This window comes from Cherax quadricarinatus, unplaced genomic scaffold (assembly GCF_038502225.1).
Source record: "Cherax quadricarinatus isolate ZL_2023a unplaced genomic scaffold, ASM3850222v1 Contig127, whole genome shotgun sequence".
Classification (NCBI taxonomy): domain Eukaryota; kingdom Metazoa; phylum Arthropoda; class Malacostraca; order Decapoda; family Parastacidae; genus Cherax; species Cherax quadricarinatus.
In genome coordinates this window covers 1-288,358 of record NW_027195153.1, presented here as the reverse complement: position 1 = coordinate 288,358, position 288,358 = coordinate 1, and the positions used below count along the sequence as shown (strand labels likewise).

General features: G+C 41.5%; 1 protein-coding gene and 1 long non-coding RNA gene across 4 annotated transcripts; one reads left to right on the top strand and one right to left on the bottom strand.

Annotated features, from left to right (window-relative positions):
• Positions 1-54,630: 54,630 nt before the first annotated feature.
• LOC128693588 (probable cytochrome P450 CYP44) lies at positions 54,631-275,646 on the bottom strand. Of its 3 annotated transcripts, none has more exons than XM_070080067.1 (12): positions 275,522-275,646; positions 271,972-272,085; positions 232,010-232,148; positions 191,424-191,652; positions 184,284-184,474; positions 180,018-180,121; positions 143,991-144,085; positions 114,850-115,024; positions 111,636-111,802; positions 76,143-76,221; positions 60,428-60,590; positions 54,631-60,278 (listed from the first exon to the last, which is right to left on the bottom strand). In XM_070080067.1, exons 2-12 carry the CDS (start codon positions 272,062-272,064, stop codon positions 60,121-60,123), a joined length of 1,593 nt encoding a protein of 530 aa, XP_069936168.1. In that variant the 5' UTR covers positions 272,065-272,085; positions 275,522-275,646; the 3' UTR covers positions 54,631-60,120. The 3 variants fall into 3 exon arrangements, with proteins under 3 accessions (XP_069936168.1, XP_069936167.1, XP_053639364.2); XM_070080066.1 differs by lacking the exon at positions 275,522-275,646 and adding an exon at positions 273,957-274,082; XM_053783389.2 differs by lacking the exon at positions 275,522-275,646 and adding an exon at positions 245,714-245,849 and having other exon boundaries at positions 271,972-272,083.
• On the top strand, positions 89,667-109,875 carry LOC128693589 (uncharacterized). Its single transcript, XR_008407744.2, has 3 exons — positions 89,667-89,750; positions 98,466-98,590; positions 107,968-109,875. It is a non-coding gene; the product is annotated as an uncharacterized lncRNA (long non-coding RNA).
• Positions 275,647-288,358: the final 12,712 nt, after the last annotated feature.

The following is a 288,358-nucleotide window of genomic DNA, read 5'->3' as shown; positions in this document are numbered from 1 at the left end:
AGTTTGTTGATCAGTCACTGGAAAGACTGAGAGACATAGCAGTTACTGAGAGTGAAGCAAAGGATCTCGATAATTGTTACTATTATAGTAACGGTGTACTGATGGAGAAAACTACATGTAAGTTGTCAGCTGATAGTGTTTCCAACACAGTTAAGCATCTCGTTGTGTTACCAGTTACATTTCGTGAACAAGCCATTGATTTTGCTCACAATAGTCCCATAGGAGGACATTTGGGTGTCAAGAAGACACTCGGTAAACTGGCAAAACATTTTACTTGGCCAAAGATGAAGGAAACAGTAGCTGATCATGTGCGACGTTGGAACGTGTGTCAAGTGACAGGCAAGCCAGCGCACACACCTCCACCTACACCTCTCACTATGTTCATTAGTACCAAAGTTCAGTTCATCTGGACTAGTGATTGTTCAGATTTGTTCAAAAGGTTGAAGCGCTTGCTATCCTCTGCTCCTGTGTTGAAAAGTCCTAATTTCAATCTTCCCTTCTTTTTACATATAGATGCGAGTGGCTATGCAGTGGGTGCTGTGCTGCTCCAACAGTCAACATCCACTGATATTCTCCATCCTATATGTTACTATTCATCTAAGCTTAAACGACACCAGAAAAATTATGCCACTATTGAGAAAGAGGCTCTAGCTCTTGTGGTGTCATTGGAACATTTTGACGTGTATTTGGGCACTTCCCCATTTAAAATTAACGTTTTTTCAGACCACAATCCACTCACCTATATAAATACTATGAAAAGTAAAAATGCTAGGATCATGAGGTGGGCCCTCAGAATCCAACCTTATTCTATTAGCATAAAACACATAAGTGGTCATTATAATGTAATTGCTGACGCTCTGTCTCGTCCTTAATAATTATCAATTACATTAAATTAACGTAATTTTATGCCCAAATACGTTTTGTTACTTGCTATGTCAAATTCAGTAAAGTAACTTAATCCCTCCAGCCCATATTAACTATATATACTCATGTCATGTCTAATTATTATATTTATATATTCACAGTAATGTGTGAGGAGGAGACAAGCTGAGTGTTGAGTGAGTAGTGTGGTGCGGGTGATGTACTGCGCGTGACGCAACACTGTCCTGCCGCAGACCCCCCCTCTCACTACACACCTTAAGCTGTTTCATACTCAGATGTTCATACTGCCTCGCATTCCACAACCACTACTTAAGAGTGGAATGCAGTCTCCTCTACTATGATCGAGCCTCAACGTGCCCTCCTTTTCAGCGCTATCCTGTCTCTACACTGATGTATATAACCACGAGTATGCAGAAATACGATACTGTGTACTGCCCTAGTTAGGGGCATATCCTAGTGACGGACGCTGTGAAATTGTAGAAGTGCTTGGCACAAGAGACTCGGATTAATATTTTATTGATATGAGTAACCAGAAATAATGTGAAAGACATACATGCAACTCCTAGTGCGACCCTCTGTCGTGTTGGGGGGGGTGTTGCAACCCCTGAATGGGTTACAATGATGATTATGTATATATGTAATGTATATTACCTTTTCATTTAATTTTATATTGCTTATATTTGCGATGATAGCTAAATCGTAAATGTATGACTTTATATTATTATTTGACTATTATATTGTTATTTAGCTTATGTTGTTAGGATGTATATAAAATGTGCTCAGTTAGGCTTGATTGTCAAACTACTATAATTATCGCTTGTCGCTCGTTATACTGCCGGCTTCTGAGCTGCAGTTGTCCACGTAGCTATCACGTGATCGAGGGGGGGGGTGTCCTCACCTCTCGTAAAATTGTCAGTCTGCTGGAGACTCGCTTGTGGTTGGACAGTTGTCTGTCTGAGAGACTCGCTTGCTGGTTGGACATTGTCTGTCTGAGTCTGCTGGAGACTCGCTTGCTGGTTGGACAGCTTGTCTGTCTGACAGTCTGCTAGAGACTCGCTTGCTGGTTGGACATCGTCTGAGTCTGCTAGAGACTGCTTGCTGGTTGGACAGCTTGTCTGTCTGAGTTGTAGAGACTGTCTGACAGATTGTCTGTCTGACAGAGACTCGCTTGCTGGTTGGACAGCTTGTCTGTCTGAGTCTGCTGGAGACTCGCTTGCTGGTTGGACAGCTTGTCTGTCTGAGTCTGCTGGAGACTCGCTTGCTGGTTGGACAGATTGTCTGTCTCATTATTCTTATTAGTTCTGTAGAACTTTGTTCACAGAACATTGTATAGACTTTGTGATTTTCGACGTTGTACTGAGGTTGTGTGTCACATAGACACTCTGAGTATCTCAGGTCCTTAGCTATAGCTTCTGACCTAATTTTGTACTGGTTCCTGTGTATTGTCACAGTCACAGTTTTACCTATGCTGAACAAAGATTCAGTATTATGGGAGGTTTGTAACTTTTGTGGAGGATCTGCTGATGGTCCCTACTTAGTGTCGTTATATTATCTCCTTGTTCCTGATTCTGTGTCGCAGTCGCTTGATATTGCATTGCTATTGGGCTTAGCATTCTTTGTTGTTCAAGCAGACTGTTCGGGTTGCCAGTCGGTCAAGAAGTTAGTTTATTTGAGGACTTTGTCAGTCACTTGTTTAAGTCTTATTCGAGTCTTGAGACATAGCTAACTACTTAAGAGCACTTACACGCATACACACACTTACTTGTACATATTTGTAATATCTTATTAAATGTTAATGTACCTATTCTCCCTTCCCCACTTCCTGTCCTACACTATCCTACCTTCCCCAGGTTCATGTGTCCAGGAGTCCATCTGTGTCCCCTCAGATATTCTCCCTTCCCCACTTCCTGTCCTACACTATCCTACCTTCCCCAGGTTCATGTGTCCAGGAGTCCATCTGTGTCCCCTCAGATATTCTCCCTTCCCCACTTCCTGTCCTACACTATCCTACCTTCCCCAGGTTCATGTGTCCAGGAGTCCATCTGTGTCCCCTCAGATATTCTCCCTTCCCCACTTCCTGTCCTACACTATCCTACCTTCCCCAGGTTCATGTGTCCAGGAGTCCATCTGTGTCCCCTCAGATATTCTCCCTTCCCCACTTCCTGTCCTACACTATCCTACCTTCCCCAGGTTCATGTGTCCAGGAGTCCATCTGTGTCCCCTCAGATATTCTCCCTTCCCCACTTCCTGTCCTACACTATCCTACCTTCCCCAGGTTCATGTGTCCAAGAGTCCATCCGTGGGCCCCCGGATGTCTTCCCTTCCCCTGAAGTTCTGGAAATTCTTTTTGATATTTTTGATGCCTCACCCAGTCCCACCCACCCAACAGTCCCTTCCCCGCCACCAGTAGTCCCACCCCAGGTCCCTGGCTCCGGGTATTCACCTTTCACCACTTCCCTGAGGTCATCAGGTCCCACCCCAGATCCGTGGATCCAGGTATTCACCCTTCACCACTTCCTTGAGATCAGCAAGTCCCACCCCAGGTCCGTGGTTCCAGGTATTCACCTTTCACCACTTCCCTGAGGTCAGCAAGTCCCACCCCAGGTCCGTGGTTCCAGGTATTCACCCTTCACCACTTCCCTGAGGTCAGCAAGTCCCACCCCAGGTCCGTGGTTCCAGGTATACACCCTTCACCACTTCCCTGAGGTCAGCAAGTCACACCCCAGGTCCGTGGTTCCAGGTATTCACCCTTCACCACTTCCCTGAGGTCAGCAAGTCCCACCCCAGGTCCGTGGTTCCAGGTACATACCGTTCACCACTTCCCTGAGGTCAGCAGTCCCACCCCAGGTCTGTGGTTCCAGGTATACACCCTTCACTACTTCCCTGAGGTCAGCAAGTCCCACCCTAGGTCCGTGGATCCAGGTACATACCCTTCACCACTTCCCTGAGGTCAGCAAGTCCCACCCCAGGTCCGTGGTTCCAGGTATTCACCCTTCACCACTTCCCTGAGGTCAGCAGTTTTAGCCAGCCTTGAAGCACTGCCCATATATGATATTACTACACAAGTGTATTAATATCAGTATACAGAGGAACATGTTATTACAGAGGAGGACACGCAGAATATCTGCGCTCTGTAATAACATCCACCTGGACAGACTCGAACGTCGACTACCTGAGACAGGAGAGATCTCTATCACAGTTCGTCCACCAAGAACTGGCCACAAGTGAAAATTTGGAACATATATTTATATTTAATATTTTACCTATATGTCAGTTATTAACTTGTTGAATTAATTAGTTGTGTAAGTGTATTTGTGAACGTTTTTATGTGCGTAGATTAGTGTGGGTGTGTGAACCTTTGTGTTCACTGCACGGTAACTAATTAATTGTTATCAGTTATCTTTTTTCCTTGTTACTGATCTTCTTTATTTTCATGATACACAAAGGTTCACAAGCGAGCACTCTTCTGCGCACTTAATTCTGTATTTCCACATATACATCCTACATACACATCACACACACAGACGCACACATAAAACAACACACACACACAAACTCTGTATCAAACGTACACATACATTTATTCAAGAATCCATGTACTATAATCCATTTCTTTCAGTATTTCTAGTATGTAAACACAAATACACACTCACCCACACCTCACACTTCTACCTCGACGCTACACACACACGTAGACACAAATATGTAAATCCCGTGTACAAACACCGATACTCCTTTAGGAGACAGTGACGGGTCACCACACACCTTCAGGAGACAGTGACGGGTCACCACACACCTTCAGGAGACAGTGACGGGTCACCACACACCTTCAGGAGACAGTGACGGGTCACCACACACCTTCAGGAGACAGTGACGGGTCACCACACACCTTCAGGAGACAGTGACGGGTCACCACACACCTTCAGGAGACAGTGACGGGTCACCACACACCTTCAGGAGACAGTGACGGGTCACCACACACCTTCAGGAGACAGTGACGGGTCACCACACACCTTCAGGAGACAGTGACGGGTCACCACACACCTTCAGGAGACAGTGACGGGTCACCACACACCTTCAGGAGACAGTGACGGGTCACCACACACCTTCAGGAGACAGTGACGGGTCACCAACACACCTTCAGGAGACAGTGACGGGTCACCACACACCTTCAGGAGACAGTGACGGGTCACCACACACCTTCAGGAGACAGTGACGGGTCACCACACACCTTCAGGAGACAGTGACGGGTCACCACACACCTTCAGGAGACAGTGACGGGTCACCACACACCTTCAGGAGACAGTGACGGGTCACCACACACCTTCAGGAGACAGTGACGGGTCACCACACACCTTCAGGAGACAGTGACGGGTCACCACACACCTTCAGGAGACAGTGGCGGGTCACCACACACCTTCAGGAGACAGTAACAGGTCACCATCTGGAAAAGATTTGTGTCAGGACGTAGTTCCTGGTGATTATACTATCATCATTAATATCAAACTTTTGTATTTCCCCGTGACTAGTTAATGATCCTGGATCCACTGAATAGTCTTCAATGTGCGGGTTATTTATGTATGTATGTATACATGTATGTATGTTTTATTTTTAAATGTATACATATATTAATGAATATTTGAGCATCTGTATACGTATGAATATGCATATATAAGTAGTTATCACCACCAAGAACAACATTAATGTTCACTATCATAAATGAACACATACAAGAATAACATTAATGTTCACTATGATGAATGAACACTAATAGACAGTGTTGTACATGAACAACACTGACATGAATAACACCGACATGAACAACACTGACATGAATAACACCGACATGAATAACACCGACATGAACAACACTGACATAAACAGCAGTAACATAAACAACGCTGACATGAACAACACTGACATGAATAACACCGACATGAATAACACCGACATGAATAACACCGACATGAATAACACCGACATGAATAACACCGACATGAATAACACCGACATGAATAACACCGACATGAACAACACTGACACAAACAGCAGTAACATAAACAACACTAACATGAACAACACTGACATGAACAACTCTGGTGAGTGAAAACAAACAAGAACTCAGACAAGACGGTTGACATCGAATTACATTATAGAATTGTTTTCATAGTAGTTGACTCATAGCTCCTGGACCCGCTTCACAACTCTTTTTTACCGGTTTTGTTGATTTCTGGTCTATAGGGACATCAAATGTATTTATGAAGCTGTGTATATTGTTTGTCTCCAGCACCACCACTTGACCCAGTACAGTCCACTTACCACCACCACTTGTCCTAGTACAGTCCACTTACCACCACCACTTGTCCTAGTACAGTCCACTTACCACCACCACTTGTCCTAGTACAGTCCACTTACCACCACCACTTGTCCTAGTACAGTCCACTTACCACCACCACTTGACCTAGTACAGTCCACTTACCACCACCACTTGACCTAGTACAGTCCACTTACCACCACCACTTGACCTAGTACAGTCCACTTACCACCACCACTTGACCTAGTACAGTCCACTTACCACCACCACTTGACCTAGTACAGTCCACTTACCACCACCACTTGACCTAGTACAGTCCACTTACCACCACCACTTGTCCTAGTACAGTCCACTTACCACCACCACTTGTCCTAGTACAGTCCACTTACCACCACCACTTGACCTAGTACAGTCCACTTACCACCACCACTTGACCTAGTACAGTCCACTTACCACCACCACTTGACCTAGTACAGTCCACTTACCACCACCACTTGACCTAGTACAGTCCACTTACCACCACCACTTGACCTAGTACAGTCCACTTACCACCACCACTTGACCTAGTACAGTCCACTTACCACCACCACTTGACCTAGTACAGTCCACTTACCACCACCACTTGACCTAGTACAGTCCACTTACCACCACCAATTGACCTAGTACAGTCCACTTACTACCACCACTTGACCTAGTACAGTCCACTTACCAATACCACTTGTCCTAGTACAGCCCACTTACCACCACAACTTGACATAGTACAGTCCACTTACCACCACCACTTAGTCCACTTACCACCACCACTTGACCTAGTACAGTCCACTTACCACCACCACTTGACCTAGTACAGTCCACTTACCACCACCACTTGACCTAGTACAGTTCACTTACCACCACCACTTGACCTAGTACAGTCCACTTACCACCACCACTTTACCTAGTACATTCCACTTACCATCACCACTTGACCCAGTACAGTCCACTTACCACCACCACTTGACCTAGTACAGTCCACTTACCACCACCACTTGACCTAGTACAGCCAACTTGTTACCACCACTTGACCTAGTACAGTCCACTTACTACCACCTCTTGACCTAGTACAGTCCACTTACCACCACCACCACTTGACCTAGTACAGTCCACTTACCACCACCACTTGACCTAGTACATTCCACTTACCACCACCACTTGACCCAGCACATTCCACTTACCATCAGCACTTGACCTAGTACATTCCACTTACCACCACCACTTGACCTAGTACGTTCCACTTACCACCACCATTTGACCCAGTACAGTCCACTTACCACCACCACTTGACACAGTACAGTCCACTTACCACCACCACTTGACCCAGTACAGTCCACTTGCCACCACCTCTTGACCCAGTACAGTCCACTTGCCACCACCACTTGACCAAGTACAGTCCACTTACCACCACCACTTGACCTAGTACATTCCACTTACCACCACTACTTGACCCGGTATAGTCCACTTACCACCACCGCTTGACCCAGTACAGTCCACTTACCACCACCACTTGACACAGTACAGTCCACTTACCACCACCACTTGACACAGTACAGTTCACTTGCCACCACCACTTGACCCAGTACAGTCCACTTACCACCACCACTTGACCTAGTACAGTCCACTTACCACCACCACCACTTGACCTAGTACATTCCACTTACCACCACCACTTGACCTAGTACAGTCCACTTACCACCACCACTTGACCCAGTACTTTCCACTTACCACCACCACTTGACCTAGTACAGTCCACTTACCACCACCACTTGACCTAGTACATTCCACTTACCACCACCACTTGTCCCAATATAGTCCACTTACCACCACCACTTGACCTAGTACATTTCACTTACCACCACCACTTAACCCAGCACATTCCACTTACCACCACCACTTGACCTAGTACATTCGACTTACCACCACCACTTGACCCAGTACAGACCACTTACCACCACCACTTGACCCAGTACAGTCCACTTACCACCACCACTTCACCTAGTACAGTCCACTTACCACCACCACTTGACCTAGTACATTCCACTTACCACCACCACTTGACCTAGTACAGTCCACTTACCACCACCACTTGACCCAGTACAGTCCACTTACCACCACCATTTGACCTAGTACAGTCCACTTACCACCACCACTTGACCCAGTACAGTCCACTTACCACCACCACTTGACTCAGGACAGTCCACTTACCACCACCACTTGACCCAGTACAGTCCACTTACCACCACCACTTGACCTAGTACATTCCACTTACCACCACCACTTGACCTAGTACAGTGCACTTACCACCACCACTTGACCCAGTACAGACCACTTACCACCACCACTTGACCCAGTACAGTCCACTTACCACCACCACTTGACCTAGTACATTCCACTTACCACCACCACTTGACCTAGTACAGTGCACTTACCACCACCACTTGACCCAGTACAGACCACTTACCACCACCACTTGACCCAGTACAGTCCACTTACCACCACCACTTGACCTAGTACATTCCACTTACCACCACCACTTGACCCAGTACAGTCCACTTACCATCACCACTTGACCCAGTACAGTCCACTTACCACCACCACTTGACCCAGTACAGTCCACTTACCATCACCACTTGACCCAGTACAGTCCACTTACCACCACCACTTGACCTAGTACAGTCCACTTACCACCACCACTTGTCCTAGTACATTCCACTTACCACCACCACTTGACCCAGTACAGTCCACTTACCACCACCACTTGACCCAGTACAGTCCACTTACCACCACCACTTGACCCAGTACAGTCCACTTACCACCACCACTTGACCCAGTACAGTCCACTTACCACCACCACTTGACCTAGTACAGTCCACTTACCACCACCACTTGTCCCAGTACAGTCCACTTACCACCACCACTTGACCCAGTACAGTCCACTTACCACCACCACTTGACCCAGTACAGTCCACTTACCACCACCACTTGACCTAGTACAGTCCACTTACCACCACCACTTGACCCAGTACAGTCCACTTACCACCACCACTTGACCCAGTACAGTCCACTTACCACCACCACTTGACCCAGTACAGTCCACTTACCACCACCACTTGACCTAGTACAGTCACTTACCACCACCACTTGACCCAGTACAGTTACCACTTACCACCACCACTTGACCTAGTACAGTCCACTTACCACCACCACTTGACCCAGTTACCACCACCACTTGACCCAGTACAGTCCACTTACCACCACCACTTGACCCAGTACAGTCCACTTACCACCACCACTTGACCCAGTACATTCCACTTACCACCACTTGGATCATCGGGTGATAAAGTAGGTCAGGTCACCAGGTCAAGTCTCTCTGGAAATGTTTTAACTTATAATTTATTGTATTTTATTGTGGTTATATTATCATTCACTTTATCGTAATAAATATTAACCATGATGAACACTCACTGATATATTTTCTTGTGAATGTTTTAAAACCAGAAAATGTACCACCGAATTAAAAATACTAATTAATTTTAAATTACAATTACTATTAATTTTTTAATTACAATTTAGGAAATGTGTTCCTAGACCGAGTCATGGGGGGCGATGACCCCAGCAACCATCACGGGGGCGATGACCCCAGCAACCATTTTAGAAAAATTTCAAATTTGCAGCCATTCTGAGTAAAGTTATGAGACATCATCATCATCCTTCATATAGACTGTATCCTCAATAATATTTTCAAGCCAGTCATAAACAAACTTGGTTTTGTTATAGAATAAAAAATAAATATCACTGTTTATTCAATATAATTAGCAAATTGTTACTTCAGTTACTCACTAGCAGAGTGATGCTGGTGTTCAGGAAACAACACCAGTAGTGAAAATTTCAAGCCAATCTGTCGATTCATTCTCCAGTCGTGCCGCGGATTCCAACAATTCCAAGTGTTTGTAACATTTTTATAATATCGTATTAATATTGGTAGAATTACTGACAATATGTAGAGTAAAAGGGCACAAATGCAACTAATGTGACATTTTACTGTGGCAACGTTTCGCTCTCCAGGAACTTTGTCAAGCTGTAACGTCTTGATAAAGATCCATAACATCAATAAGTTTATCTGCGCACAAAGGAAACTTAACAGGTACTTTCCTGGCCATAACTTAACAGGTACTATCCTGGCCATAACTTAACAGGTACTATCCTGGCCATAACTTAACAGGTACTATCCTGGCCATAACTTAACAGGTACTATCCTGGCCATAACTTAACAGGTACTATCCTGGCCATAACTTAACAGGTACTATCCTGGCCATAACTTAACAGGTACTATCCTGGCCATAACTTAACAGGTACTATCCTGGCCATATCTTAGCAGGTACTGTCCTGGCCATAACTTAACAGGTACTATCCTGGCCATAACTTAACAGGTACTATCCTGGCCATAACTTAACAGGTACTATCCTGGCCATAACTTAGCAGGCACTATCCTGGCCATAATTTAGCAGGTACTGTTGAAGATATTGGCCTTACCAGCAAAGATATAATTTATATATATAAATATAGGAAACACTTAGCTGATAAATGACAGCAAATCGTCTACACAGCCGCCCCTGCAGACGAGGTCTAGAAGCTGTCGAAACCATCTCAACATGGGCTGTCAAAAAAATATAATTTGTAAGTTATAAATTACCCCTAGGGGGTGTTATGTCAGCATATTTCATACACTGGTGGCTGACGATGTACGTACTTGTTTGGACGCAAAAGTCCACACCTTACTGCCGACTATAGGTTGATTACAAACTCTTTGCGACTCAAGAACTGCGCAATCCCCCGATCTACAAGAAATTCGTAACATACCTTGCTCTTGTAGCGTGAGCTATGGTGTTCTCAACACCTTCGACAGGTATCGGTGACTTGATAGAAGCTGAAGTGTCCTTGGATGTCCACGTCTTCCATTGTCTAGGAAACGCACACTGGTACACTATGTTCCACAAGATTTGTCTTTATTGTTCACAATGTATCACAAGAGAAGCTGATCACACTTCTCTTATGTTCATTGTGTTTGAGACACTTTGTTCACACTAACGCACAGATCAGTGTTCTTTGCTGGTTATCCTGGCGTCAGTGTGACTCTCACTAGAGTCAAAGCTAGTCTCCAGACGCCACAGCGCCCCTTGCCGTCACTGCCCTGGTACACAAAAAAAAAAAACGCTGACCTAGTACCTTGCATCCTTGTCACCTCCTCGATGAAGCAAAGCAGAATGTTTGTTTCTTGCTGTCTTAAGCATAGACAACAATGTACACTATCTTTACTATGGTAATAAAGTGGGAGCAGGATTTTCCTTAATAAGTAAGAGATGTACTGTCTCTTATAAAAATACACTTTGCAACACCGCTGCAAGGAGCAGAGGTCACTTGACTACGTGGCATAGCATCTGTGATCAATTACTCACTCTAGCAGTAAACAAGACGCTCGCCCCTTCTGAGAGGGCTTGGTCCCTCAGGGCTGAAATGGCTGAAGGGGGCTGAAAGGGCTGAAGGGGGCTGATATCCCCCTCCTGGAGAAAATTTCTCCACACTGGGGGGCGGCAGAGGTTCGCTGCAGGTGAACTATTCATCACTTAACATTAATTTGATTTTCTCACTCGCCACCACTGCTGCTTGTCTTTTCTGAACAGCTTTAGTCTGTGTGGTTTCTGGAGAATCACTAATTTTGTTTTCAACACTGTGTAATTCTAACGGCACTAGTTTATTTATTGTCCGCTTATTCACTACACCTTTGCTTAAAACATCAACTGTCCTGATGATTCCATTTGCATCAGGATATATGGTCACAATTTTTCCAAGTGGCCATTGGGACCTCGGACCATCATTGTCGATAATCACTATGTCACCAGGTCTTAAGGATTTATGATTTTCAGGAACACCAGCTCCATAGAAGTGTTCTCTCAATGAGGTGAGATAGTCTTCTCGCCAAATTTTCTCCCAACATTCAATCACTTTATTAAGGTGTTTGAATTTAATTCTGAGTTGCTCAGGTTCGAAATAAGTAGGATCCTCTATGATTTCTTTATCATTCATGGGAGGAACAGGTTCGAGCCTTCTGCCATGGAGTAAATGAGATGGACTTAACACTTCTAAATTGTCCAGATCATCGGTAACATAAGTCAGAGGTCTGTTGTTGACTCTATTTTCTATTTCAGTCACAACTGTACTGAATTCTTTTAAGTCTATTCTCTGACGATGAAGAGTCTTCCTTAAACAACGTTTTACAATGCCGATCATTCTTTCATAAAATCCGCCGTGCCATGGAGATTTAGGAGGAATGTATCTCCAACGACAACTGCGTTGATTCAGCATCTGTTGTACCTCTGGTTGATCAAAGATCTTGCTTATATAAGCAGCACCAGCAACAAAGTTCGTTGCATTATCTGAAATCATCAGTCTGGGACACGCCCTTCTGGCTGCATACCTTCTGAATAATTTGATAAAAGTTTCAGCAGACATGTCAGTGGCTACTTCTAGATGTACTGCTCTAGTTGTAGCACAAGTGAACAAACAGATGTACACCTTGATGGGAACTTTGTCAACTGTTTTGGTTAAAATTATTGGTCCAGTGTAATCTACACCTGTCACCTCAAATGGAGTGATATGACAAACTCTTTCAGAGGGATATGGAGGTGGACCTGGATACTGACATACTCGCATATCGTAGTGACGACAAGTAATACAGTCCTTTATTTGTTTTTTCACACTTTGTCGACCTTGAGGTATCCAGTAGGATTGTCGTATATGACAAAGTGTGTCAGCTACCCCACCATGTAACACGTTACTGTGGGCGTTTTGAACAATCAGTTTTGTTAGCCAATGATTCTTGGGGATCAATATTGGATGTATGGCTTCTTTAGGTAGTGAAGAATTATGAATTCTTCCTCGACATCTTATAATCTTTTCTGAGTCGAGATAAAGTCCTAAAGAATTAATCATAACAGGTTTCTTTGGGGATTTATCTTGTGTTTCTAGAAATTTATATTCTGTAGAGAAAACATCTTTCTGTATTAGTTTCACCCAGTATTTAATGGGTTCAAGATATTCATAATCAGGTTTTATTCCTTTAATGAATTTAAAGACAAGAGCTGTAACTCTTAAGAGTTTACCCGAAGATGAGTATTTAGATCCATCAATGACTATTTCTGTTGTGTATGCAGTATTTACACAACTTATTTCTGCTGTGTTCAAGCAGACTGTTTCTTCTGGCATAATGTGAGCTTTTTGCTGAGGCCAGTTATTTCCATTAGAGAGCCAGTTCGGTCCGTGGAGCCATAATTTATTATCCACAAATTTCTTGAGTGGGACACCACGTGACAACATGTCAGCTGGATTCTCTTGGGTAGAGACGTGGAGAAAGAGATAATCTCTCTGCATCTCTTTTATTTCTGCTACTCTGTTCTGTACATAGACCAGCTTACTCTTATTATTTCTTAACCACTGGAGAACTGCTTCATTATCACTCCAGATCACGGTTTTCTCAATAGTGAGATGATCAAGTACTTTGTTGAGATAGACAGCTAATTTTGTACCTACATAGAGTGCTGTCAGTTCCAACTGTGGTACTGTTCTGACCTTCAAGGGTGCTACCCTGGCCTTTGAAGTAATTAGTGTACTTCCTTCAACATTACTTATGTAAGCTACAGCGCCATAACCTCTGGTTGACGCATCACAGAACACATGTAATGTGTAACTGTTTCCCTCTTGACCTATTTTTCTGGGAAATTTAATTTGATGAAGTTGTTTAAACTCCTTGGATATTTCATCCCATGCTTGACTCATTTCTAGAGGCAAGTTCTCATCCCATCCAATTTTGAGTTTCCATGCATCTTGCATAAGCATTTTACCTTTTATGGTAATTGGTGAGACGAGTCCTAGAGGATCAAAACATTGTGATGCCTCTGACAGTAAACTACGTTTAGTGAGTGTACTGTATGATTTATTGTTTATCCTTTTGAGACTCAAAGTATCTTCCTGTGTGTTCCAATTAAGTCCCAGCATATTGTTGCAATTAGGAATTTCAGCTTCAGGGAAATCTTCTTTGATAAGTTCCCTTAATTGCTTTGAATTTGTATTCCACATCCTTAGAGGCATATTTGCTTCTTTCATCTCCTTGTTAGCTTCTCTGTATAAGGATTTCAAATCCTCCTCTTTATTTACAGTACCTTGAAGATTGTTCACATAGAAACTTTTCTTTAAGACTTCTTTGAAGGGACTTTCAGATTTCTTCAAATGTGTATTTAGAGTAGCTTCTAGTAAGAATGGAGAGGATGTTGCACCAAATAATAATACTGATTTGAAACGATAAGTTTTCACAGGACTTTGAGGATCATGTGGATTTTCAGGCCACAAGAATCGAGTATAATCTCTATCTATTTCTTGTAGTCCTACTCTTAAGAAAGCCTTGGAAATATCAGCCGTGTAGGCATATGGGTTTGTGCGAAATTTCATAAGCACGTCTCCAAGCTTCTCAGTTAGTGAGGGTCCGGTCATCAGACAGTCATTAAGACTTGCTACATCTTTATTTGCACGTGCGCTGCAATTATATACAACACGTAGTGGAGTGGTTTCAGAATCTTTTCTGACTCCATAGTGCGGGAGATAATGAGCGTTTGTCTTCAACTTATCTTCGACTATTTCCTCAATGAATTTATTGTCCAACTGTTCTTGTATGATATTATCATAGACAGTCAGTAGCTCTGGATTCTTCCTGAGCTCATGTATTTGTGCTTTCATCTGTCCGAAAGCCATGCGATAATTGCTAGGCAGATGTGGTGGATTTAATTTTGATGGTAACCTAACCCAATACTGTCCATCTTTATATCTGACAGTGTCCAAATATTGGTTATAAGTCTGAGACTCTTGTGGGCTTGGTTTATTTACATCAATACCTATCGCATCTAAATCCCACAACTTATCAACTGGTTCATTCATTTCTTCCAGTAATGATAATTTTTGCTGTGGTACATGATCAGCGGTTATTCTCGTAACTAGTACATTTTCCACTGAATCAATATCAGCTTCTTTCCCACTTTGAGAGGGAATGGGACCACATATCATGTGGCCTCCTGCTGTTTTCAGCAAGTGAACATCATGTTTACTTACTATATTTTGCACAAAACAGTGATAATAATCACTTCCAATGATTAAATCAATTGGACTAATTGTGTCCGTCTGTATGTCAGGACAGGCTAACTTGACCTTAGCTGCTTTCAGTGCTGCAACTGTTTCTTTTAATCCCTGGATCTGCACAGACTTAGGCGAATCATCTACTACCACAGCTTCTACTGTCTTTTTCCTGTTTCCTAGACCAACAGTGATTCTGGCTAGGTCATATGTCTGTTTACCAGAATTGTGGAAAAAACCAGCTATATCTAACTGTATTTTGGCATAGGGTTGTTTATTCAGTTTCTGTAGCACTGTTCTTCTTATGAAGGACCTTTGTGAGCCTTGATCAAATAGTGTTAGCACATTGGTTTTGTGTAATTTATTAGATAACTCAACTCGAGCTATCGGGAGAGCAGTTGCTTTAAACTTATCTCTCACATTTAATGCTGTTGCTTGTTGACTTCCTGATTCTGTGGAAGTCTGCTGCTGTTCAGCAAAAGTATTTGGGCATAATGCTGTATGATGCATACCCTTGCATTTAAAACACTTTTCAGTGAGCATTTTCCTCCCTTGTGTTCACCTAAACACTTGATGCACCTTTTCAGCTGATGAACACGTTGTTTACGTGCCTCCATTGATGTGTATTGACTACAATACTGTGCCCAATGTGTTCCGTCACAAAGTACACATTTTGGAGTACGTTTATGTATGACAGTCTGTTTACTGTCTGTTGTATTCACAGCTTGATAAATGCCTATATGGGATTTCCCATTATGTGGTTTAGTGGGAGTAGGTATACTCTTTTTATACTGAGTTGAAGGTTTATTATCCACCAGATTTGTGGATTTTTCATCTTGTCTCGTTGCTTGCATGCATGAAACTATTGTTTGTAAACCATTGCTAATTTCCTCACAAGTGAAATAGCGTTTATTGAACATAATATTTAATCGTTCAATAGTTTGTGGTGACAACTTATCTTGTACAATACCACTGATAAACCAATCACATTGTCTTAGGTCATATTTAGCATCTAGAGATCTGAGACTATTGTCTAATGTAATTCTAAATGCCTGTAAGTCTGAAAAACAATGTTTGGGTTTATCTGGAGAGAGTTCCGGGGGTCAACGCCCCCGCGGCCCGGTCTGTGACCAGGCCTCCTTAGGTCAGTGTCCCAGGATGCGACCCACACCAGTCGACTAACACCCAGGTACCCATTTTACTGATGGGGAACATAGACAACAGGTGGAAAGAAACACGTCCAATGTTTCTACTCTGGCTGGGAATCGAACCCAGGCCCTCACCGTGTGAAGCGAGAGCGTTAACCACCAGGCCACCAGCTTGATATCCACCAAGCTTGATATTAAGACTGCATGTCTAACTCTAGCCTTGTCAGCATCGAAGTAATTGTCTGCTAAGACACGTAAGGCTATTTGATAATTGCCTTTAACCACCGGAAATGACTTAATCAGTTCATAGGGTTCTCCCTTCACAAGACATTTAAGGTAATTGAACTTAGCAATCTCATCTATGTCAGTTCGTGAATTTACTATGGATTGAAAACCACTAATGAATTCTTCATAATTGAGTGAAGAGGCGGGGCCAGGAGCTTGGACTCGATCCCTGCAGCCTCAACTAGGCGAGTACAACTATGTGAGTATACACACACACACACACACACACACACACACACACACACACACACATGGAGAGCCAAGATGATGGATGTGGTCCTGGAAAACCTCATGCATCAACAAGTCAAGGACACTACCCGAGACAAAGGGGAGGATGAACCAGCAAGACCTGACCTTGTGTTTACCATGGGCAGTTCAGACATTGAGGACATCACATATTAGAAGCCACTTGGTGTTAGCGATCATGTGGTTCTGAGTTTTGATTACATAGTAGAGTTACAAGTGGAGAGGGTAACAGGAGTCGAATGGGAAAAGCCAAACTATAAAAGGGGGGACTTTACAGGTATGAGGAACTTCCTATGGTAGGTTCAGTGGGACAGAGAACTGGCAGGAAAGTCAGTAAACGAAATGATGGAATATGTAACAACAAAATGCAAGGAGTCAGAGGAAAGGTTTGTTCCCAAGGGCAACAGAAACAATGGGAAGACCAAAGCGAGTCCTTGGTTTACCTGAAGGTGTAGGGAGGCAACAACTAAGTGCATTAGAGAATGGAAGAGGTACAGAAGGCAAAGGAACCAGGAAAATGAGATCAGTCGAAGAGCCAGAAACGAGTATGCACAGATAAGGAGGGAGGCCCAGCTACAGTACGAAAACGAAATAGCATCGAAAGTCAAGTCTGACTCGAAACTGTTGTATAGCCACATTAGGAGAAAGACAACAGTCAAAGACAGGGTGATCAGGCTGAGGAAAGACGGTGGTGAGCTCACAAGAAACGATCAAGAGGTATGCGAAGAGCTAAACATGAGATTCAAGAAAGTATTCACAGTGGAGACAGGAAGGACTGTGGTAAGACAGGACAGAGGGGGACACCAACAGGGAATATACCCAAAAGTGCTGGATGACATACACACAAATGAGGAGGAGGTGAAGAAGCTGCTAAGTGACCTTGATACCTCAAAGGCAATGGGACCGGACAACATCTCCCCGTGACTTTTTAAAGAGGTAGCAGAAATGCTGTGTGTGCCATTAACCACAATCTTCAACACGTCCCTTGAAACTGGGCAAGTACCTGAGGTATGGAAGACGGCAAATGTAGTTCCCATTTTTAAAAAAATGAGACAGAAATGAAGCACTAAACTCCAGACCAGTGTCACTGGCGTGTATAGTATGCAAAGTCATAGAGATTATCGGGAGAGCGGTGGAGCACCTGGAACGGAACAAGAGCACAAACGACAACCAGCACGGATTCATGGAAGGCAAATCCTGTGTCACAAACCTTCTGGAGTTTTATGATAAAGTAACAGAAGTAACACACGAGACAAAAGGGTGGGTTGATTACATTTTCTTGGACTGCAAGAAGGCCTTCGACACGGTTCCTCACAAGACATTAGTGCGGAAACAAGAGGATCAGGCGCGTATAACGGGAAGGGCACTGCAATGAATCAGAGAATTCCTGACAGTGAGGCAACAACGAGTCATGGTACGTGATGAGGTATCACAGTGGGCACATGTGACGAGCGGGGTCACACCGGGGTGGGTCCTAGGACCAGTGCCATTTTTGGTATATGTGAATGACATGATGGAAGGGATAGACTTGGAGGTGTTCCTGTTCACAGATGATGTGAATTAAATTAGATGAGGATCAGGCAGGACTTCAAAGAGACCTGGACAGGCTGGACACGTGGTCCAACAACTGCCTTCTCGAATTCAACCTTACCAAATGCAAAGTCATGAAGATCGGAGAAGGGCAAAGAAGACCGCAAACAGAGTATAGGCTAGGTGACCAACGACTGAATACCTCGCTCAAGGAGAAAGGTCTTGAGGTGAGTATAACACCGAGCACGTCTCCGTAAGCACACATCAACCAGATAACTGCTGCTTCATATGGGCGCCTGGCAAACCTGAGATTAGCATTCCGATACCTAAGTAAGGAATCTTTCAAGACACTGTACACCGTGTACGTCAGGCCCATACTGGAGTATGCAGCATCAGTTTGGAACCCGCACTGGGTCAAGCACGTTAAGAATTTAGAGAAAGTGCAAAGGTTTGCGACAAGGTTAGTTCCAGAGCTAAGGGGAATGTCCTACGAAGAAAGGTTAAGGGAAAGCGGCCTGAGGGAGGGTTAGGGGAGACATGATAACGACATCGGAAATACTGCGCGGAATAAACAAGGTGGACAGAGACATGATGTTCCAAAGAGGGGACACAAAAACAAGGGGTAACTCTTGGAAGTTGAAGATTCAGATAAGTCACAGGGATGTTAGGAAGTATTTCTTCAGTCATAGAGTGGTCAGAAAGTGGAACAGTCTTGCGAGTGATGTAGTGGAGGCAGGAGCCATACATAGATTTAAGACGAGGTACGATAAAGCTCATGGAGCAGGGACAGAGAGGACCTAGTATTCAGTGAAGAGACGGGGCCAGGAGCTGAGTCTCGACCCCTGCAACTACAATTAGGTGAATACAATTAGGTGAGTACACACGAATGCAAATAAACACACACACACACACACACATGGACATGTAATATACACATACATGAACAGATAACACACACACACACACACACACACACACACACATGGACATGTAATATACACATACATGAACAGATAACACACACACACACACACACACACACACACATGGACATGTAATATACACATACATGAACAGATAACACACACACACACACACACACACACACACAAACACACACACACACACACACACACACACACACACACACATGGACATGTAATATACACATACATGAACAGATAACACACACACACACACACACACACGCACATGGACATGTAATATACACATACATGAACAGATAACACACACACACACACACACACACACACACACACACACACACACACACACACACACACATGGACATGTAATATACACATACATGAACAGATAACACACACACACACACACACACACACACACACTTGGACATGTAATATACACATACATGAACAGGTAACACACACACACACACACACCCACACACACACACGCACACACACAGACACAGACACACACACCGACACACACACAGACACACACAGACACACACACACACACACACACACACACACATGGACACAATACACATACACACACACACACACACACACACACACACACACACACACACACACACACACATGGACATGTAATATACACACACATGATCAGGTAACACACATTAAAGATTAAGTTCAGTCACAAACTTCTGTACCTCTGCACTAACAGTCAATAGAAGGAAATGGGACCAGAATCACTGATAAACAACCTTTTCTAAACGTCCTCATTCACGAAGTAGATAACTATCTAAGATTTCAAGTTTACCGTAAACCTACAAACAAAAATGTTCTCATCCACTTCTATTCCAGTCAATAATCTAAGACGAATAGAGGCATCATCATCGGATTTTTCCTAAGAGCATAATACCGAATTTGTAGTCCTGAGTTTCATGACGAGGAATGTACTTACACCAAACCTTCACTGATCTACATTTTCCTTCCGTTTTCGTGAAAGACTACAAGAAAACAGCTCTTCAGATCATTAATTCTCCTCGCACCAACACCACTCCTACCAACAGCCAGGTTACATTGAACGTGTCTAAAGTGCTCCCACAAACTAACACTAGAGTCACCATTACATCCAGCACTTCCATAAGGGATATAACCAGGACAAAGTCGAACCATCGCGAACCAGTCAATGCAGGAGTTTACACTATACTTTGTGGAGGCTACGACAGAATATATGTAGGTGAAGCAACAAGGAACCTCGAAACACGTGTCAATGAACACCTTAAATCATGTATGAACGATAACTTGAACAACGCCTGTGTAGAACACCGGAATTCCACCAATCTCCTTATGAAATTAAACGACACCCTTCTAGTTATCACAGAACCAAATTTCCGCAGAAGTAAATGCCTTGAATCATCATTAATCGCTTTTTCTGACACCCTCAAGCAAAATAAAGGCAGCTTCATCATCTCTGAAGTATTAGCAAAAATCCTGCTCAAAACAATAAACCCTGCCATCACATAGTCGCTGCTGCTACTACTACTACTACTACTAATATCACTACTACTACTACCACCACTAGTATTACACCTCACTCTAAGCCTTTATATACCCTCTGTGTCCATGTATTGTTTGTAACAGCTTGATAAAGCTCCTGGAGAGCGAAACGTTGCCACAATAAAATGTCGCACTTGCGTCCTTTTACCTAACATATTGTCGGTAATTCTACCAATATTAATACAAACAAAATTTTACCACATCGAAGAAGATATAAAGGCTGAAACTGAAGACTGAAGACAAGGTGCACGTATCAAAGTAAGCTGTTCTAATGGCTATGTACACTAACAAACTTTCAAGAAGTGACAAAAATGTAAACTGTTCTAAGGTGCACTATGTACACTAACACCTGACAAACTTGTCTCTCCAACAACACCTGACAGACACTAATAAAGAATATTTAGTGTTGTACAAAGTGTGTAAACAACATATATTCTTCAGGTAAATAATGCCACATAAAAGCTGTTATAAGTGAATATATCAAAGACTGAACAACACTTGCCACAAAAGATCCCACATTTAAATGATAATAAAATATGGAATGCTTGTTCTTATAAACCATTATATTTAGATTAGTAAAGCAAGAAATATAATAAACATGAATATGGTTATTGTTTTAAATATTTGTTTATTAATTTTATTTCATTCATTATATTATCGCAAAAAGAACATCATACAAAAGTGTAACAATATTATCTGACGTAAGAAAATAGAAAAGAAAAAGATAGTGTTTGACCTGGTGAGCATCAGGGCCCCAGAGCTGGATCAGGGCCCCAGAGCTGGATCAGGGCCCCAGAGCTGGATCAGGGCCCCAGAGCTGGATCTCAGTGCGGCTCTCTACCTTCCTAATTAACTTTTATTTTTTCTTATAGTTTGTGTGAAGGTTAATTACCTATTTATAATAACTTATCGATAGTAATTATTTGTGTTATCATAACTGTTGTGAGAACAATACTTGTACTCACAACTTTCTCCTGCAGCTCATAACACTACTTAAATACTCAGTACGATTTTAAACTGTTTCATGATGAATCATTGCAACATTTAAGCGAGACTTACCAACTGAAAAATAATTTAATTAGCAGATATGAAATAAAGAAAGTGTTTAATGAAATTAATGTTAACTGTACTATGGTTAGTTAGACAACAATCCACCTAGACATTATCACCACAGTGTCCCAGACAATTCATGGTACAGTATATGCTAACTTCTGTACATCACAGAGCACAACACAAGATCAAATGGAAAGGAGTGGAAGAGGATACAGTGATCAGTGAAGTCATGATTGTTCTGAAGATTATAACATTTGACGATGTATTTAATAATCTACAGAAGCAATTCCAAGACTAAGAGTTATGCTAGGAAAGTTGTATATGACAGCTAATTCAACAAGGCTAGAAGTCTAGATAGTTTAAGCAGAGGACCGGTTAATGGGACGACTGTGATTTCTGACATAACTGAATAAAGTATTGTTGGTGTTGGCAAGTCGAACAGATCTTTGGTTTTTAATTCCCTCAGAAACGAAGCGGGGAGTTTCGCCAAGTATTGGAGATGAAAAGAGGAGCACGACATAGAGACGACACAGAAACATCAGTGACTTAAGGAGTAAGAGTATGTACAAGATTTCTGTGAAGTGTATTAGACGAAAACCAAGATTTATATCTAAAAGACGGAGGGTGTTCTTATGATTTTGTAAACTGGAAACAGAGATGGGAAAGAATAGGAGGCTTCACGGGAGAACTTAATTTGGGAGAGAAGAAAGTCCGCTTAGCATGAGAGTATGCAGAGCTTATGGAGTGAGCCTAGGCACGAGGGTCATCTTACGGTCAATAAAAACAACGGATGTAGACCCACTCTACAAAGGTGGCAGTAAAGTAATAGCAAAGAATTTCAGACCGGTAGTACTAACGTCCCATATCATAAAAATCTTCGAAAGGGTTTTAAGAAGCAAGATCACCAACCACTTGGACTCCCAGTAATTGCACAACCCAGGGCAGCATGGGTTTAGAGCAGGTCACTCCTGCCACTCACAACTACTGAACCACTATAACATGGTCTTGGGCGAAGTGGAGAACAAACAAAATGCCGATGTAGTATACACAGACTTTGCAAAAATCTTCGACAAGTGGGATCATGGTATAATAGCACAGAAAATGCGTGATAAAGAAATAACAGAAAAAGTGGGTAAATGGATCCATAACTTCCTAGCGAATAGAAGACAATGAGTAATATAAAGTCCAAGGCGGCTACAGCGAAAATCTCTGTTCCGCTAGGTACAGTACTCTCTCCTATCCTTTTCCTCATCCTCATATCTGCACAGCACTTTGTCTTCCTTTTCTGACGATACCAGAATCTGCAAGATAGTGTCAGCAACTGAGGACACTGTAAATCTGCAGGCGGACATTAACCAAGTATTCTAATGGGTCACAGAAAACAATATGACGTTTAATTAGAAAAAAATTCAGTTACTCCGTTAGGAGGAAATAAAAACTGGATCGAAGTATAAAACAAATTTTAAACACACAATATAGCGAGAAACTAAATGCGAAGGACATGGGAGTGATAATGTCAGAGAATCCCACAAATTACCTGTTTTTTCATTGCTGTCTTTCTTCTGTTGTGAATGCTAATTAATTTTGTCTCAGTCTTGCCTTTTGCTATGTCATTTTAAATACATTTAAACATAGTAACATTAACACTTATGTCTTGCATTAACACACATACACATCCATGGTAAATGTTGATTAACAGTATTTTGAAGGCAGTGACAGTGAGAGAAGTTAATTAAGGTGTGGAGAAGAGACAAGAGAGAAGCACTTGTGAACTAGACATAAAAGACATTGTTGGAAATTATCCTGTAAGGGTAAAAAGCAGCCAAAAGAAATAATAGAACAATTTAACAAATCTATATTTGTCTACTTCAGTTTTCTTTACTTCACTTTTACCACACTTATCATCTACTTAAAGTTTACTAAAGTTAATGTCTACTGGAATAAAGTTTTCAAATAGAGGAAATTAATTAATTAATCCATGTTAAGCGCTAAACCCAAGTGAGTCATTCAGTGCAAGACGTGTTGGAGGCTCGATCCTCCATCTGGTGAGCGCCAGACAGACGCGCTTCCTATTTGTACTCTTTTAGAGGAACAATTTGCTTCGTTGGTTCATTGTAACTAAATGAAAATGTTTAATAATAGGTTATAGAGGTATATAAGTGAGAAGAATTGTACACGAGTAGGACCTGCCTAGTCTGGGTTATTAGTGATGAGAATATCATCAAATATTTCAGGAAACTTCAGTAGTAAAGAAAAATAAGGTAACATGACATGTCACAACATGTTACAATATGTTATATCATGCTGTAACATGGTAACAATGCAGCAAAGGTAAATAGGGATATATAACATGTCACAACATGTTACAACATGTAATAATGTTGGTAGAATTACCGACAATATGTTAGGTAAAAGGACGCAAGTGCAACTAATGTGACATTTTACTGTGGCAACGTTTCGCTCTTCATTAGCTTTGTTAAGCTGTTACGAAGAATACATGGACACAGTAAACACTTTCCCAGTTTCTGGGGACCCACAAACTGAAAAAAATACAAGAATATTGTTCTAACTAAACCTAATGAAACACCACTGCATCCCACTGATACAGCTAACAAGATAAACGACTTCTCAAACATAGGATCTAATCTCGCCAGTAAAATCCCACGTACCAATGCCCGTGCCGGGGACTACCTAGATGGAAATTTCGCAAATTCCTTCTATCTTGTACCAACTGAGCCCACGGAAGTCACCGTGATCATAAAGTCACTTAAAAATAACTCGGGGAATCTGTCTCACGTCCCACCATTATTGTGCAAGCGAGCGGCCCATGTCCTTTCGCATGCTATTACATTACTTTTTAACAAGTCACTAGAAACTAGCACTTTCCCGACACTACTCAAGACAGCAAGGGTTACACCAATACCTAAAGGTGGTGACCCTTCAGACGTAAACAACTATAGACCAATATCAAACTTGTGCACAGGAGACTATATTCATTTATAACATCACAAAACATACTCAACCCCTGCCAATTTGGATTCAGGAAAAATAAAATCACTAATGATGCAATTATAAAAATGCTAGACCTGCTTTACACAGCATTGGAAAATAAGGAATATCCGCTAGGAATTTTTATTGACCTACGTAAAGCATTTGACACAGTAGACCACGGCATCCTACCCACAAACTTGACCACTATGGTATAAGAGGCCATGCACTTGCATATTTTAAATCATACCTTTCTAATAGGTATCAGTATGTCACCATTAAAGACACAGCCTCATCAATACGGACACTTGATACTGGAGTTCCACAGGGAAGTGTCCTTGGACCCCTGCTCTTCCTCATTTACATCAATGATCTTCCAAACATATGCCAACACCTGAAACCCATTCTCTTCACTGACGACACGACTTATGTCATCTCCCACCCTAATCTTGCCACCCTCAACACCATTGTTAACGAGGAGCTGCTCAAAATATCGACTTGGATGACAGCCAATAAACTTACACTTAACACTGGCAAAACCTACTATATCATGTTTGGTAGCAGAGCAGGTGTTGCGCAACTTAACATTAAGATCGACAACACTCTAATTGCCAGACATAATGAGGACAAATTCCTTGGCCTATACCTCGACAACCTAAATTTCAACACCCATATCCAACACATAACAAAAAAAGTATCCAAAACGGTGGGCATCCTCTCCAAGACCTGGAGTTTACCTGGAGAGAGTTCCGGCCCTGTCAGTGACCAGGCCTCCTGGTGGGTCAGAGCCTGATCAACCATGCTGATACTGTTGGCTGCACGCAAACCAACGTACGAGCCACAGCCCGGCTGGTCAGGAACCGACTTTAGGTGCTTGTCCAGTGCCAGCTTGAAGACTGCCAGGGGTCTGTTGGTAATCCCCCGTATGTATGCTGGGAGGCAGTTGAACAGTCTCGGACCCCTGACACTTATTGTATGGTCTTTTAACGTGCTAGTGACACCCCTGCTTTTCATTGGGGGGATGTTGCATCGTCTGCCAAGTCTTTTGCTTTCGTAGTGAGTGATTTTCGTGTGCAAGTTCGGTACTAGTCCCTCTAGGATTTTCCAGGTGTATATAATCATGTATCTCTCCCGCTTGCGTTCCAGGGAATACAGGTTCAGGAACCTCAAGCGCTCCCAGTAATTGAGGTGCTTTATCTCCGTTATGCGCGCCGTGAAAGTTCTCTGTACATTTTCTAGGTCAGCAATTTCACCTACCTTGAAAGGTGCTGATAGTGTGCAGCAATATTCCAGCCTAGATAGAACAAGTGACCTGAAGAGTGTCATCATGGGATTGGCATCCCTAGTTTTGAAGGTTCTCATTACCCATCCTGTCATTTTTCTAGCAGATGCGATTGATACAATGTTATGGTCCTTGAAGGTGAGATCCTCCGACATGATCACTCCCAGGTTTTTGACGTTGGTGTTTCACTCTATTTTGTGGCCAGAATTTGTTTTGTACTCTGATGAAGATTTAATTTCCTGGTGTTTGCCATATCTGAGTAATTGAAATTTCTCATCGTTAAACTTCATATTGTTTTCTGCAGCCCACTGAAAGATTTGGTTGATGTCCGCCTGGAGCCTTGCAGTGTCTCCAATGGAAGACACTGTCATGCAGATTCGGGTGTCATCTGCAAAGGAAGACACGGTGCTGTGGCTGACATCCTTGTCTATGTCAGATATGAGGATGAGGAGCAAGATGGGAGCAAATACTGTGCCTTGTGGAACAGAGCTTTTCACCGTAGCTGCCTCGGACTTTACTCCGTTGACGACTACTCTCTGTGTTCTGTTAGCGAAGAAATTATAGATCCATCGACCGACTTTTCCTGTTATTCCTTTAGCACGCATTTTGTGCGCTATTACGCCATGGTCACACTTGTCGAAGGCTTTTGCAAAGTCTGTATATATTACATCTGCATTCTTTTTGTCTTCTAGTGCATCTAGGACCTTGTCGTAGTGATCCAATAGTTGAGACAGACAGGAGCGATCTGTTCTAAACCCATGTTGCCCTGGGTTGTGTAACTGATTGGTTTCTAGATGGGTGGTGATCTTGCTTCTTAGGACCCTTTCAAAGATTTTTATGATATGGGATGTTAGTGCTATCGGTCTGTATTTCTTTGCTGTTGCTTTACTGCCCCCTTTGAGGAGTGGGGCTATGTCTGTTGTTTTTAGTAACTGTGGGACGACCCCCGTGTCCATGCTCCCTCTCCATAGGATGGTAAAAGATCGTGATAGGGGCTTCTTGCAGTTCTTTATGAACACGGAGTTCCATGAGTCTGGCCCTGGGTCAGAGTGCATGGGCATGTCATTTATCGCCTGTTCGAAGTCATTTGGCGTCAGGATAACATCGGATAGGCTTGTGTTAACCAAATTATGTGGCTCTCTCATAAAAAAAATAATTTTGATCTTCTACTCTCAGTCTGGTTAGCGGCTTGCTAAAAACTGAGTCATATTGGGACTTGAGTAGGTCACTCATTTCCTTGCTGTCATCTGTGTAGGACCCATCTTGTTTAAGTAGGGGCCCAATACTGGACGTTGTTTTCGACTTTGATTTGGCATAGGAGAAGAAATACTTTGGGTTTCTTTCGATTTCATTTATGGCTTTTAGTTCTTCCCGCGATTCCTGACTCCTATAAGATTCCTTTAGCTTAAGTTCGATGCTTGCTATTTCTCTGACCAGTGTCTCCCTACGCCTTTCAGATATATTGACCTCTTTTACCCGCTCTGTTATTCTTTTCCGTCGCCTGTAAAGGGAGCGCCTGTCCCTTTCTATTTTACATCTACTCCTCCTTTTTCTTAGAGGAATAAGCCTTTCGCATTCATCAAAGGCTTCAGAGTTAATCTGTTCTAGCCATAAGTTGGGGTCTGTGTTGCTTAGTATATCTTCCCAGCTTATATCAGTTAGGATTTGGTTTACTTGGTCCCACTTTATGTTTTTGTTATTGAAGTTGAATTTGGTGAATGCTCCCTCGTGACTAATCTCATTATGTCGGTCTGGGGATCCACGCATACATGTCTGAACCTCAATTATGTTGTGATCTGAGTATATTGTTTTTGATATGGTGACATTTCGTATCAGATCATCATTGTCAGTGAAGATGAGGTCTAGTGTATTCTCCAGTCTAGTAGGCTCTATTATTTGCTGGTTTAAATTGAATTTTGTGCAGAGATTTAAAAGCTCGTGTGAGTGTGAGTTTTCATCAGAGCTGCCTCCTGGTGTTATTATTGCAACAATATTATTTGCTATATTCCTCCATTTTAGGTGCCTTAAGTTGAAATCCCCCAGGAGCAAGATGTTGGGTGCAGGAGCTGGCAGATTTTCCAGACAGTGGTCAATTTTTACAGCTGTTCCTGGAATTGCTGGGATGTTGCATCCGGAGGCTTGTAGACTACCACAATGACTAGGTTTTGGTTCTCGATCTTTACTGCTAAATCTTCCACTACATTATTTGAGGCATTCAGCAGTTCTGTGCACACAAGTGACTCTGCAATGTACAGGCCAACCCCCCCCCCCTTTTGCCTGTTCACTCTGTCGCATCTGTATAGGTTGTAACCTGGGATCCATATTTCGTTGTCCAAGTGATCCTTTATATGGGTCTCAGTGAAAGCCACGAACATTGCCTTTGCCTCTGCAAGCAGTCCACGGATGAAAGGTATGTTGTTGTTTGTTGCTGGCTTTAGACCCTGTATATTTGCAAATTTCAGCACCCGTATCCAACACATAACAAAAAAAGTATCCAAAACGATACGACGTGCCGCAAACTGCACTTCTCACATTATACCATTCACTTATATATCCATACCTCACCTATGCTATCTGTGCTTGGGGTTCAGCTGCAGCAACACACCTAAAGCCAATAATAACCCAACATAAAGCCGCAGTAAGAATAATCACTAAATCCCATCAATGGCAACAGCCTCCTCCCCCCCCCACTCTTCATAGATCTAAACTTACTCCCTGTTCAGAACATCCACACTTACTACTGTGCAATCTATATCTACAGGACCTTAAATTCCAATATTAACCTTGACCTAAAACGCTTTCTTGATAGTTGTGACAGGATCCACAGGCATAACACCAGACACAAAATCTGTATGACATTCCCCGTGTTCGACTAAACCTTTACAAAAATTCAATGTATTTCAAAGGACCTAAAATCTGGAACACCCTACCTGAAAACTCTTGAACTGCAGACACATTCATCACTTTCAAAACTACAGTTAGAAAACATCTTATCTCCCTGATACACCCCGACAACTAACTACATGATAACCACCTGGTGGTTCACAATTACACTCACTCACCCACTGACTATAAACCCAGAAATACTAATCTTAATCTTAAAATAATAAATCCTAACTAGTCATAAATTTGCCTATGATACTCCAATATAGACACTTTGTATTGTGCCAAAACAAAAGCATTCACATTGCTAAACTCACAAATTATGATGTAGTCACTTAGCCTTAATACCATAATCTATAAGGATTTAATGTTAAGAATTAATCTAAGTCTGCCCGAAATGCCTAGCCATGCTAGGTGTCCTAGTGGCCCCCTCTGTAATTAGTATTTCATAACATGTAAACCACACAATAGCTGTGGAAAATACTGTGTATATTTTCCAGAAATACAATAGATGGCCATACTGTATTTAATAAATTTTTTTATAGAAAATGGGAAGAAGCTGCGCCTGCACAGAAGACATTCGCCATTGCTGTTTGAGCTGGTCAACAGAAAGTTAGTGAAATCGGAAGAATTTTCGTGCTCTAGAGGTTAAAATTGGGCTGACACCTCTCAAATAGGAGCCGAAATTGTTGGATGTGCATTCCTGCAGAACTTGAGTATCAGGCGACAGGACAGGAGAACTCCAGGAACCTCAGATAAGTTGTCTAATTTATGTTTAAATTCTGACCAGTAAATTTTTCATAAATGTAGGCAAAAAGGGGGGGGGGGTCCTGTACATGACACATTAATCTCCAGTCAAATTGGTGAGTGATATTAAGATATTTTCCTTCTTTTATGTAAATGTGTGTATATTTTTTTTTTTTTTTTTTTTAAAAAGGGTTTGACAAGGTTAAGGATCCCTAGCTTTATTGACAGCTATTTACAGGTTAAGGATTCCTAACTTTATTGGCAAGCTAAGAGCTGTTACCTACATCAGCTCATTTGAAAGCATTTTTATTGTTATGAGACATACAAGTAGGGAACAGGATGAAGTTGGAGCCATCTGTGGGCCAGCATTTTCATTTGATCAACTGACTTCATCTCGTTGACATCATTATGCTGTACGAATGTGTTCCATACTCGAGTCATCCTGGGTATGTATGATCTCAGATGGAGTGATGTTCTGGAGAAGGGTACAGCCAGAGTGAAATTGCTGCTGTCTGCCCATCTTGTGGCATAAAAGCTTGTTTCACGCTGTCCTCGAAGTGGATCCAAGTGTGGTATTTTGACAATATTGGCCTTGTACATAACAGTAAGGCCACCCACATCCCTCCTATGTTGAAGGCTCTGCTGAAATGACAGATCTATCCAGGATGGGTCCCGGCGAGAGATGAGACGTCTTGCTCTGTTCTCTACTCTGTCAAGCAGTCGCAGATGAGAGGGGGGGCAGGCAAACCAAGAAAGTGGAGCATACTCAAGGTGTGAGCGTACTTGTGCCTCGTACAGGATCTTGCAACCCCTACTGTCAAGCAGATGCGAGATACGGCGAAGTGCTGTAAACTTCCTGGCTGCCTTGTTTGCAAGATTTACAACATGGTTCTTCATGGTTAGTTTGGAGTCAAATTTCACCCCAAGGATATCAACTTCTTCTCCAGGTGCCAACATCCTCCCATTCATCCTTACTACTGCACCAGCATTACCATCATGGTGCCTAGAGACGATCATCATTTGCGTTTTCTCAGGTGCAAATGTTACTTGCCATCTATTTCCCCAAGCTGATATAGCTCTCAGCTGGTGATTGATGTAGCTTAGAGCAGCTGGCATTTCTTTTCTTGGATAAGTGAATGTCAGTGTACAGTCGTCTGCATATGCATGTGATTCTGGGATGAGATGAAGAAGGTCGTTGAAGTAGACATTCCATAACAATGGACCCAGCACGCTTCCTTGTGGAACACTTGCCCCAATAGGATGCCTTGCTGATTCCGTTCCATTGAGGACTACCCTTAGAGATCTACCATGAAGGTAATCATATAATCCTTTTTTTAATTTTAATATACAGTCCACAAATTTATATATTTACCAGCATTCCTGGTGATGTATATTTCGTTTATAATTAATAGGTCCAGAGCAACTTGTGGATATGACAGTGGTAGGTATCGAAGGGGGACATTTTTTGCGACCTAGGTGTCCCAAATTCCTACTTGTCTAACTGATAAATAATAATTATCTTTGTTCATTTACTGTTATGCACATAATGATACATTCAGATTCATTTAATTTTCCACAATACTCAAAACCTGTAAACCCCACACTGTAACCTTGATAGAGAATAAAGTTGAATGAATGAATGAATGAATGAATGAATGAATGAATCTTCATCAGTGATCTCCCCAATGCATCCCAACTCCGCAGATGACACTACATTTCTCTACTCCCATTCAGACTCAGCTGTGCTTGGAAACACTGTAAATAATGAACTGCTAAAGATATATGTTTGGATGATGACCAACAAACTCACTCTCAACACAGACAAAACATACTTCATGCTGTTTGGCTTCAAATATATATCCTTCTCAATATACTGTTAATAATAAAATGGTTCCCCTATATCAAGATACATGGAGGGCAAATTTCTAGGTCTTCTCCTTAACTGTAATCTTAAATTTCAGTCCCATACCCATCCCATAGCCAAGAAAATTTCCAAATCAGTAGGAATCCTTTCCAAGATACGATACTATGTACCACAAACGACTCTCCTTACCCTGTACCACTCTCCAATATATCCTTACCTCACCTATGGTATCTGTGCCTGGGGCTCAACCACAGCCAACCACCTTACACCCTTAATAATCCAACAAAAAGCTGCTGTGCGCGTGATAACCAGCTCCTGTGCTAGACAGCACACCCCACCAATTTTTAAAAATACTCAATTTGCTAAATATGCAAGACATACACTCTTATTATTGTGCATACTATATATACAGAACTTTAAACTCTACTGTAAACCCTCCCCTAAAACTACTCCTCGACAGTTACAACATAATTCACAGGCACAATACAAGGCATAAGGCACTTTTCAACATCCCTCGAGTCAGACTCTCACTATGCAACAACGCTATGTGCATAAAGGGCCCGAAGATCTGGGACTCGCTACTGGAACAGGTCAAGGATCCCTTTACAACTTACAAATTTAGAACTTTACTAAAAAATCATCTTATCTCACAATATTAACCAAATCAACCAAACATCTTCTGTAAGCTTTTTCACCCTGAAATGTGTCCCTCTTCAGTACAGGAAAGACTGTACTATAACTTAAATTGCCAGGCACACCATCTAAAGGGGACAAAAATATACAAAACATCCAGGCCATGGGAAAACCTGGGTAGCCACAGCTACTCAAGAGGGAGAGGTTTTTTAGTGCCAGGAAGGAAAAAAAAACTGGCAAATCCAGTCATTTCTGGAGTGGAACCACAGTCGATGGCCTCCACTCCAAACCAACAGATACAGATACTAGTGCCAGAAAAAAAGTCTCCCCCAGTACCACCAATACCACCAGTCCGATGACATTCTTCTTTGCAAATATACAGGGTCTAAAGCCAGGCAAATGCAATGTTCGCGGCTTTCACAGAGACTCACATAAAGGATTTGGCGACACTGACCTCCAAACACCAAATGGCATCCCACAATGTTATGCACTGTAGGAATTTCCTATGTATCCAGCAAGGAAGTGGCACTGTGCATAAGGGTTACGCCATCCCCATATACTAGGGTATTCACACCCTGAATGAGACTGAAACTGAGAACAGCTCCCTGGGGCACTCCCCAGTATATAGGACAGGGTGAGGACATCATGCTACCAACTGCAACCCAGAAGGTCCTTCCTTGCAAAAAAGTTGCATAACCAATGGAGGGGAGCCTGTCAGACTTATGTGGTCCAGCTTAAAAAGAATCGCCGTGTGAGACACTAAATCAAATGCTCCATGTAGGTTCAAAAAAGACCGCCTGAAGAATCTCCAGGTTTTCAAAAAAAAAAAATATTGATTAACTGCCAAATTGAAGCAAAGAGTCGAGGGCGGCGAGGCCCTCATGGAAACCTGTCTGGTTTTCAGGCAAGAGGCCATATTCCTCAGTTCACCATGAGAGACGGGTAGCCACAAGTCTTTCCAACACCTTACCTAAGCAGGGCAGTAAGGCAATGGGCTGGTAAAATCCTGGTTGAGTAGAATCTTTGCTTGGCTTCAGAATCGGAGCCAGTAGAGAGTGCTTCCACACTTTGGGGAAAACACCTTCAGACCAACTGGCACTGAAAACTGCCAGCATTGCATCTGTACAAGAGCGGGGGGTAGATGCAGTAAGAATTATTAAGGTTTGTTATCCTTCCCAGGAGAAGAGCAGGAGGAAAGCTGGGAGAGTCCCTGCTGCAGTTCATAGGAACTGAAGGGAGACACCAGCACCTGGCAGTCAACCTTGGGTGCTTTAGGTGGCAGGGGACCCCATTTGATCACATTAGAAGGTAGAGGAGGAAGAGCAAATGTAGGCCTAAAGAAGTTAGAGAACAACTCCACTTTATCCTGAGGCAAAAGTGGTGTTGCACCATCCCCCAAGAGGGGAAAAGAGCTTACTGATCATGGTCCCAACAGAGTGAAAGAAACCCCAAGCCAGACTAGCAGAGGTGCAAAAGGAAAGAGAAGAACAGGAAGAAGTCCATGATGCACGTTTTGTGTGGAAGAGGGTTCTCCAGCATAAAGCATCAGTCCTTCCGTAAGCCAACTGCAGAGTCCTTGAAGGTTGGCGCTGCCACTGTGGTCACGCCTTTCGACGCAACTTTATTGCTTGGAAGCACTCGTTAGTCCACCATGAAACCAGGGGAGTGTGAACGGCAGAAACTTCTAGAAAGGCAGAATGAATGGGAGCCTACCTCTCACATAGCCCCTTGAAGGGATGCGACAGCATCGTACAGCAAAAGTCCCAAGGCAGGCTATAATTAAAGAGTGTGTGACTATAGCTCATCCAACTGGCCCAAGGGGTTCTTCACCGCAGACAAATCACAGTCACCAGCACTGCTGGGACTCCATTGGTAGATATGGTGACTGGAATATGATCACCCCCATGAAGGGGCCTACAGAAACAGCTGTAATAAAATACCCACACCCAAGAACAATGTCCAGGGTAGAAGCTCACCCTGTGTAAGGATCCACTCTAGTCTCCAAACCTGGAGTGTGAGCAAGGAAAGTTAGATTCTAGGAGGGCTTCGAACAAGGACTTACCTGTGGGATTCACCGATCACAGAGAAAGTGATGGCTCCCAGAAATGGTGCCTGGTATTGAAGTTCCCTATAGCAAGTGCTGGACCACGGAGCAACAGAAACTAATGGGTAAACTCATTCTGTCATTGACCTGCCTGGATTGTAAATCAGGATTAAGGTACACCACTGAGAGCCCAAGGCAACTCGCATGGCTAGAGTTTCTAATACCCCGCTCTCATAGGCTTGGAGGGAGAGATCATGCCCTCGAGCATGATCCTCCTTTCAAGGCGATCCTGATGTTAAAAGTAAACCAGACATCCGAACAGGATAGCGAGGACGTAACAACGTCTTTTAGTGGCCTACCACTAGTGGCCGTACCTCAGCCAGATACTTCCAGAGGTCTGGGAGTTTCCCCAATATGAAATGGACGTTCCAGAGACGAAAAAAACAGATGAGCGGGGATGAGTCATGTGTGTGGACTAAGAAGCCTGATTAGGTGAGGAAGAACTAAGAGACAAGCATTCACAAAAGAGGTGCCTTGTAAGGAGTGAATCAATTCTTCCACCAAAAGGAAAGGACGAAGAAATGAAGCCCAGGCAGGAGAGAGTGAAACAGCTGAACCTTCAGTAGGAAAGGGTTCTGAAACAGGGGTACTAGCCTCGTGTCAGGACCCGGGGTTGACAATCTCTGCTGATAAAACAAAGATACTCAACAGGCGTCCTCCTCGACAGAGAGGCACAGTTCGTCACATCCAGTTGCATGATGGGTCTCTTCTAGAATATGTAAGCAGATACAGGTATCTAGGCTTTGAGGTTCCACTACTTGGACCTGTTGTAACGAGACTGTCGCCAGTACAAAGAAAGGCTGAGAGCACTTAGAGTTGTGGCAAGTTTTCATCCCAGATATGGAGCTAATGTTAAAATTGTGAAAATTGTGAAAATTGTAAAAATTGCTTATATTAGATCATTGGTGGATTATGCTGCGCCACTACTTGCACTCATGTCTGACTGGAATCTTGAAGGGCTGGAAAAACTACAAAACGAAGCAATGAGGATCATCCTAGGATGCCCTCGTACTGCCAAAATTTTAAATATGCGGAAAGAACTTGATATTCCAAGCATTAGAGATCTTGTTACTGAAAGAAATATCTTCATTGGGATCAATATGCTTAGGTTAGCCCATTCAAACCCCTGCACAGAAGCCCTCCAAACTTTCCTCAGCACTGGTGAACATCCTTCCAGATGGATCGAAAAAACTGGAACCGACCTCCGCGTGAACCAGCTACATGATCTATGTCAAGTAAGGCAACAGAGGCACTTTCCTGCTCCATGGGATATTACCCCATTCCAAACTACCATTCTTCCATTTCCCCCCAAAACTCTTCTTAAATCACAACCGAAGCTTCGTCTTGGAGCCAAACATGATGCCTTTAGCTGTATTGATAACTTAGTCACACAGAACACTCTTTCACAAATTATTTACGTTGATGGTTCTGTTCACCAGTCCACTGGTGCAGCTGGTAGTGCTGCTGTTGTCATACAGAGTGATGGCTCTCATAAAGAAATTGAAGCACGCATCAATAACTGGGCCTCTACCCTTCAAACAGAACTCTTTGCCATACTCCTTGCACTCAAATGCGTCCATGTATCTAAGGTTGACACTTAAATTGTAACTGATTCTCTGTCATCCATAAATGCTCTCAACTCATTAAGTATAAATTGTGGCATGCTTGTGTCAGAAGCCAGACACAGGTATGGTAAGATTGTGGACAGTGGAGTCAGTGCACAAGCTGTGGATTCCATCTCACATTGGTCTTCAGATGCATGACAGAACTGATAAATTGGCTAAGTTGTATGCTTTCAAAGAGGGAGTAGATTACAATCTTGGGTTGTCAGTTAGCAGTTTGAGAACAATAATACGAAAAGAACTTCAATTGAACTTTATTGACTTAAGATTAGGGAGATTGACACAAGTCAGTCCATCTATCATCATTCTATCATGCAGGAGGAGCCACATGTTTATGGTGCATCCAACAAAATAAGCCGATTCTTGGATATCACTACCGCCCGGTTCCGGCTGGGTTACAAGTATCTTTGCCAGATGGACTAATAATAATAATAATAATAATAATAATAATAATAATAATAATAATAATAATAATAATAATAATAATTTTTATTTGGACATGATACATAGTTGTACAAAGAAATATAGTGATTGGGTGTATATGCCAGAAGCCCCTTGTATGCAAAGCATTATGGGCAGCCTTAAAATTAACTTAAGATTAACTAAGCAATGATATATTCAGTGGTAAAAATTACAGTAAACAAATTATAACATGATGAATTTAGAGACAACTCACTCAGAAATGTTCAAGAAATGGCAAAGTATTTTTATATTACAGACCATTCTGGATAATTACCCTGACTTTGTTCATTGTAAACAAAGCATTACCACGTGTGTGTGCGTACTTGTGTGTGTGTATACGTTTGTATGCTCGTGTGCGTGTGAGTCTGTGTTTGTGCATGCGCCCTCGTGTGTGTTTGTGTGTGTGTGTGTGTTTGTGTGTGTGTGTTTGTGTGTATGTGTGTGTGTGTGTGTGTGTGTGTGTGTGTGTGTGTGTGTGTTTGTGTGTGTGTGTGTGTGTTGTGTGTGTGTGTGTGTGTTTGTGTGTGTGTGTGTGTGTGTGTGTGTGTGTGTGTGTGTGTGTGTGTTTGTGTGTGTGTGTTTGTGTGTGTGTGTGTGTGTGTGTGTGTGTGTGTGTGTGTGTGTGTGTGTACTCACCTATTTGTACTCACCTATTTGTGGTTGCAGGGGTCGAGTCCTAGCTCCTGGCCCCGCCTCTTCACCGGTTGCTACTAGGCCCTCTCTCTCCCCGCTCCATGAGCTTTATCAAACCTCGTCTTAAAACTGTGTATGGTTCCTGCCTCCACTACGTCATTTTCTAGGCTATTCCACTGCCTTACAACTCTATGACTGAAGAAATACTTCCTACTATCTCTCTGACTCATTTGTGTCTTCAACTTCCAATTGTGGCCTCTTGTTTCTGTGTCCCCTCCCTGGAACATCCTGTCCTTGTCCACCTTGTCTATTCCACGAAGTATTTTATATGTCGTTATCATGTCTCCCCTGACCCTCCTGTCCTCCAGTGTCGTCAGGCCGATTTCCCTTAATCTTTCTTCATAGGACATTCCCCTTAGCTCTGGAACTAACCTTGTTGCAAACCTTTGTACTTTCTCTAGTTTCTTGACGTGCTTTATCAAGTGCGGTTTCCAAACAGGTGCTGCATACTCCAGTATGGGCCTGACATACACGGTGTACAGTGTCTTGAATGATTCCTTACTAAGGTATCGGAATGCTGTTCTCAGGTTTGCCAGGCGCCCATATGCTGCAGCAGTTATCTGATTGATGTGTGCTTCCGGAGACATGCTCGGTGTGTGTGTGTGTGTGTGTGTGTCTGTGTGTGTGTGTGTGTGTATGTGTGTGTGTGTGTGTGTGTGTGTGTGTGTGTGTGTGTGTGTGTGTGTGTACTCACCTAATTGTACTAACCTAATTGTGGTTGCAGGAGTCGATACACAGCTCATGGCCCCGCCTCTTCACTGATCGCTACTAGGACCTCTCTCTCTCTCCCTCTCTCTCTCTCTCTCTCTCTCTCTCTCTCTCTCTCTCTCTCTCTCTCTCTGCTTCCAGAGCTTTGTCATACCTCGTCTTAAAGCTATGTATGATTCCTGCCTCCACTACATCACTTGTTAGGCTGTTCCACATCCTGATGACTCTATGATTGAAGAAATACTTCCTAACATCCCTATGACTCGTCTGAGTCTTCAGCTTCCAATTCTGACCCCTTGTTTCCATGTCCTGTCTCTGGAACAACCTGTCTCTGTCTACCTTATCTATTCCACGCAGTATTTTGTATGTTGTTATCATGTCTCCCCTGACCCGCCTGTCCTCCAATGTCGTCAGTCCGATTTCTCTCAACCTTTCTTCTTAGGACATACCCCTGAGCTCCGGAACTAGCCTTGTTGCAAACCTTTGCACTCTCTCCAATTTCTTCACGTGTTTGCCAAGGTGTGGGTTCCATACTGGAGCTGCATACTCCAGTATGGGCCTGATGTACACAGTGTACAGTGTCTTTAACGATTCCTTACTAAGGTATCGGAACGCTATTCTCAGGTTTGCCAGGTGCCCGTATGCTGCACCAGTTATCTGGGTGATGTGTGCCTCCGGAGACATGCTCGGTGTTATGGTCACCCCAAGATCATTCTCCTTGAGCGAGGTTTGAAGTTTTCGGCCACCTAGTCTATACTCTGTCTGCGGTCTCCTTTTCCCTTCTCCTATCTTCATGACTTTGCATTTGGCAGGGTTGAATTCAAGAAGACAGTTGCTGGACCACTTGTCCAGCCTGTCCAGGTCTCTTTGAAGTCCTTCCTGGTCCTCATCTGATTTAATTCTCCTCATTAACTTCACATCATCTGCAAACAGGGACACCTCTGAGTCTATCCGTTCCATCATGTCATTCACATATACCAGAAATAGCACTGGTCCTAGGACCGACCCCTGTGGGACCTCGCTCGTCACAGGTGCTCACTGTGATACCTCATCCCGTACCATGACTCGTTGTTGCCTCCCTGTCAGGTATTCTCTGATTCATTACAGTGCCCTTCCTGTTACACGCGCCTGATCCTCTAGTTTCTGCTCTAGTCTCTTGTCAGGAACTGTGTCGAAGGCCTTCTTGCAATCAACCCACCCCTCTCTCTAGTGTCGCACTTCTGTAGCTTTGTCATAGAACTCCAGAAGGTTTGTGACACAGGATTTACCCTCCACGAATCCGTGCTGGTTATTGTTTATAATCTTACCTGTTCCAGGTGCTCCACCACTCACCTCCTGATAATCTTCTCCATGACTTTGCATGCTACACAGGTCAGTGACACTAGTCTGTAATTTAGTGCCTCTTTTCTGTCTCCTTTTTTTAAAAATGGGAACTACAATTGCGGTCTTCCATACCTCTGGTAGTTGCCCAGTTTCAGGGGATGTGTTGAAGATTGTGATTAATGGCACACACAGTATATCTGCTTCCTCCCTGAGGACCCACCTGGAGATGCTGTCCGGTCCCATTGTCTTTGATGTATCAAGATCACTTAGCAGCTTCTTCACCTCCTTCTCAGTTGTGTGCATATCGTCCACCACCTGTTGGTCTATTCCCTGTTGGTGACCCCCTCTGTCCTGTCTTCCCAGAGTCCTGCCTGTCTCCACTGTGAATACTTCCTTAAATCTCCTGTTGAGCTCCTCTTGATCGTTTCTTTTGAGCTCCCCACCTTCTTTCCTCAGCCTGATCACCTGGTCTTTGACTGTCGTCTTTCTCCTAATGTGGCTAAACAGCAGTTTCGGGTCAGACTTGGCGTGGGGGAATATCTGGAAATGTTTACGGCAATTGCGTGTTAAACCAGGTGTAAGGGAGGTAATGTTTGGGCTTCTATATGGAATCTTGCCGTCTGGTGTTGTGTTATTTAATAGGAGACTAAGGGAGGGAGGGGAGTGCAAAGCGTGTGGGTGTTTGGAGACTATTTTTCATGCGGTGTATTTTTGTAATTGTTTAGAAGCTGTGAGGGTGTGGTTAGGTAGGGTAGTTAGGTTAGTGGGTGGGGAAGGGTTACTGGTGTTAAGGGTGTTAAGTTTAGATATAGGTGGGATGAGTCAGATGGTGGTGAATGCGGTTGAGTATGTGGTCACTGATTTTATTTATACGTCTTGGGCTATGAGGGAGGTGGGTGTGGATGAAAGAATAAAGCGGCCACCATTTATAGAACTAAGTGCCGCAATAGGGATCTTTATGGGGGAAGGTGGGAGACAGCGTTTACTGTGGGATACCGGAGTTTTAAGTTGAAGGATTTACGGGATTTAAGTGTAAAGGGGTAACGACGGGCTAGTTTCTTGAGTGGGGATGTGTGGATGGCTTTTAAAGTGTGTGATTGGATTTGTCCTGATACATTTATGCTTTTCCTGTGTAGCGAGTGTGGTGTGTGTGGTGGTATTACACATGTGTTCCCTTTATGTTGTGAAGATTTTGGATAGTACATGTACGTAGTGTATTGGAGCACTATATCATTATGTGTATATAAGGTGAATGAAAGGGTAGAATCTTAAAGTATCTGTGTATGTGAGAATGACTGTTCGGTATTGTGAGAGTGTCTTCAAAGATGTTATAGAAAGCACATACTACGTGGTGTTACTAAGGTCTGCCATATGACTGTTTAGAATATGCTGTGATACAAAGTCCGGGGTTTCCCTTCTTGTATGAAGCATTCTGTAAGACATAATTTCTGTATATCGGAAGGTTCAGAAGTGTAAATAGCTGTAATGAGCAACGTGGTACAGTTTCTAATATTATGTGAGATTGTATTTTGGCACATAAGGCCTAACATATAATGTTTTAGCGGCCTGGTTAAGATTATATAGTACATGTCGTGTGACACTGTATGTGGGTAGTGTTATATATTTTAAGTACACGCTGTTGGTTTCCCTTTGCTATTTTAATGTTTCAAGTCACATGTAAGACTATATGTAAGGTAATATAAAAATGTATATTGATTTTGTGTAAATACACAATTTTAGATGGTTATGTTGGAGCAGGTGTGCATATGAGTTCAAGTAGCGGTGTATATTATGTATTAATACTGCTATAGGGTATATAGTGTATGAAGAAGTCTTGGGTGGATTGCACCCTTGTTGAGATATAGAGAATATCATCCTTGTATGCTAGGCAATGTTTTCATAATTGTTACTTAGAGCAAGTAGTATCCTGCGCTCTTATAGTATGGCATTGTTTTGTTGGTATTTGATGAGGGGGGGGGGTACCTTTTTACTTCCAGAGCACATATGTACGACTTGGTGGGGGGTGGATGTATTGGTTTTAATGGTATGTGGTGAGGTTTTTACCTTTAAGAATTGTTTTGTATATAAAACTTGGCATAAGATGTATAAGTGTGCTGAAGTAGATTATCTGGATACGTTGTTGGTACACTTGTGTGAAGTGTAACTTTTTCTTTTTGGATTGTGTATACGTATGTTGTACTTTAATTTTGTTGTTCCATGTTGTTTGGTTTAGTGACATATGTTTGCTTCCATGTATAATGTATACTGTATTTTAAATAAAATATATATATATATATATATATAAAATAAGAATGGCTGTATTGTCTCACATTGACCTATGTTTCCATTACATAGGAGTTAAGGTTATCATTCCTACCTAATAGATCGTCATTAGCACTGTCATTTATCTGTCTGTTTTGCCTCTGCACAATAGTTTGAGGTCCTGGATTAATTTGGATATCACCACTTAAGAGCGCTACAATAAGAGCTGTGTGCCACTGTTTTTGTTTGGGTATGTGGTGTTGCCATACCTTGCGGCGATAGTGACATTTACTTTTCTGATAGGATGGCAACTGTTGGGCTTTTACTGTCCAGGTCCTATTACTCCGTTCGCCTTTTCCAGCCCCCATGACGCCATTAGCTGTCCTGACTGCGGTGGGGCTGCGGTTGTGCACGGCACCCCTCTGCTGTTTGTCAGGAGAGCTCTCATAGCAACAATATGGCGCTGAGTATCCGACGTAGGGTGAACACTGTCGGCGTTGAGCTGCTTCGTGGGGCGATTTCCCCCTCTACGGCGCAGGTGTTACTTCCGACAATCATCAGGGAAACGTACGGAGTGCAGGATGATGAGGTTTATGGTGTGGCCCTGAATGGGGCCTATCGTCTATTCGTCAAGTTAAATTCGACGGCTGTGTACGAGTCGTTAGTGACGAAATTTGAGCATGTGAGTATTGATGTAACTCCAGCTGTCAAAGTGCGACTCATAGACGTCTCTCGCCACTATACGTGGGTGAAGTTGCGAAATGTCCCCTTCGAGGCTGACGAGGAGGACTTACGGAAGGTGTTTGCAGCTTATGGTACCGTGCATCTGGCAACCCAAGGCAAGTGGGCGGCAGGTGCGTACATGGGACGTCCGGAGGGTACATTCTCCCTCAAAATGACACTGAGGCACCCGATCCCGTCATACGTCGTGATGCCGGAGTTTAGGACCCAAATTCTAGTGGCGTATGCTGGGCAGCGACGGACATGCAGGTTGTGTGGGGAGTATGATCATATGGCGGCGACGTGTGGGAGGCAGTGGAGGGCGCCGGCGCAAACAGGTGGAGCACCAGTTACAGGTGTGGATGTCGTTGAGGAGAATTCCAAAGGAAACCGAGGAGATGGCCGTCTGTGGAGTGAAATTGTAGAAGAGTCTCTTGTGGTGCATGATGGGCGAGGCACGAGTTGTGTGGAGCCAAAAATGGCCACTTTGCCGGTGACGGGGGAGGAAGTGCTAATTCAGCAGGAGGTGCAAGAGCTGGAGGAGGAGCTCGACGAGGTATTGAAAACTTTACCTTCTTCGGGCGAGGATAATGGCTTGGTCCGTGAAATGGTGCCTGAGTTGAAAGGAGAGTGTGGCGGGACAGGCACGAGAAGGAAGGAGGACAACTGCAGGCACAGAGAGGAGTCACCGAGCTCTGTGCGACAGGTCACAGTAGAGGTTGATGTTCACTGTGAGGAATCTTCGGAAGACAGTATGGCGGTAGAGGGTGTCACGAGGAAGAGGGCGGCTGCGTCAGACTCAGATGATGTCCTGACGCCCGCGCAGAGGTCTGGGAGGAAGGATGTATATTCTCGTGACAGCCAGGATAAGAGGCATCGAAAAGGGGGGGGGGTGGATGGTGACAAACCACATGTTGACCCTGGGGCAAGAGGCCCTGGGAAGGTTGAGAGGAGAAAGGGTTGGAAGCTTTAGAAAGGCCTTAAGTGCATGACTGTGAATGTGAATGGACTGTGTACTGGTGTGAAGAGGGAATGCTTTCGTATGCTCTTACGTCGATACAGAGTGGACGTAGTCTTTCTACAGGAGCATAATTTCAGGGAGGGTAGAGTGCTCGAGGTGGAAGGGTATAAGGTGTTGACTCTGCCATCGGCACGTTTGAAAGGTGGTGTGGGTTTATTGATAAAGGAGGCGAGCCCGTTTGTGTTGCAAAGACGTGAAGGGGGTGGGGGGGGAGGGTGTTGCGTGTGGATGGGTGGTGGATGGGGCAGAGGGTAACCTTTGTAAGTGTGTATGCACCAGCTGAAAATGATATGAAAGTAAAGAGGGATTTTGTGTGTGATGATCTAGTTTTTGCTTTCCGTGGTTTACCTGAAGTGGCCATCGTAGGTGGGGACTGGAATTGTGTGATCAGGAGAGCGGATGTGGAACCACGAGGGGCGGGGCATATGTTGACAGCATTACGCAATCTTTTGGTGGACGTTCAGTTGAGGGATGTGGTAGGTGGGGGAGCGTGGGAGGTGGAGCATACTTTCGTGAGGCGAGGTTACGCAGCTAGGTTAGACAGGTTGTATATATCTCATAAGGTATTGTCAAAGTCTGTCCGTACTATTGAACTAGCTTTTTCAGATCATAGGGCGGTTGTCGCAGAAGTAGAGTGGGATTCTCTAGCTAGTATCTCTAGGGGATATTGGAAATTAAATACGAGTCTGTTGGAAGATGAGGAGGGGTTGGGGGGTTTTACGGAGCTGTGGGAGAGATTAACTGAGGAGGTACAAGGTGTGGAGGACGTGGTGACGTGGTGGGATGGTGTGGCTAAGGACCGGATTCGGCATTATTATGTGAGGGAGGGGAAAAGGATTAATTCTTTAAAATTTGGGTTGATTAATTATTTGGAGGACAGGTTACGGGGTTGTTATGTAAAAGGGACAGTAGAGGGTGTCTATCCGATGGACAACATTATGATACTTAAAGAGCGGTTGCGGGAAATTCAGGACGAGCGGTTCCAAGCGGTGAGAGTAATGGCGGGGGTGGAGGAGGTGTTATGGGGAGATAGGCCGTCCTCGTGTGTGTTGCGCAGACAAAAACAACGTCAGCAGGCAACAGCTATTCCATGTTTGGAGGTTCTTGAGTCGGTGGGAGGGTATAGGGCGGGTCAGGTTATCCACACTACGGATGGGATGGGGTTGTTTGCGGATAAGTGGTACGGAAAGTATTGGAGGGAGGAAGGGGTAGGATTAGGGGATTTAGAGAGGGTGTGTGGAAGTGTGCCATGTAGGTTAGGACACAGTGATAGGGAAGCTTTGGGGGAGGACATAACTGAGGGGGAAATATGGAGAGCTTTGAGTGCCATGCGAAAGGGCAAAGCACCGGGAATCGATGGACTGCCGGCGGAGTTTTATCAACAGCATTGGGAGTTAATAAAAGTTTTTTTGGTGAGGTTACTAAACTTGATGAAGGTAAGGGGAAGGTTGGGTGAAAGACAGGCAACAGCTGTAGTTGTTTTGGTACCGAAGGGTAAGGAACAGCGTTCGCTCAGGGACTATAGAACAATATCGTTGTTATGCGCGGATTATAAGTTATTTGCGAAAATTTTAGGAAATAGGATCAAGTGTGTTGTAGGGAGGGTTGTATCGGAAACCCAGTTTGGGTTGCCAGGTAGGTCTATGGGGGTGGGACATGGTCTTTTATGGGATTTCGTGGAAGCAAAAGGGGGGGAAGGGGGGGGTTTGGTTGCACTAGACTGGCAAGGAGCTTATGATAGGGTGGAGCGAGAGGCGTTGAGAGCTATCCTTAGGAAACAGGGCTATGGGGAAGAAATAGTGGGATGGGTAGAGGCGTTATATAGAGGGGCAATGGTGAGAGTACAGATTAATGGAAGATTAGGGGGGAAGATTGTAATGGGCAGAGGTCTTAGACAGGGGTGTCCTATGTCACAGCTTTTATTTGCATGCATACAGGACCCCTTTTATAGAATGGTGGAGCGCCATATGGGCGTTAGTGGAGGGGTTGGGGGGGTACTGGGGGCGTTTGGCCTGTTCTCATAGGGTATGTAGATGATACCACTGTATTGGTTAGAGAGGGGATGTCCATAAACGCCTTAGATGGAGTGGTCGACACGTTTGCATGTGCAACTGGTATGAGGGTAAATTCGGAGAAGTCCATGGTTATGGGGTTAGGAACTTGGGGGGAGAGGGTCGAGTGGGGTAGTGCAGTCGTAAAGAAGCGGGTGATGTCATTAAAAATTTGTGGTCTAATCTATGCAGATGATCTTGAGGTTGCACGTGTTAATAATTCGGTCAGGTTGGTAGAAAGGATACTGGGTCGATTGGGAGCATTGCGGCCTTATCATTTGACCCTTGTGCAGCGTGCCATTGTAATTAACGTTTTATTGTATAGCAAGGTTTGGCATGTGGCTGCCGTGTTCCCTTTAACGGGGACGGCAATTGCAACTATACTTAGAGGGGTTTTTAAATTTTTGTGGGGTTCAGGTTGTGATTGGCTTAGAAGGGATGTAGTAATGTTACCTGTGCATCAGGGGGGGTTGGGTTTAATGAACTTAAAGAGGAGGGTCAAATGTATCTTCATTAAAAGGGAGGTGATGAGGGAGGGTGTGAGTGGGGGGGGGTTGGTTAAGGTACACAATAAATTGAAACGCATGTTTTCTGGGACGGAGTTGAGGGAGTGTGAAACTATTTTGAGGGCAGTGGTGATGGTTAGGGATCTGGGTAAGGTAAAAATAAGTAGGCTGTGTAGGATGTCAGCGGAAAGGGTTGTGGCTCCGGTGGAGGGGATTTTCCCCATGTATGACTGGGGATGTATATGGAGAAGGTTTGGTAGGTTAAGGTTACAATCCCGTGGACGTGAGGTGATGTATCGGTTTTTGCATGGGATTTTACCATCGGGAGTGGTCTTACGAGCTAGACGGGTGGTTGAGGGGGGGGGGGGTATGTGGAATATGTGGCGGGGAGGATTCTGCATTCCATGTAGTGTATTTTTGTGAGGGGTTGGGGAGCGTCAGGGGTTGGTTGAGCAGGGTGTTGCATAAGATAAGTGGTCAATACTTCTCTGTTCTGCGGGCATTGAGTCTTGATGTGGGGGGTATGGATGAAAGTATTATTAGGGCTGTGGGGTACATTATGGTAGATTATGTTTACATTATGTGGGGAATGAGGGGGAAAGGGGTAAGTGAGGTGAAGAGGAGGGTATTGGCTGTTACGTTTTATAAAACGTTGTGCCGTAATAGAGAACATTATGGGAGGAGGTGGGAGCGGGATTTCTCTGAGGGATATAGAGACCTTACATTAGAGGTTTTTTTAAAATTGTAAATTAGGTGGGTGGGGCAGGGTAGGGATGGTACAATGTGTTATGTTGATGGGCTGTCAGGGGTGGAAACGGGGTCGCCTCCTGGTATGTAGCGGGTGAATGTGTATGAACTTGGGCGTATGATGTGTATTCATGGTTTGTGACGAGTATACTCAATATATGTTTGACTTTGCAGTGGGACATAGTTCTATGTATGTTATTCATATGCATGTTTTAGATGCTTGTAGAGGTGTCAGTGTGTTGGATCCTTGTTTATTAATATATTCTGTGTTTGATGAACATATTGTTTTTACCTTATTCTCAATACATTACGTTAATTGTATTTAACGTATAAGGTGTCCTACTTTATAATTTACAAAGTGACAATATATGCATATTATGGTGTGTTTTGTTAATCATATAACAATGCAATTGGAATTAGTCGTTTATTGGTTATCATAGGTGTAGGGGTTTTCATGTATGGGTGAGGAGGGATATTTGTGTTATCTCAAGTTCATGTTTGTGTGGTTGTTAATGATTTATTCTGTGTAAGACCTGTTTTTGTCTTTATCTATCTCTTGTATTGTATTGTTCTAAATAAAATATAAAAAAAAAAAACTTCACAAAACCCTTACAGTTAACCCCTTATTACACACCTCCCTTCCCATCTCACTTCACAGTCTGGCTTCCCCAATTAACTTCTAACTCCTTTCCATTCTGGTAGATCAGAAAGGTTTAATCCATGGTTTTATCCTTCCAAATCCCCCTCAATTCCATTTATCGGGGGTTGTGTGGTGTTGTTGTCTGCCTGACCTGTTCTGCTGACTCAGCCATTTTTAAAACACTGAGGGGAGTAACGCCACCTACAACCTGACTTTCCTTGAGTTTATAGATATATTTGGCGTTTTCTGCTATGATTCTCTCACTGTACACTGGTCAGCTGAATATAGGTCAGCTACTAAAACATTAACCTTGACTGTTTAACTATTCACTTCTTTCTCACGACTGGCACTGAGGGATATCCGACCTATAACCTTGGAGTTTTGTACTGTTAATTTGACGATGTCTCCTATGTTTCCCTCTCGTTAGCACTGGTACAGGTGATATGATGGTGGTACAGATATGATGCTACTGTCAACAGATGAACGTCAGTAAAGATGAGAATTTCACTTCGCTAGTTGTACGTCTGGCAGTAGCGGCTGTTTGGATGCCGGTCAGCCATGTTTAAATGCTCAATTCTTTCCCTCGTTTGGCACTGAAGAAAAAAGTCCTACAGACCTGTCATTTCCTTGGAGATTTAGTTGATCAGGTTTTCTGCCATGTTGTCTTCCCGTTAAACACTGGTGCAGTTGATATGGAGGTCAGCTTTCAAAGATTTTTATGATATGGGACGTTAATGCTATCGGTCTGTAGTTCTTTGATATTGCTTTACTGCCCCCTTTGTGGAGTGGGGCTATGTCTATTGTTTTTAGCAGCTGTGGGACGAACCCTGTGTCCATGCTCCTTCTCCATTATTATATAATTTTGAAAAAAATATCAGATGGATTAATGGAAATATCTATATTAATGTAATATACGACATTTAATGCGCCCAAGAGATTATTATATGGCGTCAAGAGTAGAGAGACTCTTTGTGATTTTAATATGTACCTGCATGCCAGCACAGTGTGTAAGTATATTTAAGTACAGGTACACATAAGTATAATTATCAGAGTACATATAAAATACACAGTAACTTTAAATTATTATAATCAAGGGGAAGCGCTAAACCCGTAGGATTATACAGCGCCTGGGGGGGATGTGTGGAAGGCATTCAAGCTTAATTCGGGGAACTGGAGCACAGATTCAATTCCCTAAATCAAGAGCCCCTCACCAACATCAAGGAACCTTCCCTGAGGGGAGTAACTTTAAAACACTTGAAATTTTGGAAAATTTCCAGACATAATAGAGATGTGCTCACGGAGAATGTAAACAAACCGGGTGGGGCGACCTGTATTACAAAGACCGTTCGCCGCATACCAAGTTTTGGTCATAATTTGAAATTGCCGTATTAGCAGAACGCTGTAAGGTGAAACACCGTAAAGCAGGGCCCTACTGTATACATAAATTCAACAGTGAAAAAGTATACAGCACATATAATTCAGAAGCGTAAAAGCATGCATAATAGATACCAGTATTAATTCTAGTAATAATATGGTAGGATATCTTAATATTTATGAACTGCATCTATTAAATTATAGCAATATTATTTTTATGTTTACTGAATGCACCAAATCTAGAGGAGTGATGAAGCACTTCAAGGCTAATGAGAGCTACCTGCACATGAGGTTGTATGAAGGATGAACTTAAGAGCTGATAAGGAAAGCTAAAGTTGCCATAATAAGTCAGTTTCAATAAAAAAAAGTCAGTTTGTTTGCACTGAAGGTAGAGCTTCACAAAATCAAAATCAGGCAGATAAGCCCATAAACGTCATACATGTGCGAAAGTAAAAATCCGTGAAGGTTGAGAGAGAGAGAGATAGAGATAAGGGTATGAAAAGTAAAGTTAGTGGATTAATGAGACTGGGGGTTAGTGCGTGTCAAATTCAAATCAAAGTTGATGTAACAGACTAGTTTCAGTTGGAAAGTCAGAGTGAAGCTGCATCAGCGAGGAATTCAGTGAAAGTGAGTGTGCTGGGACAGTCAGTAGTAAACCTTCAATTTGATATCTATTCCTACTAAAGAAGTGTATTGCCCACCCAAGGAACACAGCCCACGGGCAGGCTCAACTTCCAGGCAAGCAGAAGCAAGGTGTTAGGTAAAAAGGACAATATGCAGCTGACATTTTGTGGTTACATTTCGCACTCCAGGAGCTTTGTCAAACCATTACCACAGTTTGACAAAGCTCCTGGAGAACGTAACGTTGCCACAGTAAAATATCACGTTAGTTGCATGTGTGTCCTTTTACCTAACATTGTCAGTAATTCCAGAATTATTACTAAGCAGAAACGAAGTATACAGGTCAGCATGCATGGCACTCAGAGCGCAGCGCTTAGTTTAGCCTCTATACGTCATGGCCATCCCAAGAACCCAAGTCCACCACCCAATAAGTAAGTTTATTCAGGTATACACAAATACAGTTACAAAGATTATCATACATAGCAGCGTATGTGTAGAGAACCTAGGATAACCCAAAATAGTCAGACAGAGACTTATTTCCATTGGGGTCCTTTTGTTACCTTATCAATAATGTTTCTGTGGGAATATTTTGAGACACTCTAAGTCACAAGGAGAGGTCGCCTCTATGAATTCCTTCTTTAACTGGTCATTAATTATCTCATCATAAGCAGTCAATAATTCTGATGTCTTACTCAATTCGTGGAGCTTAGCCTTTAATTGATCATAAGCCATTCTATAATTTGTAGGAAATTCAGGATGATTCAGTTTCCACGGGAGTTGCACCCAGTATTGTTCAGATTCATATTTAACATTCTTCAGGAATTGTTCCTCAGTAAAGGAATCATCTGGACTTTCTTCATTTACATTGATTGTGATGCTGTCCAGTTCCCACAATTTATACACTGGTTCAACACCATCCTCTATGGAAGAATAATTATTCGGGGGGGCTATTTCATGAGTAAGACGCACCTTATTTACACTATTAGGTAGGCTACCTGGAGTTTACCTGGCAAGGGTTTCCAGGATCAACGCCCTTGCGGCTCGGTCTGAGACCAGGCCTCACGGTGGATCAGGGTCTGATCAACCAGGCTGTTACTACTGGCCGCACGCAAGCTGACGTACGAACCATAGCCCAGTTGGTCAGGCGCTGACTTTAGGTAACTGCCCAGTGCCTTCTTAAAGACAGTCAGGGGTCTATTCGTAATCCCCCTTATGTAGGCTGGGAGGCAGTTGAAGTCTTGGACCCCGGTCACTTACTGTGTTGTCTCTCAAAATGTACTCGTGGCGCCCCTGCTTTTCATCGGGGGAATGTTGCATCTCCTGCCGAGTCTTTTGTTTTCATAGGGAGTGATTTTCGTGTGCAGGTTTGGTACCAATCCCTCCAGGACCTTCCAAGTGTATATTATCATGTATATTTCTCGCCTGCATTCCAGGGAATACAGAGTGTTATGCAGGGTTCTGCATGACTTTGTAAGGTATATACAGTAGAGAAGGGTGTCATAATAGTAGGAATGTTATAATTGTAAAGCATAATTTTATAATTCATAAGGTGCTTTTGGGGGTACTGTAAAGTAGGTTAAACTATAATTATAAAGAAATCCTGCTAGGTATTTATTTACCAACTGTGTTTGGGTACGCGGGGTCAGCATGGCATGGAGGTTGGCGTCGGAGATGCTGTGTATTTAAGCTAAGTTTGTAGTTGTGTACTCCTTTTGTTTAGCTAACTCAAGCCATAGGCTCTTCTATGGATTACCTGTATGTTCACCCAGGCTCTGACATGGTCAGGGTGCTGTGGGATGAGTGAGGAAATAAGAAATGGGGTTGGTAGTGGAGTAGTGACGGCCTGGCGCTGACTAGGCCGAGTGTTAAGGTTACTGGACCGCCAGCCGCCTGCTTCTTGTGCCCACTATGTGGGCGTTTAGGATAGGAGATACATGAAAGTGTATTCTAGAGTGCGTATATGGTGTTATGTTGAATAAATAGATATATTTTCCTAACTTGGGCTTTTTGCCTAACCCTCTAACCAACCCATTGAAGTACATATGCTGGTTTAGCGCTTTCTGTTTTGACTGGGATAGTTCTGGGTGGCCTGATTATGCCTGAGATGAGTGTAACTTTTACATTTGCCCTTAGACAAGGCTCTAGCCCCCAGGTATCCCACCTTTCTGTGTAACACAGATCAAGGACCTTCAACCGTTCCAAGTAATTTAGGTGCCTTATTGTGCTTATATGTGCCGTGAAAGTTCTTTGCACACTCTCCAGGTCTGCAATGTCACCAGCCTTGAAGAGGGCCGTTAGTGTACAGCAGTATTCCAGCCTAGAGAGCACAAGCGATCTGAAGACAGTCATCATGGGCTTGGCGTCCCTAGCCCTTTGACTGTTTTGGTCTTATATATACGTTTTACGAGCCACCGTTTTTAACGTATACATACTCGTAAATCCTAGCGGCTTCAAATCAAGCAGGAGGAAGCTGGTATGCCCACATGTGAGAGAATGGGTCTGTGTGGTCAGTGTGCACCATATAAAAAAAATCCTGCAGCACGCAGTGCATAATGAGAAAAAAAAATCCGACCTTTTTTTAATTAAAATGCCGAATTTGTGGTTTATTTTCGTATAGTATTTATGGTTGTATTCTCATTTTCTTGGTCTCAATTGATAGAATGGAAAACATATTATAGAAATAGCTGTGATTTTGATTGGTTTTACTATGAAAAGAACCTTTAAATGGAGCACAAAGCAGGGGAAATGTTTGATTTTTGCCGATGTTCAAAAGTCAACAAATGATGTCATTTTACAGTAAATGTCCAAGTAGCCATTCTAATATGCAGTCATGAATGGGGTGATATTATTTATACAATTATTACAATATTGCAGTAGTCTGCATAACAGTAAATCTTCTATTTTTTGTTTGAATAAAAATTTAAAATAGAAAGCAAGAGTAATATCAGAGGGGCCTGGAGACGTAACTGATGAACAAAGAAAATGTTATTTTAGAGCCAGGAATGTCTGCATTGTTCATTCTGAACCTTATTTTGAAATTGTCATATTTTTTAATTTTCGTGAAACTGGCCAAATTGCAAATTTCTGACCACGTTATTGGGTAGTTAAAATCAGTAAATGGGCAGTTTCTTGTACTCACTTGTTAGAAAAAATGGAGTTCTAAAGAAATAGCTATGAGTTTGGTCGACTGGAACAATGGAATTAGCGGAAAATAGGGCTCAAAGTGGGGCGAATTCGCCGATTTGTAAATATCGCCGAGGTCGCTAACTTCGTGAGAACGTAATTCCGTCAGTTTTCCATCAAATTTCGTTCTTTTGGTGTCATTACAATCGGGAAAAGATTCTCTATCATTTCATAAGATTTTTTTTTTTCTTTTGAAATTTTGCGGCACCAGGAGACACCTCAGAATTTGGAGTTGCGACAATCAAGGGGCTAGTTTTAAAGTTCTTATTATCCATCCTATCATTTTCCTAGCAGATGAGGTAGATACATTGTTGTGGTCTTTAAGGCGAGGTCCTCTGACATTATCACTCCCATGTCCTTCACATTACTTTCCCATTATATTGTATGGTTAGAATTTGTCGTATACCCTGATACATTTTTAATTTCTTAGAGTTTCTCATATCTGAGTAGCTGAAATTTCTCCTCGTTGAACTTCATATTGTTTTGAGTGGCCCATTCGAAGATTTGGTTGATGTCCGCTTGGTGTCTCGTAGTGTTTTCGATGGAGGTCACTGCCATTGTAATCCGGGTGTCATCCACAAAGGAAGACACTGAGCTGTAACTTACCTCTCTGTCTATGTCAGAAATAAGGATGAATAGAATGAGAGCAAGTACTGTGCCTTGTGGAACAGAGCTTTTTATCATGGCTGCCTGGGACTTTACTCTGTTTACTATTACTCTTTGTGTTCTATTTGTCAGGAAGTTATAGATCCATATTCCAACTTTCCTGTTATTCCTTTATCACGCATTTTGTGTGCTCTTACACCATGGTCACATTTGCCGAAAGCTTTTGCAAAGTCTGTGTATACTACATCGGTATTTTGTTCATCCTCTATAGCATCCAGGACCTTGTCATAGTGGTCCAGCAGCTGGGACAAGCAGGAGCGACCTGCTCTAAGCCCGTGTAGCCCTGGGTTGTGTAATTGATGGGCACCTAGGTGGTTGGCTATTTTGCTTCTTAGAACCCTCTCAAAGATTTTTACGATATGAGATGTTAGTGCTATCGTCTGTAGTTCTTTGCAATTGCTTTACTACCACCTTTGTGGTGTGAGGCTATGTCTGTTGTTTTTAGTGTGTGTAAGATGACCTCTGTGTCCATTCTCCCTCTCCATAAAATGCTGAAGGCTTGCGATAGGGGCTTCTTGCAATTCTTGATGAACACAGAGTTCCATGAGTCTGGGCCTGGGGCAGAGTGCATGGGCATGTCACTTATTGCCTCTTCAAAGTCTTGTGGAGTTAGGATAATATCCGAGATTTTTGGGAAGTCCAAATTTTGGGCTTAATTCATAAAGAATTCATTTGGGTTGTCAACCCTTAGTCTGGGCAGTGGCTCGCTGAACGCTGAGTCATATTGGGACTTTAGTATCTCACTCATTTCTTGGCTGTCATCTGTGTGTGTCCCATCCCGCCTAAGCAGGGGCCCAATACTGGATGTTGTTTTTCCATTAGATTTCGCATAAAAGAAGTATTTTTTTTTTTTCAATTTCCTTTATGGCTTTTAGTTCTTCCTGTGATTCTTGTCTCCTGGTAACTGCAATTTAATTTATTTAAAGCCATACCTTTACAAGACAAAATATTTTTTTACAATAGTTGGCTAACTGCATTATTTACACCTTTTAATTTATTCAAAGCCATACCTTTACAGGACAATGTTTTCTTCCAGTTCATAATATTGATTAAGAAAAAATTAATTTTCATTGTCATCTGCACAATTTACCAGCAGGTATTTTTCATATTTTTTAAACCACAATTTATATGACTCATGTCTACCTTCTAAAGCATCTAAATACAATTTTAATTCATCAGTGTTCACAGTCTCCTGATTCTTTAAGTCCAGGCACTTATTATATGCTCTGGTGATATGAATTTTCCTAGTATTTAATGATGCTTTCTTTGCTCTAAAATCCATGGACTTGCGAGCTACATTAACTTTATAAGATTCACCCATGGTTCAATATAATAAATTCAAATTAATTAATAAAAACTGGTTATTCACTTAATTATACACTTTATAAAGGTCAATATTACAAATTACCCTTGAATAAATCGTAGCCACACTTGAGCTTAGCAATTACACATTTAAGGAAATTATAATATAAATTTCACAAATACAAATTAATAGAAATCCTAGCCACACTTGGCTTAGCAAAATTAATGTTGGGATAATTATAATCCACTACACAAGTAAATTTGTGGACCCAACATTCACTTCCGTCAGTCAAGTCACTTATAATTATTCAATTAAGTAATTATGTAATTTGCATTAATTACATCCGGTTCAATCAAGGACCAATGGTCAGTTATGTGAGAAGTCAATTATCTGAATGAACCTCATTACGTTCACACAAGTAATTTAGGAGAAGGCAACAAAGATAACTATTACTTACCACTTGTTACACCTCTGAGACATGTGGGAATATTTTGAGACACTAAGTCACAAGGAGAATGTCTCCCTTTGATACCCACTATCCTTACACACTCACACATCTACTCTGAACCTATAAATATTAACATTAAATTTAATAAAAACAACCAGTAATTCTAGTACTAATGTTTACATTAAAAAGTGTGGACTATAAATTTATGTAGACTTGCAGAAGGAGGGGAGGGAGGGGAGGGAGGGGAGGGGGGAAGTTCCACAACATATTAAAGTTATTATAAACCATATTAGTTCAACGATGGAATAATGAATATAATTTGGAGTACCATTACAATATTATAATATCACCACTTACCAAATTTGTCTGGAGGTCACCTGAATGCCGTAGAAACACCCACAATCCATCTCTAATTACAAAGAAATTAAACAGGCCAGATAATTCTTTATAAAAGAACAAATTATTTGGTTGTGGGTGGAAAGATATTCCTTATCTTTACATTCACCATCCAATTTCAAAGTCTTGCCAAGTCACTATTTTTTCACATTCTGCAGGACCGTGACTCCAATTTTTTCTTGCTCCTATTCGGTTTAGTGTTAGTATCACTAAACGGTAGGTGTGTTGGTAGGGTTGGGAGCAGGGTAGCACTGGGATGGGTTGAGTTCCCGGGGACTGTCACTTTTGTTTGTTTTGGAGATAGTTGAGGTTCGAATGTGGTAAAGAGAGTGAGTGGTAGCGGCGTATGTGGGTGTGCAAACGTTAAGCATGAAGGGGGTATGGTGGGGGGGGGGGAAGAGTACATGCGGATTTTAAGGACTGGGGTTCTGACTTAAGACGGAAGGTGTAGACTGTGAGAGTGGACTTTAGTATAATATACTTGGTATGGGGACAGAGGCAGGGGGCGGGGGCCTTTCTGACGTGTTCAGGGGCCAGGATGGTTTTTGAATGCTAGTAGTAGTAGTACGGCTCTTCATATGTATTATAGGCCTTATGTACGGTATCAGATTTTTTTTTTTTTTTTATTTCCCTGTGAGGTTGATACTCTAGGGGGTAATTACACTTTGCAATTCTTGGAATATTAACTGAAACATTGTATGTCTTTTATATAAATGAATTTTGGAAAGTTGCCTTTGTATGTTTAAAAGTTTTTCTTGAGTGATGTGGACCTGTTTTTATGTAAACGATGGTACATACTAATGTTATGTGTTCTCATATACAAATGCTGTAAGACATGTGCAACTAGTAGACTGTAGCTTTGGATTAACTCTGTGGCACTCGATGTATGCACAAGGCTTATTCCTCTAAGAAAAAGGAGCAGATGTTAAAATAGAAAGAGATATGCGCTCCCTTTACAGGCGACGGAAAAGAATAACAGAACGGCTAAAAGAGGCCAATATATCTGAAATGCGTAGGGAGTCACTGGTCAGAGAAATAGCAAGCATCGAACTTAAGCTAAAGGAATCTTATAGGAGTCAGGAATCGCGGGAAGAACAATAAGCCATAAATGAAATCGAAAGAAACCCAAAGTATTTCTTTTCCTATGCCAAATCAAAGTAGAGAACAACGTCCAGTATTGGGCCCCTACTTAAACAAGATGGGTCCTACACAGATGACAGCAAGGAAATGAGTGAGCTACTCAAGTCCAAATATGACTCAGTTTTTAGCAAGCCGCTAACCAGACTGAGTCGAAGATCAAAATGAATTTTTTATGAGAGAGCCACAGAATTTGGTTAACACAAGCCTATCTGATGTTATCCTGATGCCAAATGACTTCGAACAGGCGATAAATGGCATGCCCATGCACTCTGCCCCAGGGCCAGACTCATGGAACTCCGTGTTCATCAAGAACTGCAAGAAGCCCCTATCACGAGCTTTTACCATCCTATGGAGAGGGAGCATGGACACGTGGGTTGTCCCACAGTTACTAAAAACAACAGACATAGCCCCACTCCACAAAGGGGGCAGTAGAACAATAGCAAAGAACTACAGACCGATAGCACTAACATCCCATATCATAAGAATCTTTGAAAGGGTCCTAAGAAGCAAGATCGCCACCCAAAATGGGTTTAGAACAGGTCGCTCCTGTCTGTCTCAACTATTGGAGCACTATGACAAGGTCCTAGATGCACTAGAAGAGAAAAAGAATGCAGATGTAATATATACAGACTTTGCAAAAGCCTTCGACAAGTGTGACCATGGCGTAATAATGCACAAAATGCATGCTAAAGAAATAACAGGAAAAGTTGGTCGATGTATCTATAATTTCCTCACAAACAGAACACAAAGAGTAGTAGTGAGCAGAGTAAAGTCCGAGGCATCTACTGTGAAAAGCTCTGTTCCACAAGGCACAGTACTCGCTCCCATCTTGTTCCTCATCCTTGTATCTGACATAGACAAGGATGTCAGGCACAGCACCGTGTCTTCCTTTGCAGATGACACCCGAATCTGCATGACAGTGTCTTCCATTGCAGACACTGCAAGGCTCCAGGCGGACATCAACCAAATCTTTCAGTGGGCTGCAGAAAACAATATGAAGTTCAATGATGAGAAATTTCAATTACTCAGATATGGTAAACACGAGGAAATTAAATCTTCATCAGAGTACAAAACAAATTCCGGCCACAAAATAGAGCGTAACACCAACGTCAAAGACCTGGGAGTGATCATGTCGGAGGATCTCACCTTCAAGGACCATAACATTGTATCAATCGCATCTGCTAGAAAAATGACAGGATAGATAATGAGAACCTTCAAAACTAGGGATGCCAAGCCCATGATGACACTCTTCAGGTCACTTGTTCTATCTAGGCTGGAATATTGCTGCACACTAACAGCACCTTTCAAGGCAGGTGAAATTGCTGACCTACAAAAATGTACAGAGAACCTTCACGGCGCGCATAACGAAGATAAAACATCTCAATTACTGGGAGCGCTTGAGGTTCCTAAACCTGTATTCCCTGGAACGCAGGCGGGAGAGATACATGATTATATACACAAGGAAAATCCTAGAGGGACTAGTACCGAACTTGCACACAAAAATCGCTCACTCCGAAAGCAAAAGACTTGGCAGACGATGCACCATCCCCCCAATGAAAAGTAGGGGTGTCACTAGCACGTTAAGAGACCATACAATAAGTGTCAGGGGCCCGAGACTGTTCAACTGCTTCCCAGCATACATAAGGGGGATTACCAATAGACCCCTGGCAGTCTTCAAGCTGGCACTGGACAAGCCCCTAAAGTTGGTACCTGACCAGCAGGGCTGTGGCTCGTACATTGGTTTGCGTGCAGCCAGCAGTAACAGCCTGGTTGATCAGGCTCTGATCCACCAGGAGGCCTGGTCACAGACCGGGCCGCGGGGGCGTTGACCCCCGGAACTCTCTCCAGGTAAACTCCAGGTATGTTTTAGGACCTTTGGTGTAATTTGAGTTTTATGTGTTAAGTCCTTTTGTGTTGTAAGTTAATGATATATTTGGACTGGATTGTATATATGTACTTTTAGGTTAAAGCATAAGTTCTGTGTACACTTTTCGTAGCCTTCCTTTCTTTTCACTCAGATAAAGGGGGGGGTTGCCTGGGGACAAGGGGGCTTAGTTTATGGGGTGTTATGGATAATACCATGCTATGTTACTTTGTATTAGGGTTGAATTGGGTATTGGTATTGGAAACAGGAGGTACCTTATCGTTGAAATTTTGAAGGTGTTTGAGTACGGTACTCTCCTTAAGTAAATTACTGTTTATCTTTGTACCCTATTGATGTACGATGTTAATAATTGTATGTACTCTGTATATGTATTGTCATTCTAAATAAAAAAAAATCACTACTTTCTTCACAGTTTACAGTGTAGTACATTACCGCATTATTAACTGTTCATCTGTGGCCGATTTACTGTAATTTGTCCTCGATGAAACGTGATTAATTAGTCAGTTATTGATAACACATATCAACACATTTCATTTAATGGCGACTCTCCCTCCACCGGACGCTACTTGTTTGATTGTTCCCTTTTTCATTCCCAAATTAATTTTTAACCAACAACAACACATTTCATTGAATTACATTCTAAAATTATGCACTATAGTTTCGGAAAATATACAAAATTTTCCACATTTTCCACATTTGATTTTATATATTAAATATAAAATCAAATGTGGCAGACAAATCATGTGAAAATCACACACAAAACAAGTTATATAAAATATTGCCACAACAATGAATACAATAATCCTCCATCATGTATGTAAAGAAATTGTCGTCAGAGGAAATAAAGAATGAATCAATTACACACAAGTCCGCACAAAGTAAAATCAGACACAATCACCATAGAACTAGTAAGTAAATAAACTGCCCAAATTCCCTGTAATTTATTATGTTAGGATAACTCAAGATTTAGACTATTTTTTAATGGAAACTCATTGTTTCTTCATCCTAGCTAATTATTATTTATATTCAAAACAAAGCGCTAAACCTACAAGGGTCATTTTAGGTAATGTATTCCATTTTTTTAACATGCTGGCCGTCTCCCACCGATACAGGGTGACCAGAAAAAGAAATATTTTCACCATCATTCACATTATCACTGTTTTGCCTGAGGCGCGTAAATACAATAGTTTATCTTAAACTCCTCTTTAGAGCACAGGCATTGTACTTCCCACTTCCAGGACTAAAGTCCGGCTAACCAGTTTCCCTGAATCCCTTCACAAAATATTACCCTGCTCACACTCCAATTAGCGCTCTCTTTAATTTTAATAACAATAATAACAATAATAATAATAATAATAATAATGCTCACACTCCATATATTGCACATAACTGGCCTTTTAATATAGGTGGCCCCCACAGCAAAGATCTAATTGGTTCTGAGCTATTGCCAGTTGCCTAATTAGCCCAGATGAGTCATTGCTAGTTTCTCCGACATAAGCTGAACTGTTACTTCCAACAGGTACATGTTATTGAAAGGTGTTCAGTTTCTGAAGAGAAGGAAGAAACATTGATCAGGTAGTTGTAAGTCAGGGGATGCCTGTATATCACGGCTGTCATTTGACAATACTTTACTGATATACAGAATAATACTGCATCAATGCTTAATTCCTTGGAATGAACTGTAGAGGCAGGGGAATCTTTGGCTGTAGCAACGTATTCCATTCTTGCTGTGGTGGAGTGTTGTTTGTTGCCACCAAATGAAACTTCAGCAGCAATCGACACAGGCCAACATACAAATCCTGCTCTGCAAACCTGCGACCTGTAGCGTGATAAACGTAACAAGAGGCTTTTAAAATAGATGAATGCAATAATTTGCCATATAAAACATGCTACAAGCAATACTACAGTAAAATTCACTTAAATTGTATCAAAAACTAAAAACCAAGTTCAGTATGTGTACGAACAAACCTGCACACATCCGAGTACCAATACTGAATGGGTTGTGGACGTAAGGATCTACGTGTGTACTTCCGGGCAAGTCTCTCAGCCAGCGTTCAGGACGCAACATGCCTGGGTCTTCGAAATAGTGATCACTTTGTAACCAAATGTAAGCATTTAAATCAACGGAAGTCTGAAATAAAATTACGAACATAACTGTCCTTTTCATTTTAGTTAATAAAGTATACAAATCAACATTTAAATAATCATTTCAATAACACAATGTGTCTCATAACATAAAAATATACCAAAAAATACTGGACTGTAACACGAATGAAATGTTTGCCATCAATCATGTACCAAACATTAACAATTAACCCTTTGTCTGTCCGAACGTAGATCTACATTCTCTCGCCAGTGCTCGAATATTCTGAAAAAAAAAATCTAAAATAAAGAGGACATTTTTTTACATGTAATAATCTAAAAAACAATTTTTAGAGTCAGTACTTACGGAGATATAAGGCCGCAAAGTTGGTGCTTGTCGCTTACCTGACGGCAACATGAAGTGCTGCCGCTTGCAGAAGTGTTGCAGATATACCTTGTTTCTCATTTTTTTAATTAATATAATTTTTATGTTCTGATAATTACAATTTGTAGTAGTAGTTCTTGTGGTTTCATAGCCAATCTTTGTTCTGACACTAATATTAGGTACTGAAATAGTACTCAAATAGTCACATACACAGTGACAGGTATACATTTTCACCTACCTTAGTCACATACTGTTGTCTAGAAATATACACATAGTATTTTTAGGTCCCAGCAATGTTTTGGACATGCCGGAGTATATATGAAACTCCTTGAAGCATGGTGTAAGACGAGTGTCACTCCACTGCTGACAGTGCAGCAGTGGAGTGATATTTGATGATCGTGCACTGCCTTGGCTTTATTTGTTTTCACTGTTACATATAAACATGTCTGTCTGTCTGTCTAGCTCTCTGTTTATCTCTGTCTCTGCTTATCTATTTCTCTGTCTTGTCTCTCTTTCTGTCTGCTTGTCTCTCTTTCTGTTTCAGAGAGAACGACTCGTGAACCAAGAGGTATTACACACGATGCAGAGTAGTCATCTCTGATTCCTGATCAGGTGAAAATGCGTATTACTTGCCAGTCATGCTTATTATGCATTATATCTAAAGGCACAGTATAGCACTTTGTCTAGATTTTTGGGGTTATCCTAGGCAATTTACATTATGTATAATTGTATTTATGGCACATTCGTCTCTCGACCTGCGGGGAGAGAGGACGCTTCTACTGGTTCTCTTGCACGCCACCTGGTGAGGAAAACATAGTATTAGCGCCAAGATGGCGGACCGACTGTACCGGCGCATTAATACTGTCTGCATTCAGCTGGTTAGAGGAACTTTAAGCAACGACACGATGAACGTTCTCCTGCCAAGCATTATCAGGGACTGTTATGGCATCCCCAACGAAGAGCTGTATGGTGTGGCACTGAATGGAATGTCAAGGGTCTTCGTGAAGTTCATGAGGGCTGACTTCTACTCTACCATCGTAGATGAATTTCAAGAACGACGGATGAGTATCAATTCGGCAGTGGAAGTATGCTTGCATGATGTGTCTAAGTATTTTACTTGGGTGAAGGTAAGGAATGTACCTTTTGAGGCAACAGCATACAGCATCCAAGATGTGTTCAGTGGTTATGGAACTGTACACTCGACGAGCATGGGAATGTGGAGGGACGGCCCTTATGAGGGGATGCCGGAAGGATCATGCACACTGAAAATGACCCTGAGGAGACCGATACCATCATATGTTACATTGCGTAACCATAGAACACAGGTTTTTGTTCACTATGCGGGGCAGAGGAAGACGTGCCGTTTATGTGACTCTTATGAGCACATGGTGGCACAATGCCCCAGGAGACAGGAGCCTAGGCGTCAGGAGACAGCTGCTGTGGATACGCCATTAGAAGCCACGGATGTTATGACGGATGAAGTGGAAAGACGGGGTACAGGCCTATGGAGTGAGGAGGTCGACAGGGCAGAGGTGGTTTTGGAGACGTGTGTTACACTACCAGTGGAAACGGGAGGGGAGGGAATATCGCCGTCAGACAGGCCGTTAGATAATGCAGAGTCAGCTCAGGACGGGATTTTGGAGGCTGTGCTGAAGGATTTTTTGGAAGAGTCGGTGCTTGGTGTGGAAAGTGATGTGAGGTCAGGTGATGACAAGGTGATGGATGAACAGAAGCAGGGTAAGGAAGACTTGAGTGAGGTTCGAAAGGAGAGCAATGTGGTGGTGGAGGTCCATCAAGAAGATGTGGTTGAAGAAGAAATGTATGTAGAGGGTAGCTCCCGCAAGAGATCAGCGGGGGCATCAGACATGGACGAGGTCCTCACACCAGCGCAGAGGCCTGGGAAGAAGATGTGGGCAGCTGTGGTTGCAAAGGCAAGTCAGGGAGGAGGGGGGGGCAATGGGAAGCTAGGTGGGAAGGGACAGGGAGGGGTTGGAGGGCAGGAACGAGGGATTGATAGAGAAGAACCGAGACCTATGAAAGGAGGACCAAGTAAGCCTCAGCGGCACAGGGGTAAGCCGCCTTTCTTGTAAAATTCAGGTGTGTAACTTTCAATGTAAACGGTCTTAAAAACGAGGTCAAGAGGGTATGGTTAGAGTGGGTTTTGAGGAGATTTAGCATTGATGTCTGTTTTTTGCAGGAACATAACCATAGGTTAGGATGTGAGCTGTTGTTGAAAGGTTATAGGTTGTTTACATGTGATGCTTTGAGGTTGAAAGGAGGTGTGGCTGTGGCGGTAAAGGAGACCAGTCCTTTGCGTATCCTGGGTTGGGAGGAGGGGGGGGGGTGGGAGGGTTGTCAGGGTGGATGGGTTTTGGGGGGCCAGGAGGGTTAGTTTTGTAGGTGTGTACATGCCAGCAACTAGTAACACTAGAGTGAAGGTGGATTTTGTACGCGAGGTTCTGGTATATCACTTGAGAGGTTTACCTGCTTTTACGGTGATTGGTGGGGATTGGAATTGTGTCATTAGGAAGGGTGATGTGGTTCCGAGGGGGGCGGGTTGTGTTTTGGGGGTCCTGCGGGATGTTTTGCGAGATGTTGGAGCAGTAGATGTGGTGGGAAGTAGGGGATATGGAGTGGAGCACACTTTTATTCGTAGGGGATATGAGGCAAGGTTAGATAGGATTTATGTTAGGCAGGGCATAGGTGTGGAGAGGGTGAGGACTATCGATGTGGGTTTTTCTGATCATCGTGCTGTTATAGCAGATTTGAGGGTAGATGGCATAGTGAGGGTTTATGCAGGATATTGGAAATTAAATGTGAGGCTACTTAGGGAAAAGGATGAACCTACGGGGTTTGAAGATTGGTGGAAATCCTTGTGGGAGACTAGGAATATGGAAATGGATTTGCTGGATTGGTGGGAAATGAGGGCTAAAGTTGAAATAGGGAAATTTTTTAAAGTACGGGGTAAGGAGATGGCTAGGTGGAGCTATGGCCTACAAAATTATCTTGAGGGTCAGTTAAATGACTGTTATGCAGAGGAACGTGTGGGGCGGAGTGAGGACATGGAACGTTTGCGAAATAGGTTGGCGGAAATTCACAATGAAAAATTTGAGGCAATTCGAGTTAGGGCAGGGTTGGAGGATGTCTTAAGGGGAGATAGGCCATCGGGTTTTGTATTAAGGAGGTTTAAGGAACGGCAGGCGAAGACCACCTTGGCGTATATTGAGGTAGGTACAGGGGGGGGTGGCTTTGAGGAGGGTCAAGGCCTATCCACCACGGAAAATATTAGTTTGTATGCAGATTTTTGGTTTAGGGAGAAGTGGAGGAGGGATGGCAGGGGAGTGGGTGAGGGACGGTTTGGGGATGAAGGGTTTAATAGAGTATTAAGTGAGCAGGACAGTAACAGAATCGAGGGTAGTATTACTGTAGAGGAGGTGGAGGAGGCAGTTTTTGGGATGTGCCAGGGTAAAACCCCAGGCATAGACGGACTACCAAACGATTTTTATAGGTATCATTGGGGGAGTGTACGGCATTGTTTGGTGGGGGTTTTGAATTGTATGTTAAATAGTGGGAGGATGGGGAAATCACAAAGAACGGGTGTCACGGTTTTAGTGCCCAAAAAGAAGGAATGCCGAGTTTTGAATGATTATCGTGCGATTACGTTAATGTGCTCGGATTACAAGATTTTTGCTAAGGTTTTGGGCAACAGAATGAGGAAAGTGTTGGGTTTAGTGTTACATAGGGGACAGTTGGGAATTCCGGGAAGAAGGATGAGGGATGGACATGGTGTGATTAGGGATTTTCTAGAGAGATGTTCGGGAGGGGGAATACTAGGTTTAGATTGGGTGAATGCTTATGATTGCGTGGACAGAGATTTCTTAGGGGTTTGCTTAGAGAGGTTGGGTTTTCGGGAGGGGGTAGTGAGGTGGGTGAACACCCTGTATGATGGGGCTGAGGTGAGGGTACAGGTCAATGGGAGGTTGGGTGAAAGTGTACCAATGGAGAGAGGTTTGAGACAGGGCTGTCCGATGTCACAGCTGCTCTTTGCGTGTGTGCAGAATCCTTTTTATGAGTCTGTTGAGAGGGTAATGAACAATCAGGAGATGGAAGGGGGGTGCAAAGGGGGCATCGTTGGGTATGTGGATGATACTACTGTTATGCTAAGGGGTAAGGAGGAGTTAAGGAGGGTGGGAAGAGTGATTCAGATGTTTGGTATGAATACCGGAATGAGAGTTAATACGGTGAAATCAAGGTTACTAGAGGTCGGTAATTGGATAGGGGGGGGCTTGGGGATAGGGTTAGGATGGACAGTGGTTGACAGAATCAAGGTATGTGGGATATGGTATTTGGCAGAAGTGCAGGCATGCAGAAGGGTAAATTCGGAGTCTGTCAAGGGTAAGGTTTTAAGTAGACTAGGAGGTTTAAGTGCGAGGGACTTAGCTTTACATCAGAGGGTAGTGGTGGTAAATTCACTTGTCTATAGCAAGGTATGGGGGGTGGCAGAGGTTTTTCCCTTAGAGGTACGAGATATTGTGGAAATGCAGAGGAGGGTGCTGAAGTTTGTGTGGGGATTTGGGAGGGCATGGTTAAGTAAGGAGGTAGTTATGACGGATGTGCGGAGAGGGGGTTTAGGTTTGTTGACTTTAGGACTGAGAGTCATGGCTGTATATATCAAGGGGAGGTATATGAGGGAAGGGGGTGTGAGGGGCGTCAAAGTAGGAAGAGTTATGGAGGAGGCACGTAAATGGTGGAGTGGGAAGGAATTGAGGGTTTGTGAAGATATGTTGAGATTTTTATTGACAGTGCAACAGGTGGATAAAATCAAAGTGAAACGGTTGGTGAGGGTAGTGAAAGGTCAAGGAATTATGCAAGGGGTAGCCGTGTATCCAACGTATGATTGGGGGGTTATTTGGAAAGATTTTAGTAAGCTGCGGATACCGGCTAGAGTAAGAGAATTAGTATATAGGTTTATCATGGGGATTCTGGCTTCCAAGGAGGTGTTACGTAGTATGGGATTTGTGGAAGAGGCTTTTTGTCAGTTTTGTGGTGATGTTGAAACGGCGTTTCATGTGGTTTTTTTTTGTACCTCCTTGGAGGGGGTGAGATCATGGATGGGTGGGGTTATCAGACTGTTGGGGGGGGGTCGTTTGTCGCTTTTAAGGGCTTTACTACTGGATGTAGGGGGAGTGTCTAGGGATGTAGGAAGGGCTATAATGTATATCATAGTGGATTATCTGGACATTTCATGGGGAATGAGGGGATTAAGGGGTGATATGAGGATAAAAGCGTTGGCGGCCAGATTCTATAGGACGAAGTGTAGGAATAAGTTGGTTTATGGGGCGTCTTGGGAAAAAAGTTTCCCGGAAGGTTATAGGAATCTCACTGTGGGTTCCCTTGGGCGGGGTCCCTGAGGATGGACAAAGGAGTGGTCTCCTTATGGGGGGATGTAAAGGGGGGGGGTTGTTTTTGGTTTATCTGGAACTGATGTGTGTAAGAGGAAGGTAGTGAGAATTAGGTATGGATGGTAAGCCATGTTTCAAGAGAATGTTTGTCATAGTGAGATATAAGTGTGGTTTCCAGGGTTACTTTTCTAAGCCTGATGGTTATGTTCACTGGGTTTAAAATTTCCTTGAAAGCCAGGATACCGAGCCCTTAGGATCTCGTTTTTAAGTAATTAGATTGACACGTTGGTATCAACACAAAATTTTTCTGAGATACGTGTCAGTTCTTTTGGGACTGGCACATTACAGCAGCCTTAGTCTTATAACTACTCTGGTTTTATTTAAGTCTCGGGTTCTTTAAATTATTTACATAGCCTAGTATTGTACCGCTACTATGGCATGTGGTGTATTATCTTGTAATTTGAGTGTGAACTACACTATAGGCAAATGTTTTGAATGTTTGTAATTCATGGTTAACATTAATATTTGATATCATATTGGTGGTGTATATAATTCTACTTATTACAGTGTATGTGTCTAGGAATGTAATGTTTCATATCTGTTTTAGTCTGTGAATTTTGTGTTTTTGTCTTGTTCAAGCCCTACCAACTTTTAGGTTTGATGAGGTCAGGGTATGACCTTTCATTAGGATAATTCAATGTATGTTATTTAGAACGGGGACTGTACAAACGGGGAGAGGGGGGTAGAAGTGTCAGCTGTGTCTGCACTGGTAATAATGATTATTATAAAAGGAGGGTTTATAGGTTATGTATATGGTTGTGGGGTTATGTATATGGTTGTAATATGGCCTTGATCTATGGTGTTCTTAAAATGTACCGGGATTGTGTACTAGAGGTTTTGTAATACCTAGTATGGTTTTTAATTTTATACTATATTCATTATTGTATTTGCTCTGTTTATAAAATTCTGTATTGTAAGGATGTGGAAGGTTGGGTTTTCAATATTCTGGTGTATGTGTTAGGTATGGTGCTCCTGTTTAGCCAAGTACTTGTGACATGGAAGTAAACTATATGTATTTGTTCTGTATACCGATCTGAGTTGTATATTAATTTAATTAACATATATGTATGTGTGTGTGTGTGTATGTGTATATATATATATGTATATATATATATATATATATATGAGTAAATATATGTATGTGTATGTATGTATTGTCATCAATACTAAGTACTTCTATAAAGTTACAGTGGATGTGGTTGGTTTATTGACTATTTTGTAATGTTGGTGTTTAATTTCATGTTCGGAGAGGTATGAAGGTCACTGTATGTACTTTTTATTTATTTTCACTGTGGTTTGTTTTGTAAGTAATACAATGTATTATGTATATGCAGTTTTTAAATAAAATATAAAAAAAAATTGTATTTATGTGTATCTGTGATACAGAGACAGAAACAGACAAAGAGATAGAGAGATAGAGACAAGATAGACAGAGATAAATACTGACAGACAGATGGAGAAAGAGACAGCCAATCAGCCAACCACCCAGTTAAATAGCTGGCCAGCTAACTGATAATTCTCCACTTATTGTAAATAATTTATCAATTAAACTTTATAATAGGTATGTATAGGGCATACATATAGGGTTTGCTACTATCTGAGGTTTTGGTATCCATGGCAGGTCCTTGGAATGTATTCCCTGTGGATACGGGGGTTCTATTGTAATTAAATTTTCTGAAGATAAGATTATTAAATGAGGTGAAAGTTTAAAAACCAAGGGACGAGGAAGTTATGGTGAGATATAAACAACTGGCGTAGAAGAAGTTAGGAATAGTTTTAAAAATGCAGTCTTAGAATATGGGACAGAAGTTTGTGGATATAGGAGGGTGGGTGCAGGAGGAAAGAGGAGTGATCGGTGGAATGATGGATTCTTGGTAGGCATGTATTTAACTTATAGATTTACTCTTCAGGGAAGGAGTAGGTAGTTTTACTGTTAGTATATTAATATTAGATTATTAAGGCAACTGTAGATAATAATAATGTAGACCTAAGACCTTAACATAGGTAGTAATAGGCCGATAATGTAGGCAAACACTAGGATAAGTTAGCTAGGGAGAACTGGCAGCCCTAGCTTGAATGACGAGACGAGGGTCTGGAAGAGGGACCAGCTCATTCTTCTTAAGACAGACACCATCTGGACAACACGTGCCGTGATCAGCAGACGGCGCCCCCCACGTGTCTTCACATCTGAGACCTGGGGAAATCTGGTAGAGGCACCTCGATGTACCGTAGATGACCTCCTCCGTCAGGCCCATACAGTAAGACAAGACCTCCACCTGTTTCTCGTAGATTACTGGCCAGTGTCTTGGGAGATTGTGAGTGAGTCGATCTGTGGGCCCGGTTGCAACAGGTTGAGCATGCCCAGTAAGTACCAGTGTCTTAAAGCAGTCTGGAAGCTAGTGTCTGAGTCTGCATAGTTATAATAGGGGATACATACCCTCTTGGATATAGGAATTTCTGAGGTGCAGGCAGGACACTAATTACGATTGAATATTGCAGGAATTAATGCTCCCGGTTGCACGTGGTTTCTGAGGGGAAGTCCAAAGGGGCTAAGGCTAAGCTTAGGGAAGTGAAGATCAGGATATATGCTGCAACACCAAGTAAGTTAGTCCTTTATACGTGCATGCAGGCGAGTTTTCATGTAACATCAATCATTTCTGAAAATCTGTCCTATAAGCCACTTGTGAGGCTGAGGTACCCACCTCAGAGCTCGGTGTCAACAGAGTTTGCCAGGGTAGGCGACTCACTTGGAGGCAGTCCACACAAATTTTCACATCGTCAACCTTATAAGCAACTGACAAATATATTACAGGAAAAATCTGTTGTATGTTGTTTTCAATGTATTTATAAGCAATTTTTTTTTGTAGAAACGAGATAAATGATTACAAATACAAATTTGATGTACACCTCGTTGTGCTCCGTGTTTTTTCGTGTTTTCACGGTCTCTTACGTGCTAGAACTTTAATTTGTGCCAGAGACCTTATACGATACATCCCTCTAGCGCTTGGAACCAATCTTGGGGAGAAAATAGTATATACTGAGTCATAAAGGAGGATTAGTGTGCACTACCTGGCAGAGTTTACTCCCAGAGGGGAAACATAAGCCTAGTGTGCCGTGTGCAAAATAATAATAATAGAACTTTTCTTTGTCAGAGGAAAGAAAGTCTCCCTGATAATATTGTGTATACAGTGTTATAGTGTATACTACAGTGGCACCCTAGTATATAGATAATAATTGCTAAAGTGTCATTTAAAACAGGTGTAATTGAAACTGAAGTGATAGGCCTAAAAAGGCTTACCACACAGGTCAGCTGTTTTAATAATCTTCTTGGCCTGCTAGTGTACCCCGCATATAATCTAGTGATACCAGTGAATAGGAGAATACAGTGTTGTAGTAGCGACTAACCAGTAATATAATGGTACTTAGTGGAGTGGAGAGTCTTCCATTAGTTTTTTCTCCATTCTTGAAATACTAGACGTATACAGTGAAATTCATATAACCTGTAATTACCAGCGGTCGCAATATACACAACGAAAAGCAAATATTACTCCAGAAAAAGCGTCTTTCCTCCAATAATTTCACCAATCAACTATAGTGATAATATAGCATTTGTTGTGGTGGAGACGGAAAAAATCTAGATAAGCTAGATACAGTGATCGATAAACCTTCAGGCTGTAAATAAAGGTTGAGGTCTCGACCGTTCATCACAGTAGGAGCTGCCAGCAATCACCGGTTCTTCAACACGCAAGTTATACTTTTGTATCAATCTAATCACATATTACTTGGTTAAATAATTTCCAGTAGTTCCTTCATGTGTTAGCCCAAATCACCGACCCACTGATCAGATCCGACTGGTTCCAAACCCTTGACTGGTCCGAACCCTTGACCGGTTTCAAACCGATTCATTGGACAATAAAGCAGTGTAAACAGACGGGGTTTTAGGCGCCCTTATCAAACACAAAAAATAAATATAAAACAGGAATGTACACCAGTAAGTTGTCCTAATATACAAGTACAGTTAGAAATAGAAATACAAATAGCCAGATCTTCACTTTAAGGAGGTTATTAGTAGAAAATTCAAGGGGTTACTAATAGAACTATAGTAAATCAACCGTTCAAATCACAATATGAAGCCCTGTGTAGTCTGCAGTAAATCAAACAAACGGGCTTCCCCATAGATTACTTGCCATTTTTGTGAAAATTGGTGTCACACCCCTTGTGCAGATATCCAAGAACAATCTACAAGCAATATTAAATCAGAGAAGTGTTTTTGGGTATGCCCAAATGAGATCAATCTGTGGACTAAAATCACATTGGTATTATAAGAGGATAACATCAAAGCAGCCTTCATAGAAAAACCTGGAAGCATTCTATAACAGATGGGGAAAAAAAAGTCTGGGCTGGATGGTATCGCCCTTGGTGCTGGCCAGGTAGTCAGAAACTGTAAGGCTGGAAGTGCTGTTCTAGTAGACAGTAATGGTGAAACTGGAGGTGCTGTCCTGGGAGACAGTAATTGTGAGGATGGAGGTGCTGTCCAGGTAGTCAGTAAATGTACACATGAGGGAATGCATATAAATGACCTCGAGGGAGACAGGAGCTGTAGTGGGGAAACAAGTGTAGTCAAGGACAAGATAAAACCAATATTACAAACTAGTAATACCACAGGAGATAGCAAACAAGGGGACTCCACTAGCAATAGTGAGGATATATTACCAGAAACAACTGGTGAGAGCTCCATTGTTAGTGCTAGTGAGGTTAGGAATGAGACAGGTAAACATGCACCAACAAGGAATACAGTCACAGAAACCCAAGGCAAATGGAAACCAAGCCTGTGCACATACTATGCACTTGGAATCTGCAGGTATAGGAAATCTGGAAAAAACAGATGGGACATGCAACTTTGACCACCCTAGAAAATGCAGTGCCCATATGACAACAGGAAAATGCAAACTCACTTCTTGTAAGCTTTTTCACCCAGAAATATGTCCCTCTTCAGTACAGGAAAGATTGTGCTATAACTTAAATTGCCAGGCACACCATCTAAAGGGGACAAAAAGATACAAAACATCCAAGCCATGGGAAAACCTGGGTAGCCACAGCCACTCAAGAGGTTTTTTAGTGCCAGGAAGGAAAAAAAAAAGCTGGCAGGAAATGGCAGAAATCGTTCGCCAAATCCAGTCATTTCCGGAGTGGAACCACAGTCGATGGCCTCCACTCCAAACCAACAGATACAGATACTAGTGCCGGAAAAAAAGTCCCCCCCCCAGTACCACCAATACCACCAGTCCGATGACATTCTTCTTTGCAAATATACAGGGTCTAAAGCCAGCAACGAACAACAAAATACCTTTCATCCGGGGACTGCTTGCAGAAGCAAATGCAATGTTCGCGGCTTTCACAGAGACCCACATAAAGGATCACTTGGACAACGAAATATGGATCCCAGGCTACAACCTATACAGATGCGACAGAGTGAACAGGCAAAAGGGAGGAGTTGGCCTGTATATCGCAGAGTCACTTGTTTGCACAGAACTGCTTAATGCCTCAAATGATGTAGTGGAAGTTTTAGCAGTAAAGATCGAGAACCAAAACCTAGTCATTGTGGTAGTCTACAAGCCTCCGGATGCAACGTCCCATCAATTCCAGGAACAGCTGTTAAAAATTGACCACTGTCTGGAAAATCTGCCAGCTTCTGCCCAAAACATGTTGCTCCTGGGGGATTTCAACTTGAGGCACCTAAAATGGAGGAATATAGCAAATAATGTTGTTGCAGTGATAACACCAGGAGGCAGCTGTGACGAGAACTCACACACACACACGAGCTTTTAAATCTCTGCACAAAATTCAACTTAAACCAGCAAATAATAGAGCCTACTAGACTGGAGAATACACTAGACCTCATCTTCACTAACGATGATGATCTGATACGAAATGTCACCATATCAAAAACAATATACTCAGATCACAACATAATCGAGGTTCAGACATGTATGCGCGGAACCCCAGACCGACGAAATGAGATTAGTTATGAGGGAGCCTTCACCAAATTCAACTTCAATAACAAGAACATAAAGTGGGACCAAGTAAACCAAGCCCTCAATGATATAAGCTGGGAAGATAAACTAAGCAACACAGACCCCAACTTATGCCTAGAACAGATTAACTCGGTGGCACTCGATATATGCTCAAGAAAAAGGAGTAGATGTAAAATAAAAAGAGACAGGCGCTCCCTTTCCAGGCGACGGAAAAGAATAACAGAGCGGCTAAAAGAGGCCAATATATCGGAAATGCGTAGAGAACAACATCCAGTATTGGGCCCCTACTTAAACAAGATGGGTCCTACACAGATGACAGCAAGGAAATGTATGAGCTACTCATGTCCCAATATGACTCAGTTTTTAGCAAGCCGCTAACCAGACTAAGAGTCAAAGATCAAAATGATTTTTTTATGAGAGAGCCACAGAATTTGGTTAACACAAGCCTATCTGATATTATCCTGACGCCAAATGAGTTCGAACAGGCGATAAATGACATGCCCATGCACTCTGCCCCAGGGCCAGACTCATGGAACTCCGTGTTCATCAAGAACTGCAAGAAGCCACTATCACATGCTTTTAACATCCTATGGAGAGAGAGCATGGACACAGGGGTCGTCCCACAGTTACTAAAAACAACAGACATAGCCCCACTCCACAAAGGGAGCAGTAAAACAATAGCAAAGAACGACAGACCGATAGCACTGACATCCCATATCATAAGAATCTTTGAAAGAGTCCTAAGAAGCAGGATCGCCACCCATCTAGATACCCATCAATTACACAACCCAGGGCAACATGGGTTTAAAGCAGGTCGCTCCTGTCTGTCTCAGCTACTGGATCACTACGACAAGGTCTTAGATGCACTAGAAGGCAAAAAGAATGCAGATATAATATATACAGACTTTGCAAAAGCCTTCGACAAGTGTGACCATGGCGTAATAGCGCACAAAATGCGTGCTAAAGGAATAACAGGAAAAGTTGGTAGATGGATATATAATTTCCTCACAAACAGAACACAAAGAGTAGTAGTCAACAGAGTAAAGTCTGAGGCTGCTACGGTGAAAAAAGCTCTGTTCCACAAGGCACAGTACTCGCTCCCATCTTGTTCGTCATCCTTGTATCTGACATAGACAAGGATGTCAGCCACAGCACCGTGTCTTCCTTTGCAGATGCCACCCGAATCTGCATGACAGTGTCTTCCATTGCAGACACTGCAAGACTCCAGGCGGACATCAACCAAATCTTTCAGTGGGCTGCAGAAAAGAATATGAAGTTCAACGATGAGAAATTTCAATTACTCCAGTATGGTAAACATGAGGAAATTAAAACTTCATCAGAGTACAAAACAAATTCTTTCCACAAAATAGAGCGAAACACCAACGTCAAAGACCTGGGAGTGATCATGTCGGAGGATCTCACCTTCAAGGACCATAACATTGTATCAATCGCATCTGCTAGAAAAATGACTGGATGGATAATGAGAATCTTCAAAACTAGGGATGCCAAGCCCATGATGACACTCTTCAGGTCGCTTGTTCTATCTAGGCTGCAATATTGCTGCACACTACCAGCACCTTTCAAGGCAGGTGAAATTGCTGACCTAGAAAATGTACAGAAAACCTTCACGGCACGCATAACGGAGATAAATCACCTAAGTTACTGGGAGCGCTTGAAGTTCCTGAACCTGTACTCCCTGGAATGCAGGCGGGAGAGATACATGTTTATATACACGTGGAAAATCCTAGAGGGACTAGTACCGAACTTGCACACAGAAATCCTTCCTGACGAAAGCAAAAGACTCGGCAGACGATGCAACATCCCCCCAATGAAAAACAGGGGTGTCACTAGCACGTTAAGAGACAATACAATAAGTGTCAGGGGCCCGAGACTGTTCAACTGCCTCCCAGCATACATAAGGGGGATTACCAATAGACCCCTGGCTGTCTTCAAGCAGGCACTGGACAAGCACCTAAAGTCGGTACCTGACCAGCCGGACTGTGGCTCGTACGTTGTATTACGTGCAATCAGTAGTAACAGCCTGGTTGATCAAGCTCTGATCCACCAGGAGGCCTGGTCACAGACCGGGACGCGGGGGCGTTGACCCCGGGAACTCTCTCCAGGTAACTACAGGTATAGGTATTATTGAAGTTACATCTGGCAGCGAGGAGCTGCATTCAATGCAGCACACGTATATGTGAACGCTTATCATTATTAAATTTAGTTTAATTTTCAAAATTATTACTTTAATTAATAATGTATATCATGAAGCTTGCAGTCACGCAGTCCTCCCATTGTATTTTTTGACGAGCCGCCTCTAGTGATGAGGGCATCAAACGAGTTAGGCAAGGAAAAACTGGATATCAGATTAGAGGGAAGGAGTATGGATGAAGTGAATGTGTTCAGATATTTAGGAGTGGACATGTCAGCGGATGTGTATATGAAAAACGAGGTAAACCGTAGAACTGATGAAAGGAAAAAAGTGCGTAGTGCATTGAGGTATCTGTGGAGACAAAGAACATTATCCATGGAGGCAAAGATGGGAATGTATGAGAGTATAGTAGTACCAACACTCATATATGGGTGTGAAGCATGGGTTGTGAATATTGCAGTGAGGAGGAGCCTGGAGGCAGTGGAGATTTCGTGTCTGAGGGCGATGTGTGGTATAAATGTTATGTAGATAATTTGTAGTTTGGATATTAGGAGGTGTGGGTGTTACTAAAAATATTAGACAGAGGACTGAGGAAGGGTTGTTGAGGTGGAGCAATATAAGATGATTTGGAGGGTGAATATACCTACAGTGGAGGGAAGGCGAGGTAATGGGCACCCTAGGAAAGGTTGGAGGGAGAAGGTTTTGTTTGCGAGGGCCTTGGGCATATAGAGATGTTTGTGAGCAACATTTGTGAAAGGATTCAGGGAAACCGGTTAGCCAGACTTGAGTACTGGAGGTGAGAAGTACAGTGCCTGCACTCTGAAGGATGGGTGGCAATATTGGCAGTTTAGAAGGACATCTGAACTTAGTATCAGCACCTCTAGCAAGACAGTGATGGAGTGAGTGATGGAGAAAGTGTTTCTTCTCTTTTTGGGTCACTACCTAGGTGGTGTGTGTTAAAGACAAAATACTACATATTTTTTCAACAAACCAGCAATATACATACCTTAATTCAGTGTAACAATTCTAGAAGGTTTGTATCAGAAATCTCACACCAAAAAATGAAACCATCACCAATCAATAGCTGTCTTGCCAGAAATATGCAGATACCACCATTCAAATGATTCTCTGAACTGCAACATCCACACTGCTCCTTCAGAAGGCAGGCAGTGATTTCTCACTTCCAGGACTCAAGTCCATCTAACTGGTTTCCCTGAATCCCTTCATAAGTTACCTTGGTCACACTCCAAAAGCACATAAAATTTCATAGTCTACATGTCTTAGTGAAATGCATATCAATGTACACTAAATAATTTTTCTTTTGCTTGTGTTACTTTAAACATTACACTTAAAGGAGACTTCTAAAACTGCTGTTTCCTATACAAACCTATGTTAACTGATAATTAGTTCATGTAATTATTTTTTCAACAGACTCATTAACTGTAAAATTATAAATGAGCCTGGTTATGATAATAAAGAAGGATTTCTAAGTATGAGATATATCATTCAACACATAAAATTTAAAATCAATAAAAAACAAAACAAAACTGAGCTTCTTGTGACTTACCCCAGCAGGAACATGATAGCCACTCAGAAGCATATCCTTCTGAAGGACACGCTTCACAACTTCACCAACTGGATAAAATCTGTTAAAAGTCATAACATTTGTAATTACACAGTAATGCAAAATAATTTAGTCTTCAAAAATACTAAAATATCCAGAAAGAACTAAATATAGGAGAAAATGTAATCTGATCAATCAATATATTTTCACATGACACATCGTTTGTACAAAACTGGATGACATTACATCTCTCATATATAAAGCTCCCTTAGTTATGCAGAGGCTTCTGGGCAAACTTAAAACTAACTTACATCTAGAAGGACTATAGTATTTTACATATATGTATACAAGACAATAATGATATTTACAATAAAATATATTACATGAATATTAAACAAATGTATGCATATGAAGCAGATAAAATCAACAGGTTAAATGGGAGAGGAGTGTGGAGGAAGTGAATGTGTTCAAATATTTGGGAATGGACTTTTCAACAGATGGGTCTATGAAGGACGAGGTGGATCACAGAAATGACAAATGAAAAAAGGCGAGTGATGCACTGAGGCATCTGTTGAGACAAAGAACGTTGTCCATGGAAGCAAAACAGGGAATATATGAGCGTATAGTGGTATCAACGCTCTTATATGGGTGTGAAGCATGGGCTGTGAATGTTGCAGGAAGGGGGGGACATGGCGGCTAAGTCGCGTGGCGTGTGAATTAAAAAAAAATAATAAAAATACGAAAATTAAGCTAGAACAACATATAGAACATACATAGAACAACACTCCAATATGAATGAATAATATTTGGCATATTACCGAGCGGTAGGCATTGGTCAGCTGGAGGTATCAAGTTGTTGTTAAAATGGTAGGGGATTATCCTACGTCCTCTTTTCCCCTCCCTAGAGAAAATGGAGTATTGCACAGGGCTAACTGTGGTATACACTTGCAATGTACCATAAAAGTGAAGAAAAGCTATTTTCTCATTTTTTTCCCAGCGTGCACTAGTTTTCGTCAATTATCTGGGAAGTTATTCATTTACATTGTTAACCCTATGAGGGTCCGTCACGTAGTTCTATGGTTTTGAAGCAAGGGTCCAAGCCAAAGAACTTGATGTTGCCATCACGTGGGCATGCAGTGCCAAATTTGCAGTCTTATATCTCGGTAAGTACTGGTCCTAAAATTTTGTTTTTGATCTTATTACATGCAGAAAATTACCCTCCTTTATTAAAAAAAAAATATTCGGAGCACTGGCAGTGAAAACGTAGATCTACGTTAGAGTGCCTTAACTCTCTCAGTGCCCAGACTCCTGATCCCTCACTCACTCTCCCTGTCGAGAAATTAAAAAAAAAGAATATTTTTTTCTCATGAAATGATCATCTCTTCCCGATGATAATGACACCAAAAGTATGAAATTTAATGAAAAACTTACGAAATTACGCTCTCGCAAAGTTAGCGATCTCGGCGATATTTACGCATGGGCGATTTCGCCCAATTTGAGCCCTATTTATGGCCAGTTCCATTGTTCCAGTTGGCGAAAATTCTAGCTATTTCGTTAGAGCTCCATTTGTTCTATTAAATGAGTACAAGAAACTGCCCATTTACTGATTTCAACTACCCAACAAAGTGGTCAGAAATTGGCAATTTGACCAATTTCACACAAATTTCAAAAGATGCCAGTTTCAAAATAGGGTCCAGAATAAACAAGGAAGACATTCCTGGCACTAAAACAACATTTTCTCTGTTCATTATTCACGTCACCAGACCCTTCTTATATTACTCTTGCTTTCCATTTTGAATTTTTATTCTCACAAAAAATAGAAGATTTACTGTTATGCAGACTACTGCATTATTATAATAATTGTATAATTCGTGACTGCATATTACACTGGCCAGTTGGACATGTATTGGACAGTAACGTTATTTGTTTACTCTTGAACATCGGCAAAAATCAAACATTTCCATTACTTTGAGCTCAATTTCCAGGTACTTTTCATAGAGAAGCCAATCAAAACCATCTCCATTTCTGTAATATATCTTCAATTCTATCAAATGAGACCAAGAAAATGAGAATACAATCATAAATACCTTACAAAAAATACGCTGTAAAGTCGCTGTTTTAAACCAAAAACACTGTCGGAGTTTTTCCTCATGCACTGTGTGCTTCAGATTTTTTTTCATACTGAGCACACTGACAACTCGGACCCATTCTCTCATATGTAGGTCTTCCAGCTTTCTCCTGCTAGATTTGAAGCCGCTAGAATTTTGGCGAAGTACTACGGCACCAACACTGGCTTGTAAGCCATAGTACTACGGCACCAACACTGGCTTGTAAGCCATAGTACTACAGCACCAACACTGGCTTGTAAGCCATAGTACTACAGCACCAGCAGTGAAAGGGTATTAATGTAGGGTGAGAAGTGATTAGTGCTTATTTTAAGAAGTTGATTGTGGTAGGTATGGTAGTCAGCCAGGCCACCACACCCCATCCCACCCACACCTAATATACTTCGACATTTAACCCTTTCACTGTTACGACTCCTGATCCTGAACTCACTCTCTGTGTTGAAACATATTCGAAAAAAAAAATTTTTTTTCTTAACAAAATCTTAAGAATATTTTTGTGAGTGTTTTAAAAGAAAAAAAAAATTGCACTCAGTACTTAGCGAGATATAGAGGCGAGGAGTTGACAGAAAATTAACAGCTTCTGGCAACATTGACAAGTGCTGCTCACTCGGTAATATTAATTTTACTTTTATTTTCTCTTTTCTTTTCTAATATTTTATTTTTCAAGTAACTTTTGTGGCCTGTGAGACCAATATAATGCATAATGTATATATATCCACTCATTACATGCAACACAATTGTGGAAAATTTTTTGATTTTCCGAAGCTATAGTGCCTAATAGGTGTTTAATGTGTCGATATGAGACAAAAATGTATTTGACAATAGGATAGAACCAAGAGTTCCCTTTGCGCATGAGCGGATGTGCGGGGGTATAGGCCGCACTGGGGCACAGGGAGGCGGGAGTGCTTTGAATGTAGTGAGGAGGCTGGGAAAGCATGGAACCAGGAAACTGGCGTTCACGGCGGCCTAAGGATTAATATAGGCCTCATTTCATAATAGGAAGTGTCGTAACTGTTCCTGGTGGAGAGTGAGGGAACGTGATTTACGGGACCACCGTAATAAAGTGGTAAAATGAGTGAATAAGGGTAGGACCGGGTGACTGGCGCGTCACCATGGACTGTGTCCCGGGAAAAATTACCCTTGGTTTAATCATCACTCATCGGTCTCAGATCTTAATGGAGTGATCTCTAATGTGTATAATAACTATGAGACGTTAAATCGTCTTGTGAATTGTAATGTAATTAATGATAATAATGCTAAGTTAAGAGAATGCGTGAAGTGAAATAAGTCGCCTTGCTCCGAGTGAACACGTTAGACCTCGTTGCTCCCGTGACGAGGAAAGTGAAGTCCATTGAGTCACGACTTCTAAACCGGGACAAACCAACGGATACCTCGTCCTGCTGGAATGAGAACCGTGTCGGTGTAGCAGGACATCGAAATGAGATGGTGAATGGAGGAAATAAGGAGTATCAATCACCCACAGTTAAGTAACCCTTCTAGTTATAGCAGACCGATGCTGGCCAGTTAGGTATGGTGTAATTGGATAGGTTATGAGTGATCCAGCTACATCAAGGGACCACCAGAGAATATCTGGTAAGTGGTGGGATTATATACAAGTGTTTTTCCTTGATGGATGTATCCAAGTGTAACCTACCCCCCCCCCTCCTTCATTCAGTTACACTAATATCATCTATACAGTCCACAATTAATTAGTAGTGCCGTACTTGTGGGTGCTATCCAATCCATACTGGTCTCAGATAGATATGGATAAGATTGTGAGGTCGAAGGGACCACCTGCCGTGACCAGGGGTGGTTAAGTTTTCTCACATGTCTACACGGGGTGACTACGGTAAACAATATGGTTGTCTCCCAATGAGATTACTTGTATGTATATAATGTTGAGGCACATACAGGTAAGCACCCCTATAAAATTTTCCATAACAATAACTGCACTAACATTGTTATCATTATATTGTTGACAAACCATGTTTACACAAACCCACCCTTCCTTCCCCATCACCCACCCTTCCTTCCCCATCACCCACGCTGCCTTCCCCATCACCCACGCTGCCTTCCCCATCACCCATGCTGCTTTCCCCATTACCCACACTGCTTTGCCCACCACCCATGCCGTCTTCCTCACCACCCACATGGAAATAAGTCACTTTGACTTTTTTGGGTTATTCTAGGTAATCTGTGTTGCTATGTTTACACAAACCATCTCAGCCTTCCCCACCACCCACATTGTCTTCCCCACCACCCACGCTGTCTTCCCCACCAACTATGCTGTCTTCCGGTGTCTTCCGGTGCTCCGGTGTCTTCTGGTGCTCCGGTGCCATTGGTGCCACTGGTGTTCCGGTGGCCTGGTGGCTATAGCTCTCGCTTCACACACGGAGGGCCCGGGTTTGATTCCTGGCAGGGTGGAAACATTTGGAGGTGTTTCCTTACACCTGTTGGCCTGTTCACCTAGCAGCAAATAGGAACCTGGGTGTTAGTCGACTGGTGTGGATTGCATCCTGGAGGACAAGACTGAGGATCCCAATGGGAATAAGTTAGGCAGTCTTTGATGACGCACTGAATTTCTTTGGTTATCCCGGGTGGCTACCCCTCCAGGGTTAAAAATCCCATCGAAATCTTATTTTATTTTCCCCACATGGAAATAAGTCACTTTTTCACTTATTTCGCTAAAGTACACCATTATTAATGATTGTATTGAAATGATTTTCACTGACAATATAAAACAAAGTGTGTTTGAATATTTGCTGATTCTTTTTTTGGAATATATAAAATATTTTCATTATGTGGGAGGTAAAATGCAGATATTTTGGTGAATGCCAAAAAGTCTTTCAAATGTATTTTTTTTCCATGATAATAAGATATATTAGATGAAACATTTTGTGTGGACTGCCTCCAAGTGAGTCGCCTACCCTGGCAAACTCTGTTGACACCGAGCTCTGAGGTGGGTACCTCAGCCTCACAAGTGGCTTATAGGACAGATTTTCACAAATGATTGATGTTGCAAGAAAACTCGCCTGCATGCACGTATAAAGGACTAACTTACTTGGTGTTGCAGCATATATCCTGATCTTCAACTTCCCTAAGCTTAGCCTTAGCCCCTTTGGACTTCCCCTCAGAAACCACGTGCAACCGGGAGCCTTAATTCCTGCAATATTCAATCGTAATTAGTGTCCTGCCTGCACCTCAGAAATTCCTATATCCAAGAGGGTATGTATCCCCTAGTATAACTATGCAGACTCAGACACTAGCTTCCAGACTGCTCTGAGACACTGGTACTTACTGGGCATGCTCAACCTGTTGCAACCGGGCCCACAGTTAAAACTCACTCACTCACAATCTCCCAAGACACTGGCCAGTAATCTACGAGAAACAGTGGAGGTCTTGTCTTACTGTATGGGCCTGACGGAGGAGGTCATCTACGGTACATCGAGGTGCCTCTACCAGATTTCCCCAGGTCTCAGATGTGAAGACATGTGGGGGGCGCCGTCTGCTGATCACGGCACGTGTTGTCCAGATGGTGTTTGTCTTAAGAAGGACGCTATTGTCTTTTAGACCCGCGCCTCGTCATTCAAGCTAGGGCTGCCAGTTCTCCCTAGCTAACTTAACCTAGTGTTTGCCTACATTATCGGCCTATTACTACCTATGTTAAGGTCTTAGGTCTACATTATTATTATCTACAGATACCTTAGTAACCTAATATTAATATACTAACAGTAAAGCTATCTACTCCTTCCCTGAAGAATAAATCTATAAATTAAATACATGCCTACCAAGAATCCATCGCCGACCAGAGAGAATGCTTTCATGTTTGGGTGGGGTATAAGGGCCATCCAGCTCAGCCGTCCCGTACGGCCATGCTGGATCTGTCCTGTGGAACTTTAGGGACCAAATAAATTTCCACATCCTCCCGCCGGCGAAGGTAGGCGCTAAGTCTAGATCAAGTCTGCCTCCCGCAGGCCCTCCCAGTGGGCCCTGGACTTGAGCGCCGTTCGACGGGTCGTCCGGCCGCTCAGCTCGGTCAGCCTCTGGTCTAATTTCTCATGTCCCGGTCCCACCGTGTGGACCTCGAGAGGTAAAAGCCTGTTGATGGGTCTTATAGTCTCGACACCATTCATTCTCACCTTCACCATTCTCAACCGCCCAGCCTTGTCTGGGTGGGTTGACACTACCAGGCCAAGAGGCCAGTATGCCCGGGGCACCTCGGATTCTACTAGCACCAGGTCCCCTTCACTTAGCATCATCTTATTTGCCTCGGGGTCGGCACCATAGAAATGTTCCCGCAAGGTTGTCAAGTAATCCCTGCGCCACACCTGGTTCCATTTGTCCAGGATGTTCACCAGTCTGTTGTGACTCCTGTGCAGTTCTTCATTGATGGGGGGACCATCTGGCCCATAATAATCCAGCTCCTTGGAAGACTGACTCAAAATTGCGGGGAAGGGCTCAATCCTCCTTCCAAACAGCATGTGATTGGGGGTGAGAGCTTCCTGCTCGTCAATCCCATTTTGTACGTAGGTCAGAGGCCTGTTATTAACTCTTGCCTCTATCTCAACTAACACTGTCCTCAGTTCATCAAAGCTCACTCTCCTGCCGTGCAAGACCTTCCGAATGCACCTTTTGACTGTGCCCACCATGCGTTCATAGAATCCCCCTTGCCAAGGCGCCCTGGGAGCTATGAACCTCCACTCGCACTCTATTCTCTTCAGGTGTTCTCGTACTTCTCCGTTGTCCCTAAGATTCCTGAAAACTTTATCGGCCGCCCTAAAGCTTGTGCCATTGTCCGAGATAATCAATCGCGGGCACGAGAATCTGGCTGTAAACCTCCTGAACAGCTTCACGAAAGTCTCTGTTGACATATCTTCTGCCAACTCCAAATGCACAGCTCGAGTAGTGGCACAAGTAAACAGGCAGACATATACTTTCTGAGGGCCCACCCTATCGTCTCCTGGGTTCTTCAATGTGATAGCCCCAGTATAGTCTATTCCCACAGTCTCAAAGGGCCTGTCACTATGTACCCGCTCCTGAGGCAGCGGTGGTGGACCTGGGTATGGTAGGGTCCTCCCATCGTACCGCCGGCAGACCGTGCAACTCTTTAGCACCCTTTTGACGGCAGCTCGACCCTTCAGTACCCAGTAATTCTGACGTAGGCAGGTGAGGGTATCTCCAAACCCCCCATGTAAGGTCCTCTGATGGGCATCTTGTATCAATAGCTCTGTCGCCCATCCCTCCTTTCCCAGTAGCACGGGATGTTTGGCCCCATAGCTGAGCTCAGAGTTTTGTATTCTTCCCCTGCATCTTATTAGCCCCGCATGATCTAGGAACAATCCCAATGAGTGAACCAATTTGCTGTTCCCTGAGTCGTTGTTGGGCACTCGTCCTGACGCCATAACCTGCTGCCTGGTCGCAAGTACTTCTAGCACTCGTGGAAACCTCTCCCTTTGGTACTGTCTTATCCAATATTCTCTGGGACCCACGAGAGACAACTGTCGACCTTGGCTTACCTTGTCATGCAGCTTCCTCACAAATTGAAATACCATTTCCGTGACTCCTATAAGTTTCCTCCACGAGGAGTAGCGCCTGGGGTCAAATAATTCAGTGTCGGGTTCCCCCGCAAAGTGTACTATGCTGCTGGTTGTCTCCACGAATTTCTGCTCCGGCCAGCAATCCCTTGCCGGTAACCAGTCTGGGCCTTTGAACCAAATCTCGCTTTTACTCAGCTTTTTGTGTGTCACCCCTCGGCTTATCAGGTCGGCTGGGTTTTGATCTGTAGGCACATACAGAATTGTTGACGTTGACTGCAGTTCCCGTATCTCCTTTACCCGATTCCTGACATAGGGGAGCTTAGACCTGTCGTTCTGGACCCACTGTAAGGCCACCTCCGAGTCTGTCCATACATAGGTGTGTGTCACCCTCAGATTACTCAACACCTCCTCTACGTACTTACCCAGTCTTGCTCCCAGCAACATCGCCGTGAGCTCTAGCTTTGGGATCGAGCAATCCTTCAGGGGTGTCACCCGCGCACGACTGGTGACCAGATTGACTTGGTCCCCGGCCACCAAATACGCTACTGCCCCATAGGCCCTGGAGGAGGCATCACAGAAGACGTGCAAGTCATAATCCCGCCCGGTGCACCCGATGGACCTGGGGAATGTGAACTCATGCAATTCCGCTAGGTCTTTGCTAACCAGATCCCACTCCTGGCAGACTGTTTCTGGCAGTGGGTCGTCCCAACCTAGGTTCAGCTCCCAGGTCTGTTGCACTAGCATCCTCCCTCGAATGGTGATGGGTGTCAACAAACCCAAAGGATCGAAGGCAGTCTGCACTTTGCTCAGCAAAGACCTCCTGGTCAGCTTCCCTTCCCCATCAGGTTTCCTCTTTAGCCTAAGTCTGTCTTCCTCGATTTCCCACTCCAGTCCCAACACCGATGTTACCTCAGGTACTGAGTAGCCAGCATAGTCACGTTCCACCGTGCCCCGCAACGTTGGATTGTTTGTCACCCATTCTCTCAATGGCATGTTAGCCGAGAGCATCTCCTGATTAGACTCTCGGTAAATGTCCATCAACAGCCTTTCATCTGAGGTGGTACCTTGCATGTTGTCTACATAAAATAGGGTCTTCAGTAATTCTTTAAGCGGGCTGTTACAGTTCACAAGGTGGTAGTCTATGGTAGCCTGTAATAAGAATGGTGAACTAGTGGCACCAAACAACACTGCCCTGAATCTGTAGGTATCATACCCTTGCTTGGGCACCTCCCTGTTAGCCAACCACAAGAACCTTGTGTAGTCCCTGTCTTGTGGCTGCAACCCAATACGTAGGAAGGCTTTGCTAATGTCTGCCGCATAGGCGTACTGTTCTGTCCTGAATCTCAACAACACATCTGCTAATTTCTGCGTCAGGGAGGGCCCTGTGAGCAGACAGTCGTTCAACGATGGCTCTCGGGGACTCGCCTGCGAGCTGCAGTTGAAGACTACTCTGATGGGAGTGGTTACCGACTCCTTGGTGACTGCCATGTGTGGAAGATAATGGGTGTTTTCCCCAGGGCTGGCATTGGGCACTTTCTCAATGAACCCAAGGGCCAGCTGTTCCTTAATAATATCATCATATTTCCCCACCAGACCCTTCTTGGTCAGGCTGTTCACCAATGAATTCAACTGACCCCGTGCCTTCTTGAAATTAGTGGGCAGCGTTGGGTGTCCCGGTTTCCATGGGAGTCGCACCCAATACTGTCCGTCCCTGAACTGCACATGGTTCAAGTAATCTCGATACGTCTCTTCGTGTTCGGGGGGCGGCTGGTCACCTTTAATCCCTACTACATCCAGGTCCCATAGTTTATGGACCGGCTCACTGTCGGATATGCCAACTTGCGTCTCTGACAGACCTTCGTGCACACCAATCCGCATCACCAGTACAGCCTCAGTCGCTGTAATACCAGAGCCCTCCTTTCCTGGGGTCGCAGGGAAGTGAGCTGGTACTCTGCCTCCTACGATGTACCCCGCTGGAGTCCTGTACAGGCCAACCCCCTCCTTGATAACCCTTCTCGTAGACACGAACTCGTCTATGTAATCCCCTCCTACCAAGATTCCTACATTACTAACGTTGTCTGTAGCAATGTCTGGTTCCGCTAGCTTCACACCCAACTCCCTCAAACGTTTGACTGCTGCAGCCAGTCCCTTAGTGGTAATGATATTGGGCAGCCTCTTCACTATCAAGGCTGAAATTTCCCGTCGATGCCCGGCTAACCTGACCGTCACATTGACTACTGGATAAGACCTGCGTGGGACTTCCCCACCAAACCCTTCCACCTTCATGTCAACTTTACCAACTGTCTCCAGCTTCAATCTAGTTGCTAGACTCTCCACTATGAAGGATCTCTGTGCCCCACTGTCGAAGAACAAACGGGTCATTTCAGAATTCTTCCCGTTCGCAACCACCGCCATTATGGTGGGCAAGGCCACCGAACCTTGAAACTGCTCACCAGAACAAATTCTCGGTGCCGTACTCGCCACACTCATCACTACTTCAGACTTGTTCTTGCTCTCCGCCCTTTCTCGCGGTTTGCTCTCCTTAACTTGTGCTAATCTGGCGTCATTAGGACACAGTGCACTGTGGTGCTTACCCTTCCAGCAGCCCCGACACTCCCTGAGTTGGGCATTACAGTCCCTGGCAAAATGTTCTCCACAACACTTGAAACAAAGTCTCAACTCCCTTAGTCGTTGAACCCTTTGGTTATAGGTGGTGAAGCTTGAACACCCTGAACTAGCATGTTCTTCTTCACAAAACACGCACCGTCTCTTACTGGCCGCTTGAATGACTTCTCCCTTGGCTCTGGGGGTGGAGGACTTGTCCTGGGCATAATATGAGCCAACCCTAGTAGGAGGTGGTTTAGCTTTATCTCTCGAGTATCTGGAGGGGTTGATCGATTCCACCTTGGTCGGCAATTTCTCCCCCCGACCTATGCTCAGGTGAGACACGAGATCTCCCAACCCCTCAACGATCTGTTGTATTGTGAACCGGTTCGTCCGATATTTTAAGTGCAACTCATGCACTGTAGTGCCAGCCAGTTTCCTCTGAATCACCTGACTGATGAACCATTCTGACTTACCCCAATCATGTAAATCTTTAAGACTATTCGTCAAACTCATAACTTCGATTCGGAACTTCTCTAGGCTCTGACAGTCATGGCGACAAGCCTCTAGATCCAACAACCGATAAAGTATAGCTACCTTTATCTCCTCAGTGTTGCCAAACGTGTCCTTTAATTGGTCTTTGGCATGTTGGTAATTGGTGTCGGTGGTTTGGTAATGCCGGACCAAGTCCAAGGCTTTACCCTTGAGCTGTGAACGTAAATATTGTAACTTGACGGCATCTGACAAATCATCTCTGTCATCTATCTGGGCTTTAAACTGATCCCAGAAAGCAATGTACTCTGTTAAGGTTCCGTCAAACGTTGGTAAATTCAACTGGGGCAATCTGGGCAACACATTAACAGGCGTGCTGTTGTTCGTGTTCCTTGAAACATTTGCTGCCCCTGCTGTACCGGCCTTCAAAGTCTTTATTAACTGCCTGCAGAGTCTCATCTCTGCTTTACACTCTGCCCTTCGTTCGTCATAGTCCGTCCGTGCTACTTCGACTGTATATTCAGACTCACCTGTAGTATAGGCCTCTGTCTCATAAAGGATAAATGATCTCTCAAAGGCCTCCAGTCTTTGCTCCAAAGGTTTCAGGCAACTCTCTAGTTCCTCCCAGTCTACGTCTGGATCTTGCCTGACCGTACGACACTCCTCACATGCTTTGCTCAGGCGCCCCTTATAGGCTCCCATAGACCGCTTTAATTGACTTAGAGCTGGGACAGCTGGTACTGCATCTTCACCTACCATAGTTGCGGTTTAGTTAAGATCACGGTACTAATTTGTACTTCAATTAGCCCACCCCACAGCACGAACGGTATTAGGTGAGAATGAACGAGTCTCAAGGCTTCTCAACAAGCTTAACAATTCCCTTTATTATATTGACTCTACTCTGAATCAAAAATGTACACTGTTAGCTCTCAAATCCCAATCAAAATGTGTATCGATGTGAAAGCTTAACCTAGCACTTAACTGTACAATGCCAGCAAATAATTACAGGACTTAACCTAGTCTCAGGTATAATTCACAAATCCCACATTAACATGAATCAAAGACAATGAAAATCACACAATAAAAGTGCAGTATACAAATTAAAATCACTTGGTTAACACAAATAAATTCAACAATTCAACTTGTGAAACAGTAAATGAATAATGTATGTAAACAGCTTGGCCTAACTGTGCCCAGCTTACTCTGTCTAGCGTGGATGGTTGGATAAGGTAAATCCTAACCTAGCTAGTGTGCTATAACTTAAACCTGGCTTTATAACTCCCTGTAAATAATAACTAGGTTAAATCTGTCCTAGCTACTATAACTTTTGTAAATATTGCACAAGCCTAGCCTAACTGTGGCTACCTTGCAAATCCACTGTAAGTAATTAACACACAAGTCTCCTACTCTGGATTACTTGTAATCACTGTAAATAATTAAATTCACAAGCTTCTCTAGCCTACCTGGCCTGCCTGTAAATTACTGCAAATAATAACTTCTGTGTATAGTCAGCTTGGCCTAGCCTCTGTAACTTTGGGCCTAGGTGTGCTAACTTAACCTAACTTTGTTGAACTGGTTCCTAACTGTGGCCTAGCTAAGATAGCTTAATCTAAATCTGTTAAACTGGTTCCTAACTGTGGCCTAGCTATGATAGCTTAACCTAGCTATTCCACATCACGGTTTTCGAAGGACCACTTTTGTGAAAATTTGTGTGGACTGCCTCCAAGTGAGTCGCCTACCCTGGCAAACTCTGTTGACACCGAGCTCTGAGGTGGGTACCTCAGCCTCACAAGTGGCTTATAGGACAGATTTTCACAAATGATTGATGTTACAAGAAAACCTCGCCTGCATGCACGTATAAAGGACTAACTTACTTGGTGTTGCAGCATATATCCTGATCTTCACTTCCCTAAGCTTAGCCTTAGCCCCTTTGGACTTCCCCTCAGAAACCACGTGCAACCGGGAGCCTTAATTCCTGCAATATTCAATCGTAATTAGTGTCCTGCCTGCACCTCAGAAATTCCTATATCCAAGAGGGTATGTATCCCCTAGTATAACTATGCAGACTCAGACACTAGCTTCCAGACTGCTCTGAGACACTGGTACTTACTGGGCATGCTCAACCTGTTGCAACCGGGCCCCCAGTCAAAACTCAACTCACAAACTCTCCAGACACTGGCCAGAATCCTACGAGAAATAGTGGTCTTGTCTTACTGTATGGGCCTGACGGAGGAGGTCATCTACGGTACATCGAGGTGCCTCTACCAGATTTCCCCAGGTCTCAGATGTGAAGACACGTGGGGGGCGCCGTCTGCTGATCACGGCACGTCTTGTCCAGTTGGTGTCTGTCTTAAGAAGGACGCTACTGTCTTTTAGACCCGCGCCTCGTCATTCAAGCTAGGGCTGCCAGTTCTCCCTAGCTAGCTTATCCTAGTGTTTGCCTACATTATCGGCCTATTACTACCTATGTTAAGGTCTTAGGTCTACATTATTATTATCTAGAGTTGCCTTAGTAACCTAATATTAATATACTAACAGTAAAACTACCTACTCCTTCCCTGAAGAATAAATCTATAAATTAAATACATGCCTACCAAGAATCCATCGCCGACCAGAGAGAATGCTTTCATGTTTGGGTGGGGTATAAGGGCCATCCAGCTCAGTCGTCCCATACGGCCATGCTGGATCTGTCCTGTGGAACTTTAGGGACCAAATAAATTTCCACAATAAAATTACGATTTATATGATTATTTCATTCTAAATTCTCTACTTGGCAATTTTTGTGCTGGCTGAAGTGTGGAGTGTGGCAGGTGTGTCCCTCAGTAGCCGGCAGGCTGTCAAGAGAGAGTGAGGTATGTTCAGATTTGGCACGCCACAACCACAATTTCACGCCACACAAAAATAAAAAAAAATCAGAAATAAGTTATTGCCATTGTGATCCATATTTTGAGATAAATATTAATAGGATTGTCATGATTTTGCACGTGTTATTGGGGAATGATGGTTCTACAACACCCAGGGAAGATATGTGATATTGTTTACAGCTTTTTGTTAATGATTTTTTTCTCCACAAAAAAAAAATCACTAACCTCAATTTTTTTTTATGAAATCTACTGACATTATCGGTGAAAGGGCCTGAGTTAACAAAAATCTAGCTTTTATCTTTCATCTGATGTTAACTAGAGCATTGTACATCTTCGCAGCGCTGTATAGTCCTTGTGGCTTAGCGCTTCTTTTTGATTATAATAATAATGTACATCTTCAGAATTTAGTAGAGAAAGGAAAGTTTTAGAACCCATGAAATTGTGCATAATTTATTTTTTCCACCTAACTTGAAGGCTAACAGTCAAAACAAACAGTCTATGTTTTTTATGCTGCTTAATCGATTGTCAAGATCTCATTGAAATTGAACCCCCCCCCACCCAAAAAAAAAATGGTGATTTCGCTCGCCCCTCCCTGAAGCAGACTTAGTAAAAATCCATAAATCAGAATAAAGGGGAAGAAGATGGGGTAGATGGCCTTGCTCTTTGGGAAAATTGTCTAAATTTTTTATTTCTGCTACTTTTGAGCCCTACTCTTCAAGCTACTTTCAGTCCTGAAACCAACCAAAATTATCTACTTCAGTAGCATGTCTTCCATACTATCAATTGAAACAGCCAATAAAGCCATAAAAACCATACTAGAAAACACCTCAAAGTTGCTATTTTAAACCAATCACAAGATGAGAGGTTTGCTTTTCCCATCATGCACTGTGAGGGGGAAGGATTTTTTTTAATATTGCACACACTCACCACACAGACCCAGTCTCTCATGTCCAAGCCAAAATTGATCTCCCACAGCATATTTGTGGTCACTGTGCATAAAATACAGATCTACCTGAGTGACCCTGGTATCAATGACACAGTTCTAAGCGAGAGATAGTGAAAGGTTTAACTAATATGCTAAGTCTAGATTTAGGTAGTATGTAGGCTTTATGATCAGTTTGCTTTATGATCACTCTGTATGAGTGACTTTCTTTTGCGCCTACTTTTATATCAACTTTTGTATGGCTGAAGATAAAAAAAATTAGTTTTAACTGTTTAATCTAACCTAATAATAAACAATATACATACATTATTCTAATAGCTATAATTAAAAATACTCAAACCAAAGTTGAGGAACACCAACATCTCCCCATGTTCAAAAGTTAATCTGTTCCTGTGAGGAGAGCAGATGTCTCCTCTAATACTAAAGCCGTGGTGGAGAGGGGAGCTTGAACCCAGATATTTTCTGCATATGGAAAAACTATCATTATTATTATTATTAAAGATTAGCCGGTATTCTCCCGGCCCGGGCCTTTTCCAAGTGGTGGCCCGGCCTTGGCTCCCTCTTTAGGGAGTGTCTGAGACCTAAGTCTCCCATGGGAGGAGGCACAAGTACCCCCTCATCTTTGGGACCAACTGTCCCCAGGCCTAGCCACAAGCTAGGCCTCTCTGGTCTGCCATCCCCGCCCCAAGGGGGCAAATGGGAATAACAGTCTTATGAGCTAAAGGCTCGGGCTCAGGCACCTACCCTACCCTAGAAGGGCTGGGCATGGTGTCGATCAAAAAAAAAACTATCATATTTTCTTTCCAACACTCTAGCGGATTTCCTTCTTTAGGCAATAACTCCACTGCCATATATTAGTCTGTTTTTGTTTTCATATTTGTGGAAACACAAACACCAGCACTTTTTTTGGTTCTATGTTTTTGTGATTTGGAAAAAGATTAAAAAGAATGCCGATGTCTTTGATGTACTTTGATTGGGAAAATTGGCTATGATTTTTTCATAATATTGATCAAAATTAGACTGGTCAAGTTTTTCAATCCTTGTTACATCATCCTGACTTTCTTCATCAGACTAGTTAATGCTTGATGCTAACAAACTAGCTGCATTCTCTGATTTTTTGAGCTGCTGAATTCTCTCCTGAGTTTTTCAGTTCATCCTCAAGGTTGGTTTTAAATGATTCATCCACTGAAATGACACTGAATGAGTGATTTTTGTATTGGATATCTAGAAATTCGCTCAGTATCGAATGGTGTCACTCTGGAACCTAGTTAACCCCGACACTTCAAGAGCTGATAGTGTGCTACCCAAGCCTAAGAATCCTGGATCACTCAAAGCTTTGTTAATCAGAAGTTTAAAAAATTGTACTTGAGGAGAATTTCTGACAGGAGACAATTTCTTTTACTATGATTTACATTTATTTTATGAAATATTTCAACAACATTATGTAAGTGCTATTCTCATAAGCAAGTACGTTTTAAATTGGCTTTTGCTTGGATAATTCATCCTGTTCCCTAAAAGCCTCTAGCTTACTACAGGCTAAAGGATCAGGACCAAGGTGGTGCAATTTTTGCCTTTAATCAGGTGTGCTTTTTATTATTCTCTGTTCCAGAATTTTATTTTTTATTAATACATTGGCCGTTTCCCACCAAGGCAGGGTGGCCCGAACTTTCATCATCATTCATTCCATCACAGTCTTGCCAGAGGCGCACTTACACTACAGTTATAAAACTGCAACATTAACACCCCTCCTTCAGAGTGCCGGCACTGTACTTCCCATCTCCAGGACTCAAGTCCGGCCTGCCGGTTTCCCTGAATCCCTTCATAAATGTTACCTTTCTCACACTTCCACAGCACATCAAGCCCTAAAAACCGTTTGTCCCCATTTGCTCCTATCTAACACGCTCACGCATGCTTGCTGGAAGTCCAAGCCCCTCGCACACCTTCACCCCCTCCCTCCAACCTTTCCTAGGCCAACCCCTACACCGCCTTCCCTCCACTACAGATTCATACACTTTCAAAGTCATTTTATTTCGTTCCAACCTCTCTACATGTTCAAACCATCTCAATAACCCCTCCTCAGCCCTCTGGATAATAGTTTTGGCAATCCCACACCTCCTAATCTCCAAACTACAGATTTTCTGTATTATATTCACATCACACATGGCCCTCAGACATGACATCACTGCCTCCAGCCTTCTCCTTGTTGCAACATTCACCACCCATGCCTCACACCCATACAAGAACGTTGGTATAACTATACTCTCATATATTCCTCTCTTTGCTTTCATGGATAAAGTTCTTTGTCTCCACAGACTCTTCAGTGCACCAGTCACCTTTTTCCCCTAGTCAATTCTATGATTCACCTCATCTTTCATTTTGTTTGTAAATGCACTTTGGCACAGTTACCCTTCAGCAGTGTTGACATTGATTTACCTAATTATATTACAAATGACTCCTTGCCATACACTGATGATTATGATTGTTTTATGAAAACAGGCCTTCACTTTATTCATGTCAACGTAAGATCACTTTTTTCCAAAATTGGCAGAGATTAGGATTCTAGCTAACAGAACTAGGGCGGCTGTTATATCCATCTCTGAATCCTGGTTGGATGATATGGTGATTGACGCTGAAGACAAAATTGGTTACAATATAAAATGCTGAGATAGGAATAGAAAAAGTGGTGGGGTTTGTGCCTATATAAGAAATGACTTAGCCTACAACCGAAGACCTGATTTAAATGACAATAAACTGGAGATTCTATAGCTTGAAGTGTTGCTTCCCAATACCAAACTCATCTTAGAAGGTACTAGTTACCGCCCTCCCACCCATGACCAGCTCTTAGAAAACTTTTCGAGAGCCTTATCTGGACTTGAAAACAATTGTTTCTACTATTCTGTTTTCTACTACAAAATAACGGGCTATGTAACAGGTATACGCAAATTCTGGATATAAATAGTTATACTCAACTAATTAATACACCAACCCTGATCACAGTTCTCAGTCACCTTAACTGACCACATAGTTTGTAACCGCTCTGAGAACATTAGTCAGCCAGGTGTCATTACCACAGGCCTTAGTGATCATTTCATCATTTACTGCACTAGGGAAATCACTAGGGATAGGAAAGGCTTACACAGGACAGTAAAAATGAGGTCAACTAGAAACTACAGTAAAGAAACACTGGTAAATAGGCTACACAATTGTGACTGGACAGAGATAACAAGTTGCACGGACTTAAACGATGCCTGGGAAAAATTCAAAACAATGTTCACTACCATCCTTGATAATATTGCACCAGTTAAAGAGTTTAGGATTAAATGGAAAACCGAACCCTGGATGTCTACTGAGATATTGGATAATATGAAGTTCAGAGACCAGTTGCTAAAAAGATTTAAGGAAAACAGACAGGATATTGCAGCCCTAAATGAATTCCAAAGTGTAAGGAACGGAGGGCAGAGGCTTATAAAAAGAGCACTACTGTTCAAGAATCGAAGAGTACAAGACTAACCCTAGAAAGCTCTGGCAACAACTAAAACAGTTGGGGTGTAGCCATAAACCCGTAGATAGATCTAACATAGTACTGAATGTCGATAACGAGGTATGCCACGAAACAACTAAAGTGGCAAATTGTTTTAATTCCTACTACACAACTGTCGCATCAACACTAGTAAGTACACTACTGACTGCATCAAATACCTTTAACACAGACACTGATTAGTTTAAAACATACTATACCAATAAAGGGGTAACCCCAAACAGTTGTCAATTAGTAACTGTATCTCATGACTGGGTTAAACCCAACTAAGAGCACCGGCCCTGATAACATCCCGTATAAATTCGTAAAAGATGGTGCCTTTGAATTGCCAGTCCTCATTGCTCACATAATAAATTTGTCTACTACCACTAATGCCATTCCAGAGAGGTTCAAGAAGGCCAGAGTTACTTCTATCTCCAAGAAAAATAGGTCTGATGTCAGCAACTATAGGTCTGTCAGTATACTCAGTGTAATATACAAAGACGGTGTACGGTCAAGTAGTTATCTGGAGTATACATGGAGAGAGTTCCGGGGGTCAATGCCACCTCGGCCCGGTCTGTGACCAGGCCTCATGGTGGATCAGGGCCTGATCAACCAGGCTGTTACTGTTGGCCGCACGCAACCCGAAGTATGAACCACAACCCGGCTGGTCAGGTACTGACTTTAGGTACCTGTCCAGTGCCTGCTTGAAGACAGCCAGGGGTCTATTGGTAATCCCCCTTATGTATGCTGGGAGGCAGTTGAATAGTCGTGGGCACCTGACACTTATTGTGTTGTCTCTTACTGTGACAGTGGCACTCCTACTTTTCATTGGTGGGATATTGCATCGTCTGCCGAGTCTCTTGCTGTCATAGAGAGTGATTTTCGTGTGCAAGTTTGGTGCTAATCTCTCTAGGATTTTCCAAGTGTATATAACCATGTATCTTTCCCGCCAGCGTTCTAGGAAGTACAGATTGAGGAGCTTCAAGCCTTCACAGTAAATGAGGTGTTTTATCGCAGTTGTGTGTGCCGTGAAGGGTCACTGTACATTTTCTATGTCAGCAGTTTCACTTGCCTTGAAAGGTGCTGTTAGTGTGCAGCAATATTCCAGCCTAGATAGAACTAGCGACCTGAAGAGTGTCATCATGGGCTTGGCATCCCTGGTTTTAAAGGTTCTCATTATCCATCCTGTCATTTTTCTAGCAGATGCGATTGATACAATGTTATGGTCTGTGAAGGTAAGATTTTCTGGCATGATCACTCCCAGGTCTTTGACATTAGTTTCTCGCTCTATTGTGTGGCTGGAATTTGTTTTATACTTCGATGAATTTTTAATTTCCTCACGTTTTCCATATCGAAGTAATTGAAATTTCTCATCATTGAACTTCATATTGTTTTCTGCGGCCTATTTAGAGATTTGGTTGATGTCCGCCCTGGAGTCTTGCAGTGCCTTCAATGGAGGGCCCTGTCATACAAATTCGGGTGTCATTTGCAAAGGAAGACACGGCGTTGTGGCTTATATCCTTGTTTATGTCCGATATGAGGATGAGGAATAAAATGAGAGCGAGTACTGTGCCTTGTGAAACAGAGCTTCTCACTGTAGCCGCCTCATACATTACCCTGTTAACTACCGCTCTTTGTATTCCATTTGTTAGTAAATTATAGATCGATCTACCAACTTTCCCTGTCATTCCTTCATCACACATTTTTGTGCGCTATTACACCGTGGTCACACTCATCAAAGGTTTTTACAAAGTCTGTGTATATTACATCTGTATTCTGTTTGTCTTCTAGAGCATCCAGGACCTTGTCATAGTGGTCCAGTAGCTGGGAAAGACAGGAGGGATCTGCTCTAAATCCATGCTGCCCTGGGTTGTGTAACTGATGGGTATCTAGATGTGTGGTGATCTTGCTTCTTAGGACCCTTTCAAATATTTTTTTATGATACGGGACGTTAGAGCTATCAGTCTGTAGTTCTTTGCTGTTGCTTTACTGCCCCCTTTGTGGAGTGGGGCTATGTCTGTTTTTTTTAATAGCTGTGGGACTACCCTAGTGTTCATGCTCCCTCTCCATAGGATGTTAAAAGTACGTGATAGGGGTTTCTTGCAGTTCTAAATGAACACGGAGCTCCATGAGTCTTGGCCTGGGGCCCAGACTCGTGGATAATATCAGATAGGTGTGTGTCTACCAAATTCTGTCTCTCATAAAAAATTCATTTAGGTCTTCGACTCTGTCTGGTTAGAGGCTCGCTAGAAACCGAGTCATATTGGGACCTGAGTAGCTCACTCATTTCCTCGCTGTCATCTCTGTAGGACCCTTCTCGTTTAAGTAGGAGCCCAATACTGGATGTTGTTCATGACTTCGATTTGGTATATGAAAAGAAATACTTTGGGTTTCTTTCAATTTCATTTATGGCTTTTAGTTCTTCCCACGTTTCTTGTTCCTGTAAAATTCCTTTAGCTTCAGTTCGATGTCTGCTATTTCTCTGACCAGTGTCTCCCTACGTACTGCAGATATATTGACCTCTTTTAGCAGCTCTTTTATTTTTTGCCTTCGCCTGTATAGGGAGCGTCTTTTTCTAGTTTACATCTTCTCCTCCTTTTCCCTTAAGGAAATATGCCTTGAGCATACCTCAAGTGTCACAGATTTAATTTGTTCTTGACATTGCCTGGAGTTTACCTGGAGAGAGTTCCGGGGGTCAACGACCCCGCGGCCCGGTCTGTGACCAGGCCTCCTGGTGGATGAGAACCTGATCAACCAGGCTGTTATTGCTGGCTGCACGCAATCCAACATACGAGCCACAGTCCGGCTGGTCAGGTACCGACTTTAGGTGCTTGTCCAGTGCCTGCTTGAAGACAGCCAGGGGTCTATTGATAATCCCCCTTATGTATGCTGGGAGGCAGTTGAACAGTCGTGGGCCCCTGACACTTACTGTATTGTCTCTTAACGTGCTAGTGACAACCCTGCTTTTCATTGGGGGGATGTTGCATCGTCTGCCGAGTCTATTGCTTTCATTGTGAGTGATTTTCGTGTGCAAGTTCGGTACTACTCCCTCTAGGATTTTCCAGGTGTATATACTCGTGTATCTCTCCCGCCTGCGTTCCAGGGAGTACAGGTTCAGGAACTTCAGGCGCTCCCAACATAGGCTGGGATCCGTGCTGCTTAGGCTATCTTAAAAGTTTGTCATTTAGGACCTGATTTACTTGGTCCCATCTTATGCTTTTGTTATTGAAGTTGAATTTGGCGAGGCTCCCTCGTGACTGATCACATTTTGTCGGTCTGGGGCCCTCGCATACATGTCTGAACCTCTATTATGTTGTAATCTGAGTATATTGTTTTTGATATGGTGACATTTCGTATCAGATCATCATTGTTAGTGAAGATGAGGTCTAGTGTATTCTCCAATCTTGTAGGCTCTATTATATGCTGGTTTAAGGAGAATTTGGTGCAGAGATTTAAAGGCTCGTGTGTGCGCGAGTTTTCACCTGGGCCGCCGCCCGATGTTATCTCTGCTACAACATTATTTGATATAACTAAAAAAGGCACAATGCCGTGACTGGAACGATACACAAATAACCCGCACATAAAAGAGAGAAGCTTACGACGACGTTTCGGTCCGACTTGGACCATTTACAAAGTCACACTAGCCAGAAGTGGAGCAGGACGGCTATATATAGGCAGGAAGAGGTGGTGGTAGTAGTAGTAGTACGTGGTAGTAGGTAGTAGTAGGTGGTAGTAGTAGTAGTACGTGGTCGTAAGCTTCTCTCTTTTATGTGCGGGTTATTTGTGTATTATTTGATATGTTCGTCCATTTTAGGTGCTTTAGGTTGAAGTCCCCCAGGAGCAAGATGACGGGGGCAGGAGTTGGAAGATTTTCTAAACGTTAAGTATCTCGATGACAACGACATTCTTCATAGTTACCAATCACGCTTTAGAAGATCTCGTTCAACCGACACCTTCCTAATTAATCCGCTGGATTATATTAGAACTGAAATGTCGATAGAGAACCTCATAGGAATGGTAACCTTAGACTTGCAAAGGCCTTCGATACTGTCGACACTGCAATGGATCAGAGAATACCTAACAGGGAGGCAACAACGAGTCATGGTACGTGACGAGGTGTCAGAGTGGGCGCCTGTGACAAGCGGGGTTCCACAGGGGTCAGTCATAGGACCTGTGCTGTTTTTGGTATATGTGAATGACATAACGGAAGGGATAGACTCAGAAGTGTCCTTGTTTGCAGATGATGTGAAGTTAATGAGGAGAATCAAATCGGTCGAGGATCAGGCAGGATTGCAAAGAGACCTGGACAGGCTACAAGCCTGGTCCAGCAACTGGCTATGACTCGATCCCTGCAACCACAAATAGGTGAGTACAAATAGGTGAGTACACACACACACACACAGACACATACTTTTCTCAATAACTGTTAAGAAATATTTTCACATTAACAACCCTTAACATCTCACTATAGAACACATCCCAGATTACTTTGAACACCACCAAAGCACCCTCATACATCATTTGAACACCTCCAAAACACTCTCAAACACCAATGATTACTCTCAAACACCTTTGAATACTCTCAAACATCGTTTGAATAGTCTCAAACATTTGAATACTTCCAAATTCTCTCGAGAAAGTGTTACCGAAACACCAGTGAACACTCCCAAAACATCATAGAATACTCCCATAAACACCATTGAATACACCTAAAACACCATTGAATACTCCCAAAAAACGTTTAAGATTTCTAACTCAACCACCAAATTACATTCTCAATCACACATTTCATTAACTGAAATTACACTTCACTCACTCATTCTCCAGGCTTTACAAAATTAACACAAAAAAACTAACTCATACACTTATGACATGAGACATTACCAAAACTTACACACAGACACCACCACCTAAGTTATAATATGAGCACCAAAACTAAGACACAGTCACCTCCGACTAAGACATAACGTGAGTACAAAAATTTAAAGGCGCGATCACCATCAACTAAAACATATCATGAACACACACAAAAAAATAAGACAATCGCCAACTAAGACACAACAAGATCAGCAAAAATTTAAAGACATAATTACCACGAACTAAGTCATATCGTTTACACACAAAAAATCTAAGAACCACCAACTCCATCTCCAAATTACATTAGAACATTTCTAAATTACATTGGAATACTTCCAAGCAACACTGGAACACCTCCAAAATGTAATTTTGAATACTCCCAAATAACATTTGACATCACTAAAACATCACACATTTTACATATTCACTCATCACTCGTCTCAAAACCACTAAGATCACTCAACCTAAGATAAACATTAATTAACACACAAAACATTTTATCAAAGATGATCACCAATTTCTGTGATCACTCATCTCAATACCATTAGTCATTCACCTCAAAAACCACTAAGATCGCAGAAAACACGCATTTTTATATACATTCACACAAAATTCACATCCACCAACTCCACATCATATTTGACAATATCTAAGTACACTCACCTCACTACCAGCAACACATGACGTCACACCCCACATGACCGGTGACGTCACAAAAAGGGCACCTCCCGTGACATCACACCCCCACATGAGTATACTTGCACTTGCATTTAAGTTAAGGAGAGGAATAATGGCGTCACACCCAACCCCCTTTGTTTCAACCTTTTGTACGTAAAATATCTAAGAACACTATAACCAAGACAATTACCAAATTCTATGGCCCCCACCACTAAGATCACAGAAAACACTCATTTTTATAAACATTCACACAAAAAAATCACGACCACCAAATCCATATAATATTTACCAATATCTAAAAACACACACCACTAACACACTCATTTTTTTATAAACATTCCCTCAAAACACTATAACCAAGGCGATTACCAAATTCTATGATCACACTCACCTCAAAACCACTAAGATTACCAAAACTAACGCAAAAAACATTATATGCAAAATGACCACCAATTTCTATGATCACTCGTCTCAAAAACCACTAAGATCACAGAAAACACTCATTTTATGCACATTCCCTTAAAACACTATAACCAAAATGATCACCAAATTCTTTGATCGGCCTCACAATACCATTAGGACCACCAACACCAGATCATATTTACCAAAATCTAAGATCACTCATGTTACGTTGTTATGTTGTTATCCCTTATACTTTGACAGTAAGGTTCTCACTACATGTTCTAGTGTGGGGTAGCTTTTACATAAAGGCCTTATGTCTAGGGTAATACTTACATCATGACTGATCATCCACCAGCCCTCTTCACAGGTTATTTAAACTACTACTATAAAAATATAACTGTATTCTAAATAGATATGTACAGAATATACAATTACAGCACTCACATATTCAAAACATAAGTCTACACACTCCTTAGCTGTTCTCCCACATGGTGCATCTCAGCAACTTTGCCCTTCTCTCTACATGACTAATCTCTGGGCTAACCAGTGTTTTGACACACTTTAGTCACCCTGGGTATGGTGGCCACAACTTAAGCTATAAAAACTCATCCATGGAGCCCACATAATGCCCAAAAGAAATAGAAGAAGGATCCAGAGGTCCTGCCAACTTGAAGTCCACCAACAGAGAGAGAGAGAGAGAGAGAGGGAGGGAGAGTGATCTGCCCTTATAACATTTAGAGCTGAGTCCCCATCAATCCAATATAATTAGGTATTCCAGAGTAACCGTTACAGATACATAAATGCATGTTGGGTCCTATAGCCCTATAACACCCCCACCTCCAGACATAGTCTCACAAAATCTAGCCATGTCCCTCAGGATACGGCTAGTAATAAAAAAAACATTGCTTTAGCCTGAAGGTGGTTAGCAAGACTACTAGAAATGTTACATATTTCCCAGCACCATACTACTCTTCACATTACTGTTATTTACAACAAGGTGACATACTACATGGCAATCTACAAATTTGTGTGGCTCCACTGAACCTTCCCAGATTACACATGCACTTCAACCCCATACCATATAAAACCCTGAAAGGAACAGATTGCAGAGTTTTTTAGAAAAGCATTTTAACCATACCCACATACTCAAGGGTGTAACTATTTACAATTTTAGTGGCTTTTAAAACATACACAATGCAAGAATTGCACACAATGCCCACTGTGAAAGCCTGCACCGACAGGACTGTGCCTCTGCTGCAGTAATCCAGAAAGCAACAGGTACTCCAGGGTGGCATCTTCCTGATCAGGAGACGAGAGTAGAGCCAAACCCAGAGCAGTCATCTGTACACCAGGCAGGAAACTTCAGAAAACATGTCAAGGTGTCTCTCACTTGGTGGCCGAACCAAACAGTGAGACTTCCAGTCAACACTCACGATCCTTAACATGGTCAGGCACTCAAGCCCATCTTTCGAGGTCCCACTCCACACAGATCCTCCAACCTTATGAAGTGGAGGCTGACACAGAACATGGAGGGCTCCAAGGGACCACAAAGGCAAATCGTCAGGCCGTTTCATACACAGAGCATACCAAGACAATGTACCACATACCTTCCTGAAAATCTCATGTTATCAAAGGTTGTCAACCTCTGCCTCAAGTCACAAATACATACATATACACTGACCCTCGTCACACTTTTGGCTCCGACTCGTTTCCTTCACAGTTGGATGGCTGGTAGGGAGTCCTCAGGCTTGCTGAGAGTTCACCACTGCAAAAACAAGGTCAGCACATGACAAACACTATGTACAAAGTATGCATAATGCATCTACATGAAACATCTAGAGAGAGCATCAGCAACCACATTCTCTGAGCCCTTTATATATTTAACTTCCAAATTAAAAGGTTGTAGGAACAAAGCCCATCTTAAGAGTCTTTGATTGTGGTTTCTCATTCTTTGCAAAAACCTCAGAGGGTTATGGTCACTATACACAATTACAGGATGTGGGGAAGCACTGACATAAACTTCAAATTTCTGCACAGCCAACACCAAAGCCAAAGCCGCCTCCTCCACAGTTGCATAACCACGTTGATGCTTTTTTAATTTGGCCGAGTGGTAACAAACTGGCTGAAGGCTATCTCTTTCATCACCCTGCAACAACACTGCACCTACCCCTACATCACTAGCATCCACTTGTAGAGAGAAGGAGCATTCCCTAATAGCATTTTCACATTTTCAAAAGCCCTGTCACACTTGCTGTCCCAGCTGAATTGAACTTTGGGACTGGTCAAAGTTGTCAGTGGTGACATTACCTGGGAGAGGTTGGGGCAGAACCATTTGTAATAACCCACCATGCCCAGGAACCTCATCACTGCCTTCCGATTCTGTAGTCTAGGAAAATTTATAATGGCTTCCACCTTAGCATTAATTGGGGCAACTTTCCCCCGACCAACTACGTATTCTAAGAATTGTACACTGGCTTGACCAAATTCACTTTTGCTCAGATTGATGGTTAGTTTGGCTTGGGCTAAACATTCAAACAACTTTTGTAATCTTACCAAGTGAGTTTTCCACTGGTTACTGAATACCACAATATCATCTAGATAGGCCCGTACACCATCCTACCCCCTTATGACAGTATTTATACGATGCTGGAAGGTGGCAGAAGCATTTTTTAACCCAAAAGGAAGAACATTATATTGAAATAACCTATCTGGAGTGACGAAGGCTGAAATTTCCTTGGCTTGCTGGGTGAGGGGTATCTGATAATAACCTTTAAGTAAGTCCAGTTTGCTCACAAGCTTTGCCCCTCCCTCAGCATCAATCACATCATCCATCGTGGCAAAGGGTAACAGTCAGCCTTCATTACTTCATTTACTCTGCGATAGTCAGTGCATATACACATAGATCCATCAGGTTTGGGAACCATCAGGCATGGAGATGCCCACTGACTCTCACTAGGCACTACAAACTGGTTTTGAAGGAGGAATTCCACTTCTTCCTCCATGTGAAGTTGTTTTGTTGGGTTCATGCGGTAAGGAGCCTGCTTTATTGGAACAGCTTCCCCGACATCCACATCATGGGGAGGCAATTTACTTACTTTGGGTACATCCCCAAACAAATCTGGAAATTTTTGGAGTAAATGAACCAAGTCACAGACTCCCTGTGCACTGAGTCCCTTCATGTGTGCCAAGGGATTTTGCAAGATGGCTGAATTGCACAGCCTTACTTCTGTTGTTACAGGAAGCTTTTCAGTATCGTCACACACAACTTGGATGGCGGCAACTCCTGCCCTACCGTGGTGTTTTTTTTAATCTGTTAATGTGCACAGTCCTTTCTGATTTGCGACAGCCAGGCATCTTAATTACATAATTGGGGCCAGACCTGCCTGTGATGACAAAGGGTCCATCAAATCGTGCAGCCAAGGCATGTCCCAGAACTGGCTCCAAAGCTAACACTTCCTCTCCAACACTGAAGGAGCGAGGAGCTGCCCTTTGGTCGTACCGCTGCTTCATGGCCCTCTGACTAGCTTTGAGGTTGTCTGCTGCCGTCTGTCTCGCCTGGTCCAATCGTTTCCTGAAAAAGAGAACATCTTCCGGCGGGGAAGCCTCATTTTCACCGCCCAGCCAATGCTCCTTGAGAATAGGCAGTAGCCCCTTCACTGGATGACCATAGACGAGCTCGAAAGGGCTGAAACTGAGAGATTCTTGGGTGCTTTCCCACATGGCAAACAAGAGAAAGGGGACACCCTCATCCCAATCACTAGTGTTATTCATACAATAAGCTTGCATCATTGTCTTAAGAATTTGATGAAATCTCTCTACGACCCCCTGAGACTGAGGGTGATAGGCAGTTGAAAATTTGGGCTGTACATTTAACCCCTTTAACACATTCCTAAATAATTTTGAGGTAAAGTTAGACCCTTGATCTGTTTGTACCTCCCGAGGAAAGCCAACATGGGAAAAGAACTTCATCAAAGCCCTTAAGACCACTCGAGCTGTTATCTTGGGTAGAGGGATTGCTTCTGGATATCTGGTAGTGGAGCAAATTATCGTTAGTAAATAATTGTTTCCCATTCTGGTCCTTGGGAGTGGGCCAACGACATCCACTACCAGCTTGCTGAAGGGTTCACCTGGTGCTGAAATAGGCTGAAGGGGAACAGGTTTAATGCTTTGATTAGGTTTCCCTATAATTTGGCAGACATGACAGGTCTTTATATAATCTCCTACCGTCTCCCACAGCCGAGGCCAGAAGAAGTGCCTGGAAACCCTGGACACTGTTTTAGCAATACTTAGGTGTCCACCTAGAGGTGTGTCACGCGCTAAGCTAAGAACATGGTTTCTATAAGCCTCAGGCACCACGACCTGGTGACAAAAACTTGGCTCTCCTTCTACTGGTACTGCAACCGAAGGTACCTTCTTCATTAGTATATCTTTCCTGAAATAGAGGCATTTACTTAAACGTAAAGATTCCTCCTCAGAGTGTCATCACACCCCTGTGCAGCAATTAACTGCATCATAGTAGGCCCAATCTCCCTCACACTACTTCCCTGATCTCTGCACTGATTAGGCTTGACTCGGGTTGTGGTATCCTTTTCTGCAGTTCAACATCAGAAAATAAAGTTTCCAACCCTAAGTCCTCACCATCCTCATGAGAAATATACTCTTGGTAGCCTGATCACGAGACATACTTCTTGTGATGGCACCAACAGGGAAAAGGTCTGGCAGGGTCTCCCTAGCCTTCTTCTCCCAAACTTTGGGGTCTGGTTCCCCCCATACTAGTGGTTCCTCACTATCTAACAGACCCGTAACGTTGTTTCCCAATAAGAGGTTAACCCCTTCGAAGGGAATTTCATCTGAAATACCTACAGGTATACAGGGTATGCAGATTCTACCCATAATTTGTGTGCAGGTGTTCTTATTGGTGAACCTGTAATACCCTTCAATAATATATCTACTCCAGTATAGGTATCCTTAAACACTGGCAGCACTCCAGCATGTAGCAAGGAGTAGGTGCTACATCCATCTCTCAAGGACAGTATGTTCTCAACCCTACCCACATCCTTATGCAAGGCAACTGTGGACTTGCTAGAAAATACCTGCATCCTGGGGTCTAGGCCCAAAGGTATCTCCTCACCTTGCTTTGAAGACCTAATACAGGCAACTGGGTGTGTGTCTGCAGTTAGGGTCTTCTGGGGTGGTTCCTCCCTTTCCTGATCTCGCCGTCTTGACCAGCAAAACTTTTGTGTGTGTCCAGTTTTGTTACAGTAGTAACAGGTATTTTTACCATTTGGTGTAGGACTGTTTACTAGAGGACCTGAAACTTTATCTGATTGTCTAGGTAAACTTTGAGCTCCAGCTTACTTACCTTTGCCTTCTATTTTAGAGGGTGCCTCAGCCTTCATTTGTCCCTGAAAATTCTTGTCCCACTTACCTTTATGACCATAGGACTTGGAATATGGATTAGAACGAGTGGGGAAATTTTCAGAAAGAGCATGACTGTTTTTACTTACCAGTTCCCTGCAGGCCAAGAATCGGTTACCTAGATCCAGTGCTTCTGAAAGATTATCTGGGTTTTCGTCCTCCAAATATTCTCTGAGGTCAACAGGGATTGTATTGTACAATTCCTCATGAACCATCAGATATACTAATTTGTCATAGTCTTTATTAACTCCTTTAGAACAAACCCATTTCTTAAAAAGGAGCAGTTTCTCATTCCCAAACTCGGTTAAGGTCTGCCGATCCTGAAATTTTTGATTTCTGAACTCTTGTCTATATTTCTCAGGTATCATTTGGTAGGCAAGCAATACTTCCAGAAAATTTTTTCCCCTCCAGAGTCTCTACTCTCTGGAATCCTTTACCCACAAGTTGTGTGCGAACTAGGGTAGCCCACTTCTGTTTGGGTCATCCTTGCTCCAAAGTAGTCTTCTCAAAAAAAAGAAAAATATCTGTCTGGGTCACTCTCTGTAAACTTAGGGACAAAATTTGCAGCTTTAGTTATGTTAAAGTACTTCTCAGGCTCTTGTTCTGAATCTCCTAACCTTTGACGCTCTTCCTCCTTAGCTTTCATTAATTTCATTTCAGCCTCTAACACTGCTAGTCTTAGTCTCATCCTCTCCATTTTCGTATCACCTGGAGTAGGTGATCCCTCATCTTCACTGTTACCACGCATGTTTACTGATGAATTATTACCTTCCTCCCTGAAGCCTAAAAAGTTTAAAAACTCATCTTCTGACATAGTTTTTATCTTTAAACACTTGCTTCCCTCTTACAGTATCAGTGGACAAAGTTTTCCCACAGGCACATAAAATAACACAAATTGAATGTAACTCTACATATAGCACTTACCATAACCACAACAAAAATGTGTTACTCAACCTTCCTTTCACCTTAGGAGAAAAACAACCTGTAAACTAATATGAAAACAACACTTCCACTGACACCACCTTGGTAAATCTTCTCCTACCAGAAACATGCAACTGTTATTACCCCATACCAGTACACATAATTCAAAGAATGTTTTGAGTTATTTTAGCAGTCAAATAACTCTCCCGGTCAAGCTCCCATGTTACGTTGTTATGTTGTTATCCCTTATACTTTGAGAGTAAGGTTCTCACTACATGTTCTAGTGTGGGGTAGCTTTTACATAAAGGCCTTATGTCTAGGGTAATACTTACATCATGACTGATCATCCACCAGCCCTCTTCACAGGTTATTTAAACTACTACTATAAAAATATAACTGTATTCTAAATAGATATGTACAGAATATACAATTACAGCACTCACATATTCAAAACATAAGTCTACACACTCCTTAGCTGTTCTCCCACATGGTGCATCTCAGCAACTTTGCCCTTCTCTCTTTATGACTAATCTCTGGGCTAACCAGTGTTTTGACACACTTTAGTCACCCTGGGTATGGTGGCCACAACTTAAGTTATAAAAACTCATCCCTGGAGCACTCATAATGCCCAAAAGAAATAGATGAAGGACCCAGAGATCCTGCCAGCTTGAAGTCCACCAACAGAGAGAGAGAGAGAGAGGGAGAGGGAGAAGCCTAGCTAAGCTCCTCCCACACCCACCAAAAACAAAAGACTGTTGCCAAGCACATTTCTCCAGTTACTACAATTCTACCACACCTTAATTTTACTTTCACAAAAAGAATTACAACTTTATAAACTACTTATTTAAATTGTGTGTTTTTGTGTCTATAGTATAACCTATTATATTGAGAAAAACAGGCTTGACCCAGCTGCCTTACAGCCATAAGAGTGAGCTGCCCTTATGACATTTAGAGCTGAGTCCCCATCAATTCAATATAATTAGGTATTCCAGAGTAACTGTTACGGATACATAAATGCATATTGGATCCTATAGCCCCATAACAACTCATCTCAAAACCAATAGGATCACTAAATCATCACACAATTTATGCACATTCCTTCAAAACACACTAACCGAGAACACAATTACTACGATAACTTAGGAAAAGATCACTAAAACTATGCATACTTTTACTAAGATCACATAACATTTGGCATCTCTCAACTCACACACCAAATTACATTCTCTATCACACATACCCATTTCATTAACTGAAATTACTTCTCATCTACCAAACTACACACTCATAGTAAAAGTTTACTCACTCATTCTCGAAACTTTATAACATATACAGAAATTAACTAACAGAATGGGCACCTGTGACGAGCGGGGTCCCACAGGGGTCGGTCCTAGGACCACTTCTATTTTTGGTATATGTGAATGACATGATGTAATGGTTAGACTCAGACGTGTCCCTGTTCGCAGATGATGTGAAGTTAATGAGGAGAAATAAATCAGATGAGGATCAAGTTGGACTTCAAAGAGACCTGGACAGACTGGACACCTGGTCCAGCAACTGGCTTCTCGAATTTAACCCCGCCAAATGCAGAGTCATGAAGATCGGTTAAGGGCACAGAAGACCGCAGATGGAGTATAGGCTAGGTGGCCAAAGATTGCAAACCTCGCTCAAGGAGTTGAGTAAAACACCAAGCACGTCTCCGGAAGCACACTTCAACCATATGTGTTGCTGTGTGAGATCCAGGAAATGGCATCAACTCAAGGATAATAGTTTTCTGAACAGTCTTTGGTGAGGCAATGCCTAGTCAAACTTATAAAGGTATGTACAGTGTGTGTGAATATATGTATGTAAGTAGCCTTAGCAATAATGAGGTATAGTGAGTGTGTTCACATATTTGTGGTTGCAGGGGATGATTCACGGCTTCTGACCCTGCCTCTTTGTTGGTCACTAATAGATCTACTCTCTCCCTGCGCAATGAGCTTTATCGTATCTCTTGTTGAAGATATGTATGGATTCTGCCTCCACTACATTTCTCCAGATTGTTCCACTTCCTGCCAACTCTATGAATGAAGAAGTACTTCCTAACATCCCTGTGGCTCATCTACTTGAGTTTCTAAGTTCCAGTTGTGACCCCTTGTTGCTGTGTCCAATCTCTGAAACATTCTTTCCTTATTCACCTTGTCAGTTCCTCTCTTAAGCATTGATAAAGTATAGTGTTAATTTCACTATTTTTAACCCCATGTGTAATATTAATATTAAAAGTATCGCCTGGTATTAGCAAATTGTTCACCAGTTGTGATAACCATAGCAATAAAAATAGCCAAAACCCATTGGTACTTTGGTACACCTGCAATGCAAGGAAAGTATTGTGTTACATCCATGGGGTGATAAACATACCAAGTATGTGGAATATTGAAATGCACATACAGTGGAACCTCTGTTTTTGTGATTAATCCATTATATAGGAAACAATGAGAAATAAATATAAAAGACTAATGAATGGATAAATGAACATTTAACATCACTTTTACCGTTATTGAAGACTCTTGTTGGCGTATGCAAGACGGCGAGGAGGCGAAAGGGAGGAGAGGTTATTGTTTGGAAGGGGAATCCCCTTCCAAAGTGACTCAGATCCAGAGCCAGCTGATCTCGAATTGCTTGACAGTGGTGATGAATACTTGCCACTGGATGCGCAGGTGTCAAATGATGATGAGGAAGATAGGCCATCCAAAAAGCCTAAATTAGCTCAGTGAATTACAAGATATTTACATGCAAGCACTGCAGCACAAAAAAAAATCCTGTCACATCCTCATTTTCCTGTGTCGTATGCAAAGCAAATCTATGCATCAACAAGGGAAGAAATTGCTTCATAGCCTTTTATTCTAGCAAATAGTCATCTAGAATGATTGTTCTTTCTCAGTAATTCATGAAAAAGGGACTTGCAAGTTTTATCCCTTTGCAAAGTGTCCATGTTACTCTTTGGTTCATCTTTATATTTTTTGTACACTTAAAAAATGTTTGGAAACAAGTTTCATTTGTTTCTCATAATGTCTATTTGTATAATAAATTTGAAAAATACTTATTTGGTGTTTTATTAACAATTGCAACTTGGCAACATTCAAAAATTTTCACCATTTACCGGGCGGGTCTGTATATTTGTTGGCGTCGAATATTTGTAACTGAACATAAACTTATTTTTAGAAATTCATTTATATAGGCTCATTTTCCTTACATTTGATACTCTATCAACTCATAGGAAAGACATTTCGAATTTCACATTTTCCTAGGCATGACCAGTAAAGGGTTAATCACTGAAGAAGGCATATTCTCACCTCTCTCTTCCTCTTCCTCTGAAGCAATTTCCTCAGCTGCAGTCTGTTGCTGTTCCAGTTGAAGGTCTTGCAGCTCTTCAGTGGTTAGCTGTTCCCTGTGGTCGTCCACCAACTCTTCCATATCCTGGCCACTTACATCCAATCCCATGGACTTCCCCAAAGACATAATAGATTCCCCAATAGATTCCCTTCAAAATCCTTCCCAAGGACACATTCTGGCCACAATTTTCTCCAAGCAGAGTTCATTGTCCTGGAAGTCACTCCCTCCCAAGCCTTATCTATAAGGCTTTTGCAACTGATATTGAAGTGATTCCTCCAGTACTCTTTCAGGGTCAGTTCAGTGTCCGAGGTCACTTCAAAGCACCTTTGAAACAGTGATTTGGTGCAGAGTTTTTAGAAGTTAGAAATGACTTGCTGGTCCATGGGCTGGATGAGAGGAGTGATATTAGGGGGCAAGAACTTCACTGTGATGAAACTAAACTCCTCCAATAATTGGTCTTCCAAGTTTGGAAGATGAGCAGGAGCACTGTCCATTACCAGGAGGCACTTGAGTGGCAACTGATTTTCCAGGCGGTATTTCTTCACACTCTGGCCAAACACTTCATTGACCCACTCAATGAAAATTTTCCTCATGACCCATGCCTTATTGTTACCCTTCCACATCACACACAATTTACTCTTGATGAAATTGTTTTTCTTGAACACTCGGTGATTTTCAGAGTGATACACCACTAGCCTTCTCACAGAACAAAGAAGTTAGCCTATCCTTCATAGGATTGTGTCCTGGCATTCCAAAAGAGGCGTGTTTCGTCACAACTGAAGACTTGTTAGGGGAGGAATTCTTCAGCCAATACGCACTCCTTGAATTCATCAACGAATTCTTCGGCCCAACATTTGTCCGAACTTGCAGCCTCACCACGCCTTACCACACTGTGTATGCTAGTTCACTTCTTGAATTTGTTGAACTAGCTTCTGCTGGCCTTAAATTCACTAACATTAGCACTCGGTCCAGGCATTTTCTTTGTGAGAGCCTCATACCTTGCCTTTTCGTAAATTGTCGCCTCCAAAACACTATCTCCCACTAACTGTTTTTCGTTGATCCACACACATTTACCCCTTTCACAACATCAGCTTCCTTGATTTCTTTTTTCTTCACCAGGATGGAACTGATCATTGATGCAGACTTCCCATGCATTCTGGCGAGATCAGGCATGTGTACGCCATTATAATACTTTGCTACGATTGTAGATCAATGGTTCAACTTTGCTACGAGTTCTTTCTTAAATTCTATCATGTTTCTCGCCTTCTTTATCAAAGAGATGGCACTCAGAACATTTTTTGGCCCCATGGTGGCTTATTTAGCAGTTGCATGAATGCAGGGGAGGGGGGTGATGCTCACTCAAAGAGAAACAAAGACAGACTAAGACACAAATGCATGGGATACTTTGTGTGGGCGCTTGAGTGGCCGAGTCACGTGGAGGCATTTCGTACAGACCATTTTCAACTCTACGAAAAGTGAGTGAATGTACAAAAACTGGGACAAAATTTTGATGAAAAAAGTCATCGAAAACCGAATCCTACGAAAACTGGAGCATACGAAAACCGAGGTTCCACCATATTTATTTTAATTAGGAGGAAGCACTAAACTCATATGGGTCATATAGAGCCTGGAGAATGGGAGACATTTGGGTTCAGTCAAGTTCCTTGGATCAAGAGCCCCATGCTTATCCGTATCAAGGGACTTCCCTTGAAAAGACAAGTATTAATAATATGGTGAATAAGAGAAACTATATGAAATTTACCTAAATACTTCCTTAACAAATGCCTTAAGGTAATGCAATTTGTTGATGATTTGAACAGTTATTGGAGCATCTGGGTCCACGTGACTTTTAATTTCATCATAGAGTCGTTCTTGAATGCTTGGATTCAGTGCTAAACAATGAAGATTACCAATAAGTGTTGGAGCAGTCTGAAAAATAATGATTTTCAGTACAAAACATGTAAGGTTTTATCATATTTGCAATAATATGTACAACCCAAATGGATCATTCAGCACTGCCAGGTATTACTGTATATTACATAACAAACATACATACTTCTTCTTTCAACAAACTGGCCGTATCCCACCGAAGAAGGGTGGCCCAAAAAGAAAAACAAGTTTCTCTTTTTAGCTTTAATGTATACAGGAGAAGGGGTTATTAGCCACTTGCTCCCGGCATTTTAGTCGCCTCCAATGACATGCATGGCTTACTGAGGAAGAATTCTGTTCCACTTCTCCATGGAGTATACATACATACATACATACATACATACATACATACATACATACATACATACATACACACAAATGAACATAATATACATAACACCCCAACACACACACATAGTGAGAGTGTGAGTGTCAGCGAGAGTGTGAGTGAGAGTGTGAGTGTGAGTGAGAGTGAGTCAGTGAGTGTGAGTGTGTACTTACCTATTTGTGGTTGCACGGGTCGAGACATAGCTTCTGGCCCTGCCTTTTCACTGGTCGCTACTAGGTTCCTGCCTCCACTACATCATATGCCAGACTGTTCCACTTCCTGACAACTCTGTGACTAAAGAAATACTTTCTAACATCTCTTTGACTCATCTGAGTCTTCAGCTTCCAATTATGACCCCTTGTTTTTGTGTGCCATTTCTGGAAGATCCTGTCTCTGTCCACCCTGTCAATTCCTCGCAGTATTTTGTTTGTCATTATATGTCTCCCCTACCCTCCTGTTCTCCAGTGTCGTCAGGCTGATTTCCCTTAACCTTTCTTCGTAGGACATTTCCCCTGATCTCTGGAACTAGCCTTGTTGCAAACTTTTGCACTTTCTCTAATTTCTTGACATGCTTGACCAGGTGTGGGTTCCAGACTGGTGCTGTATACTACAGTGTAGGCCTGAGGTATGGGAACGCTATCCTCAGGTTTGCCAGGTGCCCATTTGCTGCAGCAGTTATCTGGTTGATGTGAGCTTCAGATGTGCTCGGTATTATACTCACCCCAAGATCATTCTCCCTGAGTGAGGTTTGCAGTCTTTGGCCACCTATCCTATACTCTGTCTGCAGTCTTCTTTGCCCTTCCCTCATCTTCATGACTTTGCATTTGGCAGGGTTAAATTCGAGGAGCCAGTTGCTGGACCAAGTTTCCAGCCTATCTAGGTCTCTTTGTATTCCTGCCTGGTCCTCATCTGATTGAATTCTTCTCATTAACTTCTCATCATCTGCAAACAGGGATATTTCTGTGTCTATCCCTTCTTTCATGTCATTCACATACACCAAAAATAGCACTGGTCCTAGGACTGACCCCTGTGGAACCCAGCTCATCACAGGCACCCACTGTGATTCATTGCAGTGCCCATCCTGTTTTACGTGCCTGATCCTCTAGCATTTACACTAATCTCTTGTAAGAAACTGTATCGAAGGCCTTCTTGCAGTCCAAGAAAATGCAATCTACCCACCCCTCTCTTTCTTATCTTACTTCTGTTACGTTGTCATAAAACTCCAGTAGGTTTGTGACCACAGGATTCGCCTTTGCACGAATCTGTGCTGATTGTCGTTTATAAGCTTATTCCATTATAGGTGCTCCACCACTCTCCTCCTGATAATCTCCATGACTTTGCATACTATACACGTCAGTGACACTGGTCTACAGTTTAGTGCCTCGTTTCTGTCTCCATTCTTAAAAATGGGGACTACATTTCCCATCTTCCATACCTCAGGTAGTTGCCAAGTTTCAATGGATGTGTTGAAAATTGTGGTTAGTTGTACACACAACGTCCGGTTCCACCGCCTTTGAGATATCAAGGTCACTCAGCAGCTTCTTCACTTCCTCCTCGGTTGTGTGTATTTCATGCAACACTTGTTGGTATATCCCTTGTTGGTGTACCCCTCTATCCTGACCTACCGGAGACCTTTCTGTCTTCACTGTAAATACTTCCTAACATCTCATGTTGAGTTCCTAAAATACTTCTTGGTCGTTTCTTGTGAGCTCCGCACCTTCTTTCCTCGGCCTGATTACCTGGTCCTTGATTGTTGTCTTCTTCCTGATGTGGCTATTCAACAGCTTTGTGTGTGTATGTGTGTGTGTGTAACAAGGGGTCACAATAGGAAGGTGAAGACTCAGATGAGTCAGAGAGACGCTAGGAAGTATTTCTTCAATCATAGAACTGTCAGGAAGTGGAATAGTCTAGAAAATGATGTAATGGAGGCAGGAACCATACATAGTTTTAAGAAGAGGTATGATGAAGCTCATGGAGCATGGAGAGGACCTAGTAGCGATCAGCGAAGAGGTGGGACCAGGAGTTATGACTCAATTCATGTAACCACAAATAGGTGAGTACAGAGTCTTGCAAGTTGAATACTACTATTCCTCTCAATCTATTCAAGCTTATGATCAGTTGGAATATTGTACTGTATGCATTACAGTATACAGTATGCTACTGTATAAACATTTAAAAATATAGTAAAATTTTTATAAATGGTGCCAAGGTGACATTAAAACAATATATAAAGATGTTGACACAAACCTACTACCAGTATATGTAGTATGTTTGAAATAGCAGTAAGGGGTGGCTCCTCGATAACTGACCAATTTGATTAATTATCTAGTTGTAGGAATGGAACTCAAGTTGCTAAATAAGAAGTGCCTGTATTATCAATATAGCCTCTCCTCACATAGCGACGTACTTGTTTACTGACGCCTCGGACTTACTATGGGCTCTCTGACCAGTATTCATTCCTGATTTCCTTCATTCTGCTTACAATATACAGTACACTACTGTACAAACATTTAAAAATATAACAGAAATTTTATAAATGGTGGAAAGGTGACATTAAAACAATATCCTAGAAGAATGACACAAACCCACTACCATTTGAGTATGCTCCTCACTCAGCGACGAATTCATTTACCGACGTGGTCATAGGAACGAAACTCCATCGTTAAGTGAGGAGAGGCTGTATTATAGTGTATATACCCTAATTTACATAAGTGCTTACTGTAGAAAGACCATCAGAGAAGAGAGACAAGGTGAGGGTGATGACATCCTTCTCAGAGAGTTCCTTACGAGACATGAGGTATGTGAGGAAGTTGAACTGGCCATCTACAAGCTTCTTTTCTTTTATGAGATCCTTGATCTCATCCATCGTCTCTCTGATGAACTTAATTGACACTCTAGAATATTAAATTCAAAACACATTATTTAGAAGTAGAATGATAAAATTAAAATTGTATAGAAATATAGGATGGGGTATGTATACTTTACAATATATATATAGTATAATTAAGATGGTAAATTCATCGGCCAACAATAGTTTCAGTTCATGTTTAAAAACAGGTGCTTCTAACTAATTTTGGGATGCTTAATAGTCAACTACTGCTGGATACTGGTGCAGGAAAGCGATGCTGAACATAAGTTAAATAGCCTGAAAACTGTGGCATAAATCAGCGTGTATAACTGTATGGAAATTTCTGTTATTTTTATTATGCCTACATATAATGAAATTATGTTAAGGAAAATTAGATTTTGTCATTGTATGCACCACACTTAATACAGGTCGGCTATCACTAATCTGGCAATCAGTAATCCGGTTTCATTAGTAATCCGGCACTAATTTTGGCTAGCATAATTTCAAATTTCCAGGGTTGCCACACCAATCTGTTGTTACTGTTGGGTTCGCCTGGAGAAGGTTTTGGGGGTCAATGCCCCCGCGCCTAGCTCTGAGACCAGGCCTCATGGTGGATCTGGGTCTTATCAACCAAGTTGTTATTGCTGGCCACATGCTAACTGACATATGAACCACAGCCAGTTGGTCAGGTGTTGACTTTACGTCCAGCGCTTTTTGAAGACAGCCAGGGGTCTATTGGTAATCTCTCTTATGTATGCAGGGAGGCAGTTGAACAGTCTTGGGCCCCAGACACATACTGCGGTGTCTCTCAATGTACTTATAGAGCCCCTGCTTTTCATCTGGGGAATGTTGCACCTCCTGCCGAGTCTTTTGCTTTCATAGGGAGTGATTTTCATGCGCAGGTTTTCTACCAATCCCTCCAGGACCTTCCAAGTGTATATTATCATGTATCCCCTTCTCTGCATTCCAGGGTTTACAGATCAAGGACCTTCAACCGTTCCCAGTAATTTAGGTGCCTTGTCATACTTATGTATGCTGTGATAGTTCTTTGTACACTCTCCAGGTCTACAATGTCGCCAGCCTTGAAGAGGGCCGTTAGCATACAGCAGTATTCCAGCCAAGAGAGAACAAACGATTTGAAGAGGATCATCATGGGAGTGGCGTCCCTAGTTTTGAAGATTCTCATTATCAATCCTATCATTTTCCTAGCCGATGAGGTAAATACATTGTTGTGATCTTTGAAGGCGATATCCTCTGACATTATCACTCCCAGGTCTTTCACATTTCTTTTTCACTCTATTGTATGGTTAGAATTTGTCATATACCCTGATACATTTTTAATTTCCTCAAGTTTTCCATATATGAGAAGTTGAAATTTCTCCTCATTGAACTTCATATTGTTTTGAGTGGCCCATTCGAAGATTTGGTTGATGTCTGCTTGGAGTCTTGTCTTGCGGTGTCTTTGATGGAGGTCACTGCCATGGCAATCCGGGTGTCATCCGCAAAACAAGACACAGAGCTATGGCTTATGTCTCTGTCTGTCAGAAATGATAATGAGGAATAGAATGGGAGCGAGTACTGTGCTTTGTGGAACAGAACTTTTCACCGTGGCTGCCTGGGACTTTCCTCTGTTTACTATTACACTTTGTGTTCTATTTGTCAAGAAGTTATAAATCCATCTACCAACTTTTCATGTTATTCCTTTATTACGCATTTTGTGTGCTATTACACCATAGTCACACTTGTCGAAAGCTTTCGCAAAGTCTGTGTATACTACAACTGTATTTTGTTTATCCTCAACAGCATCCAGGACCTTGTTATAATGGTCCAGTAGCTGGGACAGGCAGGAGCGACCTGCTCTAAACCCGTGTTGCCCTGGGTTGTGTAATTGATGGGTATCTAGGTGGTTGGCGATCTTGCTTCTTAGAACCCTCTCAAAGATTATGATAAGGGAAATTGGTGCTATCGGTCTGTAGTTCTTTGCAATTGCTTTACTGCCACCTTTGTGGTGTGAGGCTATGTCTGTTGTTTTTAGTGTGTGTGGGATGACCCCTGTGTCCATGCTCCCACTCCATAGAATGCTGAAGGCACGTGATAAAGGCTTCTTGCAATTCTTGATGAACACGGAGTTCCATGAGTCTGGGCCTGGGGCAGAGTGCATGGGCATGTCATTTATTGCCTTTCCAAAGTTTTGTGGAGTTAGGATAATATCCAAGATTTTGAGATGTTCAAATTCTGGGTTTTGTTCATTAATAATTCACTTGGATTTTCGACCCTTAGTCTGGGCAGCGGTTCGCTCAACACTGAGGACATGGATATCTCACTCATTTCTTGGCTGTCATCTGTGTATGTCCCATTCCGCCTAAGCAGGGGCCCAATACTGGATGTTATTTTTTCCTTAGATTTGGCATAAGAGAAAAAACATTTTGGGTTTTTTCAATTTCCTTTAAGGGTTTCAGTACTTCTTGTGATTCTTGTCTCTTGTAAGATTCCTTCAGCTCGAGTTCGATATTTTCAGTTTCATGGACCAGTGCCTCTCGCCGTATATCAGATATATTGGCCCCTTTCAGCAGCTCTGTGACTCTTTACCTTCGTCTGTATTGAGAGCATCTCTCTCTTTCTAGTTTACATCTTCTCCTCTTCTGTTTCTTAATGGAATGTGTCTTGAGCAGCTCCCAAGAACCACAGAGTTCATTTTTTAAAGGCAAATGTTCGGATCTATCTTGTTTGGAATATCTTCCTAGCTGGTTTCATTTAGGACATGGTTGACTTGATCCCATTGTATGTTTTTGTTATTAAAATTGAATTTTGTGAAGAGACCTTCATGACTGATCACATTTTGCTGGTCAGGAGCCCTGTGCATACATGTCTGTACCTTTATTATGTTGTTATCTGAGTGTATTGCTTATGATATGGTTATATTACAAATCAGATTGTCATTGTTAGTGAAGATGAGGTCCAGCTTATTTTCTAGTCTTGTAGGCTTTAATATTTGCTGGTTTAAGGTGAATTTGGTGCAGAGATTTAATTGTTCATGTGCGTGTGAATTTTCATCTGAGCTGCCTCCCGGGGTGATCTCTGCTAAAACATTGTTTGCTATACTCCTCCATTCTATGTGTCTCAAGTTGAAATCTCCTAGTGGTAAGATGTCTGGGGCAGGAGTTGGGAGATTTTCCAGACATTGGTCAATTTTCTAAAGTTGCTCCTGGAAATGCTGGGAAGTTGCATCTGGAGGCTAGTATACCACCACAATGACAAGGCTTTGGTTTATAATCTTTACCGCCAAAACTTGAACTACATCATTTGAGTTGTTTAGTAGTTCTATTGCATCTGTATAGGTTATAACCTGGGATCCATATATCGTTGTCATAATGGTCCTTTATGTGGGTCTCTGTGAATGCTGCAAACATTGCATTTGACTCCGTGAACAGTCCCTTGATGTATTGAATTTTGTTGTTTTTTGACAGGTTTACACCCTATATATTTGCAAAGACAAATGTCGTTATATTGGTGGAATTTAGGGGGAGTTTATTTGCTGGCTCTAATATCTGTTGTTCTGGAGTTCTGTTCCAGAAGTGTTTTCAGTTGGTGTAGGATTATTGTAATTTTTTGCCAGTCGTTTTTTTCCTCCTGGCCTTAAGGGCAAGGAGGGAAAAAAAAAACTGTCCCTGGAAAGGTTGTGGCTCCCCTCTGTTGTTTCCAGTAGTCTGGCTGGTCTGTGTCTTCTTGTCCCCTTTAGATGATGTGCCTGGCAGTATGCGTTGTAGCATTTTCTTTCATGGACTGGTGAGTGACACATTTTTGTATGAAATAAGTTACAGGAGAAGTTGCACTTTCCGGTTGTCATGTGGGTGTGGCATATTTTGGGATGGTCAAAGGTGCATGTCCTACCTGTTTTACGAGATATACCGTGCCTGCAGATACCCAAGACATAGATAGTATTTGCATAGATTGGGCTTCTGTTCCTAGGATTCCTTGTAGCTGCATTCGCTGCTGGTGCACTTTTTTCTGTTTCCTCTTTATCTATCACCCCTGTATGGACATCAGTGCTTCTACCAGGTTTTGCTGGTACTATCTTGACGCTATTCCCTGAGGCATCATCCCCTTTTGTTCCATCTCCAGCAGTATCACTATTTTGTACGTCTGTGAAATGAATAGCGTTGTCTTGTTTCATCACCAGGGCCAGTGTCTTCTTTTGGTTCACTGTCCTACAGGACAACACTAGCACCCTCAGGAGCACTGTCGTTCCAGACAGCCACGTTCAAACCACCTATCTGTCATACCATGCTGACATATCTTTCAAGAAGGATCTTTCACTGGTGTTCTTGTATATATTTTGATAATTACCGACAATATGTAAAGTAAGAGGACACAAGTACAACTAATGTGACATTTTATTGTCGCAACGTTTGGCTCTCCAGGAGCTTTGTCAAACCATTACAAACAGTACTTGGACACAGAGGGGCATATATAGGCTTAGAGTGAGGTGCAATACTAGTGGTAGTAGTAGTAGTAGTAGTGATACAAGTTGTAGTAGTAGTAGTAGTAATACAATATGGTAGAACAATTAACTTGCACATGAGTAAAAGGATATAAAAGCTATTACTTGGGTAACATAAAAAAAATAGGTTAGACAAATATTTCTGTTGGAAGCTGGATTAGAGAAGGACTGTTTCAAAGTTCATTCTCTGTAATGTGCTTGTGTAGTATTAGCAAGAGAGACTATGTGATGGCAGAGTTTACTGTTTTCAGGAGGATTCTTGCTAAGACTTCAGAGATGGTGAAGCTGCCTTTGTTTTGTTTAATTGTATTAGAAACAGCGATTCGTGATGATTCAAGGCACTTGCGTCTGCGGAAATTAGTTCCTTTGATTACTACTTGGGCATCCCTGAATTTCGTGAGATGATTGGTGGAATTCCGGTGTTGTACGCAGGCGTTGTTCGAGTTATCGTTCCAACAGGCATAAATGTGTTCATTGAGGCGGGTGTCGAGGTTTCTTGCTGTTTCATCTACATAAATCTTGTCGCAGCCTCCACAGGGTATAGTGTGAACCCCTGCGTTGACTGGTTCGTGGTGCTTTGATTTTGTTCTGGTTAGGTCCTTTATTGAAGTGCTGGAAGAGATGGCGACTCTAGTGTTAGCTTGTGAAAGTACTTTAGAAACGTTCAGTGCAACCTCTCTGTTGGGAAGAATTATAACTTTGATAAATTAGACACATATGCAACACTTGGGTATCTTTAATGAGGAAAGTTTCGCCACACAATGGCTTCATCAGTCCATGAAGTACAGGTCACCACCATCAATGGTGACCTGTTCTTAGCTCTGTGAAGACTTGTCTGTGTGCTCTCTGTGAATCTGAACCAAGATGTCCTCTCAAGAGCAACTCTACCAGTAGCTAAATGAAGAGCTTAGGGTCGCTAAGCTGGAGAGTAACGGAGGAGAACAAGAGGATTCGTAGTAATCCTCCTGTTGTGAGTCCTCAGGTTAAGAGGGGAACCTGGTCAGTGGCCGGGCAACATGGAACCAACCCATTTTCGGTCCTACCTTACGAATGTGGTTTGTCTACTGGGAACGTCACAACGAGTACCAAGGAAGCATTGTCAGACTTGAGTGAGACATCCCTTGAAACCCCAACGAAGACCATCGAGAACGTCACGACGAATTCCACAAGTGAAGGTAAGAACATTGTTTTAGTTGGAGACATTCAGGTTAAGTTTATGGATAGGGCCTTTTGTCTTAGGGACAGGAAGAGGAGGCAGAGGGTATGTTTTCCTGGGGCTGGGATGGGGGATATTGTTAGCTGTTTGGACGACATCATGAAAGGTAATGGGAGCAATCCTATTATCTGCCTCAGTGCAGGAGGCAAAAATGTTGGCAGATGTAGTAGTAAGGACCTGTTAGCAGGTATAGGTCAGCAATAGAGATAATTAGGAGAAAGAGTGGGAACCCTGTCATATGTAGTATTTTGCCAAGGAGAGGAGTTGGAAACGAATGGTTATCCAGGGCAACCAGTGTCAATTGCTGGCTAAACAAATACTGTAAGGAAAATGCAGTAACATTCATTAACAACTGGGACCTCTCCTATGGCAGAAATGACATGTATGCCAGGGATGGGGTTCGCTTATCTCGGTCTGGGGTGGGGGCACTGGCAACTGCAGTAGAAGGGAGCTGTTGGGGCTATAAACTAGGAATAGTTAGTGGTATGGGTTTTGGCGGGAATACAGTGAAGCCCCAGTGTAGCAATATTATGAGTTTTAGGGGAAGTAGTAATAGGCAGAATGAGGTGGATATTGGAAAGCCAGTGGCACTAGGTGTCAAGGACAGTAATAGGTTTCGTGGAAAAACAGAAATGAGCAGGAAGTGTAAAGAGAAAGGAGGGTCTTTAAAAATATATTATGCTAATAGCTGTAGTGCTAGGAATAAGATGGACGAGTTGAGATTAGTTGCTAGTGCAGATAACATTGATGTATTTGCAATCACTGAGACATGGTTTCAATAAAAAAGTCGGAATATGCCTGCAGAATGTCACATTCAGGGTTTTAAATTGTTCCAAGTAGATAGAAGTATCGGTAAGGGGGGTGGGGTGGCACTGTATGTCCGAGATCGCTTGAACTATTGCATAAAAACGGGTATTAAGTCTGAAGTAACACAGAGTCTGGATAAAGTTTTCAGAGGGGAACGAAAAATTTATTCTAGGAGTGATATACCGTCCCCCAAACGTAGATAGGGACCAAGAGAGATTACTATGGGAGGAAATTGTTAAGGCCACAAGGCACGATAATGTAATTCTAGGGGACTTTAACTTTAGTCAGATTGATTGGAATTTCTTGACTGAGAATTTAGAATCAAATGACTTCTTAGAAGTAGTTCAGGATTGTTTTTTGAAGCAGTTTGTGACAGAACCTACAAGGGGAAATAACCTGCTTGACTTGGTTCTGGCAAACAAGAAAACCCTTGTTAATAATTTAGAAATTACAGAGAAACTCGGCACAAACGATCACAAATCAATTACCTTTAGCATTGAATGGGAGTATGACAGTAGGGATAACAGTAATGGTCCCAGATTTTCGCTTAGCAGATTACAATGGGCTTAGAGATCACTTATCTGTTGACTGGGGTAACGAAGAGAGCTATCAATATGACAGCCTTCTGAGCACTATACATGCTGCCCAAAAAACATTTATCCCGTATAAAGAAATTAGATCGAATAAAAATGACCCAAAGTGGATGAATAATAGGCTCAAATATCTTTTAGGGCAGACGAAAGGAATTTATAGACGTATCAAAAGAGGTGAGGGTCATCTTATGAATCAATATATTGACATTAAGAGGGACGTTAAAAAGGGAATAAGAAAAGCTAAACGGGAGTATGAAATTAAAGTTGCTAGGGATTCGAAAACTAACCCAAAAAGTTTTTTCCAGGTGTATAGAACAAAAGTTACAGATAAGACAGGTTCCCTTAAAAATAACTATGGGCATCTTACTGACAAAGAGAACGAAATATGCTTGATTTTAAATAATTATTTTCTCTCGGTTTTTACACAGGAATACAATAACAATATCCCAGTAATTAATTTTTATAGTGGGCCTGAAGAAGATAAATTATGTAACATCACAGCCACTAGTGAAATGGTTATGAAACAAATAGACCGACTGAAACAAAATAAATCGCCGTGTCCTGATGAACTTTTTTCAAGGGTTTTTAAGGAATGCAAAATGGAACTCTGTGAACCAATAACTAATATTTTTAATATATCTCTTCAAACAGGTGTAATGTCTGATTTTAGATTTTAGATTTTGCCACCGAAGTGGCTGTTTATTGTGCACCCCATATCCATCCAGTGGACGGTAGCGCGAGAGCATATGGATACACAAAAGGCCTAGGAACTAGGCCCCAAAGGGTTAACAGGAATACATATGGATTTATATCTACATATCTATAGTTCACTTATCTGTTACAAGCAAATTTAGGAAATTTGCTTAGTATATCTGGTATCTTATTTTCATTAATAAGATATCTTGACATGTCTCTGTATTCCTTAATAAGTGGACAATTAAGCACATAGTGTTCAAGAGAGTGACCATATGCCTGATCACATAATTTACATTTAGTTTGATCATCATCTGTGTGTCTCCCAAACTGCCAGAAGTACTTGTAACCAAGCCTAAGCCTGGCCACTACAACATCAGTCAGTCTGTTCACATTGCAAGTTGCTCCATAAACATACTTATCTACGTTCATGTTATCATAATGGGTTATAGATCTACTCAGGCTTCTAACTGCATTCCTATAACAATCATTTTCATTATTTACTTCTCTCCTAATATTATTCCTAATGCTAGACACAGTTATACCAAAGTTATATTCTACATTCTCCTTCTGGATACTCTTCTTGGCTAACATATCAACTTTATCATGAAGGAATAATCCAATGTGTGATGGGATCCATAGCAATTGTACATTAATTCCTTTGTCCCTAATTTTTGAGTATCTATACCTGGCTTCCCCAATGAGCATGTTGTTGGAGTCATTATATGAGTCAAGAGCCTTCAATGATGACATAGAATCAGTAATGATGATACAGTCAAGCTCAGTGTCATAGGTTAGCTTTAGCGCCATTAGGATTGCAAACAATTCAGTTTGCAGTGTAGACGCCCAGTTGTTAATTCTTATGCCTAACTCCACAAATTTATTATCGTTCTTAACTAGGGAGGTGGCAACAAGAGCAGATGCAGCCCTGCCAGAAGACTCCTGTTTAGATCCATCAGTGTATATAACTTGTGATAACTTATTACTACCAGCTAGGTGAGAAATTTCTTCTTGAGCAGTTGCTCTAAGAAGAGATTTAAGGAAGGGATTACTAGCAATGAGCTTCTTGGGAGGGACTTGTAGGTATGTGATATTAAATGAACACATCTTCCATGGAGGGGTGAAATGCTCTTGTTGCCTACAGTGATACAGTTCATGCAGGTTATAAAACTTAATGCAATTGCACGTTTTCACAATCCATTTAGATCTGTGTGTATTTACCTCTAGACACTTGGTAAGATTCACTGTGACAGTGTCTGGTTCGTTTCTCAACATTCTAATACCGAGTACAGTGTTAATTTCAACAATCCTATCACTGATACTAGAAATATCAAGCTCCTTCCTCATGTTAAGAACTTTTGTAGATCTGGGACAGCCAAGAATAATCCTGAGAGCTTCATTTTGCATTAACTCCAAGGGTCGGAGAGAACTTTCTCTAGCTAATATCAACATGGGAGCAGCATAATCAATTAAGGACCTAACATAGGCTATGTACATCATTCTCACGATTCTCACATTAGCACCATAGTTGGGATTGTAGCCAGCAACAGCTTTGAGAGCATTTAGCCTAGCTTTGCATTTCTTGTTTAGTTGTGGTATAGTGGATTTGTTAAAGGGTACATCTACACCAAGATATCTGTAAGTTTTAACGTAGCTAATGATTTCACCCTGCAAATAGATGGGTGGGGGATGTCGTTTGCTTGTTAATATCTTTGTTTTAGAGGAAGATATTATGAGGCCTAGTCGATTACAAATTGCTTGAACTTCATTAAGAATGGTATTCATCTTCTTATGCCCTGTTGTATGGATCATGATATCATCAGCATAGCTTATAGCTATATGTTTAGGTGAGGCAGGTAGAGCATTTAGGAGAGCATTAATCAGAATATTAAATAGCATGGGACTAAGAACTCCTCCCTGCGGTGTACCTAAAGACATTTCTTTAGAATCACTTCTGAAGCCTTAGTAAAGGACAGAGGATACTCTATTTGACAGGTATCCTATTATCCAGCAGAGTAAGCTACCACCAATATTCATTTTGGCTAGTTCATGTAGTATAACGGTTCTGTTCGCAATATCAAATGCAAATTTTAGATCAAGAAAAGTGGTAAAACTAGTAGAGGTGTGTGCAGTGAGAAAGGTGGAAATACAGTTCTGCACACATTTACCTTTCATGAACCCATAGAGGTAGGGGGAAGGTTGGTGTCTGATTCTGTAGTACAGTCTGTTAAGGATCATTCTTTCAAAAGTTTTACAAAGACAACTAGTTGTAATGTCTGATATGTGGAAGATGGCTAATGTAATTCCTATTTTTAAAGCAGGAGACAAGTCGATACCGTCAAATTACCGGCTGATAAGCCTGGCATCAATTGTAGGCAAATTGCTAGTCAATTATAGCTGAGATTATAAGAAGCCATTTGGATAAGCATAATCTGATTAATGATACTCAGCATGAATTCACGAGAGGCCGTTCTTGTCTAACTAATTTATTAACTTTTTTTCAGTAAAGCTTTTGAGGCTGTTGATCACGATAAAGAATTTGATATTGTTTATTTAGATTTTAGTAAGGCTTTTGATAGAGCACCGCACCAAAGACTGTTAAAGAAAATGGCAGTTCATGGCATTGGGGGAAAAGTGCTTTCATGGATCGAGTCATGGTTCACAGACAGGAAGCAGAGAGTGTGTATAACTGGGGTTAAATCCAAGTGGGGATCTGTAACAAGTGGGGTTCCACAGGGATCAATCTTGAGCCCGTTGTTGTTTATGTATATCAGTGACCTTGATGAGAGAATTACAAGTGATATGAGCAAATTCGCCTATGATACAAAGATAGGTAGGATAATTGATTCAAACGAAGATATCAGGGAACTTCAGGAGAATTTAGATAAACTAAGTACCTGGTTAGAAAAGTGGCAGATGCAGTTCAATGTAGATAAAAGCTCGGGAGTGTCCACAGCCCTAGTATTCATAAGTTAAATAATGTAGAAGTTAGCCATACAGACTGCGAAGTGTTCAGCCTCTAGGTGTTCCATGAACTGTGTAAATTTCAACTGTTTTTCTTTCAGTAACAGGCTCTACAAACAAACCTATGGCATGGGAATGGGGTCCCCCATCAGTGCCATCTTAGCCAACTTGTACACATAACACCTAGAGGCTGAACACTTTGCCAGCATCATCCCTTCAACCGTCACTTGGTTGCGTTACGTGGACGACGTCCTCGTAATAACTCCCAAACGTTTTGATGCACAAAATCTTCAGGCAAGGCTCAATGCAGTTGAACCAGCGATCCAGTTTACCCTAGAAGAAGAGTCCAATGATAAGCTACCTTTTCTAGACGTCCTCATTCACAAAGTAGATAGCAACCTAAGATTTAAAGTTTACCGGAAACCTACAAATAAAAATGATCTCAGGATTGTAGATGAATGGTTCAGAGAACCGACACATTGATAAATCATACACATGTGCAAATCTTGGGTATCTTTATTGAGGAAACGTTTCGCCACACAGTGGCTTCATCAGTCCATACAAAGGAGAATGATGAAGAACAGAAGGAGTTTAAGGTAATCAGTCCCTAAGCCTTGAGTCGATGTGGTCAGTCCATCAGTCTTGAAAAGAATACAGCACCTGCACCTCTCCGTAGGCAGGAGAGGTGCAGTAGTCGTAGGTGGTGTCACATTTGACCAATGTGGAAGTAGGTCGTGCCCAAGGGTTAGGCAACCGAATAATTCCCACGTATTAAGATCCCAAGAAGTTGCAGTGTCAAATGTAACACCACCTACGACTGCTGCACCTCTCCTGCCTACGGTATATAAACTACTTCTCCGCAGATATGCTGTATTCTTTTCAAGATTGATGGACTGCCGCATCGACTCAAGGCTGAGGGACTGATTACCTCAAACTCCTCCTGTTATTCACCATTCTCCTTTGTATGGACTGATGAAGCCACACAGTGGCTTCATCAATAAAGATACAAAAGAGTTGCACATGCGTCTAATTTATCAAAAATGATCTCACACACTTATTTTCCAGTCAAGATACTAAGACCAAAAGAGGCATCATCATCGTATTTTTCCTAAGAGCATAACGAATTTGTAGTTCTGTGTTTCTTGACGAGGAATGTATATACAGTCACCAAACTTTCACTGATTTACATTTTCCTTCTTTTTTCAACAAAGATTGCAAGAAAAGAGCTCTTCAGATCATTAATTCTCCACTCACCAACACCACTCCTAACAAAGTTATAATTCTTCCCAACAGCCAGGTTGCACTGAACATTTCTAAAGTACTTTCACAAGCTAACACTAGAGTCGCCATCGCTTCCAGCACTTCAATTAAGGATCTAACCAGGACAAAATCCAAGCACCACGAACCAGTCAATGCAGGGGTTTACACTATACCCTGTTGTTAGGTAAGACACATATGCAACAGTTAGGTATCTTTATTTCGAAACGTTTCGCCTACACAGTAGGCTTCTTCAGTCGAGTTCAACTTCGACAACCTCTACTAGTGAGAACGGCTGGATTTGAGAGGGACCTGACCTCCCAGCATCTGAGTTCTTACCTCTTCTAGTGACCTACGTCTCACCTCTTGGCGCTATAAAAGTGCTCCATCCTGTCACTTCATCTCCATATTGTTTCATTCCATGGAACAATGCTCTTCTCCAGACTGAGGGACTGACCACCTCAAAACTTTAAGGGTGATGGACTGATTACATCGTCTTCAAGTATCTTCTACTTCTATCAACTTTTCTGTACTCGACTGAAGAAGCCTACTGTGTAGGCGAAACGTTTCGAAATAAAGATACCTAACTGTTGCATATGTGTCTTACCTAACAACCTGTCGGTATTTTATACCATTTTAATGTTCACACTATACCCTGTGGAGGCTGTGACAAGATCTACGTAGGTGAAACAGCAAGAAACCTCGACACCCGCCTCAATGAACACATTTATGCCTGTAGGAACGATAATTTTAACAAAGCCTGCGTACAACACCGGAATTCCAATAATCATCTTACGAAATTCAGAGATGCCCAAGTAGTGATCAAAGAAGCTAATTTCTGCAGACGCAAGTGCCTTGAATCATTACTGATTGCTGTTTCTAATACAATTAAACAAAACAAAGGCATTGAGACACTTATGCAACACATAGGAATCTTTATTGAAGAAACGTTTCGCCACACAGTGGCTTCATCAGTCCAATACAAAGTAGAAGTGGGTAAGGAGAGTAGAAGTTTGAGGTAATCAGTCCCTCAACCTGGAATCGATGTGTTCAGTCCATCACTCTTGTAGGAAGTGCAGCATAAGGCCAAAGAGGTGGCTTATATACTGCGGTGAGATGAGTTGAAGCAGGAAGAGGCGGGATCACAGTGGGACCTGCCACTAGTGTAAGTAGGTCGTCGTCCAAAGGTTGGGCAAGCGTTGAAGTCTTTGTACCAAGATCCCATGATGTTGCAGTGTCTGACAGATGTGATGAATGGTTTTGAAAACCGACAATTGAGACACTTATGCAACACCTACGAACCTGTTGGTATACAATACCGACAGGTTCGTAGGTAAGACACATAGGCAACTTTATTCCGAAACGTTTCGCCTACACAGTAGGCTTCTTCAGTCGAGTGCAGAAAGTAGGCAGGAGCAGCAGAGATGTGAAGACGATGTAATCAGTCCATCACCCTTGAAGTCGTAGATTTGAGGTTGTCAGTTCCTCAGCCTGGAGAAGTTCTGTTCCAATGTCTGGAACTAACTAAAGATCAAGCGACAGTGTTGAAACTTAAATACTGTCGGAAGGAGAAATCCAGAGTAGTAGTAGTGAGAATGTAGCCACTGAGAGGTCACGTCCCTCTCAGATCAAACAATTCTCACTTCAAAAAGTTGTCCAATGTGTCTTCTCTTCTGTACCAAGATGCCATTGTGTTGCAGTGTCTGACAGAGTGAATATCAAAATGGTATCCTATACCGACAGGTTGGTAGGTAAGACACATAGGCAACAGTAACAGTTAGGCAACTTTATTCCGGAACGTTTCGCCTACACGGTAGGCTTCATCAGTCCAGTACAGAAAGTAGGCAGGAACAGTAGAGATGTGAAGACGATGTAATCAGTCCATCACCCTTGAAGTCGTAGATTTGAGGTCGTCAGTCCCTCAGCCTGGAGAAGTTCTGTTCCAAAGTCTGGAACTAACTGAAGATCAAGCGACAGTGTTGAGACTTATATACTGTCGGAAGGAGAGGTCCAATGGATTAAGGCATCATGAGTTTTCGCCCACCGTGAGGCAGGCCAAAGCAGCATGGGTTCGGGCCCTTGGCTAGTCGCAGTGTTGTTATTGATTAGTACCACTCGTTTGAAGGCACAGTAATATTATATATATATATATATATATATATATATATATATATATATATATATATATATATATATATATATATATATATATATATATATATATTTACATAATATGGTACAAAAGATTCAAGAGATACATTGTTGATATAGAGATGGTTTATACTGTACATGAGGCGTGAGAGATACATGTCTAGTACATATTGTTGTGTGTTTGTCACTGATTATAATGCAAAAATCTCATCCAGCTCCTCAGAGCTGGGGCGTGTGCCCAAAATACAGCAGCGCTGAGTCGCTGGAACAGAAAACTAGCTGCCCTGGGATCCCTAGTTACCCTATTGAGTCTTTTGGCTAGCTCCTTGAGGAACTTCGATGCACTCTTTTCCCATGAGCCAAGGGTCTCCGAGCCTATGGGAAGAAACATATAATGCCGGGCAAGTTCTCCGTATTTTCTCGACTTTTAGGACTCCCTGAAGTTGGCAGCTGCCCCTCCTTTCTCCCTGGTGTTTTCGAGATAGGTATTAAGCAAGGTAGATGCACATGTGTAGTCCCACACCACCTGCTTGCCGTCTGTTCAGGCTTGAAGGGTAATACCATCTGGACGCTTTTGGCTGCCATCAGATCTGCATAGTTGGGGTGGCTCCCTTACTGCTGGGCATCCGGTTGTTGTGAGGCTCCTCTTGATAATGTTATTAACCTCCTCATGTCTTGCAATCTTTCTCGCGGATTTACGGCACACAAGACCATGGTACCCGAATCGGTCTGCTGCTTCACTGCTACAAATACACCTGTGTTCGGGGAGAATAGGGGCGGCAAGTCGAAGGGCAATACTAATGCGGATGGCCTGTGGGTCGAGGAGTGTGCCAAGGCTGGAGTTGGGAACAGGCAACAGAAAGTCCCCTGCATGAGGAGTTCTCACTGCCAGGAGGCTGGCTCTGGCACACTCTGAAGCACTGTTGAGGCTATATTCTCCACTACTAGGCCATCCCAGTGCGACTGTTTGTAGTTGTTGGGGGGAGCTGGGCTGGTTTCCGAGCCCGTTAGATTATCCCAGATCATGGCTCCGTCAACGAACTTTTAGTCAGGGACTCCAATTTTATCCCTAAGATGTTCAGAGAGAATCGCTGCTACAAGCCCTTTGGATGCAACGCAAGGGGGCAGGAGAGCAGGTAGCACAATCTATGATGACTTACAGACACCAATGCCTCCTAGTCTGACTGGAAGCGTAGCTTGGTTCCACTGCCTGTCTTCTAGAGTAAGGTTAAGTACTTTCGTAAAAATCTGCCTCAAGATACTGTCATATTCGTGCTGTATAGGGTTATCATATGAAGGTGCACATCTTAGGAAATATGTCAACCTGGGCAGACTCAGGCGCTTTGTCAGAAGGTACAAGGCATCGTAGGTGTCAAGATTGCCTATTCGTTGTTTCATTCTCCTCAACTCTTCCAGTTTCTTCCTGAGAATTGTGTCAATTGCATCGCTTCCCATATATATATATATATATATATATATATATATATATATATATATATATATATATATATATATATATATATATATATATATATATATATATATTACATGTTTGTTCCCATAGGGCCAGGCCATAGGCTCAGAGACCCTTGGCTCATGGGGAAAGAGTGCATCTAAGTTCCTTAAGGAGCTAGGCAAAAGACTCATCAGGGTAACTAGGGATCCCAGGGCAACTAGTTTTCTGTTCCAGCGACTCAGTGCTGCTATTCAGAGGGATAATGCCTGCTGTATTTTGGGCCCGCGCCCCAGTTCTGAAGAGCTGGATGAGATTTTAGCATTATAATCAGTGACAAACACTTAACAATATGTACTAGGCATGTATCTCTCACATCTCATGTACTGTATATGCCATCTTTATATCAACAATGTATCTGTACCTTTTGTACCATATTATGTAATAAAATATACCTATTGGTAAAAAGAATGAAAAGATGGGGGTGATAGAGGAAGTGGAATATTTAAACGGCTTCAGGAAGAAATCCAAATACTCTTCCTTGAAGTCTTTTTATCCACTTCTCCGAGGCTATTGGTCCCACAATTTACACCAGAGGTGGACCCATCTATCTATCTATCTATCTATCTATCTATCTATATATATATATGAGGTACCACCTCTGGAACTGTCCTTGGGACCCCTCATCCTCAGAGAAAAGAATAAATTTACTTCAGGGAAAACTCAAGGTTTTTCCTGAAGATGTTTGAAAATTTTCTCCTACCACCCCCTATATATTCTATAGAGTGAATATCAAAATGATATACAATACCGACAGGATGGTAGTTAAGACACATAGGCAACATTTAGGCAACTTTATTCCGAAACGTTTCGCCTACACAGTAGGCTTCTTCAGTCGAGTCCAGAAAGTAGGCAGGAACAGTAGAGATGTGAAGACGATGTTATCAGTCCATCACCCTTAAAGTCGTAATTTGAGGTTGTCAGTCCCTCAGCCTGGAGAAGTTCTGTTCCAAAGTCTGGAACTAACTGAAGATCAAGCGACAGTGTTGAGACTTAAATACTGTCGTGAGGAGATACAGAGCATCAAGGGGATCAAGATCGCTTATTCTCTCCTCCATTCTCTTCAGGTCATTCAGTTTGTCCTTGAGGACTGTGTCGATGGCCTGGTGACCCAGCAGGGCTCCCAAGAGGGTACTCTTGGATGGAGTGGTAGTAGAGACTTCCGGGAGGATTCTTGGCACAGCATTGGTTGTTTCCTGGTTTGTTGTGATGATTTCACACTTGGAGGGATTAAGGATGAGTCTCAAGGCTTCTCCCTGTGTCTTCACTAGTTGTAGGTCCTCTAACAGAGACTCTTCAGTGCCTGCCAGAGTGCCATCATCCAGGCACCAGATGTTGAGCTCGCTGCATAGGCTGGAAGTTCTCTTACTGCCAAGCAGAAGAGAAGTGGAGTGAGTGGGTCACCCTGCTGAACACCCTCTGATGAGAGAATTTCATGTTCTCTAAACAAAAGAATTGAGGGTTTGCTGTAGCCGGCTGAAATGAATGGAAAAAAACTGGGGAACCGATCCCGAATAGCCGGCAAGACCATTATAAAACCAGTCAGCTTTTGAATCCGGTCAGAGGATACCTTATTTCCAACGAATCCGTTTCAATCCGGTCCTTTGTTCACTTATTTCATGGACGAACCTGGACGAATCCAATTAGTGGATCACTGTATATATTTTACTAATAACCACTTTAAAAGTAGATCAGTCTATTTGTTTATTATTTTTTTTATTATCACACTGGCCAATTCCCACAAAGGCAGGGTGGCCCGAAAAAGAAAAACTTTCACCATCATTCACTCCATCACTGTCTTGTCAGAAGGGTGCTTTACACTACAGTTTTTAAACTGCAAAATTAACACCCCTCCTTCAGAGTGCAGGCACTGTACTTCCCATCTCCAGGACTCAAGTCCGGCCTGCCGGTTTCCCTGAACCCCTTCATAAATGTTACTTTGCTCACACTCCAACAGCACGTCAAGTATTAAAAACCATTTGTCTCCATTCACTCCTATCAAACACGCTCACGCACGCCTGCTGGAAGTCCAAACCCCTCGCACACAAAACCTCCTTTACCCCCTCCCTCCAACCTTTCCTAGGCCGACCCCTACCCCGCCTTCCTTCCACTACAGACTGTTACACTCTTGAAGTTATTCTGTTTCGCTCCATTCTCTCTACATGTCCGAACCACCTCAACAACCCTTCCTCAGCCCTCTGGACGACAGTTTTGGTAATCTCGCACCTCCTCCTAACTTCCAAACTACGAATTCTCTGCATTATATTCACACCACACATTGCCCTCAGACATGACATCTCCACTGCCTCCAGCCTTCTCCTCGCTGCAACATTCATCAACCATGCTTCACACCCATACAAGAGCGTTGGTAAAACTATACTCTCATATATTCCCCTCTTTGCCTCCAAGGACAAAGTTCTTTGTCTCCACAGACTCCTAAGTGCACCACTCACTCTTTTCCCCTCATCAATTCTATGATTCACCTCATCCTTCATAGACCCATCCGCTGACACGTCCACTCCCAAATATCTGAATACATTCACCTCCTCCATACTCTCTCCCTCCAATCTGATATCCAATCTTTCATCACCTAATATTTTTGTTTTCCTCATAACCTTACTCTTTCCTGTATTCACTTTTAATTTTCTTCTTTTGCACACCCTACCAAATTCATCCACCAATCTCTGCAACTTCTCTTCAGAATCTCCCAAGAGCACAGTGTCTTCAGCAAAGAGCAACTGTGACAACTCCCACTTTATGTGTGATTCTTTATCTTTTAACTCCACACCTCTTGTCAAGACCCTCGCATTTACTTCTCTTACAACCCCATCTATAAATATATTAAACAACCACGGTGACATCACACATCCTTGTCTAAGGCCTACTTTTACTGGGAAATAATTTCCCTCTTTCCTACATACTCTAACTTGAGCCTCACTATCCTCGTAAAAACTCTTCACTGCTTTCAGTAACCTACCTCCTACACCATACACCTGCAACATCTGCCACATTGCCCCCCTATCCACCCTGTCATACGCCTTTTCCAAATCCATAAATGCCACAAAGACCTCTTTAGCCTTATCTAAATACTGTTCACTTATATGTTTCACTGTAAACACCTGGTCCACACACCCTCTACCTTTCCTAAAGCCTCCTTGTTCATCTGCTATCCTATTCTCCGTCTTACTCTTAATTCTTTCAATAATAACTCTACCATACACTTTATCAGGTATACTCAACAGACTTAGGCCGCACTTACTAATTTCGGCCTACTCTTTTATTTTTCAACCAATTTTTTTTATTTTTGGTGTACATTTAGAGGTTCATATGTGGAAGAATGTGACAAAGTTTCAGTATGATTGGCCAACAAACAACAGAGAAAAAAAATATTTTAGTGACTTCATATATGGCAGCAAAGTATGACAAAATGGCACTTCGAGTGGCACTTCCGACAATCCCAACTGTTAGAATACATCTGACACTAATTTTGGATGCACATGTTTCATCTAATATATCTTATTATCATGGAAAAAAATACATTTGATAGACTTTTTTGCATTCACCAAAATATCTGCCTTTTATCTCCCACAAAATCAAAAATATTTGAAATATTCCAAAAAAAGAATCATCACATTTTCAAATACACTTTGTTTTATATTGTCAGTGAAAATCATTTCAATACAATCATTAATAATGGTGTACTTTAGCGAAATATGTGAAAAAGTTACTTCCTAGATATAGGCCTAGAAAACGTCGGCAGGCCTACAGTCTCAAAAAAAAATTTTTTTTGCGCGGAAATTGCGTTTTTTGGGGTGACCCGGTGGTCTGGTGGCTAAAGCTCCCGCTTCACACACGGAGGGCCCGGGTTCGATTCCCGGTGGGTGGAAACATTTGACACGTTTCCTTACACCTGTTGTCCTGTTCACCTAGCAGCAAATAGGTACCTGGGTGTTAGTCGACTGGTGTGGGTCGCATCCTGGGGGACAAGATTAAGGACCCCAATGGAAATAAGTTAGACAGTCCTCGATGACGCACTGACTTTCTTGGGTTATCCTTAGTGGCTAACCCTCCGGGGTTAAAAATCCGAACGAAATCTTATCTTATCTTAAACTGATGTTCTAGTGCAGTTATCCTCTTCAAAACACCGTTTTCTATCACTCACATACCAAACAATACAACTAGGAGACGAGGAGTAACACATTTATATCGAAATATTGCTGGTGGACTCTCGCTATATTATGGCCTATTTTATTCAGTCTAGAGTATATAACATGTTTGTTTGTTATTTATAGTGTTTATTATATCATATTAGATCAATTCTGATAGATAAATAAGCCGTATAGTTGATATATAAGCTGATATAAACGTAATAATGAGGGGGAGCATTGCCGAGTGTACCCAGGTGCTTCCTGATAGGCTAGACGTCTATTGATAAGCTCCACTTACTCTTATATGATGCCAAATAATCAATTATTATATTAGAAAGAATAATGCAAAGAAAAAGCAATAAAAAACAAGGAAAAAATTCCAAAAAATACATGGGTTGAGAACAGACGCGCTACCTACATCGTCGTTACCATACCTGATATAAATGACTATAATTTCTTGTAGATACGTCTTAGAACATTGATTCTTGTACCATTGTGTTGCCAAAGAGGTAAGCTATTTTTCGGTATATATAACTCAATTTCCATAATTTTTCGATTTTTGGTTGAGCGCGCGGAAAATTGCCCAGATTCTACCCTTATCCCCCTATAATTTTTGCACTCTCTTTTGTCCCCTTTGCCTTTATACAAAGGAACTATGCATGCTCTCTGCCAATCCCTAGGTACCTTATCCTCTTCCATACATTTATTAAATAATTGCACCAACCACTCCAAAACTATATCCCCACCTGCTTTTAACATTTCTATCTTTATCCCATCAATCCCGGCTGCCTTACCCCCTTTCATTTTACCTACTGCCTCACGAACTCCCCCCACACTCACAACTGGCTCTTCCTCACTCCTACAAGATGTTGTTCCTCCTTGCCCTATACACGAAATCACAGCTTCCCTATCTTCATCAACATTTAACAATTCCTCAAAATATTCCCTCCATCTTTTTACATTGCTTCACCACTCTCTTAACCTCTCTCTATTTGTATTGTATCTATTTGTTGTAGTTACTGTTTGGGTGCTTGATGAGGGCGCATACAACCCTGTCAGTTTATGAATCCGGTCAAGGAATACCTTGTTTTCAACGAATCCGTTTGAATCCGGTCGTTGGTTCACTTATTTCTTGGCGCTACTTGCTTCATAAGTCATTCCAATTTATTTTTCTCCATTTATTGCAATGAGCTCAACTCACTCAGAGAAGCTGTGACCAGTAAATTTGGGCCTACATATGAGAGAATAGGTCTGTGTGGTAAGTATGCACTGTATAAAATAATTCTGCAGCACGCAGTACATGATGAGAAAAAACCTGCGATCGTGTTTTTGGTGTAAAACAGCGAATTTGAGGTGTATTTTCGTATGGTTTTATGGTTGTATTCCCGTTTTTCTGGTCTCATTTGATAGAATGAAAGATTTATTATTATAGAAATATATATGATTTTGATTGCTTTTGTGGAGAAATTTTCTCCAGGAGGGGGGTATCAGCCTCCTTCAGCCCCTTTCAGCCCTGAAGGGCCCAGCCCTCTCAGAAGGGGCAAGCATCTTGTTTACTGCTACAGCAAGTAATTGATCCCAGATGCAATACGAGTATGCAACGTGGTCAAGCGACCGCCGCTCCTTGCAAGAGTCCAGTGTTGCAAAGTGTAGTTTAATAAAAGACAGTCCATCTCTTACCTTAGCAGGACAATTAAGGAAAATCCTGATCTCACTTTATTACCATGGTAAAGATAGTGTACATTGTTGTCTATGCTTAAGACAGCAAGAATCAAGCATTCTGCTTTGCTTTATGGAGGAAGTGGCAAGGAAGCAAAAGCACTAGGTCAGCTTTTCCTTTATGTTCAAGGGGCATTGCAGTGGCGTAGGACGATGTGAGGTCAGATTACTTTTCACCCTACTGGGAGTCACACTGACGCCAGGATAACCAACAAAGAACACTGATCCGTGCGTTAGTGTGAACAAAGTGTCTCACAAAACACAATAAACACTTACAGGGAAGTGTGATCAGCTTTTTTAGTGACAAGATTGTGAACAATAAAGACAAATCTTGTGGAACATAGTGTACCAGTGTGCGTATTCCTTAGACTATGGAAGACGTGGACATTCAAGGACACTTCAGCTTCTATCAAGTCACTGATACTTGTCGAAGGTGTAAAGAACACCATAGCTCATGCTACAAGAGCAAGGTAGGTTACAGATTTCTTGTAGTACGGGGCACTGAGCAGTTCTTGTGTCGCAAAGAGTTTGTAATCAACCTGTAGTCGGCAGTGAGGTGCGGACTTTTGAGTCCACACATGTAAGTTTGTCAGCAATCAGTGAATGAAATATGCTGACATAACAACCCCTAGGGGTAAATTATTAACATAATATACTCTATTACAGCCCATTGTGAAGTGGATATGATAGCTTCTCAAGACCTCGCCTGCAGGGGCGGCTGTGTGGGCGATAGTTGTCTTATCAGCTAAGTACCCCTTATATTTAATCTTTAACTTTAGCTGGTAAACCATTTCTCAACAGCTTTTACAACGAAAAGTGCCTTGAAATTGAGCTCAAAGCAACAGAAATGTTCGATTTTTTCCGATGTTCAAGAGTAAACAAATGATGTCACCATCCAGTACATGTTCAATTGGGCAGTCAATACACAGTCATGAATAGGATGACATTATTTATACATTTATTACAATTATGCAGTAGTCTGCATAGCAGTAACTCTTCTGCTTTATGTGTGAATAAAAATTCAAAACAGAAAGCAAGTGTAATATATGAGGGGCTTGGAGGCATGACTGATGAACAGAGAGAATGCTATTTAAGTGGCAGGAAGGTCTGCATTGCTTATTCCGGACCCTATTTTGAAATTAGCATCCCTTGAAATTTGTGTGAAATTGGCCAAACAACCAATTTCTGACCACTTTATTGGGTAGTTGAAATAGGTAAATGGGCGGTTTCTTATACTCAATCGACAGAATAAAAGGAATACTAGCAAGATAGTCATGAGTTTAGTAGATTGGAACAATGGAATGGGCCAAAAATAAGGCATTAATTGGGTGAAATCGCTGATGCATAAATATCACCGATAGGTCAATATGTATTCTAACCTAATGTTATGCCCCTTGTTTATTTAACCACAAACTGGGACGATGTATTTATGTGTTGATTTGTCTGTTTCACTTAATATTATATTAAGGAGTATTTTCACTAATAGCTAAAATTAATATACTTGGCTTAATAATATTATCTGGCAAAAAATTGTTTAGCTTTGTACATAGGTAGGATGTTTCATTGTTCTAAACTGCTGGTACAGCATGGTTAAGCATCAGGGGACAGTTTGAGTTACTCAGCCCCCGCTCAGGCCGAGTTGAGGTATGGTGGTAAAGCCTTACCTTGTTCCGTTCACACCTCCCTATTGTCGAGGTAGGATGTGGTGGAGAGCGTAGCTTAAACCTTCACTATAATTCCCGAAGAGTACCTAGGAAATTTGGAAGCCCTGTGGTCGGGTTTTACTTGGTCTGAGAAGGTGGTTGAGAAGCTCCTAGAAGTTATGAGTAACAGTGAACACGTCTAAGTGATAGTCTGTTCGTAAACTCGGTTCGAAAAGGGAGATATTGTGAAAAGATCCTTGAGGAAGAACTCGATTACTTGTGTTAATATTGTGTTTAAGTTTATAAACGCCTGTGTATATACCCTTTTGACTCATTGTGATCGAGTCAAGAAAATCTGTTTCCTTTTGTGAATATTTAACAAGTTATCTGGATAGCATTTTAATATTAAAGAATAATTATATCTACTCATGACAGTTATGGTATAAGTAGTCTTGCTTATCGCATAAGAAATAATGGAAACATTATGTGATTATTAATGATATTAATAAAACCAGCCGAACTATAAATTCTTTTACCTTCATAAGTAGTCCGAGTGATTGATATCCTCTAAACAAGTTAAACCTGTCATTTTTGGTGTATTTATAAGAAACACTACAGCAGGAAGGTAATCCAGCAAAATCACTAATTTGGCACCCTACAGGTTCCGGTGATGCCGGGTTAGTGATGGTCAACCTGTATCTACAGTAGACATCATAAATATGCAGGTGCATAAGTATGCCCATAGCAAGCTATTTACAGTTTAAAGATGTGCCAGGGCAATTTTTGCATCCAAAATAGTGTTCTTGCCATATTGCAAAAGATGTAAACAAACTTAAATCAGATAAGAGAATATGTGGAACCTTATGAAGCATAAGCTCTGTGACATGGACATGTCCCCTACCACTGAACCCTCAAGGTGTGGAAGGATACTGATTCTTTTGTCTTCCATACTTGTCTTATCAGTGACTAGGAGACATAACAAGTGCATCAATAGGAATGGTAATCCTATGAAATTTGTACGAAGTTAGGTAAGTAACCCATACATGTCCTTCTCTAACCCATCCCTTCTCATCACATTAGTTCCACTACTACTACTGCCACTACTACCTCTACCCACGCTACACTCCATCTAACTCCTCCCGCTATATATCCCTTCAGTGGGCAAGGCAGTCTGAAGTGTGAATTTGAAAGTGATTTCCTATGAGAGGATAGAGCCACTCGATGTAAGGTCACTGAGACCATCCAAACGGAGTTGTGAAAGTAACATCTCGCGCAATTGCAGATATTCGAAGACCAAGTATATTCGGTCCTGCCCGTTTGGGGTATACCATTTTTGAATGTTGCAATGTTGCAATTGTTGTAAAAAAAAAATAAATATTTTTTAAATTTATTATACAAGTAGACAATATAAAAAACATAAATGAAACTTGTTTCTGAACAATTTGTAAGCAGTAAAAAAATAGAAATAGGAACTACTTATCAACAATGACACATTGCAATGGGATGCAACTTACAAATGAAATATTCCTGAGTTCCCTGAGAAAGAACAATCATTTCACATCACTAATTTCACAAATGAAACTTTATGAAACAATTTCTATCCTTCTTTATGCACAGATTTACTTTACATATGGCACAGCAAAATGAGGATGTGACATGATTATTCTTTTTGCTGCAAAACTTGCATGAAAGCAGCTTACCTAGCACTGGCCAGTGACCTAGCTGTTTATCCAACCTCACACTGTCATCTGGCCTTTCTGCACGTTGGTACTGAAATGCAGATGGGTATTCCACGTTTGACAGATCGTCATTACTGTCAACCAAAGAAGTACTGGGTGAATCTCGACTTCGTCTCATGATGGTGCAGTTGACCTTTTGTCCTTTGGATCTTGCAGTGACAGAGATTTCAAGCCTGAATAGCTTCAGTGGTGTGCATGGCATGTTTAGTGACCTACAATCACGACAGTAAAGAAGCCATGCATTCACAACAGCAACATCCAGAACATAAGCAAAGAGCCGCATGTACCAACGCTTTGATTTCATTGGTGTTTTGTAAAGTTGGACCAACATGTTACTTTCGTCGATACCTCCCATGTTTGCATTGTAGTTCTTGATGATGCCTGGGCACTCAAAGTGGTCTTTCTTCTTTGATGCCTTGTCATATCTTTCAATAAGACTCAAAGGATAAACTCCGACATCATTTGTGACTAGAGTCACAACTTTGTTGTCCTTCCATCTTACAAGAAGGATATCATCATTGCTTTGGAAATCAAAATTGCCCCTGGCCACATTACTCTTTTGCATTTCTTTCACAGGCATCAGTTGTGGCTTACCACATCTATTATCACGTATTGTTCCAGTGTACCTGCAGTTATACTTGTCTCTCAGTACCTTGACAAAAGGTAGACTTGAAAAGAAATTATCAGCATAGACTGCTGATGTTTTTCTTTGGTCGAGAGATGCTGCAAGTACAAGAACAATCCTGGAACTCATTGGGAGCTCACTTTCTTCATTTGGCAGCTTTATGTGATGGTTCTCAAAAGTTGGGTTACCTTGATACATCAGTATATCATGTATGATTCCATCTTCACTGGCACGACAGAAGAGTTTGAAACCCCACTTGTCTGGTTTGTTTTTGATGTATTGCCTTAGGTTTCCAGCTGTTTTACCCTTGAAAGCAACCATAACTTCATCAACAGACTGCTTGGGTGTAGCTGGAACTTTCAAGCAAGCTTTAGTTAGTGCATTGTAAAGAGGCCTTATTTTGTAGAATCTGTCATTATCCTTCTTTTGTGTGTTATCATTGAAATGAATGGTATGCCTCAGCAACCTAAACCTCTTTGATCTCATGACTTCTGCAACTTGAGTTATCCTACTTGCACTTCTCCAATAGTCCTCAATGGATGGCTGTACAGTGTAACCCATATGCAACAGAATACCTATGAACCTAGTTATTTCCTCAGAATCTGTTTGAAAAGTAGTATGTATGTCTTTTTGCCTGGCATACAAATTAGTTTGAAATGTAATGTTGTCTGTCATGTTTTGAGTAAAAAAGTCTGTAAAATAATCATATGCACACCTAACTTCAACAGGCTTTATATGTTGATATTTAGGCAAAGGGTCAGTCTGCATGTCCACATTCTTCCATTGGGTGTCTCCTTGAGAAGCAAGATCATCTTAAAGCACTTCTTCATCAGGGTATTCCTCCACAGTAATACGTTTCTTCCTCTTGTTCAATTTTTGCTTTTTTGGTGGTGGCCCAGCTTCCTCCTCCTCATCTGTTGACACCTCTGCATCTGGTGGCAAGTATTCATCCTCACTATCCAGCAAATCCAGGTCATCTGGGTCTTGATCTGAGTCACTATTGTCCCAAACACAGACAAATTTCGACTTATCCTCGGAGGACTCACCGTAGAACAATTTCTTATTGATCTGGAAGGACAATAAAAACATTCTGTACACACCCTGACCATTACTGAATTCATATATACACTACCAAATTTTATGGAAATATTTATATACCGAAACTTGAAAACTGCACCTAAAAGGGCAGGAACGACTGTACTTGGTCTTATTTTGTTGCACTTTTTTCATTTGCATGGTGCACTTGTAATATGCTCCACAATGCCTTCATATATATATATCAAAATATGGCTAAACTATTCATTTATGCACTAGACACACAAATCAGTACTTACCGACATTGTATTGGGTGAAATACTTCAGTATATAAGGAGCACTCAACCGAGAAACACGAGTTTTGGCGCCGGCAAGGTAGAAGTGTTTACATTCTGCTCTCTCGACCAATGGGAAGCGGGCAGCCGCTATCACCGCTCAGCCAGGGTGACTCAGGGAAGGTCTGTGATTGGTCAGAAATAGAGAACGGGAACCTAGATGCGCTGGGGGAGTCGGATGACGTGCGCAAAAAACCACATTTTGAGGACCGAGTATACTCGGTCCTGCCCGGTGTATTAGGACTGAATAAGCCACTCGTGGAGCAGCATTTCTTTTAATGTTCTAACTGTACATAACTGTCTTTTCCCACATATTGTTGGAATCACCATACCATTTTTTTCATAGACATGTTTGAGTGACAGTGAAAATTAAATACATACACCAGTGTTTACCGGTGTATGTTTACCAACAATACCTGCTACCTAGAAATAATTTACATATTTCTAAACAGTATATGACCAAGGCAGGTGAACATGTTCACTCGTCAGTGTGTGACTTTGATTACTATTTCTGTACTTAATATTAGTGTCAGAACAAATATTGGCTATAAACATCAGAACATAAAAATAATGTAAAATAAAAAATAAAGAAAGAAAAAAAAGAATATCAGCAACATTTCTGCAACTCCACGTTGCCGTCACATAAGCATCTACTGCTAACTTCACCACCTAATATCTCGGTAAGTAATGGCCCAATTTTTTCTTTTTCAACACATCAGCCGTCTCCCACTGAGGCACGGTGACCCAAAAAGAAAGAAACCATAAAAGAAAAAAAAACTTTCATAATTCAACACTTTCACCATCACTCATACATAATCACTCTTTGCAGAGGCGCTCAGATATGACACCCCTCAAGGAAGGCTCCTTGACGCTGGTGAGGGGCTCTTGATCTAGGGAATTGGATCTGTGCTCCAGTTCCCTGAATTAAGCCTGAATGCCTTCCATCCCCCCATAGGCGCTGTATAATCCTACGGGTTTAGTGCTTCCCCCTTGATTATAATAATAATAATAATCGTCTTACTCATGGATATCTCATGGAGAGGCGTCTTGCTCCTCTCTGTGAGAATTGCCAAGCTCCATTATCAGTCAGCCACATTCTGTTGGACTGCCCACTTTATCAACGAGCACGCAGAATTTACCTCTGTCGTCGTCTTCGCCCCGCTGCTCTCTCTTTACCTTCCCTTCTCGCTGATGGACCCACCTTTCATCCGGACTCTCTTATTGACTTTTTGACAACGACTGACTTACTTCACAAATTCTGATACTTTCAGCCCTTTCTACTTGTATCTCTTGCTACCCTCTACCCCCGTACTATCCCCTGCCCCGCTGTTTTCTGTAACCTGCTGATCATCCCCCCTCCCTCCTGCCATCCAATTCCCTTGCTTCCTTCCCTACCCTGCAGTGCTGTATAGCCCTTGTGGCTTAGCGCTTCTTTTTGATTATAATAATAATAATAATCAGATATGACAGTTTACACGTCCTTCCAAACTACTAATATCCTAAACCCCTCCTTTAAAGTGCAGGCATTGTACTTCGGCTAACTGGTTTCCCTGAATCCCCTCACAAAATATTACCCTGCTAACACTCCAACAGCTCATTAGGTCCCAAAAACCATTCACTCCTAGGTTAACCTAGGTTCTCTACACATATGCTGCTATGTATGATAATTCTATGTAACTGTATTTGTGTATACCTGAATAAACTTACTTATGCATGCTTGCTGGAAGTCCAAGCCCTCTGCCCACGAATCCTCCTTTACCCCCTCCCTCCATCCTTTTTGGGGACGACCCCTACCCCTCCTTCCTTCACAAACATATTTATACGCTCTGTCATTATACTTTTTTTTGTCTTATTGAGCACAAATTGCCCTCCTTCTTTTCAGCACTAGCAGTGAAAACAGATCAACGTTTGGACAATTAAAGGTTAAGCATTTAAATAAACATACATTTACTAAACTTATACAAATTAATTAGAAAATTCCATTTTTTCTGCAAAATCCTAGATATATTACCGTACATTAAAATAATAAATAAAGCATTCTGATTAAAGCCATGCCACTTATATCAATCTTACCCATAAAAGAAATCTTGAATAGTTTGAAGTCTTCTATATTTTGGGAACTTGAAGTAGCGATACAACCGCAATGAAAACTTTAGCTCAGCCGACAGCTGAAAGATAAATGAAGTTAACAATGTTGTAATAAAAAAGGTGGCATAGGAAAAATTGTAAAAACATCACTTAAATAACTCCTTATCCAAAGCATGCAAATTATAAGCTACATTAATTTACTTAATACTCCTCAAGCAACACAGCATTTCTAAACATTTCTCAATATTTAAGAAACCATAAAAATTCATGCAACTGACAAAAATCGAGAACCACATATGCCAGCATATGAAAGTCCTGAACAACATGTGAATAACAGGAGTACAACTGCACTCCTCTACCCACAACACCTGTAGCATAAAACAAATAACTACAATTCTGCACACTGTCATTTATGGTAAACTATGGTAAAATAAGATTTAGGTATTGTTGACAAGGTAGCTCATGGATGACTGATGGTAACAGATCTTAAGTTTATGATTACACTTTCATCTTCAGATTAAATAAGAGATAACATTACCCTTTCACTGTCAGTCCCATAATATTACAGCTTGAGAGCCAGTGTCGGTCCCTTAACACTACACCAAAATTCTAGCAGCTTCAAATTTAGGGGGAGAAAGCTGGTAGGCCTGCATGTGAGAGAATGGGTTTGCGTGGTCACTGTGCGCAGTATGAAAAAAATCGGGGCACCCACATTGCATTGTGGGTGTGCTAATTCAGTACGCCTTGGTCACAAACCGTAGTGGTAAGGAATATTTCACTCTCCGGCGAAGTTGGACTCATCCCTTCTTAAGTGATAGTTCTAACTCAGACTGAAGTGTCAGTGAAGATGAATCTGATGGTTTTGAGGAGTTTGTGATAAAGCAATGCCCAGGTTACCAGAAATAGTGCTGAAAAAATAGACGATTATCAGCATTCCACCTCCCACCAAAAAAGTGACTTATTTCCATGTGGGTGGTCCTCTTCAAGGGGGGCTCCTTGGCGTGGTGAAGAGGCTCTTGGTCTGAGGAATTAGACCTATCGGTCTTCTTCCTCAGACCGAACCTAATTACCCCCCAATCTCCCCTCCCCTATCCCATCCTCCCCATCCTCCCCTTTTTCCTTTCCTCCTCCTCCTCCCCACTCCTCCCTTTTGCCCTTCCTCTTTTTGTCCTTTGGGATTTCTCCCACAGGCACGCTAGTTCCTAGGTAGAGGAAAGGACACCGGGGTCGATCCCATTCCGTTGAGGTTTCTTGGCGGTGGCGTAGTTTGCCGTGGAATCTGGATTGCCTAGGGATGTCCCGATCCCTCTCCGGTATCCCGGAGTAGCTTTGGGTGTCTTTTGGGCGACGGGTGTATCTCTGGAAGCCACCTTTCGGATTCCGGGGGTGGTGGCTGAAGGAGGTATGCTTTGTGGTGGATATCCGGCCGCCCTCTCTTTTGTCCACCGAGGTAGCTCGGCAGATGTGAGGTTGCTATCCCAGATTGCTGGTTTACTGGCATGAAGGGTAGGGTATGGCACGGGTTCCATGCTGCATCTGCGCTACTAGCGGTGTCGAGTCCTCTTGGGCGCGGAGGGAGATTTCTGGCCCTTTCATTCCTCCTAGGAACTATCCCTCCCCGGTCCCCCCTTTTTTTTTTCTTTTTTTTATTTTTATTTTCTTTTCTTCTTTCTTTTTTTTTCTTAAAAACAAAAAGAAAGAAGTAACCTAACCATGGCAGCCCTAGTCCATGAACCTTTTACCCCCGGGCCCCTTCTTGATACCGCACCCCGTTCTGACCCCGCCTCGTCTTTGGACCACTCTTCAGACATTCCTCATGCCTCTGTACCTATTGCCGGTGCTGTTTCCTCACCTGCTTCAGGTACTGAGGCCTCGACTGACTCCTTCGATTTATCAGACCTTCGCTCTCCTCTGACTATGCTTCCGGCCTCTCCCTCTACGGTGCGGCAATTTTCAAATCGCCGACCCGTTCCACGTCGGACCAACTCTGGTCCCACGCCTAAACGTCAACGACAATTACCTGCTGATGATACTTCTCCACCTTCACCTTCTCGTTCTTCTCAGAAAAGATCGACACGTCCTTCACTACCTTTCCACGCTCAGTTTCAGACTGAACAGTGGACTAAATTCTTCACTTTACAACCAACTTCCTCTACTGCCTATCTTTCTGACCATAGTATTGGCAAGGCACTCCTACGCCATGTTGGTAAAGATATTTCTTTTCATGCTCTTAAGAGCGGTACGCGCATCATTACCGTACAGAATGCTACCCAGGCTCGTGAGCTCTCTCGTCTTTCCCATATAGATACTGTTCCTGTCACCCTTGAAAAACATCATTCCCTCAATTCTTGTAGTGGTACCGTTATTCTGCCCCATACCATAGTTCAACAAAATTTCCAGACATGTGGCACCGACATTCTAGAACAGCTGGAACTCCAAGATCTCCCAATCCTCAAGGTAGACACTTACGTTCTTCCTGCCCGTGGGCGGAGACGATACCCTAGCAATGTGGCTCGTTTAACTTTTGACAGCCGAGAACTCCCATCCTCAGTTTATATAGCAGGACATCGGTTACAAGTTCGAAAGGTGATCCCTACACCACAACAGTGTAGAAATTGCTGGCGATTTGGCCATCCAGCGAAATATTGCAGATCTATCGCCGAATGCCCAGTCTGTGGTGCCGATGACCATTCTAATACGTCTTGCAATCGATCTCCCTCTTGCCTTAACTGTCATGAGGCTCACCCTTCGTACTCTCGCCGTTGTCAGGTCTATTTAAACGAGCGGGAAATCCGTTACCTCAAAGAGACAGAAGGTCTCCCTTATGCCATGGCAGTTTCTCATCTCCGCCTCCAAGGGAGACTCCCACGTGTTTCTTATTCCCGTGTTTCAAAACGTCCCCCCACTTCTGGTATCCCATCTTCTACACCCACCTCTGTGGTTACCTCTCCCATAATCACTCCTGTATCTAATCCTTTTGCTGTCCTCGGCTCAGACGTCCCTACTTCAACGCCTCAGTCTAATCTCGCTTCTTCGAGTTCTCTCTTACAAGCCTCAGTATCGACGAGACCTCGTACGACACCTCTTCCCAATCGTCCCTCTACTTCTCAAAAGTCAAAAAAAGGTCCGGTAACACCTCCTACCCATCTTCCACCTCCTCATTTTACCCTCCCTGTCTCTGTCCCTAGTTCTTCCCCTCTCACTGGCCCAGTTACAAGTGCAGAGGTTCACCCTCCTCCTCGTAATGTACCTTCCTCCCCTGTTCCCTCCCAAGTTTCTTCCTCTTCTGCCACCTCCCAGGTTCCTGTCTCTTCTGTCCCCTGCCACGCTTCTCCAGTTCCCTCCACCCTTTCGCCCCCCCTACCTTGGTACAGTCCAATACAGTTCCAATCTTTACTCATCCTCCCCCTACCATTCCCAATATTGTCTCCCATACGACATCTCTGAATTCTGAAACACTTGAAGCAATCTCTGAATATATTGCAGAGACCAAACCATCAATGGACACTGATCCACCTTCCGCTCTTTCTCTCTCCTCTGCTCCATCTGCGCAACTCCTTTCTTCACAGCGCACCGTTCCTTCGCTGCTTGAACATTTTCCACTGCCTCCGCATGTGGACTTTTCTAACCCTCCTAGTCCGTAGGAACCCTTACCTGCGGATTTCAAGTATCTTTATCATTGCCATTCATGGCCTTTTTACAGTGGAATATACGTGGCCTCAGGGGTAATCGGGGTGAGCTTCAGATGTTACTCTCCCAGTTTGCCCCTGTTGGTGTTTGCTTACAGGAACCAAAATTACACTCTGCTGTTATTTCTCACATCTCAGGCTATAATTTATTGTATTCTTCAGATCCTTTTCCTGATGGGACCTTTAATGAAAGTGCCCTTCTTCTCCGCACTGATATTCCGTACCATCAGCTATTTGTTCATACTTCGCTGCATTACACAGCAGCCCGTATCCACTTACATAGGTGGTATACGCTCTGTTCTTTATATCTCTCTCCTTCTCGGGCATTATCTATTCCGGATTTTGCCTTCCTTGTTTCGTCATTACCGCCACCAATTCTGTTACTTGGTGATTTTAATGCCCACCATTTCCTCTGGGGAGGGTCTCACTGTGATTCCCGTGGAATTCAGTTAGAGGCTTTTCTTGCCACCCACCCCCTCCATGTTTTAAATACAGGTACTCACACCCATTTTGATCCTCGGACTCATACTCTCTCTTGCATCGATCTCTCAGTTTGCTCTTCCTCCGCCGCATTAGACTTTACTTGGTCTGTTCTCCCGGACTTACATGACAGTGATCATTTCCCAATCATTCTTACTTCCCCTTCATATTCGCCACCTCTTCGCACCCCACGCTGGCAATTTAATCGGGCAAATTGGAACCTTTACTCACACCTGACTGTTTTTAAAGAGGTTCCTTCTTCGTCCTCCATCGATGAGCTTTTACACCTCTTCTCATCCTCCGTTTTCACCGCAGCTTCTCATTCTATACCCCAAACTTCGAGCAGGCATTCTCAGAAATGCGTGCCTTGGTGGTCTCCTGCTTGTGCTCGTGCAGTACGTTTGAAACGCACTCCATGGGGCAGGTACCGGTACAATAGAACCACAGAGAGACGCCTTGATTTTAAACAGAAGCGAGCGATCGCTCGCCGTGTCATCCGTGACGCTAAACGCACTTGCTGGCGAGATTATGTCTCCACCATTACCTCTGCTTCCTCTATGAGTGCAGTCTGGAAAAAAGTACGAAAACTGAGTGGTAAATATTCTCCTGACCCGGCTCCTGTTCTGCGGGTTGCCGGTGTTGATATAGCAAACCCACTAGATGTTGCCAATGAAATTGGCAATCATCTGGTCCGTATTTCTCAGGGACTCCATCTATGCCCCTCATTTCTTTCCTCAAAGTCTGCCAGAGAGTTAGCACCCTTGGACTTTTCTTCTCTCAGAGAAGAACAGTATAATGTGCCTTTTACACTTCAAGAACTGGAGGCAACACTCTCAGCTTGTCGATCATCGGCAGCTGGGCCCGACGACATTCATATTCGTATGCTACAACATTTACATCAGTCAGCCCTTGCAGTCCTATTACGCCTTTACAATCTTATTTGGTCACAAGGAGTTCTTCCACAGCTGTGGAAATCCGCCATTGTTCTCCCTTTCCGCAAACCAGGCACTACGGGACATGAAACCTCCCACTATCGTCCCATTGCTCTTACCAGTGCAGTTTGCAAAGTAATGGAACGTCTAGTAAATAGACGTTTAGTGTGGTATTTAGAGACACACAACAGTCTCTCCACTCGTCAATATGGCTTTCGTAAGGGACGTTCTACCATAGACCCCTTACTGCGCTTGGATACGTATGTTCGTAATGCCTTTGCGAATAACCACTCAGTTATTGCCATATTTTTTGATCTTGAGAAGGCATATGACACAACTTGGAGGTATAATATTTTAGCCCAAGCCCACTCCTTAGGCCTTCGAGGCAATCTACCATCCTTCCTTAAGAACTTTTTAACTGACAGGCATTTCCGTGTTCGGGTTAATAATGTGCTCTCCCCGGACTTTATCCAAGCTGAAGGTGTCCCCCAGGGATGTGTTCTGAGCACAACACTTTTTCTCCTTGCTATTAATGATTTGGCCTCTAGTCTTCCATCAAATATTTGGTCATCACTCTATGTTGATGACTTCGCTATTGCCTGTGCAGGCGCTGACTGTCACCTCCTTACAGTTTCTCTCCAGCATGCAGTCGACCGTGTTTCCAATTGGGCCACCACACATGGGTTTAAATTTTCCAGCACTAAAACCCACCAAATCACTTTCACTAGACGCTCTGTCATCTCTGATCATCCTTTGTACCTCTATGGCTCACGTATCCCTGAACGTGATACAGTCAAGTTTCTGGGCCTCCTCTTTGATCGTAGGTTATCCTGGAAACCTCACATTACCTCTCTGAAGGCAACTTGTCACAGCCGGCTGAACCTTCTTAAAACCCTTGCTCATCTTTCGTGGGGAGCTGATCGTCGAACCCTCCTTCACCTACATTCCACCCTTATTTTATCGAAACTTGATTATGGTGACCAGATCTATTCAGCGGCATCTCCTGCTACTCTCTCTAGCCTTAACCCCATTCATCACCAAGGATTACGTTTATGCCTTGGTGCTTTTCGCTCTTCCCCTGTCGAAAGCCTCTATGCAGAAGCGAACGTTCCATCCTTATCCGATCGCCGTGATGCCCATTGCCTGCGCTACTATGTACGCTCTCATGATCTCCGCAATCCTTCCATTTATAGAATGGTCACTGATATTAGTAGACATTCTTTATTTGTTCGCCGCCCCTGCTTACTCCGTCCCTTCTCTCTTCGCCTTCATTCGCTCTTGTCTTCTCTTCAACTACCACCTTTCTATGTACATGTAGCATCACACTTTTCCCTACCCCCCTGGGAAGTTCCAGCTGTTCGAGTCTGTTCTTTCTCCCTCCCTTGCTCGAAAGCCCAACTGTCTACGGTCGCTTCCCGCTCTCTTTTTCTTGACCACTTTCACTCTCATTCTCATGCCATTGCTGTGTACACAGATGGCTCTAAGTCTTCTGACGGCGTAGGATTCGCAGCAGTGTTTCCGGACAGCGTCGTACAAGGGCATTTACTATCTTCAGCTAGTATTTTTACTGCTGAATTATATGCCATCCTTACAGCACTTATCCGTATTGCATCTATGCCTGTGTCATCATTTGTGGTTGTCTCAGACTCCCTTAGTGCTTTACAGGCTATACAAAAATTTGATACACCTCACCCCTTAGTCCTCCGTATCCAACTTTGGCTACGCCGCATCTTTACTAAGCATAAAGATATTGTTTTTTGTTGGGTCCCTGGTCATGTTGACGTACAGGGCAATGAACAGGCAGACACTGCTGCGCGGTCAGCAGTACATGACCTACCAGTTTCTTATAGAGGTATTCCATGTACGGACTATTTTGCTGTAATATCTTCCCACCTTCACACCCGTTGGCAACAACGTTGGTCTACTATGCTCGGCAACAAACTTCAGTCTATTAAACCGAGTATAGGTTACTGGCCGTCTTCTTATCACCAGTGTCGAGGTTGGGAGACTACTCTCTCCCGTCTTCGCATTGGCCATACTCGTCTTACTCATGGATATCTCATGGAGAGGCGTCTTGCTCCTCTCTGTGAGAATTGCCAAGCTCCATTATCAGTCAGCCACATTCTGTTGGACTGCCCACTTTATCAACGAGCACGCAGAATTTACCTCTGTCGTCGTCTTCGCCCCGCTGCTCTCTCTTTACCTTCCCTTCTCGCTGATGGACCCACCTTTCATCCGGACTCTCTCATTGACTTTTTGACAACGACTGACTTACTCCACAAATTTTGATACTTTCAGCCCTTTCTACTTGTATCTCTTGCTACCCTCTACCCCCGTACTATCCCCTGCCCCGCTGTTTTCTGTAACCTGCTGATCATCCCCCCTCCCTTCTGCCATCCAATTCCCTTGCTTCCTTCCCTACCCTGCAGCGCTGTATAGCCCTTGTGGCTTAGCGCTTCTTTTTGATTATAATAATAATAATCCATGTGGGTGGTGGGGAAGACAGCATAGATGGTGGGAAAGACAGTGTTGGTGGTGGGGAAGGCAGCGTGGGTTCGTGTAAACATAGCAACATAACGAAAATGATAATGGTTTATTTCCTTGTAACGGTTTCAATGTGTAATTACAGTTTTGGTTTGCTAAGTACAAAGAAAGCCATTATCATGCCGGGGCATTTTGTGCAGACTAATCCTTATAGTAAATACATAAAACTAAGACAAGAATTTGAGTTAACTGTATTACAATCTTATTTAATCTTAATACTAATGTGAGGTAGTCAAGGTGGAGGTTTATAAAAATAATCTTAAAGTTGTACATAAAAACAATAATACAAATAATGGTTCAGGCAGTAATATTTCATGAAATGGCAGAAGTTTAAGTCTTGAGGTCATATAATATAATTAATTAGCAGTTGCTTTGGTTAGTATTGAGAGATGAATTTTTAGCAAAGTCTTAAATTTACAAGTAGTCAGGAGATCCTTTACCGGTTCCGGTTGTGAGTTCCAGATCTTCTGGCATTTTATGTGCATAGCGTTTTTGCATAGTGTGAGACTGACACGAGGGATGTTGAAGTGTCATATGCCTTGTATTGTGACTGTGCATTCTGTTGTAACTGTCAAGTAGTAGTTTAAGTGAAGGGTTTATAGTGGAATTTTATGTTCTGCATATGTAGTAGCCACAATAATGTGAGTGTATGTCTCGTATATTTAGCTAGGTTATGCTTTTGAAAAGTGGTGGGGTGTGCTGTCTAGCACAGGAGCGGGTAATCATCCACACAGCAGCTTTTTATTGGGTTATTAAAGGTTTAATTAAGGTGGTTGGCTGTGGTTGATCCCTAGGCACAAATACCATAGGCGAGGTAAGGATATATTAAAGAGTGGAATAGGGTAAGGAATGTTTGCGGTACATAGTATTGTATCTTGGAAAGGATGTGTGGAAATTTATTTGGTCCCTAAAGTTCCACAGGACAGGTCCAGCATGGCCGTACGGGATGGCTGAGCTGGATGGCCCTTATACCCCACCCAAACATGAAAGCAATCTCTCTGGTCGGCGATGGATTCTTGGTAGGCATGTATTTAATTTATAGATTTATTCTTCAGGGAAGGAGTAGGTAGTTTTACTGTTAGTATATTAATATTAGGTTTACTAAGGCAACTGTAGATAATAATAATGTAGACCTAAGACCTTAACATAGGTAGTAATAGGCCGATAATGTAGGCAAACACTAGGATAAGTTAGCTAGGGAGAACTGGCAGCCCTAGCTTGAATGACGAGGCGTGGGTCTCAAAGACACAATAGCGTCCTTCTTAAGACAGACACCAACTGGACAACACGTGCCGTGATCAGCAGACGGCGCCCCCCACGTGTCTTCACATCTGAGACCTGGGGAAATCTGGTAGAGGCACCTCGATGTACCGTAGATGACCTCCTCCGTCAGGCCCATACAGTAAGACAAGACCTCCACCTTTATCTTGTAGATTTCTGGCCAGTGTCTTGGGAGATTGTGAGTGAGTTTACTGTGGGCCCGGTTGCAACAGGCGGTGCATGCCCAGTAAGTACCAGTGTCTCAGAGCAGTCTGGAAGCTAGTGTCTGAGTCTGCATAGTTATACTAGGGGATACATACCCTCTTGGATATAGGAATTTCTGAGGTGCAGGCAGGACACTAATTACAATTGAATATTGCAGGAATTAATGCTCCCGGTTGCACATGGTTTCTCAGGGGAAGTCCAAAGGGGCTAAGGCTAAGCTTAGGGAAGTGAAGATCAGGATATATGCTGCAACACCAAGTAAGTTAGTCCTTTATAAGTGCATGCAGGCGAGTTTTCTTGTAACATCAATCATTTGTGAAAATCTGTCCTATAAGCCACTTGTGAGGCTGGGGTACCGACCTCAGAGCTCGGTGTCAACAGAGTTTGCTAGGGTAGGCGACTCACTTGGAGGCAGTCCACACAAATTTTCACAAAAGTGGTCCTTCGAAAACTGTGATGTGGAATAGCTAGGTTAAGCTATCATAGCTAGGCCACAGTTAGGAACCAGTTTAACAGAGTTAGGTTAAGCTATCATACCTAGGCCACAGTTAGGAACCAGTTTAACAGAGTTAGGTTAAGCTATCTTAGCTAGGCCACAGTTAGGAACCAGTTTAACAAAGTTAGGTTAAGTTAGCACACCCAGGCCCAAAGTTACACAGAGGCTAGGCCAAGCTGACTATACACAGAAGTTGTTATTTGCAGTAATTTACAGGCAGGCCAAGTAGGCTAGAGAAGCTTGTGAATTTAATTATTTACAGTGATTACAAGTAATCCAGAGTAGGAGACTTGTGTGTTAATTACTTACAGTGGATTTGCAAGGTAGCCACAGTTAGGCTAGGCTTGTGCAATATTTACAAAAGTTATAGTAGCTAGGACAGATTTAACCTAGTTATTATTTACAGGGAGTTATAAAGCCAGGATTAAGCTCATGCACACTAGCTAGGTTAGGATTTACCTTATCCAACCATCCACGCTAGACAGAGTAAGCTGGGCACAGTTAGGCCAAGCTGTTTACACATACATCATTCATTTACTGTTTCACAAGTTGAATTGTTGAATTTACTTGTGTTAACCAAGTGATTTTAATTTGTATACTGAACTTTTATTGTGTGATTTTCATTGTCTTTGATTCATGTTAATGTGGGATTTGTGAATTATACCTGAGACTAGGTTAAGTCCTGTAATTATTTGCTGGCATTGTACAGTTAAGTGCTAGGTTAAGTTTTCACACCGATACACATTTTGATTGGGATTTGAGAGCTAACAGTGTACATTTTTGATTCAGAGTAGAGTCAATATAATAAAGGGAGGTGTCAAGCTTGTTGAGAAGCCTTGAGACTCGTTCATTCTCACCTAATACCGTTCGTGCTGTGGGGTGGGCTAATTGAAGTAAAAATTAGTACCGTGATCTTAACTAAACCGCAACTATGGTAGGTGAAGATGCAGTAACAGCTGTCCCAGCTCTAAGTCAATTAAAGCGGTCTATGGGAGCCTATAAGGGGCGCCTGAGCAAAGCATGTGAGGAGTGTCGTACGGTCAGGCAAGATCCAGACGTAGACTGGGAGGAACTAGAGAGTTGCCTGAAACCTTTGGAGCAAAGACTGGAGGCCTTTGAGAGATCATTTATCCTTTATGAGACAGAGGCCTATACTACAGGTGAGTCTGAATATACAGTCGAAGTAGCACGGACGGACTATGAGGAACGAAGGGCAGAGTGTAAAGCAGAGATGAGACTCTGCAGGCAGTTAATAAAGACTTTGAAGGCCGATACAGCAGGGGCAGCGAATGTTTCAAGGAACACGAACAACAGCACGCCTGTTAATGTGTTGCCCAGATTGCCCCAGTTGAATTTACCAACGTTTGACGGAACCTTAACAGAGTACATTGCTTTCTGGGATCAGTTTAAAGCCCAGATAGATGACAGATGTGATTTGTCAGATGCCGTCAAGTTACAATATTTACGTTCACAGCTCAAGGGTAAAGCCTTGGACTTGGTCCGGCATTACCAAACCACCGACACCAATTACCAACATGCCAAAGACCAATTAAAGGACACGTTTGGCAACACTGAGGAGATAAAGGTAGCTATACTTTATCGGTTGTTGGATCTAGAGGCTTGTCGCCATGAGTGTCAGAGCCTAGAGAAGTTCCGAATCGATGTTACGAGTTTGACGAATAGTCTTAAAGATTTACATGATTGGGGTAAGTCAGAATGGTTCATCAGTCAGGTGATTCAGAGGAAACTGGCTGGCACTACAGTGCATGAGTTGCACTTAAAATATCGGACGAACCGGTTCACAATACAACAGATCGTTGAGGGGTTGGGAGATCTCGTGTCTCACCTGAGCATAGGTCGGGGGGAGAAATTGCCGACCAAGGTGGAATCGATCAACCCCTCCAGATACTCGAGAGATAAAACTAAACCACCTCCGACTAGGGTTGGCTCATATTATGCCCAGGACAAGTCCTCCACCCCCAGAGCCAAGGGAGAAGTCATTCAAGCGGCCAGTAAGAGACGGTGCGTATTTTGTGAAGAAGAACATGCTAGTTCAGGGTGTTCAAGCTTCACCACCTATAACCAAAGGGTTCAACGACTAAGGGAGTTGAGACTTTGTTTCAAGTGTTGTGGAGAACATTTTGCCAGGGACTGTAATGCCCAACTCAGGGAGTGTCGGGGCTGCTGGAAGGGTAAGCACCACAGTGCACTGTGTCCTAATGACGCCAGATTAGCACAAGTTAAGGAGAGCAAACCGCGAGAAAGGGCGGAGAGCAAGAACAAGTCTGAAGTAGTGATGAGTGTGGCGAGTACGGCACCGAGAATTTGTTCTGATGAGCAGTTTCAAGGTTCGGTGGCCTTGCCCACCATAATGGCGGTGGTTGCGAATGGGAAGAATTCTGAAATGACCCGTTTGTTCTTCGACAGTGGGGCACAGAGATCCTTCATAGTGGAGAGTCTAGCAACTAGATTGAAGCTGGAGACAGTTGGTAAAGTTGACATGAAGGTGGAAGGGTTTGGTGGGGAAGTCCCACGCAGGTCTTATCCAGTAGTCAATGTGACGGTCAGGTTAGCCGGGCATCGACGGGAAATTTCAGCCTTGATGGTAAAGAGGCTGCCCAATATCATTACCACTAAGGGACTGGCTGCAGCAGTCAAATGTTTGAGGGAGTTGGGTGTGAAGCTAGTGGAACCAGACATTGCTACAGACAACGTTAGTAATGTAGGGATCTTGGTAGGAGGGGATTACATAGACGAGTTCGTGTCTACAAGAAGAGTTATCAAAGAGGGTGTTGGCCTGTACAGGACTCCAGCGGGGTACATCGTAGGAGGCAGAGTACCAGCTCACTTCCCTGCGACCCCAGCAAAGGAGGGCTCTGGTATTACAGCGACTGAGGCTGTACTGGTGATGCGGACTGGTGTGCACAAAGGTCTGTCAGAGACGCAAGTTGGCATATCCGACAGTGAGCCGGTCCATAAACTATGGGACCTGGATGTAGTAGGGATTAAAGGTGACCAGCCACCCCCCGAACACGAAGAGACGTATCGAGATTACTTGAACCATGTGCAGTTCAGGGACGGACAGTATTGGGTGCGACTCCCATGGAAACCGGGACACCCAACGCTGCCCACTAATTTCAAGAAGGCACGTGGTCAGTTGAATTCATTGGTGAACAGCCTGACCAAGAAAGGTCTGGTGGGGAAATATGATGATATTATTAAGGAACAGCTGGCCCTTGGGTTCATTGAGAAAGTGCCCAATGCCAGCCCTGGGGAAAACACCCATTATCTTCCACACATGGCAGTCACCAAGGAGTCAGTAACCACTCCCATCAGAGTAGTCTTCAACTGCAGCTCGCAGGCGAGTCCCCGAGAGCCATCGTTGAACGACTGTCTGCTCACAGGGCCCTCCCTGACGCAGAAATTAGCAGATGTGTTGTTGAGATTCAGGACGGAACAGTACGCCTATGCGGCAGACATTAGCAAAGCCTTCCTACGTATTGGGTTGCAGCCACAAGACAGGGACTACACAAGGTTCTTATGGTTGGCTAACAGGGAGGTGCCCAAGCAAGGGTATGATACCTACAGATTCAGGGCAGTGTTGTTTGGTGCCACTAGTTCACCATTCTTATTACAGGCTACCATAGACTACCACCTTGTGAACTGTAACAGCCTGCTTAAAGAATTACTGAAGACCCTATTTTATGTAGACAACATGCAAGATACCACCTCAGATGAAAGGCTGTTGATGGACATTTACTAATCAGGAGATGCTCTCGGCTAACATGCCATTGAGAGAATGGGTGACAAACAATCCAACGTTGCAGGGCACGGTGGAACGTGACTATGCTGGCTACTCAGTACCTGAGGTAACATCGGTGTTGGGACTGGAGTGGGAAATCGAGGAAGAAGACTTAGGCTAAAGAGGAAACCTGATGGCGAAGGGAAGCTGACCAGGAGGTCTTTGCTGAGCAAAATGCAGACTGCCTTCGATCCTTTGGGTTTGTTGACACCCATCACCATTCGAGGGAGTATGCTAGTGCAACAGACCTGGGAGCTGAACCTAGGTTGGGACGACCCACTGCCAGAAACAGTCTGCCAGGAGTGGGATCTGGTTAGCAAAGATCTAGCAGAATTGCATGAGTTCACATTCCACAGGTCCATCGGGTGCACCGGGTGGGATTATGACTTGCACGTCTTCTGCGATGCCTCCTCCAGGGCCTATGGGGCAGTAGCGTATTTGGTGGCCGGGGAACAAGTCAATCTGGTCACCAGTCGTGCGCGGGTGACACCCCTAAAGGATTGCTCGATCCCAAAGCTAGAGCTCACGGCGATGTTGCTGGGAGCAAGACTGGGTAAGTACGTAGAGGAGGTGTTGAGTAATCTGAGGGTGACACACACCTATGTATGGACAGACTCGGAGGTGGCCTTACAGTGGGTCCAGAGCGACAGGTCTAAGCTCCCCTATGTCAGGAATCGGGTAAAGGAGATACGGGAACTGCAGTCAACGTCAACAATTCTGTATGTGCCTACAGATCAAAACCCAGCCGACCTGATAAGCCGAGGGGTGACACACAAAAAGCTGAGTAAAAGCGAGATTTGGTTTAAAGGCCCAGACTGGTTACCGGCAAGGGATTGCTGGCCGGAGCAGAAATTCGTGGAGACAACCAGCAGCATAGTACACTTTGCGGGGGAACCCGACACTGAATTATTTGACCCCAGGTGCTACTCCTCTTGGAGGAAACTTATAGGAGTCACGGAAATGGTATTTCAATTTGTGAGGAATCTGCATGACAAGGTAAGCCAAGGTCGACAGTTGTCTCTCGTGGGTCCCAGAGAATATTGGATAAGGCAGTGCCAAAGGGAGAGGTTTCCAGGAGTGCTGGAAGTACTTGCGACCAGGCAGCAGGTTATGGCGCCAGGACGCATGTCCAACGACGACGAATCAGGGAACAGTAAATTGGTTCACTCATTGGGATTGTTCCTAGATCATGCGGGGCTAATAAGATGCAGGGGAAGAATACAAAACTTTGAGCTCAGCTATGGGGCCAAACATCCCGTGCTACTGGGAAAGAAGGGATGGGCGACAGAGCTATTGATACAAGATGCCCATCAGAGGACCTTACATGGGGGGTTTGGAGATACCCTCACCTGCCTACGTCAGAATTACTGGGTACTGAAGGGTCGAGCTGCCGTCAAAAGGGTGCTAAAGAGTTGCACGGTCTGCCAGCAGTACGATGGGAGGACCCTACCATACCCAGGTCCACCACCGCTGCCTCAGGAGCGGGTACATAGTGACAGGCCCTTTGAGACTGTGGGAATAGACTATACTGGGGCTATCACATTGAAGAACCCAGGAGACGATAGTGTGGGCCCTCAGAAAGTATATGTCTGCCTGTTTACTTGTGCCACTACTCGAGCTGTGCATTTAGAGTTGGCAGAAGATATGTCAACAGAGACTTTCGTGAAGCTGTTCAGGAGGTTTACAGCCAGATTCTCGTGCCCACGATTGATTATCTCTGACAATGGCACAAGCTTTAGGGCGGCCGATAAAGTTTTCAGGAATCTTAGGAACAACGGAGAAGTACGAGAACACCTGAAGAGAATAGAGTGTGAGTGGAGGTTCATAGCTCCCAGGGCGCCTTGGCAAGGGGGATTCTATGAACGCATGGTGGGCACAGTCAAAAGGTGCATTCGGAAGGTCTTGCACGGCAGGAGAGTGAGCTTTGATGAACTGAGGACAGTGTTAGTTTAGATAGAGGCAAGAGTCAATAACAGGCCTCTGACCTACGTACAAAATGGGATTGATGAGCAGGAAGCTCTCACCCCCAATCACATGCTGTTTGGAAGGAGGATTGAGCCCTTCCCCGCAATTTTGAGTCAGTCTTCCAAGGAGCTGGATTATTATGGGCCAGATGGTCCCCCCATCAATGAAGAACTGCACAAGAGTCACAACAGACTGGTGAACATCCTGGACAAATGGAACCAGGTGTGGTGCAGGGATTACTTGACAACCTTGCGGAAACATTTCAATGGTGCCGACCCCGAGGCAAATAAGATGATGCTAAGTGAAGGGGACCTGGTGCTAGTAGAATCCGAGGCGCCCAGGGCATACTGGCCTCTTGGCCTGGTTGTGTCAACCCACCCAGACAAGGCTGGGCAGTTGAGAATGGTGAAGGTGAGAATGAATGGTGTCGAGACTATAAGACCCATCAACAGGCTTTTACCTCTCGAGGTCCACACGGTGGGACCGGGACATGAGAAATTAGACCAGAGGCTGACCGAGCTGAGCTGCCGGACGACCCGTCGAATGGCGCTCAAGTCCAGGGCCCACTGGGAGGGCCTGCGGGAGGCAGACTTGATCTAGACTTAGCGCCTTCCTTCGCCGGCGGGAGAATGTGGAAATTTATTTGGTCCCTAAAGTTCCACAGGACAGATCCAGCATGGCCATACAGGACGGCTGAGCTGGATGGCCCTTATACCCCACCCAAACATGGAAGCATTCTCTCTGGTCGGCAATGGATTCTTGGTAGGCATGTATTTAATTTATAGATTTATTCTTCAGCAAAGGAGTAGGTAGTTTTACTGTTAGTATATTAATATTAGGTTTACTAAGGCAACCGTAGATAATAATAATGTAGACCTAAGACCTTAACATAGGTAGTAATAGGCCGATAATGTAGGCAAACACTAGGATAAGTTAGCTAGGGAGAACTGGCAGCCCTAGCTTGAATGATGAGGTGCGGGTCTCAAAGACACAATAGCGTCCTTCTTAAGACAGACACCAACTGGACTACACATGCCGTGATCAGCAGACGGTGCCCCCCACGTGTCTTCATATCTGAGACCTGGGGAAATCTGGTAGAGGCACCTCGATGTACCGTAGATGACCTCCTCCGTCAGGCCCATACAGTAAGACAAGACCTCCACCTTTATCTCAGATTTCTGGCCAGTGTCTTGGGAGATTGTGAGTGAGTTTACTGTGGGCCCGGTTGCAACAGGCGGTGCATGCCCAGTAAGTACCAGTGTCTCAGAGCAGTCTGGAAGCTAGTGTGTGAGTCTGCATAGTTATACTAGGGGATACATACCCTCTTGGATATAGGAATTTCTGAGGTGCAGGCAGGACACTAATTACGATTGAATATTGCAGGAATTAATGCTCCCGGTTGCACGTGGTTTCTGAGGGGAAGTCCAAAGGGGCTAAGGCTAAGCTTAGGGAAGTGAAGATCAGGATATATGCTGCAACACCAAGTAAGTTAGTCCTTTATAAGTGCATGCAGGCGAGTTTTCTTGTAACATCAATCATTTGTGAAAATCTGTCCTATAAGCCACTTGTGAGGCTGAGGTACCGACCTCAGAGCTCGGTGTCAACAGAGTTTGCCAGGGTAGGCGACTCACTTGGAGGCAGTCCACACAAATTTTCACAGGATGCCTATAAATTTGGAAATTTTCTTGACTATGTGCGTCTTGATATAGAGAACCATTTATCGATATATTAAGTTGAATATTAGCGGCTCTGTTGCCAGACAGCATGAAGTATGTTTTGTCTGTTGAGAGAGAGTTTATTGGTCATCATCCAAGTATATATTTTAGCAGCTCGTTGTTTACAGTGTTTCCAAATTCAACTGGGCTTGAATAGGAGTAGACATAAGTAGTGTCATCTGCAAATAGGAGTTGGGATGCGTTGGAGAGATCGTTGATGTGGATGAGAAAGAGGAGTGGACCTTGAACACTACCCTGGGGTACTCTACAGCTACAGGCTAGACAGCGTAGTTGACTCCATTTCCATATACGTACTGGTGTCTGTCGTTAAGATAAGATTTCAGGTAATCAAAGGAATGTCTTCAGATGCCATAATGATTTAGTTTTAGGTGCAGGAGATTGTGGTCGACTGTATCAAATGCTTTTCGTAGGTCAATGAAGAGCCCGAGAGGATATTCATTTTTATCGAGAGCTGTATATATTAGTTCAAGCATCTGTATTATACCATCATTTGTATTTAATTTTTGGTTTAAACCCAAATTTGCAGGGGTTAAGTATGTTGTTGGATATAAGGTAGGAGTGAAGTCGTTTCTGTATTTTCTTCGAATATTTTGGAAAGTAAGGGCAAGCTTGAAATGGGTCGATAGTTGTTCGTCAGTTAGATCACCACCTTTGAGGACCGGGGTAACCCTTGTTGTCTTGAGAATAGATGGGAAGGTGGAGGACGCTACAGATTTATTAAACATTGTTGCAATAATGTACAGCATTTTTATATATGAATGGTGGCAAGTTATCCAGATCGCCCTCATTGTTTTTTAATGATTTAATGATGAGTAAGACTTCAGTAGAATTAGTTGGAGCTAGATATAGTGGGTAGTCGTTAGTGAAGTAGTCTTTCGGCTGGATATTTGAGCTAGGAATTTTAGATTCTAGCTTTGATCTTATAGTAGAGAAGAAAACATTAAATTTGTTGACCGTGTCTATAGCTGTATGTAAGGTTCATCTGGTTTAGTTAAGTTAATCTCTCTTTTTCGAGACGGTTTCTTAGAGCCCAAAATTTTGGAGATGGTTTGCCAGGTACTTTTCATGTCACCTTTTATTTCAATAAACCTTTTTTACTAATACATTTGCTTTGATTTTTCGTATTAGTTTTGTGAGTAATGATGTGTATCGTTTAGTCGGTTCTTTAGTAATCAGGCCTAATCAATAGATTTGAGGACACTATTTGTTAGCCATGGGTTGTTTAGTCTCTTTTCTGTGATCTGCTTCGTTTTGATTGGACAATGTATGTTACAGAGATTTAGGATTTTATGTAAAATCCTAATATTATTGCTGTCAGCTAGCTCTCTCAGCCAATCAATATCACCTAGTACTATTATTAAATTGTTTACCTATGTCTCGTCATGCAGGCGTAATGGAATCTTTCTCGTTTCTTGAGGTAATTTACATAAGTTGGTTATGAGAAATAGAGGGTAGTGGTCCGTAGTGTTGTCTGCGATTATACCTGCTTGTAGTGGGGATATCGTGTTGGTCCAGATATGGTCAAGTAATGCTGGCTTAGTTATAGAGGGTAGCAACAAGCAGTTGTTCATAGTGTTTGTGAAATCAGTTACTGGAGGGTCAGTTGCTTGGATGAGGTTTATGTTGAAGTCTCTTGTAAGTATCAGGTGGTGTTTACTCAGCTCTGACTCACTTATGTTTCTAAGGTTACTACTGAAAGTGTAAGTATTTGTGTTTGGTAGTCTGTAGACTGTTCCAACTGTTATAGGTTTCTTCAAGGCTTTTTGATGTGAATTTACCAATTACATATTCGCCATTTTCGTCCCTTGTGCTAGTTGATTTCATACATTTCAATTCATCAAAGTAATAGACGGCAGTGCCTCCTCCCGGCACAGTTCACCAGATCCAGTAGCATGATAGGTCTCTTCTAGAATATGTAAGCAGATACAGGTATCTAGGCTTTGAGGTCCCACTACTTGGACCTGCTGCAACGAGACTTTGTCGCTAATACAAAGAAAGGCTGAGAGCACTTAGTTGTGGCAGGTTTTCATCCCAGGTATGGTACTAATGTTACAATTGTGAAAATGATGTATGTTGCTTATATTAGATCATTGGTTGATTACGCTGCACCACTACTTGTTCCTGTGTCTGACAGGAAGCTTGGAGGGCTGGAAAAACTGCAGAACGAGGCAATGAGGATCATTCTAGGATGCCCTCGTATTGCCAAAATTTTAAATATCCGGAAAGAACTTGATATTCCAAGGATCAGAGGTCGTGTTACTGAAAGAAATACTGTATCCTCATTGGGTTAGCTCATTCAAACCCATGCAAAGAAGCCCTCCAAACTTTCCTCAGCACTGGTGAACATCCAGATGGATTGAAAAAACTGGAACCGACCTCCGCATGAACCAGCTACATGATCTGTCAAGTAAGGCAACAGTGGCACTTCCCCGCTCCATGGGATATTACCCCATTCCAAACTACCATCCCCCCATTTCCCCCCAAAACTCTTCTTAAATCACAACCAAAGCTTCATCTTGGAGCCAAACATGATGCCTTAAGCTGTGTTAATAACTTAGTCACACAGAACACTTACAAATTATTTACGTTGATGGTTCCGAACACCAGTCCACTGGTGCAGCTGGTAGTGCTGCTGTTGTCGTACAGCGTGATGGGTCTCATAAAGAAACTGGAGCACGCATCAATAACTGGGCCTCTACCCTTCAAACAGAACTGTTTTCCATACTCCCTGCACTCAAATGCGTCCATTTATCAAAGGTTGACACTATAATTGCAACTGATTCTGTCATCCATAAATGCTCTCAACTCATTAAGTATAAATTGTGGCATGCTTGTGTCAGAAGCCAGACACAGGTATGGTAGGATTGTGGACAGTGGAGTCAGTGCACATGCTATCGATTTCATCTCACAGTGGTCTCCAGATGCATGACAGAACTGATGAATTGGCTAAGCTGTATGCTTTCAAAGAGGGAGTAGATTACAATCTTGGTTTGTCAGTTAGCAGTTTGAGAACAATAATACGAAAAGAACTTCAGTTGAACTTTAACTGCCACAAGTCAGTCCATTTATCATCATTCCATCATGCAGGAGGAGCCACATGTCTATGGTACATCCAACAAAATAAGCCGACTCTTGGATGTCACTATCGCCCGGCTCCGGCTGGGTTACAAGTATCTTAGGCAGGTTAAATCACCACCACCATATGTAGACCAAACAAAATGTAAACTTTGCCAGATTGGCTATTGTCACACCCTGCGTCATTATGTACTGGAGTGTGATCATATTAATGAATTTAGAGACAACTCACTCAGAAATGTTCAAGAAATGGGAAAGTATTTTATCCACAGTGGCATATTGAAAACCATTCTGGAGAAATACCCTGACTTTCCTCACTGTAAATAAAGCATTACTACGTGTATGTGCTTGTGTGTGTATGTTTGTATGCTCGTGTGCGCGCGCGCGCGTGTGTACTCACCTAATTGTACTCACCTAATTGTGGTTGCAGGGGTCGAGACTTAGCTCCTGGCCCCGCCTCTTCACTGATTGCTACTAGGTCCTCTCTCTCTCTCTGCTTCCTGAGCTTTATCATACCTCTTCTTAAAACTATGTATGGTTCCTGCCTCCACTACTTCACTTGCTAGGCTATTCCACTTCCTGACGACTCTATGACTGAAGAAATACTTCCCAAGGTTTATACCACTTCCTAACGTCCCTGTGACTCGTCTGAGTCTTCAGCTTGCAGTTGTGACCCCTTGTTCCTGTGTCCCCTCTCTGGAACATCCTATCTCTGTCCACCTTATCTATTCCCCCGCAGTATCTTGTATGTCGTTATCATGTCTCCCCTGACCCTTCTGTCCTCCAGTGTCGTCAGTCCGATTTCCCTCAACCTTTCCTCGTACGACATTCCCCTGAGCTCTGGGATTAGCCTTGTTGCAAATCTTTGTACTTTCTCTAACTTCTTGATGTGCTTGACCAGGTGTGGGTTCCAGACCGGTGCTGCATACTCCAGTATGGGCCTAACATACACAGTGTACAGTGTCTTGAACGATTCCTTATTTAGGTATCGGAACGCTATTCTCATGTTTGCCAGGCGCCCGTATGCTGCAGCAGTTATTTGGTTGATGTGTGCCTCCGGTGACGTGCTCGGTGTTATGGTCACCCCAAGGTCTTTCTCCCTGAGTGAGGTCTGTAGTCTTTGTCCACCTAGCCTATACTCTGTCTGCGGTCTTTTTTGCCCCTCCCCAATCTTCATGACTTTGTGATGAATGGTTTGAAAAACCGACAAGTTGAAGATTGAGACACTTATGCAGCATATGGGAATCTTTATTCCTGAATAAAGATTCCCATATGTCTCAATCTTCTTCATGACTTTGCATTTGTCAGTATTGAATTCGAGAAGCCAGTTTCTGGACCACATGTCCAGCCTGTCCAGGTCTCTTTGCAGTCCTGCCTCATCCTCATCCGATTTAATTCTTCTCATCAACTTCACATCATCTGCGAATAGGGACACTTCAGAGTCTATTCCTTCCATCATGTCGATCGCATATATCAAAAATAGCACTGGCCCTAGAACTGACCCCTGTGGGACCCCGCTCGTCACAGGCGCCCACTGTGATACCTCTTCATGTACCATGACTCGCTGCTGCCTCCCTGTCAGGTATTCCCTGATCCACTGCAGTGCCCTCCCTGTTACATGCGCCTGATCCTCCAGCTTCTGCACTAATCTCTTGTGGGGAACTGTGTCAAAGGCCTTCCTGGAGTCTAGGAAAACGCAATCAACCCACCCCTCTCTCTCGTGTCTTACTTCTGTTACCTTGTTATAAAACTCCAGGAGGTTTGTGATGTGTGTGTGTGTGTGTGTGTGTGTGTTTGTGTGTGTGTGTGCGCGCGCACGCTCGTGTGTGCCCACGCTCGTGTGCGTGTATGACCCATTTAATATTTGTACTTATAACTCATTACAATTATAACTGGTTATGGACATGTTAGTGGCTCATTACTTTGTAATTTGTTCATGATTGTAACCATATATAGGAGTGTAGATGGCTCATTACCTTTGTAACTTGCTATGATTGTGACCAGATCTACCTGGAGTTCATTACCTTTGTAACTAGTTCAGCTATCATAACTTTGGGGTCCAGTTCCTAGACCCATTGTGTACCTCTGTAATTTTTTGACTACCGCCCACACCATGGGTATGGGGTGCATAACATACATATTAAACTAAAATAACTGCTCCTGGTTGGTCAGACCTGCAGTTATGTATGGCTGTGTAGCCAGGTATAGTATATGTCTGTCAAATCTTGTTTGAGTCAGGTTTCAGTAAGAATAATGACAGTTACTGTAGCATTGAGAGACTTCAGTAATGCAAGGAGATCATCGTAGTGTTTACTCAATGATCTAACATTATAGTTGAAAGCTGTAATGTTCTTGCTGGCAATGTGTAGAGTTTTAGCCTGACTAGCAGTGTACTAATGGCAATTACTGTTAGGATTATTTGTGCAGTTCAATAAGAGATTGGTATCAGGTTCGATGATTGCGTTCATAAGGGGCGCGTAGAGCAATAAACTATTGCAATTATCAAACAACAACAAAAATTTGCTGTTAACCACTAACAAATATGAAAATATGGACTAAGATAACTATTTTAAAGTTAAGAATAAAGGAGCTACTGATTATAAAAATATGAAAATAAAGCACTTTAGCACCTGAATAAGCACCTTACATATTTTAAAGCTAAAAGTAATGGAGCTACTAAATATAAAAATAAAACAAAGAAAATATAACATTTAGCACATGAATTAGCATCTCGTGTGTCTAAGTAACTGAGAATCAAATACTGTTATTCTCTAACAAATATGAAAATATGAGTTAAGATTAATATTAAAACTAAAAATGTACGAGGCACTGGGTACAAGATTCAGTGAGAAGTTTGCTCTTCATTTAGTACCTTTTTTTTAGGAGCTAATGATGCTAAGTAACATACACTATTAAGAATCAAGTTAAACATACGCTTGAATTTCCTGAACCTGTACTCCCTAGAACGCAGGTGGGACAGATACATGATTATATACACCTGGAAAATCCTAGAGGGATTAGTACCAAACTTGCACACGAAAATCACTCTCTATGAAAGCAAAATACTCGGCAGACGATGCAGCAACCCCCCAATGAAAATCAGGGGGCCACTAGCACGATAAGAGGCAACACAGTAAGTGCCAGGGGCCCAAGACTGTTCAACTGCATCCCAGCATGCATAAGGGGGATTACCAAGAGACCCCTGGCTGTCTTCAAGAAGGCACTGGACAAGTACCTAAAGTCAGGACCTGACCAACTGGGCTGTGGTTCGTTCGTCAGTTTCCGTGAAGCAAGCAGTAACAGCCAGGCTGATCAGACCCTGATCCACCATGAGGCCTGGACTCAGACCGAGCCGCGGGGGCGTTGACCCCCAAAACCCTCATCAGGTAAACTCCAGGTAATTGAAAAATTGAGGCACAATTTTATACAACACTTCGTAAAATTAACACGGCTTGGTTTGCGGGAGGGGAAAAAATTTGGAGCGTCGCCTGTGGGATACTTCCCCCAACTCAGGCCTCTGCCTGCCTGTACGTTAGACTATTAAGACTGGAAAGGAAGGCCTGAAAAAGAGTGTATGTTTAGTACAGACTGGTTTCACAACTTTAAGTTGCATAATAAGTTACATAATATTAAGTTTTCTGGTGAAAGTGCTTCAGTTCATCATACAGCAGCAAGTAATTCCACTGCTTAACTCCAGGAAATTATTTCTGAGGATGGCCATGAGCCACATCAAGTGTTTTATGCTGACGAGACAAGTGTTTTATGGAAGAAAATGCCAACAAGAATTTATATCAATCAGCAAGAGAAAAGTACACTGGGCTTCAAGACAGCAAAGGGTCGCTTCACCTTGCTCATTTGCTATAATGCGTTAGGCGATTTCAAGTGTAAGCCCATGGTTGTTTACTGCTCTAAGAAACCTCGTGCTTTGAAAGGTGTAGATAAAAACACCTTACTAGTAATTTGGAGGTCAAGCAAGTCAACATGGATGACAGAAGAAATGTTGACTGGTTTAGGCATCACTATTCCTGAATTCAAGTTTTACCTGCACAACAAGAACCTTGCATTTATGGCTCTCTTCATTCTTCATAGTTCTCATACTCATCCACAAACTTTGCTGTATGTGACCCCACATGTAAAAGTTGTATTTTTACCTCCAAATACAGCATCTTTAAAACAACCACTAGATCGAGGAGTTATAAAGTCATTCAAGTATAACTACACATAAAAAAAAGTTATGAAAAAAATAGTTGCATCAATGGACTCTGACTCCAACCTTGCAGTACGAAGTTTCTGGAATAAATTTAACATTGCAGGTGCCATCAGCTATGCTGAAAGTGCATGGAAGGAAGTGCCCCAATTAATATTAAATGCAGCCTTCTGTTGTTAATTCTTTCACTGGTTTTCCCTTGCTCGAGAGACAGATTCAGGAAATTGTTCAGCTGGCAAAGAGATTACCAGGTGATGGTTTTGAAGATATGAATGAAGAAGTGAATGAGCTCTTAGAAGATGACGATGATAAAGACAGGAGTCCAGAGGAAATGTTGACAGAGCTCGATGCACAGATATAAGGGAGCCACATAACAGAACATGAAGAAGAACCTGAAGAAAAACAGTTAACATTGCAGCAGTTATGTGAGCAGTTCTATGTTACTGCTAAACTAGCAGACTTTTTCAATGAGGGCCCTGACAAATCTAGATGCAGTGCTTTGAAATGGGGTCTAGACCAGCTGATGATGCCTTACTGTCAGCTGTATAATGTACTGCAGGGTAAAAGAGCCCAGAGATCCATTACAGAATTTATGCACACTCCAATACAACCATCGACTTAAGTACCAGAATCTCTACCATCCACTTCTGCCGACAACCAACAACCATCCACCTCGGCCCAGTAGGGCCAAATCATGCATCTCCACTCTCTTCACAATCATCCACAAACACCAGCACCCACAATTTAAGGTAAGAAATGCCATTATTTCTGTCGTATTTTTAGGTTTAAGAAGTAAAAACATAATATATCATGCCAATGAACTACAAGTACATTTATCTTTGATGAAGAACTACATGACTTGGTGACTCTTGACCACTCGGATGCAACCAACATTAATATTAATGAATCTTTGGATGACCATAAGAGACATGAACTACTTCAATGTGTGAGTAACTTTTCAGACGTCTTTACTGATATTCCAGGTGTTACCTCCACGGTAGTCCATAAGATTGACTTAATGACAGACAATCCTATCAAACGAAAATTATACCCAGTTCTAGTTCACCTTAGGGATACATTTGACCGAGAGGTAGACAAATTATTAAAACTAAAGATCATTGAACCTTCAGTATCTTCATATTGTTCACCAGTAGTCATGGTTAAGAAGGAGGATAATTCATATAGACTTGCTATTGACTTCAGAGGCCTTAATGCTATAACTGGGTGGGATGCTGAGCCTATGCCCTTAATAGATAGCGATCTACACAAATTTTATGACGCTTCCTTCTTTTCAGAGATTGATATTGCACAGGCATATCATCAAGTAATGTTAGATCCTTCTTCTGAGCAGTACACTGCTTTTCCTACACACCAAGGACTGATGCAGTATAGAACTATGCCCTTCGGTTTGGTAACTGCCTGTGCTACCTACGTGAGACTGATGAGAAAGGTCTTGGGTAATATGCCAAATGTTTCAGTTTATTTTGATAACATTTACGTAATGACATCTACATGGGGTGAACATATCCAAACATTAACATCAGTTTTGCGTAGGTTACGCTCACATGGCATCACTGCCAAGCCGAAGAAATGCTTCCTTGGTTATAACAAGATTAGATATCTTGGACTGATACTTTCTAATAACTCTCTGCAGCCTCTTCCCAGTAAGATCAAAGCTTTATTAGAATTTAAATTCCCCAAAACCAAGAAGCTCATGCGAAGCTTTCTTGGTTCTGTAAATTTTTATGCACGGTTTATCCCGAACCTTACTGATCTTACAGGCATCTTATCCGACTTCCTTAAAAAGTCTGTGAAGGAACCTCTTGAACTTTCGAACGTAGCTCGGGAAAAGTTTAATGAGATTAAAAGTATCTTTTCGACAGACCCTATACTTAAGATTCCAGATATTAATAAAACATTTTGTTTGAGAACTGATGCCTCCAATACTGGCTAAGGTGCGGTGTTACTACAATACCATGATGGTACTCCCTTCCCTGTATGCTTCCTAAGCCGGAAACTCCTTCCTGCAGAAACAAGATACTCCACAATAGAAAAGGAATGTTTAGCCCTTGTGTGGGGTATCTCCAAACTAAAATTTTATTTGCTGGGAAAAGAATTCATTTTGGAAACGGACCACAAACCTTTGATATACCTAGAAACTTTTAAGGGAACCAACAGTCGCCTCTTGAGGTGGACATTGGCACTCCAGGCTTTTAAGTTCCATATTGTGTATATCAATGGTTCATCCAATTATTTCTCTGACTGGTTAAGTCGTGACAGTCAGTAGAAGATTTGCTGCCTTATGCGACTTCCACATGTTAGAACTTTTTCCTCGCCTATTCTTCTTATACTCCTTGACTATAAGTCTTGGTATGGGGGAGTGTGAGGGAAAAGTTCAATAGATAGGAGTAGCAATATAGTAATGATAGTTTCATTGCCGGCTACTAGTTAAGGTAGGGTAAGTCACGCTCCCGTTTTTCCCGCCTTTTTTACCCCCTCCCTGAAAGTGATAGTTTGACTGCCGGTTGCTTGTTAAGGTAGGGTCAGTCTAGCTCCCGCTATCCCTTCCCCTCCCTCTTCCCCCCCCTCCCCCGAAAGGTGACGTGTGGGGCTCTGGTCAAACAGTAAATCACTCAACTCACAGCTCCCAACACTACTGTAAGTACATGCCTGCCTTGTATTCTAGTGGATTTATTGGTTAAAAGCTTCACTTTTGACCAATAATAAACTTAGTCCTTTCAGTCTTGCTCTAGGTTGACTGTTGTAATAATCACCACGTCTTTTGAGTATTGTACACTGCCATGGAGAGTGATTATTTAAGCAGTGGGTAACCTGTCTATCTTTTCAGCTTTGATGACAGTGAGGGTCACCTGTCAATCAACGAGAAGAACAGGAGAAGGACTAACGTCCAGAGACTTCCCCATTTTGGATCTAATTACCTGTGCACCTGTATGAAATTGCAGGACGTAACCCCACATCATTGCAGCGGCAAAGAACCTGCTTTCCTGTCATCGGGATACTACTCACTGGTATACTGTGAAGAACTAGCCAGTGGATGGCCACCAACACCTGCGACCCCCCCACCCCCCCATCATCAGCAACGGCTACGATTTCAACAACAGTGTTACCAACACCAGACACCCCTGTAGATATTAGCGTTGAGTTCAAATGTTATTTTATTCATTTCATTTTTCATTTTTCTTTCAAATAGGATATACCTTTCATGTTTTATTGTTTTATGTTTGATTTAATAAATAATAAAGTGTTTATCTTTGTGAATTATTATTTCTTTTTCTATTCATTAATTTTCCTGAGGAGGAGCCAGCCTGAGTAATACTGTCTGAAGTTGTTACAGGGCTGAGTAAACCTTCACAACGTTAGACCACGTTGCTCCCGTCCCGAGGACAGTGAAGGTTTTATGGAGTCACGACTTCTAAACCGGGACAAACCAACGGATACCTCGTCCTGCTGGAATAAGAACCGTGTCAGTGTAGCAGGACATCGAAATGAGATGGTGAATGGAGGAAATAAGGAGCATCAATCACCCACAGTTAAGTAACCTTTCTAGTTATAGCAGACTGATACTGGCCAGTTAGGTATGTTGTAATTGGATAGGTTTTTTTTTTTTTTTATTTTATTCGCCGGTATTCTCCCGGCCCGGGTCTTTTCCAAGTAGTGGTGACCCGGCCTTGGCTCCCTATCTGGGGAGTGTCTCGAGACTAAGTCTCCCATGGGAGGAGGTAAAAGTACCCCCTCATCTTTGGGACAAACTGTCCCCAGGCCTAGCCACATTCCCCGCCCTCACGGGGCTCGTAGGGAGAAGCTAGGCCTCTGGTCTGCCATCTACCCCGCCCTAAAAGGGCTCGTGGGGATGGCAGTCTTATGAGCTGCAGATGGTAGCAAGCTCAGGCTTTTTGGATAGGTTATGGGTGATCCAGCTACATCAAGTGACCACCAGAGAATATCTGGTAAGTGGTGAGATTATGTACCAGTGTTTTTCCTTGATGGATATATCCATGTGTAACCTACCCCTCCCCCTTCATTCAGTTACACTAATATAATCTATACAGTCCACAATTAATTAGTAGCGCCGTACTTGTGGGTGCTATCCAATCTATACTGGTCTCGGATAGATATGGATAAGATTGTGAGGTCGAAGGAACCACCTGCCGTGACCAGGGGTGGTTAAGTTTTCTTACATGTCTACACGGGGTGACTACGGTAAACAATATGATTGTCTCCCAATGAGATTACTTGTCTGCATGTAATGTTGAGGTACATATAGGTAACATCCTACAAAATTTTCCATAGTGTATATCCACAAACTGTATACGTCTCCTGTTTCAAAAAGGAAGAAATTTCTAATGTTCGTCACTTCACCACACTAAGTACCAATTTGTTACTGAAACCTTTTCACGGCAACGCCGTGAAAAGGTTTCAGGATGATAAATGGTCTTATGTTGTTATATACATTCACTGTTTATCGTATTTCTACAAACCTGTACACTTTTCGTATTTCCTCAAGTTTTTGCGCCTTTTCGTATTTCAGCAGGAATTTTTTACTCAATGGTATCACTAGGTTACAGGTCATGTGTATTAACAGGTTAGATTAAGATAATTAATACGAGCTGACCTGCGTGGTAGGGTTCAGGTGACTGCTGGCAACTGTTTACAACATGAACCTGCCTCTTTAGGCCTAATTTCAGTCTTAATTTTCACCTTAGCATTTATTATGGTATCTTATCTATATACTATGGTACCACTGTGATATACACTATAACACTATGTATGCCACTATTATCAGGGAAACTTTCTTTCCTCTGACAAAAAGTTCTAATATTATTGTTATTTGCACACGGCACATAGGCCTATATTTCCCCTCTGGGAGTATGGTCCTACTTTGTTATTGCACAGGTGTATAAGGTACATTGTACCATATACATTGTACCATATAACTCACTATGATAACATGAACCTAGATAAGTATGTTTATGGAGCAACTTGCAATGTGAACAGACTGATGTAGTGGCCAGGCTTAGGCTTGGTTACAAGTACTTCTGGCAGTCTGGGAAATACACAAATGATGATCAAACTAAATGCAAATTATGTGATCAGGCATATGGTTACTGTCTTGAACACTGTGCTTAATTGTCCACTTATTGAGGAATACAGAGACAGACAGTATAATAACCTATGTGACATGTCAAGATATCTTACGAATGAAAATAAGATACCAGATATACTAAGCAAATTTCCTAAATTTGCTTGTAACAGATAAGTGAACTGTAGATCTGTAGATATAAATCCATATGTACACCTGTTAACCCTTTTGGGGCATAGTTCATAGACCTTTTGTGTATCCATATGCTCTTGCGCTACCGTCCACAGGCTGGATATGGGGTGCAAAATAAACTAGCCTCTTCGGTGGCAAAATCTAGAATCTAATCTCTGCACTGAGGCAGTTGTCTTGTAGTGTGAGAGCACAGGTATCTCTTCTGAGCCCATTTCTTCTTCTCAGTAATAGGAAGCTATCTTAAAAAGTAATTACCATACCTCAAATAAGAGGTATGGTAATTACCAGTTATGCAGTTGTGATGTTGTGACCTGGTATTTCCGTATTACTTGTCTGATGATAGACAAAGAGAAGTCAGTGTGTGTCGGTCTGCTTCTAGTCCTCAACTGGTACATATTGCAGGCGTTTAGCATTGCAGTGTCTACAAGGAAAAATAATTTTAAGTACTACCTATAACTCAAACACACACGCAAAAAAAAATTCTGCATACAACGTTTTACAAACAAAAGAATGTTATTCACGTAATCTATGACAGCAGCTGGTTTCACAATGGGTTCATTTCTTTTCTGTTCACCTTTCCTGTTTATTTCATTTTGTTCAAGTGGATGGTTAATGGTTGTGAACGATGTCACGACAAGTTTGTCATGCCAACAGAATGCCAATATGTCATTGACATGAAACACCTGCACTTCACCACTGCCAATGCCTGTGTTGAATCTAGACATGTTTTCATGTTCCACGCGATATAACATATGTCTCTGTCAAGATGACATGCTAAAAGTCATTGAGTAAAGGGTTTGTGTGTTCCATTATTTTCCTCACATCACCCAAGATTCCTCACAGATTCCTGGTATCTTTCAGTGTTTTCTTTCCTGTGTACAAAATCAATGGGATGCCAAGCTACTTTCACTATCACACAAAATGAATATTTTGTATGATTGTGAAAGAGATTTCTTTTGCTTAGTATAAATTGCTTGGACGACAGTCTGCCTTAGAAAAAGGATTAATGGCTCGTCAATCGCATGGTTCTGGAAGGGATATAAGAACTCACCGAATTTATTTTTCAGGTGCACGAAAACATTCCTAGTTTTGTATAACATGTCATTCTTGTTTGGATTACTCTTGTCCGAAAAGTGAAACATAGGCAACAACAAGACAAAGTAATGATGGGGATGAGATCAGTAAATGCCAGAATACACATTAGTCAGACTATAATCGACCAACATCTTGCAAAACTGTACTTATGCATGAGCAGCATAAGCATGATTGTGATACAGAAGAGACAACTTAACCATAGTGTCTTTACACCTATGAGTTCATGTCTGTGTTGCAACACATGTTACCATTGTTTACTGGTAATACTTGTTGGTTTGACTCAGTGTCATTCTTATTAGTGGTTCACTGAAACACAATTCAAAGAAACCCAGTACATCTGAGTCCTTGTTTACTGTGCTGTTTAGCATATTATTATTATTATTATTATAATCAAAAAGAAGCGCTTAGACATGCTGTTTAGCAGGATTCAACTGTATGTTCTCTCAAATTAATGGAAATTTGGCACAAATGTTGAATCTTCTTTGGAATCCCAGGCAATCTGATAATAGTTGCTGGACATGTGTGATTGGTTGTGGTGGTTGTGTGTTTGAGGGTGGATGAGGACAATGGTTGTCCTCATCTCACGGCTGGTACTAATGCCACAAACATCTATTCTCAGCACCTAGTGCAGTATGCCTGACTGGCACTGCAGGTGGTGCACTGCCCATGCCAATTAAAGCACCACCATAATCACTTATTATTAATGGCTGGTTTTGTATTGATGGTTTTAGTTTAGTTTAGCTTTATACATTTATTATGCACCCCATGCCCATCCTGTGGGTATGGGGTGCATAATAAATACATAATGAACCTAGAGTTCATTACAAAGGTAATGAACTCCAGGTTGATCTGGTCACAATCATGGCAAGTTACAAAGGTAATGAACCATCTTCACTCTTATACAAGGTTACAATCATGAACAAATTACAAAGTAATGAGCCACTGACACGTCCACACCCGGTCACAACTGTAATGAGTTAAAAGTACAAATATTAACTGGGTCACACACTCGCATGAGCGCGCGCACACACGAGCGCTTGCGCATACACACGTGAGGGCGCATGCACAAACGCAGACACACTCACATGCACACGAGCATACAAACATACACACACACACACACACACACACACACACACACACACACACACACACACACACACACACACACACACGTGGTAATACTTTACCGTGAGGAAAGTCAGGGTATTTCTCCAGAATGGCCTTTAATATACCACTTGATAAAATACTTTACCATTTCTTGAACATTTCTGAGTGAGTTGTCTCTAAATTCATTAATTTTATCGCACTCCAGTACATAATGACGCAGGGTGTGACAATAGTCCATCTGGCAAAGTTTACATTTCGTTTGGTCTACATCTGGTGACGGTGATTTAACCTGCCTAAGATACTTGTAACCCAGCTGGAGCCGGGCGGTAGTGACATCCAAGAGTCTGCTTATTTTGTTGGATGTACCATAGACATGTGGCTCCTCCTGCATGATGGAATGATGATAGATGGACTGACTGGTGTCAATCTTCCTAAGTCTTAAGTCAATAAAGTTCAACTGACGTTCTTTTCGTATGATTGTTCTCAAACTTCTGACAACCCAAGATTGTAATCTACCCACTCTTTGAAAGCATACAGCTTAGCCAATTCATCAGTTCTATCATGCATCTGGAGACCAATGTGAGATGGAATCCACAGCATGTGCACTCTGACTCCACTGTCCACAATCCTACCATACCTGTGTCTGGCTTCTGACACAAGCATGCCACAATTTATACTTAATGAGTTGAGAGCATTTATGGATGACAGAGAATCGGTACAATTAAACTGAACCTTAGATACATGGAAGTTAGATCATGTCGGAAGTCGGTTCAGGTTTTTTCGATCCATCTGGAGGGATGTTCACCAGTGCTGAGGAAAATATGGAGGGCTTCTGTGCAGGGGTTTGAATGGGCTAGTCTAAGCATATTGACCCCAATGAGGATATTTCTTTCAGTAACACGATCATTGGTGCTTGGAATATCAAGTTGTTTCCCCATATTTACAATTTTGGCCGTACGAGGGCATCATAGGATGATCCTCATTGCTTCGTTCTGCAGTTTTTCCAGCCAACCAAGCTTCCAGTCAGACACAAGAGCGGGTAGTGGTGTAGCATAATCAACTAATTATATAATATAAGCAAGATACATCATTTTCACAATTTTAACATGATTTCCATACCTGGGATGAAAACCTGCCACAACTCTAAGTGCTCTCAGCCTTTCTTTGTATTGGCGACAAAGTCTCGTTACAACAGGTCCAAGTAGTGGGATCTCAAAGCCTAGATACCTGTATCTACGTAACATATTCTAGAAGAGACCCATCATGCAATTGGATCTGGTGAACTGTGCCTCTCTGTCGAGGAGGAGGACTGTTGAGTATCTTTGTTTTATCAGTAGAGATTATCAACCCCAGGTCCCGACACGAGGCTAGTACATGATTAAGAGTGTTTTAGGTATTGGAGAATCCGGTGGTGTGAATCATTATATCAGCAAAACTAATCATATAATGATGGGGCTGGCTAGGTATAGCATTAAGTGTGTGATGAATGGTTTTGAAAACGGACAAATTGAAAATTGAGACACTTATGCAACATATGGGAATCTTTATTTAGGAAACGTTTCGCCACACAGTGGCTTCATCAGTCCAATACAAAGTAGAATGGTGTAAGGAGAGGAGTAGTTTGAGGTAATCACTCCATCAATCTTGTACATTCTACAAGACTGATGGACTGAACACATCGACTCCAGGCTGAGGGACTGATTACCTCAAACTCTTCCTCTCCTTACACCCTTCTGCTTTATATTGGACTGATGAAGCCACTGTGTGGCGAAACGTTTCCTAAATAAAGATTCCCATATGTTGTACAAGTGTCTCAATCTTCAACATAGCATTAAGTAAAGCATTAATTAGAATATTGAATAGGGTGGGACTGAGCACACCTCCCTGTGGGGTTCCTAATTCCAAATCTTTAGTTACATTTCTATGCCCCCGGAACAACACAGACGACTTTCTGTTGGATAGGTAGCCTTTAATCCAGCGGAGAAGCCATCCTCCAACATCCACTCTGGCAAGTTTACTAATGATTATATGTCGGTTGGCTGCATCAAAAGCAGATTTAAGGTCAATGAAGGTAGTGTATGAGTTGTCAGTGTGCAGAGGGAGAAAGGTGGTAATGCAATGATGCACACTCCTTCCACGCATGAAACCATGCAACCGAGGAGGCAAAAATTGCTTAATTCTGTGCATGAGACGATTAAGAATCATCCTTTCGAATGTTTTATACAAGCAGCTAGTAAGAAATATTGGGTGAAATGTATTTCGTTGATTGGGCTTTGGAATGAGAATAATGAGGCTGTTGGTCCAAGGTTTAGGGAGCTCCCCAGTTGCATAGCTCATGTTACATAATTTATGTAAATGATTACCTGGTATTCGACACAGCAATCTGAGTGTAGAGTGTGGAGCTGCTCTTAGTGCTGCATCAGGTATAAAGTTAGTGAAAGGAAAGTTAGTCATCTTCCTTGCTGAGCATAAAACAAACCAGTCTCTCCCTTGCATCATATTTGTCCATTAATTTTGCATGTGTGGTACTGGGAAAATTGTCAGTTAGATGTGACAGCCCAAGCACTGACTAATTCATTCGCCCTATGTAAGGAATGAGGGTGCGCGATCTGCCCAGTTCTGTTACCCTTAATTCTGTTTGTCCCTCCATGCCTGGACCATTGGCAAACTGTTCCCAGTTTGCCGCAGCTCAGGTATCGTTATTCAGGAAATATTTTGCCAGCCAGTGGCTTCTTTAATGTAAAACAGAGAAGAACGCTGGAAGATGATGAGGAGTTTGAGTTAATGACTATAGACATTAACTCCAGGCTTCTTCCTGGAGTTAATGTCTATAGTCCATCACATCTTGATAAAAGTAGATTATGTGAGCTTATACACTGTAGAGAGGTAAATGGTCTCCAATGGAAATAAATACCCACTAGCGAAAGTAAATCACTCCTATAAGTTTAGGTAACCTTTAAAGAATCTTGATACAGAGACTTCTCCAAAGATTGCCTAAACCTATACACATGACCTACTACCATTAGCAGAATTTTCTACTGGTGACACAACCTACTACTGCTTCACCTCGCTTGTCTGCCACTTCTCTGCACATAAGCTGTATTTTTATCAAAATTGATGGACTAATCACATCAATTTGAGACTGAGGGACTGATTACCTCAAACTCCTTATCATCTTCCACTCTTTTTCTCTGTGTTGGACTGAAGAAGCCACTCTCTGGAGAAACATTTCCAGAATAAAGATACCTAAATGCTATTGTCTCATTTATCATTAATGGCTGGTGTTGACTCCTATGATAGTCCTAACCATGCTTCCAAACAGCATGAACTGACATACAAACTGAAGCTTCACTTGCATTATCAACAACAGCCATGAAGTCAGACTCATCCCCACTGTCATAACCATTTCCTCTCACAGCTGCCAGAACCATGAGAGAATATTAGCTTTTACTTATGCCATGGACACGTTGAGGATGCACTGAGGTAGAGGGGTGATCATGAAGGTTTTCAGTGTCATTTTTGGTTGCTTTAATCTCAAATCCATAGAACTCCATACCTGAATCACTATCTCCACTGTAAGAACCATCACTGTCAAATACATGGTTGATCTGCTTGGGAGTTAAGATTATCAGCTCAGTGTACCATGGTGAACATGGTTAATTAACATGCTGTTCCCATGATTCATTGCAGCAGCCCCGATTTTTGTATACAGTGCACACCAACTGTACAGACCCGTTTTCTCGTATCTAGACCCTGCAGGTCTCTCACATCAAATTTGAAGGTGCTAAGACCTACATAATCAACACTGTAGATCTATGTGACCAAAAGTTTAAGGGTTAACATGAAAGGTAATATTAATAATGAAGCACTCTGGGACAGAGACAAGACATTCACTCCCACTGCTTAGCATCAGCGCATACAGGGAGGAGCTTGTCTGTACTGTAGTACAGAGCAACAGGTGGTACAGAGCAGCAAGTGGTACAGAGCAGCAGGTGGTAAAGAATAGCAGGTGGTACAGAAAATGAGATAAACTAATAAGGAAGGTTTGGAAGACATTAAATTAAATTAGACAACCTTAAGAGAAAGCATAAGATATGTCTAACCTTAAATATTTCATTATTTGCCTCCACCAGTTTCTGTGCTAAATCTTCCTTCAGGCCGCCACTCAAGCAACCAAGAGATTTTTCAAAGCAGCACATCCCTGCAGCTGGTTTATGAGTAAGAATTAATAAATCATTTATGAAAAATAAGGAATAAGCATTATAGCATATCTGAGCATTAATATAATGCTGTAAACAAAATATTACAAACTCTTAATTTAATATACAATTGTTTAAGAAAACTGTATCTATTACTATTACTGCACTATTATTATTATTATGTTTTTTAACCGCACTGGCTGTCTCCCACCAAGGCAGGATAACTCAAAAAAAGAAGAAACACTTTTGCCATCACTCACTCCATCACTGTTTTGCACATATTTGTGGAAAACAAAAATCCGAGGCAACAGCTACATCCCAGCAGATCCTTTCCACCTACATTGTATATTATTTAGTACAGTACTGTATTTACATCCTGTCAAATCATGAGTGGGAAAACCAGGCATTGGTACACAAGGCTCATGAACAAATAAGGAAGTTTTCTTCTTCTTTCAACAAACCGGCCGTATCCCACTGAAGCAGGGTGACCCAAAAAGAAAAACAAAAGTTTCTCATTTTAACTTTAGCAATGTATACAGGAGAAGGGGTTACTACTTGCTCCCGGCATTTTAATCGCCTCTTATGACACGCATAGCTTTCGGAGGAAGAATTTCGTTCCACTTCCCCATGGAGATAAGAGGAAATAAACAAGAACTAGTAAGAAAATAGAAGAAAACCCAGAGGGGTGTGTATATATATGCTTGATCACCCTAATCATCCGAGTAGGGTGATCGAGGCTGGGACCTTGGGTAGCTTTAAAAAGAGATTAGACAAATATATGAGTGGGAGGGGCTGGGTTTGATTGGTGTCGTTGGGTACGGGAGTAAATTCTTGGGTAGCTTTGGGTAGGGGTGGTTTTGATAAGGACAGTAGGCCTTTTGCAATGTTCTTCTATTTTTGTGTTCTTATGTTCTTGTACATGCATGTGTAATGTGACCAAAGTGTAAGTAGAAGTAGCAAGACGTACCTAAAATCTTGCATGTTTATGAGACAGGAAAGACGCCACCAATCCTACCATCATGTAAAACAATTACAGGCTTTCGTTTTACACTCACTTGGCAGGACGTAGTACCTCCCTGTCTACCAACCTACTACCTAGGAAATAACACGGGTACAACATCGATTTTCCGGACCTTCGGTTCCAAAGCCTTTCCGGATTACTGATTTTTCCACCTTTAGAGCCCAGTATTCCTTGGTCTTGGGGTTGGATAAGTGACGTACAGTTTGGTGGTAAGTACTCTGCCATGGAAATTTCAAGGTCCTGCTCATAGACTTCTTTGGCTCCAGAACATCAGTGTCCAGAAAATCAATGTTGTACCTGTAATAATAATGATAATAATACACAGGTGGTAGGCTGGTAGACAGCATCTTCCCAGGGATGTACTACTGTCCTGCCAAGTGAGTGTAAAACGGAAGCCTGTAATTGCTTTATGTGATGGTAGGATTGCTGGTGTGTGTTTTTTGTCTCATAAACATGCAAGGTTCCAGGTACGTCTTGCTACTTCTATTCACACTTAGATTACACTACATTTGCATGTACAAGCATATATATGCATACCACTCCTTTTTTTTCTATTTTCTTACTAGTTCTTGTTCTTATTTATTTCCTCTTATCTCCATAAGCCATGCGTGTTGTAAAGGCGACCAACATGCCGAGAGCAAGGGGCTAATAACCCCTTCTCCTGTATATATTGCTAAAGTTGAAAAGATAGATTTTCATTTTTCTTTTCAGGCCACCCTGCTTCGGAGGGATATGGCCTGTTTGTTGAAAGAAGAAAATACATTACGGTTACAGAGGAAAGTTTACCGTTTTTGTTACATGGTAAGGCCCATGTATTTGCAAAGCATTTCAGGCAGACTTAAGACTAATAATAATAATAATAATAATAATAATAATAATAATAATAATAATATGCAGGTTTTAGGCTGGTAGACAGCAACCACCCAGGGAGGTGCTATCGTCCTACCAAATGCATGTGAAACGGAAATCTGTAGTTATTTACACAATAGTAAAATTGCTGGTGTCTTTTTATTTGTCTCATAAACACAAAAAAAACACGTATATCTTGCAATTTCTACTTAAGACACATTACATATACATGTACACGTATATGTACACAGATCGATCTGAATTTTCTTCTATTTTTCTAAATAGTTCTTGTTTCCCTTTCCTCTCCATGGGAAAGTGGAACAGAATTCTTCCTCCGTAAGCCATGCATGTCGTAAGAGGCAACTAAAATGCTGGGAACAAGGGGCTAGTAATCCCTTCTGTATAACTTACTAAAATTAAAAAGAAAAACTTTCGTTTTTCCTTTTGGGCCACCCTGCTTTGATGGGATACGGCCTTTTTATCCATGAAATTTAATAAAAAGCTTCGAGGAAGAATATTTGGATTTCTTCCTGAAGCTGTTTGAATATTCCACTTCCCCTACCACCTCAACTTTTCATGAAAGATTATAATACATATATTTGCACACTTACTGAGGTATTAATACTTGGTGTTGCGTCCTTTACGCTTAATCATGTCCCTCAGCCGTGTAGAAAGACACACACAAATTCCTGAGAGGTCGGCAAGGTAGAGCAGCCTCCAGCCACAGGATGGAACCGATATCATTACCCAGTAAACTTCATTTCACTATTGACCAGACGTTCTCAATACGGTTTGGGTCTGGGGAATTGCCTGGCCATTAAAGAACCTCACTTCACAGTCTGTAAGCCACTGAACTACAGATTTGGCAGTATGGCACGGTGCACCGTCCTGCATAAAAAACCGTAGCCCCACACTTTTCAAACGCCTCAGATAAATTGTCAGACAATAACTCTAGATAATTATACTGGTTCATATACTCGTTTTTTGGAAACACAATGAGTTCACCAATACTCTGGGTGTTTGGTGGTCCCACAGGGATCATGGGTCTAGCGGGTCACTACCTCTGGGCCGGTACACACGTCCCTCGCAGTTACGAGTGACGGTGAAGGTTGCTTCATCACTCCAAATTACTGCAGACCACTGTTAAGGACTCCAGTGAAGATATTTCTTTGCATAATACAGTCTACGTTTCTTTTGTGACTTGGAAAGGATCGGTTTCTTAGTCTGGCAGTGACTACTGTAGCCCAGTTCTGACACACATTTTTTAACAGTTCTTACAGACACCTCTGAGAGAAGATGTGGGTTCTTTTCTTTCAATTCTCTAGCAGTTATCTAAGGTGTACTCTCTAACTGCTTCTTTAACACAGTTAAAGTATGAACACATGTCTTCTTTGAAGGGCCAGGCCGAGGTTTGGCAGACGGTATCTCGACACTCGACATCGCCACCAGCCTTGAAACGCTGCACCCAGTTCCTCAATGAATGCTCACACACACCAATATTCTTTTGTCTGGTGCCCGCTTTGTGAAGCCCTATGATTGTGTTAAAGACTTCCTTTTATCCATATAATCATACATGTATAGCCCCAAAACCAAATTGAACACTGGACAATAGATGGGGTAAATGAGAGACAAAAATGCAAGACTTCCTCTCACTACGGCAGCCACGTGAGCACTGAGGAGTCACTGTGGAGTGTGGCATCAGGCCATGACATGTTAACAGCTGCTACCCGACATAATGCACTGACGAGAAAAGACCCCCCTGTATGGTAGACCTTTGATTTTCCTCATGGCATTATGCCAGGGTGCTTAATGTCTTGACTAGCACTGCAATGCAGATAAGGAGATGATTGCCAGTATTACGAATGAACAGAAGTTGGACGTCCTAGCTCTAAGCGAAACAAAGCTGATGGGGGTAGGGAAGTTTCAATGGGAGAAATAAATGGGATTAAGTTAGGAGTATCTGAGAGAGTTAGAGCTAAGGAAGGGGTAGCAATAATGTTGAAGGATCAGTTATGGCAGAAAAAGAGGGAATATAAATGTATAAATTCAAGGAGTATATGGATTAAAATAAGGGTCAGATGCTAATGTAGGTCAAAATGAGTGTGTATTACCCATATTAGTTCATTAATTAGAGGGTACATTGTAAAAAAATTGTGTTGCTTAAGTCTAATTGGTAAAAGGCAAAAATTGATATGTAAGGAATGTTAACATTTTAGAAAGAGATGAGGATAATGAACAGATTAGTACAAGAGACTGAATAAGATCACCTCCAACTCTTGCTAAATAAATACAATACTTACATTCAAGGATCCATTTACCAACGAGGAAGTGTAATTCAGAAATGTACCCATGATCATCTGTACTAAGTGTTACTTTGTCTACAGCACGTCTGGCCACACTATCCTGAAGAGGATAGTAGTAACTAACTTCTCGAGGACGCAGCATCATTTGTTGCACAGCATGCCTTAGCTTATACCATTCTTCACCATTTCTGTAATAAATCATATAAATTTAAATATTACATTATGAAAGGAAAAATATACCAAGAGCCACTTATCTACTTTAGTGTTGGGTTGGCCATGCATCTGACACATGTTGGCAACAAGTAGGTTGTACTATTATACTAAACATGGGGACTGTACCTACAGAAATATATATTATGTTACTAGAAAGAGGCCAAACTAAGATTTTGGAAAATCAATTAAGGTGTCACTTACCAGGATAGGTATGAAGCCTAAAGAACTGATATCCCTCTAAATTAAGTATGGAATAACAGATCTCATGTATATAGTTAAGATGCATATGATAGGATGAATAGGGAGTTTTTACGAGGAAAGTGTGGCTCAGGTTAGAGTATGTAGGCGAGAGGGAGATTATTTCCCAGTAAAAGTAGGCCTTAGATAGGGATGTGTGATGTCACCATGGTTGTTCAATATATTAATAGATGGAGTTGTAAGAGAAGTGAATGCTCGAGTGTTGGCATGAGGCTTGAGGTTAAAAGATAAAGAATCTAACACAAAGTGGGAGTTGTCACAGTTGCTCTTTGCTGATGATACTGTGCTTTTGGGAGATTCTGAAGAGAAGTTGCAGAGGTTGGTTGATGAATTTAATAGGGTATGTAAAAGAAGGAAATTAAAAGTGAATATAAGAAAGAGTAAGGCGATGAGGATAACAAAATAATTAGGAAACGGAAGATTGGATATCAGCTTGGAGAGAGAGAGAGAGAATGGAGGAGGTGAAAGTATTCAGATATTTGGGAGTGGATGTGTCAGCAGATGGGTCTTTGAAAGATGAGGTGAATCAAAGAATTAACGAGGGAAAAAGGTGAGTGGTGCACTGAGGAGTCTGTGGAGACAGTGAACTTTATCCATGAAAGCAAAGAGGGGAATGTGTGAGAGTAGTTATACCAATGCTCTTGTATGGGTGTGAGGCATGGGTGGTGAATGTTGCAACAATGAGAAGGCTGGAAGCAGTGGAGATGTCATGTCTGAGGTCAATGTGTGGTGTGAATATAATGCAGAGAATCCATAGTTTGGAGATTAGGAGGTGTTGCAATGTTTACATGGAAGCCTCTTTGTGGGAACTGGCCAGTGATCTCAGAGACGATCTCAGGCTCCTTGGGATTACCTTGGTTGGTTGTTTGGTAAGACACATATGCAACGGTTAGGTATCTTTATTTCGAAACGTTTCGTCTACACAGTAGGCTTCTTCAGTCGAGTACAGAAAAGTTGATAGAATCAGAAGAGACTTGAAGACGATGTAATCAGTCCATCACCCCTGAAGTTTTGAGGTGGTCAGTCCCTCAGTCTGGAGAAGAGTATTGTTCCATAGTCTGAAACAATATGGAACAATACTCTTCTCGAGACTGAGGGACTGACCACCTCAAAACTTCAAGGGTGATGGACTGATTACATCGTCTTCAAGTCTCTTCTGCTTCTATCAAATTTTCTCTACTCGACTGAAGAAGCCTACTGTGTAGGCGAAACGTTTCGAAATAAAGATACCTAACTGTTGCATATGTGTCTTACCAAACAACCTGTCGGTATTTTATACCATTTTAATATTCACCTTGGTTGGTCTTCTTGCAGAATGGGAGATAGAAAACCTGAATTCCTTGAGGTTCATGTATTTCTCTTTCAAAGCATCACAGTCACGCCTGTACAACAATCAGCCATTGACACAACAAAGATCAAGGACATATCCAAAGAGCCTCATGTACCACCATTTTGCTTTGAGTTGAAACTTGTAGAAATGCACCAAGATATCATTCTTATCTATGCCTCCCAAATGGGCATTATAATTCTTTATGACTGAAGGACAGTCAACATCCACCTTTTGTTGTTGACAATTCTTTCATTAACTTCATCTTCAAATACTTGTTTTAGTATATGTCTTCATTTTCCAGTAACTTGCCTACCTGCCTCATTATTGTCACTGTCATCATATAACTCTGGCACGATGTAATCACTTTTTCTTTGAGCCTTTGATCCACAAAACACATTTGTGTTTAACTGAAATGAACAGAAAATGAGCATTCCAATTGAGCAAATTTTATAAATTTAGAAGGTAAAAGCACTCGTACATCGTATTTGATTCAGCATGCAATTGTTAGCTATCAGTGACAAAGATGGTCTAATTGTTATCTGATAACCCATGATATATGATACCTTCATTGGCGCATTTCTTATCGCCAATGTCGGTTTTCACCTCTCATAAGTACCACTCAGTGGCATGTGATGTTCTATAATTGTTGGGCCACAACTCATAATTGATACAGAAAAGGTAAACAAAACTTCAAGTGCATTCATTTGTTACTTCTCAATGCCTCAGACAATTCATTTGCATCTCAAAATGAGGTCCAAACATTCAAAATAATTCAGTGGAAACATTCAGCAGCTTACTGCCATTCTGGAGTGGTGTAAATTGGTGATATATCCAGAGAATGAGATTGGAAATGCTGCCCCATCAACACAGAGAGTATTGAAGACTGCTGGAGCTGGGAGCTCGACAACACCCAAGAGATGCTACATTCAAGCTCTGCCCAGAAGGTTTCTGATTGGTTGGATTGAGATGAGAATTCTCTTTGAGGACATGCTTTGTGTTCATGGCGCCATGAAAACCATGCTTTTTTTGCCTCATTTTTTATACAAGCGCGGTACAGGATTAACCCTTTACCACGGAGTGTTAATACAACATGACATCAGTGAATCCCTGGTGTTTGCCACGCTATTTGCTGTAGCTGGCACTCAATTGAACTGGTGCTCCCACAAGGTACTAAATGGTCTTAGATTTTTTTAATAATGTGTACACGAGTGTTAAGACTCATTCTATAATGACCAGGCATGTCAAGGCAATCGTGCTAAATTTGGAGGCAGGAAAAATAAAACGTTGATCTACGTTTGGAGTACTAGCGGTACTATAATTATCAGAGCATATTTAATATGAAGTAAGAGCTGGGAACTCACATCTACCCAAAACACATACATACACCTGGGTTGGCGAAGGTGGTTAGAAGGTACATTTTAATTGATAGATTTACTCTTCAAGGAAAATGTAGGTAGTTAATACTGTTAGTAAACTAATGCTAGGATTATTGAAGCAACTGTAGATATTAATAATGTAGACCGAAGACCTTAATGTAGGTAGGAATAGGTCTGTAATATAGGCAAACACTAGGTTATATTAGCTAGGGAGAACTGGCAGCCCAAGTTTGAATGGCGAGGCACGGGACTCTAGTGCCTCCTTCTAAGATCAGACACCATCGGAGTAACAAGTGCTGTGAACAGCACATGTCTACACATTCTAGACCTGGGGAAATCTGGTGGAGGCACCTCAAAGCACCGTAGATGCCCTCCTCCGTCAGGCCCATTATAGTAAGACAAGACCTCCCTTTCTTTCTCAGTATTCTGGCAAGTTTCTGGGGGAAATTGCGAGTGAGTTAACCTGTGGGTCTTTATGCAGTCGGACGCCCGAAGATCAGCACGTACCGGCGTCCTCTTTTTAGCTAAAGCTTAGAAGCCAGTGCCACTTCCTCCATAGTTATACTAGGGGATACTCACCCCCTTGAAATCATGAATTTCTGAGGTGCAGACAGGTCACTAATACCGACTGAAAATTGCAGGAATTAAGTACCTGACAGCACGTGGTGACTTGTAGGGGAGTGTCCAGAAGGGCAAAGGCTTAGAGAGGTTGAAGACCGGGTGATATATCCTCCAATACCAAGTAAGTTAGTCCTCTACTCATGCATGAAGGTTGGAATTCTTGTAACATCAGTCATTTATGGAAATGTGTCCTATAAGCCACTTTTGAGGCTGAGGCGCCAACCTCAAAGCTCAGTGTCAACAGAGCTTGCTAGGGTACACAACTCACATGGAGGTAGTCCAGACAAATTTCCACATAAGATAAGATAAGATTTTCTTTGGACTTTTAACCCGGGAGGGTTAGCCACCAAGGATAACCCAAGAAAGTCAGTGTGTCATTGAGGTCTCTCTGTCTTATATCCATTGGGTCCTCATTCTTGTCCCCCAGGATGCGACCCACACCAGTCAACTAACACACAGGTATCTATTTGCTGCTAGGTGAACATGACAACAGGTGTAAGGTAATACGTCGAAATGTTTTCCACCCAGCCGGAAATCGAACCTGGGCATTCCATGTGTGAAGCGAGAGCTTTAGCCACCAGGCGGAGCTCATGGAGAATGCAAACAAACTGGGTGGAGCTCGGTGACCATATTAGGAAGTCAGGTGGGAGAGCCGTAAAATGAGTTTTGGTCATAATTTGAAATGTCTGTATTAGCGGAATGTCGTAAAGTGGAACGCCATAAAGTGTGGTCCTACTATATATATATATATATATATATATATATATATATATATATATATATATATATATATATATATATATATATATATATATATATATATATATATATATATATATATATATATATATATATATATATATATATATATATATATATATATATATATATATATATATATATATATATATATATATATATATATATATATATATATATATATATATATATATTTTTTTTTTTTATCATCACACTGACCGATTCCCACTAAGGCAGGGTGGCCCGAAAAAGAAAAACTTTCACCATCATTCACTCCATCACTGTCTTGCCAGAAGGGTGCTTTACACTACAGTTTTTAAACTGCAACATTAACACCCCTCCTTCAGAGTGCAGGCACTGTACTTCCCATCTCCAGGACTCAAGTCCGGCCTGCCGGTTTCCCTGAATCCCTTCATAAATGTTACTTTGCTCACACTCCAACAGCACGTCAAGTATTAAAAACCATTTGTCTCCATTCACTCCTATCAAACACGCTCACGCATTCCTGCTGGAAGTCCAAGCCCCTCGCACACAAAACCTCCTTTACCCTCTCCCTCCAACCTTTCCTAGGCCGACCCCTACCCCGCCTTCCTTCCACTACAGACTGATACACTCTTGAAGTCATTCTGTTTCGCTCCATTCTCTCTACATGTCCGAACCACCTCAACAACCCTTCCTCAGCCCTCTGGACAACAGTTTTGGTAATCCCGCACCTCCTCCTAACTTCCAAACTACGAATTCTCTGCATTATATTCACACCACACATTGCCCTCAGACATGACATCTCCACTGCCTCCAGCCTTCTCCTCGCTGCAACATTCAACACCCACGCTTCACACCCATATAAGAGCGTTGGTAAAACTATACTCTCATACATTCCCCTCTTTGCCTCCAAGGACAAAGTTCTTTGTCTCCACAGACTCCTAAGTGCACCACTCACTCTTTTTCCCTCATCAATTCTATGATTCACCTCATCTTTCATAGACCCATCCGCTGACACGTCCACTCCCAAATATCTGAATACGTTCACCTCCTCCATACTCTCTCCCTCCAATCTGATATCCAATCTTTCATCACCTAATCTTTTTGTTATCCTCATAACCTTACTCTTTCCTGTATTCACCTTTAATTTTCTTCTTTTGCACACCCTACCAAATTCATCCACCAATCTGCAACTTCTCTTCAGAATCTCCCAAGAGCACAGTGTCATCAGCAAAGAGCAGCTGTGACAACTCCCACTTTGTGTGTGATTCTTTATCTTTTAACTCCACGCCTCTTGCCAAGACCCTCGCATTTACTTCTCTTACAACCCCATCTATAAATATATTAAACAACCACGGTGACATCACACATCCTTGTCTAAGGCCTACTTTTACTGGGAAAAAATTTCCCTCTTTCCTACATACTCTAACTTGAGCCTCACTACCCTCGTAAAAACTCTTTACTGCTTTCAGTAACCTACCTCCTACACCATACACTTGCAACATCTGCCACATTGCCCCCCTATCCACCCTGTCATACGCCTTTTCCAAATCCATAAATGCCACAAAGACCTCTTTAGCCTTATCTAAATACTGTTCACTTATATGTTTCATTGTAAACACCTGGTCCACACACCCTCTACCTTTCCTAAAGCCTCCTTGTTCATCTGCTATCCTATTCTCCGTCTTACTCTTAATTCTTTCAATTATAACTCTACCATACACTTTACAGGTACACTCAACAGACTTATCCCCCTATAATTTTTGCACTCTCTTTTATCCCCTTTGCCTTTATACAAAGGAACTATGCATGCTCTCTGCCAATCCCTAGGTACCTTACCCTCTTCTATACATTTATTAAATAATTGCACCAACCACTCCAAAACTATATCCCCACCTGCTTTTAACATTTCTATCTTTATCCCATCAATCCCGGCTGCCTTACCCCCTTTCATTTTACCTACTGCCTCACGAACTTCCCCCACACTCACAACTGGCTCTTCCTCACTCCTACAAGATGTTATTCCTCCTTGCCCTATACACGAAATCACAGCTTCCCTATCTTCATTAACATTTAACAATTCCTCAAAATATTCCCTCCATCTTCCCAATACCTCTAACTCTCCATATATATATATATATATATATATATATATATATATATATATATATATATATATATATATATATATATATATATATATATATATATATATATATATATATATATATATATATATACACACACACACACCCATCTGGATTTTCTTCTATTTTCTTAATAGCTCTTGTTCTTCATTCTTTTCTCTTATCTCCATAGAGAAGTGGAAAAGAATTCTTCTTCCATGAGCCATGTGAGTCGTAAGAGGCGACTAAAGCACTAGGAGGAAGGGGCGAGTAACCCCTTCCCCTGTATAAATTACTAAATTTAAAAAGAAAACAATTTTTTTGGGGGGGCCATCCTTCCTCGGTGGGTTATGGCAAGTTTGTTGAAAAAAAAAATCCGTAGTTAAGGCATGCTTAAGCAATGTCTTGACGAGACTAATTTCTGTCATAAGAAAGAATATTAGAGAGAGCACTAATGAAATACCTCACTTACAGATTTCCAAGTCCAAGTGACATGTTCTTCTGCTGGCGATAAAATTGTGATGTTTCTTGTAATGGTGGAATATGAGGAGTTTTTCCATCATTTTCATAAACAGCACGAATATCAGCCACATCAAATAAATGAACAACGGGTTGAGAACCAAAAACCTCCTTTACAATTAGCCCATATTTATGATATAGGTTGCAGACGTCAAGATGATAAGATGGCACTTTCTTGATTCCTGTGAAAGTAAAAAAAATAGATAAGTAATAACACACTCTATGTGGGAGATACTCCTAAACTGCCAGCAGCCCCCAGATTGAAAGTTCCTTCTGAGTCAGGATTTTTTAAAGGAAAAATTCTTCCAAAACATTAGAAATTTTTTTCTCAAGATGAATCGAAGAATCAAAATTTGATGTACAGCAATATATACATAACTACACAGGTTGCACTTAACCCTCTGAGGGTCCGTCCCAGGGTCCAAGTGTTAAAACAATGTCTTGAGCTCAGCTCTCTCTGATAAGCTGTGAGCGGTAAATTTGAGCCTAGATATAAGAGAATGCATGAATGTGGAAAGTGTTCACTACATAAAACAAATCCTGCAGCATGCAGTACATAATGAGAAAAAAAAATTGCGATCGTATTTTTGGATTAAAACAGCGACTTTGCAGTGTATTTTTGTATGGGTTTAACTGTTGTATTATCGGTTTCTTGGTCTCATTTGATAAAATGGAAGATATATTACAGAAATAGAGATGATCTTGATTGGTTTTAGTACTGGAAATAGCTTGAAATTGAGCTCAAATTAGTAGCAGAAATGTTTGATTTTTCCCGATGTTCAAGAGTAAACAAATCACGTGTAGCGTCCAGTACATGTTAACTGGTGCGTCTAATACACGTTCATGAACGCTTTCATTTATACAACTATTCCAACATTGCATATCAGAAAATCTATTTTTTGGTATGGATAAAAATTCTTTGTGTGTATACCTGGATTATACCTAGAGAGAGTTCCGGGGTTCAGCGCCCCCGCGGCTCATCTGTGACAAGGCCTCATAGTGGATCAGGGCCTGATCAACCAGGCTGTTACTGCTGGCTGCACGCAAACCGATGTACAAGCCACAGCCTGGCTGGTCAAGTACTGATTTTGGGTGCTTATCCAGTGCCTGCTTGAAGACTGCCAAGGGTCTCTAGGTAATCCCCCTTATGTATGCTGGGAGGCAGTTGAACAGTCTTGGGCTCTTGACACTTGTTGTGTTGTCTCTTATTGTGCTAGTGGCACCCCTGCTTTTCACTGGGGGGATGTTGCATCTCCTGACGAGTCTTTTGCTTTTATAGGGAGTGATTTTCGTGTGCAAGTTTGGTAGTAATCCCTCTAGGATTTTCCAGGTGTATATAATCATATATATCTCCCTCCCGCGTTCTAGGGAGTACACGTTTAGGAACTTCAAGCGTTACCAGTAACTGAGGTGTTTTATCGAAAGTTTTGCACGCCGTGAAGGTTCTCTGTATATTTTCTAGGTCAGCAATTTCACCTGCCTTGAAAGGTGCTGTTAGTGTGCAGCAATATTCCAGCCTAGATAGAAGAAGTGACCTGAAGAGTGTCATCATGGGCTTGGCATCCCTAGTTTTGAAGGTTCTCATTATCCATCCTGTCATTTTTCTAGCAGATGTTATTGATAGTGTTATGGTCTTTGAAGATGAGATCTTCCGACATTATCACTCCCCGGTCTTTTACAGTAGTTTTTCGCTCTATTGTGTGGTTGGAACTTGTTGTATACTCCGATGTAGCTTTAATTTTTTCACATTTTCCATATCGGAGTAATTGAAATTTCTCATCATTGAATTTCATATTGTTTTCTGAAGCCCATTTGAAGATTTGGTTGATGTCCGCCTGAAGTCTTGCGGTGTCTTTGTCATACAAATTCGGGTGTCATCAGGAAAAGAAGACATGGCACTGTGGTTTATATCCCTGTCTATCAGAAATGAGGATGAGGAAAAAGATGGAAGCCATTACTTGCCTTGAGAAAGAGAGCTTTTCACCGTAGCCGCCTCAGACTTTACTGTTTACTACTACTACGCTTTGTGTTCTATTTGTGAGGAAATTATAGATCCTTCTACCAACTTTTTCTGTTATTCCTTTATCACGCATTTTGTGTGCTATTACACCGTGGTCACACTTGTCAAAGGCTTTTGCAAAGTCTGTGTATATTACATCTGCATTTTGTTTGTCTTCTAGAGCATCCAGGACCTTGTCATAGTGGTCCAGTAACTGGGACAGACAGGAGCGACATGCTCTAAACCCATGCTGCCCTGGGTTCTGTAACTGATGGGTATCTAGATGCTTGGTGATCTTGCTTCTTAGAACCCTTTCAAAGATTTCTATCAAACCATACCCCGGCCGGGATTGAACTCGCGGTCAGAGAGTCTCAAAACTCCAGCCCGTCACGTTAGCCATGTTGACGGCAGTGAAGGGACTTGAGCTAGAGTTCGTCACGGCCACGCTAGCTGGAGATTCGTCTGTAAAAACTTGCATTTGTGGTTACAGTGGTGCCTGTGCTAACCTTCCTATGGGGTAGAAATATACCTAGTTGGACGAATCTTATTGTGGCTAGCTGGTCTAGTGGCTAACGCGACGGGCTGGAGTTTTGAGACTCTCTGACCGCGGGTTCAATCCCGGCCGTGGTATGGTTTGTTTGCAATCGTGTCATTACGATTTCAGGAGTCAAAGATTTCTATGATGTGGGACGTTAGCGTTATCAGTCTGTGGTTCTTGGATATTGCTTTACTGCCCCCTTGGTGGAGTGGTGCTATGTCTGTTGTTTATAGCAGCTGTGGGACTACCCTAGGGTCCATGCTCCCTCTCCGTATGATGTTAAGGGCACGTCATAGAGGCTGCTTGTAATTCTTGATGAACACGGAGTTCCATGTGTCTAGGCCTGGGGTAGAGTGCATGGACATGTCTTGTATAGCCTTTTCGAAGTCATTTGGCGTGAGGATAATGTCAGATAAGCTTGTGCTTTCCAAATTCTGTGGCTCTCTCATAAAAAAATTAATTTAGATCTTCGACTCTCAGTCTGGTTAGCGGTTCGCTGAAAACCGAGTCATATTGGGACTTATTAAGTAGCAAACTCATTTCCATGCAGTCATCTGTGTAGGACCCAGCTTGTTTAAGTAGAGGCCCAATTCTAGATGTTATTCTCTACTTTGATTTGGCATAAGAAAGAAATACTTTGGGTTTCTTTCGATTTCATTTATGGCTTTTAGTTCTTACCGCGATTCTTGACTCCTATTGGTTATCCCCCTTATATATGCTGGAAGGCAGTTGAACAGTCTTGGACCCCTGACACTTACTGTTTTGCCTCTTATCGTGCTAGTGGCACCCCTGCTTTTCATTGCGGGGATGTTGCATCGTCTGCCGAGTCTTTTGCTTTCATAGGGAGTGATTTTCGTGTGCAAGTTTGGTACTAATTCCTCTAGGATTTTCCAAGTGTATATAATCGTGTATCTCTACCGGGTGCATTCTGAGGAGTATAGGTTGAGGAACTTCAAGTAATTTAAGTGTTAAATCGCAGTTGTGTGTGCCGTGAACGTCCTCTGTAGAGTTTCTAGGTCAGTAATTTCACCTGCCTTGAAAGGTGCTGTTAGTGTGCAGCAATATTCCAGCCTAGATAGAACAAGTGACCTGAAGAGTGTCATCATGGGCTTGGAATCCTTAGTTTTAAAGGTTCTCATTACCCATCCTGTCATTTTTCTAGCAGATGCGATTGATACATTGTTAATGTCTTTAAATGTGAGATCCTCTGACATGATCACTTCCAGGTCTTTTACATTAATTTCTCGCTCTATTGTGTGGTTGGAATTTATTTTATAATCCGATAGATTTAGAGATTAGATTTTGCCACCGAAGTCGCTAGTTTATTGTGCACCCCATATCCAGCCTGAGGATGGTAGCGCAAGAACATATGGATACACAAAAGTGACTCACGAAATCGTAATGACACGATTGCAAACAAACCATACCATGGACGGGGATAGAACCCGCGATCAGAGAGTCTCAGAACTCCAGACCGTCGCGTTAGCCACTGGACCAGCTAGCCACAACAAGATTCATCCAACTAGGTATATTTCTACACCATAGGAAGGTTAGCATAGGCACCACTGTGACCACAAATGCAAGTTTTTACAGACGAATCTCCAGCTAGCGTGGCCGTGACGAACTCTAGCTCAAGTCCCCTCAAAGTCGTCAACATGACGATTTCGTGACTCTGATCGTGCGTTCTATCCCCGTCCGTGGTGTGGTTTGATACACAAAAGTCCTAGGAACTAGGCCCCAAAAGGGTTAACAGAAGTACACATGGGCTTATATCTACATATCTACAGTTCACTTATCTGTACAAGCAAATTTAGGAAATTTGCTTAGTATATCTGGTATCTTATTTTCATTAATAAGATATCTTGACATGTCGCATAGGTTATTATACTGTCTGTCTCTGTATTCCTCAGTAAGTGGACAATTAAGCACAGTGTTCAAGACAGTAACCATATGCCTGATCACATAATTTGCATTTAGTTTGATCAAAACTTGTGTGTCTCCTCAACTGCTAGAAGTACTTGTAACCAAGCCTAAGCCTGGCCACTACAACATCAGTCAGTCTGTTCACATTGCAAATTGCTCCATAAACATACTTATCTACGTTCATGATATCTTAGTGGGTTATAGATCTACTCAGGCTTCTAACTGCATTCCTATAGCAATCATTTTCATTATTTACTTCTCTCCTAATTTTATTCCTAATTCTAGACACAGATATACCAAAGTTATATTGCACATTCTCCGTCTGGGTACTCTTCTTGGCTAACATATCAACTTTATCATGAAGGAGTAATCCAATGTGTGATGGGATCCATAGCAATTGTACATTTATTCCTTTGTCCTGGATTTTTGAGTATCTATACCTGGCTTCTCCAATGAGCATGTTATTGGAGTCATTATATGAGTCAACAGCCTTCAATGATGACATAGAATCAGTAATGATGATAGAGTCAAGCTCAGTGTCATAAATTAGCTTTAGCGCCATTAGGATTGCAAACAGTTCAGTTTGCAGTGCAGACGCCCAGTTGTTAATTCTTATGCCCAGTTCAACAAGTTTATTATCGTTCTAGATAGTTTTAATTTTCTCACTTTTTGCATATCTGAGTAATTGAAATTTCTCATTATTGAACATCATATTGTTTTCTGAGGCCCATTTAAAAATTTAGTTGATGTCTGCCTGGATTCTTGCGGTGTCTTCAATGGCGGACACTGTCATGCAGATTCGAGAGTCATTTGCAAAGGGAGATACTGAGCTGTGGCTTACATCCCTGTCTATGTCAGATATGAGGATGAGGAACAGGATGGAAGCGAGTACTGTGCCTTGTGGCACAGAGCTTTTCACCGTAGCCGTCTCAGACTTTACTCTGTTTGCTACTACTCTTTGTGTTCTATTTGTTAGGAAATTATAAATCCATCTACCAACCTTTCCTGTTAGGCCACTTCCAGCCTTAAACCTCCCCAAATCTTTTCAATATCTATTGGCATCGTGAAACAGCCAATAGGTTCACGAAAAACCTGAAAATCGCCCAAAAAATCGCCCAGTAAATCTGATGGCACTTCGATTTATGTGTAGACGTTGTTGCTACCCTCAATAACCAAGCCAACAAGAATCTCTGAGACAAGTGCCTCATTACTTGACCATATCTGGACCAGCAAGATATCCCCACTACAAGCAGGTATAATCACAGACAACACTACAGACCTTACCTTTCTCATTACCAACTTATGTAAATTTCCACAAGAACTGAGAAAGATCTCATTTTGCCTGCATGACGAGACATCGGTAAATAATTTAATAATAGTACTAGGTGATATTGATTGGCAGAGAGAGCTAGCTAACAGCAATAATATTGACAAATATGTCAAAACTTTTTTACATAAAACCCTAAACCTTTATAACATGCAGTGTCCAATCAAATTGAAGCAGATCACAGAAAAGAGATTAAACAACCCATGGCTAACAAATAGTATCCTTAAATCTATTGATAAAAAGCACCAACTTGAAAAACAGTTCAGATTAAGCCTGATTACTAAAGAACTGGCTAAGCGATACACATCAATACTCGCAAAACCAATACGAAAATCAAAGCAAATGTATTACGAAAATAGATTTATTGGGATTTTTCCGTGAACTGCCTCCTAACGTGCAGCTAATTTAGCTAAAACTATTGACACAGATATCCTGAGATAACTCAGGCACTCCAGTGGCTCGTGCAAGAGAAAATCCACAAGATTTTTGTTATGTTTTCCTAATAGTACATGGCAATTCAGCTTACTTGAAATAGAGGGACAGCTTCACATACTCGATACCTGAGAAACTGATGGACTACATTGTTACTCCTTCGCCAAATCTCCCAGCAGGACATCCATGATCCAAGCTTCAACAGTAAAATTGGTAAATGATGCTGACAAAAGCGCAAAACCGGTCCACTGGGGCTTGAAAGGATATTAACAGTGTTAATATCCAGTGTTAATATCGGTGTTTGAGGAAGCTTCGTTGTTAAATAGTTCCTCTACCCTAGTAAGATATGACGGTCTCCTGGCTTCTCCTATCACACATCCGGTCTTGATGACTTGTGAATAGTAACTGACTTAGCCAGCGTCTCAACTGATATTAGTTCAAAATTTGAATCACTGGATATTATATTAAGTACAAAAATGGTTCTACATGACCATAATTTTTAAAGGGGTGGACCGGTAAGCCGGCAGAAGGCTTCGGTCAGATGACCAAAAGCTCCAAAGGCGGGTCATCATCTAAGACCCGCGTCGGAAAACATTTGTCCTGTTTCCTGACGAATCTTACCTAACCTAACTGGCTATTATCTATACTACTATATTTGACCTATTTCTAACTATCCTAGGTCCTATAACGATGTTATTACCTCATAAGTTTATTATCTACTCTGTGTAACTGCTTAAATCTGTCTTAAATGTCATAAAGCTTCTTATGCTTACACTATAAAAATTTTGTGGAATATTTTTTGATTCCAAAATAATTACCACAAGATTTATTGAAATAAAAGGTGATATGAAAAGTACCTGGCAAACCCTCTCCAAAATTTTGAGCTCTAGGAAACCGTCTGGAAACAAAGAAATAAACTTAACTAAAGCAGATGAACCTCACAGACAGCCTACAGATATTGCCAACAAATTTAATGTCTTCTCTACTGCCGGATAGAAGCTAGCAATAAAATACCCAGCCGAAAGACTACCTCACTGGCAACTACCCAAATACTCTATAATAGCTCCAAATAATTCTACTGAAGTCTCACTCATCATTAAATCATCAAAAAACAAAGCAGGAGATCTAGATTACTTGCCATCATCCACATATAAAAACGCTGCACGTGTTGTCACCCATTATTGCAACAATGTTTAACAAATCTGTAGCATCCTCAACCTTCCTATCTATACTCAAGACAGCAAGGGTTAACATAATCCTCAAAGGAGGTGATCTAACTGACTTGAACAACTCTAGACTTATATCAAAGTTGCCCATACTTTCTAAAATATTCGAAAAAATAATACTCGGAAGAGTATTATTTTTTCGAATAATACCTAATATCCAACAACATACTTAACCCCTGCCATTTTGGGTTTAGATCCCAAAAAAAATACGAATGATGCTATTATACAAATGCTTGAACTAATACATACAGCCCTCGATAAAAATGAATATCCTCTCGGGCTCTTCAATGACCTACGGAAAGCATTTGATACAGTCGACCACAATCTCCTGCACCTAAAACTAAATCATTATGGCATCAGATGACATTCCCTTGATTACCTAAAATCTTATCTTAATGACAGACACCAGAATATATATGCAAATGGAGTCAACTCCATTATCCAGTCTGTAGCTGTAGGAGTACCCTAGGGTAGTGTCCTGGGCCCACTCCTCTTTCTCATCTACATCAATGATCTCTCTAGAGCATCCCAACTCCTTAAACCAATTCTATATGCAGATGACACTACTTATGTCTACTCCCATTCAAACCCAGCTATACTTAGAAACCCCTCAAGGAAGGTTCCTTTATGTTGGTGAGGGGCTCTTGATTTAGGTAATTGGATCTGTACTCCAGTTCCCCGAATTAAGCCTGAATGCCTTCCACATTCCCCCCTAAGCGCTGTATAATCCTCTGGGTTTAGCGCTTCCCCTTGATTATAATAATAATAATAATAATAATAATGTACTTAGAAACACTGTAAACAACAAGTTGCTAAAAATATATACTTGGATGATGACTAACAAACTCACTCTCAACATAGACAAAACATACTTTATGGTGTTTGGAAACAGAGCCTGAAATATCTAACTAAATATAAGGATAAATGTGGCTCAGCACTTCTTTTTGATTATAATAATAATAATGATAAATGGTTTCCCTATATCAAGAAACAGTGTAAATTTCTAGGTCTTCTCATTGACGGTAATCTTTAATTTCAGTCCCACATCCAACATATATTCAAGAAAATTTCCAAGTCAGGCATCCTTTCCAAGATATGAAATTATGTACCACAAACAACACTTCTTACACTATACCACTCATCAACCCTTAAACTGTCCAAATGTAGATCTACGGTTTCACTGTCAGCGCTCTGAATATTTTGAATTTTTTTTTTAATTAAAGCAATTTTCACTGTGTAATAAGACCAAAAAAAGAACGCAATTTTCAATGTGTAATAAGACAAAAAAATTAGGACATTGCTTACCGAGATATAAGACCACTGGACGCTCACCTGATGGCAAACATCGAGTCCTGCCGTTTGCAGAAGTGTTATAAAGTAAAAGGACACAAGTGCAACTAATGTGACATTTTATTGTGGCAACGTTTCGCTCTCCAGGAGCTTTGTCAAGCCGATACAAACAGTGTATGGACACAGAGGGTATACAAAGGTTCAGAGTGAGGTGCAATACTAGTGGTAGTAGTAGTAGTAGTGACAAAAGTTGTAGTAGTAGTAGTAGTAATACAATATGGTAGAGCAATTAATGCGTACATGAGTAAAAGGATATAAAAGCTATTACTTGGGTAACATAAAAATAGGTTGGACAAATATAGACTGGATAGAGAAGGCCTGTTTCAGTGTTCACTCTCTGTAATGTGCTTTGTGTAGTATAACGGGAGAGACTATGTGATGGCAGGGTTTACTGTTTTCAGGAGGATTCTTGCTAAGACTTCAGAGATGGTGAAGCTGCCGTTGTTTTGTTTAATTGTATTCGAAACAGCGATCAGTGCTGATTCGACGCACTTGCGTCTGCGGAAATTAGTTTCTTTGATCACTAATTGAGCGTCCCTGAATTTCAAGAGATGATTGGTGGAATTTCGGTGTTGTACACAGGCGTTGTTCAAGTTATCGTTCCTACATGCGTAAATGTGTTTAGTGAGGCGGGTGTCGAGGTTTCTTGCTGTTTCACCTACATAAATCTTGTCACAGCCTCCACAGGATATAGTGTAAACCCCTGCATTGACTGGTTCGTGGTGCTTTGATTTTGTCCTGGTTAGATCCTTTATTGAAGTGCTGGAAGCGATGGCGACTCTGGTGTTAGCTTGTGAAAGTACTTTAGAAACGTTCAGTGCAACCTGGCTGTTGGGAAGAATTATAACTTTGCTGGGAGTGGTGTTGGTGCGTGGAAAATTAATGATCTGAAGAGCTCTTTTCTTGCAGTCTTTGATGAAAAAGGAAGGAAAATGTAATTCAGTGAAGGTTTGGTGAATGTATATACATTCCTCGTCAAGAAACTCAGGACTACAAATTCGGTATGCACTTAGGAAAAACCCGATGATGATGCCTCTTTTGGTCTTGGTATCTTGACTGGAATAGAAGTGTGTGAGATAAACTTGAAATCTTAGGTTGTTGTCTACTTTGTGTATGAGGACGTCGAGGAAAGGTAGCTTGTCATTGGACTCTTCTTCTAGTGTAAACTGGATAGCCGGTTCAACTGCGTTTGGGAGTTATTACGAGGACGTCGTCCACGTAACGTAGCCAAGTGACGCTTGAAGGGATGATGTTGGCGAAGTGTTCGGACTCTAGGTGTTCCATGTATAAGTTGGCTAGGACGGCACTGATGGGGGACCCCATTCCCATGTTGTAGGTTTGTTTGTAGAGCTTGTTATTGAAAGAAAAACAGTTGAAATTAAAACAGAGTTCAATCAAGTCAACAAAATCTCCGGGAGGTAGAGGAAGATTAAGGTCCTGATTGACTTTACGTCGTAGAACCTCGATGGCTTTTGTGGTAGGTACTTTTGTGAAGAGGGAAGTCACGTCCAAACTGCTTTTGTCACTACTACTACTACCACTAGTATTGTACCTCACTCTGAACCTTTATATACCCTCTGTGTCCATACACTGTGTCAGCTTGACAAAGCTCCTGGAGAGCGAAACGTTGCCACAATAAAATGTCACATTAGTTGCACTTGTGTCCTTTTACTTTACATATTGTCGGTAATTCTACCAACATTATTGCAGAAGTGTTGCTGGTATACCTTTTTTCTCGTTTTTATATTAATTTATACAATTTTTATGTTCTGATAATTACAATTTATAGTAGTCCTTGTGAGTTCATAGCCAATCTTTGTTCTGACACTTATATTAGGTGCAGAACTAGTTCTCAAATAGTCACAAACGCACCGACAGGTGAGCATTTTCACCTGCCTTGATCATTTACTATTGCCTAGAAATGTATACAAAGTATTTATAGGTCTCAGCAATGTTTTACACATGCTGGAGTATATATGAGACTCCTTGAAGCATGGTGTTAAGACGAGCGTTATTAAATTGATGACAGTGGAGTAGTGGAGTGACACTTGATGATGGTGCACTGCTCCAGGGAACCCTGCCTTTATTTGTTTTCACTGTTACACACAAACATATATGTCTGTCTGTCTGTCTGTCTAGCTCTGCTTATCTGTCTTTCTGTCTGCCTGTTTCTGTCTTTCTGTCTGCCTCTGTGACTTGGTCTTGTGTCTCGGTCTTTCTGTCTGCCTGTGTGTGTCTTTCTGGGTGCCTGTGGATGTCTGTCTTTCCGTCTGCTTGTCTGTCTCAGAAAGCGGCTCATAAACCAACAGGTATTACACACGATGCAGTGTCGTCAGGTCTGATTCCTGATCAAGTGAAAATGCGTATTACTTGCCAGTTATGCTTATTATCCCTTATAGCACTTTGCTTGGAATTTTTGGGTTATCCTAGGTAATTTACACTATGTATAATAACTGTACTTATGTGTACCTGTGAGAGAGAGAGACAGAGAGGGATAGACAAAGATATAGACAGAGACAGAGATATAGACAAAGACATAGTGAGAGACAGATACAGACAGACACAGCCAGCCAGCCAGCCAGCCAGCCAGCCAGCCAGCCAGCCAGCCAGCCAGCCACCAATACACCCAGTCGACCGGTCAGCCTGCCATATACGTATTACACACTTTCCAGAATCGTTTCTCTTTACTTAGGGCATAGGTTATAGGACATTCTGGCAGGATGATACTACCAGCGATATCAAAAATTAAAGGATCTTGCACAAATGTTGCACATGGGTTATTTTTAGAGGTTTTTGATATTTCCTCAACAGCTTGTGGCCACATCCACCTCATCCACCTGGGTCATCATCATTTTCCTCTTAAAAAGCTGTTCCTGGAATTGATGGGACGTTGCATCCGGAGGCTTGTAGACTACCACAATGACTAGGTTTTGGTTCTCGATCTTTACTGCTAAAACTTCCACTACATCATTTGAGGCATTAAGCGTTCTGTGCAAACAAGTGACTCTGCAATGTACAGGACAACCCCCCCCCCCTTCCCTTTTGCCTGTTCACTATGTCACATCTGTATAGGTTGTAACCTGGGATCCATATTTCGTTGTCCAAGTGATCCTTTATGTGGGTCTCAGTGAAAGCCGCGAACATTGCCTTTGCCTCTGCAAGCAGTCCACGGATGAAAGGTATTTTGTTGTTTGTTGCTGGCTTTAGACCCTGTATATTTGCAAAGAAGAATGTCATCGGACTGGTGGTATTGTTGGTACTGGGGGGGGGATTTTTTTTCCGGCATTAGTATCTGTATCTGTTGGTTTGGAGTGGAGGCCATCGACTGTGGTTCCACTCCAGGAATAACTGGATTTGGTGTACGATTTCTGCCATATCCTGCCAGCTTTTTTTTTTCTTCCTGGCACTAAAAAACCTCTCCCTCTTGAGTGGCTGTGGCTACCCAGGTTTTCCCATGACCTGGATGTTTTGTATCTTTTTGTCCCCTTTAGATGGTGTGCCTGGCAATTTAAGTTATAGCACAGTCTTTCCTGTACTGAAGAGGTACACAGTTCAGGGTGAAAAAGCTTACAGGAAGCGAGTTTGCATTTTCCTGTTGTCATATGGACATGGCATTTTCTAGGGTGGTCATAGTTGCACGTCCCGTCTCTTTTTCCAGATTTCCCATGCCTGCAGATACCAAGTGCATAGTATGTTTACCTGGAGTTTACCTGGAGAGAGTTCCGGGGGCACAGGCTTGGTTTCCGTTTGCCTTGGGTTTCTGTGACTGTATTCCCTGTTGGTGCATGTTTCCATGTCTTATTCCTATCCTCCCTAGCACCAACAATGGAGCTCCCACCAGTTGTTTTTGGTAATATATCCTCACTATTGCTAGTGGAGTCCTCTTGTTTGCTATTTCCTGTGGTATTTCTAGTTTGCAATATTGGTTTTATCTTATCTTTGACTACACTTGTTTCCCTACTACGGCTCCTGTCCCCTATGAGGTCATTTATATGTATTCCTTCCTGCGTATAATTCCCGACTACCTGGACAAAATCTCCAGCTTCACCATTACTGTCTCCCAGGACAGCACCTCCAGCTTCACCATTACTGTCTCCCAGGACAGCACCTCCAGCTTCACCATTACTGTCTCCCAGGACAGCACCTCCAGCTTCACCATTACTGTCTCCCAGGACAGCACCTCCAGCTTCACCATTACTGTCTCCCAGGACAGCACTATCAGCCCCACATTTACTGACTACCAGGACATCACCTCCAGCCTTACACTTTCTGACTACATGGCCAGTATCAAGGGCAGTACCATTCAGCCCAGACTTTTTATGTTCCCATCTGTTGTAGAAAGCTTCCAGGTTTTCTATGAAAGCAGCTTTGATGTTGTCCTCTTTTAATACCCTTGTGATTTTAGTCCACAGATTTATCTCATTTGGGCATACCCAAAAACACTTCCCTGTTTTAACACTGCTTGTAGCTAGTTCTTGGATATCTGCACAAGGGGCGTGACACCAATTTCCACAAAAATGACAATTTATCCATGTGGAAGCCCGTTTGTTTGATTGACCGCAGACTACAGAGAGCTTCATAATGATTTGAATGGTGATTTACTGTAATTCTACTAGCAACCTCTTGAATATTCTATTAATAACCTCCTTAAATGAAGCTCTAGCTATTTGCATTTCTATTTCTAACTGTACTTGTATATTGGACAGCTTACCGTGTACGTTCCTGATTTATATTTATTGTTTGTGTTTGATAAGGGCGCCTACAACCCCATCCATTTACAGTCTGCTTTATTGTCCAACGAATCCGTTTGAAACCAGTCAAGGGTTCGGACCAGTCAAGGGTTCTGACCAGTCGAGGGTTCGGACCAGTCGATCTGATCTGATCAGTGGGTCACTTATTTAAAACATACTGGTCGGTGATTTGGGCTAACACATGAAGGATCTACTGGAAATTATCTACCCGAGTAATATGTGATTTGATTGATACAAAAGTATAACTTGCGTGTTGAAGAAACCGGTGATTTCTGGCAGCTCCTACAATGACAAACGGTCGAGCCTCAACCCTTGTTTATCAATCGCTGTATCTAGCTTTTCTAGTTTTTTTTCGTCTCCACCACAATAAATGCTATATTATCACTATAGTTGACTGGTGGAAATTTTGGAGGAAGGACGCTTTTTCTGTAGTAATAATTGCTTCTCGTTGTGTATATTGCGACCGCTGGTAACTACAGGTTATATGAAATTCACAGTATACGTCTGGTATTTCAAGAAAAAAGAAAGTAATGAAAGTCACTCCACTCCACTAAGCACCATTATAATGCTGGTTAGTTGCTACTACAACACTGTATTCTGCTATTCACTGGTATCACTAGATTATATGCGAGTACACTAGCAGGCCAGGAAGATTATTAAAACAGCTGACCACTGTGGTAAGATTCTGGCGACTTTTGGCACCTGCCTCTATAGGCTTATCACTTCATTTACAAATTCACCTGTTTTCAAATGACACTTTAGCCTTTATCATCTATATACTAGGGAGCCACTGTAGTATACACTATACACTATGTATGCACAATATTATCAGGGAGACTTTCTTTCCTCTGACAAAGAAAAGTTCTATTATTATTATTTTGCACACGGAACACAAGCCTATGATTCCCCTCTGGCAGTAAACTCTGCTAGGTACTGCACACTAATTCTCCTTTTTTGACTCAGTATATAATGTTTTCCGCCCAAGATTGGTTCCAGGCACTAGAGGGATGTATCGTATAGGATTGATGGCACAAATTAAAGTTCTAGCACGTAAGAGCGACCGTGAAAACACGAGAAAACTCGGAGCACAACGAGGCACGCTGACACGCCGAAACGCAGTCTCACACTATGCATAAATGCTATGCACGTAAAGGGTCCGAAGATGTGAAACTCTCTACCGGAACCTGTAAAGGATTCCCTGACTAATTATAAATTTAGGACTTGGCTAAAAAAATCATCTTATCTCTCAATACTAAAGAAATCAACCAAAACAATTTCTAATTAGTTATATTATGTGATCTCTAGGCTATTAAAACATCTGCCCATTCATGAAATATTACTGCCTGAACCATTAATTGTAATATTGTTTTTATTATGTGCAACCACATAATTATTATTCTTATAAACCTCCACCATGACTACCTCACATTAGATAAGACTGTAATCAAGGTAACCAGTATTATCTTCTGTAGTTTTAAGTATAGGTTGGCCATCACAAATCCGGCATCATTGGGACCTGTAGTGTATCGGAATATTGAGTCGGCTGGATTATAGAGTGGTTAGTTCAGAATTCACTTAAATCGAACTTTTCCGCTACTTTGAGCTCAATTTCAAGGTACTTTCCGTCGTGAAACCAATCAAAATCATATCTATATCCGTAATATATCTTCTGTCAAATGAGACCAAAAAAATTGGAATACAGCCATAAAAACCATACGAAAATATACTGCTAAGGGGCGACTAATGGCTGAGGAATGAACTCCGTTATTTATCGTCCGATTTTTTTCATTTATAGTGTATGTTAAGAAGCATCTTTCCATCATACATTGTCAAAGTTTCAATAAGATAGCCCAACAAACAACTGAGAAAAAAATATTCACCAAAAATCTTATATGGCAAGCCCATGCCAGGTACTGGAAATAAATCAGTTTGTCTGACTTTTTATTTTTTTTTGGGTGGGGGGGGGGTTATCCTAGGTTCTCTATACATACGCTGCTGTGTATGATAATTTATGCAACTGTATTTTTGTATATCTGAATAATCTTACGTCTGTTCTGTCGACTGAGTACAAGAAACCGCCAATTCAGCTATTTCAACTACCCAATAAAGTGGTCAGAAATTGGCAATTTGCTCAATTTCACACAAATTTCAAAAGATGCCTATTTCGAAATAGGGTCCAGAATAAACAATGCAGACATTCCTAGCACTAAAATAACATTTTCTTTGTTCATTAGTCTCACGTCTCCAGGTCCCTCTTATATTACTCTTGATTTCCACTTTGGAATTTTTATTCACACAAAAAATAGAAGATCAGACACATATTGGACAATGATGTCATTTGTTTACTCTGGAACATCGCCAAAGAATCAAACTTATACTGTTATCTTGTCTAGTTTTCAGTAGTTACTGTGTACTAGGATTAGTCTGGCCGAAATGCCCCGGCATGATAAAGGCTTTCTTTGTACTTAGCAAACCAAAATTGTATTTCCACATTGTAACCTTTGCGAATAAATAAATCTTTATCTTTACAACATAGCCATAATGAGGGTTCTTGATACAAGGAACTAGATTTACCCTTTCCTTCCTGATGATATACGACCCCAACAGGTTTAGGCTTAGCATTTCCAATGATTCAAAAAGAATTATTGAAAGCTTGGACATTTTTTTTTTAACACACTGGCCGACTTCCACCAAGGTCGTCTTTCACCATCATTCACACTATCACTGTCTTGCCAGAAGCGAGCACATACAACAGTTTTTAATGTCTCAGAATATTTATCATAAAATGCCAAAGCCTTGTTATTTGAGTAACTGCTCAAATAAATACATCACATTAAGCAATGTATGATAAAAACTGCTTGAAGAGCAACCTTGCTCCAGAAAGCAGCCATCTATCAATACGTTATAATTATTATCATGGGGGAGCACTAAACCCATAGGATTATACAGTATATTACACGATTTTATTTGGCACGTTTTGGTTATTGCACTATTGAAAAATGGCGGTACAACTTTATACAAAACTTTGTAAAATTAACTTAAAACGGTTTGGTTCGCGAGAGGGCAAAAATCTGGATCGTCGCCCGCTACCCCTGTCTCGGCCTTGGGTTCATATGTGTGTAGGACCATTCTCTGCTAGGAGCTAGCTGTGGCGAAAGTGCTTCAGCTGATTAAGTAAGTAGGTTTATTAAGGTATACACAAATACAGTTACATAGATTATCATACATAGCAGCATATGTGTAGAGAACCTAGGATAACCCAAAAAAGTCGGTGTCATATTTTATTGGGGTCCTTTAACCCTTTCACTGTTGAGACCCCTGATCACTAACTTGCTCTCAGTGTCGAAATATATATATATATATATATATATATATATATATATATATATATATATATATAAAAAAAAAATTTTCTTACCAAAATATAGGGAATATTTTTCTGATTGTATTAAAAGAAAAAGATTTTTTTTTTTGCGATCAGTACTTACCGAGATAGAGGCGTGAAGTTGAGAGAAAGTGAACCGCTTACGGCAACATCAGCTACTGCCTCTCACTCGGTAATATTATTTTTCCTTTTATTCTCTTTTTCTTTTCTAATATTTTATTTTTTGAAGTAACTTTTGTTGCCTGTGAGACCAATATAATGCATATTGTATACATATCCACTCACTGTATGCAGCACAATACCTGCACAAATACTGTTATTATATTGTTTACAAAACTTGTTCACACAAACAATTAAAAAAGTTGTTTATTACTATTGTTCTATAATATACATATACATATAGAGTCACTGGATACGTTCCTAGAAGTGCTGCATCTTGTGCAACTCTCTGAAACATGGTGATATGCACAGTGCTGTTTTACACTCCTCACACATAAACGAGTGTCTGCGTTTTTGTAGATGGGTTGTTGTGGTTGTGCAGGTTCTTGTGGTTGTGCAGGTTGTTGTGGTTGTGCAGGTTGTTGTGGTTGTGCAGGTTGTTGTGTGTGGGTGGTTGAAAGTGGCCTTTGTTGTGTATGTGCTGAGTCAGTGGTATGGCTGCCAGCCTGGGGTGCTGATGATGCTACATGACGCATTGCACCACCGCATGCTGCCGCATGTATACTATCCATCCTAATTGTAACATTACCCTTTACCCATACCGTCATCCCCACCAACCATGCTGTCTTCCCCACCAACCATGCTGTCTTCCCCACCAACCATGCTGTCTTCCCCACCAACCATGCTGTCTTCCCCACCAACCATGCTGTCTTCCCCACCAACCATGCTGTCTTCCCCACCAACCATGCTGTCTTCCCCACCAACCATGCTGTCTTCCCCACCAACCATGCAGTCTTCCCAACCAACCATGCTGTCTTCCCCATCAACCATGCTGTCTTACCCACCAACCATGCAGTCTTCCCCACCAACCATGCTGTCTTTCCCAATAACCATGCAGTCTTCCCCACCAACCACATGGAAATAAGTCACTTTGACTTTTTTGAGTTTTCCCAGGTTCTCTACACATATACTGCTATGTATGATAACTCTGGTCTGCATGATTTTTTTATTGGTATCTTTCTCAGTATATTTATGGAAATTGGTGAGTCAATGTGTTTTTTATTCATCTCTATCACATCAGGTTGTCAAGTTATACGGAAATGTTACTTTTCTCTTTCCGTATAACGTAAATGAGAAAGTGGTATATTACCAATTTAAATGCTTACCTTATGTTGACATATGTATAATTTAATATATTTTTCTTCATTTTCAGATTATTAGTATATTTAGAGGCTGCATAAATTCACCAGACATATTTTGCTATGTTTGCGGGGAATTCACTCCTTCAGATTCCCGGAGCAACATTACTCTTTTATTGATGCGCTGCTACTTTGCTTAGTTTGGCTGCAAACCAAGACAAACCATTGGCTAGACACTAAGCTTGCAAGAGTTGCATCAGTAAGCTCCAAATGATACTTTTGTATGACTAAAGTAGTTGGATTCAACAAGAAGACTAAAGATCGCAAAATATACCCAAATATTCCTTCAGCAATAAGGCCTGTTCCACACTGAAGATATTCCTATACCTGTGCCTCCTGAGACATGGCAAATTTCATCAGAGTCTGATACCAGTGATTCTAAGGAGATGGAAGTAGCCTATGAACCACCAACAAATGACGATCCCAAACCCTTCAACCAAATTGAGCTCAATGACTTGGTGAGAGACTTTAACCTTCCAAAAGAAAGTGCTTTAGACTGAAGGAACACAGACTTCTAGCTCCTGGAGCAACATTCACTTGGTATCGCCATCGTGAAGCGGAATTCACGGAGTTCTTTGACAAAGATAAACCTTTAGTTTTCTGTTCAAATATTTCTGGCCTTATTGAACACATGAGGATGTCAAACAAAACAGATGAATGGAGACTCTTCACTGATTCTTCTAAAAGAAGTTTAAAGGCTGTACTTCTCTACAATGGCAACACAGCTGCATCTGTGCCAATTGGCCATAGTGTCCAAATGTCAGAAACTTACGCAAATATTACGACACTAATATCTGCAATCAAGTACCAGAATCACAATTTTCTCATTTGTGGTGATTTAAAAGTTATTGCTCTCCTAATAAGTCTTCAAGGCAGTTATACCAAGTATCCCTGTTTTCTGTGTCTTTGGGATAGTAGGGCAGACAGCCAGCATTATGAACAAAAAGACTGGCCACCAAGAACCAGCTTCCTACCTGGAAATCACAACGTGAGAGCTGTGTCACTAGTTCACCCCAAGAAAATTCTACTGCCACCAATCTACATCAAATAAGGGCTTATGAAAAATTTTGTGAAGGTCTTGAACAAGAATGGAACTGCTTTCAAGTACCTGGAGTCAAAGTTTCCTCGTATAAGTGAAGGCAAGGTAAAGGCAGGAATCTTTGTTGGCCCTCAGATTCGGGAACTGATGAATGACAAGCATTTTGATGAAGCATTATCAGGTGTCGAGGTGTATGCCTGGTTTTCATTCAGGCTGATTGTCCACAACTTCCTGGAAAACAGGCGCTCCCCCAAATATGAAAGAATGATCCAAGACCTGATTTCAAGTTTCCAACAACTTGGGTCTAGAATGAGTGAAGATTCACTTGTTGCACTCATATCTTGACTACTTTCCCAACAATTGTGGGGACTACAGTGAGGAATAAGGAGAGCGGTTCCATCAGGATATTTGCACTATGGAAACTCGATACCAGGTGAAATGGAATGTCAACATGATGGCGGATTACTGCTGGTCATTGAAGCTTAATGCTCTCGATGCACAGCACAAGCAAAAATCAAAGCGGTCCTCCTTCCTTTGATTCAATATGTAGGCTAACATTAAGAGCATATTTTTTTTAATAAAATCATTTCATTTGATTCATGTTGATTTGGAATTCATATATTCTTAAACTAACAGAATGTGCTTTTCCATAATTACTTGAATAATTAATACAAATTAATAATAATAAAAATTCACATTTTTATTATTAATTTGTATTTTATTCAATATCCATATGTGATAGAGCAAAATGGTTTAGATACTTATAAACAGCAGCACAAGAATATGTAAGATCACAGCCATAAATGAAAATAGAAATTAAAAACATTCCAAATGCAGACCAGTATAATCTATGTAACTGTATTTGTGTATACCTAAATTAACTTATTCTTTGAGACAAAGGAAAATATGAGTTTCCTCTTGTTTTGTGGTACAACTGAACATGAACAAGACGGCCCAGCACCAGAGGTGGAAAGTTGATGGTCCTCTGGGTTTTCAGCACTAATTCTGGTATCCTGGGCATTGCTTTCAGATACATACTCCTGAAAAACCATGAAATTCATCTTCATTGACACTTCCACTATCATTTGGTTAAGGAAGAGTCCCAGTTTGCCAGGGAGTTAGGTATTCCTTACCTCTAGGCATGGTGAACAAGGGGTACTGAATTGACACTCCCACAATGCACTGCAGCCTCCCCAATTTTTTTTATACTGTGCACACTGACCATGCAGACCCATTCTCTAACATGCAAATCTACTGGCATTCTCCTGCTAGATTTGAAGCCGCTAGAATTTTTGCATAATACTACAGCACCAACACTGGCTTGCAAGCCGTAATATTACGGCACCGACAGTGAAAGGGTTAATATACAGCAGCAAGTAATTTCTCTGCTGAATTGCAGGAAATTATTTCTAAGGGTGGCTATGACCCACATCAAGTGTTTAATGATGATGAGATATATGTTTTTTTGGAAAAAATACCAACAAGAACTTATTCTATATCAGTTAGCAAGAGAAAAGTGCACTGGGATTCAAGGCAGCAAAGGATCCCTTCACCTTGCTCCTTTGCGGTAATGCCTCAGGTGATTTCAAGTGTAAGCCCATGGTTTTTACTGCTTTAAGAATCCTTGTGCTTTGAAAGGTGAAGATAAAAATGCCTTACACCAGCAACCACAATTTAAGAAATACTATTATTTATGTTGAATTTGAATAAGCTGGGGAAGACCTACCGCCGTCCCCACCACCCCTGTCACTCCCGCCACCCCCAGCATTCGTGCCACCCCGAGCACTCGTGCCACCCCCAGCACTCCTGCCACCCCAATCCCAGCATTCGTTCATAGGTGTCCAGTTCCATTGTGTGTTAGGAGCTAGCTGTGCTTGTGAATAGTGTTTTGATATCTTAATTGCCATATCTTGTATTTGCCAAGCAATCATGGAACTCAGTAGGCATACCAGTGTTGCTGAAAGTGGCAAGAAAAGGTATAAGCATTTAAGTCTTAAGAGTTAACGAAGAAAATAGAGATATTAGACAAGAGATAGCCTGATGCCTTAATGAAGTGTCAGTTTGTACAATTAAAAAATATGAGGTAATTATGTAGTAGGGCCCCACTTTACGGCGTTTGCCTTACGGCGTTCTGCTAATATGGCGATTTCAAATTATGACCAAAACTCTCTATACAGTGAATGGTCTTTCGAATATGGTGCAAACCACCCGGTTTGTTTACATTCTCCATGAGCACATCTCTATTAAGTCTGGAAACTCCAAAATTTCAAGTGTTTTAAACCTATTGCATATTTTATATGTACTCTGATAAAAATACTTATGTGTACATGTACCTAAATATACTTACACACTCTGCTGGTGTGCAGGTAAACATTATAATCATTAAGAGTGTCCCTCTAGTCTTAACACCACAGTAATACTAATAGGACATAATAATCACTCTTGGGCACATGTTACATGGGGGTGGTTGCCGGGCAGAGGGAAAACATTATGTAATACTAATAATAATCACTCTTGGGCACATTAAATGTCTTATTTTACGTTAATATAGACATTTTCATTAATCCATCTATATGTTCTTCAAAATTATAAAACAACACGTTGCATAGCATATAAACATGCAATGTTTATATGCTATGGAGGGGTGGTAGTTGGATGGTCAAGCATCAGAGAAAACATGTATGAATGTGCGTTAGCCCAGTCACTCCCCTTAATACATAAAGCTTTGGTTTACAATTCTCGGCATGAATTATTCATTACTTCTTCCTTTTTTTATGAGAGCATCTAAAAGCAGTTGTTAGAAACGATTAAACTCTGGGCCGCATTAAATATCGTGTAGCTATGTAGGTAGGTGTAGCTATGAAGCCAAGATGGACTACATACCTACATAATTATTATTATAATCAACGGTGATGCGTTAAACCCGTAGGGCTATACAGCGCCTGTGGGGGATGTGGAAGGTATTCAGGTTTAATTCAGGGAACTGGAGAACAGATCCAATTCCCTAGATCAAGAGCCCCTCACCAGCATCAAGGAACCTTCCTTGAGGGGTACATACCTACATCTACCAGCTACCTACATATGACTTTCAACAAATAAGTACTACTCACCTCTCGCCCTACATTAAGACTACAAATATTTTATGGTAAGTAATGAATGTACTGTGTATATATTTTACTTTTTATTGTGTTTTTAATGCCTAGTTCTATTACTAACTTAACATAAGTTAGTGTAAACTTGTTGTCTGGCATTGTTTTCCGGTGATGTCTGCTTTCCGGCAGGAGCCTGGAACCTAACCTGCCTTTTAAGTGGGGCCCTGCTGTATATGAGTTTGTGTGATGAATAACTGACTTGACTTACTGATTTGACTGATTTACTGACTGACTTGACTAACTGACTTAACTGACTGAATTAACTGACTGAATTACTAACTTGGCTGATTTACTGACTGACTTGACTGACTGACTGACTCGATTTACTGACTTGGCTGACTGACCTGACTGAATTATTGACCTGACTAACTGATTGACTTGACTAACTGACTTGACTGATTTACTGACTGACGACTGATTTACTGACCTACTGACCGAATTACTGACTTGACTGATTTACTGACTGAATTGACTGATTTACTGACTGACTTGACTGATTTACTGACTGACTTGGCTGACTGATAACTTGACTGACTTACTGACTGACTGACTTCACTGATTTATTGGATGACTTACTAACTTGACTTACTAACTTGACTGATTTACTGACTTGACTGAATTACTGTCTTACTGACTTGACTGATTTACTGATTTACTGACTTGACTGATTTACTGACTGACTTGACTTACTGACTGACTTAAAGTTAGACTTTACACTGAGGAGGAGCCTGACAAATCTAGAAGCAGTGCTCTGAAATGGTGTATGGAGCAGCTGATACCTTATCATCAGCTGTATAATGTACTGCAGGGTAAAATAGCAAAGAAATCCATTACAGAATTTATGCACACTCGAGTACAACCATCCACTTCAGTACCAGAACCTCTACCATCCACCTCAGCCCAGTAGGACCACAACATAACTCTCCACACTCTTCACAATCATCGACAAAAGCCATCACCCACAATTTAAGGTAAGAAATACTATTATTACTGTAGTATTTGTAGTCTTAAGCAGTTAAAACATAATAAATCATGACAATAAACTACAGTTACATATTCGCTTTTATTTCTGTAAGATCTATTGGTCTAAAAAAAGTTGTTTGGCTCTATGAGGGCTCCTAGGAATGTAACCCTATTTTTTCCATAAGTTCTTCAGTTTATCAAAAACAGATTTACCTAACACTACATTTTCAGGAACATAACTACCGTGTAATATAATGGTCTACTGTACAGCGCATGTGGGGGGAAAGGGTGGAATATATTCAGGATCAATCCAGGGAACTGAAGCACAGATCCAACTCCCTAGATCAAGAGCCCCTCCCCAGCTCTCTGACCAGTATATATACCTAAATAATGTTTGTTAGAACTGATTTCCTTTATTCTGTTTATTACAATATACAGTACAGTACAATACTTCTAGGTAGTAGGTTGGAAGACAGCAACCACCCAAGGAGGTACTACCATCCTGCCAAGTGAGTGTAAAACAGAAGCCTGTAATTATTCTACATGACAGGAATGCTGGTGTCCTTTTTCTGCCTCATAAACATGCAAGATTTCAGGTACGTCTTGCTACTTCTACTTACACTTAAGTCACACTACATTTTCATTTACTAGCATATATATACACACCCCTCTGGGTTTTCTTCTATTTTCTTACTAGTTCTTGTTCATTTCTTCTTATCTCCATGGGGAAGTTAAACAGAATTCTTCCTCCATAAGCCATGCATGTCGTAAGAGATGTCTAACATGCCAGGAGCAAGGGTCTAGTAACACATTCTCCAGTATACATTACTAATGTTAAAAAAAGAAATTTTCGTTTTTCTTTTATAGGTCACCCTGCTTCAGTGGGATAGGGCTGGTTTGATGAAAAAAGAAACCAGTACACTACTGTATAAACATTTAAAAATATACTAAAAATGTTATAAATGGTGCAAAGGTGACATTAAAACAATATCATAGATGGCTGAGGCAAACCCACTACCATTATAGTATGCTCCCTGCTTAGTGACGCATTCGTTTACCGACGTGGTCTTAGGAATGGAACTCCATCGTTAAGTGAGGAGAGGCTGTAGTTACCCAGACTTCAAATCACAGCTACCTTAAAAAATTTCAGTCATAATGAACATACCACCCCCTGTCACCCTTTACATTTCCCAGAAATCCTGCCTAATATCTGAACCACTCTCCAACTATTTTTTTTTATTAACTCATCGGCCATTTCCCACCAAGGCAGGGTGGACCGAAAATGAAAAACTTTCATCATCATTAACTCCATCACTGTCTTACCAGAGGCATGCTTATGCTACAGTTATACAACTGCAACATTAGCACCCCTCCTTCAGCGTGCCGGCACTGTACTTCCCATCTACAGGAATCAAGTCGGGCCTGCCGGTTTCCCTGAATCCCTTCATAAATGTTACCTTGCTCACACTACAACAGCACGTAAAGTCCTAAAAACCATTTGTCTCCATTCACTCCTATCTAATACACTCACGCACGCTTGCTGGAAGTCCAAGTCAACTAATATTAGAACAATATGTCAGCTAAGTTACCTAGTAACTTAGTTAATTAGTAACTTAGCTAGTAAGAGTATTTTACTTGTATTGTAACCCAATGCCCAACATCACATATTCTTGTCTCTGACTCCAGGTTATTCCTGGAGTCAGAGACAAGAATATGTGATGTTACCATTCTTATTTAACATCTTTACTAGGAATGTAATTAGGCAGGTCTTGATTTTGTAAATGAATGAGAATAGAAAATGAATAAAAGACAATGAAATATGGAAATGCTAGTATACCCTCATCAATTCTATGATTCACCTCATCTTTCATAGACCCATCCGCTGACACGTCCACTCCCAAATATCTGAATACGTTCACCTCCTCCATACTCTCTCCCTCCAATCTGATATTCAATCTTTCATCACCTAATCTTTTTGTTATCCTCATAACCTTACTCTTTCCTGTATTCACCTTTAATTTTCTTCTTTTGCACACCCTACCAAATTCATCCACCAATCTCTGCAACTTCTCTTCAGAATCTCCCAAGAGCACAGTGTCATCAGCAAAGAGCAGCTGTGACAACTCCCACTTTGTGTGTGATTCTTTATCTTTTAACTCCACGCCTCTTGCCAAAACCCTCGCATTTACTTCTCTTACAACCCCATCTATAAATATATTAAACAACCACGGTGACATCACACATCCTTGTCTAAGGCCTACTTTTACTGGGAAAAAATTTCCCTCTTTCCTACATACTCTAACTTGAGCCTCACTATCCTCGTAAAAACTCTTCACTGCTTTCAGTAACCTACCTCCTACACCATACACTTGCAACATCTGCCACATTGCCCCCCTATCCACCCTGTCATACGCCTTTTCCAAATCCATAAATGCCACAAAGACCTCTTTAGCCTTATCTAAATACTGTTCACTTATATGTTTCACTGTAAACACCTGGTCCACACACCCCCTACCTTTCCTAAAGCCTCCTTGTTCATCTGCTATCCTATTCTCCGTCTTACTCTTAATTCTTTCAATTATAACTCTACCATACACTTTACCAGGTACACTCAACAGACTTATCCCCCTATAATTTTTGCACTCTCTTTTATCCCCTTTGCCTTTATACAAAGGAACTATGCATGCTCTCTGCCAATCCCTAGGTACCTTACCCTCTTCCATACATTTATTAAATAATTGCACCAACCACTCCAAAACTATATCCCCACCTGCTTTTAACATTTCTATCTTTATCCCATCAATCCCGGCTGCCTTACCCCCTTTCATTTTACCTATAATAGTTATATTCCTTTCACTTTAACAATTCCTCAAAATATTCCTTCCATCTTCCCAATACCTCTAACTCTCCATTTAATAACTCTCCTCTCCTATTTTTAACTGTCCAGACCCCTGAAATTAACCCTTTCAAGGTCCATTCTGTAATATTACGCCAAACACAGGTCACTCGGATAAGCTGTGAGTTTATCTCAGTGAACTGATTAAATGGGTCTGTGCAGTGACTATGCACCACAAAACAATCCTGTCCCCATGTAGTGCATGATGGAAAAAACAAAACTGATCGTGTGTGTGGTGTAAAATAACAAATTTGTGGTACATTTTCAGATGTTTTTTATGATTTTATTTGCAGTTTCTTGGTATCATTCGATAGAATGAAGGACATGTTGAATTAGAAACGATTTCAGTTAGTGTCTGACAGGAGGCATCTTGAAATTGAGCTCAAAATAACGGAAATATTTGATTTTTGTCGATATTCTAGTGGACAGATAAGCCCTCCCTACAACTCCCAGTCTTTTATGGTTTTTAATGAATCTGATTCAATTACTGGGCCACAGTAAACCAGGAACAATCTTTCCTGGTTGTATATTATCAGAGAAACAGAGTAAATCTTTAGTTTGTGTCAACAAGAATTCAAAATGGAAAGCAAGTGGGGATAAGCCTAATGAACAGAAGGAATGTTGTTTTAGTGCCAGTTATGTCTGAACTGCAGATTATGGACTATTTTAAAATGGACATTTTTTTAATTTTATAAGAAACTGGCCAAATTACTGGATTCTGGTCACTTTATTGGGTAGTATAAATAGTTGAGTGGATGGTTAATGGAAGGCATACTAGCGAAATAGCTAAAAATTTGGTCGACTGGGAGAATGGAACTGGCCTGCAATAGGACTCAAGGGCAAAAATCGCCGGTGTGTAAATTGTGCAGAGATCTCTAACTTTGTGCCAGTGAGTGCATGGGCATGTTGTCAATGGCTTTTTCGAAGTTTATCGGAGTTAGAGTAATGTCTGAAATCTGGCATACATTTATGGAGTTTTGAAGCTCATTCATGAAGAAATCATTTGGGTCGTCAATCCTCAGACTGATTAGTGGCTCACTAAACACAGAGTCGTACTGGGATTTCAGTATTTCACTCATTTCCTTGTTGTCATCTGTGTAAGTCCCATCTTGTCTGAGTAAGGGCCCAATACTAGATTTGGTATTTGCCTTGTTTTTGGCATATGAAAAGAAATATTTCGAATTTCTTTCAATTTCACTAATAGCTTTAAGCTCCTCCTGTCTCTTCTGGTTCCTGTAAGAGTCATTTAACTTAAGTTCGATAGTTTCCACTTCCCTGGTCAGCACCTCCTTTCGTGTATCAGATATTCTAGCACTCCTGAGGAGTTCAGCGACTCTTCGTCCTCTTCTGTAGAGGGAGCATGTTTCTCTCTCCAGTTTACTCCTGCTCTTCTTCTTTCTTAGGGGAATATGCCTAGAACATGCTTCAGCTGCCAGGAAGTTGATCCTTTCAAGGCACTGGTTTGGATCCATGTCATTTAAGATATCTTCCCAACATGTTTCATTTAGGACATGGTTTACTTGGTCCCAGTTGATGTTCTTGTTGTTGAAGTTGTATTTTGTGAAGACACCTTCACAGGTACATGCATTCTGATCAGGACCCCTATGCATGTACGTCTGGATTTCGATTAGGTTGTGATCAGAATTAGTTGTTTTTGATATTCTTATGTCTCTTATCAGGTCCTCATTATTTGTGAAGATAAGGTCAAGTGTGTTTTCTAGTCTTGTTGGCTCCACTATCTGCTGGCTTAAGGTGTGTTTTTTGCAGAGACTTATTAGCTCATGTGTGTGTGACCTTTCATCTGCGCTACCTCCGGGGATTGTTTCAACTATAACATTATTTGTTACATTCTTTCATTTTGTATGCCTTAGGTTGCAATCACCAACCAGTAAGATGTTTGGGGATGGAGCTGGAAGGTTTTCCAGACAGTAATAAATTTTCAGTAGCTGTTTCTTGAACTGTTGGGAGGTTGCATCTGGTGGCTTATATACAACCACAATGACTAGGTTTTGGTTCTCGATCTTTATTGATAGAACTTCAACTACCTCATTTGTGGTGTTCGGCAACTCCTTGCAGATGAGGGACTCTTTGACATACAGGCCAACCCCCCCTTGTTGCCTGTTCATTCTGTCGCATCTAAAAAGGTTGTAGCCACTTATCCATATTTCACTGTCAAAGTGATCTTTTGTGTGAGTCTCTGTGAAGGCTGCAAACATTGCATTAGACTCCTCTAGAAGTCCACTGATAAAAGGTATTTTGTTGTTGGTGGATGGCTTAAGGCCCTGTATATTAGCAAATATGAACGAGGTTGTATTCTGTGTTTGTTGGGGGGATTTTGTTATTGGCATCAGTAGTTGTAGTTCTGGAGGGCCATGGGTGGCCACTGGCTACGCCTCAAGAACAAGTTTTAGATCAGGGGTCTGGACCCTGAAAGGGTTGATGGTAGAGAATCTTTTTCTAGAGGTAAATAAACCAAAAGTTTGAAATTTGATTGAAAACTTACGGAATCATGTATGCAAAAGTCAGTGGCCTGGGCGCAATTTATCCATTGACAATTTCACTCATTTGAGCTTTCCTTTAAGACAATGCCATTGTTCCTTTTGACAAAATTCTTAGCTATTTCACTCGGATGCCTTTTGTTCTATTGATTGAGCACAAGGAACCACCCATTCAACTTGCAAAGTGCACAGAAGCCAATAATTTGCCCTTGATTATACACAATTTAATTTTTTTTAATAATAATGTCCAAAATAAACAATGTAGATATTCCAGATATTCATTAAACACATCCCTAGGCCTTTCCTACATTACACTTGACTTCCATTTTGAATCCATAATCACACAAAAAATTAAAGATTTATCCTATTTCACGTATATTAAAATGTAACCATAAATGATTGGTTATGTTTTACAGCATCCCAAATAATGAATCAGATGTATTGAAACCTAGGTAGTAGGTTTGTAGACAGCGACCACCCAAGGAAGTACGACCGTCCTGCCGAGTGTAAAACGGAAGCCTGTAATTGTTTTATATGATGGTAGGATTTCTGGTGCTATTTTTCTGTCATTTAAACATGCAAGATTTCAGGTACATCTTGCTACTTCTACTTACAATTAGGTCACACCACACATACATATACAAGCGTATATAAACACACACCCCTCTGGATTTTCTTCTATTTTCTTACTAGTTCTTGTTCTTTTTTATTTCCTCTTGTCTCCATGGGGAAATGAAACAAAATTCTTCCTCCATAAGCTATACATGTCGTAAGAGGCTAACAAATGGTATCGTCAGATCTGTTGACAAAAGCACCAACTTGAAAAACTGTTCAGATTAGGCCTGATTACTAAAGAACTGGCTAAACGATACACGTCAATGCTCACAATACTAATATGGAGATCAAGGCAAATGAAATACGGAAAGGACCTGGCAAACCCTCTCCAAAAATTTTGGCTCTTGAAAACTGTATAGAAACAAACAGATAAACTTAACTAAACCAGATGAACCTCACATACAGCCTTCAGACCTTGCCAACAAATTTAATGTCTTCTTCTCTACTGTAGGATCGAAGCTAGCAGGTAAAATTCCTAGCTCAAATACCCAGCCGAAAAACTACCTCACTGGCAACTACCCAAATTCTCTATATCTAGCTCCAACTAACTCTACTTAAGTCTCACTCATCATGAAATCATTAAAAAATAAAGCAGATCTAAATAACTTGCCACTATTATTGCAACAATGTTAAACAAATCTCTACAGTCTTCAACCATCCTATCCATACTCAAGGTTAACCCGATCCTCAAAGGAGGTGATCCAACTGATTTGAACAACTCTAGACCTATGTCAAACTTGCCCTTACTTTCTAAAATATTTTAAAAAACGACTTTACTCCTACTTTATATCCAACAACATACTTAACCTCTGCCAATTTGGGTTTAAACCAAAAAAAGTACGAATGATGCTATTAAACAAATGCTTGACCTAATATATACACTCCTCGATAAAAATTAATTTCCTCTGGGGCTCTTCATTGACCTACGGAAAGCATTTGATACAGTGGACCACAGTCTACACCTAAAACTAAATCATTACGGCATCAGAGGACATTCCCTCAACTTCCTAAAATTTTATCTTAACGATAGACACCAGTATGTATATGCACTATCCAGCCTGTAGCTGTCGGAGTACCCTAGGGTAGTGTCCTGGGCCCACTCCTCTTTCTCATCTACATCGGTGATTTCCCCAATGCATCTTAACTCCTTAAACCAGTTCTATTCGCAGATGACGCTACTTATGTCTACTCCCACTCAAACCCAACGATATTTAGAGACACTGTAAACAACGAACTGCTAAAAATATGTACTTGGATGATGACCAACAAGCTCACTCTCAACATAGACAAAACATACTTCATGCTGTTTGGAAACAGAGCCTTAAATATCCATCTTAATATATCGATAAATGGTTTCCCTATTACAAGACGCACTGAGGGTAAATTTCTAGGTCTTCTCCTTGAGTGTAATCTTAAAATTTCATTCCCACATCCAACATATATCCAAGAAAACTTCCAAATCAGTACGCATGCTATCCAAGATAGGATGTTATGTACCCCAAACAACACTCCTTACCCTATTCCACTCTTTAATATATCCTTACCTCACCTATGGTATTTGTGCCTAGGGATCAACCACAGGCAACCACCTTAAACCTTTAATAATCGAACAAAAAGTTACTGTGCGGATGATTACCAGCTCCTGTACCAGACAGCACACTCCATCACTTTTCAAAAGCCTGAACTTACTAAATATACGAGATATACACTCATGTTATTGTGCCTACAACATATACAGAACATTAAACTCCAATATAAACTCTCCACTTAAACAAGGCATAAAACACTTTTCGACATCCCTCGTGTCAGTCTCACACTGCAAAAATGCAATGCACATAAATGGCCTGAAGATCTGCAATTCGCTACTCAACTGATAAAGGATCCCCCTAACTACTTATAAATTTAGGACTTTACTTAAAAATCATCTTGTCTCAATACTAACCAAACCAACATAAACAACTTTTAATCAGTTTGAAGCAACTCTCCCAAATATTATATGATCTCTTGTCTATTAAACATCTGCTAATCCCTAAAATATTACTGTTTGAACCATTATTTGTAATATTGATTTTATGTGCCTGGTGGCTAAAGCTCTCGCTTCACATGGCGAAGATCTGGGTTCGATTCCCAGCCAGGGCATGTTTCTTTACACCTGTTGTCTATGTTCATCCTTCAGTAAAATGGATACCTGGTTAGTCGACTGGTGTGGGTCGCATCCTGGGACACTGACCTAATTTGCCCGAAATGCTCAGCATAACAAGGGGCTTTCTATATAGTAGTATGTCATTGATGTCAACTACGTGTAATTGTAGTAAATAAAGATATTATTATTATTATTATTATTATTATTATTATTATTATTATTATTATTATTATTGTTTATTATTATTATTATTGTTTATTATTATTATTATTATGCACCGCGTGGGGGCAGGATTTTTTTGATGTGCCCAATCAATGCACAGATCCATTCTCTCATACCTAGGAAAAAATTTACCATTCACTTGAGGGATCCTGACATCAATAATGTAGATCTATGTGACAGCCACTTCAAGGGTTAAGCACAACAAAACAAAAGGACAGCAAGTATGACTGTCCAAAATTTTGTTGGTTCATTGCATGACTATGGTACAGCACTCGTAGTGTCAGTGTTGTGCTTATTAGTTGGTGGCCAAGGTTATATTTCTTATCTGTGTTTAGCAATGCACTTTTCTTAACAAACATATGTGATGTACATCATCTTGCATTTCCCTATATTGTATTGAATATCATTTGCCATTAGTGAAGTTTGTGTTGATTATTTTGCAAGGAAGTAATGCATTTATCACTCCTATTTTTTGTTTGATATTTAGATTTACATTATTTCAAATCAAAGAATATACAAAATATACTATAATCAGAGAGCCCATAGGATGCACAGCAATTTGGGTGAAACTCAGTCAAACACTTAACAACTACGTAGTTTCACTTTTTAATTTTGCTCGAATATTAAGCTTTCGAGGGTCTGTCCCATAGTTCTACGGCTTTGAAGCCAGGGTCCAAGCCTTAGAACTATGCCATTTTTATAGTGGCTTCAAATTTAGCGCGAGAAGGCTGATAGACCTACATGGTCTACATGATCAGTGCGCACAGTAAACAAAAAATCGGGGCACCTGCATTACATTATGGGAACGCCATCTCGGTACGCTTTGTTCATCATCCCACGCGGCAAGGAAGTTCTCACTCCCAGGCGAATTGGGACTCTCCTCTTACCAAGTGATAGTTCTAACACCGATGGAAGTGGATCTGAAGAGGAATTCTATGGTTTTGAACAATTTGTGACCGAAAGCAATACTCAAGATATCGAAAATAGTGCCGAAAATCCTGACGACTGTTCCAGTAGGGACAGTGAGGAATCATATTCACCAGTGAAGCGTCTGAATTTTTTGGGTTATAATAGGTTCTCTACACATATGCTGCTTTGTATGATAATCTATGTAACTGTATTTGTGTATACCTGAATAAACTTACTTACGAAGCCACATGCACTCAGGTACTGTACCATATGCAATTCCAAGGGGACGGAGTACATCCCACAGTACATCTCAGAGTACATCCTGTAGCCCTACACCTGGAATAGACAGTGAAAGTAACGATGATATAGCTACAATTGGGATGAAGAGACCACATGCGTCAGTAGGTGGTGGTGGTGGTGCCATGAGCAGCGGCACTAGCCCAGGCTAGGATCCACGCCACTGACCCAGCAGGTCCAGGACGAAGCGCATCGTCATCCAGCCCCACACCACAACCTATACAACCACAACTACAACCAGTTTATGATGTCCAGTACCCACTAGCAAACCGCATCTGGGATTGGCAGCAAAATCCAAATTTTGTTCTCAATCCCCATCTTTTTCCTTTGGAAACACTGCAAGTAAACTGGAATTCTTTGAACTATTCTTTGACCAGCCCTTGATAGAAAATATTATCAGGGAAAATAGCAAATATTTTGATTACACTATGGCAAATACAATGATATCACCACAGTCAAGACTACGCCAGTGGAAGGATACAACTTTGGCTGAAATGTAATTATTTTTTTCAACAATAATACTTATGCCTCATGTTTATAAATGTAATATAAAATCATACAGGTCCACAGATGAGTAAGACACCACAGTGGTGCATGACACTTTTTTTCAAAGACTTTCACAGACTGCAGCAGTTCTGGGAACATGTCCAATGACTGTACATATGTAAATATATAATAGAACATTGCTAATATACAACATTTTTACATGTTTTTTTTTTGTAAACAAGTTTTGTAAACAATATAATGATGAAAATATTAGTGCGGTTACTTGTTGAATACAGCGTGTGTACATATATACATTATGCATTATACTGCTCTCACAGGCCACAAACGTTACAGGAAAATAATATTAGAAAAAAAAGAAAAAGTAACAAAAAATAAAAATAAAAAATGCGACTTTACGGAAGTGGCGGATGTTGCCACCACCAGCTCACTGAGAGTCAACTTCTCTATTTTGGTAAGTAGCGATCGGAATTTCTTTTTGTTTTATTACATCTAGACAAATTATTTTTTTATTTTATTATCACACTGGCCGATTCCCACCAAGGCAGGGTGGCCCGAAAAAGAAAAACTTTCACCATCATTCACTCCATCACTGTCTTGCCAGAAGGGTGCTTTACACAACAGTTTTTAAACTGCAACATTAACACCCCTCCTTCAGAGTGCAGGCACTGTACTTCCCATCTCCAGGACTCAAGTCCGGCCTGCCGGTTTCCCTGAACCCCTTCATAAATGTTACTTTGCTCACACTCCAACAGCACGTCAAGTATTAAAAACCATTTGTCTCCATTCACTCCTATCAAACACGCTCACGCATGCCTGCTGGAAGTCCAAGCCCCTCGCACACAAAACCTCCTTTACCCCCTCCAACCTTTCCTAGGCCGACCCCTACCCCGCCTTCCTTCCACTACAGACTGATACACTCTTGAAGTCATTCTGTTTCGCTCCATTCTCTCTACATGTCCGAACCACCTCAACAACCCTTCCTCAGCCCTCTGGACAACAGTTTTGGTAATCCCGCACCTCCTCCTAACTTCCAAACTACTAATTCTCTGCATTATATTCACACCACACATTGCCCTCAGACATGACATCTCCACTGCCTCCAGCCTTCTCCTCGCTGCAACATTCATCACCCATGCTTCACACCCATATAAGAGCGTTGGTAAAACTATACTCTCATACATTCCCCTCTTTGCCTCCAAGGACAAAGTTCTTTGTCTCCACAGACTTCTAAGTGCACCACTCACTCTTTTCCCCTCATCAACTCTATGATTCACCTCATCTTTCATAGACCCACCCGCTGACACGTCAACTCCCAAATATCTGAATACATTCACCTCCTCCATACTCTCTCCCTCCAATCTGATATTCAATCTTTCATCATCTAATCTTTTTGTTATCCTCATAAACTTACTCTTTCCTGTATTCACCTTTAATTTTCTTCTTTTGCACACCCTACCAAATTCATCCACCAATCTCTGCAACTTCTCTTCAGAGTCTCCCAAGAGCACAGTGTCATCAGCAAAGAGCAGCTGTGACAACTCCCACTTTGTGTGTGATTATCTTTTAACTCCACGCCTCTTGTCAAGACCCTCGCATTTACTTCTCTTACAACCCCATCTATAAATATATTAAACAACCACGGTGACATCACACATCCTTGTCTAAGGCCTACTTTTACTGGGAAAAAATTTCCCTCTTTCCTACATACTCTAACTTGAGCCTCACTAACCTCGTAAAAACTCTTCACTGCTTTCAGTAACCTACCTCCTACACCATACACTTGCATACATTGCCCAGCTATCCACCCTGTCATACGCCTTTTCCAAATCCATAAATGCCACATAGACCTCTTTAGCCTTATCTAAATACTGTTCACTTATATGTTTCACTGTAAACACCTGGTCCACACACTCCCTACCTTTCCTAAAGCCTCCTTGTTCATCTGCTATCCTATTCTCCGTCTTACTCTTAATTCTTTCAATAATAACTCTACCATACACTTTACCAGGTATACTCAGCAGACTTATCCCCCTATAATTTTTGCACTCTCTTTTATCCCCTTTGCCTTTATACAAAGGAACTATGCATGCTCTCTGCCCCACTCCATAAAGGTGGCAGCAAAGCATTAGCTAAGAACTATAGACCAATAGCTCTGACATCCCACATCATAAAAATCTTTGAAAGAGTGCTAAGAAGCAGGATTGCAAATCACCTGGATTCCCAAAATCTGCTCAATCCAGGGCAACATGGGTTCAGGGAAGGTCGCTCCTGCCTCTCACAACTACTGGATCACTATGACATGGCCTTGGATGCACTGGAAGAAAATCAGAATGCAGATGTAATATACACAGACTTTGCAAAAGCATTTGACAAATGCGATCATGGCGTAATAGCCCGTAAAATACGTGCTAAAGGAATAACTGGGAAAGTGGGGAGATGGATATTCAACTTCCTAACAAATCGAACACAAAGAGTAGTGGTCAACAGAGTTAAATCGGAGGCTGCCATAGTGAAGAACTCTGTTCCACAAGGCACAGTACTCGCCCCCATCTTATTCCTTATCCTCATATCAGACATAAACAGAGATATACACCACAACACCGTATCATCCTTTGCGGATGATACTAGGATCTGCATGAGGCTGTCATCTGCTGAGGACGCGGTTAACCTCCAAGAAGATATAAACAAAGTTTTCCAGTGGGCAATGGTAAACAATATGATGTTCAATGAGGGCAAATTCCAACTACTCCGTTATGGAAAACTGGAGGAGATAATAAATAGAACAGAGTATACTACTGACTCCGGCCATACAATAGAGCGGAAAAATAATGTAAGGGACCTGGGAGTAGTAATGTCTGAGGATCTCACTTTCAAGGATCACAACAGTGCCACGATCGCACGTGCAAAGAAAATGATAGGATGGATAATGAGAACTTTCAAAACGAGAGATGCCAAGCCCATGATGATCCTTTTCAAATCACTTGTTCTCTCTAGGCTGGAATACTGCTGTACATTAACATCTCCATACAAAGCAGGTGAAATCGCAGATCTAGAGAGTGTACAGAGATCCTTTACTGCACGTATAAGTTCTGTCAAGCACCTTAACTACTGGGAACGCTTGGAAGCACTTGACTTGTACTCGTTGGAACGCAGGACGGAGAGATATATCATAATCTACACTTGGAAAATCTTGGAAGGAATGGTCCCAAATCTGCACACAGAAATCACTCCCTACGAAAGTAAAAGACTGGGCAGGCGATGCAAAATGCCGCCAATAAAAAGTAGGGGCGCCATTGGTACACTAAGAGAAAACACCATAAGTGTCCGGGGACCAAAACTGTTCAACAGCCTCCCATCAAGCATTAGGGGAATTGCCAATAAACCCCTGGCTGCCTTCAAGAGAGAGCTGGACAGATACCTAAAGTCAGTGCCGGATCAGCCGGGCTGTGGCTCGTACGTCGGACTGCGTGCGGCCAGAAGTAACAGCCTAGTTGATCAGGCCCTGATCCATCGGGAGGCCTGGTCATGGACCGGGCCGCGGGGGCGTTGATCCCCGGAATAACCTCCAGGTAACCTCCAGGTATCCCTAGGTACCTTACCCTCTTCCATACATTTATTAAATAATTGCACCAACCACTCCAAAACTATATCCCCACCTGCTTTTAACATTTCTAACTTTATCCCATCAATCCCGGCTGCCTTACCCCCTTTCATTTTACCTACTGCCTCACGAACTTCCCCCACACTCACAACTGGCTCTTCCTCACTCCTACAGGATGTTATTCCTCCTTGTCCTATACACGAAATCACAGCTTCCCTATCTTCATCAACATTTAACAATTCCTCAAAATATTCCCTCCATCTTCCCAATACCTCTAACTCTCCATTTAATAACTCTCCTCTCCTATTTTTAACTGACAAATCCATTTGTTCTCTAGGCTTTCTTAACTTGTTAATCTCACTCCAAAACTTTTTCTTATTTTCAACAAAATTTGTTGATAACATCTCACCCACTCTCTCATTTGCTCTCTTTTTACATTGCTTCACCACTCTCTTAACCTCTCTCTTTTTCTCCATATACTCTTCCCTCCTTGCATCACTTCTACTTTGTAAAAACTTCTCATATGCTAACTTTTTCTCCCTTACTACTCTCTTTACATCATCATTCCACCAATCGCTCCTCTTCCCTCCCGCACCCACTTTCCTGTAACCACAAACTTCTGCTGAACACTCTAACACTACATTTTTAAACCTACCCCATACCTCTTCGACCCCATTGCCTATGCTCTCATTAGCCCATCTATCCTCCAATAGCTGTTTATATCTTACCCTAACTGCCTCCTCTTTTAGTTTATAAACCTTCACCTCTCTCTTCCCTGATGCTTCTATTCTCCTTGTATCCCATCTACCTTTTACTCTCAGTGTAGCTACAACTAGAAAGTGATCTGATATATCTGTGGCCCCCCTGAAGTCTACTCAACAGTCTTTTATCTACCAATACATAATCCAACAAACTACTGTCATTTCGCCCTACATCATATCTTGTATACTTATTTATCCTCTTTTTCTTAAAATATGTATTACCTATAACTAAACCCCTTTCTATACAAAGTTCAATCAAAGGGCTCCCATTATCATTTACACCTGGCACCCCAAACTTACCTACCACACCCTCTCTAAAAGTTTCTCCTACTTTAGCATTCAGGTCCCCTACCACAATTACTCTCTCACTTGGTTCAAAGGCTCCTATACATTCACCTAACATCTCCCAAAATCTCTCTCTCTCCTCTGCATTCCTCTCTTCTCCAGGTGCATACACGCTTATTATGACCCACTTCTCGCATCCAACCTTTACTTTAATCCACATAATTCTCGAATTTACACATTCATATTCTCTTTTCTCCTTCCATAACTGATCATTCAACATTACTGCTACCCCTTCCTCTGCTCTAACTCTCTCAGATACTCCAGATTTAATCCCATTTATTTCCCCCCACTGAAACTCCCCTACCCCCTTCAGCTTTGTTTCGCTTAGGGCCAGGACATCCAACTTTCATTCATAACATCATCAATCATCTGTTTCTTGTCATCCGCACTACATCCACGCACATTTAAGCATCCCAGTTTTATAAAGTTTTTCTTCTTCTCTTTTTTAGTAAATGTCTACAGGAGAAGGGGTTACTAGCCCATTGCTCCCGGCATTTTAGTCGCCTCATACGACACGCATGGCTTACGGAGGAAAGATTCTTTTCCACTTCCCCATGGACAATAGAAGAAATAAAGAAGAACAAGAGCTATTTAGAAAAAGGAGAAAAACCTAGATGTATGTATATATATATGCATGTGCGTGTCTGTGAAGTGTGACCAAAGTGTAAGTAGAAGTAGCAAAATATCCCTGTTATCTAGCGTGTTTATGAGACAGAAAAAGAAAACAGCAATCCTACCATCATGCAAAACAGTTACAGGTTTCTGTTTCACAGTCATCTGGCAGGACGGTAGTACTTCCCTGGGTGGTTGCTGTCTACCAACCTACTACAACCTACTACAAATATTATGTTTAATTCTATAAGATTTTTTTTTCGATAAATCATGGACTCTGGCTGTCACTCTGCGATTTGGCCTCTGGAGCCTCCAAGGGTTAGTGCATACCAGCTAACTTTCATTATTTTAAATTTTAATTTAATTAATGTATCAATCTTAGCAATGTATATCACTGTAATTAGTTCATTATCAATAATATATAATAATCATAATAGTAATAATTATTTTTGTTTTTAATTTTTATTTATTTATGTACTGTAGTATGTTAGAGGTAGTTCACAAGTGGAGCCTCTAGCACTACATTCAAGACTTTATCCCAGTCTAATTTACCTGAATTATGATAAACAATTAACCCGCACATAGGAGACTGAAATTTATGACAAAGTTCGTCTGACTTGGACCATAACTAGTCATGACGACTTTTTCCTTTGCTTTAACAACCGTTTCACCAATTCTGGAACTATTTCTGTCATCTCACAAACTTAGATTTTCTGTCATGAGACATTTTGTCAAGTACCTTTGAAAAGATCAGAAATTTTTCTGCTAGACAGTATTGAATTGTATTATCTATTATTCCCTATCAAAAGTGGAACGAAGAACATGCACCATATCATCTCACATATTTTCTTTGAATAGCCAGACTTGAGTCTTGGAGATGGGAAATACAATGTCTACACTTCAAAGCCCCTCAAGGAAGGTTCCTTGATGTTGGTGAGGGGCTCTTGATTTAGGGAATTGGATCTGTGCTCCAGTTCCCCGAATTAAGCCTGAATGCCTTCCACATCCCCCCCCAGGCGCTGTATAATCCTCCGGGTTTAGCGCTTCCCCCTTGATTATAATAATAATAATAATACACTTCAAAGGAGGGGTTTGGAATATTGGCTGTTTAGAGTGACATCTAAGCTGTCGTGTCTGGGCACCTCTTCAAAGACAGTGATTATATGTGAATGATGGTATATGTTGAACGATGGTGGAAGTGCTTCTTTCTTTTTTGAATCACCCTGCCTCAGTGGGAGACGGCTGACGTGTTGAAGAAAAAAATAATGAATAAAATCCAAGTAGAAAAATAAGACTTTTCCACAAGGATAAGCACCACAACTTTATTCAATACATGCAAAGATAACTTAGTAAACAAGACTTACTCTTCCATGCTGTCTCACAGCCTCTCCTTGAGAATATGTTCACCATAGTTGAGCCACATTCAATCTAGCAAGCTATTTAAGGTGTGAGCAAGGTAACACTTTGAAGGTATTCAGGGTAACAGGTTAGCCAGACTTGAGTCCTGAAGGTGGGTGGTACAGTGCCTGCACTCTGAAGGAGGGGTGGGGATATTTGCCATTTTGAACTGTAGTATCAAAACCTCTCTGGCAAGTCAGTAATGGAGTGAATGATGGTGAAGGTGATTCTTTTCTTTTTGGTCACCCTACACACGTCAGATAATGAAGAAAAACAAAAATACAGTACTAACCTATTTTGTATGGAAACAATGTTCCTATGACTGGAAGATTGACTGGGCCAGGAATTGCAGAGAAAGGTTTGGCAGATTCGAAAGTCCCTGCAGATGTAGCTGGACTTGCTGAGCTTGTATATCTCATATGATGGTGTGGCTGAAATAGTTACTGTATATCAATTTGTATTACAGATATTAAATAATGTATTACAAAATTAATATTGTCACCTACCACATCCATTTCCTGAGAAACAAAATTTTTTATTTATTCAATTAACAGCAATCTTATTTCACAGACCAGAACTTAGTACTGCTGCCACACACCTGCAAACATGTGGCATGAATACACAAAACTTCATTAAAAGAAAAAATATTACTTTCTAAGCAGCAGTAATTTTAACTTTCTTTAATGGTATGCCCAAACATCTCTCATATAGACGACTAAACACTTATAAAGATATTAATAAAATAGATAAGTTAATTAACTTATCTTTCATAAATGAAATTAATGTTTATATTAACAACTTCCTTAACTTCATCCATTTTCTCAAGACTTCGCTATGTTTCTCTTTCAGAGTACTGTATATAACATTCTTTCCAGCAGTACTTAATACTTCTTTCGTTCAACGTACCGGCCGCATCCCACCGAGGCAGGGTGGCCCAAAAAGAAAAATGAAAGTTTCTCATTTTAAATATAGTAATATATACAGGAGAAGGGGTTACTAGCCCCTTGCTCCCGGCATTTTAGTTGCCTCTTATGACACGCATGGCTTACGGAGGTAGTATTCAGTTCTGCTTCCCCACAGACATAAGAGGAAATAAACAAGAGCAAGAACTATTAAGAAAAGAGAAGAAAACCCAGAGCAAATGAGAGAGTGGGTGAGATGTTATCAACAAATTTTGTTGAAAATAAGAAAAAGTTTTCGAGTGAGATTAATAAGTTGAGGAAGCCGTGGGAATAAATGGATTTGATAGTTAAAAAATACGAGAGGAGGGTTATTAAATGGAGAGTTAGAGGTATCGAGAAAATGGAGGGAATATTTTGAGGAATTGTTAAAATGTTGATGAAAATAGGGAAGCTGTGATTTTGTGTATAGGGCAAGGAGGAATAACATCTTGTAGGAGTGAGGAATAACCAGTTGTGAGTGTGGGGGAAGTGTGTGAGGCAGTGGGTAGAATGAAAGGAGGTAAGGCAGCAGAGATTGATAGGATAAAGATAGAAATATAAAAAGCAGGTGGGGATATAGTTTTGGAGTGGTTGGTGCGTTTATATAACCCTCTCACTGTCGAGACCTCTGATCCTAAACTCTGTGTTGATAAATATTCGTTTTTTTTTTTTTTTTTTTTTTTTTTTTTTTTTTTTTTTTTTTTTTTTTTTTTTTTTTTTTTTTTTTTTTTTTACTAAGATATAAGAGGCGAGAAGTTGACAGAAAGTGAGACCAATATAATGTGTAATGTATATATATCCACTCATTGTTTGCAACACAATAACTGCACAATTATTATCAACACATTGTTACAAAACATGTTTACACAAACCAACAATAAAAAAAATTGTTTATTGCATTGTTGTATAATATCTATACACATATATAGTCACTGGACACGTTCCAAGAACTGCTACAGCTTGTGAAAGGTTGTTGGTCCTTGTTGTGGATGTGCTGAGAGCGGCGTGGTTGGTGCACTTTGTAACTTGTCATGATTGTGACCAGATCTACCTGGAGTGGCTCTCCTATCAAAACTTTGGAGCCCAGTCCCTGGACCCATTATGTACCTCTGTGCTGTATAGCCCTTGTGGCTTAGCGCTTCTTTTTTATTATAATAATAATAATATGTACTTCTGTAATCTTTTGACTACCACCTACAGGATGGGTATGGGGTGCATAATAAACATATTAAACTAACTAAACTGGTGTCACAATGACCCATTACACAACCACTACCACCCATTACCCACACTGTCTTCCCCAACAAGCATGCTGTCTTTCCCACCACTCGCATAGAAATAAGTCACTTTGTCTGATTTTTTGGGGTTATCCTAGGTTTATTGTTGTCAGGATACTAGAAATAGTGCTGAAAGCACTATTTCTGGTATCTTGGGCATTGTTTTTGGTCACAAACTCCTCAAAACCATGGAATTCACCTTCACTGCACTTTCATCTGTGTTACATCTATCATTTGGGAAGAGTAGAGTCCCAATTCCCTGGGGAGTGAGATATTTCTTACCACGAGGCATGATAAACAAGGACTACTGAAATGGCATTCCCACAATGAAATGCGGGTCCCACGATTTTTATTTATACAGCGTACACTGACCATGCAGACCTATTTTCTCACATGTAGGTCCAGCTTTCTCCCGCTGGATTTGAAGCTGCTTGTGAGGGAAAAGTTCAATAGATAGGAGTAGCGAGGGAATATATAGTAACAATAGTTTCATTGCCGGCTACTTGTTAAGGTAGGGTAAGTCCAGCTCCCGCTATTCCCGCCTTTTCTCCCCCACCCCTAAAGTGATAGTTTGTTTGCCGGCTGCTTGTTAACATAGGGTCAGTCTAGCTCCCACTATCCCTTCCCCTCCCTCTTTCTTCCCCCCGAAAGGTGACGTGTGGGGCTCTTGGATGACAGAGAGGGTCACCTGTCAATCAACGAGAAAAACTGAAGGAGACGGACTAACGTCCTGGAGACGTCCCATATTGGATTTACTTGCCTGTGCATTTGTATGAAGAATCAGGACATAACCCCTCATCATTACAGCGGTCAAGAACCTGATCTCCTGTCATCGGGAAAGATTACTTACGGCCACTAGAACGAGCCAGTGGGTTGCCACCAACAACTGCGACCCAAACCCCCCCACATCATCAGCAACGGCTTCTATTGCAACAACACACAGTGTCACCAACACCAGACACCCAAGTTTTTAGCGTTGAATTCAGATATCATTTATATTTTTAACTTTTTTCATTTTCTTTCATGTAGGATCAGTATTTCATATTTAAGTGTTTTATATTTCATATTTCCTAAATAATAAAGTGTTTATATTTGTCAGTTTTTGTTCTTTTTCTATTCATTAATTTTCCTGAGGAGGAGCCAGCCTTAGTAATACTGACTGAAGTTGTTACAGGGCTGAGTAAGCCTTCACAAGTGGCGACCTTGCCAGGATCAACTCGACTGAATCAAGATTCAATTCTATCTCGAATCTACCATTGGAACTTCAACGCCGCATACCACAGACGGTTACCACCAGCCATGAGTAATCATTCTCTATGGTAGGACTACAGTACAGGTATTTAAAAGATTTGGTGATTGTTATAGTCTCAATTTATTGTAAGTCAAGTCAAGCAGGATATAATATTTAATTTTGCCACCTTTTTGTGTGAGCTTGAAACACATTGGAGGATTAGACTCTAGGGACCCGAGATTTTCCAGTGACAATTTGTTTCATTGAGCTCTTTATTATATTAAGGGAACTGTCGTAGGACACTCTTGATTTGTTGGTGAGAAGATTGGATGGTCAAGGGACCCCATTCTACTTACTGTTTGCTCGGAGCCGGCATAGAACCCTTCGTTTTCATTAATACATATTGTTTAATTGAAGTAGGGATCGAGCTCTCTGATTTATTTACTATTGAGCGGAGCAGGAATTGAACCCTCCGTTTTCTTTAATACCCGTTTCATTTTCCCCTGGTAGTTTAAGTTATTCTTGCAAATATGGAGGAATACCAGTTTTGGATGAACGCTGGAAGTAAGTTAGGAATAACAGGGAAAAATTTAGAATCTTTCATTAGTGCTAAAATCCAGGAAAGAATTGAAAAGGAGAGAGAGAGAATCGAAAGAGAAGAGGAAAAGGAGAGATTGAGAATCGAAAGAGAAGACAAGAAAGAGCATGATAGACTTGATCGTGAGGAAAGAGCTAAAGTACGTGAGGAACAAGTTAAATTAAGGGAACTTGAGGAAAGAGCAAAGGATAGAGAATATGAGTTAAGGGAGAGAGAAAAGGATCGCGAGCTCGAACAAGCTCGCCTTGAATTAGAGAATAAAAAGTTACCTTTCTCACAACAGCAGTTAGATGAAGGAGTAATGGAACAACGTGCAGCTAGTGCACATATTCCAACACCTAATTTACCTCCCTTCACAGAGGGGGAAGACATAACTTCATACATTATCAGGTTTGAAAATACCGCTACCCTCTGTGAATGGCCTGCTGACACTTGGGCTACCAGGTTAGGAATGTTATTTTCTGTTACAGCTTTGAATATCTATGCAACTTTGTTGCACGATATCATATGTAATTATAACCTACTGAAGAAGGCAATCCTTAAAGCATATCAGAAAACCACTAAATCTAACAGGAAACATTTCAGGTATGCCACCTTACAGCCTGGCCAGAACTTTCAGCAGTTACAGGTAACACTCTTTCGTTTGTTCGACTTTTGGATAGAGAGTTCAGGAATTGATCGCAGTTATGAATCTCTTAGAGACTTCATGGTTGCTGACCAGTTCCTCACAGCTCTTCCCCATCAGATACGAACATTCATCAGAGAACATAACCTGATTAAAGCTGAGGAAGTTGCTGAGGCTGCTTACCTGTATGCTGAGGCTCACAATTCGTATAAAGACCTAAAGGGATCGAACCCTAAGGGTAAGGGTTCATCAGACCTTAAGAAATCAAAGCCTCTAGTGGAAAGTAAAATGACTTCTTTTATTCCTGTTTGTCATTTGTGTGGTGTTAAGGGACATAAACGTCCAGATTGTCCTTCTAAGAAGGTCCAAAAAGTTGGAAGATGTTTTAAAGACTGTAATGACCAAGCACCCTTCTGTTCAGGAACAGTTAATGGACTTAATGTATCTACCATTTTACGAGACACTGGATGCACATGTATAGTCATTTCTGATAACCTGTTCACTAATCTTAAAGATACTCATTCCTCTGCTATACTTTCAGACTACTTGAGCCATACAGACACTTTTCCTACCATCCGTTGTTACATTAGGTCTAAATGGTTCACAGGTTGGTCTGAAGCCGTACTAGCTCCCATCACTTCTTGCTCCGTACTAATAGGTAATGTAAAAGGTGCCATTCTTCCTTCTGAGGTTGACCTTTCATCATCAAAGATGGATATAAGTGTTTCAGACCCTCTTCCTGTAGAGTCAGAGAAGCCCCTCGAAAGTTCAGATGAGACAATGTCTCGCGATATTCATGTGGGATTAAAAACCAGTGATGCTACTCTCGAAAGTGAGGAAGTAGGATCACCGGTTCACTTGTTAGATGAAAGTGAAGATATCACCTCCGATACTATAAATGTCTTGACTAGGGCTCAGACCAAAGCCCAGGCTTCTCCTACTGTCCATCCTTTGATTTTCCCTGACTTCAAGCCTTTAGATATATCAAAGGACTCTTTTGTCAATTTACAACGTAATTGCCCTTCTCTTCAGAATTTCCATAATGCGGCTAAACAAAATCAAGTTATCCAAAGGAAAAACTTTTCATATAAATTTGAATATATAAAAGGTATCTTGTACAAGTCAGTATTCAAATTAAATTCAGATGAGACAGACTATTCCATCTTAGTTGTTCCAAGTCAATGCAGAGAGACTATTCTTAAAATGGCTCATGACCTGCCAGTGGCCGGACATTTCTCGCATCGTAAAACCTTAAATAAAATTAGGGAAACCTATTTTTGGCCAAAAATGTCCTCAGATGTCACTACCTATTGTAGATCGTGTAAAGTTTGCCAACTGTCATCCTCCCGAGGTACCAGGCGAGTACCTATGGTCAAAATGCCAGTCTTTACGGTACCTTTTGAAAGAGTAGCTATTGACATCGTTGGTCCTTTATCTCTACTTTCATCTGGGGGACATAGATATATATTAACATTAGTTGATTATGCTTCGAGTTTCCCTGAAGCCGTTTCCTTAAAGACCATAACTACTACAGAGGTGGCTGAAGCACTTTTGTCCATCTTCTCCAGAGTGGGCATCCCTAGAGAAATTTTGTCTGACCGTGGGACACAATTCACATCTGACTTAATGCAACGTCTATACCAACTTTTGGGAGTGAAGCCTCTCTTCACCACACCCTATCATCCCAGCTGTAATGGGAGGATTGAGCGCCAGCATTCGATTCTCAAGTCCATTTTAAGGAAACTTTGCTCCCTTAAACAAAAGGAGTGCCATCGTTACCTACCCTGTGCTTTGTTTGCCATAAGGGAAGTTCCCAGTGACTCTTTAGGGTTTTCACCTTTTGAACTTCTCTATGGTAGACAGGCCAGAGGCCCATTGTCCATCCTTCATGACTTATGGACTAATGAGAAGATAAATGCTGAGGTTCAGTCTTCTTATCAGTTTCTCCTTGACCTTAGATCCAAACTTGAGGAGACCTCTGACATAGTTTCGAAAAACTTAAGCTTGTCAATGGACCAGTACTAAACGTATTTTGAATCCAAAAGTCAGAGGAGAGTTTTAAAGTAGGGGATGAAGTTCTGGTACTTTTGCTTTATCATATCAACATCCTTAAGAAATATTCCCGAAGAAATTCGGTTAACTGCCTTAATAACTTTGACTTAGTTTTTCCACACGAACTTGATGAGACAACTGAAGAATGTAAAGTGTGCGTAATTGACACCTCTAACTCAGACTATGATGAACTACATGACTTGGTGACTCTTGACCACTCGGACGCAACCAACATTAATATTAATGAATCCTTGGATGACCATAAGAGACATGAACTACTTCAATGTGTGAGTAACTTTTCAGACGTCTTTACTGATATTCCTGGTGTTACCTCCACGGTAGTCCATAAGATTGACTTAGTGACGGACAATCCTATCAAACGAAAATTATACTCAGTTCCAGTTCACCTTAGGGATGCATTTGACCGAGAGGTAGACAAATTATTAAAATTAAAGATCATTGAACCTTCAGTATCTTCATATTGTTCACCAGTAGTCATGGTTAAGAAGGAGGATAATTCATATAGACTTGCTATTGACTTCAGAGGCCTTAATGCTATAACTCGGTGGGATGCTGAGCCTATGCCCTTAATAGATAGCGATCTACACAAATTTTATGACTCTTCCTTCTTTTCAGAGATTGATATTGCACAGGCATATCATCAAGTAATGTTAGATCCTTCTTCTAAGCAGTACACCGCTTTTCCTACACACCAAGGACTGATGCAATATAGAACTATGCCCTTCGGTTTGGTAACTGCCTGTGCAACCTACGTGAGACTGATGAGAAAGGTCTTGGGTAATATGCCAAATGTTTCAGTTTATTTTGATAACATTTACGTAATGACATCCACGTGGGGGCGAACATATCCAAACATTAACATCAGTTTTGCATAGGTTACGCTCACATGGCCTCACTGCCAAGCCGAAGAAATGCTTCCTTGGGTATAACAAGATTAGATATCTTGGACTGATACTCTCTAATAACACTCTGCAGCCTCTCCCCAGTAAGATCAAAGCTTTATTAGAATTTAAATTCCCCAAAACCAAGAAGATCATGCGTAGTTTTCTTGGTTCTGTAAATTTTTATGCACGGTTTATCCCAAACCTTACTGATCTTACAGGCATCTTATCCGACTTCCTTAAAAAGTCTGTGAAGGAACCTCTTGAACTTTCCGACGTAGCTCGGGAAAAGTTTAATGAGATTAAAAGCATGTTTTCGAAAGACACTATACTTAAGATTCCAGATATTAATAAAACATTTTGCTTAAGAACTGATGCCTCCAATACTGGCTTAGGTGCAGTGTTACTACAATACCATGATGGTACTCCCTTCCCTGTATGCTTCCTAAGCCAGAAACTCCTTCCTGCAGAAACGAGATACTCCACAATAGAAAAGGAATGTTTAGCCCTTGTGTGGGGTATCTCCAAACTTAAATTTTATTTGCTGGTAAAAGAATTCATTTTAGAAACAGACCACAAACCTTTGATATACCTAGAAACTTTTAAGCGAACTAACAGTCGCCTCTTGAGGTGGACATTGGCACTTCAGGCTTTTAAGTTCCATATTGTGTATATCAATGGTTCATCCAATTATTTCTCTGACTGGTTAAGTCATGACAGTCAGTAGAAGATTTCTTGCCTTATGCGACTTCCACATGTTAGAACTTTTTCCTCGCCTATTCTTCTTATACTCCTTGACTATAAGTCTTGGTATGGGGGAGTGTGAGGGAAAAGTTCAATAGATAGGAGTAGCGAGGGAATATATAGTAACAATAGTTTCATTGCCGGCTACTTGTTAAGGTAGGGTAAGTCCAACTCCCGCTATTCCCGCCTTTTCTCCCCCCACCCCTAAAGTGATTGTTTGCTGGCTGCTTGTTAATGTAGGGTCAGTCTAGCTCCCACTATCCCTTCCCCTCCCTCTTTCCCCCCCCGAAAGGTGACGTGTGGGGCTCTGGTCAAACAGTAAATTACTCGACTCACAGCTCCCAACACTACTCTTGGATGACAGAGAGGGTCACCTGTCAATCAACGAGAAAAACTGAAGGAGACGGACTAACGTCCTGGAGACGTCCCATATTGGATTTACTTGCCTATGCACTTGTATGAAGAATCAGGACATAATCCCTCATCATTACAGCAGTCAAGAACCTGATCTCCTGTCATCGGGAAAGATTACTTACGGCCACTAGAACGAGCCAGTGGGTTGTCACCAACAACTGCGACCCCCCCTCCCCACACCATCAGCAACGGCTTCTATTGCAACAACATACAGTGTTACCAACACCAGACACCCAAGTTTTTAGCGTTGAATTCAGATATCATTTATATTTTTAATTTTTCATTTTCTTTCATGTAGGATCAGTATTTCATATTTAAGTGTTTTATATTTCATATTTCCTAAATAATAAAGTGTTTATATTTGTCAGTTTTTGTTCTTTTTCTATTCATTAATTTTCCTGAGGAGGAGCCAACCTTAGTAGTACTGACTGAAGTTGTTACAGGGCTGAGTAAGCCTTCACACTGCTAGAATTTTGGGTATTCATACGACACCAACACTGGCCCTATGCTGTACCTATACGGCACCAACAATGAAAGGGTTAATATATGTATTGAAGAGGGCAAGGTAATTAGGGATTGGCAAAGAGCATGCATAGTTTGTGTAAAGGCAAAGGGGACAAAAGAGAGTGAAAAATTATAGGGGAATAAGTTTGTTGAGTATACCTAGTAAAGTGTAGGGTAGAATTATTATTGAAAAAATTGAGAGTAAAATGGAGAATAGGATAGCAGATGAACAAGGAGGCTTTACGAAAGGTAAGGGGTGCGTAGACCAGGTGTTTACAGTGAAATATATAGGTGAACAGCATTTAGATAAGGCTAAAGAAGTTTTTGTGGAATTTATGGATTTGAAAAAGTTGTATGACAGGGTGAACAGGGAAGCAATGTGGCAGATGTTGCAAATGTATGGAATAGGAGGTAGGTTACTGAAAGCAGTGAAGAGTTTTTACAAGGATAATGAGGCTCAGGTTAGAATATGTAGGAGTGAGGGAGATTATTTCCCAGTAAAAGAAGGCCTTAGACAAGGATGTGTGATGTCACCATGGTTTTTTCAATATATTTATAGGTGGGGTTGTAAGAGACGTGAATGCTCGGGTGTCGACAGGTGTGGGGTTAAAAGATAATTTAACACAAAGTGGGAGTTGTCACAGTTGCTCTTTGCTGATGACACTGTGCTATTACGAGATTCTGAAGAGAAGTTACAGAGGTTGGTGGATGAGTTTGGTAGGGTATGTAAAAGAAGAAAATTAAAAGTGAGTATAGGAAAAAGTAAGGTGATGAGGATAAAAAAAATTGGGTGACGAAAGACTGAATATCAGATTGGAGGGAGAGAGTATAGAGGAAGCGAATGTATTCAGATATTTAGGAGTGGACATGTCAGCAGATGGGCCTATGAAAGATGAGGTGAATCATAGAATTGATGAGGGGAAAAAGGTGAGTGGTGCACTTATGAGTCTGTGTAGACAAAGAACTTTGTCCATGGAAGTAAAGAGGGGAATGTATGAGAATATAGTTATACCAACACTCTTATAAGGGTGTGAAACATGGGTAGTGACTGTTCCAACAAGGAGAAGGCCAGAGGCAGTGGAGATGTCATGTTTGAGAGCAATGTGTGGTGTAAATATAATTCGGAGAATTCGTAGTTTGGAAATTAGGAGGAGGAGCGGGATTGTCGAAACTATTATCCAGAGGGCAGAGGAAGGATTGTTGAGGGGTTTGAACATAGAGAGAGGAACAGAGGAAATGGAATGACTTCGAGAGTGTATAAATCTGCAGTGGAGGGAAGGCAGGGAAGGGGACGGCTTAGGAAAGGTTAGACGGAGGGGATAAAGGAGGTTTTGTGTGCGAGGGGCTTGGATTTCCAGCAAGCATGCATGAGCATGCTAGATAGGAGCAATTGGAGAAAAATTATTTTTAGTACTTAAAGTGCCGTTGAAGTATAAGAGAGGTAAAATTTATGAAGGGATTCAGGAAACCGGTAGGCTGGACTTGAGCCCTGAAGATGGGAAGTACAGTGTCTGTGCTGTGAAGAAGGGGTGTTAATGTTGCAGTTTTATAACTGTAGTGTAAACATGCCTCTGGCAAGACAGTAATGGAGTGAATAATGATGAAAGTTTTTCTTTTTTGGCCACCCAGCTTGGTAGGAGACGGCCGATGTGTTAATAAAAGTACAAAAATAAGAAAACTCAGAGAGGTGTACATATATTTGTGTATACATGCATGTGTAGTGTGACCTAAGTGCAAAAAGAAGTAGCAAGATATATCTGGTATTGCATGTGCTTACGAGACAGGAAAGAAAAAAAGACACCAGCAATCCTATCATCATGTAAAACAATTACAGGCTTCTGGGGGTGGTTGCTGTCTACCAACCTACTACCACAGGATGGTAGTACCTCCCTGGGTGGTTGCTGTCTACCAACCTACTACCACAGGATTTAATTCAGTTATCAGGTTTTAAATGGGTAAGAACAAGTACAATATGTTCTCTCTTAATGCTGTTAACAGGTTCGTGAAAATGGTGACTTTAAATACGAGTGTATTTCAACATTATACACTGTTGATACAGAAATGGGTGACAATTGAGAGCATGTTGTAAAGCTAGTTATGCAGAGCATTTCAGGCAAGCTTAAGCCTAACTTAAGACTACAAGGGCATATCATTTTATGTGACTATAACAAATAATGAGTTGGGTTCTAGTCTAGTAAGTCTATAGGTACAGGTTGACCATCATTAATCCGACATCATTGGAACCTGTAGGGTGCCGGATAAGTGATTTTTGCCAGCTTACAGAGTGTTTAGGTTCGAATACACTTAACCTAATGGTGATATTTACACATCGGCAATCTCACCCACTTTATGCCCTATTTTTGGTCCATTCCATTGTTCTAGTCTACCATACTCATAGCTATTTTGCTAATATTCCTTCTACTCTGTCGATTGAGTGAAAAAAAAACATTTACCTATTTCAACTACCCAATAAGGTGGTCAGAAATGGGTAATTTGGCCAATTTCACACAAATTTCAAGAGATGCCAATTTCAAAATAGTCCAGAATAAGCAATGCAGACATTCCTGGCACTAAAATAACATTTTCTCTGTTCATTAGTCACATCTCCAGGCCCCTCTTCTATTATGCTTGCTTTCTATTTTGAATTTTGATTCACACAAAAAAATAGAAGATTTACTGTTATGTAGACTACTGCATTATTGTAATACGGTGGAACCCCGATTTTCGAACTTCATCCATTCTAGAAAGTGGCTTTAGTACCGAAACGTGAGAAAACTGAATCTATGTTTCCCATAAGAAATAATGTAAATGCAATTAATCCTTTCCAGACGCCCAAAAATATTCACAAAAAATAATTTTTTTAAAGAATAAATATAGCTCTACATACACAAAACAATGAAAGACGAATATAAACATTGAAGACTCTTGTTGGCTTATGGAAGACAGGGAAGAGGGTAGAGGGAGTTGGGGTTATTGTTTGGAAGGGAAATCTCCTGGGGTTAGTTCCCTTCTTTGTCTTTTAATGCCACTAGGACCAGCTTGAGAGTCACTGCACCCGTCTCACAAAATGTCTGTCCAGAGAGGTCTGTTTCTGACCTCTCTTTAACATTTGTCTGAAGTGGGACAAGGTTCTGTCACTGTACATATGGCTTGTTTCAGCTTGGTCAGGGTGATATTTCTCAGCAAAAAGCTTGCACCCTATTCCACATTGCACAAATCTCTTTAATCTCTGAAGAAGGCACCTCCTTCCCTCTCTTTTCCTCCTCCTCTGAAGCAAGTTCCTCAGCTGCAGTCTGTTGCTGTTCGAGTTGAAGGTTTTGCAGCTCTTAAGTGGTTAGCTCTTTCATGTGGTCCTCCACCAACTCTTCCACATCCTTGTCACTCTTATCCACAACAGGCGGAGGGTCGACAGGGTCAGCCTCAAACCCTTCAAAATCCTTTTCGAGGACACAGTCTGGCCACGATTTTCTCTAAGCAGAGTTCAAAGTCCTGGAAGTCACTTCCTTCCAAGCCTTACCTATAATGCTTATGCAATGGAGGATATTGAAGTGATCCCTCCAGAACTCTCTTAGGGTCAATTCAGTGTCCGAGGTCACTTCAAAGCACTTTTGAAACATTGCTTTGGTGTACAGTTTTTTGAAGTTTGAAATGACCTGCTGATCCATGGGCTGGATGAGAGGAGTGGTATTAGGGGGCAGGAACTTCACTGTTATAAAACTGAAATCAATAGACAATTGGTCTTCCAGGTCTGGAGAATGAGCAAGGGCATTGTCCATTACCAGGAGGCACTTGAGTGGCAATTTCTTTCCCAGGAGGTATTTTTTCACACTCGGGCCAAACACATCATGGACCAACTCTTTGAAAATTTGACTCATGCCTTATTATTAGCTTTCCACATCACACACAAATTTACTCGTGAAGACATTGTTTTTCTTGAACACTCTGGGATTTTCAGACTGATACACCACTAAAAGGCTTCACTTTGAAATCCCCACTAACAAGAGAGTTAGTCTGTCTTTCATAGGCTTGTGTCCTGGAAGTGCCTTTTCCTTCTGCGTGATGTAGGTCCTCTTTGGCGTTTTCTTCCCAAAGAGGCCTGTTTCGTCACAATTAAACACTTGTTGGGGGATGAATTCTTCAGCCTCTACGTACCCCTTGAATTCATGCACGAATTTTTCAGCTGCAAGTTTGTCTGAACTTGCAGCCTCACCATACCTTACAACACTGTGTATACCACTATACTTCTTGAATCTGTCGAACGAGCCTCTGTTGGCCTTAAATTCACTAACAGCAGCACTCGTTCCAGACATTTTCTTTAGGAGATCTGCATATAACTGCCTTGCTTTTTCACAAATGATCGACTCTACACCAACAACATCTACATATCTTCCACTGTTTGTGATCCCTGTTCAGTTAGCACATTCACCCCTTTCGCAACTTTAACTTCCTTCATTTCTGCTTTCTTTGTCAGGATGGAGAAGATTGTTGATTTCGACTGGCAAGCTCGGCTAAACGTACGCCACTTTCGTATTTTTCTACGATCTCTTTCTTTATTTCTATCGAGCTTCTCTCCTTCTTTATCAAAGGGCTGGCACTAGAAAGCTTCATTGGGCCTATGCTGGCTTATTTAGCAGTCACAATTAAAAAACAAGTACCAGAAACAAGGAATTATTACCAAATGGTTTGGAATGCATGAAGTAATGCTCACTTGACCAGTAACAGAGGCAAACTGAGAGGTGTAGTGGCGGGGTCCCCTGGGTGGTCAGGCAGGCAGATGCGTATCATAAGTCTGATAACCGGAGCAAAATCCGATATCTGGAGCAAAATTTCGCACAAAAAACGGTCTGAAAACCAAAACGCCCGATTATTGGAGCGTACGAAAATCGGGATTCAACTGTAATTATACAAATAATGTCAACCCATTAGTAACTGCATAATAGACTGGCCAGTTGGACACGTATTGGACAGTGGCATCATTTGTTTACTCTTGAACATTGGCAAAAATTGAACATTTCTGCTAATTTAAGCTCAGTTTCAAGATGGTTTCTATTGTGAAACCAATCAAAATCATATGTACATCTTCCATTCTATCAAATGAGACAAAAAAAAAGAGAATACACTACAAAATCCATACAAAAATACACCGCAAAGTCGCTGTTTTACACCAAAAGCATGGTCTCAGTTTTTTCTCATTATTCACTGCATGCTACAGGATTTTTTTTTATGTAGTGCACACTTATCACACAGACCTATTCTCTCAAATATAGGCCCAAATTTACTGGTCACAGCTTATCTGGGTAAGCTGAGCTCATGGCAACCAACAGTGGCTTCAAAGCCACCTTATCTTTCATGGACAATGTACGGTGTATGTGCTTTACACAATGAAAAACTGAGCAGGTTATCACAACAAATGGAATAAAAGAAATTGGAATGACTTATGCAGCAAGTAGTGCCACCAAACATTAGTGGCAGGTTGGTGTGACGACCCCGGAAATTTGAAATTATGCTAGTCGAAATTAGTGCCAGATTACTGATGGAACCAGATTACTGATTGCCGGATTAGTGATGGCCGACCTGTACTACTTTTTGCATTAGGTCTCATTAGCTGACATTCAATTCAGGAACTTTAGTTCATCCCTTCAATTCCTCTGACAACTTTTACACCATTATCCTATGCTATAAAATAAACTCTGGAAGCTGGACATGGACAGGGCCATGGAGGCATTGACCCCCAAAACACCCTCCTCCAAATACGTTGTGTGTGTGGTAGTAATTCTCACAATTGTGAGATTAGAGTGTTAACTTTACTATTTTAAAACATGTGTACAATATTACGATTTCAAAAGTATCAAGTCACATCAGCAACGTTTTCACTCTTACCCCCGACAATAAAAATCTGTCGTATCCTCAGTTGCAATTTCTATGTCATATAAATCCAAATATCAAGCAAAAGAGATCAACTATAATATAATTATTATTTTTTATACCAAATAATTTGAATTTGCAGTATGTAAAGAAATCCAGCTATTTTAATTATGGTAAATCAACAAATACACTGTGTAACAAATGTTTTTTTGTCATATTCAAGAACTATAATATATAAGGATGAAAAAATACTGCATTGCAAATTTATGACTGCACCCTTATGATAACCAGCTCTTGAGTAATTATAATTTAAGCTAAATGTAATTAATAAAAAAAATAATAATATGTAACTGAACTTTTAGATTATAAATAACTAACTGTAATTGACTGTGCATTGTTCACATACTTACATTTAAATTCAAAATACAAAGCATGTTTGATAACACTGGTCTGCATTTGGAATTATTTTAATTTTTATTTTTATTCATGGTTGCGATCTTACATATTCCTGGGCTGCTGATTGCAAATATCTAAACCATTTTGCTCTATCACATGAGGATTTCGAATAAAATACAAATTACAGGTGCACATTCCTTTATCCAAAACCCTTGGGGCTCGTATTGTTTCGAATTTCAGTCTTTTTCGAATTTCAGAATGATTCTCAATGCCGCCACGTGGTGGCGTGACCCAGATGACTGACGCTCCACACTCCACGAAAAAAAGTTCGGTTTTCAGAACTTATCAAATTTCAGAATTTCGGATAAAGGGATGTGGACCTGTAATGTAAAATTTTTAATAAATTGTTAATTTATTAAAATTAGGCAAGTAATCATGGAAAAGCCCATTCTGTTAGTTTTAAGAACATATGAATTCCAAATCAACATGAATCAAATCAAATAATTTTATGAAAAAAAAAAGTTCTCCTAATGGTTAGCCTACATATTTAAATAAAGAAGGAGGACTGCTTTAATTTTTGCTTGTGCTGTGCATCGAGATCATTAAGTTTCAATGACCAGCAGTAATCCGCCATCATGCTGACATTCCATGGTGCAAATATCCTGATGGAACCGCTCTCCTTGTTCCTCGCTGTAGTCCCCACAATTGTTGGGAAAGTAGTCAAGATTTGAGTGCAAAAAGTGAATCTTCACTCATTCTAGACCCAAGTTGTTGGAAACTTGAAATCACGTCTTGGATCATTCTTTCATATCTGGGGGAGCGCCTGTTTCCCAGGAAGTTGTGGACAATCTGCCTGAATGAAAACCAGGCATACACCTCGACACCTGCTAATGCTTCATCAAAATGCTAGTCATTCGTCAGTTCCCGAATCTGAGGGCTAACAAAGATTCCTGCCTTTATCTTGCCTTTATTTATACGAGGAAACTTTGACTTCAGGTACTTAAAGCAGTTCCATTCTTGTTCAAGGCCTTAACAAAATTTTTCATAAGCCCTAATTTGATGTGGAGTGGTGGCAGCAGAATTTTCTTGGGTTCAACTAGTGGCACAGTTTTGAAGTTGTGATTTCCAGGTATGAAGCTGGCTCTTGTTGGTCAGTCTTTTTGTTCATAGTGCTGGCTGTCTGCCCTACTATCCAAAAGACACAGAAAACAGGGATACTTGGTGTGTCTGCCTTGAAGACCTAGTAGGAGAACAATAACTTTTAAATAACCACAAAGGAGAAAATTGTGATTCTGGTACTTGACTGCAGATATTATCGTCTTCATATTTGCGTAAGTTTCTGACATTTGGACACTATGGCCAATTGGCACAGAGGCAGCTGTGTTGCCATTAAACTTCTTTTAGAGGAATGAATGAAGAGTCCCCATTCATCTGCTTTGTATGACATCCCCGTGTGTTCAATAGGGCCAGAAATATTAGAACAGAAAATTAAAGATTCATCTTTGTCAAAGAGCTGAGTGAATTCCGTTTCACGATGACGGAACCAAGTGAATGTTGTTCCAGGAGCTAGAAGCCTGTGTTCCTTCAGCCTAGAGCTAAGTAACTAAGTAACTAAGTCTCTCACCATGTCATTGAGCACAACTTGATTGAAGTGTTTGGGATCGTCATTTGTTGGTCGTTCATCGTCTACTTCCATCTCCTAGAATCACTGGTATCAGACTCTGATGAAATTTGCCATGTCTCAGGTGGCACAGGTACAGGAATATCTTCAGTGTGAAACTGGCCTTATTGCTGAAGGAATATTTGGGTACATTATGCGCTCTAACTGACCACATTTGGAGCTTAATGATGAAACTCTTGCAAGCTTTGTGTGGTGCAAATGGTTTGTCCTGGTCTCCAAGTTTGCAGCCAAAATAAGCAAATTAGCAGCGCTTCAATAAAGGAGTAATGTTGCTCCAGGAATCTGAAAAGCATGAATTGCCCGCAGATGTAGCAAAATATGTCTGATGAATTTATGCTGCCTATAGACATATTAATAATCCAAAAATAAAGAAAAATATATTAGATTTAACATTTAAGTCAATATAAGGTAAGCATTTAAATTGGTAATACATATATCACTTTCTCATTTGCTTATGTTATACGAAAAGAGAAAACTAACGTTTTCGTATAACTTGACAACTTGATGTGATAGAGATGAATAAAAAACACAATGAATCACTATTTTCCATATATATATACCTAGAAAGATACCATAGAGTCAATAAAAAAATCATGCAGACCAGTGTAATTATTTTAAATATTAAACAATGATTTCAGCATTAACCCTTTGAGGGTCCAGAGGCCAAATCTCAAAGTGACAGTTAGGTTCCAAGAATTTTTGAAAAAAAAAAATTCTTACAGAAGTAAAGACAATATTTTTCTAGAGGTGATAAAAAATAAACAAAAAATTTCCGATCAGTACTTTCCAAGATATAGAGGCATGAAATTGACCCTCAATGACCTGGTGGCAGCAACATCGGCGACTTCCATAAAGTCGCATTATTTTTATTTTAATTTTTCGTTACTTTATTCTTTTCTTTTCTAATTTTGTTTTTTCCAGTAACGTTTGTGGCCTGTGAGACCAATATAATGCATAATGTATACATGTACACACGCTGTATTCAACACAATAACCACACTAATATTTTCATAATTATATTGTTTATAATAATTGTTTACAAGAAAAAACGTGCAGAAAATATTGTACATTAGCAATGTTCTATTATATATTTACATATGCACAGTTACTGGACATGTTCCTAGAACTGCTGCAGTCTGTGAAAGTCTTTGAAACAAGGTGCCATGCACAGTGGTGTCTTACTCATCTGTGGACCTGTATGATTTTATTATTACCTGGAGTCTGCCTGGAGAGGGTTTCAGGGGTCAACGCCCCCGCGGCTCGGTCTAAGACCAGGCCTCATGGGGATCAGGGTCTGATCAATGAGGCTGTTACTGCTGGCCGCACGCAAACTGATGCATGAACCACAGCTCGGTTGGTCGGGTACTGACTTTAGGTGCCTGTCCAGTGCCTTCTTGAAGAAAGCCAGGGGTCTATTGGTAATCCCTCTTATGTATGCTGGGAGGCAGTTGAACAGTCTTGGGTCCTAGATACTTACTGTGTTGTCTCTCAATGTATTCGTGGCACCCCTGCTTTTCATTGAGGGAATGTTGCATCTCCTGCCGAGTCTTTTGCTTTCATAGAGAGTGATTTTCGTGTGCAGGTTTGGTACCAATCCCTCCAGGACCTTCCAAGTGTATATCATTATGTATCTCTGTCGCCGGCGTTCCAGGGAATTCAGATCAAAGACCTTCAACCGTTCCCAGTAATTTAGGTGCTTAATCGTACTTATGTGTGCCGTGAAAGTTTTTGTACACTCTCCAGGTCTGCAATGACGCCAGCATTGAAGAGGTCCATTAGTGTACAGTAGTATTCCAGCCTATAAAGAACAAGTGATTTGAAGAGAATCATCATGGGCATGGCGTCCCTAGTTTTGAAAATTCTCATTATGCATCCTATCATTTTCCTAGCCGATGAGGTAGATACATTGTTGTGATCTTTGAAGGCGAAATCCTCTGACATTATCACTCCCAGGTCGTTCACATTACTTTTCACTCTATTGTATGGTTAGAATTTGTCATATACCCTGATACATTTTTAATTTTCTCAAGTTTTCCATATCTGAATAGTTGAAATTTCTTCTCGTTGAACTTCATATTGTTTTGAGTGGCCGATTTGAAGATTTGGTTGATGTCTGCTTGTAGTCTTCAGGTGTCTTCGATCGAGGTCACTGCCATGGCAACCTGGGTGTCATCCGCAAAGGAAGACATGGAGCTATGGCTTACATCTCTGTCTGTCAGATATGAGGATGAGGAATAGAATGGGAGTGACTACTGTGCCTTGTGGAACAGAGCTTGTGAGGGAAAAGCTCAATAGATAGGTACAGTGATATAGTAATAATAGTTTCATTGCTGGCTACTTGTTAAGGTAGGGTAAGTCCAGCTCCCGCTATCCCCCCTCCCCCTTTTTCCCTCTCCCTGAAAGTGATAGTTTGCTTGCCGGCTACTTGTTAAGGTAAGGTAAGTCTAGCTCCCGCTGTACCCACCTTTTTCCCCCCACCCCGAAAGTGATAGTTTGACTGCCGGCTGCTTGTTAAGGTCGGGTCAGTCTAGCTCCTGCTATCCCTTCCCCTCCTTCTTCCCCCCCCCCCGAAAGGTGACGTGTTGGGCTCGGGACCAAACAGTAATCACTAGACTCACAGCTCCCAGCACTACTGTAAGTACATGCCTGCCTTGTATTTTAGTGGATTTATTGGTTGAAAGCTTCACTTTTGACCAATAATAAACTTAGTCTTTTCAGCCTTGCTCTAGGTTGACTGTTGTAATAATCACCACATATTTTAGGTATTGTACTTATCATGGAGAGTGATTTCTTAAGCAGTGGGTAACCTGTCTATCTTTCCAGCTTGGATGACAGAGAGGGTCACCTGCCAATCAATGAGGAAAACTATTGGAGATAGACTAACGTCCTGAGACTTCCCCTTTTTGGATTTAATTACCTGTGCACCCGTATGAAATTGCAGTACGTAACCCCTCATCATTGCAGCGGTAAATAACCTGCTTTCCTGTCATCGGGATATAATACTCAAGGCTATACTGTGAAGAACTAGCCAGTGGGTTGTAACCAACACCTGCGACCCCCTCCCCATCATCAGCAACGGCTACGATTTCAACAACACACAGTGTCACCAACGCCAGACACCCCTGTATATATTAGCGTTGAATTCAGTTATCATTTATATTTTTCATTTTCTTTAATGTAGGATTAATTTTTCATATTTAAGTGTTTTATATTTTATATTTTCTATATAATAAAGTGTTTATGTTTGTCTGTTATTATTTCTTTTTCTATTCATTAATTTTCCTGAGGAGGAGCCAGCCTTGGTAATACTGTCTGAAGTTATTACAGGGCTGAGTAAGCCTTCACAAGTGGCGACCTTGAAAGGATCAACTCGACTGAATCAAAATTCAACTCCATCTCGAATCTACCGTTGGAACTTCAACGCCGCATACCACTGACGGTTACCACCAGCCATGAGTAATCATTCTCTATGGTAGGACTTCGGTACAGGTATTTAAAAGATTTGGTAATTGTTATAGTCTCAATTTATTGTAAGTCAAGTCAGGCAGGATATAATATTTAATTCTGCCATCTTTTTGTGTGAGCTTGAAACACTTTGGAGGATTAGACTCTAGGGACCCGAGATTTTCCAGTGAAAATTTGTTTCATTGAGCTCTTTATTATATCAAGGGAGCTGTCGTAGGACACTCTTGATTTGTTGGTGAGAAGATTGGATGGTCAAGTGACCCCATTCTACTTACTGTTTGCTCGGAGCCGGCATAGAACCCTTCGTTTTAATTAATACATATTGTTTAATTGAAGCAGGGATCGAGCCCTCTGGTTTATTTACAGTTTGAGTGGAGCAGGAATTGAACCCACCGTTTTCTTTAATACCCGTTTCATTTTCCCCTGGTAGTTTAAGTTATTCTTGCAAATATGGAGGAATACCAGTTTTGGATGAACGCTGGAAGTAAGTTAGGAATAACAGGGAAAAATTTAGAACCTTTCATTAGTGCAAAGATCCAGGAAAGACTTGAAAGAGAGAATAGAAAGAGAGAGAGAAGACAAAAAGGAGCGTGATAGACTTGATCGTGAGGAGAGAGCTAAAGTACGTGAGGAACAAGTTAAATTAAGGGAACTTGATGAAAGAGCAAAGGACAGAGAATATGAGTTAAGGGAGAGAGAAAAGGATCGCGAGCTCGAACAAGCTCGCCTTGAATTAGAGAATAAAAAGTTAACTTTCTCACAACAGCAATTAGATGATGGAGTAATGGAACAACGTGCAGCTAGTGCACATATTCCAACACCTAATTTACCTCCCTTCACAGAGGGGGAAGACCATAACTACTATAGAGGTGGCTGAAGCACTTTTGTCCATCTTCTCCAGAGTGGGCATTCCTAGAGAAATTTTGTCTAACCGTGGGACACAATTCACATCTGACTTAATGCAACATCTATACCAACTTCTGGGAGTGAAGCCTCTCTTCACCACACGCTATCATCCCAGCTGTAATGGGAGGATTGAGCGCCAGCATTCAATTCTAAAGTCAATTTTAAGGAAACTTTGCTCCCTTAAACCTAAGGAGTGGCATCGTTACCTACCCTGTGCTCTGTTTGCCATGAGGGAAGTGTTCCCAGTGACTCTTTGGGGTTTTCACCTTTTGAACTTCTCTATGGTAGACAGGCCAGAGGCCCATTGTCCATCCTTCATGACTTATGGACTAATGAGAAGGTAAATGCTGAGGTTCAGTCTTACCAGTTTCTCTTTGACCTTAGATCCAAACTTGAGGAGACCTCTGACATAGTTTCGAAAAACTTACACTTGTCAATGGACCAGTACAAAACCTATTTCTTTTTCTATTCATTAATTTTCCTGAGGAGGAGCCAGCCTTGGTAATACTGTCTGAAGTTATTACAGGGCTGAGTAAGCCTTCACAGAGCTTTTCACCATGGATGCCTGGAACTTTACTATTACTCTTTGTGTTTTATTTGTCAGGAAGTCATAGATCTATCTACCAACTTTTCCTGTTATTCCTTTATCACGCATTTTGTGTGCTATTACACTATGGTCACACCTGTCGAAAGCTTTTGCAAAGTCTGTGTATACTACATCTGTATTTTGTTTATCCTCTACAGCATCCAGGGCCTTGTCACAGTGGTCCAGTAGCTGGGACAGGCAGTAGCGACCTGCTCTATACCAGTGTTGCACTGGGTTGAGGAATTGATGGGTATCTAGGCGGTTGGCGATCTTGCTTCTTAGAACCCTCTCAAAGATTTTTATGATATGGGATGTTAGTGCTATCGGTCTGTAGTTCTTTGCAATTACTTTACTGTCACTTTTGTGGTGTGGGGCTATGTCTGTTGTTTTTAGTGTGTGCGGGATGACCCCTGTGTCCATGCTTCCTCTCCACAAAATGCTGAAGGCACACTTTAGGGGCTTCTTGCAATTCTTGATGAACATGGAATTCCATGAGTCTGGGCCTGGGGCAGAGTGCATGGGCATGTCATTTATTGCCTTTTCAAATTCTTGTGGAGTTAGGATAATATCCGTGATTTTTGAGATGGCCAAATTTTTGGTTTCGTTCATAAAGAATTCATTTAGATTTTCGACGCTTAGTCTGGACAGCAGCTCGTTGAACACTGAGTCCTATACCTGGAGACGGTTCCGGGGGTCAACGCCCCCGTGGCCCGGTCTGTGACAAGTCCTCATGGTGGATCAGGGTCTGATCAACCATGATGTTACTGTTGGCCGCACTCAAAACGATGAACGAACCACAGCCCGGCTGGTCAGGTACTGACTTTAGGCACCTGTCCAGTGCCTACTTGAAGACAGCCAGGGGTCTATTAGTAATTTCCCTTATGTATGCTGGGAGACGGTTGAGCAGCTTTGGGCCCCTGATACTTGTTGTGTTGTCTTTTATCGTGCTAGTGGCACCCCCTGCTTTTCATTGGGGAAATGTTGTATCGTCTGTCGAGTCTTTTGCTTTCACAGGGAGTGATTTTCGTGTATTACGGCCTCCTAGCAAACTGTCGGTTAGATCGTTAACCTACCGGCCTGCAGTACCACTGGGAACGTCATCTCACCCAATGTTGTGGCTGCGGGGCAGGCCTCCCTCAGTTCTTCGCTGGCTTCTCTTACCTGCGGGCCTCGCCCAGTCTGCTGACTTTGCAGACTTCGTGACTTGTGGGTCTCTCTTGGCCTCAGTCTGCTGATTTCAGTTCCTCGCAGGCTTCTACTCGCAGACAAGTCTGCTGACTTCAGTTCCTCGCTGGCTTCTGTTACCTGTGGGCCTCACCCAGTCTTCTGACTTCAGTTGCAGACTTTTTGACCTGTGTTTCTCTCTGGCGTCAGTCTGCTGATTTCAGTTCATCGCTGGCTTCTGTTACTCGCAGACCTCAAGTGACCTGTGGGTCTCTCTCACCCAGTCTGCGAACCTCAGTTTCTCGCAGGCTTCTGTTACTCGCAGACCAGTCTGCTGACCTCAGTTCCTCGCTGGCTCCTGTTATCTGCGGGCCTCACCCAGTCTAATGACTTGTTCCTCGCAGGCTTATGCTGGCCTTAGTACTGGTCACTGTTGCCGCATACTGAGAGTCGTATGATATGACAAAGTAGTGTCGTGGAACGTACGTAATTTGTATCTGATATTGTAAGACTGAGTGAGACACAGAAGCGTCGTGGAGGTGTTGTGTATTCCGGTGCGTGTTGTAGTATCAAATGACACGGATAAAAGGAAGTACGGAGATGGAGTGTTATGACACAGAGAAAAGGCAGTGTTGTGGATGTACCACAGAGAAGATGTGTCATGGAACACGGAGAATAGGTGGTGTCATGGGACACAAGGATGGAGTGTCATAACACGGGGATAACGAAGTGTCATGTGACACGAAGAAGTCGATGTCATGTGACACTAGACACTATAGGGTCATGACTATTTACTTTGTAATTGATATTTGATATTTTGTAATGACACAATAGTGTCGTGTGACACTATTGTGTGTAATAAATGTATGTTACTTTGTACGCAGATCGTGACCTGTGGCTCCTGTGTCGTGGAACGTACGTGATTTATATTTGATGTTAAGACTGAGTGTGACACAGAAGTGTCGTGGAACGTAAGGGTGTCATGTAACCCGGTGAGTGTTGTAGTATTAGATGACACGGAGAAAAGGAAGTACGGAGACGGAGTGTTATGACACGGAGAAAAGGCAGTGTTGTGGCTGTACCACAGAGAAGGTGTGTCAGGGAACACGGAGAACTGGTGGTGTCATGAGACACGAAGATGAAGTGTCATAACACGGGGATAAGGAAGTGTCATGTGACACGAAAAAGGCGTGTCATGACACGGAGATAGGCAGTGTCGTGAGACACTAGAAGAAGGCAGTGTCATGTGACACTAAACACTATAGGGTCATGATTATTTACTTTGTAATTGGTATTTGATATTGTAGTGACGTGTGACACTAAGAGAAAGTATTGTTGGAAAATAGTGTTGTGTGATAAAGTTATATTACTTGGTATGTGATATATATACGAAAGAGAAGAGTAGGAGTTAGATTCCTGTTTTTTATGCCAAACAATTTTAATAGTAATGATTATAAATATTAGTGATGTTTTGTAATCCTGAATTATTATATCTAATGTTACAACACTGGTAACAGGCCAACTAAATCTAAATAAATTTCCTAACATTCTACCTGTGTGGAGATGTTAGAGACACAAGAGTTTTGTAATAGTGTGCAAGTTTGGTACTAATCCCTCTAGGATTTTTCAAGTGTATATGTTGATATATATCTCCTGCCTGCGTTCTAGAGAGTACAGGTTTAGGAACTCCAAGCATTCCTAGTAATTTAGGTGTTTTATCATAAGAGCATAAAGGAGGAGCACTGCAACAGGCCTGTTAGTCCATACTAGGCAGGTCCTTCGCAGTCCATCCCACTAACAGAATATTTGCCCAACTCAATTTTCAATTCTACCCGAGGAACAAGCTTTGATAATTCTATTAACTCATGTGTAAGTCCCACTCAAATCCAACCCCTCTCACTCATGTATTTATCCAACCTAAATTTGAAACTACCCAAGGTCTTAGCCTCAATAACCCTACTAGGCAGACTGTTCCACTCATCAACTACCCTATTTCCAAACCAATACTTTCCTATATCCTTTCTAAATCTAAACTTGTGTAATTTGAATCCATTATTTCGGGTTCTCTATTGGAGAGATATCCTCAGGACCTTATTTATATCCCCTTTATTAATACCCATCTTCCACTTGTACACTTCGATCATGTCTTCCCTCATTCATATCCATTCATATCCCTCATTTATGTCCAATCTGTAAAATGGAGACCAGAACTGAGCTGCATAATCTAGGTGAGGCCTAATGACGTAAAAAGCTGAAATATAACCCCTGGACTTCTGTTGCTTACACTTCTTGATATAAATCTCAGCAGTCTGTTTGCCTTATTACGCACGCTTAGGCACTGCTGTCTTGGTTTAAGGTTGCTGCTTACCATAACCCCCAAATCCTTTTCGCATTCTATACTGCTAAGTTCAAAATTATTAAGCTGGTAGGTGCTAGGGTTATGGACATTTCTGAGCTTTAGAACTTTACATTTATCTACACTGAACTGCATCTGCCACTTTTCTGACCACGAATTGAGTTTGCCTAAATCCTCCCGAAGTTCCGAGACATCAACGTCTGAATCGATTATCCTACCTATCTTCGTGTCATCAGCAAATTTGCTTGTCACTAGCAATTCCCTCCTCAATGTCATTCATATGTATTATAAACAACAATGGGCCTAAAACTGATCCCTGCGGAACGCCACTTGTTACAGATCCCCACTCAGATTTAACCCCATTTATGCACAGACTCTGCTTCCTATTAGTGAGCCATGACTCGATCCACGAGAGCACTTTTTCCCCAATGCCATGAGCAGCCACTTTCTTCAACAGTCTCTGATGTAGTACTCTATCAAAAGCCTTACTAAAATCTAAATAAACAATATCGAATTCTTTATCCTGATCAACGGCCTCAAAAGCTTTACTGAAGAAGTTTAATAAATTAGTTAGGGAGGAACGGCCCCTTGTAAATCCATTTTGAGTATCATTAATCAAATTATGCCTGTAGAGGTGGCTTCTTATATTATCATCTATAATTGACTCTAGTAATTTGCCTACAATTGAGGTTAGGATTATTGGGCGGTAATTTGACGGTAAAGATTTGTTCCCCGCTTTAAAAATTGGAATTACATTAGCCATCTTCCACATATCAGGCACTAACCTGTTTGAAGAGATAAATTAAAAATATTAGTTAAAGGTTCACAGAGTTCCATTTTGCATTCTTTAAGAACTGTTGAAAAAAGCTCATCAGGACCAGGCAATTTATTTTGCTTCAAACGGTCTATCTGTTTGATAACCATTTCGCTAGTGACTATGATATTACGTGATTTATCTTCTTCAGACCCACTAAAAAACTAATTATTGGGATATTATTAGTGTCTTCCTGAATAAAAACCGAGAGAAAATAATTATTAAAAATAGAGCACATTTCATTCTCTTTGTCAGTAAGAACTCCATAGTTATTTTTAAGGGGACCTATCTTATCTCTAACTTTTGTTCTATACACCTGGAAAATACTTTTAGGGTTAGACTTCGAATTCCTAGCAACTTTAATTTCGTAGTCCTGTTTAACTTTTCTTATCCCCTTGTTAACGTCCCTCTTAATGTCAATATACTGATTCATAAGAACACCCTCACCTCTTTTGATACGCCTCTAAATGCCTTTCTGCTGCCCAAAAAGATATTTGAGCCTATTATTCATCTATTTTGGGTAATTTCTTTTCTATATAATTTCTTTATATGGGATAAATGTTCTTTGGGAAGCATGTATAGTGTTCAGAAAACTCTCATAGTGATAGCTCTCTTCGTTACCTCAGTCCACAGATGACAAGTGTTCTCTAAGCCCATTGTAATCTGCTAAGTGAAAATCTGGGACCGTTACTGAGTTATCCCTACTATCATACTTCCATTCAATTTAAAAACCCTATATGTGACATTCAGCATGTTCCAATTTTTCGTATTGAACCACGGTTCAGTTAAGGCAAATACATCAATGTTACCTGCACTAGCAACTAATCTCAACTCATCCATTTTATTCCTAGCACTACGACTATTTATGTAATATATATTTAAGGACCCTCCTTTCTTTTTACCCCTGCTCCTTTCTGTTCTTCCACTATACCTATTACTGTCCTCGTTACTGTTAAGATTTTTAATTTCAAAGTCTAAATCCATGTTTCGACACTCTTTATTTTCCATTTCTGAACCCAAACCTCTAACTAGTCCTAGTTAAAAGTCCTAACAACGCCCTCAACTGAACTAGCAAGAAAACCCACACCTGTCCTGGATAAGTGAACCCCGTCTCTGGCATACATGTCATTTCGGCCATAGAAGAGGTCCTACTTGTGTTTGTCCTTACAGTGTTTGTCCAGCCAGCAATTAATACCAATTGCTCTGGACAGCCATTCATTTCCAGCACCCCTTCTTGGCAAAATGCCACATATAACAGGGCGCCCCCCTTCTTCCTAATTATGTCTCTTGCTTTTCTGTACCTTCTCACTAAATCCTCACTTCTACGCTTGCCTACATCATTGCCTCCAGCACTGAGGCAGATAATAGGATTGACCCCATTACCGTTCATGATGTTGTCAAGCCGGCTAACAATATCCTCCATCCCAGCCCCAGGAAAGCAAATCCTCTGTCTCCTACTCCTATCCTTCAAGCAGAAGGCCCTATCCTTGTACCTAACCTGGCTATCCCCAACAACAACAATGTTTTTACCTTCCTTGGTGTCGTTCGTCGTGACATTCCCAGTAGTCGGCTCACATTCATCGGGTAGCACAGAGAATTCATTAGATGTTTCCACAACAGTTTCCACAGCAGTCTTTTTCTTCTTCATGGTTTCTCCCTTTCCATTTGACTTCTTGATCATAACTTCGTTCCATGCTGTCCAGTCACTGTCCAGGTTCCCTTCTTGACCTGAGGACTCACAACAGGAGGACTACTACGAATCCTCTTGTTTTCCTCAGTCAATCGCCGTATCTCTATCTTCGCAATCCTCAATTCCTCCTTAAGCTGCTGGTAAAGTTGCTTGATGGAGGGCATCTTGGTTCAGTCCACAGAAAGCACACAAGACATGTCTTCACTGAGTTAAATACAGGTCAACACTCGCAGTTATGTGTGCCGTGAAAGTTTTCTGTACATTTTCTAGGTCAACAATTTCACCTGCCTTGAAAGGTGCCGTTAGTGTGCAGCAATATTCTAGCTTAGATAGAACAAGCTACCTGAAGAGCGTCATCATGGGCTTGGCATCCCTAGTTCTGAAGGTTCTCATTATGCATCCTATCATTTTTCTAGCAGATGTGATTGATACAGTATTATGGTCTTTAAAGGTGAGATCTTCGGATATGATCACTCTCAGGTCTTATACATTAGTTTTTCGCTCTATTGTGTGGTTGGAATTTGTTTTATACTCTGATTTTATACTCACTTTTTCGATATCGGAGTAATTGAAATTCCTCATCATTGAATTTCATATTGTTTTCTGCGTCCCATTTAAAGATTTGGTTGATGTCCGCCTGGAGCCTTGAAGTGTCTTCTATGGAGGACACTGACATGCAAATTCGGTTGTGATCTGCAAAAGAAGACACGGCGCTGTGGCTAATATCCCTGTCTATGTCAGATATGAGACTGAGAAACAAGATGGGAGCATGCATATTGGGACTTTAATATCTCACTCATTTCTTGGCTGTCATCTGTGTATGTCCCATCCTGCCTAAGCAGGGGCCCAATACAGGATGTTTTTACCTTAGATTTGGCATAAGAGAAGATTTTTTTTTCAATTTCCTTTATGGGTTTTAGTTCTTCCTGTGATTCTTGTCTACTGTAAGATTCCTTCAGCTTAAGTTCGACATTTGCAACTTCATTGACCAGTGCCTCCCTTCGTATTTCAGATATATTGGTCCCTCTCAGCAGCTCTGTGACTCTTCGACTTCATCTGTATAGGGAGCATTTCTCTCTTTCCAGTTTACATCTCTTTCTTTTTCTTAATGGAATTCAATTCAATTCAATTCAAGTTTATTCTCTATAAGGGTTACAATTTGGGGTTTACAGGTTTTGGGTATTGTGTGGTTTACATGTTATAAAATACTAATTACAGAGGGGGTCACTAGGACACCTAGCCTGGCTAGGCATTTCGAGCAGACTTAGATTAATTCTTAGTATTAAATCCTTTCAGATTATGCTATTAAGGCTAAGTGACTACATCATAATTTGTGAGTTTAGCAATGTGAATGCTTTTGTTTTGGCACAATACAAAGTGTCTATATTGGAGTATCATAGGCAAACTTATGACTAGTTAGGATTTATTATTTTAAGATTAGGATTAGTATTTCTGGATTTATAGTCAGTGGGTGAGTGAGTGTAACTGTGTACTACCAGGTGGTTATCATGTAGTTAGTTGTCGGGGTGGATCAGGGAGATAAGATGTTTTCTAACTGTAGTTTTGAAAGTGATGAATGTGTCTGCAGTTCTAGAGTTTTCAGGTAGGGTGTTCCAGATTTTAGGTCCTTTGAAATACATTGAATTTTTGTAAAGGTTTAGTCGAACACGGGGAATGTCATAGAGATGTTTGTGTCTGGTGTTATGCCTGTGGATCCTGTCACAACTATCAAGAAAGCATTTTAGGTCAAGGTTAATATTGGAATTTTAGGTCCTGTAGATATAGATTGCACAGTAGTAAGTGTGGATGTTCTGAACAGGGAGTAAGTTTAGATCTATGAAGAGTGGGTGGGGGGGTTGCCAGGGATGGGATTTAGTGATTATTCTTACAGCAGCTTTTTCTTGGGTTAATATTGGCTTTAGGTGTGTTGCTGCAGCTGAACCCCAAGCACAGATAGCATAGGTGAGGTATGGATATATAAGTGAATGGTATAGTGTGAGAAGTGCAGTTTGCGGCACGTCGTATCGTTTTGGATACTTTTTTTGTTATGTGTTGGATATGGGTGCTGAAATTTAGGTTGTCGAGGCATAGGCCAAGGAATTTGCCCTCATTATGTCTGGCAATTAGAGTGTTGTCGATCTTAATGTTAAGTTGTGCAACACCTACTCTGCTACCAAACATAATATAGTAGGTTTTACCAGTGTTAAGTGTAAGTTTATTGGCTGTCATCCAAGTCGATATTTTGAGCAGCTCCTCGTTAACAATGGTGTTGAGGGTGGCAAGATTAGGGTGGGAGATGACATAAGTCGTGTCGTGTTGGGATATGTTTGGAAGATCATTGATGTAAATGAGGAAGAGCAGGGGTCCAAGGAACTCAGTATCAAGTGGCCGTATTGATGAGGCTGTGTCTTTAATGGTGACATACTGATACCTATTAGAAAGGTAGGATTTAAAATATGCAAGCGCATGGCCTCTCATACCATAGTGGTCAAGTTTGTGGAGTAGGATGCCGTGGTCTACTGTGTCAAACGCTTTTCTTAGGTCAATAAAAATTCCTAGTGGATATTCCTTATTTTCCAATGCTGTGTAAAGCAGGTCTAGCATTTTTATAATTGCATCATTAGTGATTTTATTTTTCCTGAATCCAAATTGGCAGGGGTTGAGTATGTTTTGTGACATTATAAATGAATATAGTCTTCTGTGCACGAGTTTCTCGAAGATTTTGGATAGCAATGGTAAGTTTGATATTGGCCTATAGTTGTTTACGTCTGTAGGGTCACCCCTTTATGTATTGGTGTAACCCTTGCTGTCTTGAGAAGTGTCGGGAAAGTGCTAGTTTCTAGTGACTTGTTAAAAAGTAATGTAATAGCATGTGAAAGGACATGGGCCGCTCGCTTGCACAATAATGGTGGGACGTGAGACAGATTCCCCGAGTTATTTTTAAGTGACTTTATGATCACGGTGACTTCCGTGGGCTCAGTTGGTACAAGATAGAAGGAATTTGCGAAATTCCCATCTAGGTAGTCCCCGGCACGGGCATTGGTACGTGGGATTTTACTGGCGAGATTAGATCCTATGTTTGAGAAGTCGTTTATCTTGTTAGCTGTATCAGTGGGATGCAGTGGTGTTTCATTAGGTTTAGTTAGAACAATATTCTCTTTTTTTTCAGTTTGTGGGTCCCCAGAAACTGGGAAAGTGTTTTCCAGGTCTTTTTTATATCTCCTCTTGTGTCAGTGAATCTGCTGGAGTAGTACAGTTGTTTGGCTTTCTTTGTTAATTTGGTGAGAACTGTTGAATATTGTTTAAGAATATCTTTGTGTATTAAGCCCTGTCTATATTGCTTTTCATATTGGTGTTTCTTATCAATGGATTTCAGAATGCTGCTGGTTAGCCATGGGCAACCAAGCCGTTTATTCTTGATCTGTTTCGTTTTTATAGGACAATGTTTGTTGTATAATCTAAGTATTTTGTTAAGAAAAATGTCTGTCCAATCGTCAATACCATTGGCATTGGAGAATTCTGTAGGCCAGTCAACAATCTCTAGGTCTGCTGTGAAATTCCTTACTGAGGCCTCGTCATGGAGTCTAAATGAAACTTTGTTGTATTCGAGTGGTGGCTTACTAATGCTTGTTAAGAGGAAGGTTGGGTAGTGGTCAGTAGTGCTGTCTGATTTAAGGGGGGCTAGTATATTGGTCCATATGTGGTCTATTATGGTTGCACTTGTCTCAGTCAGCCTGTTTGGTTTAGTTATTGTTGGTATGAGGAGTGGTATGAGAATGTGTCTTGAGCAGATCTCAAGAACGACAGAATTCATTTTTTCTCTGCAAATGTTTAGATCCATGTTATTTAGGATATCTTCCCAGCTTGTTTCATTTAGGACATGGTTGACTTGATCCCATTGTTTGTTTTTGTTATTGAAATTGAATTTTGTGAAGAGACCTTCATGACCCATCACATTTTGCTGGTCAGGAGCCCTGTGCATACATGTCTGTACCTCTTTTATATTGTGATTGGAGTGTATTGTCTTTGATACGATTATATTACATATCAGATCATCGTTTTTAATGAAGATGAGGTCCAGCGTATTTTCTAGTTTTTTATGCTCTAATATTTGCTGGTTTAAGGTGATTTTGGTGCAGAGATTTAATTGTTCATGTGTGTATGAATTTTCATCTGAGCTGCCTCCTGGGGTGATCTCTGCTAAAACATTGTTTGCTATACTCCTCATTTTAGGTGTCTCAAGTTGAAATCTTCCAGTAGTACAAAATGGGTCAAATAACTAGATACCAGTCTAAACGTTACTCGTCAGCCCTTACCAGCCCAATAAGAAGGTAAAAAAAATTGCAATATGAAAACAGATTACAACACATCAAAGGTGATATAAAAAAGACCTTGAAAACCCTATCCTAAATTCAAGGAACTATAAGTATATCCAAAAATAAAACAATCAGATTAGCAAAATCATACGAACCCCTACTCCCACCAACTGAAACAGCAAACAGACTCAATGTTTTCTTTTCCACCATAGGAAAGAATCTAGCAAGCAAAATCCCAAGCTCAAACACCCGTCCATCAGACTACCTCACAGGCACCTACCCGCACACACTATTCCTAGCTCCAACCAACCCAACAGAGGTCTCGCTCATCAACACCCTTAAGAACAAGGCAGGAGACAAACAACTTGCCTACTTTTATGTACAAAAAACTTTCACAAGTACTGTCACCAATTATTGCAACACTCTTTAACAGATCCATTGAATCCTCCACCTTCCCAGCAGTTCTCAAAATAGCGAGGGTTACCCCGATCCAAAGAGAAGGTGATCAAGCCGACTTCAATAACTATAGACCAATTTCTAACTTACCACTACTCTCTAAAATCTTTGAAAAATTAATTCATAGACGGATCTATTCCTACCTCATTTCGAACAACATACTAAATCCCTGTCAGTTTGGATTCAGGAATAATAAAAGCACAAATGATGCTATTATACACATGCTAGAGCTAATATGTACCTCTCGAGAAGAATGTAGTCTCACTGGGAATTTTTATTGACTTACGTAAAGCTTTTGATACAGTCGACCATGAATTGCTGCACGCTAAATTAACACACTATAGTATAAGAAGCCATTCCCTCAACTACCTAAAGTCATAACTTAGTAACAGAAGCCAATACGTGTACGCAAATGGTGTAAACTCTTCCACACAACCAATCACAAAAGGAGTCCAACAGGGAAACGTCCTAGGACCACTTCTCTTTCTCATCTATATCAATGACCTACCCAGTGCATCACAGCTACTCAAACCCATATTATTTGCAGATGATACCACATACGTCTTCTCACGCCCAAACCCAGCCATACTCGCCAACATTGTCAATGGTGAATTGCAGAAAATATCTACCTGGACGATGACGAATAAACTTACCCTAAATACTGACAAAACCTATTTCATTCAGTTTGGAACCAGAGCTGCAAATGTTCCACTTAGCATAACACTAAATGCATCAGCCATCACAATACTCACAGAGGGAAAATTCCTAGGAATCCACCTTGTGGAAATTTATTTGGTCCCTAAAGTTCCACAGGACAGATCCGGCATGGCCGTAATAGAACGGCTGAGCTGGATGGCCCTTAAACCCTCCCAAAACAAACACATTTCTCTCCCCAGGGGGTGGCGATTGTTGGTAGGCATTTATTTAATTTATAGATTTACTCTTCAGGGAAGGAGTAGGTAGTTTTACTGTTAGTATATTAATATTAGGTTTACTAAGGCAACTGTAGATAATAATAATGTAGACCTAAGACCTTAACATAGGTAGTAATAGGCCGATAATATAGGCAAACACTAGGATAAGTTAGCTAGGGAGAACTGGCAGCCCTAGTTTGAACGAAGAGACGAGGGTCTGGAAGAGAGACCAGCTCGTCCTTCTTTTAAGACTGACACCAACTGGACAAGACGTGCCGTGATCAGCAGACGGCGCCCCCCACGTGTCTTCACATTTGAGACCTAGGGAAATCTGGTAGAGGCACCTCGATGTACCATAGATGACCTCCGTCAGGCCCATACGGTAAGACAAGACCTCCACTTTATCTCGTAGATTTATGGCCAGTATCTGGGGAGATTGTGAGTGAGTTTGATCTGTGGGCCCGATGTGCAACAGGCAGTGCATGCCCAGTAAGTACCAGTGTCTCAAGGCAGTCTGGAAGCTAGTGTCTGTGTCTGCATAGTTATACTAGGTAATACATACCCTCTTGGATATAGGAATTTCTGAGGTGCAGGCAGGTCACTAATAACGATTGAATATTGCAGGAATTAAGGCTCCCGGTTGCACGTGGTTTCTGAGGGGAAGTCCAAAGGGGCTAAGGCTAAGCTTAGGGAAGTTGAAGATCAGGATATATGCTGCAACACCAAGTAAGTTAGTCCTTTATACGTGCATGCAGGCGAGTTTCTTGCAACATCAATCATTTGTGAAAATCTGTCCTATAAGCCACTTGTGAGGCTGAGGTACCCAACTCAGAGCTCGGTGTCAACAGAGTTTGCCAGGGTAGGCGACTCACTTGGAGGCAGTCCACACAAATTTTCACACACTTAGACAGTAGCCTCAAATTCCAGACACATGTACAACAAATTTCCAAGAAAATACTATCAAAGATACGGTTCTATGTTCCACAATCAGCTCTCCTTGCACTGTATCACTCACTCATCTACCCTTATCTCACATATGGAATATGTGCATGGGGGTCTACAACATCGAATCACCTAAGGCCACTAATAACCCAGCAAAAGGCTGCAATCAAAATGATAACAAATTCCCACTCGCGACAGCATACTCCACCTCTATTCAAAAGTTTAAATTTACTCACCATAAAGAATATGCACACTTATTCATGTGCCTACTACATACATAGAACAATACACGCAAACATAAACCCTCCACTCAAACTTCTCACCACCTTTAACAGAACACACGACTATAACACAAGACACAGAACTCTTTCTGATGAACCCCGTGTCCATATCACACTGTGTAAAAACTCTATGCACATAAAGGGCCCCAAAATCTGGAATTCATTATCAGAGCAAACTAAAGTAACCAGGCCTGAAAATCAATTTAAGACTCTTCTAAAAAACTACTTACTCGCCCAGGACTAAATAACGAACACTCAATACCAATAATTCTCCCAATTACTTAAATCTTATAACTTCAAGGCAACGTAGAGCAAATTGAGCATCATTTGTTATACATTGTAATGTGACAAATTTGTACATCTATAATGCTTCAGTATTGATATGTTCAAATTTCATTGTATAAGAGACGGGTTTTCTCCGTTACCTCTTGTAGAGAAAACGGTGTTTTACACACGGGAAACAATAAGAAATCACTAACATTGCATAGAAAAACCCAAAATAGAACGATTTTCGTGATTTTTTTTTTTTACTTTTTTGACGTAATTAGCTAGTCCGCGCGTTTACCCGAATATCTCGAAAGCAAGATTTTGGCCTATTGCTTGCAAGTGTACCATTATTAATGATTGGATTGCAATGATTTTCACAGACAATATAAAACAAAGTGACTTTTTATGGGCGCATTTTTTGGAATATCTCAAATAATTTTGATTTTGTAGGGAGTAAAAGGCAAACATTTTGGTGAATGTCAAAACCCGCAACAAATGTATTTTTTTCAGCATGAAACTAAGGGATATTAGATTATTTGCAGTCATCAAAAAGTCGTGTTAGACGTATTCTAACATGACTCAAGAAATCGTAATGACACGGGTTCAATCCCGGCCGGGGGTATGGTTGACGTATTCTAACAGTAGGGATTGCCGGCAGAGCCACTGGAAGTGCCAGTTTGTCGTAGCTTGGTGCCATTTGTCAAAATCAGCAAATATTTTTTTCTCTCAGTTGTTTGTTGGCCAATCTTATTGAAACTTTGCAATATTCCTCTACATATATGCACTACATATATACACCAAAAAATAAAAAAAAATAGGATGAAAAGTAAAGAAGCTCAACGAAATTCCCCTCCTGGCCCCTGAAGGTAAGATCTTCAGACATGATCACTTCCAGGTCTTTTACATTAGTTTTTCACTCTATTGTGTGATTGGAATTTGTTTTATACTCGGATGTAGTTTTGATTTCCTCATATTTTCCATATCGGAGTAATTGAAATTTCTCATCATTGAACTTCATATTGTTTTCTGCTGTCCATTTAAATATTTGGTTGATGTCCGCCTGGGTTCTTGCGGTGTCTTCAATGCAGGACACTGTTATGCAAATTCGTGTGTCATCTTCAAAGGAAGACACGGTGCTGTGGCTTATATTCCTGTTTATGTCAGATATGAGGATGAGGAACAAGATGGGAGCGAGTACTATGCCTTGTGGAACAGAGCTTTTCACCATAGCCGCCTCAAATTTTACTCTGTTTACTATTACTCTTTGAGTTCTGTTTGTTAGAAAATTATTAATCCATCTATCAACTTTTCATGTTATTCCTTTATCACGCATTTTTTGCGCTGTTACACTATGATCACACTTGCCAAAGGGTTTTGCAAAGTCTGTATTTTACATCTGCCTTTTGTTTATCTTCTAGAGCATCCAGGACCTTGTCATAGTGGTCCAGACAGGAGCGACCTGCTCTAAACCCAAGCTGCCCTAGGTTGTGTAACTGATGGGTATCTAGACAGGTGGTGATCTTGCTTCTTAGAACCTTTTCAAAGATTTTTATGATATTGGACATTAGCGCTATCGGTCTGTAGTTCTTTGCTATTGCTGTACTACCCCCTTTGTGGAGTGGGGCTATGTCTGTTGTTTTCAGTAGCTGTGGGGCGACCCCTGTGTCCATGCTTCCTCTCCAAAGAATGTTAAAAGCACGCAATAGGGGCCTCTTGCAATTCTTGATGGACATGGAGTTTCATGAGTCTGGGCCTGGGGCAGAGTTTGTGTCTACCAAATTCTGTGGTTCTCTCTAAAAAAAATTCATTTAGGTCTTCGATTGTCTGTCTGGGTAGTGGCTCACTGAAAACCGATTCATATTAGGACTTAAGTAGCTCACTCATTTCCTTGCTGTCATCTGTGTAGGACCCATCTCGTTTAAGTAGAGGGCCCAATACTGGATGTTGTTCTGGACTTTGATTTAGCATAAGAAAAGACATACTACTTTGGGTTTCTTTCAGTTTCATTTATAGCTTTTAGTTCTTCCAGCGCTTCATGACTCCTCTAAGATTCCTTTAGCTTTAGTTCGATGTTTGCTATTTCTCTGACCAGTGTCTCCCTACGTATTGCAAATATATTGGCCTCTTGTAGCCGGTCTGTGATTCTTTCCCTTCACCTGTATAAGGAGTGCCTTTCTCTTTCTAGTTCACATCTTCCCCTCCTTTTCCTTAAAGGAATATGCCTTGAACATACCTCGAGTGCCACAGAGTTAATCTGTTCTAGACATAGGGTGGGATCCATGATGCTTAGGCTATCTTTCCAGTTTATATTATTTAGGACTTGGTTTACTTGGTCCCACTTAATGATTTTGTTATTGAAGTTAAATTTGGTGAAGGCTCCCTCGTGACTGATCACATTTTGTCGGTCTGGAGCCCCATGCATACATGTCTGAACCTGTTTTATGTTGTGATCTGAATATATATTGCTTTTGATATCGTGACATTTCGTATCAGATCATCATTGTTAGTGAAGATTAGGTTCAGTGTGTTCTCCAGTCTTGTAGGCTCTATTATATGCTGGTTTAAGGTGAATTTGGTGCAGAGATTTAAAAGCTCGTGTGTGTGAGAGTTTTCATCCGAGCTGCGTTCTGGTGTTATCTCTCCTACAACATTATTTGCTATATTCCTCCACTGTAGGTGCCTTAAGTTGAAATCCCCCAGAAGCAAGATGTTGGGGGCAGGATCAAGAAGATTTTCCAGACAGTGGTCAATTTTCAAAAGCTGTTCCCGGAATTGTTGGGACATAGCATCCGGAGGCTTGTATACCACCACAATGACCACGTTTTGGTTCTCGATCTTTACTGCTTAAACTTCAACTACATCATTTGAAACATTTAGTAGTTCCGAGCATGTAAGTGATTCTGTGATATACAGGCCAACCCTGCACCCCTTTTTTTCCTGTTCACTCTGTCACACCTGTATAGGTTGTAACCTGGGATCCATATTTCATTGTCCAAGTGATTCTTTATGTGAGTCTCTGAAAACCGTGAACACTTCGTTTGACTCTGTAAGCAGTCCACGGATGAAAGGTATTTTGTTGCTCGTTGCTGGCTTTAGACCCTGTATATTTGCAAAGATGAATGTCATTGGATTGGTGGTATTGATGGTATAGGGGGGGTCCTTTTTCCTGGCATTAATATCTTTTGTTTTGGAGTGGAGGCCGTCTACTGTGATTCCACTCCAGAAATAATCGGAGTTGGTGTACGATTTCTTTCATTTCCTGGCAGCTTTTTTTCACTCCTGGCTCTAAAAAACCTCTCTCTCTGGAGTGGTTGTGGCTACCCCGGTTTTCCTTTGGTCTGGATGTTTTTTTTATCTTCTTGTCCCCTTTAGGTGGTGTGCCTGGCAATATAAGTTATAGCACTATCTTTTCTGAACTTAAGTGTGACACATTTCAGGGTGAAAAAGATTACAGGAAGGGAGGTTGCGTTTTCCGTTGTCATAAGGGCACGGCATTTTCTGGGGTGGTCAAAGTTGCACTTCCCATCTGTTTTTCCAGATATTCCATGCCTGCAGATACAAAGTGCATAGAATTTGCATAAGCCTGGTTTCTGTATGCCTTGGTGTTTGTGACTGTGAATCCTATTGGTGCGTGTTTTCCTGTCTCTTTTCTATCTTCACTAATACTAACAATGGAGTCTTCACCAGTTATTTCTGGTATTTTATCTTCACTATTTCTTGGGGCATTCCCTTGTTTGCTATCTCCCATGGCATTGCTGGTTTGTAACATTGGATTTTTCATGTCCTTATCTACACATGTGTCCCCACTACAGCTCCTGCCTTCCTCCTGGCCACTAACATTCATATCTCCATTCTTACAGTTACTGTCTACCAGGACAGTATCTGCACCAGGGGCGATAGCATAATCTGGCCCAGACTTTTTATTTTCTTATCTTTTAAAGAATGCTGTCAGGTTTTTTATGAAAGTCGTGTTGATGTTACCATCTTTTAATACCAATGTGATTTTATTCCACAGCTGGATCTCATTTGGGCATACCACATATGGAGAACCTAGGATAACCCAAAAATCTCAGACGGATTGACTTATTTCCACTGGGGTCCTTGTACCCTGTACCATATGGTGCAATGTACCATATGGTGCAATGTACCATATGGTGCAATGTACCATATGGTACAATGTACCATAAGGTACAAAGTACCATATGGTACCATTGTACGATATGGTACCATTATACGGTATGGTACCATTATTCCATATGGTATAATGTACCATATGGTTCAAAACCATAGAATTCCTCTTCAGATCCACTTCCATCAGTGTTAGAATTATAACTCGAGAAGAGGAGAGTCCGAATTCGCCGAGGAGTGAGATACCTTGCCGCGAGGCATGATGAACAAGTGCACTGAGATGTTTTCTCACAATGCAATGCGGTGCCCCGATTTTTTGTTTACTGCGCACACTGACCATGCAGACCCATTATCTTAGATGTTGGCCTACCAGCCTTCTCGTTCTAAATTTGAAGTCACTAGAATTACGGCGTAGTTCTACGGCTTGGACCCTGGCTTCAAGGCCATAGAACTATGTGACAGACCCTTAAAGGGTTAATAAAATTTCAAGTAATTGAAGAAAATAATTTAATACAAAATATCAAGTACAGTAATTATAATATATGATTTTTCTCATCAAGTAATTAGAAATGAAAATTTGGAAGAGTAACTGAAACTGTATTTGTTACTGACTTTGAACCATGTAACTACTCCAAGCCTGACCATAACTGTATATAATTTCAGAAAAAAATTATAAAATACAGTTTTAAAATTTTCTTAACTACATAAATATTTTTACATGTAAAAAATAACTGCATACCTTCCATTTGTAATAAATGTCTCTAAGTATGGAAGAGAAACTCCAAGGTGCTCTGCATCTCTGGATTAACATATACTGCTGTATGTGCTTCATTTTTCTTGTAAGATTCTTATTCTGGAAGTTAAAATACAGTTAAAGTTGAGATATAAGGATATTTGCATTGTGCAGTATATACACACATACATTTGTACTTACATTTTCCTATGGTAACTGCAAGGACTGTGCTACATACAGTGGTACCCTAACCGGGCATTTGCTTTTTTTTATTGCATTTCCAGAAATCAATTCACCTGACAGTGAGAATCAGAGAACACAGTAGGTACCTGAATAATGATCACCCAAAATCCAAAAAAAAAAAAAATGGAGTGGTTTTTGGGGGGCTGGAATGGATTAATGGCATTTCAGTTAATATCAATGAGGAAAATTGATTTGGGATATGAACAAATTGAGTTATAAGCTCGGTCACGGAAAAAACTTTTTGGGTTAGTTTTCGAATCCCTAGCAACTTTAATTTCGTACTCCCGTTTAGCTTTTCTTATCCCCTTGTTAACGTCCCTCTTAATGTCAATGTACTGATTCATACAATGACCTTCACCTCTTTTGATACGTCTAAAAATTCCTTTCTTCTGTCCTAAAAGATATTTGAGCCTATTATTCATCAATTTTGGGTCATTTCTATTCGATCTAATTTTTTTATATGGGATAAATGTTCTTGTAGAATGTACAGCATATTGCCGTAGACAAAGAATTCTTCAAAACTTGTCCAACCTTTGGACGAAGACCTACTTCGACTAGTGGATGGTACCACTATGACCCCGCCTCCTCCTGCTTCGCCTCACCTGACTACAGTATATAAGCCACGTCTACGGTCCTATGCTGTACATTCTACAAGATTGATGGACTGAACACATCGACTCCAGGCTGAGGGACTGATTACCTCAAACTCCTCCTCTCCTTACACCTTTCTGCTTTGTATTGGACTGATGAAGCCACTGTGTGGCGATACGTTTCGTAAATAAAGATTCCCATATGTTGCATAAGTATCTCAATCTTCAACGGGAGGATATTCTTGGGTAGCTTTGGATAGCAAATAATGTTGGGTAGGAAATAATGTTCTTGCAGAGATAACACCAGGAGGCAGCTCAAATGAAAACTCACACTCACACAAAATTCACCTTAAGCCAACAAATAATAGAGCCTACTAGATTGGAGAATACACTGGACCTCATCTTCACTAACAATGATGATCTGATACGAAATGTCACCATATCAAAAATATTATACTCAGATCACAGGTTTTGGTTTTCAGTTTTTACCGCCAAAACTTCAGCTACATCATTTGAAGTGTTTAGTAATTCTGAGCAAATGAGCGACTCTGTGACGTACAAGCCAAGCCCTTAAGGGGGTTTTATTTGCTGGCTCTACGGGACACCCAGTGACAGCAGGACCCAAATGGAAATAAGACAGATAGTCCCTCGATGACGTACTGCCTTTCTTGGGTTATCCTGGGTGGCTTATCCTCGAGGATTAAAAATCCAAACAAAATCTTATCTTACACCTATTCTCATTGTTCACCTAGCAGTAAGTAGGTACCTGGGTGTCAGTCACTTTACACCTGCTGTACCTGTTTACCTAGCAGTAAATAGGTACCTGTTTACCTGTTTACCCAACAGTAAATAGGTACGTGGGTGTCAGTCACTTTGCAACTGCTTTCACTGTTCACCTAGCAGTAAGTAGGTACCTGTGTGTTAGGTGACTGGTGTTGGTCGCATCCTGGGGGACAGGATCAAAGGACCACAATGGAAATATGAGTCCTCGATGACACACTTTCTTGGGTTATCCTGGGTGGCTAACCCTCCGGAGTTAAACCTCGCAACAAAATCTTATTTTATATCTTAAAGATTAATGTGTCAAAGGTATTTACAAAGGTATTTAAAGTTATTTAAAGTGAGTATGACTAGTGGTGAAACATAATTTCAAATTACCTTTTCTTCTGGAGGATGGAAGTAATATATGGAGGTGAGTGCAAGTGATAGGCGTGGGGGACTAATCTTAATATCATTACTACAATCTATGATGCTCTTGAGTGCTGAACCACCAACTCATTATCTTAACAACACACGTCACAGTGTTGCCACTTCCATCCCCTCCACAAATATTGCATAAACCCCACAACTTTAACTGTCATCTTCATACCTGAAAATTCTGGGTGAAGATTTTATTATTATTGTGGGGAAGACTAGGCCTAGCTGTTATGCAGGGTTCTGCATGACATCTGTGAAAATTTGTGGGGACTGCCTCCAAGTGAGTCGCCTACCCTGGCAAACTCTGTTGACACCGAGCTCTGAGGTGGGTACCTCAGCCTCACAAGTGGCTTACCTGGAGTTTACCTGGAGAGAGTTCCGGGGGTCAACGCCCCCGCGGCCCGGTCTGTGACCAGGCCTCCTGGTGGATCAGAGCCTGATCAACCAGGCTGTTGCTGCTGGCTGCACGCAAACCAACATACGAGCCACAGCCCGGCTGATCCGGAACTGACTTTAGGTGCTTGTCCAGTGCCAGCTTGAAGACTGCCAGGGGTCTGTTGGTAATCCCCCTTATGTGTGCTGGGAGGCAGTCGAACAGTCTCGGGCCCCTGACACTTATTGTATGGTCTCTTAACGTGCTAGTGACACCCCTGCTTTTCATTGGGGGGATGGTGCATCGTCTGCCAAGTCTTTTGCTTTCGTAGTGGGTGATTTTCGTGTGCAAGTTCGGTACTAGTCCCTCTAGGATTTTCCAGGTGTATATAATCATGTATCTCTCCCTCCTGCGTTCCAGGGAATACAGGTTTAGGAACCTCAAGCGCTCCCAATAATTGAGGTGTTTTATCTCCGTTATGCGCGCCGTGAAAGTTCTCTGTACATTTTCTAGGTCGGCAATTTCACCTGCCTTGAAAGGTGCTGTTAGTGTGCAGCAATATTCCAGCCTAGATAGAACAAGTGACCTGAAGAGTGTCATCATGGGCTTGGCCTCCCTAGTTTTGAAGGTTCTCATTATCCGTCCTGTCATTTTTCTAGCAGATGCGATTGATACAATGTTATGGTCCTTGAAGGTGAGATCCTCCGACATGATCACTCCCAGGTCTTTGACGTTGGTGTTTCGCTCTATTTTGTGGCCAGAATTTGTTTTGTACTCTGATGAAGATTTAATTTCCTCATGTTTACCATATCTGAGTAATTGAAATTGCTTATAGGACAGATTTTCACAAATGATTGATGTTGCAAGAAACTCGCCTGCATGCACGTATAAAGGACTAACTTACTTGGTGTTGCAGCATATATCCTGATCTTCAACTTCCCTAAGCTTAGCCTTAGCCCCCTCTGGACTTTCCCTCAGAAACCACGTGCAACCGGGAGCCTTAATTCCTGCAATATTCCAGACTGCTCTGAGACACTGGTACTTACTGGGCATGCTCTGCCAGCTGCAACACAGGCCCACAGATCAACTCACTCACAATCTCCCCAGACACTGGCCAGAAATCTACGAGATAAAAGTGGAGGTCTTGTCTTACTGTATGGGCCTGACGGAGGTCATCTACGGTACATCGAGGTGCCTCTACCAGATTTCCCCAGGTCTCAGATGTGAAGACACTTGGGGGGCGCCGTCTGCTGATCACGGCACGTGTTGTCCAGTTGGTGTCTGTCTTAAGAAGAAAGAGCTGGTCTCTCTTCCATACCCTCATCTCTTTGTTCAAACTAGGGCTGCCAGTTCTCCCTAGCTAACTTATCCTAGTGTTTGCCTACATTATCGGCCTATTCCTACCTATGTTAAGGTCTTAGGTCTAAATTATTATTATCTACAGTTGTCTCAATAATCCTAATATTAGTATACTACCAGTAAAACTACCTACTCTTTCCCTGAAGAGTAAATCTATAAATTAAATAACCTTACCAACAATCCATGCCAACGAGAGAGAATGCTATTTGTTTGGGTGGGGTATAAGGGCCATCCAGCTCAGCCGTCCCGTACGGCCATGCTGGATCTGTCCTGTGGAACTTTAGGGCCCAAATAAATTTCCACAACATCGTAATGTACATATAGTGGAGAAGTGTGCCATAATAATATGAATATTATAGTTGTAAAGAATAATTTTATAATTTATAATGTGCATTTTGGGGGTACTGTAAAGTACTCTAACTGTAATTATAAAGAAATTCTGTTAATGATTTATTTTCCAAGGATGTTGGGGTACGCGGAGTAAGCGTGGTTTGGGGGAGTCACGTGACGTTAGGATGGTGTGTAGAGGCTGGCGTCGGTGATGCTGTGTATTTAAGATAAGTTTGTAGTTGTACACTCATTTTGTTTATCCAACTCAAGCCATAGGCTCTCATATGGCTTACCTGTATGTTCACCCAGGCTCTGACATGGTCAGGGTGCTGTGGGATGAGTGATGAAATAAGAAATGAGGTTTGTAGTGTAATAACGGCCTGACGCTGACGAAGCCTAGTGTTATGGTGGCTGGACCTCCAGCCAGCTGGGCGTTTAGGATTAAGGTTTTTCTGTTATGTTGTGTTATGGTGACTAAATAGATGTATTTTCCTAATTGGGATTTTTGCCTAACCCTCTGTTAACCAACCCATTGAAGTAACTCATTCTGGTTTAGCATTTCTGTTTTGACTGGGAAAGCCCTGGGTGGCCTGTTTATGCTTGAGATGTGTGTAACTTTTACCTTTACCATTAGACAAGGCATCAAGCCCCAGCTATCCCACATTTCTCCATAACATGGGGGCATGTATATGGGAGAATTATCAAATTTTATGTGGTAATTCAAGTTTGCAACCTGGAAAGTCAATAATCATTCTTTACTGGGTTGGTCAGAGGAAGCATTCACTATAACACTCACACTAAAATAATTTACCTTTGTTTGCAATATTGCTGGTTTTTAGGGTGTTATTATTAATTAATACCCTGTGAATAATTTACTTTTGTGTGCAACATTGCTAGTTTTTAGGGTGTTATTATTAATTAATACCCTGTGAATAATTTACCTTTCTGTATAATATTGCTAGTTTTTAGAGTGTTATTATTAATTAATACCCTGTGAATAATTTACTTTTGTGTGCAATATTGCTAGTTTTTAGGGTGTATAGGGCAAGGAGGAATAACATCTTGTAGGAGTGAGGAAGAGCCAGTTGTGAGTGTGGAGGAAGTTCGTGAGGTAGTAGGTAAAATGAAAGGGGGTAAGGCAGCCGGGATTGATGGGATAAAGATAGAAATGTTAAAAGCAGGTGGGGATATAGTTTTGGAGTGGTTGGTTCAATTATTTAATAAATGTATGGAAGAGGGTAAGGTACCTAGGGATTGGCAGAGAGCATGCATAGTTCCTTTGCATAAAGGCAAAGGCGATAAAAGAGAGTGCAAAAATTATAGGGGGATAAGTCTGTTGAGTATACCTGGTTAAGTGTATGGTAGAGTTATTATTTAAAGAATTAAGAGTAAGACGGAGAATAGGATAGCAGATGAACAAGGAGGCTTTAGGAAAGGTAGGGGGTGTGTGGACCAGGTGTTTACAGTGAAACATATAAGTGAACAGTATTTAGATAAGGCTAAAGAGGTCTTTGTGGCATTTATGGATTTGGAAAAGGCGTATGACAGGGTGGATAGGGGGGCAATGTGGCAGATGTTGCAGGTGTATGGTTTAGGAGGTAGGTTACTGAAAGCAGTGAAGAGTTTTTACGAGGATAGTGAGGCTCAAGTTAGAGTATGTAGGAAAGAGGGAAATTATTCCCCAGTAAAGTAGGCCTTAGACAATGATGTGTGATGTCACCGTGGTTGTTTAATATATTTATAGATGGGGTTGTAAGAGAAGTGAATGCGAGGGTCTGGGCAAGAGGCGTGGAGTTAAAAGATAAAGAATCACACACAAAGTGGGAGTTGTCACAGTTGCTCTTTGCTGATGACACTGTGCTCTTGGGAGATTCTGAAGAGAAGTTGCAGAGATTGGTGGATGAATTTGGTAGGGTGTGCAAAAGAAGAAAATTAAAAGTGAATCATAGAATTGATGAGGGGAAAAGGGTGAGTGGTGCACCTAGGAGTCTGTGGAGACAAAGAACTTTGTCCTTGGAGGCAAAGAGGGGAATGTATGAGAGTATAGTTTTACCAACGCTCTTATATGGGTGGGAAGCATGGGTGATGAATGTTGCAGCGAGGAGAAGGCTGGAGGCAGTGGAGATGTCATTTCTGAGGGCAATGTGTGGTGTGAATATAATGCAGAGAATTCGTAGTTTGGAAGTTAGGAGGAGGTGCGGGATTACCAAAACTGTTGTCCAGAGAGCTGAGGAAGGGTTGTTGAGGTCGTTCGGACATGTAGAGAGAATGGAGCGAAACAGAATAACTTCAAGAGTGTATCAGTCTGTAGTGGAAGGAAGGCGGGGTAGGGGTCGGCCTAGGAAAGGTTGGAGGGAGGGGGTAAAGGAGGTTTTGTGTGCGAGGGGCTTGGACTTCCAGCAGGCATGCATGAGCGTGTTTGATAGGAGTGAATGGAGACAAATGGTTTTTAATACTTGACGTGCTGTTGGAGTGTGAGCAAAGTAACATTTATGAAGGGATTCAGGGAAACCGGAAGGCCGGACTTGAGTCCTGGAGATGGGAAGTACAGTGCCTGCACTCTGAAGGAGGGGTGTTAATGTTGCAGTGATGGAGTGAATGATGGTGAAAGTTTTTCTTTTTCGGGCCACCCTGCCTTGGTGGGAATCGGCCAGTGTGATAATAAAATAAAAAAAAAATTATTAATTAATACCCTGTGAATAATTTACTTTTGTGTGGAACATTGCTAGTTTTTAGGGTGTTATTATTAATTAATACCCTGTGAATAATTTACCTTTCTGTATAATATTGCTGGTTTTAGGGTGTTATTATTAATTAATGCTCTATAAATCATTTACCTTTCTGTATTATATTGTTGATTTTTAGGGTGTTATTAATACTTGATATTTTGTGCATAATTTACCCTTGCAGGTACAATCTTGCTGATTTTTAGGGGGTTATGCTCACCTAAATTTCTGGAAATAATTTACCTTTGCAGGTGCAGTAGCTCTTATATTTTTGGGTGTGTGCAATCCTGTTTAATTTGAGGGAGTCACATGACAACTCCTTGTGAATATAGTACTTTAGTATATGTACCTTGATGTGTGCTTTATTATTTTATATCAGTAAGTTCTGTGGCTGGTAGTAAGATTTGGTGCTATTATTTCCCAAAATGGCTGACACTGGTGAAAATTCTGAGGATGACATGCATTTAGAAGGTGACATTGAATCACATCCCCATGATAGGGACCTGGATAAGGAAGCAGTAATTTTACAAATGAAATTAACCCTAGTTGCAGAAGAAAAGGAACGGTTAAGGATTGAGCGTACAAAGATCCAGGAACAGAGAGCCTTAGAGGAGCTTAGGGCTCAAGAAAGAGCAAAAGAGAGTGTTACGCGCCCCTACTTCACTCCATTATATACAAAAATAAAAGGCCTGGTTAAAATAAGTTCTGTAATAATATATCGTGAACCACTTTATTACTAGCTAGATAAAGCAGGTTCGGCTATATATTATTATCGGGTACAGTATGAATCATCAAAAGTACTCTCTTTGTATTATATTGTATTATATTATATCTTTCCCCATGATTATTATAATTATAATATTATATTATATTATTATTAGGTTAGGCATTATGAATGTGTAACCACTACTGTAGTGACCAATTGGTGGTTCTAGAATTGACGCCACGCGTCGCCTTCTGGCAGAGCTGAAGTCATACTATGAAGTAGTTGAGTGAGTCAGTCAGCTCCTAGCTCTGACTCGGTACGGGTCTTCAACCCAAAGCTCCTAGCTTAAACTAAAACTTTATACCAAGTCTATTGTCTTGTCTTTGCCATTAGTTTCCTGAAGTCTGGTAATTCATGTCACTTATGAAAGGTAACTATTTCGTTACCCTAGACCTTTCTAAAAGAGTTAAATGGTGAGATTAGTAGATTATTAATTGAAATTATTGTATCATACTCTGTTAATGAGAATTTGAACGTAAGATTGGGTTCCTTGCTGTATAATATTTCATTTATAATTGCTTGTGGTTATTTTAGTTCACTAACCAAATACCAATGAAGCTAAACGATTGGTAATAAAATAAAACTAACAAAAAATTGGAGTTATTTGTGCCCCTATTGTTACGGTGAAGATTAAGTCGTAACAGAGAAGCAGCTTGCTTCTCACCCAGACACAGACACAAGGGTAGATGTTTTTCATTTGGATAAAGCCATAAAATTTGTGCCCAAATTCCTAGAGAAAGACCCAGACCAGTTTTTCCTGTTATTTGAAAGTACGGCCAAATCCCAAGTTTGGCCGGAAAAGGAATGGGCGACATTAGCAAGAACCCAATTAGTTGGTAAAGGGTTACAGGCTATTAGTTCTTTAGAAGGATCTGCCTTTTCTGATTATCATAAGCTAAAAGAGGTAGTTTTACTGGCTTATCAAATGTTGCCGGAAAGGTACCGGCAGAAATTCAGAGGACTTAAGTTTCAGTCAGGGCAGTCTTTGGTGGAATATGGTAAGATGTCACTTTTAAATAGGTGGTGTCGCTCAAAGTGGGTGGTAGGCAATTATGAAGGTGTAATTACCTTAATTTTGTTAGAGGATCTTTTGGGAAATGTTCCTTCTGACCTTAAGGCATATCTTGAGGAGAAGGATCTTGATGATTTTAATAATGCTTTAGAGCTGGGTGACAGATTTTTAGCTAACCACAAATTTGGTAGTAGTTACCACACCCCACATACTAATAATGGTAAGTTTTCTCCACCCACAAATAGGAATAAGAAATTTCAGAAGTTTAAGCCACCCATTTATCAGCCTAAAAACCACAAGAGTTTTAATAACCCTAACCTTCCAGTACCCACTCGAGGAGGTTTTAAGTCAGCTGTCACAGGTCCAGGACTACACGAAACAGGTGGGACGAGCCCAGTTCCCCAGAACCAAGGGATCCAACCTAGGTCAAATGGGCAGGGGGCCTTTAAACCTTATCACTGTACATATTGCAATAAACAGGGCCACCTGCAGCCATATTGTCGAAAGATGCTTAGGGACCAGGCTGCGGCAGATGCTTCTCCAGTAAATACACCGATTACACATGATGTGGCTTGCATTGCAGTCTTGCCCCAAGGTATCCAAAGAAGACCAGCTGTTTTTGACCCTCGGATGAAGGTCTATTCAAGTAAGTCTACTGTGGCCTTACACTTGTAGCACATACACCTTGCTTCGCAGGGGTGTATTGCCAGTGTCGGATGACACCTACACCGGATTGGACATTTTTCTTAAAGGGATAACTGGAGTCCCTGTCAGGACTCCAGTGCACAGGTTATGGGTAGAGTCTGCGTACCAGTCTGGGTACCTACCTGTAGGTATTGCAGAAGATGTACCTTTTGCTGGAGTTGACCTTCTACTAGGCAACAACGTTGTGAGACTCCTCAAAAGTGAGGAATGTTTGGTTTTGCAGGACCCTGCTTTACAAGGTGGTAATGACCCAATTGGAGCAACGGTACCTGAAAATTTTTCAATGTGCTTTCGGACTAAACGGGAACAAGGCAGGAGCTGTGCCTCCCTGTGACCCTTCTGCACACTGTGGTGATGGTTTGGGCATAGGGAGCCTGTTCATTGAGTCTGACCTGCAGGAGACTCTGAACAGTGATGAACCGGCTCAACCGGAACTCGGTTGGAGAAGTGGTCTTGGTGCTGATGTGGGAAAAAATCCCCTGACTCTGCAGCAGCTGAGTGAGGCCCGGGAAGGTTGTGACCTCCGGAACGCTATTCATTTCTCAGTTGTCGCGGAGGATGTGGTTCCCAAATTTACCAAGTGTTTATTTTGCAGAGTTGATCAAATGAGCAAGACTCTTTTTAAGAGGACCTGTGCTTACGTGGACGCGGCAGAACTATTAAAGTGTCTTTGTCAGTATTTTTTACAGATTCTGAAGGAACGGCATTTCAGTGTTAAGACGGGAGAGCTAAATAATCAGTGTTTATTAATAAATTCCTTTTCTAACAGGTTACCAGAGTCTGTACCCTTTCTGAATAATTTTGTGTGTGGTTTTGAGATTTCTGGTGAAACATTTTTGTCTCTTAGGCTTTGCACAAATCACCCAGAAGTCATATTTTATGAAATGTCATGTAGTTTTGAGAGGCCTACTTGAGGTTAAATTTACCAATGTATATCATTCTATGAGTCAAAGAAAAGCACCATGGTTTTCCCAGTCTCTCTGGGCAATGCATGTTTTGTTTTTTCCCAGTACCAGAAGGACTGGGATCAGGGAATTACCCTCCCTTTCATTACCGTGTGGGGAAGCACTCTGGAATCATTAAGTCATGTGCTACGTGAGGATGGTGATGTTTCCCTAGCGGTGTTTTTTCTCGGTTTCAGAAAATTCTTGGCTACGATGAGGTCGATGGCACTAGTGCACCAGTCTGCCAGTCCGCCCAGGATGACGTGGGACTATGAGGTGGTGCTACACATTCTGGAAGCTGGAGAGATGGGATTGGCATTGGAACCGGGTTCTGGGAAGGCTATGATGGAACTGTGTGGTGCCTTCAAAATGATGATGGATAAAGTCCCTGAGAAAGATAATGTAAGCAGGAAAATTGTAAGAGATTGTGGAAGATTTGGATCTTCTGAAAGACTGGTTGAAGTGTTGGCTCAGCCATGATGCACCTTAGTGAAAGAGTTTTGGGATGCTGAAAAATGGGGCCATGTTAAACCCCATGAGGTAGAGGTTTCCGAATTTGTGAAATGTCAGCAGGTCTGGCATGATGTAAGCTGGGGTGAAATAGGTTCCTTGAAGGAAGTGAAGTGTTTATTTCTAGAGACTGTGTTTGTATCCAGCGAGAGTCGGTGGACGTTGTCTTTTACTGGTCTCACACTAGGTGAGACCTTGAAAACGTGCACTGACTGCCGCCAGGTACAGTTAAAAAATAAGGTTTTGTCTCCTCTTTATGAACTACATGCAAATTGTGTGAATGAACAGTGGGTGCGTCATCTGCTTCCCACGACCATGTGTGCCAAGGATACACCCGTATTTGTAACTTTAATATCTGTCCATGTACCTTTTGTATGTCATTAACCCTCAAGATCTTTTATGTGTAATCCTGAGTTACGCACCCCGGGTTTTGCAAAATGATAGAGGTTGGGTCAGTCTTGTTGCATGGTAGAGCAGGAGAAGTAATGCCACGCGGCTGCTTCTCAGCAAAAAGTAGCAGGCACCAAAGAAGTTATACCTCCATAGAAAAGGAGGCTTTTGCTTTAGAATGGCAGTGCAACATTTTAGAGGTGCATATATCTTCCTCAGTTCACCCTATAAGCGTGTATAGTGACCATATTCCTTTACGTTTCCTTCACTTAATGAGGCACCACAATCAGAGACTTACAAGGTGGGCCTTGTTTCTCCAACTTCTTAATCTTGTGATTCATTATGTGAAGGGAGCGGAGAATGTGGTTGCTAATACCTTGTCTTGTGTTTAAAGTGCACGATGTAGTGTATAGATCACTTATCTATTCTTATTTTGCAGGGATTTGCGGTAGACGAGTAGATGGAACTCTGGACCACCCAAAGGAGAAGGGCAGGTTGAGCTGGAGCTGGAGGTATCAGGATTCCCTAGTGTGTGTATTTAGCGGGGTAGTCACATCAAAGACCATGCCTAGGTAAGGTATGCTACGTTTTTTAGGTGTTGGCTGGAATGCCTCGCCTCTGTTTTATGTTGGTATAGGGACTGTTGGACCTAACGTTTTAGTGATTGTGGGGCTGGCGGTGATGCCCTCCACTGTTTGGGTCATGTCTTTTGATCCGAGGTGTTTTGGTTCTCCAGGACTCTTTTTCAATTTTTCCTTTTTGGATCACCGCTGGGGTGACTCCAGGGTCCTTGGAATGACATGTAGGTGATGGCCTGGGAGGTCCACCTTTTGGGGGTCTTCAGTGATGACTCCAGGGTTTTACAGCCGCAGTCCCACCAACAAGATTTATGTGCCTATCCACCCGTTTTTTTTGGGGGGCCTGATATTTTCCCCTCTCCTGTGCTCTCCTGATTCTCGCAGAGGTGTGTCATGGGGAACCAGTTTTGTTTACTAAAGATTGCTGTGAGATGGGAGTGATAATGTGATGTTTTCCCCGTAGAATTTAACATGTAACATATGTTTTTCTTTTCTTTGAACTCCTGGAAAATGTACTTACTGTTTAAAAGTTTTTTTGGTGCCACCAACAGTTTGGTCTGCCTTGCAACATACTGAACTTTGGTGTTACTTCAAGATAAACTATCGGACGCAGTAATAGTTAACAGTCCACTTTTTCCCAGTGATATGAACCAAACAAACAGTAAAGAAATTACTCTGCAGATCATAAAGGACCAAACAAGTGTTATTGTACCAGAGTCAGAAATAAAAGAAGCCAGGTTACTAGGATCCCATGGTAGAAAAAGTGTTATGCTTAGATTCCACTCACATGACAGAAAAAAAGACTTAATTATTGCATCTATTAAAGTAAAGAAAGAGGTATACATAAACGAGTGTCTTACCAAAAAACGTCAGAACCTCCTGTATAGAGTCAGAAAAATTAAGCGGGAGAATAATGACACAATACACCAATGCTTCACACGGGATGGGAAAATTCTTGTTAGGAAAACAAATGTAGGTCAACTGTACACAATCACGAACGAGAATGATCTATCACGATTTCTCAGGGATACTAATCTTACAGAGAATAACTAAACAATGTCCAACCTAAAAGCCTACGTAGTGTAGTGTATGTTTTGCTCCATTATTGTTCAAATTTCATTGTACAATCTCTTAGTAATTAAATAATCAACTACCTCATTTTGTGATTTTACTAGTAAGCATAAGTCACCTTATGTAATTTTCTTATTTACTATTGTTTGCTTAAACATTAGCTGAATTGATACTTTCTCTGTCCATATTACTACCTCATTTTTTTTAAATACTATCAATTGATATTACTTACTAAAATTAATAATTATCATTTTTACTATAATTCCAATTTACTCTTAACATTTTTGACATTTAATAACCATTACTTGTCTAATTACCTTTACCTGTTTTAATACCACATTTACTATCTTAGAGTACTCTTAATTACCTTGTACTGCCATATAACCTCTAGTATAACTACCAGCGCAATATTGAATGAAATAAACATTACTTTTTCACTTTTCTGTAATCATTATTACTTACTAAAATTTTATTAAACACCATATTTACTACCAGTCAATTTTACTTTTGCACATTAAACATTATTTTATACTTCCCATAACATTTTGTTGCCAAATTTTCAAGTTTGTATATTCAACTCCAACCTTTATATTATCCTTTGTACCTGTGTACCTGTGTACCTGTCTACCATCTTACTGTCTTACTATTCTTTTGGTACTTTAATTTTGAATTATATTTTGTCAATTTAAATCTAGTTATACTCCTGATCTTGTCAACAACCTATACCAGACTCTAGTGCAATTGCAAGTACCATTTCAATTTGTATTTTTATATTATAAGTTTATATTATAATTCCTACTCTAAGATTGTTTTCATATCTTAGTGACTATATTGTGTGTGCAATTAGTGTATATTTCAATTATATTATTGTTCAAGGCCCTTAACTATCTTTTGCTAACTAGTACCAACTACCTCATATATTTTTTTTTCTACTTTTTTTTATTCTTTTGCTACCTTAACTTGTATATTTTATCTTGTCAATTTAAATCTAGTTATACTCTAATTCTTGTAAACAACTTATATAACACCTTAGTGCAATTACAATTGAGAGTCTTGCGCCTTTTTTATATTATTAGATTAAACTCAGTTGTACTATAGTCAATACCAAATTCATTATATTAGACCATATTGCAATTACTAGTGAGAGACTGGTGCTATTTTTAATTTGTATTTTTATATTATTAGATTAAATCTAGTTGTACTATAGCTCATTCTAGCTCAAAACATAGACTCCACAAAAGTCATTATATTAGACCTTAGTGCAATTATTTGATTACCACTTTATTGTTCACCACAACTTATATTAGTCCCTTTTATATTATAATTTTATATTACAATTCTAACTTTAAAGAATTACCTTTAAAGTACTACCTACTATCATATTCCCAAGCTCCATTATTTGATCATCACTTTATTTGTTCACCACAAATTATTTTAGTCCCTTTTATATTGTCTCCTTTATTTTAGCTTTAAAAAACTACCTTAGCTCATTATTTTTACATTTGTTAAATAATTCAGGTGCTATTTTTTTAGCTTTAGAATATTTACTTTGTTTTATACTTAATTCTAACTATAGATTCACTACAAATCTTATGATTACAAGCATTGATTCTGATACCAACCTCTTATATAATGACTTATATGATTCAAACAGTTACTGTAATTACGACACAGCAGAACAATCAAAGGCACTTCTCAGAGCTAACAACAACATAACTATCTTTAACTACAATATCAGATCTTTAAGCAAGCATTACGATGACCTCCTAGCATTACTAAATTCCTTGCATGCCAATATGTCCATCATTACACTAACTGAAACCTGGCTAAAGCCTGATACTACAGATGTCTATGCCATTCCTGGTTACACAGCCATACACAACTGTAGGCCAGACCAACAAGGGGGTGGCACAGCTATATACTACTCAGACCAACTAGAATGTATCACTAATACTTGCACAAGGGATGAACATGGGGAATATATAATATGTAAATTCAAATCCAAATACCTACAAAAACCTCTCACATTGATAAACATCTACAGAGTTCCACAATCAAACATTAGCCAATTTAGTCAAAACCTAGGAAGTACGATAACTGATGCACGCATGAACAAAGATCACTTACTACTCTCAGGTGACTTCAATATAAATCTCCTGCAAGACTAGGACCCACACGTTACTGAATTCACAAACACAATGAGTAACTGCATGTTGCTACCAACAGTAACAAAACCTACAAGAGTTACGGAGACTAGTGTTTCCCTACTTGACCACATCTGGACCAACACCATATCCCCTTTAAAATCAGGCATAATTACAGATAATACCACAGACCACTACCCTACTTTCCTCATAACAACTCTTGGTAAAATACCCCAAGACACTACTAAAGTCACCTTCAGACTTCACAATGAGGCAGCCATTAATAACTTCACAACAGCAGTAACAAACATTGACTGGCACTCTGAGCTAGAAATCTATACAGATATTGACGAATGTTTTAATAATTTTTTAAAAAAGACCCAATACCTCTATAACAAGCACTGCCCTAAAAAAACTAAACAGATGACAGCTAAGAGACTGAATAGTCCCTGGCTAACACCCAGCATTCTCAACTCCATAAATACAAAACACCGATATGAAAAACAGTACAGAATGGGTCACATAACCAGAGACCAAACAAAACGTTACTCGTCAATCCTAACCAGCTTGATAAGAAGGGCAAAAAAATTGTATTATGAGAACAGATTATCTAACTTACGAGGTGATATAAAAAAGACCTGGAAGACTCTGTCAGAAATTCTGGGAACAAAAAAGATATCACGAAATAGCGAAATAAAATTAGCAAAATCAGATGAACCCCAACTCCCACCAACAGAAACAGCAAACAGACTCAATGATTTCTTCTCCTCTATAGGACAAAACCTTGCCAATAAAATCCCAAGCTCAGATACCCCACCAAATGACTACCTCACTGGCAACTACCCGAACACACTATTCCTAGCTCCGACTAACCCATACGAAGTCTCCCTTATTATCAACGCACTAAAAAACAAGGCAGGAGATTTAAATACCTTACCACCCTTTATATACAAAAAAGTGTCACAAGTACTATCACCAATCATTGTGCTAATGGGAGATTTCAACTACAGACAGATTGACTGGAGCAATTTGACAGGAAATTTAGAGTCAGGTGACTTTCTTGATACGATCCAGGATTGTTTTTTAAAACAGTTTGTGACAGAGCCAACTAGGGGAAATAACCTCCTTGACTTGGTTCTTGCCAGTAGGGAAACACTAATTAATAATCTTGAGGTTAATGATGAGCTTGGGGAAAGTGATCACAAATCACTCAGTTTTAATATATCATGGAATTCCCCTAATAATGGCAATCAAGTCTCCGTCCCTGACTTTCGCTTGGCTGATTTCATAGGACTGAAAAATTACTTAGGTGGGCTGAACTGGAATGACCTGACTAAGGGTCAGGTAGGTGGTGATGGTTGCCGATATGATGCTTTCCAGGGCATAGTTCTAGCTGCTCAGTCAAATTATGTTCCAAATAGGGAAATCAGATCAAACAAAAATGATCCTAAATGG

Excerpts from the sequence above, each read along its gene's own strand:
- LOC128693588 (XM_070080067.1), bottom strand. The coding sequence starts at position 272,064 with ATGAAGCACATACAGCAGTATATGTTAATCCAGAGATGCAGAGCACCT. Across the intron at positions 232,149-271,971 it reads ACATTTATTACAAATGGAAG|CCACACCATCATATGAGATA; the intron begins GTATGCAGTTAT and ends TAACTATTTCAG. Across the intron at positions 111,803-114,849 it reads TCTCTGATGGTCTTTCTACA|ACTGCTCCAACACTTATTGG; the intron begins GTAAGCACTTAT and ends ATTATTTTTCAG.